Genomic DNA, 288,358 nt, shown 5'->3' on the forward strand with positions numbered 1-288,358 from the left:
ACTGAGGGACACAGGATTTTATTTGCTGACGCAAAAAGTAGCCAAATGTCCTGGTTACTGGAACCCGACGGGTAAAGGAAACCATAGCCATTTCACGGGATAGCACAAATCTCAACAGGGATGTGGGACTCCAGCTAAGTAATGCTTGTAACCCACTTCTCCATAAAAACAAGACATCAGCCAATGAGAACACCAGGATCCAGAGTGAGCCAGTATGATGACAGCATCCAAGCTCTGCCACATCATAGTCATATATATAACCTTACACCGGTCTCCATTTTTACATTCCCTTAAGGTGATAACAATGTATGCGCTTGAAACGTTGGAAGCTAACTCCAATTTAACCTGGCTGGTAACCTGAGAATATCTGTTCGATATCTCACAAAGTCCAATGATGACATGACATGATAAATAGTACAACTTACAACTATTCATGCTATAATGCATATCTGGAAGCTAAAGACCACAGAAAGCTTCCATATGAAACACAACTTTATGAACCGTGCAAGATTTTTCACTTTCTTGTTGAAGTATGAAAGGTCACCAGCACTCTTTTCTGTGTGAAAAATTGTTATACCCATGTGCTCATTGTACTGTGAATGTTAAGATATTTAACATCCCACCATTTGGGGGCTCTTTCTTCACTTTGCATCTGTTTTGAAACAGGAATTTCATATCTCAAAATAAAAATTTCCAGTATATTTCAGGATGGCACAATCTAAGAGCAGAAATGATAACTAACTAACTCTCTAGCCTTCTTAAACCCAAAGGTTTATGGCTGCAGCAACACAGGCCTTCCATCTGTTCCTATCATGAGCAAGATCTATATACTCTTTTCCATCCCTACTGATTTCCCTTAGGTCCATCTCAACGTTGTCCCTCCATCTTCATCTTGGCCTTCCTACAGGTCTCTTACCATCAGGTTTCCCAACAAGAATCATGTAAACTCCTCTTTCCTCTCCAATTCGTGCCACATGGCCTGCCCACCTAAGTCTTCTTGATTTAATCATTCTAATATCTGGACATGAATATAAATTATGTAGTTCTAAATTATGTTACCTTCTCCACTCACCTGTCTCCTCATCCCTTTTAGCCCCAAATATTTTCCTAAGGATCTTATTTTCAAATACTCTCAATTTATGTTACTCTTTCAATGTAAGGGACCAAGTTTCGCATCTATATAATAATACAGGCAAAATTACGGTTTTGTATATTTTAACTTTTAGTTTCTTAGATATTAAATGAGAAGACAAAAGTTTATGAAGAGAGAAGTAACATGCATTTCCTGAATTAAGCCTACTTTTTATTTCCTCTTTAATATAATTTTCATTTGTTAGTATTATTCCTAAGTACTTGAATTTGGAAACTGGTTCAAACGAGTTGTTATCAATAATTAGATTTTGATTATTACCTAACACTTGGTTTCGGCCTGTAAGCATATATTTAGTTTTCTCTTTGCTAACTTCCAAACTTATCTCTTTAGCCGCTTTGAAAAATATTTTAGCATTATTCTTAATTGTATTTATATCATCCCCTAATAAGTCTACATCATCTGCATATGCTAACAACTGAGTCACATCATTTAATTTTAGTCCTTCGTTAGTTTCTTTTACCTTCCTAACAGCATATTCTAAGGCAAAATGAAAGAGCAATGGAGATAATGAATCTCCTTGTTTTAACCCATCATGAATATTAAATTTGCCAGACACATTAATACATTAATACCCACACGAATTTTACTTTCTGTTTCACTGGTGCATACTTTTATCATATTAACAAACTTCTTAGGTATTCCAAACTCAAAAGAGCAAAAATGTCACATTGAAAATGTGAATGGGCATGCAAAGGAGAATAGTTCTTGTAACGTCTGTTACACCCCTAATTAGCACATGGCATATTTGGGCTAAAAATTTCTAAAATTCTAAATCTAATATCCCCCATTCTTGAATACTGCTCCCCTATCTGGACCATGGCTTCAAAAACTAATCTCTCCCGGATTGATTCCATCCTCAACTTTCCCTCGCCATTGCTCGCCACAGAATACCTTCTCTGAGGCACCTTCACAAAACAGATATTGTGTCTGTCTTGAATATCCAACCACCACACACTCGTTGTGAATTAGCTGACATGAAATTTTTGAACAAAATCATGAATGGTAAAATTAAATCTGAATTTCTGCTCAACAAATTTCATCTTTGCATCCCCACACAGACAACCTGCAACATTAAGCCCTTTCACAATTCCACCACAAGACTCTCCCTTCTACAGCGGTCTCTTTTCTACAGTCTTCCTGGCTCATATAATAACCTGCCTCCAAATGTGGACATAATCTTGCCAGAACAAAGTTTTACAAAATTATTAATGATATATGTATATTTTTGTCATCTTGTACTCTATTTTGTTGTTGTTATTATTGTCGTTTTCCTGTTGTTACTGTTTCAGTGTTAAATGGTCATTCAGTACTGTATCTGACACTTTAGGTAAAATAAATAATTAGTAAGATTTTCTTGTCTGTTTGGAAGGTTCGCTCACAATCTCCATATTGAAGATTCTGCATTTTGAGTTCTGTTCTGGGCATGCATGTTTCTTTGTGAACGTCCATTTACTATTATTATTTTTAATATTACATAATTATATGTAATCATTAACCCATATCATTATGATTAACCAAAAGTGTAGGAAAGTAACCCAAAATAAAAAATGCAAATACATTGTCTCTTTGGGTGGAGTGACCTCATTCCCCCTTAATCATCAGTGAACTAAAGGTTAGTCATAATAGAAGCAGTCCTGTTTCTGAGTCACAGGCACCAGGTCACTACTAGGTGTTACAGCCAGCATGATGCCATACTACCTGTGGTGCTGTTATGTATTCAGCCTGGTAAACATTTTCAACATCCCCTCTTAAAATTTTTAACAAAGTCTCTATTGGAACATTCAAGAAAAAGTGGTCCTACTTCATGTAAATAACAAAAATGAATTAATCTGAAAATTATTAGTGTTTTTAATTGCATTAAGGTTAAAATGTGTGTGAATGCATATAATTTGCATATTCCACCAACAAAAAATTAGCACCTGTAGCCTATATGCTTCACAGGCAAATGAAGTCAAACTTTGGTATATTTTTAAAGTATCACACATGTAACACTTATGTTTCTGCTTTCCATGCTCAGACTATGTCATCATACTCAAGTATATTTTGTTTTCATTTGTTAGCAGACACCAAAAAGTATTTCATAATTCTATCAAGTCACTTCATTGTGAATATTTTAAGCCATCTCATGTCTACTATCTGCGTCAAAAATTTTGAGCCCTCAGTTTAGGTGCTTGTAAAATTGTACTCTATGGGAGGAATAATGACAATTATACATCATTGAAAAGCTTTTAGATAAAGAAAGAGTTATTTTAACTCTGGCTGTTCTCAATTCAGACAAAAAATGTTCATAAAAGTGTAGTTTTATTTTATTTTATTTTTTTTATAAATAAAGGCCGAATTCAAATATGTGTAGCTTCTTGTACACTTGCCATAAAAATAAGATTTTTTTATTTTTTTGTGATGAAGGTTGAAACTGTCTCAGCCACATATAATGGTGCTGTCATGTGTGGAAGAGCCACAATTAATGCTTAATAACAATGTTGCAATCTTGGTAATGGTCAGCCCAATAGTCATGCAATGCATATGAAATGATGGGTGTGAAATAGAATAAAAATTTTCATATCTTATTCTTGCACATTGTGTACATTGAAAACAACAGACAGAGTTGTTTTTCTTGGCAACCGGTTCCAGCGTAATTCGCCTCGTTGCTAAGAATGAACATGGAGCAAGTGAGCTTTTTGTCCGCCAGCACAGTGAAAAGGGTATATAAAGAAAAAAGGGAACAAGAAGAAGTTTCATCACCTAGAAAGGAGACAAAAGGACAACCCAATATTTTATTGGGAGAGTTTTTGCAAGGAGTGGTGAGAAGAAAGATTCATGACTTTTATTCTAATTATCCAGTTCAACAGAAGTCATTATGAACAGAATTGTATATTTTTACCTTTCACTCATCATATTTATTGAAAATTTATTAATGTTTTTAGTCTTCCTGTCACTCCTAATCAACCCACAACTCCTGGCTTATTATCAGAGTTGCAGCTGTGTAACAGACCAAGATATAAAAGCAGTATTTCAGGTGGGATGTAGCAACACTTTAAATGTTGAAACCACCGCCACTACTGGACAAAATGATTAAGTGAATTTTGTGAGATAACACCCAATTTAAATGCATCTTTTTTTAAAATTTTCCTTCTTTGTTTTCCTGTGTTATGAAATCACTGTATAAAAGGGTCGTGTTATTATTATATACAGAGATGACTGCGGAACCACAGGCCATGGGTTCGAATGGGTAAGATCTCTCCTTGACTTCATTCAAATCATTCATTGTTACATGGGCCCTAATAAAATTTTTAGGTTTAAGAGAATGTACAACTATTTAACAGTACATATTTAACATGTGTGTAAAGTTACCCATTCATGAAATTTGGAAAGAAAAACTACATTTTTCCATTAATTTTTCTTTGTAATAAGAAAATTGAGTAAAGATTAATGTTCAAATAATGATTATTATAAAATAGATACTTGAAGCTTTCCAATGAGGTACGTGTGAATTGTTTCTTCCCATGGAATAGTTTTACAAGCACATAAACGGAGGACTCAATTTGATGATGTGGAAAGTAAAACCTTACATTTTATGTGTAAAATGTCACACATATAATGCTGGTGCTTAATTTGCCTTCACACCTCCCCTAAAAACAAAATTACAACCCACACAGATGGAAAACCCTGCAGGGTGGTACCAGTAATTAAGTAGTTATGTGTACTCTTACAGTTGTTGCTGTATTATTATTTTGACAGATACGAAGTGAAAACATTAATACAAAATATGAAAAATAGGTAATTATTTGATAGAATATTTTGATACTTTTAGCATTTCAATGTTGGTGTTTGTAAAAGTTTTAACATTTACTTTAATCCGGGGGATTTCACAATTTAATGTGGTTGCAATGGGTCATTATGACCTGCAAATTTAGATTCTCTTCTTCTCAATATTTAAAGTTACTTTTTTGTTGTTTTGACTTTTGGTTACTTTTTATTCCATTAGGAAAATAAACAAATAAACATATTTATTTTTACTAGCATTTTTGTATTCTTTCTGGGAATTCTGCGTGAATTATTGGCTCCGAGAATTGCATGTAAATTCTGTGTGAATTTTTCTGACGTGAAAAATTGCAACTTTTATTAATTCAAATCCCATTGATTTTATACATATTTATAAATTCGCCGAGGCAAGTTTTTCACAGTTTAGCTTTTATTTTTATCAAGGAAAATAAATTGCATGGAAAATAAAACAGAATTCTCTCAATCCTTTTACTTTGTTAGTGTCCTTTGAAAAAAATCTATCTGCCAGATGGAAGAATATTGCAAGCTAAGATATCTTGAGGTTCATTAGTTAAATTTGAGTTTGAAATTCTTACAAAATTTAATTAACAATTTTTCGTAGATTAGCATATCCCGTACCATTTATGACTTGTGTTTGTAGATCTTGTAGTATTCAGATTCTAGCAGAAGAAAAGTTGGAAGAGCATTAAGCTGGAGGATTATATTCAAGACTTTGTCTAAATGTATTTAATATGTTTAAAAATTAATGCTAATATGCTAGAAATACCAATTTTCTTCGACATACCAAAACACACTATTCTTCCCCATCCAGCCAAAGATCGAACTTGGATAAACCCAGACTTTTCGTCTCCAGATGGAGGAGGTTCAAACTCTAAAAAGCAGTTGCCAAACGTCTGAATTTGCTCAGTTGTAAATGACATCTTCTGTCAACATGCACCCTTCACTCATAGTTCAGGGAGAGAGAGAGAGAATTTGGAGACCCATTTGTTTGCTATCAAGTGGCAACCATTAGGTTTAGCCACACCTTGGCCTTGTGTCTTTGCCACCTGTTTTGCTGTCAGACATAAGTTTGGCAAAGCAGAATATCTCAAGAATTTCCCCTCCCCCTGGCAGCTAGATCAAGCTGAAAATCACCTTGAAAACCAGGAAGTATACTTGGAATTTTATCATGGTCCTGGAGTGGCCACCCTGTAGTAATATTTGTAAATACATGTTGAATAAATGCAGCATTCGCTATGAAATTAGCGAAAATTTTGAATTTTTCTACTGTCCGGTGAGTGTTTCCTTTTACCTTCTTTGATTTTTATATATATATATATATATATATATATATCTTTTACCATCTTTTTTACCTATTCATGTAATAATAACAATACATTATTAATTAATTTATATTTAATTATTTTAATTTAATTTAATACTGCTGTATTATAATTATATTATTATTATTATTATTATTATTATTGAGACACTTGGTCGGACACCTCCCCCCCCTAAATGTATTTCTATATACGTGCCTGTCTACGATAACACCTAGATCTTTTCAGGTCATAAATATAATAGTTTTCAAAAATATTTTATAGAAAGTGTGAGGGAGGAACATTTCTGTGAAATAAGTTGTAGATTCTATTGAATACACCACATAACTATAGGGTCTACCAATTTGAATGTCAGATCTTTAAAATTAGATAGAATGAAAACCACAAGTGATAATGACATATATATACATATATTTTTATTTTCAAGAGCAAACAATGGCATTATGTTTTGAACAATATGTCATTCAAATGTCCCCCTCCTGCTTTGGTGGGTGGAATGGATTCTGAAATGTCCAATTTTCCAGCACGTCTGCACACATTGAGCAGTATAGCCTCAATGGTTCCTTTTCAGGTCACTGAACTGTGCGTGGCTTAGTCTCATAGACCTTATTTTTGACATAACCCCATAGAAAATAATCCAGGGCGGTTAAGTCACATGATCTTGTCCAGGGAACTTTTCATGCAATAATTCCATTGTTTGGCGAGCTATCTGTTCTAAAAACACGTTGTTGATGTCAAGATTTGCCAGTTTAGGTCACAAAAACTGCACCACCATATTCCTGTATCGCTCCCCATTAGCAGTCATGTGATTTCCATGTTGGTCCTCAAAAAAATAAGGCCTGATCATGCCATTGGGCCAAAAACCACACCACACAGTCACTTTCTTAGGATGAAGGGGTACATTCAGAATCACTTGCGAGTTTTCATCTGTCCAAATCCTACAGTTTTGTTTGTTAACGTAGCCATGAATAAAAAATGTGCTTCATCGGAAAAGATGATGAAATTCCTCTCAATGCACAAAATGTCTGTCGAACTGAACATGAATTTTGATAATAAATTCGAATAATTTCTATGCGTTGTTGCATTGTGTATCTCTCCATGATAACTTGCCACAAACTACTGCACACAGATGTCACTGTTCCATCTCATCATTCCAGTCAGTGTTGCCATAATTGGTAGACCCTTTAGTTCTGAATGAGCATTCTGGAGGATCATAGCATTTTGTTTAGTTGAGATTTCTTTGAAAAGTTTAGTCGTCAGCAAACATGAGTATGAGGAAGATTGTCCAGGTACAGGATGAACAACATTGGGCCTAAGATGCTCCCTTGTGGCACCCCAGACAAAACAGAAAGAAAATCAGAAGAGATGTCTGAAAGGGTGACACGTTGAATTCGTGAGTGTAGGTAATCATGGATTAAGGAGAGAAATGTATGTTAAATCTGGTTCGTAATTTGTGGATAAGAAGAGCATGGTTTATTTTGTCGAAAGCTTTTGAAATGTCTAATTACATTAGAATTAGAATTAGAAATTCTTTATTCATGGGCGAAGTTCAGCCTGTGGCTTCTCTACCACATCTAGTGGCAGCGGTGGCTCAGTCGGTAACGCATCTGACTACCATGCTAAAGGTCCCGGGCCGGTTCAAATCCGAGAACTTTACTAACGTTGGAAGTGGCCCCAGCGCCCACCCAGTGTCGAATAACATGGGTACCTGGGGGGTAAAGGCGGTCAGGGGCGTGATGCTGATCACATCACCCCCACTCACGACCGGATCAAGAAAGTGTGGGGCGTTACCCCCACAACCCCTATATATTTTCATGGCATGGTGCTAAGCACAGGGGAACACTTTACCTTTTTTATCACATCTAGCTGGGAATTTTTGTATAGCCCTAGTGGCATGTTAAAGGAGAACTGAAAGATTAGTCAAGTAAGAGATACCTGAAAGAAAAACACATTGGGCAGTACTGATGTGGGGATATGTAAATCTGAATAATCTATCCTTAATGATTTTCTCACAGATTATAGACAGTGGTGATAGGAGTGATATTGGTTTGTATGATGTAGCACTATTTTTATCGCCAGATTTGAAATGGGTACAGCATTGGCTTTCTTTGACATCTGAGGAAACACGCCTTCAGAGAAGCACCTATAGAGCAAGAGTGAGAGAGAGGCTGAGCCAAGGAATCAGCAGCGTTATGGAGGAAAATTGTGGGAATCGCATGTAGACCTAAAGAGCAGTGTGTGGGCAATGAGGCAAGAAGAAACGTAACTTCTCAAAAACTGGTTTTGATGGTGGAGAGAGAGTGTGAGCAAACAGACTGCACGTTGGGGAGCAGGTTGGTAGTAGCATGTGATGAAGTTTTATTGCATGTCATTATCGTAATTCCTTCCCTTGCCATGGTAAACGGAACGATCAGAAGAGGAGTAAAGTGAATAAACAAAGAGACAAAACCTATTCTCAAAGGGTCTCGGTTCCAAACCCCTTTTGAAGCACATTACACTGTGGTTCTGATCCAAATTTAAACTGTAGATCCAATTCCGATTAGCATACCATGAGCATAAATTGGGCTTAATTTAAATTTTAAAAATATTCTCGAGCCTCTTAAATTTGGTGACAAAAGACAGAACATATTGAGGCGAAGTAAAAAAAAAATCGTAGCTAAGGAACAAATTATCGTAGAGATATAAAATCGCTTTTACCCCTTGGAATGCCATGACTTTTAGCAGAGGTGAAATTTACATTGCACCTTCCAATAATGAAAAAGAAAATCGACAATTTTCATGGACACCACAATAATCAAAGTGAATGAAATAAATGTAGTATGTAGCAGTAGTTCAAGGGTTGTTCAAGGTTGACAGGAACTTACTTCTAGGAAAGAATTGGCAAGTCCTACAAACACCAAACTATGGGAGTTTTCAAAGGAATCCCCGTGAGCATCCAGGCACCACTGACATCAATGTGTCAGTTTCCTGAGTCTCTTGGTGTAGAAGGACTGCTGTCATAGCCACTGCAGGACATATTTTGACAGTGCTTCATCTGTCTTCAATTTCTCCTCTCTCATGTGCTCTTTAACCAGCTCAAACAAATATGAGGGCTAACTCCGGAGGGAAAGATCATGGAGAACCTATTCCTTTCAGGGAGTTTTCTGCCAAATTGACTATGTGGGGCCATGCATTGTCATGGTGAAGAATAACATTTGAAGACATTTTCTTGCAAATGGCATTACGTATGGCACCCTTCATCAACGTGCAGGAATACTGGGCATTAATCATGACTTAGAGGCCAGATTTGTAAGCGAAATGCATTTTCTTTTACAGACTTCTAATGGTAAGGAGAAAGGTTATACTTCGTATTACATACCTTGATGAGCTATTTAACTAAGGTTGAAAGTGCTTATAAATGCTTATTTCTTCAGGAAATGGTTATGCTTGCTTATTTTATGATTTTGGTTTAAAATAGCATATTTTACTCAAATCTGTCATATTTCAATCACATGATGGCACTGGGATGACGAGATCAATGCTTCTAAATAGCCGCATGGGAGAAATGGCATCCAAGAAAAGATACAGTAGATCCAAAATCATTTTTCCAAATTGCCTTGTATTATAACACAGTTGAAAACTCAAAATAATCCATTGCAACATTTGCTTTCTCTCATTGATGAAATTTCAGTAACGTTGTCTTCAGAAACTCACGGTGTTGCTAAAATTGTGTCCGACAAGCTCAGTCAGGTATTACTGAAAAATCCCGGTTACAAAACACTGTGTCAAATATATAAAAAATATTTCTGGTGAAGAAACATACATTGAAGAGGAATTCACCGAAGAACTGTGGTGTTTTTCACATGCGCCTGTGATGTCATTCTACGAGGAAAGAACATTTTCACTGTACAAATCAATCTTCACTGACAGACACAGGAGGTTCACGCAAGAAAATCTCAGGATGACCTTCCTTACATACTGTAACAGCTTTGAATAAGGTAAGAGATCTAATAAACAAATGTTTTTTCAGATTTTCTGGTATTTGTTTATGCTTATTTTTTCGTGCTTATTAACTTGCTTATTTTACTGTTTGATTGTGCTTATAAATCCGGGCCCTAATCATGACCCTTTCCCAAAATAAATCCACATAAAGAACGCCTTGCATGTCCCAGTCGGATAAAAAAATGTGCCTATTAGGATCATTCGTCAGCAGCTGGCATTCTTCGCCAAACTGTTGACATCATTCATACACTCTTGCCTGTGACATTGTTTATTCCCCATACTGCTTGCAATCTTCTCAAAATTTCAGCTGGCTTCATGGTCTCCTTCACAAGGAATTTGATCATACACCTCTGCTCCACACTTATACACACACTACTTGCCTCCGGCAGTTTTATCGTTCTACACAGATATTAACCACTCTTTTATTCATGTATGCCTTGGTCTATGTTGAACAACCCTTGTACATTTCTACACGTACAAACATGCCAAGTATTGTCGAAAACATACTTCTTTGGGGAGGGGGAATTACAATATATAGGAGCACCAGTGTTGCCAGTTTACAAAAATTTGGTGCTAGCACCAGTCCTATGGATGCTGGATGGACCAAATTTGCAAGTATTTGTAATGCCTGTCCCCTAATTATTTTTTGTGGTGGGAGGGCACTGTAATTATGGGACATTTTTAAAGTTGTTATTTACAGAAAATTTCGAAAATTGGGCATTTCCCCCTGGATGCCAAATGTTCTGTTCTCATTATTATATGTAAAAGTGAAATATGTCAGCAAAAAGCGGTGATTAAAGTGTTATACAGGATGTCATTTTAATGGCGCCCACAGACCACAGATTCGTATAGAGGACATTAAAATAAACAACTTTTCTCAGTAACATTTTCCTCATTGGTGCATCAATTCGACACTACAGCCGTTCATAAAAGACTGTTTTGCCGCCTGGATGCTGGCAACCCAACACAACATTTGATCTTACCTGTAACGTCATTTCCTGCAGCGAAACAGCACACGGCAGTGTTGCAAGGAACACACAAATTTTGTGAAAAATGACAAACTACCAACTACATTATTAGCTGTAAAACGAAGCGAGAAACGCATACAGTAGACCGAGCATCATAGCCTGCCAGCCAGAAGATCAGCAGTCATCTCAGGAGAATTGAATTGAATTGAATTGAAAAGTATTTTTATTTACTAGAGTGAGATTCAGCCTTGGGCTGCTCTACCTGCTAAGTGAACCAACGATATGAGAAATGGTAAAAAACGTATTCAAAATGAAGTGTCAATATCGAATTTTGTCTCAGCCTACATATCAAATATCAACAATAAATTTTATTGGACTTACAGCTTACATGTGGCTGTTTATGCCCAGCTACATGTCAATTATACGTATTTGCAAATCTCGTTGCAAGGTTGATGTCTACAGGTTTGCATCCAGATGCCTTGTGGTACTTTGTGCTGATAACAGAAGTATCCGAGGTTCGCGTTGTTACATTACAGCTAAAACACATACAACCACAGTAACAATCTAATGATGAATCGGTAGCAAATATACTGCCCTGTTCACAGTTGCAAACTATTACATGTGTATCTGGTGTGTAAACATGGTCGTCGGAGACAGGCACGTATCCAGGAATTCCTTTCGGGGGGGGCTCAACACCATTTTTTAAGGGGTATAGTAAGAACCTCACAATTGTATGTTTAAGACCAGTGGTGGCAATTGGGTTCCAAAACGGGGGGGGGGGGGGTGCGGAGGGCGTTGCAAGGAAAGTTTACTTTCCCTTGGTAGCCAAGGCTTAACATTAAGAGGCCATAATTTTGAAGCAGAAAAATAAAAAATGGGAAGCAACTATCCCTTAAATCGTTGCCACTGTAAGGCTGTCATTTTAATCAGAACGTGAAATCGGAATATTTTTTACCACTCGACTCCTCTGTTTCCATGCATTAATAATGTGTGCCGGAACCATCTCAGTATGTGTACTTGTCCATTTCTTCTCATCAGGCATAAAAACATCTATGGTATCTTTGAGTGTTTTTACGAAGCTGTTACACATGCACGGGATGGACAATCCACTCAACAACGCGAGATTCAAATTGTGGGTTGCGAACTGGACGCAGACAGCTCTCGAATATTACTCTCTGATTCGAGCCTGAACACCACTAACGTGTCTTGTCCTCCCATGTTTGCAGCTCTTATAAAAGCCGAAACCCACCAAATTGTTCAGATTCAGACCTTAGCATTCACAAGTGTTCAAAAATGCCTGTCACAGCTTCCGCTGTCTTGTTATATAACGGCACGAAACAAAGGAAGTCTTCTCGAATACAGGTGGATCACGAAACAATTAATGCACAGTGAAAACCCTTCCGTTCCCAACACATCTAATGTTTCGTCTCCCAGTATGATCAAATGCTTACTCATTTATCTCCAGTGACGTGCCCAAGGGAGGGTTGGTGAGGTAATAACCCCATTTGACCCAGTATTCCTTTTTTTTTAAAAAAAAAAAAAAAAAAAGGAACGTCAAAGACAGGAAAAAATGGCAAAATCAGGACTGACCACCAAAAATAGTATGTGTAACCCCTCTCCCTTCCGAAAATCCTGGGCACGCCTCTCTTTATTTTTTTTTAAAAATGAACTCACCAGAAGTTTTTATCATCGCATTGGAGATGCGTTCTTCCTGCAGGTTTGAATATGATCCTTTAGGGTGCTGTCGTCTGCCTGCCTTCACACCTAACCTTAACAAGGCCCTTATTTTCCATCCTTGTGACTTGGATTTTCAAGACTTAGGAAGGTTTCAGACCAAAGGGACACGCGATACATGTTGATTGGAATGGGCCAATCAACAGCAACGTTTCACACTGTAGCGACACAAAAGGCCGCATAAACCTAATCTTCAGGCGACACGGTGTGAAATCTCCCTTATTAGGCCACTGTCATTGTCACCTCGAAGTAGTAACTCTTGTTGACTACAGAAAAAATTATCCTCAACCAGTGATAATGCTCCTCAGTTTTCTTCTCTCTCTCCTATATTTTCTGTGCTTGTTCACTATACAGGCAACACCTTACGATTTGATATACACAGGACATGTACTATGTAGACATTTTAACGAAAAATCGGTTGAAGTAAAGGATGAGTAGGTGACTCAGTTGGTAGAACCCTGATTTGGATCCTGGTAGAGCCTGCAATTTCCGCCTAAAATGTCTACATATGCAACATCTTCTTGCTTTCTCTTCTCGACATTCATAAAATTTTCGGCTGTCTCTTTATGATAGTTAAGTGTTTGAATGTGTTTCGAACCCAGTAGGCTTAAACAAAAGTATTTTTTTTTATCATGAAATTCTCAGACTGCATATACGAAATTTAGTTCTGGCAAAACTAAATCATCACTCAAAACTTTGATTTTCAGTTGATCTATGCAGTTTATTTTTGTTTTAATATCCGGTACTGATGAAATATTCACTTGAGAGAAGAGAGAGAGAGAGAGAGAGGCATTGATCTCTTCGGCCCTCGAACTGAACTAGCACCACACTGAGGTCCGGAAGTTCTGCTGTCGTCAATGTCTTCATTTTCGAATCACTATATCTTATAAAGCAATCAGAGGACGCTGACTGATCTGATCACCAATCGACTGTATGAATTGTCACACTTACCTCTGAAATCTCATTAACCGATTCTTTGTACAGATCAATCGAAAAATTGAATCAGCGTATTTATATCCTCATTATATTCTAGAACGTTCCGCAGATAAAACGATTCGTTAATATTGCCAGTAGTTGACTTCTTCTCTCATTCAAGAACGTACCCTCTCCCGCCTTCCAGAGATTATAAATTACAACAAATTGCCCTACGTGTGGCGCTACCTTTGTTGTGCAGCTTCCAAATGCTGAAAAGTCTCTACATAGTCCTCAAGTGTGTTGAGACAACACTGAAAGCGCAAGAAAAGTGTACGTGCAATATTATCAACAACAGGGTTATAGAACATTCTCCGTATTGCCTCGATACTTGTCTATCTCCTTAAATCATCGTCACATTATTCAAAAAGCCAAAAACCTAATTTTATCTAGTGTAAAATAAAAAAATCCTGGGGGGGCTCGAGCCACCTCAACCCCAGCTTGGATACGTGCTATTAACAATAACAGGGTTATAGAACATTCTCCATCTTGTCTCGATAATTATTTCTCCCAAATTATCATGACATTATTCAAGAAGCCAAAATCCTAATTTTATCTAGAGTAAACAGAAAAAAATCCTGAAGGGGGCCTCAAGCCTCCTGATTCCCACCTTGGATACGTGCTATTGACAATAATAGGGTTATAGAACACTCTCCGTCTTGTCTCGATAATTATTTATTTCCTTAAATTATTGTCACATTATTTTATTTCACACCACAAGAAACCAAAAACCTCATTTTATCTAGTGTAAACCTAAAACTTTCGGGGGGGGGGGCTCGAGCCCCCTAAGCCCCCCCTCTGGATACGTGCCTGGTCGGAGAGTTTGTTTTATATCCCTGCATTTTTACCATTTTTGCCACTTGCCTCATAATGCCCTGAATATACCTTGTATTATGTGTTGCCTACCTTTGGAATTTTGAGTTCTTTCATTTCTATTTTGTCATCTGTTCAGTGTGTCACAGACAACTAGTATAGAAGGAAGAAGTGGATAGAGTAAATTGTAGATCCCAACTTTGTAACTAGATTTGCAAATATTTGAGATGTAAGCTGAGACTAAATTCGATATGACCACTTCTACTTGAATTCTATTTTCTTTCCATTTTTCGTTTTGTTTGTTTACTTCCTGTTAAAAAACGTGTTTTCTCTTTTTGTTTTATGGTACATAATATGGCTGATAGTAGCTGTCATTTATCACAGAATATGTGTGTTCTTGGCAACCCTGGAAGGCATCGCTTCACGACGGGATATGGCGTCACAAATGCAATCAAATGTTACAGGCGGCAAAACGGGCTTTTTTGAATGACTGCAGTGCCGAAATGATGCACCAACCAAGAAAAATGTTACTGAGAAAAGTTGTTTGTTTTGATGTCCCCTATACGTTTCCGTGGTCCATGGGTGCCATTAAAATGACACCCTGTATATTTTACAAGACTTACACCGTATTATTAAGAGGGAAAACAAAGAACATTTTCAAACTCTACTTGTTAACAGTACAATAGATACAGGTAATGGACAAAATAATATGAACCGCTTGGTTTGCAAAGGCCTATATACGCCGTCGTGGAAAAGGAACAACACTCAGCAGAGATTTCAACCATGTAGTGGCGATGAAAGCAAACATATCAGTCTATCAGAAGCTGGTGTGAGAGTTGCATGCGAGCAGTCAGCTATCTGTCAAATGCAGGTATGTCCGACCTTTCAGAATCCAAAAGAGGCATGATCATAGGAGCCCGCCTGGCTGGAGCATCTGTGACAAAAACAGCTACACTTGTTGGTGTAGCACGGAGCACAGTGTCAACTGTTCTGACAGCCTACAGACAACATGGAAAGACACCGTCTGCAAAGGAGAATAGTGGGCGAAAAACAAAGTTATCCAACAGGGATCGGCCAAATGTGCTGGTTACTGAGACCGATGAGTAAAAGAAGCCATAGCCATATCACAGGAAAGCACCAATCTCAACAGGGATGTGGGACTCCAGCTCAGTCACGCCTGGAACTCACTCCTCTGTAAAAACAAAGCTCCAGCTAATAAGAACAGAAGGATCCAGAACAAGCCAATAAGAAGACAGAGTCCAAACTCCACCCATAATAGTCATAGTCATATATTTAACCCTACACTGGTCTGCATTTCTATATTCCCTGATGATGAGAGCAATGTATGTGCTCGAAACGTTGGAAGCCAACACCAACTTAACCTGGTTGGTAACCCGAGAACACTTGTTCAAAATAAATCATAATTAGCATGGTTTACCATGAACTTTTATTTGAAATCTTAGAGCTACCTTTTATCACTTTTCAGTCACTTATCACAGCAATGTTCTGTAAATACATCGCATTTCTAAATCGTGTCCAAAAAAAGTGGCAGGTAAATAAACCCAAAATTTTCATACATCAGAAAAATAAATGTTTTGTTTTTCTCTAAAAAACATAGATTAAAAAAAATAATATTTTCCAAAAAGTTTATTCCAAATAATATAGACCATCACAGCAAAATATCACATTAGTTACTTAATACATGATACAGACACTATTGCATACAACTGATTGCAGATATGAATGGTAACAAAAACTGTTAATTACTTACGTTTGACTTAAGTGATCTGTTGGTTGAGGATAGATTCTAAAATTATTAACAGAAATTCAAAGAAAAGCATTGTAGGAAAAGCTTATATTCTAAGATTTCTTAAGATAAACATTTAATGGTAATAATTAGTAACAAATATGTTTAACTTTCCTGAGCTTGACAGTACAGTTTAGGAAAGTACCATTCAACTATTGAAATGATATTAAAATGGTTATTACTAAAAGTAATTCCTTCTTCATGTAGAAATCGGACATTTAAAGGTTGCCAAATTGAAATTATATTGTATGAAACTTACACACGGGAAAAGTGAATGGTACATTTGAGTAACATTTCAGTCATGGGATCCTTGAATCTTAAAAAAATGCCCCACTAAATGACCCTGCAAGAAGGAAGCCTTATTTGCCTACCATAAACAGAATATAACAGTTTTACATTCTATGCAATTTTAAGTTGTGTGTGTGTGTGTTACAAAAAGAAAACTAAATTGAAGTGTGTGTGTGTTACAAAAAGAAAACTAAATTGAACTATGTAAAATAACAAAACTAAACTTAAGAAAATTCTAACCAAAATACATGAATTTTACATTCTAATTTCAATAAATTTTCTTTGTTAAAAAACAATAATCCAACTAAATCAGCTAATTTTTCCTCTTCTTCCTATCACGTAATAATTTCTGCACATGACTACATTTAAGCACTCCTTAACAAAGTGGTCCCACACATTCATTTATTGAAAACATTCTGGAATGTCTAAAATATATTTATCACTGTTCTAAATGTACAAAAGTTTGTAGCTAACAAGCATACTTTTAGGCCCACTTTAGACAAAAGTATTTTTCTTAACATTTCTGCTACAATCAAGAAATTGTATAGCATTTTCATTCCATATGATATTCTCCTGGCATATTTCACAGATGGAATCAATCATAATTTTCTTAGCATCTTGTGTAGCATAACCAATCAGAAGTGCAGATGTAATGATAACCAAGCGTGAGGTAAACAATGTCACTTCACATTCTTAAAAGCAGAGAGCTGTTCAATGAGGAGGAACAACATTTTCTATGAAACAGTTTTAGGTACAAATCAATGGCACAGCTCCTCTTTAAATTACATCTCTTCATCTTTAAACTTATTATTTATTAAATGAAAATGTGTAAATCAATATGATTTTCATGCAGTATGTCTTATCTAATGTTCTCTGCAAGCTTCACGTCAATTTCAAATGCTAACCTGAAGTGCTCTAAGAATTTTGGAAGCATTTACATAGAATTTATGCTAGTAAAGATGTTAAAAGGAAATACTTCCATCTAAAGCAGGCCTTAGGATATCTTGCATTACAACATAATTGATTTGTCTTGCAGCAGAATAATATAACTTAATATTCTTTTTCAATGTTGCATACATGTTTGCACATACAAATTAGAGTAGAATGTTTTCTTGCAAGGTACAAAGTTTACATGAAAAATTCTATATTGGAAAAATATTATTATGAGCCACAAAAATAATACTATTGACCCAAATATCACCAATTTCTGCCTGTTACAGCATCATGCACTTATTGGACCCTGAAAAACTGCTAACAACAGACTAACTTGTTGATAAGCATAAGGAACTTATTGCACTATGAAAAATTGCTAACAGACAAACTTGTTGATAATGATACTTTTTTATTTTATATATATAATAGTGCAAATACAACAGAACAGATTCTGCGATTTGAAGTTACAACTTTCCCATTTAGTTATCAACAATTTTCAGCTATCAAACCTAAAATAGCCACATCAATTAGGATCCTCCAGTTGCAAACATACTGTACTTTAATTTCAGTGCCTTATACATGCTTTTATGAAAGTGTATATTTGTGAAGCATTAACGAGGCATTTACAAGTCAGCATATATATTCTTGTATACAATAGGACCATATGAAGCTGTTTGCATGTTCTTGTCTATGAAGTCCCCAATCTTACCCTGAAGTTCATCTGCTGAAGGAAAATTGACACTTTGCTCTACATCCACATGCTGGTGGGTGGCAGACATAACCCTGGTGGGATCCGAGCTTTCACACGGTGGTTGCGAGCAAGAAACAACATCAAAGATTCATCTGATTCCCAGGACAACTCTCAGTCATCATACTCCGGTCTTTCATTCTCCTCTCTGCCAGAGCATCACCCATGCTCTCAAGAAAATTTCGCTTCCACTTGGCAGCAGTTGCACTGGCAGCATTCTCAATCATGCGGGAGGGAGAATCCTTTGCTGCCGACAAAGAAATCACAGCCTTCACAGCAGACTGCAGAACATCACCTTCGAATATTGCTTTCTTAAATTCCTCACTGATGATATCTACTGCAAAATTGCTCAGATAATGGCTTGCAAATGCTGATCCATATTGGTTCAGAACGTCATTGAGAGCCGATTTCAGCAGTTGCTCAAAGGAATGATCCAGGATAGTTCCTGACAGATACTTGGTGTCTGAACTCTGATGCTCCTGATCATCAACGGCCTTCTCTCCAAATTCTACGCAGGATGGTTTTAGGCTACTTCTAACTTCTCTTTCTGAGCTTAAGGTTGAAGATTTTTCAATATGTTCACCATCAGTTTCTATCTCGCAGAATTTATCTCCTGTTTCAGCAGAGCAGATATTAAACATCTCCATGGGCTTTGACTGTTCTCTGAAAATTAATGTACAGGAATGATTACTATCTTTAGAGGAAACACATGTTTCGTGGACAACCTAAGTCAATTAGTTAACACACCCAAATTTTACGTACCTACCACTAGGTGGCCTAATTTAAGACACTACTAATAATACCATATGAATAAATTACAACTGTTTCCAAACAGATTCCAAGTGGAAAGTAACTATTCCCTTCCTTATTCCTCATTAGGGCTCTATTGGAAAACTGGCGACTCCCCTGGTGACAGAACAATGGGGTTTAGAGTGTATGAACTCAACAATACTACTTTCCATCTCTTCCAAGTTTCTGAAATGGGAATCCGCTAGGTGGTGCTGCAGGGAATGGAACAGGTTAGGGGCTTGGAGGGGTCAGGTTATGGGGACGAGGTAGAACCTCCCACCGCAATGAATAGGGTGTTTCCTTAGTTTATTTTACCGCGTTGTGTGGCCTGCCGTTGTCATGCAGAAATATCACCTGCCAAATCCCACTGTCGGTAAATAATCTTTTCCTCTCAATTTTGTTTCTCAAACAAATCAGTTGACGTTAAACTGTGGACTTTTGACCAACAGCTGCTCCAATTCTTCATCCACCAGTTTCTTTGGCCATCCATCGTAAAGATTGAAACTCCCCTCCCTGAATTGCCGAAAGTGCTTCCTGCAGGTGCTGTGTGACACGGCTTCCTCAACCAACACAGAACAAATTATTTCCTTTGCCTCAGTGGCATTTTACTTCAGTTGAAAAAAAAAAAGCATGCAGTGCCCAAAGTGCTGCTTCTTTATTTCATCTGCTAGTCAGGCATTTTACCTTTTCAGGTTGGTATTTGGAGTGCATAAACATGGCAGTGAAGGTTCCAATTTGAACTTTCAGAACAGTAAAGTAAAATAGGTGAGATGTAATACTTTAGGGGCTGAGAATTAACCTTTAGTGGACTGGAGCCTCTTCTATGTGTAAGTATCTATAGATGGGGACATTTCGAGCATGCGCATTTCAAACTTGCCGTGATATGAAAAAAAAAATGTATTTAATAGAAGAAATAGTTGTCGTAGAGTGATAAAATCAGTTTTGTTTCTTTATTGGAATAACGAGGCTTTTATCAGAGTTGGAATCCATACATTGTACTCTAAAGAATGGAAGTTAAACGAAGAAGAAGAAAATCAATTTTTTTTAAAAAAAATGGTATGCCTCTGTGGCCACCACAATACAAGACCAAAGTGATTGATTGGTTGATTTGGTCTTTTAAGTCCACTTTATGAACAGTAAGGCAAATCGGGACTAAACCTACAGTTTAAAGTAGGATCCGAACCACTATCTGCCTCCACCGGGTATCGAACCCAGGATCCCTTGATTACAAGGCGATGATGCTATCACTGACCAAAGTGATTGAAAAAAATGTAATATGCAGCAGTGGTACATCCCTACAAGGATGCAAAGTTTCATTGAAAACACGCTGATACTTCTTGGAGATAAAAATAATAATGTAGTGTTGCCAGCTTATACAAACAATCTCCCGACAGGTGAAGAGATTAATTTAAACACCCAATACATCAAACTTTATTAGCCGGAAAAAAAATCCCTATTTATTTATTTATTTATTTACTCAGAGTTTCAGATACAGTCTTATGTTGCCATTTTACACTGAAACAACATAAAGTAGAAACAAAAAATAACAAAAGATGAAAACAATAACAAGATGGGAGAGATTTATATGTTCTTGGTTAGTAATATACAAAAATTACGTTCTGGAAGGAAAATATCTACATTCAGGGGAAGTTTGTTGTACATTTCTGGGAGCCTGTAAAACAAGGAGCGTTGTAGAAGGGATATACTAGTGGTTGGGTTGTGGAAGAGTTGCAGGTTGCGCGTTTGCTTTTGGGGTACCCTAAGTGTGAATTCACTGATTAGGAGATCTGTTCGGATTTTGCCATTCATTATCTTGTATAAAAATTTCATGTTGGCTAGATCACGACGAAAGGATGGAGTGTGAATATTCAGAGCAGCCATGGTGTCTGATTTGGATACAAGTCGAAAGGAAGGTATTCTATGGCGAACAATTGCAAGAAAGAAACTGAGAACAGAATCTATTCTGGTGAGATTGGTTTTTGAAGCCATTGCCCAAATTGGGGAACAGTATTCAAGGATGGGCGAGATGAAAGATTTAAAGAATAAAGCAAGAGATGGGCTTTTTTACTGGTAGCTATAATGTGATAATTAAAAGTGAGTTTTTCATCCATTATAATACCTAGGTCCTTTTGGGTGGAGATGTTTTGGATTGGATTGTTTTCAATAGAATAAGTAGACACCACTTTATTCTTTTTTAGGGAATAAGTAAGGAAAGAGCATTTCTGAGGGTTTAGTTCTAAATTCCATTGACGACACCATTTAACAAGTTCTGTGAGAGCATTTTGAAGAATCATCATGTCATGATGCGATGAGATCTCCTTGAAGAGTTTACAATCATCCGCAAACAAAAGTATATTGATAGGGAGAGAGGACAGTTTTTCAGGGAGGTCATCCATGTACAGAAGGAATAGAAGTGGGCCTAAGACACTCCCCTGAGGAACTCCAGACAAAACGGGAAGAAAGTTAGAAGAGGTACCTGAAAGAAGAACACGTTGTTCACGCTCATGGAGGTAGTCCTGGAGTAAAGAGAGAAATTTGCCATGGATGTTAAATCTGGATGATAATTTATGAAGAAGAAATTTATGATTAATTTTGTCAAAGGCTTTCGAAATGTCCAAATATATAGTGTCAAGTTGGGAGTTATTATCAATAGCTCTGGCAGCATGCGAAAGTAAGACAGAAATATTTGTTAGGCAAGAGCTGCCTGGAAGAAAACCATGTTGTGCTGTGTTGATATATGGTGACGTAAACTGAAGTAACCTGTTTTTGATGAGTTTTTCACAAATAATTGATAGTGGCGATAGAAGTGAGATTGGTCTATAGGATTTTACACATTTTTTATCTCCAGATTTGTGAATGGGCACAATGTTGGCCCGTTTGAAGTTTTTAGGAAACACACCCTTAGAGAAACATTTGTTGAATAAGGCAGACAGAGGAAGAGCCAAGGAGTCGGCAGTTTTGCATAGGAATATTGTGGGGATTTCATCTGGAGGTAGGGACCGGTGGAGGGGCAATGAAGCGAGAAGGTATTTTACTTCCTTGGTGGATGTTTTGATTGAAGATAGTGTGTGAGGACAGACAGGATTTAAGTGGGGGAGAGGGTCAGAAACAGAGGGAGATGAGAAGTTCTGATGAAAAAAAAACATTGAAAAGTTCGGCTCTTTCTTCTGTACTAGCAATATCAGTATTGTTGAACAATTTCTTTAGGTATACGTGGGCTTTGTTTTCTTGAATTTAGTAATGTGAAGAATCTCTTAGGGTTTATAGTACATTCGGTTGTTATGTTATTTATGTGTTCACTATATTTTTTTCTGAGTAGGTATTTTGAATGACGTCTGATGCCACAATAGGTACCGTGAGTGTGAACATTAGGATGCTGTTTCCATAGGTACCAAGCCTGTTCTTTATTTTTTAACACAAAGAGAACTTCTCTGTCGAACCAGATGGGGTATTTCGTAGATCTCGGTCTCGCAGTGGGCACGAAGTTTTTAATCGTGGCATGCAGAATTTCAACAAAGTTCTCAACGGCTTCATTCACTTCCTCTTCCATCAAAAAAAAACAAGGGTAGGCGTTGAGCGCATGCTGGATGACATTCCACGGAGCTTTTCGCCATTTGGGGGGGGGGGGGGGGGTTGGTTCTGGTTGACGGATTCCTTGTCTTTCTTCATGGTAGGTAGGTGCGTTGTGACGTCGAGTGAGTCATGGTCGGAGGTTAGAAGATTTTTTCCTGTAGTTACCTGCATATTAGGCAGGGTTGCCAGTACATAATCAAGGTTGCTGTCACCACATGTTTTATTCAAGTTGAACTGGTTTAACCCTATTCCGTGAATGAACGTATCAATAAACCACTGATCATTTTGGCAGTTTATAGTTCCCGTATTTGGGCTTTCCAATTGATGGACAGGTTGAAATCACCAAATAACATAATATCACCACTTGTCATTGCTGCTAATACAGAATCCCTGCAGGCTTCAAGGATAGAAATAGGAGAGTTCTTACGTGGGCGATAATACGATCCAATTAGCAATTTTTTGTTTTTTTTTAAAATTGAGTTCTATCCAAATAATTTCACAGTCCTTGATTAGGTCTCTTCGTATTTTACAATTCCATTTAACATTAACGCAGATCATCACTCGTCCACCACGACGACTTGCACGGTCATTTCTAAATACATTGAAATGCTTTAAAAATGGAAATTCACTATCCATCACCGAGTCGTTTAGCCAAGTTTCGGTGAAAACTAAGCAGTCATATTGCAGTAGCTCGCTTAAGTGAATGTCACAGTCAGAAAGTTTGTTTTTAATACTTTGCACGTTCTGGGAATATACGGAAAAAACAGCATCATTTCCTTGGGAGAGTCCTGGGTTGACATGGATGTCACCACACAAGAGCACGAGGCACAAGAGGTGAAAGTAACCGAGTGTGGATCGCTTACCTCGCGGTCGTTGGTCCTTGGACGTCCGTAGTTCCATCATGGCTGCGGTCAGGCTCGAAGAAGTTCCAGCGGCCGGAAAAAGAAAGTTCCTATTTCCTGTTTTCCACGTCTCCAATAATGAGACACTGTTATATTTTGATTATACAACATAGCTTACATGTAAATTTTTATTGAGAAATTGATTGTAATATTCTGTTTATAATACTTATTTCATTCCCATAATCCTTTATTGGAGTTAAATATCTTTACATTCTCTCTCTCCCTCTCACACACTTATGTGCAGACACATGCATGCATGAATGTTCATTACACATGATATAAACAATAACACTGCAACATTCAGGCAAAAAAAGGAATTTTCAAATAGCACACACATGAAATACTAATAATAAAAAAAAACTAAAAAAACTTACAAATACTGATTTAATAAAACAGTGGAATATTTTCAATTTCTACTTGACTTTCCTTCTATCACAATGTTCAATGAAATCTTTCACGATCTCTTGGTGTCAATATTTTCCCTTACATACTTGACACACATTTTCAGCTTGCATCAGGGCACATTGTTTATTTGCCTAAAAATGCCGAGGGAGTTGTGATTTCAACACTGAAGGCTGAAGAGACATGCTGAACAAATTCACGATAGGCCATTATTGTGTAATTTATTTCTTGTCAGGAGCATAGCTTCAATATCTAGATGTCTGCATTCCTGTTTGGTTTATACTGAACCATTGGCTGTTGTATCCCAACATTTCACTTGGCAGTAGCTGTATATCGCTTTGGTGGTAGTTTTTTCTTGGAGATGACACACCTTTAACAGAAGCCTCTCCTGCATGTTAACCTCTGAGGATGACACATTTCAAGTGAATTTCCACTTTAAAAGGATGTTCATATATATATATAAAAAAGTAACATTATTCCCCCTCCAGCAGAATGACGGAATTTTAGTGGAGGTGAAATTTATACATTGTATCTCATAATAATCAAAGTTAAAGGAAGAAGAAAAAGAAAATCAAATCAAAATTTTAGAAAAAACAATGGTATTTGGCATGCACCTGTGGCCACCACACTAGACCAAAGTGAATGAAAAATGTAATGATAGGGATGGCCAAGAAATCCACATTCCAGTAAATTTGAAATACAAATTCGTAAAATTTACTGTCCAGATTTTGGAGGGAGATTTCGGAGGAAATCCAGGTTTTGGATGGAATTTACATTTCAAAGTGAAAACGGATTATGGAGACAAAACAGATTTTGGAAGGAAAATGGATTACTGGGGGCAAATGGATTTCGGAGACAATCTGGATTTCGATCCATATTTTCTATAATTGTTGCATGAATTGATCAATATACTCTAATCTGCCACCCAAACACCGGCCTTTTTTCCACGTAGTACACCCTGAACTGCATTTAACACACTAACGAATCTCTGGTATCTGAACTCACAGCCAGTGAAATACATCAAATCAACTAATGTAATCTGTCATTCTCCTAATAAAGTATGGGTTATTATAAATTCCTTCTCACTTTAAATGGATAAAATAAAATATCCCCTGTACAAAGAGAAGTACACAGTGAGCAATTGAAGACCATCAGGGAAGGGACACTAAAATTCCAGAAATAGGGAGGTTATATATCAAGATTGACACAGGAAAGATAGGAATGATAGCCAAGAGGCTTTACAACAGGTGACGACATCGAGTCCTTTCGCTACTTTATTTGTACACTGGAGTGGATACATAATTTTAATCAGAAGATTTGGTAATACTAATAAAGTAGTAACAAGAGCAGACTGCTTGTTTCAGAGTTACGTTGCTACATTACAAGAATGTAACATCGGCAAGATCCACTGTATAACTAATTCTCTTTTGTTAAATTTATCACGTTGTTAAAACTGTATCATTAATCAAACTAAAAATAAATGCCTGATGAAGGGAACTTGAGTCTCCTGAAATGTTACAAAAACTCTGTTTTTATGCTTGTAACAGCTGTAAACTACAGGAGAAATAATAATGTTGAAAGTTATACAATAGTAAATTGTTACACAAAAGTTATACGAAAGAAAACTTGGGATGCTCAGACCCACCTGGCCTCCCTGGTTTCAAAGCCTCTGCAATGCATGCCAAAATTATGGCATATGCAATTCAGATGCCATACTAGTGAACTTAAAAATATAAAAGTAACTTTACCTTCCTGAATATGACAAGGGACTTGAAGCTTCTACATATGAAGACTCTTCTCTTCTGTGTGTTTCCCCATAAAACTCCTGTTGAGAAATAAAAGCAGCTGAAGTTTCTGCCAATAAAATACCTTTTTGAACTCACAATCAGAAGACAACAAGTATTTTCTAACTTACGTATTGCAGCATTTGTAAAAGCTAATAACAATGATTTCTCCAGAGCAATGTGCCCTCTCCCTCTGATCTGCAACCATAGCAGGAATTATGCAATGTGATGCAGAGAAAGGTAGCATCTTTAAAATTGCATGAAGTAATAACAAAGTAGCAGACTTTTGTACTAGTTATTTATACAAATATTTGGTTGGTAAAAATAGGCATATTAAAAAATATATATGCCTATATCAGCTTATAACAATAGAACTGGTTGAAATTAGAATGTTGAGTGACTCAGCCCTAAGGCTATTTGACCCTTTCATGAAATACAGGACAAGTCCCTTATAAAGAATAATTTCAAGGACAGTTCTTAAATGAAACAAATCTTCATAAGTAAAAGATATTATGTGCAGACAAGGTCCTTGACAAGACTAAAACCAATAAAATATCTGGGGAATAAAATTTCCATACCTATGTTAAAATATGAGGTTGTAAAGAGTATTCATTACACTTAGGGATATAACACAGTTCCACAGAGATTTATCCTGCAAGAATGCAACCCACGATATACTACATGGAGGTGAGGTTACACTTGGGTGACTTACCACTGCTCTGCCCCCCCTCCCCCCCTCTGCCAGAACTGACTTGAAATTTTGAATTATATTTCAGTTCTGTCGTTTTTTTTATTAATATACATATAAAGGTATCACTTACTTGAATTATGAAAAAAAAATACATTGTTACTATTATTAACAAGCAGAAATTGAAAAAGTCCTTTGCCACACTTGTAATATTATGAGATTTTTTAAAAAGGCTATAACTCCTAAACCACAGCATTTTTATGATATATTTCCCTTTTACACATAATAGAGAAAAATAAATCAACACTTCAACAATGTGTGGCAATTACCGGTCCAGGGGGGATGTGGGGACAAGGGAGCAATTTTCAAAATTTGTGAAGAACCACACAGCAGTAATCAATGTGTCATTTATTGAAAACTACACATGATATTTCAGTTCTTTCTTTTTTACACATTAGTATACATATAAAGGTATGACATACTCGAATTACAAAATAATATGTGCATTGTTCCAGAAATTGTTTCCATAAGCTGGCAACACTGCCGCTCTTATACAGTGTTATTATTTTTCCCCCCAAGAAGTATTAGCCTATTTTCAACGAAACTTTGCACGGTTGTAGGAATGTACCTCTGCTACATACTACATTTTTTATTTACGTTGGTCTTCTTCTTCCTTTAATATTCATTATTAGGAGGCACAATGTATAACAATTACCTCTGCTAAAAGCCCTGTCTTTAAGGAAAAACACAAAACTGATTTCATTGCTCTACAACAATTAGTTCTTGAGCTACGATTTTTTTTTTTGTATTTCACAACAAATTTGAAAGGTTTGTGCTTGAAAAGGTCCTGTCCTCAGAGGCTATCCAGGTGCATGAGGCTCCGTCCACTACAGGTTAATCTGTCTCATCCCTATAATGCAATAGAAAAATAATGGTATACTCACAAATGTTCTCCTGTACGACCTTGAGGTTTCTGCTAGTATATCAGGAATGGCACAATCCCCATCCCCTGTGTTCATCATCTTATTTGATCCAGGATCCAATGAATAACAATTATTACATTGTTCTAAGGTAGATCCACTGCTTCCTTCCTTGGAATGACTACTGGAGGTGGAGACTGCTTCATTCTTCTCTTCATATTCCAGTTCCTCATCTGTATCACTTGACACGTACAGTTCTCCAAGATAATTTTCCATGCATCTATCTTCGAAAGAGCTTAAATATAAACACAGTCAGTAAGAAACAAAATACACAGAACTACCACAAGCTTGCAATATGCATGTATTAAAATAGTATCTCGTCCAGGAGACTATAAAATCAACAACAAATTCCATGGATGAAAAGGGCATAAAAAAATCAAGTGGAGCAAAAAAAAAAGGGGGGGTATGTGCAAGATGAAAGCAACTCTCCATTTCTGATCTTCTAAGTTTCGAAGCTGTGCACAGTGTTTGATATATGTGTGGGGGGGAGGGGGAGGAGGGGAGGAGTGTACCATTACTCTAGCTAACAAAACTTGCATAAAGCATCCCCACCTATCACTAAGCTTCATCAAGCATCCACCACATACAAAATCCCACTTTGAGCATTGATTGTGAACTTTATACATGTTGATTTTTATTTCATATAGTAAAAACAATTCAAGTCTTTATTTGTATGCTTGTTACAACCAAGGGCAAGCATTGACATTTGGGGTTAAGCTATGAACTGAATATGGTTCCATTTCACACAGATATGTATTAATACTTGTATTAATACTTGTATTAATAATAAAAAGTAGTGTTCTTCTCTGCTTTGCACCATGCCATGAACTCGTATAGGGGGTGTGGTGTTAGGGTCCCACACTTTCTTGATCATGGCCGAAGGTGGGAATGATGTGATCAGCACCATGCCCCTGGTACTCTAGGAGCTAGCTCCACTTTCGTGTGCACTGAAATGTACCCTCAGTTTAACTTCACAAGCTTTAAATACATGGTCCTAGTATGTAGAAAAAAATGGTCACATGACTTGATTTTTGATCCTTCAGCCTCCATATTGGATTCATATTATCTTTTATCATTTGAATCCTTTAAATAAGACCTTGGATTTGTGTTCTTATCACTTTTTCGTTAAAATCAACAATACTGCCAGAAATTTGAAAAATATAAATTAGGCACAAAATTTACAATAATATACCGTATTTACTCATGTATAATGCACACTATTTTCCAAAAAAATTTGCCCCCAAAACTGTGGTGTGTATTATGCACGGAATAATTCGGACAGCCAATATAAAACCGTACAGGGTCATTCCATGATTTTGATGGTTGCATTAATTTTTCATGTTTACAAAACCCTAGTATGTTATATATTGTTGTAAAGCTTAAATCCCGCATTTTCTGAATATGGCAACGGTATTACATTCAAGATAAAGACACTAATATGAAATGCGGTTGAAATACAATCATCACAAAATGAAGGAACATTTTGATTCTTATGGTACTTTGGATGAAAGAAAAGATAAGGAAAAAGAAAATAATAATTAAAATGTATTACTGGCCAAATAATATTATATATATGGAATATGCCAATGCCTTAATGGAAGAAATCTCGTGCTGTTAACTGCTAGTTTGAGGATCTTGAATGTGCCTCATATAAATGTTCCATTAGTCATGCATATATATTTTGAAATAATTCTTGAAGCTTTCCTGGCAGCAAATACTGAAGGAAGCCTATCTGGAAATCACCTGGCTGATTGCCTAAGAAAACCTCTTCTATATATTTTGAAGTTTTTTTTTATAAAAAGTAACGAGGAATAAGCAAAACCACATGTAAAATTTTGAAGGCCATTTCCCATGATTTTTCATTATATAATATAATGTTCTGCAACATCAAGAAAAGCAGTGCCATTCTGGTGGAATTCGAACATGCACCTCCAGTCACATCGGATGCATATCAGCGGTATTTGTTGGCCGATAAATAATAGAAAATAACTTCCTGAGCACTGCAAATCCATAACTTAATTTTGATCTTGCTTTCTACTATTACAGAATAAATAAGGTGGTTAAAGAGTGAAAGCTTTTGGATGCTAAACACAGTGGAGGGAGATGGGGGAGGTGGCATGGGTTGGTGACTGGTTGTTTACACAAGAGGATATTCTCCTCTTGGTCCACATAGCAACAAGTGACTCATTGAATAGGTATGGTGTCATTCACTCTTGATCGGGATAGCAAGAACTTAGCTAAGAAAGCCATTTCTTGAAACTGGATTGTACTGTGCATTATATATGAGATAAATTGTTTGTCAATTTTCCCCATCAAAAACCAGGGTGCACATTATACACATGTAAATACGGTAGTCAAATTATGTTTTATCGAAGAAAATCACCTATTTCTGCAAGGCTCTCTGGCTTCTTAGAAGAGGTAATTAATTTTTGTCAAACTTTACGCCGGAAGAAGCCCATTTATGGTGCAGGGTGCCTTGAAAGTAACGTGTTCTGATTCCGCACCTTGGCCATTTCGGTGGTAACGATGATGAAATCGGCTGCTTTCAATTTGTACCACAGGGATTTGTAGCCACAAATAAAAATGTGGGATTAGGCTCACCGTTACCTCTTATATGGCCCTCCTTACTTATTTTATTTTGAGGCAGTGGTGGCGATTGGGTTCCAAAACATGGAGAAATGTGTCAAAACGGAGGGGTCAAAATCAGGTTACTTTCCCCTGGCAGATAAGGTTTAGTATAGTGCAGGGATAAAAGTTGTAAAAAGTGTGTGAGTGGGGGGAGGAACTGCCACTGTTTCAGGCATTAAGTTTAGTGTAAATATGGTGTAATATGTCCTGCGATCAATTGCTCAAGTAGCTACTGGCCCTGTAGGCAAAAAAGTTCGCTCTTTCCTGTAAGGTGCATGAGAAGATGAAAAATATCATTGAAAATGTAGTTATATTTATGCATTGAAGGTTTCTGAAAGATGAATTCAACAGTTACAGACAATTGAAATTGTCACTCAGGAAGCAGACACCAAAATCATCAATTAACATTGATGAGTTTGTACCAGCCATTAGATCTGTACGTTTTGTGGAAACATTATTTATTTTATCACATCCTGACAGTACATGAATAACACGAAATGCAGAGGCAACATGTGCTACTAATTTCTGCATAAAAGTGTGCAATGGGACAGTCCTCTGGGTTTTCACTGATCCACAGTGCATCCAAACCTCCTCAAGCTTGTGTAAGTGAGACATGAGTCACCAGAATATCAGTATCAGTGGATATAAAGACCTATAGGCACCGAAACCATGTGATGATGATTCTGTCTTCAGCCTCTTAATTGTTGCACCTCAAATCAAGGGTCTCATTCAAGACATATTTTGTCACAACTACACATTTGAATTTGTCATTAGGGTGCTCACCTCTAGGAAAGAGGGAACCCTGGCAACTCATGTTTATTCAGTGCGTAGGCACATAAGCTTCCATGCTTACTGGAAGTGGTTTTTTATCATTAAGAAATCTTATGTCCATCAAATCAATTTTTCCCCTACCTCGTCGTCCAGTCCCTTTAATACTTTTTTGGATTTCAAGTAAAAATACACATATTAAGTAACAAATCAATGTATGAAAATTCCAAAATGTGCATTTTTTTTCCTTCCCCTAGCCTAAGCCATAAAGTCAACTACCACTGTTGTATCTGATTTTGATGCTGTAAAGTCCTTTAGAGAAGGTTTACTAAATAACATTTCAAGTTCATGCATAAGTCAGACTTCACACTTTTCTTGCATTCTTGCATGAAAAAAAAAATATGTTTGTGTTATGATTAGTTGTTTTAAGTTCATTTCTTTATGCACAAATAGGTAAATTGGGACTCAACATCTGACTTACCTTTTTTGATTTACTTTCAAATTCAAATTCAAATTTACTTTATTAAAGGGCGAGGTTCAGCCTGTGGCTGTTCTCCCACCTAACCCAGTTTGACATTTACCTAGTGTACATAAACAAAATCATAAAAAAGAGAGAAGAAAATACAATAAAAAAATAAAAAAATGGTTACAAGGAAAGAACAAAGACAAGATTTAAAAAAAATCAAGACAACACATAAAAAAAGAAAGAGAAAAACACATTCACGCACACACACACACATACTAAACACTTCTGAGCACGGATGTTGAGATTGATGTACATGCTTATGCTAGTTTTGTGAGGTACGATAGAACAACGCATACGTAAATATTACAATATAGTTGAAGATTTGTCAAGGATTGGATTGGATTGGCGAGGCTCGTATGTAGTCTATACTGTATTGTGTAGTGTTACTCGTGGGAGCTTGAACAGATATATTGCTCTTCTAACAGAATATTCTTTCGTTTATTCTTAAATTTGTTAGGACTGGGGAGGGAGGTAATGGAGAGTGGGAGTTCATTCCATGTTTTTGCCGCTGAAAGTGTAAAAGACGATTTGAAAATTTTCAGCAAATGTTTGACGAGTTCAAGTTTCGCTGTTCCTCTTGTCTTGTAGTTGTGTATTTCCCTTCTGGTTTTTAGTTTCTCGAATAAATTTTCTGGGATTTTCTTACGCAAAAGATTCTGTATAAAGCAACAGAAATGAAGTCTGCGACATCTGTTCATGTTTAGCATTTTGTTCTCCTTCAGGGCTGGAAGAATATGATTGAATTTTTTAATGTTTTTTTTAATGTTATATACGAAGCATAAACACGAATTTTGAACATTTTGAATTTTGACTTTATTTCGAACAGACAAGTTTTCACCATATACTATATCACAGTAGTCTAGAAGAGAGAGAATCAGTATTTGCACAAGTTTCATTTTAATATTTGTTTTTAAGTATTCATCACATTTATAGAGGGATCTTAGTGCTGCGTAGGTCGCTTAGTTTGCTCTTGGACATGAAGGTCCCAGTTCAAGTGTTCGTCTAACATAACTCCTAAATTCTTTATACTTTTCGAATGTGGAATTTCGGATGTCTCTATTTTGATGCGTGGATTATTCGGGTTTGTCATTGCGAGGCTATTCTTGGAACCAATGACTGTGAAAACAGAGTTTTGTGGAATTATTTTCAGACCATTTGTATTACACCAGGTATCGATGGCTGCCAAATCTTTGTTAAGTAATGCTATTGCATAATCTGGTGATTTTGGTGGAAATGGGATTTGGATTTGGGTGTCATCTGCATAAAAGTGTATGGTACTATGCTTTATGTTTGTTTCTAAATCTACTGTGAAGATTGTATATAGAAGAGGAGCTAGAATTGATCCTTGTGGAATGCCAGTTTCTAGCAGAAGCGTGTTCGAGAGAGAGGGCATGGCAGTGTTTAGGAATAGTTTCTGTTGCCTGTTTGTCAAGTACGATCTGAACCATTTGAGTGCGGGGTGTGAAAAATTATAATATTTCAACTTACTTAAGAGCAGGTCATGATGAACCTTGTCAAAAGCCTTTGTCAGATCCAGTGAAACCAGAGCAACTGTCATACTCTTGTCCATTGAGCGAAATATATCATCTGTTACTTTTAGCAACGCCGTTGCCGTGCTGTGAGCAGGGCGGAAGCCCAATTGGCATTTCGGAAGGAGATTGAGGGTATTCACATGATTTCTAACTTGATTGTAAACAATTTTTTCCGTGATCTTGGAAAGGATGGGTAGTAGACTTATAGGACGAAGATCGTTTAAGGATGATATTACTATTTTCTTAGGTAAAGGGATCATGCATGCTGTTTTCCAGCTGATTGGATATTGTCCAGTCCGAAAGGAGAAATTTATTATATGTGTCAGGTGACTTAAGACAAACGGAAGTGATAGTTTGAGCATTTTTATTGTTATTCCATCATTGCCAGAGGCATTGGATCGTATATTATTTACTGCTTTAATTGTGTCATATTCACTGGTTTCTTTAAGATGAAATTCATTAAATATTTTGGAGTTAAACAAATTACTGGTTTTATTTATAGCTGATTTCGAGCAGTCGGCCTCACGACAGATGTTTGAAAAATGTTTGATTATTTTGTCTATGTCTCGTATATCAGAGGGTATGTTATTATTAGTAGTTTTACAATATACTCCCCATGCTTTGAGTTTGCCCCACAAGTCTTTGTTGTTTTTATTAGAACGTAGGTGATGGTTAAAGAATGCTTTCTTCTCTTGTCGTTGCACTGTAGTTGTAAAGTTTCTTAGTTCCTTGTAGTGTTCCCAGTTGGAGTTTGTCTTTGCATGTTTAAATTTTAATAGAGCTCTGTCGTGGAGTTTCATGAGCAATTTCGTGTTTTCGGATATCCACGGAACGCTTTTATGCTTAACCGGTTTAGTGTGGAGAGGTGCATGTTTGTCAAAAAGGTGGATAATAATGGTAGAGGTATATGTACCTTATCTTTGATGTTGTCGTAGCTGTTAATTTGTGCCCAATCAATTTTTGCAGCATCTTCATCAAATTTCTCCTTATTGAAATTTGAGAAATTACGGTATGTGACATTTTGTTTTTCTCTTTTCAGTTTTTCAATGGCAAGGGTGACACTTACCATGCAGTGATCTGAGTTTCCGATAGGTACGGTTACATTTGATAAACGTACAATGTCAGGGTCATCTGTTATTACGACATCCAGGAGTGATTCGCTATTTCCTGTTATTCTAGTTGGTTTATTGATAAATTGTGTAAGGCCGACAGAATTAAGAATTGATCGAAAGTATTTTGCCTCCGGTTTGTGTGGCGAAAGAAAGTATACGTTTGTATCTCCTAAAATAATCAATTTCTCAACACGCGGGAAAACTTCAGAGATAGCTGTTTCTAAACGTGATAATTTTGTGTAGGATATATTGGGTGCTTTGTATATCCCGATTATTCCCAGGGTTCTGTTTCGAATCTTTATCGCTATGTTCATAATTTCAACTTCATCGTTATTTTCACAATTGGTGGATGTTGAAAGGACCTTGATATTTAAGTCTTCACGATGATAAAAGATAATTCCATCTCCACCCTTCATAGTCCTGTCTTTTTTGATGGCCGTGTAACCAGGGATAGCGAAAGAGGATGTGGGTGCTTCTTCACAGGACCAGATCTCGGTGGAAATCGGGAGGGCACTCGCGTGTGATTCTTATTAGCTCCTCTAATTTTGTCCACGACAGAGACCTGACGTTAGCCTGGGCGAGGGTGAGGAGGGGTGGTTGGTCTTTCCCTGAAAGGCGATGACCAGAGGGGGAGGGAACAGTTTCTTGCAGTTGTGTCACGTGATGTCGTTGACATGGAAGGCATTTTTGCAGAAAGGACCGGACAGGGGTACCATTTGTTGAGATTGGGACCAGAAAGGGTAACTGTTTTTATCAAGGGAGTCGGGTGTTTTTCTTTTTAAAAACAACCTAAAAACATTGAATACTATTTCGTGTTTTAAAAATAGAGCAAGCTGGAGGGATGAAAAGAAAAGAGAGTACGAGTACTTACATGCTGTCTCCTTGTAAAAACTAGCCTCGCCAAACCTGACACAGGTAGCAGTTGACATCTTCACATTTTTAAGCACTTTTTTACATGTAGCTTCACTAAATACAAACACACACACACACAAAACACACAAAAGCACACGATAATCAAATACCAAATGAGACAATATGAACTTTTCCAATAATTGGGGAATGATAAATCGTGGGTTGATTTCTGGATGGAGTTCATGAGTAGTACACACACGCGTTCATGAGTAGTACACACATGCGCACAAGTGTTCACAAGTTCGTTTCTTGTTTTCCAGTTCCATGCATCATTCCCGCCTACATTTGAGAGCGTTCAGGTCCCTCTCGGTTTCTATTAATTTCTTTCCTTCCTCGGTCACGATGACGACTTTCCCATCAATTGTGTAGCAATTGAAGTTCCCGTGTCTTGCCTTGGCTTCCTGGAGCAGTTTCTGGCGTTTCAGTGTAAGGGATTCTGTGATCAGATATTGGCTTCCCTTGAGATTCCTCTTGGATCGCCACACAGCGTCCCGGTGCTCGTAGGACACAAACTTGATGATTAAAGGCCTGTGCACCTGCCTGACGACGTCTGCCGCTGTTCTCTTTGTTCAAGGAGCTCCAGGATGGTGTCAGCGACTGACGTCAAGTTTGCTGAAAAATATTTTGATGGCGACCTCGGTTGGATTTTCCTGCGGGGTTTCCCGGGCTCCGTGGAGTAACAGGCAATTTCTGCGGCTGTATTGATGGAGTTTATCCAGGGTGTCTTCTTGGTCAATGATTTGACGTTTGACACTTTCCACATCTTTATGAAAGACTGCTAGCTCCCCTTTCATGATTTGTATATCTTGAAGTACATCCTGGAGAAGAGATGGGTTATTGATAGAGACTGCCTCTGTGTTGGGTTGCCTGGTGGATCCTAGGGCCGCTTCTACCTTTTCTTCCATTTTTGGAGCTTGGCTTCGAGGGACACGGAACGCTGGTTCAGCTGCTTGTTGGACATTGCTGACTGGTGGGTTGGTAGCACTGTCAGAGGGTCTACTTAAGAGTGTGTCGATTACGTGCTGTTTGATTGGGATTTGACCCTGTCGTTGATGTTGGTGTCCTGGTAGTCTTGCAGGTAATGTATCTAATGTATGTGAGTGCAGGAGAATCCTTATCCCGTGTGGTAGTGCTTTGTGTTAGTGTAAAGCGGGCGATGTAGCAGGAGTCGGTTTCAGACGTGTCTGGTGTTATCTGCCATGTTCTGTAAGGAACACCTATATTTAATCAAGGAAACTGTAATATTTGTTGCATGAAGTGAGTGGGCCTCAATGTTGCTCAATGTCTACTATCTTACCATCAACATTTACCATGTTGACACAGTTTTCATCTCGAGGGATGGTAAACATGGAAAATCTATAATGTAGAGAACACTCATCTTCTTCAACTATCATGTCTCGGAGGATGGTAAAGTAAATTTCCCCAATCATATAGCACTGTGCCATGAAGGCACATTTAGGAGGTGTGGGGATAAGGTCCAACATAATTTCGATCTTAGTCATTTGGGAGGTGATGTGATCAGCACCACGTTCTGGCTGCCTTTACTGCCCATTGATCTGTTGGGTGAAACTCAGAGGCGCTTTATGTGGAGACTAGGCCAGAAAAAATTCCAACCTTAGACCACCCACCCCAGAAATCGAACTTGGGTCACCTGCATTGTAGTCAGATGCCCTACCGACTCTTTCAGAAAATGAGATACAGTAGAACGTTGCTTATCAGCATTAATTAGGACCGAAAGTTATGCGGATAATGATTTTTGCTGATAATCAAACATGTGTTTATTTAACAAAGAAAAGCACGTACAGTACAGGTTTATTTTATACTTTTTTGAGTGTGCGGACTGACGTTGCAGATAATTGATGTGCGGATAAATGACGTTCTACTGTATTTGTATTTTCTCATGCTTCAGAATGTACTGTTTTGCTTTCCTTCTGGTATGCTGATAATTCCTTCACACAGGAATGAATTTTTCATCTACTTATGCACTTTACAAGGGTGAGCAAAACATTTTCCATACAGGGCCAGTGGCTACTTGAGCAATTGATCGCGGGTCATATTATATCGTATTTACACTAAACTTAATGCCTCAAAATAAATAAATAAAGTAATAAGGAGGGCCATATAAGAGGTAACGGTGAGCCCAATATGACCCACAAACTGTAGTTTTTGCAGTCCTGATATACAGTACATGTCCTAATTCCACATATCCCTTTGGTACGAACTGAAAGCAGCTGATTTCGTCATCATTACCACCGAAATGGCAAAGGACTGGAATCAGAACATGTTACTTTCGAGGCACCCTGCACTATAAATGCACTTCCCCCAGCCTAAAGTTTGACAAAAATTAATTACCTCATCTAAGAAGCCAGATAACCTTGCAGAAATAGGCAATTTTCACCGAAAAACCATAATTTCAATATATTATTGTAAATTTTGTAGCTAATTTATATTTTTCAAATTTCTGGTAGTACTGTTCATTTTAATGAAAAAATTATAAGAACACAAATTCAAGATCTTACTTACAGAATTCAAATGAAAAAAAATTGAAATAGATAGAGAAGTAGCTGAAAAACAATCAATTTAAAAATTTGAATTCCGCCATTCTGCGGCTGTATATAATAATAATTATAATTCTAGCTATGATAACAGTAAAGCAAATGTGCAGGGTTGAACCTATAATACAAAGTAAAAACTACTTAAAAACTCGTGTAGTTGTTATTGCTCTTGTCTTTTGTAACAATAGGTCTATTTAATATTACTTATTTCCTTTTAAAACTGTAGGTACTGGCTGATTAAAATATAAGGATTTAGCATTTCTCAACTAGGGATACTTTTCATAAAGCACACCCTCCACCAACCTATTCCCAAGGCTCGAACGAAAACCCAGAACAAAGAATTTCTATATGAGCAGTGGAAAAAAACACACACAAAAAAAAAAATGAGAATTGACCTGTATTTACAGAATGTTGTATCAATTCTGCAACTATACCTGAAGAAAATACTTCATTTGTGAGAAAAACTATAGGTTTACAACCTGAGCTTAAATCAGAGATGAAAATGAGTGTCTCTTATGATGAAACTGTTTCTTTAGGAATTTTAATTATCTTCTTTTACCACTAAAATCAGTGGTAATGTGCATCATATATGCTGACTGTATTTGTGCTAGTGACAGTCACAGGCTTCACAAGACACAAAAAAAAAAAGATTTTGAATATATTTACAACCAGTGAAAGATTAAGAAGAATGAAAATACCTCTGATGGAGTTCTTTTCATATGTTAGGGGCATCACAAAGAACTATAGAAGAGTAGATTATGTTTTTGCTAGCTATCACAAAGAATCACTGAAAGACCCTGACAAATTACAGAGGGAAGGTAAGGGCATTGCAATAGATATTCCTCGCCTCTCTGAAGTGGTTCCACTGCCAGTCTAGCTCAACAGTTTCTGAGAATCATCAAGGAATAAATTGATGTTGAAGAATTCATTGCTAATACAGTAGTAGAGCTTTTATCTAAAGCACCATGTGTTGCCAAAGGCACCATTCAGTGCTTTTCTTTTGGCTAAGAAGATGAGATCATTCAACCATACATATATGTAGAATGGAAAGCAAGTAAATTACCCAGAAATAGATTGTAGCCAGTACACGAAGCTGACTTAAGAATGTTGATTCATGCATTCCAGTGTGGATTTACTAAAATTGTTCTTGTTAGTTCTGATTATGATATTTCAGTTTAGCTTTGTTTCACTTAACTATTCTACTCGATTGGATGGGGGGGGGGGGGGGGGAATGCACAGAAGGTGATGATTCCATGCTACTATTGCCCATTCATAATATTCACCAAAAAATGAGACAAAATTTATGCTCTTTGCTTCCAGCCATCCATGTACTATCTAGATCAGAATACACTAGTAACTTTGGTAGTAAGGAAACATTTCTTTATAGTGCATCTAATTTACACCTAAAAAACTCTTAATCCTGCAGAAGAATACTTAATCCTTTCGAAAAGGATCCTTTTTGCTAAATTTAGATGAACTCATATTGTGGCTGTATCATCATGGGCAGAATACAGACATTGAAGATTTGCCTCCTCCAAGCAGAAGTGCTAGGAGACATTTGCTGAGATCTTATTTTTCTACACATATCTTCAGCGACACTGTATTGATGATGTGGTTGTTTGCACAGACCCTTGTGAATCTGCTTTCCAAATGATAGTTTAGTTCAAGGAAATAAAGAAATATCCCGATCATTTGCTTGGGACATGTCATTGCTTAAAATGTGCTAGATCTTCATGCATTTGTATGAAATATGAATTAACTTGTTCTTTTGTAAGTATGGCAGTGTCAAGGGGACAGATTCAGCTTCTGGAAATCCTCATAAGATAAAATCTAAAATTGTTTGCAATACAATTACTCTTGGTAAATATTCATTTTTTATAGTACAAAATCACTTTATTCATGGCATCATTGAATTATGATTATTACCTTACTTCTCCAAAGGTAATACTGAATTTTTTGCAATGCATATGAAGTGATAAAAATCACGGAACATTTTTATGCAAATTAAAACTGAAAAACAATAAAAATAAATAGGTTAACAAAGCACTGTTATTCACCTTACAAATTGAAATTGCAATACACTGAATCAATTTCCATAAAAATTCGTCAACTATTAGAGATATTATCAGTTTTGTGATCAAGGCTGCCTTCTTTAATGACATCATAGCACAAAAATGTACTGGGTGGTGGATATTTGCCCAAGTCAAAAGTGCTTCCTAAGACAAATACTACGTATTGCCAAAATACTCTGTTCACTGAAACCTTTTCTCTTGTATGTATAACTTGCATTATGGAATTATTTTCTTGTAGTTTATGGTTCTTAGAAGCACAAAAGCACATTTTTTGATGCAACATGTCTGGAGAACAGACACTCCCTTCATTTGACATTTATTCTTACTTTGATTAATGTTACAATTTTAACAATGTAGTAAATTTAACAAAACATAAAAAAGCAGTTATACAATGAATCTTGCCAATAATGCCACACTGCTGCAACATAAAAACTCAACTATGAAACAAGTAATATGTTTTCTTTATAAATATTATTGTTATTTTAAATGAAAATGTCATCAAATTTCAATTATGAATCCCAAATATCATCAGGCAATTCCAGATCATCCTTCTCTCCACAAAGATCCTGATCTCTTCTGTAGGATTAAATTTCAAAAGGTGGTGGCTTACCCTATTTGTGAAAAAGAGAACTCCATAGAGAGTTAAACTTGCCATTCTTTTTATTTAATTTCTTCCAGTGTTCAGCAATGACATTTAATTTAAAATAACAATAATATTTATAAAGAAAGCAGATTTCTCATTTCACAGTTGAGTTTTTGTTTCAGCAGTGTAGCATTATTGACAAGATTCGTTGTAGAACTGCTTTTTTATTATTTTTGTTAAATTTACTACATTGTTATAACTGCAACATTAATCAAACTAATCATAAATGTGTGATGAAGGGAGCATGCGTTCTCCCAAAATGCTACATCTAAAATTGTGTTTATATGCTTCTAAGAACTGTAAAGGACAAGAGAAATAATATTCACTTTCCTACAGAACCATAGCCAGGTCCAGATCATATGGAAACCACAATGTGAAAAATCCTTGATCTGGCTACCACATGGGCACTTTCAACTTACTTCTGCAGACAATCCAGATACAATGGCGGCAGCATCCGAACAACATCACACTCAATGGAAACAGCACAGAGTCACAGCCAACAGCATTTAAGTGTTCCCCTATGATAGATTATTCTTGACCAATTCTCCTGCCACTGAATGGTTATACACTTACCTGTCTTCCCTACTTGTAACTAAATCGTCAGTGCTCACAGCTTCATCTTCAGAAAGCAAATCTTCATTTGAAGCAGAATCATAACGCATACAGTTAGGTTCACATCCCACAGACACTGACTCTACCTCAGAAAACAAATCCTAGAATAAAGGATAAAGAATATTAACTGCGGTCAATAACCAGATTAACAATTATTTACATAACACAATGTAAATATCACAATGTACAGTTTCTTTGGAACAATAAACATGTTCAACATGCTTACCCTACAGCAATACTAATGTAAATGTACTTTAGGATACTGGTGAATCTGGATCCTGGAAAATTCAAGGTCTGGATCTTTGGAATCAGATATGTAGATCTACATCTAGAACCTTAACTTTCAGCTTGTATGTGACCAGCACGTACACAAATATTCTTTCCCACAAAAAAACAACTAATTTGTGTGTTATTGTGTTGTTCAACCTTTGTTTCAAGAATATACAAGCCAATTGGAAAATATACACTCTAATCAATCCTTTGTCTTGTTTCCTTGTGTGTGTAACTGCAAGTAGTTACTTATTTCTAACATCTTTAGAACATTTTGCAGGTCACATGAAAAAGCCAGGTTCTCAGAATTCATCATGTTTCAGAAAGGACCCTTGTAATTTAATCCACACATGGATGGCAGACAATATGGCTACCTTTCCACAAGAGAGGTGCCATGACTTTTGTGCATTCTGGTGAAATCAGGATTCTGAGAAGTAGAAAATTCAGCAGAGGAATCTAGCAATTTCAGAATGCAATTCGACATTCAATTGCAAAGTTCCTGACACATTGTTATATTCTGTTATACTCTACTGAGTTTATGCTTTAGAATCATCCATGATTTCTGAACTTTCTCCCATGTTAGAGAAAGTCCTGAATGCAACATGTATCTTTCCATAAAAGTGAATTCATGTAAATATCAGAATTCAACATTCTACATAATTATCAATAATATAACATCAAATCAATCAATCATCAATAATATGGTAAATGGGACAAAGTCCACAATTTTTCTGAAATTGACTTTTTAGGCTTAAAAGATTCTTTATGTGCCGGGGCAGATGATGAAATAAAATTAAATGCAAAAATCTCATTTTGTGATTCAAAATAAAATTTAAAAAATTTCCACTCTGTCAAAAAAGGTCCTGTGTCCATGGACATATATTCCACAGAGGTCCTAGGTGTTGTTGATATATGTAGTAGGTTGTTGCTACTGATATGAACATGTTTACAACTTCAAACAATGCAACCAAGGAAAACTTTGGTCTGAATTCTTTAAACTGAGGTAAAAGGTTTCATGGATGGAGCTATGGTTGGACAGGGCCTTGCCAAAAAATGTTCTTCCAGAGGCATATCTCTGGAACGGGATGAAGACATTACAATGTAGAAATGCTCATTAATGTCATCGCAGAGCAAGCTGTTGGATGGACCGCATCAGTGAAGGAAGATCTTTAACATGGGCAAGTGCTGCTTGCGTACTTCTTTCCTCCGCTCTCAGCTTTTCCCCCTCACAATGCTTGAATATGGTGTTGTCTGCATGCGGTGACGTGACAACTACAGAGAAGATTGTGCTTGTTGTGTCATTGAACAAAGAGCAGTGGCAGCGATTGATTTTTCTCTTTGGAGGTACAGTGCAATGCACATTTAGTTTAAAGTTTGGTTTATTTTTATTTCTGGGCCTCTTTCAAACTTCCACATGACTTAGTGCAGTATTTTCCTGAAATATTTAAAAAATGACGGAAAATGAAACAAAGGGTGTGAAACAGGACCTAATTAAAAAACCATTCAAATTCGCTCTTTCTCGGAAAAACAAGAAATAGTTAAAAATGATAGAGCTTGCCCTTCTTTAACCGGCCTGTGTAGTAATCATAAGGATAAGAAACAGGAGTATACAAGACATTTTCAAACTGCGCAATACAAGAAAACTAGCTGGTTAGCAGGTTGTGATGTTCCAACTGCATCAGTGGAACGATCTTTTTCAGCATTAAGAAGAATTAATAATTATATTAGAGCAACCCAATCACAAGAAAGATTAAGTGCGCTTGGTATATTATCCATTGAAAAAGAACTGCTTCTGAAAATTAAAGCAGTTCCCTCATTTTACGAAAATGTTATAAGGGAATTTACCACTCAAAACAGAAGAGCAGAATTTACATTTAAATTATTTTAATTAAGTCTAGTCCATTGTTCCTGAATCTCTGAGTGTAATTTAGGGCTCTAATATAATGTCATTTGCATAAGCCAAACAAAACTAAATTGTGAATCTCCAATGTAAATATAAAGTGTTTATAAATATCAAGTGATTCTATAATTTTATGAAGACTTCCAGATCAGTCATCAAACCTGGTGAGTTTTAAACTTTTATTATCCATATTTCATTACTTTATACGTTATGCAATATTTAGTAATGTTAATGTGCAAATCGTCAACTATATAATGCTATCCCCCATTCCAAAATATATATGTTTTTAGAAACTTACTAAACCGCAGCCTAATTGATTTAGCATCAGGTGCAACTCCTCCTTATACTCGTCTCGAATTTCGTTCCGTTGCAATCACAGATTTTGTCTCAGCATACCACACCACAGCCTGCTCGCGATGTTGAACAGTCGCCATTTTTATTTATGCGACCGTGGCGCTGCGTGGTGAGCAAACGGACAACTTCAAGTCATGAAAACAAAACTTGAAGATCTGGCCTTTTATTTGGTGTTACAGTTATTTCACAATTCATCGTACTTCGTTCACAGTAATTAATTGAAATTAGGGAGATTTGAACGGAACACTCTGTATAATAATTACAATAATGACCATCATTACAAACCAATTGTACACTGTCACTCACATGAGTGTCTTGAATGAGACATATTCATAGATGGCGCCAGATATGCACACCAAGTGCATTTTGCCTCCTAATTATATTACATTTGTTTTTATGAACTAAAGAAATAAAGAAATATTGGGATCATCCTAGGAAGCAATGTAATTTATTTTCAAAGAGTCTCTAAAAAATAGAGATGGTGGAACTGCAAGCCCCCGCCCCCCTCTCGGTAAGCTAAGGTTAAAATTGTATCTGAACCACTATGCAATATGTGTCCACTGGGATTGGCCAATATTCCAAAAAAGCTGGCTTTTTATCAGAAAATAAAAACATCCATTCAAAAAAGCGGGCTTTTTTTTGCAACTCTATTTTGGAGTCTTGTCAAAGGAAGAGATTTTAAGTGTCTTCGTATAATATCCTCAGTCTATGGAAAAAGGCTCAAATATTTTGAGATATTGGGCCATTCCATGTGAAATCAACCAGTGAAGAGGCACTTTTCAGCCTCACATATTTTGATTCAATTGAAATTTGGCATACTGGAACGGCCACACGAGGTAGGAAAGCATGCAAAGTTGTAGATCCATACATTTTGTATTTCCGAAATTACAGTTCAATTTTTATCATTTTAAAAAAAATCTTGTTAACTGTAAATTGCAATATTTCGGCAATCAGGGCATCTATACAATTGATTTGGAAGTCGCTGGACAGGTCTTGAAGAGCTCTTTCACACGAAATATTACATGCTTATGTCAGGGTTAAAAAAACATTTTAATTTTTTTTAAAAAAATGTCATACATACACTATTACTCAATAGCTGTACAAAATTTAAAATAGGATGCCAATGGGAGTAATGTTAGATTCAGTTTAGGTAAATGTAGGGTAGGTTAGGTTAGGTAATGCATGACATATTTTGATAGACTTTTACTTTTGAATCATAGAAATTTGTCTTACAGAAATGAGGTATATATTGTTTGAATTAACGTACATGAAGGTGATGTTTACATTCCCAGTTATTAGAAATACAGGGTGATTCAAAAGTCTGGTCCCTTAGGCAACTCCGTTATTAGTGCAAAAATTGGAAAGAGTGGAAAGTTGTTGGAAATAGGTGTTTCAATCTAAAGTGCATGAATTTCCAATGTAGCATGCACCGTTCAGGTGTACATTGGTATGAGCGTCATTGCAAAAAAAATGCGCATTATACATGAGTAAATACGGTACTTGATATTGCTGGTACTAAGCCAAAGAATTTCCTTTCACCCATTTTTTTTTTTACAGAAAGAAAATTTATTGCTGGAAATTATGCAAATATAGAAATGACTGTTAAAATTATTGCATACCCCTTTCCTTACAGTCACATCACCTATTACTACAGGCCTTAATTTTTTGCTTTCATTTTTCTTACAAAAAGAGTGTAATTTTAATAATAAAACTCATATTTTCTTACTAAAATTTGCCACACTTTTGGCAGAAAAGTGTGCTAAAGCGAAAATGTGAATTTTGAGAAAAATAACATCGAAAAGTGGAACAAAAATAATAACACAGAAAAATCTAGGTCTCTACTAATACGTATGTCTGACACACACACACACACACAAACACACACACACAAAAGAACGTTGTACATAGGGAAAAAGAACCATTAACTCTTCCTGAGGAGATAACATATTCAGCCAGGCTCAAGTTACCAAGATCCCGGTACTGTAAGTTGGTTTGGTATAATGAAAAAGCAACAAAAATAGAATGAACTTGTTCCATGAAAATCATTCAAAGTTAATAATAAAAGATACCAACAATATTTTTGGTGTGGGTATTTGTACATATTTATGTGAATTTTGGTAGATTTCAAGTTTTATTCCAGGCTATGGAAAGAAATCATAACAGTGTGGTGTCCCATTGTATACTGCGAGAAAAAAAGAAATTAAAAAACACATACTAATACAAGCAAGTTTGCAATCTGATATTCTGACAATTCTTAACAACTTTTCGTTACTAACAAAATTCAACAAGCTGTTTACGGATGCTTGGACTACATTCTTTTCTTTGCCTTTAACAATATTCTTGTGTTTCTCTCTGGAAATATGTTTCTGTAAGGAATCTCAATATTCCGATAATACTCTGCAATTGCTATATTTGCACACAAGAATTTTCGGATCAATGAAATGAAGCCCATGTTTCGCAAACTCAAAAGCTGTCACACAATGTAATTGCAAGTTTAGTCATCTTGCCAGAGCACTACACTGATGAAAAATCCAGAAGGAAATGAGGTCGATGCTAAACAAAGCAAGCCATATTCGACCTCAAATCACTTCCCTTGAAAACTTGCATGAGTCAGCAGAATGCCCCTTGCTTGTTGGGATGTTAATGAAGAATTAATTCAGACTTGCAAATGCGAATGTTGGATTTTTGTGGTACTTTTTCATCTTTTGAAGACAAAATGTGTTGAAAATTGTGAGAATGGTCACAATTTGCATTATATGCCAAATTTGCTATTTTGAATGCATGAAAAGAAAAATGTGTCTAGATCATGTCACTACCATACCAACACTTTATTGCAGTAATTAGCATTTTTCGATGTTATCCCATTTGCAAACAAACAAAGGGAAGATCACCTGCTGAAGTATTCTTTCTGGTTCACCATTGGGTAGAAGGTTTAAAACTACAACAAGAAAGCATGTCTCACTGCAGTTATGGTCAGAAATACTGTAGTATAAATTACACTTGCGTGGGCGAGTCTAGATGTACGGAAACAATTTTTAAGAACGTCATGCAACTTTGTCAAGTTGAGTTCATCTTACTTCATGGAGAAAATCCAAATCAGCACACTTGCCACCTTCCTTCTTGAACAGTTGAATCACGAAATATGATTTGACTAACACTTGATGATTTATCTGTCAATGTATGGCTAAAATAATTATGATCTTGTTCCAAATATTAAATTCTCAAAGCATGATGTTCTTGTTAAGAAGAACACATTCATAAAATTAACAATTATCTGGTAGTTATATATATGCTTCGCTGGATTTTCAACAATACACTATTTTTCAAATATACACTATTTTTATGCAAAGTGCCCACGTTTACAGAACTTCCTTGCACGAGTAAAGTGAAATGCAGTATGGAACCTCCAAAGAAGAAAGTAGACCATTGGCAGGCTGCCTGTCTCCTATCAAGGAGTGCCTTCCCCTGAACTTGTTGAAACAAATGGCGGATGAAGTGAATTCAGTGGTGTAATCCTATGACATTTTATCAATAAAGGACTGCCTCATAGACTAGATCACCAAAGCAATAGTGGCTCAACTACAAGAACTCCTAGACTATAACACTGAGAAAGTTCACCAGAGGAAGAGCTATGAAGAAAACCAAGGGGTCGCACAACAGCTGCTGAAATTGAAATAAAAAGAAGCGCCAGAGGGAGAACAGTACTCAGATTTTTGGGATTACAGAGACACCGAATGACACTGACACTGTTGCTCTTTTCCTCTTATAGGAACAACTGCATGTGAAAATCAAGCCATCAGAAATATGCTGGAGCCATAGGATAAAGGCAAAATGATCACAGATATAAGATGACAGACACATCAAGAGAAATAAGGAGGAATTTGGACTTCAGTTTGAGTGTAGTACATTAAGTACAATGCAAGAGAACCTGTAGGAAATCGCCATGATTATAACAATGGTTTACCGATGGTCAAATTTCCATTTTTAAACATGTATTTGTCAAGTTTATTTTACACACCTGCATTTTAAATGTTGCACATTTCTATACAATGCAGTGACAAAGAGAATATTTTTTATTAATTTTTGAAGTGCAATTTTAATACTTTTTGTACTCCGTGGAGGAATGAAAGAACTGGCACGTTGTCAGGGTATATTCTGTTTTTTGATTGGTAAGATGTCGGTAACGTGAAAGGTGAAAGCACGGATTGTGTAAAATGTTGTTTGCGGTTAATAAAACCAAAATGCTTAAATAACAAGGGCCTCGTACACTTCACTCTACATGGATGGCCATGGATATCTATGCTTAACGCTCATCAATATGAAGGCAAGACCAGGCCAATTATAGTTAATCGCTAATTATCATTTCAGAGCCAAAGTACATATTTGACTGCACGAAAAAGCTGAAAGGCAGCAAAATTTATCTAAAAGAAGACTTGTTAATCTCCAGATTGGAGCTCTATAGGGGAGGAAGTGAGAAATTTGGCACACAAATGTGTTTTGACATTTGATGAACTTGGTAGTCTCGATTGCTAGGAACAAACTTATTCAAACGACTCATACATTGTGTTATTTTCCCTAGGTTTTTCTTATATTTTTTTAAACATTTTTTTCTTTAAATTTGCATTGTAAAAGTTAGAAGTGGCTTCAATTTTAATACTCCTTCATTTCATTCCAACTAGCTATTTATTCTCTCAAATTACTTACCTTCTATTGATTGATGGGGGTAGCACATTTAAATGATTCAATTCCCACATTATCCTGAAGGTGCAGTCCCAATTTGCATTTCTCTGTATAAAGTGAATTCAAAACAAAGTTGTAGACTTTTTCTTCAGAATAATGATTGGAAGAAGACATGAAATGTTCCTTATTTGTATGATGTAAATAATTTCTATCTTCAATGCTTCTAAGAAATACTAAGAAAAAATACCATTCTCTTTTACAGTTGTCAGATGACAATTTAAAATGTGTGCACTTGAGCACGTTATTCTGTTAAAGTAAATAACCATTATATTTGCAACTTACCCTGCGGTATATTTTCTCTTCTGTTCTGATGGCTTCAAAATGCTGAGGTGTTTTCTTCTTACTGTCTCTCATTACACAGAAATTGTTATTTCTTGCCTCTGTAAGTAACAAACAATTAACTTCCAGAAATGAACATAAATATCTATACAATGCTTATTATCTGGTAGTGGTTCCTCACACTTTCTTCCACTCAATGCTAATCAATCAACACAGCACATTCCCATCCTTATACACATGTGCAAATCAAAATATTATGATTTTATTTACTTTGCTAAAACCAACTTCAATATGACAACAAATAGAGATTAAATATATTAACAGTATACTTGTTTTATTCATTCAGTTATTGCTTTTCCAATGCATCAAATATCGATCCAGGCCTAAAATAATGCCATTGCCTTGCAATCAAAGGGCCCATGGTTTCCTGATTGGCCTATCTCTGCATAAAGTGGACTGAAATACCAATGCAAAACATATGTGTGAATGAATCTACACGACACACGCATTTATAATGAAATAATATTGTGCACCTGGCTATTTCATGTCAAACCAGGTACGTGTTGACCCTTGATCCCTCTGATACTGACCACATTTGGTAAGTCTGTATGGATTTAATTTTATGAAATGTTCTACAAAGGCTTTGGATAAAAAAAACAACAACAAGTATCTGATTTTTTAAGGTATTGTAAAGGATCACTTATTTACTAAATATGGTAGTTTCGAATTAGCACATCTTGGGAATCAAAACCATGGAAGATGAAACTGGTCTTACTTTGATTGTTGTACATTGACTGAATTAGGTTATTTTATGTCACTTTGCGCACCTTTGGGTATTGTGACGATGAGGAAATTGATGAAGAGAAACTGACAAAGAAAATCCATGCCCAGACCAGGATTCAAAGCTGGTACACCTGGCATTGTAGCATGCTGTGATAACAACTCCACCACTTGGCAGTCTTATTTTGAAGACAAAGACTCAATAATATACATAATGTGGTCAAATGGGTATTTCAAACATTTTTGGACAAGGTATTCAATGTTCAGGGTTGAATAGCAGAATGGAAATGGGAATTCTAAATAAACAAAGGCTCCGGGTGTTGAAATAAATTGTCAAGTAGGATCCCAGGTGCAGTGGCACAGGAATGGGGGGGGGTACAGGTAGCATGCTGTGATAACCACTCCACCACTCGGCAGTCTTATTTTGAAGACAAAGACTCAATAATATACATAATGTGGTCAAATGGGTATTTCAAACATTTTTGGACATATTCAATGTTCAGGGTTGAATAGCAGAATGGAAATGGGAATTCTAAATAAACAAAGGCTCCGGGTGTTAAAATAAATTGTCAAGTAGGATTCCAGGTGCAGTGGCACAGGAATGGGGGGGTACAGGGGTACATTGTACCACCTCTAATTTTTGATGGGGTACTGTACCCCCAAATCAGTTAATTCCCTTGTACCCCCTGTACACCCCCTTAGATAATTTGACAGACGCAAGGTGCTACTGTTAAAGGAACATATTTTCAATTCGCTCAATAAAAAAGGTTTAGGTATATTGCTTATAATGTACAAGCATTATCTAATTTATCTTAGTTACCTACTACAGAAATTCAAACCATTATAAACTTATTCTACTACATGTAGTTAGTTCATTGACCTGTATTCTTGAAAACCTCTTTAAGGAGTTGAAAAAATGTGTAAAATTTCTGTGAAACGATGGAATCAGATAAAGTTTACTCTCAGAAAATCACGCTCCAGATGAATGCTCCTTTGCGTAAGAGGGGGGGGGGGGGGTACACATTTCTAAAGAAGTGGGCATCGAAACAAGATATAAAGCAGAAAAACGTTATTAAGAAAAGTTTTGCTTTAATGACATATACGTTGTGAAACTTTGAGTGGTGACACAATGTACGTGTTGCTTATACTAAACATTTCGTGGGTCAGGACGAGATATCTCGCCTTGTAATTGAAGGGTAAAACATGCACAGAGCTTTGGATTCCACTTTAAACTACAGATTCAGTCCCGATTAACCCATGAAATGAATATACATAGAATAAGTTTTAACAACTTCTGAGTGGACACCGAAACAAATTAAAAGCACAAACAAGAACGAGAGGGACCTCACCACACAGGAAACGAAATGAGGCTGTGACAATTCTGACAATTCTCGACTCGTCTCATCTCGATGTCATTCCTAGGTGAAAAGAGAGGTTCCCCTTTCCTAGACATTAGAACAGGGTGCAATTTGTGATTTTATCAGAGGACGACAACTTACTTTCACCTAAGTATTACATATAGTACTTGGAATTGGACATTAATCGCTTAAAATCTAATTTTGATATCGAATGCAACACAAACACAATGCCATTTGAAGTTAAGCCCTAAAGTCAAACTGGAAGAAAATTACATTAGTCAAATGAATGCACGGGATAAATGAGACTCACTGCAGGTCCTATGGTTTACCAGTTGGCTTGTCAAGGGCACTGTGTTATCTACACTAGACTTCATTTAATTTCTTGCAACTTTTTCTGCATGAAAGCAATGCACTGGGGGTATGAGGAAAGGAAAAGTATGTTTAAAACTTCTAAATGATTTTTCTAATCAGTTAAGGTCAGGTTTATGACATTTCACATTTGGCTGGTAGATATTGGTAGATTTTGGATTGAATTCACAAGGTCTTTGAGCGAGATGGGAATGTTTGATTGAGTGATTTGGTTTATTTTACTTCGCATTTCAGCCACTTCTGGTTAATCACGAAAATGAGGATGAGTGATGATATGATGAAGGGAAACTCACAAATAACACCCATGCCCAGGCTGGGATTCGAACCGGGGACCTCTAGCATCGTAGAACGCTATGCTAACCACTCTGCCACGAAGGCTGGCGGGGTGGGAATGTTTTGGATTTTCTTTGTAGATGCGAAAATCTTTAACTGTGACGCGCACATGCTTTTGCTTACATTAAAGATCACCTTTTCACGTAAATGAGGAATTGACAAGTCACCTTAAAACACGCACATGCATTTAATACCATTAAATACGAAAATAAACCTTTGCGGGCTCTTCATATTGTCCACCGAAGATTGAAAATAAAAATAAAATAACTTTCGAGCCTTTGGCTTTCCTTGCTTGCTCTGAGATCTGAAGGATTTTGGTTTTGTATATGTAATGATAGTACTTTCAGTGCTTGAAGAACGTCTTTAGGTACAAATAATTATGTTACAAATAAATGCTTTGTTAAATGTTGTACAAATATTCCAAACTTAGAACTCTTACGAGTTGATCGGGAACCATCTCAACTCAATATTGTTTTAAAAAATACAACACACTATAGATGTCTGAGGAAATACCGAATACATGGCTTTAAAAGACATTGGATGTGGTACACATCTGCCATAAATTGTTTAAAGATATTTTTATGTTGAGCTATGGGACTTTAAAATTAAAGTGAACTAAACTTTTGTGGATTCTATAAGTATGATATATTCAATAATATGGTTTCTATATCCAGTTGGTGAAAGACGATTATTCCTGGTTGGGATGGCTGAAGATAGAGGAGAGGGGGGAATCCTCCTCGCCCCCTTTAATCTCACCCTGCATTAAAAATCAATAGAGGTATCTTTGTTCGCTACTTTCACATTTCGAACTCCTGATATTCCGTTTCGTTAAATTCAAAATTAGCCCATGAACAAGGTCCAGAGATTTATATTTTTCGGAATTGTTATCTGGTTAAAATCTGTTTTTAAAATGACCATAAATACTTAGAAAAACAAAGAAATAAAAATTATTTATGCAAAATTTTTTAATTAAAAAAAAAATCGCGTACTGTTCTAAAATGGAATATTTCCGATGACTTCAGATTGGGTATACCTATAGGTACTACCTTTGAAGTAGTATATGCGTAGTGTATGTAGGCTGAATTTTGTACCCCCCAAATGAAAAACGTTCCTGCGCCACTGCCCAGGTGGTATGGAACATGGATTTATTCAGACGGTCAGTCCATTTCAGGGGTGTTTTACATTTACACAAAACTTGCACACAAATGCAATTTGTTCATTCCCAAATGTTCCCTGGAAAGAACTTTTAGAATAAATGGGTACAGTGTTTATTCAGAAGCTATTGGTGCATTGCCATCCAACACAACCTGCATTCAGAATGAATGACTGCATGTAGGATGAAGTACAATTCAGTGAATTCACAAATGCAAACCATCAGGTATGCTACATGTAAATTTCAAAATAAATTTTCTACGTAGAAAAATAACAACACCAAATTTTAGTAGGATTTAGAAGATTTAAAAAAATATCAAAATGAATTGGTGGTGCTTTAACTATTCAACTTTGAACATTGAACACTTGGTCAAAATGTGTTCAAAATACTTAGTTGACCAGATAATATGTATTGTTGACTTTTCATCTTCAGAATAAGAGCAGTTCAGGTTGAAATTCCAGCCTGGAAATGGGTGTTCTTTGTGGGTGTCCCTTCATCAATTTCATTCTATCATTACATCCTGATCTTTGCGATTAGCCAAAAGTGGCAGAAAAGAGAAGTAAAAAGTGACAGAAAAGAGAAGTAAAAATAAGCCAAATCAATCAGTTTTGTTTAAAATAAAAGAACAAAATTAACTGTAATAATACTTTTATGTAGAATAGCTTCATCAAGAAGTTGGTTCAAGAAGAAAAAGTGTAATGAATTGTTTTTCAAAATTTTCAATCGTCTCCAGATTCACCATGCTCCCAAGTGATAAAGAAAAAGGTTCCTTTTGATATCTGGCTGTTCCCTAAGATAAAGAGTTCATACTCAAAAGGTAAGCTATTTTCTTTTCTTGGCCATAAGGTTGGTTATGTTTTTTGAACAGATTTTTTATAGTTAGAATTATGGGCCTCCCCGATGGTGTTGTGGTAACGTCGTTGTCTTGTAATCAAGGTGTCCCACGTTCAATAGCTGCCAGAGGCACAAAGTGTTTTGGATCCAACTTTAAATTGTTGTTTAAGTTCCGATTAGCCTCTCTTGGTGGTCTACCACCACTACTGGGGTTTTTACCAAAATGAATAGTCATTATTCAAACAATAAAGTGAACTTTTAAAACAAAAACTGAAACTCAAACAACCTATAGTGAGAATTATGAACAGATTACTAGTGCACAGGAAGAGTTGGATGGTTATTTATCTGGGGGGGGACTATTACAGATAGTGTTAATCCGAAACAACTGAAGGTTGCTTTCATATTCACTTTAGAAGTATTACCTACCATGTATTACATGATTATGTAGGAGTTGCACCTACATGTAAAGATTAATGCTCTATTCTTTCTTTATCGTGCTGCGACATCAAGGGTCCCGGGTTCGAATCCCGCTTGGGCATGGTTGTTTGTGAATGTCCATTCATCAATTTCATCATTTCATCACTCATCCCCATCTTCGCAAATTAGCCAAGAGGCACAAAATGCAAAATAAAATAAAATAAATCAAAATGAAAATCTATTCTTTCTTTAATAATAAACCACCAATATATATTTACTCTTCAAAGCAGTAATTTTATCAGAGGGGGAGAGGATACCCCCGATCTCATCAGATCAACTTGTCCACCCCCCCCCCCCAGGTAGAAAAATACTTGATAAGTAAATGCTCTCTTAGTAAAAATATGCAATTTCTGTATGATAGTTAATGGTACATTAAATGTGATTGGCCCAAAGAAAATATTTCTATTCCCCCCGCTCCCCTGTTTCCTCTCCAATAATTCTTCCAGGTACCATCACTGCTCACCCTTTCCCCTGCTGCTTAGAATATAGTTGTGTGATTTTTCACTTTGTAGTGTGCTTTCAAAGGTTATTAACATTTAAAGGGTTGCTATGATTTCTTGATTATGAAATTCCCTGGCATTTCCAGGTTTTCCAGTCCAAAAATGAAATTTTTCCAGACATGTTTATCATCATGATTTTTGCTTTAGAATCCTGTGTTTTTTCAATTAATTATAGTATAATCTGTTAATGAATATTCACTTTCAAAATTATTATTTTTTTAGCAAATTTCATTCTAAATGTAAAATGTAAAATTACAATCGGCATCAGCACCTTACCTTCAGACTAAGGTAGCAGAGGTAAATTATTTAACCATTAACAATTCTCCAAAATATAAAAACAACAGAAAAAGTTCATAAAACATACACAATTTTTCATTTTCTGGCAGATTTATAGGGTCGTAGAAAATGTCGCTTTTTTGCTTACATTTATAAGTACACAGCATTTTTGTTGCATATAAGAATTCTATAGGAAATGCTAACAAGACCAAGACCAATAAAATAATACACCATAACCTCATCTTCACCAACCTTTCCAATAATTATGATCAAATTTGTTAAAACACTAAAATAACACACAAACAGCACGACAAAAAACACTTAGGAGTTCTTCCAAGCTTTCACTCCTTCATGGAGTCATCTTCAGGGCTGGTCAAGGAAAGACGGAGTATACGCGGTTGTCGTTATACTGGCATTACTTGATGTGTCCTCCGGCAGATGTCATTGCGGTCTTGCAGTGTTGGTAAGTCTTGGTGTGTTTGGATTGTTGGTTCGGGGAGATGGATTTTTGAGTTTTACTGTGTTATATTATAGAAACCAACCACCAATTTCCACAGGATTGCATTTCCTTCATTGCACAGGCGAAAGGAAAAATAGAATGGGATGTTAAGGAAGGGGTACACATGATCAAAAACACAAATAATCTCAATGACAATTGATGTGGAAATCTTTATTCTTCTTGGTACAACACAGTAAAACTCAAAAATCCATCTCCCCGAACCAACAATCCAAACACAGCAAGACTTACCAAGACTGCAACGGCATCTGCCGAGGACACATCAAGTAACGCAAGTGTAACAACAACCGCGTCTACTCCGTCTTTCCTCGACCAGCCCTGAAGATGACTCCATGAAGGAGTCGAAAGTTTGGAAGAACTCCTAAGTGTTTTTTATCGTGCTGTTTATGTGTTATTTTAGTGTTTTAACAAATATGTTGCCGGCACGTGACGTAAGAAGTTTTCTACAGTCAAATTATGATCATATTGTCAATGTACTTTAGTTATCAATCAGGTATCTGGACTGCAAGTTTTTTTACATTGATATTCTTTCTAATATCTAGTATTATAAAAGTGAAAATTCATTACAGAAATTCCAAGGAACCATTATTTTGCACAAGACAGAATCATAAGAATGAAAGAAACGAGTTTCTAAACTGTATCTTTCTTGGGAGTGGAATCACAAGAACCGAATCCAGAAGTAGAAGTGAACTGCGTTTTTATTTTGCAATCTCTTGCAGACTGCATAATGGACGTAAATTCCAGACGATATGCAAAATTCTCTGACATTTGACATTTCCCTGACAAGTCAAATTCACTGACTTTTGCCTGTATTCCAGGTTTTCCAGACGTGTAGCAGCCATGAGTGTAGCTCCAGAATTCTAATTTGCGTGTTAACAGTTTTAAGGGAGCTTTCAGACTGAAATGACAAGTGACATATGACATGGGATTTCACACTGAAGCAACGATCTACACTGGGCTCTCTAGTCTTTAAAAATCCCTCACTGCACATGTACGACCAACAGAGAGAAGAAAAGTCCATTCAAGATGAACCATCTCCACCAAAAATTGTCTGAACTCCAGAAAAACTTAAAAAATTGGAAATAGTGGTGCAAGACAGAAGATTGAAACTCTGTAAGAGCAAGGACAATAGGCTTTCAGAAATCAACAATTCATCTGATGTTGACTGAAGACTTGATGATGGGAAGAGTGTGAGTGCAATGAGTGCCAAAGTTCCTCAAACCACTTCAAAAGCAAAATTGGTGTCCACATTTCCACAGAAAATTTGGAATTAGTGAGAAGAAGAAAAAATGTGTCACACTAGCAACAGGGGACAAGACATGAGTGCATCATTATGATACCAAAACGAAGCAAGCTTCCATGCAGTGGAAGCATAAGGACAATCTTGCACTCAAGAAGGTGAAAAGTTAAAAAATGGCCACGGAAGCTGTTGACTGTCTTTTTTTTTTGGTACAGCTAAGGCTCACTGTTTACCAAGTTCCATCCCATAAATACCACTATTAATGGTGTATCGTAAGCAGAAACTTTAACCAAACTGCATCAAGTCATTCACCAGAAAAGGGGAAGTAACGACAGATACTGGGTGAACGTGTTTCACGATAATGCACAACTACACACATCTCACATTGCCAGGGTGCTGGAGATGAAGAGACATTCAGAATAATAATCTACCCCATTTATGGACCAGACATGGCCCTCAATGATTTTTATCTGTTTTGACATTTGAAGTTTGAGTTAAATGGACAGCTATTTGATGATGGCAAGATGATCATGTGTCCTGTGAACTCCTTTTTTGAATCTTGGGATGAATTTGTCTACAACATTGGAATCATGAGCTTGCCATTCAAATTGGAAGAGGAGGCTACATTGAAAAATAAACCAAACTTTTTAAAATTTGGCTTGGACACTCCTCGTATGCTATTGACAAAACAGTCCAGTTAAGTGGCAAAGCAACAAATGACACGTGCAGCTTGTCGTGCCATTCCAAAATGAAAGGGTCTGTATATTTCCAAAGGTTCATTTCCAAGTGAGACATGCTGCTTGTATCTTGTCACTTCGAGCTGAAAGCTGCCTAAAACTGAGCTTGAAATGATTGTTCCTCAGTACCAAATGTGCTGCCAAATGCCACAATAACATGTATGTACTCAGAGCAAAGCCAAAATTTACCAACACAGATATGCACATGCACATACATATACAATGCCCTTCCTGGCATGGATGTTATTAAACTGGCATCAAATACTTTCACTGATTGGTTGAATGACTGACTGGTAAAATACTATGAATGTGAACCAGATTGTACTGGAACATAGTAGAGAATAAAGTGGGACAAATCTGACTGTGGGAAAATATAATTACATCAGCTGATGAGTGTGTATTACAATAATTTTGTATTGTGGAAGTATTCATGGCATTAGGATACCTAGAAACAGGGATCACTATCTCCTCTGCAGGGTTTGCTGTAGCTTGTCACTGCAACATTTGAGTGTCTATGCTTGTCACATCATGCTTTGGTATGCAGATATGATTGCAAGACTCAAATGTACTTAGTTTTAAATGCAAATACGTATACTAGGTTTATTTTTTAATTAGGGTCCATTTTGCACTGGCACTGCGTTCAGGTTGGCAACACTGTGTGCTTGGCATTTTGCGCATGTGCGTTAGTTACCGACATGCCTTGCACCTTAACGGACACCATTTGCACGTTGTGAAATGCTTGGTGTGGTTGTGGTGGACAATGGAAGTGCTGAAGGTGATTGAAAATCCTGCCGAGTGTGATACGATTTTTTTTCTTCCAAGTGTATTGTCTTTTTTTGACACTGTACCAAAGCGAAGGTGACGAACTATTGAGCCATATCGTCATTGGGGACGAAACAAAACAACTATCCAAGGAATGGCCCCACATATCATACCCCACAAAGGTGAAGTTCAAGCAAGCAACCTCCACCAAGAAACTCATGCTCACCATCTTCTGGGACAGGTACGGGATGCTTCTGATTGAGTTTCTGCCGAATGGATAAACAGTTAATGCAGCCATGTATTGCAACACTCTCAAGAAACTTCGCCAAGCAATACAGAATAAACGACGAGGAATGCTGTCTTTCGGTATCATGTTGCTGCATGACAACGCACGGCAACACACTGCAGCTGCCACACAGCGATTATCACCTATTCCTCCACTTGAAGACTTTCCTCGCTGGGAAGCGATTCAACAGCGCCAATCAAGCTGAACAGACCGTCACGGATTGGCTGTCTGACCTGGCGGCAGATTTCTTTGATGAGGTTCTACAAAAGCTCATCTACCACTACGACAAGTGTCTCAACAACTACGGAAACTACGTTGAGCAGTAGCTGAATGTACATATGAACAGCCACAGAGATAATTAAATTTCTTTCTTTGCATGTTTTCATTTTATTTGAAACCAGCCCCTAATTAAAAAATAAATCTCGTATTTTACTATACTTTGGCAAAGAATGCATTTCCACCAAGGGCAAAGCTAAGGCTTGCTGGCACTCTGCTTTGAGCTACAACTGGCTGATAGAACCTACTCATAGTTGTAAAAATTATATTTTGTCTGCAACCACTACAGTTCCATGGATTTTCTTGCAATTAATAGAGGCAGGCATATTTTGTTTTGACACAAACAGGAAATGTGAAATAACACACAGTAATGTTCATTTACTATGTATTTTAAAGGTGTGAAGTGAATTATTTTACCTTGTTTTGTACGAAAATTAAATGATGCAAAATGAACTGCAACTCTTAAACACAGAATTTGGAGTTCATTTACTGACGTGAATTTCTGAAGTCTGAATTATCTTGTGACTTACGTAGATCATGGAAAATTGATGTAAATATTTGAGGAGCAAAAATGTACTACTTCACAGAGGAATAAACTTAATCCTTTGACAACTACATAAATGTGCTATTAGAAGGGAAATGTTTATTTTGTGTAAAAAGTTTAGTTTTAAAATCAAATTTATGGTTATAATCAATATCTCAACACTGAAATGCCATTTTGTTTATTGCTTTTGATCCAAAATTGTGCCCAGTTTTTATACCGAAATCTTGATCCTTTATTCACCAAAAATATGTGGCTGTAGGAATTAAGAATCAATTTCACCACCTTTCTTGGGCATTCTCAGTATGTGGCTGTCAAAGTGAAAAAATAAATTACTACTGCTTCAAAACCCATCCTGTGTTTATAAACCCTCCCAACACACACAGACAGTGTGTCCCAAAATAGTGTATACACTCTTCGAACATAGATAACAGGAAAACTATTAACGATGACTTGACTCGACTTTCTGTATTTGAAGCTGCAACATCTGTGCTGAATATCACAGTATGTCAGGTGGTAGGCATTAGTGTACACAAAATGGCAGAGGTGAGAAGATTCTCTTTCGGGTGAGCAGATTTTCTTTCGAGAAATGTTAAGAAGCAGAGTGCTGCAGAGAGAGGATTTTGCTCAGGTGCCAAATAGTGTGCATGGACAATGCTAGACTGCGTATGTAATTGAAAGCTTCTTTGCTCGAGCAGGCAAAATGAGTGGTATACAATAAGTATTTCATAAAATATAAAATCGTATATTTACTTTATGTGAGTATGTTCCGTTTGTAAAAGCAATGTTTTGGAGGCCTCCCCGATGGCGCAGTGGTTGCGTCATCGCCTTGTAATCAAGGGGTCCTGGGTTCGATACCTGGTGGAGGCACATAGTGGTTCGGATCCCACTTTAAACTGTAGGTCCAGTCCCGATTAGCCTTACTGTGCATAAAGTGGACTTAAAACACCAAACCAATCAATCAATCAATCAATCAAGCAATGTTTTGGGGGATCTACTGCTCCCTTCTTCAGGCTCCTTCCTTGGCACGTATCATTACTACATGCCACGTCAATTTACATTGAACAAGGAATAAGGTAAAAGGTTTCAATTGGTAAAAGAATTGTTAAAAAACTTGCCCATGCCTGAATAAAACTTTCCATACCCATTTCATCCTTCATAAAAAGCCTCCCGAAAACATATAAAGCTTGAAACAAAATTGGGAAAACTCACTCTCCTCAGTCACCTGTGTTAATACCCGATTGTCTTTCTTGTAGAATGCAGGAAGTTCCTCGAGGCTATTCCGATAAAGAGAATAAAATGGTGGTTATAGGTAAGGATAAGTATAAAAGAAAAATGGAAGAATGTTTCTGTAGCAAAGATTTTGAAGTGGTAAGGGAAAATCCAATTAACAAAATTAAGAGAGAAATCAGGAAAGGAGTGGAAACAAGTATCACACTAGAGAGAACTGTAAAAAGAAATTAATTGAAGGTAGCAAAAAAGCTAGTAGCCCAATAGTGTTTGGGATTCCTAAAACACATAAAGAAACACCTTAAGACCTATTTGCACCCAGGATACAATTTAACTAAAACATTAGTAAAACAAATTAAAGAAGTACGGGAAAAACTGAATATAGTGTTAGGAACTCATGGGTGGTCAAAAAGAAATAGAGAAACTTGAAATAACAACTAATGATAGAATCATGAGTTTTGGCGTTGTAAACTTATATCCGAGCATCCAGAGGGATAAAGCGGCGGACTGTTTGCAAATATGGCTAATGGAAAAAGGTTTAAGCATTATAGTCGCATGGGAATATGTCAGGTGCTTTCATCTAGTTACTGGATTCAACTACTTTAGCTTTAACAGCAAGATATATATATACAAAAAGAAGGGTTAGCCATGGGTAACCTGATCTCTGGGATCGTATCTAGTATATTCTTGCATTATATTGAGAAGTCAGATATAGAACAAGTGAAAGGGGAGGTCAAATATTTTGGTAGATATGTTGACGACACACTGATAATTATCAGTGAGGAAAAAGGTTTAAATAGGATGTTTTAAATTTTAGGAGAACAGGAAGACCACATTAAGTTTACAAAGGAGGAAATGAAAAATGATGAAAGTAAATTTTTGGACCTTAGGATTATAAGTACAAAAAAGGGAATTGGAACAGGAGTTTTTCATAAGGCATTGGCAGGGGACCGATACATTAGTAAAGAATCTGAGCATGCGAGGAGAACAAAAAAACAATGTGTTTTTAAACTTCTATATTAGGGCAAAAAGGCTATGTAATCGTAAGGAGGAATTGATAAAGGAGGAAAAGGATCATGGGTGTAGGAAAAAGGAATGGGAATAAAGAGAACGAAATGAGGAGGACACAAAGAGGAGAAAGCAAATTTGCAAAAAGAGGAAAGTGGATGAATAAGGAGGGGGGAAGAGAAGAAGGGGGAGGGAAATGGAGAAGAGAAAAGGAAATATATACTACTTTTCCGGATTCTCTGGAGTAGCGACGTGCAGAGGGGAAAGTTTGTGGGCGGGGCCAGACTGGGTGGGGAAGGGTGCGGGATGAAAGCAACGAAGTGCTGCGCGGTATAACGGCCATGAAGCAAAATGCTTTCTGCTGCCAATTTCTTATTTTATTCTTAACAATGGTTAGTGTATTGTTTTTCACAAATAACAAATAATATTGCACGTCTATTTGTCTTTTGATGCTATGAAGAACAGAAAAAAATTTAAACATGCATTTTCAAAAAACATGCAAATAACCACAAACTATGAAACATCATGTATCAAAATGTGTTTTAAACAAGTCTGAAAAACAAGTTTAAAACACTGTGTTTTAAACGTTTTAAACATTTGTAAAAAAACTAAGCCATGTGTTTTATACTTTTCAAACAAGTTGTTCTCGAACACTTTCAACACTATGCGGTGCTCTCCTGAATGCAGAGTTCCCCTAGACTTGCGAGCTGACATGTTTATTACTGAACTACTGGACCAAGAATGAGCAGTCGAGTCGCCCCCTCCCATGGATGCCCCTCCCCTCCATGCGTTCACCCTTCAACCCTTCACACCCTTCGCAGAGCGCGTTCACGTTCTCTTACTCCAGAGAATTCGGGAAAGGAATATAGGTTTACTGGGATCCCGTTATTTTAAAGGGGTTTCTGAAAAGATTGAAAAAACAGTAAAGGAATATGGCATAAAATGCAGAATGAGGGCTCCACGCAACATTGGAAAACATTTTACAGAATACAAGAAGGAAGGAATGGTAAAGAAAAATGAGGAGGGAGCGAAGGGTGTATATAAGATTAGGTGTGATTGTGATAAAGAATACATTGGGAAAACAGAAGGTGGAAGGAACACAATAAAGACATCAGGGAGGAAATACCCAGAACAGGTTTATCTGAACACATCATAGAAAAACAACATAAAATTAAGAAAAGGGAGGTTATTAGAAGAGAAAGTAAACAAATAAATAGAAACGTATATGAGGCCGCTAATATATGCAAGGAAAGGAATAGTAAACTAAATAGAAATGACAGGAACCTAGATGAAATATGGATAAAGTTGTTTAAAAGGTAGAAGGTAGGTAAGAAAAACAAAATAGGATTTCTGTCATGCTGGGAGTAATCCGTGCAGCCCAGGAAACACGGGATTGGATTTTGAGTTGGAAATGATGTAAGGATACGGCAGAGGGGAGGGGAGCTATGTAGGAGGGGAATAGCCTCAAGGAACTTCCTGCATTTTAGAAGAAAGACAATCGGGTATTAACACAGGTGACTGAGGAGAGTGAGTTTTCCCAGTTTTGTTTCAAGCTTTATATGTTTTCGAGAGGCTTTTTATGAAGGATGAAATGGGTATGGAAAGTTTTATTCAGGCATGGGCAAGTTTTTTAACAATTCTTTTACCAATTGAAACCTTTTACCTTATTCCTTGTTCAATGTAAATTGACGTGGCATGTAGAAATGATACGTGCCAAGGAAGGAGCCTGAAGAAGGGAGCAGTAGACCCCCAAAACACTGCTTTTACAAACGGAACATACTCACATAAAGTAAGTATACGGTTTTATATTTTATGAAATACTTATTGTTTACTAAAGTGAGTAATCCGCACATGTGCAAATATGAATGAGTAACTGCAATTTGTCTGTACTAGTGGGTCCTCAAATATGGGAAACTTCAATAACATAGTCATGAAAATGAAATGGATGATTATAGGCTGAAACTGCCTAGGTGGATATTTTATATATGTTTCTACAACTATTGTCACATTAAAATGGTGTTCAAAGGTATATTATTACTGTATCTTATTATTTCATGTAACATGATTATCCTTTTCTGCAGTGAACAATGATGTACAGGTATCTGTTGCATTGTGATTAGATATTTTGAATTGTTTATGCAGGTCTGTCAGTATGTGTATCCAGGTCTGCAGTTATAGAATGTTCTGATATATACATATTTGGATCTTTCATAGTAATGCACTGACTTATTGATTAAGTTATTTTTTCAAGTCCACTTTTATGCACAGATAGGCTAATTGGAACTGGACCTACAGCTTAAAGTGGGATCCGAAACAGTATGTGCCTCCACTGGATATTGAACCTGGGTCCCCTTCATTACAAGGTAAAGATGTTACCACTACACCATTGCAGATACTTATTATTTAGAACTGTAATTGCTTGGAGTGGTTTTCTTCCATGTATGGGTTTCAGGTTGACAGTGCTGCACATTAAGCTCTGCAATACAAGACAGCCTTGTGCGTGACGATGATATCTTCCAATCGTTCCACTACGAATGCGGTACACTTGAACATAGCATGCTCGAGGGTGGGAGACTTGAACGAGTACTCCAGTAAGAAGTGTCAAATATACACCCAGATCTCCCAATTTAACACTGTTGATTTCTCACTGTGGGAACTGTGAAAAATGATGTGTTCACCACAAAGGCATGGACACTGTATGACATGAGACATGTGATTGAGACTGCCTGTGGCTTCCTTCCATATCTGCTGTTTGTTGATCTGTTTGGCATTGCAGGTGATGTACTGCTGCCAATGGCAGTTATGTGACGCCAAAAAACTTAATATTACTCTACATGGCTGTAACTCTGACATTTAAAACAAGACAGTATTTTAAAAAAATAACAATAATATATAACAACAACAACCATGAATGAGTCATGTTGGGTGCATGGTTTTCAATTTCTAATGTGCATATTTTGTATTTGTAATTTTATGAATAAATGTTGCCAACTTTTGTCTAAGAACAATGATGAAATTGATGAAGGTACACTCAGAAATTAAAAACATGGTCCAGAGCAGGGTCTGAACCCACTAACTTTGGTGGCGAGAACATGAGATGGCTAAATGACCGTGTATTTGGCCACCAACGCTGCACTCTAATGAATATGGAGATCCATGTTGTGAAAAGTACTCTGTTTCTGTGGAGGATGCTTTGGGATAAGGAGAGGGGGACAAATTCCACAAGCTCTTTTAAATTTATTGACATGGGAATTTGGTAAGTCTCTCCTAAAATTGTTCAATAATTAAAATGTAGTACAAATAATACATACCTTTGGTTGTCTTGTGTGGAACATGAGACAGTGCCTTCATCTCGCCTGCACTAAGCTCAGCTGGTATGAACTGTCCTTCATTGTCAGATCCAACTGCATATTCCACTGGTATGGTGGCACTACCATCATCACACTGAGTTTTGCCATATTCTTCATAGAGGAGTGTTGAGTCCCTGTCAGAAACCATGTTATCCTTCAACTGTTTCTTTCCTTCCCTTCCACTGCAAAGGTCAGCTGCCACTAGTTTTGCTTCAGACCCGGATGAGCTCGAGACTTTTTTCTGCAATGTCTTCCATGCATGAAGAGCCACCCACTCATACAAACACTTCTGCTTCTGCATTCTGACTTTCTCATCTCTTCGCACCTTCACCTGAACAATATCACATATTGCTAGGTACTCTCGCACGTAAGAAGCATGTGGCAGCTTGTCTCCAAATCTTTCTAAACTTAAATTAGAGGTCAAAGCAAAAATTTCAGTGCAGATATTTTGCAATTTTACAGTGATAATAAATGCACATGGAACACACAATTTTGTGACAACACCTTCATATATTCTCCCAGCAACGAGTTCTTTCTCTCTGTACATTGTTCTCTTCACTACATCCAACTCCACGATATCTAGACCAAATGAGTTCAGGCTGGATAGTGTTGATGGCATGAGCTTCGGTTTCTTCCCGACCCATGCTAAGGAGCACTTGAAATTCACACCACTTCTACACACGTCCTTCAACCTAATGCAGTCAAAGTACACGTATGTTCCAACCTTCAAGAAAAAATCAATCGGTATGGTTGATGGGCACGGTGATGAATCAATGTACAGGATACTTTTATCACACAGCACTTTTTCCATTTCATCTTCTAACCTGCTGGAAATAATGACCTCATCAATACTCAATATTTCCTGTACTCTTCCGGTCTTACCTCTAGGTAAATACTTCTGGTACACCCAAGGTGAGGGACTTACGCAACTACCTTCACTCATTGTTCTCTCTTCAACAATGCACACAAGGCCTGTTGATGTAGTGTGGAGGCGAGACTTCAAACGAAGGTGGCCTCTGTTTTCAGCTTCACATTCATGGGGAGAATCCAACTTCACTGCACCATAATTCAATACCTGACCCCTATTCACAGATTCTTGCAGGAAATTCCTTTCAAATTCTTCAGAGTCTGACAATAACTGGACTACCTGACTGGAACATCTGCTAATGTGAGTTTCTTCTTCTGTTTGTAAACTTCCTGCCTGTCGAGTCCTATCTACTCCCTCATATGATGATATGCCTACAGTATTGTTGGCTAGGGAAAAATACACACAGACATATAAATTAATATGTGGGTCCTTTTACAAGTTGAAACATAAAATTAAATAAACAAACAAACAATGATAATGAACACCATTTTGGTAGTAAACTATTATTAATAATTATTAATGCTAATCCTTGCAAAATGAAAAATCAAGAGATTAAGAGTCCATTGCTGCTGCCAAGTTACAGCTATGCAGAAATGTTTTAAATGCTACCTGGTATTTCGTATGCATTAAAAATGGCACAATATGTATTAAAAACCCAATTTCTTCCATAATTCTTATGTGAGGCATATTTTTGGAAGATAATTTGTTACCTGTTATTGGCCTATTTAAGGGGTGGATGAGTGGTTATGATTATTTATGTGTCAGAAAGATAGAGTTTAAACTTTTTGGATCAAAAGGTAATGTCAGCCCCCTTAAACTTTACTTGCTTCTGGTTCAAAAGAAGGATATCCTGTTAAGTTTAAACATGCTCAATTTTCGATATTTTTTAATCATCAAATTTTAACTGGTGCTTGCAAATTCTATATAACCAATTTCTAAAATATTCCAATAAATGGAATCCATAGAAAATAAAAATTCTGTAGGTCTGTGCGCTCATTGCAAGTGGACTATAACATACTGATAAATCTCTGCAGGGAAGAATTTTGTTTAATTATTGGGCAAACATTTTCTTCAATGTATGTAATTATGTGCACAATTATATAAAATATGCTCTAACCCTGCAAATGAAATGTTATGCTTTAATCATACGTATTTTAGTGAATGAAAAATACACGATGCAAAAATATACACCTTAATTGTTCCTTGTTAGCTAAAAATGTCTACTTATAAATGCAAAATTGAACTCAGTGATACAATATTCTTTGAAAGTCAGTGTCTGATGTGTGGGACGAAAATTTCTGGTCGGAATGGGATTGGGAAGAGGCATTTTCATAATCCCAATGTTGGGACTGAAATGAAAAAGAAATCACCATTTTTTGACCAGGTGGGGAAATTTTCGAAAATTTCCGATAAGGTGAAAATCTTGAATTCTACACACAGTTACTCCCTGAAGTGATTGTTCTTGCACTTCTGGAATAAAAACTGTTAATCTTATAAATTTCAGAAATGAAGAGTGCAGAAAATACCAAGAATTAACAATCTGGGATCTCGAAAAGTCAGAAAATTATTTCCAGAGCCAGGACCTCACCTTGACAATTTAAATTTTGAATTACTTTTTGTTACAGTACAATTTGGTGTGTATAACCATGAATCAGATGTGCCATGATGGAGAGCAGGTCAGGTGGTTTCTGTTTGATATCTGTGATCATGAAAAAGTACAAAAAGACAAAGAACTGTTCATCAACAAAGTGATAGAGGTTTATGTGAAGGAAGCAAAGCAAATCCCATCCAGATTCTACTTAAATAGTGCACTCAAGTGTGAACTTGTCAACTATGCCAAGCTATTTCAATTTCAATTTTTTGAATTGTAAAATAATATTTAATAATAAATGGTAAAATATAAGTTTGTAAACCAGTGCCTCATTAGCTGCAATTGTGCATTGAGGGAAATGGAAGTGTTAAATGCTACTGATCTTATTTCCATATTGAAGTTGCTGAAAGCAGGGAAAATCTTAAGTCCAGTTACGGAACTATTTCAATGCCTGATGATGATGAAAAATAGTCATCAGAGAATGACATAATTTAAATTACCATTTTATGTTGACAAGAATAGCAAATTTCTTACATGCCTTCCTTGTCACATACTGTCGTAATGGAGCAGATACACACATGACTTGGAAATGACAGACCACTAAAGTGAACAGAAAGCTGTCCCTACAAAGAGCTTCGGGTATGATCAGTTGTGATCTGCATCTTCGAGTCTGTAATTTGAAAGGGAAAATTCATTTGGAATGGGTAGTGTAACCACAATGGTATTTGCCATTCTTACCATAAGTTCAATTTTGGCCAGCAGAGAGCAAACAAAATGGTTGCTTTCTTGCCTACTCTTCCCTTGCTTACTCATTTTCCAATTCACTGTTGAAGACTGAAGCATACTTTTCTACATAAATGTTTTAGTTTTTTTTTATATTAACGTTATTTTTTGTGTTAGTCACAGAAAGTTTTGCGTGGGTCACATGGACGACATGAATATCGAAACGTGGCCCATCCAAATCTTGAGTAGCCATCCAGTGGCCCATCAACACCAATAAGTCTGTTGCTGCCACTGCATGGTTTACAATGATGACACTGTAGCAACACCTGTAACACATCATTACAAGTAGCTAACATAAACAAACAAAAGAATAAAAAGACATGGATAAAGGACGTAAACCAAATACTGATATGAAAGAAAAGATAAGATGTAGAGTACCTATATGGGATCAGGGAAGGGGATTCCAACTTGTAAGTTATGGCAAGTTGCCTTGCGTGAATCTTGGATGCAATATTCAGGGTGACTGGTCTAATGCTACGATAAAATTCAAGTAAAGTACAGGTTTTCAAAGCAAATTTTCCAAAAATTCAAAACAGATAGTAACAATTGTTATAATAAAAATTAATGTTTTAACATTTTACACTAAACATTTATGAATAGTTCCACATTCTAAGATAATTTATGTATGCTTCCCCTTACCAATTTAACATATTAACATAAATTTTACATAATTTAACATATTAAGTTTTTAAAACATAGAAAGCCATTTACGAGTAAAATTGTTGGGATCAGGGCATCGATTTTTAAAAAACGACTTTACCTAGCGTGGGCTCCGGAAGGTTGAGAATCATTGATCTAAAGCATCTTGGTAGTTCTTCCATAATAAGTAGAGCCCGGAAGTTTGGCAAAATGCCTCTTTTTATCTACTGCATTTATTGATAAAAATTTTCCGGATATACGTTTCTTATGTTGTTTCGAATGTTTTGGAAGCCTTTTCATTTTGCCTATTTGGGACCCCACTGCCTATTTTTAATTATAATGCCTTTTTTTGCCTTTTTCAATGAAATTTGACATTTTTAAAAAAAAATGTGTATATAAATTATTTTTCTCCCAAAAAACGTTGTTGGCATTTATTTTTCTTCCGTTTATTATGTGAATAATTTTCGCCTTATTTAAGTAATATTGAACTCACGCATGTTTCAACATTGCTGAAGGAGAAAAGTGTGAGAAAAAAGTATTTCATGCTGAGTCAGGATATTGCCTTTCGGTTAACATTTCTTGTGCATGATTGACTGCTGAAGTGGACAGGTTGATTTCGAACACAAAGAAGATATTTCTGAAATCTCCCTCTCGAACCCGAAAATTTCAGGAAGTTGCGATTGAGCTTAGTTTACCTCAGCAACCAGTCTTGACGAGATAGGGAACCTGGATATCAGCAGCTATATATGGAAATGTAGGAGGTAAAATTACTCCTCGCTTTTCTCGCACTAAAATGTAGTGCGTTTATGTTCTTTCTTGTGTAGAGATTGTTATGTGTTTGGGTGTATTGTGCAGTAGTTGTGCTGTGTAGTGTGTTTGGGTTTGTCTTGTGTAGTAGTTGTGGTGTCTAGTGTGTTTGTGTTTATCTTGTGTAGTAGTTGTGATGTGCTTGTATGTGGGTTTGTCTTGTGTAGTAGCAGTGCTGTCTAGTGTGGTTATGTTTATCTTGTGTAGTAGTTATGCTGTCTAATGTGTTTCTATTTGTCTTGTGTAGTATCGGTGGTGTGTATGTATGTGTCTTGTGTTGTAGTTGTGCTGTCTAGTATGTTTGTGTAGTAGTTGTGCTGTCTAGTATGTTCGTTTTGCGTACTAGTTGTGCTGTATAATTTGTTTGTGTTTGTCTTGTGTAGTAGTTGTGGTGTGTTTGTGTTTATATTGTGTTATAGTTGTGATGTGTTTGTGTGTGTCTTGTGTAGCAGTTGTGCTGTCTAATGTGTTTGTGTTTGTCTTCTGTAGTAGTTCCTCCATTCATATTGGGGGTTAGGCGTAGAGCTGACAACTTTGCACTGTAAAAAGCCATGTTAAGAATCAGCAATATAAGGTCATGGATGTTCCCAAGGTAAAATATTCCGGAGGTAAAATAGTCCCCCGTTCGGATCTCCGGGTGGGGACTACTTTGGGAGGTCCCTGGACTAAGGATAAGATCTACGTTAGGAATAAGGATATTAAATTAGGCACCTGGAATGTTCTGAGCCTTTACCGGCCTGGGGCATTTCAGTGTACAGTTAATGAGATAGTTAAGTATAAATTAGATGTAGTAGCTGTCCAGGAAGTTAGGTGGCCAGGAGAAAGGAATTGTAAAACTAAAAATTATACTTTTTTCTATGGTGGTACTGAAAATCATAATTTTGGAACAGGTTTTTTCATAAATAATAGAATTATCTCGGCTCTTAAAACAGTAGAATTTATTAATGATAGGATATCATATGCAGTTTTACAGGGTACGTGGTGTAAAATTATTTTAATAAACATACATGCACCAACGGAAGATAAAGATGATAATACTAAAGATGATTTTTATACAGAGTTAGAACAGGTCTTTGATAAATTTTCTCAGTATGATATGAAAATTCTGTTAGGTGACTGTAATGCACAGATTGGCAAAGAAGAGACATTTAAACCCACAATTGGTAAAGAAAGTCTTCATGAATTAAGTAATGATAATGGTATAAGATTGATTACTTTTGCAACCTCAAAGAATTTAATTGTGAAAAGTACCACTTTTAAACATAAAGATATCCATAAATATACCTGGTCTTCTCCAGATGGTAAAACTCATAATCAGATAGATCATATTCTCATTGATAAGAGAAGGCATACTAGTATAATTGACGTTCGTACACATAGAGGTGCTGACTGTGCCAGTGACCATTATTTAGTAATTGCTAAATTAAGAGAAAGACTCTCAGTGATAAATCATAAGCAACAAAATCTAAAAGTTCTAAAATTTGATACAGGAAAGTTTACTGATGAAAGAATTAAGAAAGATTACCAAATTAAACTGTCAAATAGATTTGATGTTTTGCAGGATTTAAATGATGATGAAAATATAAATGAAACAGACGTAAATAAGAATTGGGAGCACATACGTAATGTAATAGAATCAGCAGCTAAAGAAAGTATAGGATACCATAAACAGAGAAAAAGTAAGCCATGGTTTGATAATGAATGTCATAATCTAATAGAAATAAGAAATCAGGCTAGACTTAGGTGGTTAAATAACTCTGATGATACAAATCTAAACAATTATAATAGAATAAAGCGAGAAGTTAACCGCACGTTTAGAAGTAAAAAAAGAGATTACTTGAAAAGCAAAATTAACGAACTTGAAACAAACAGCAAAAATAAAATTATCAGAGATTTATATAAAGGTGTAAATGAGTTTAGAAAGGGGTGGCAACCTAAAGTAAACTTGATAAAAGATAAAGACGGTGATTTTCTAGCTGACCCAAGCGATATTCTAAATAGATGGAAGAACTACTTTAATGACCTCTTAAATGTTCATGTAGGAGATAAATCAGAAGTGAATGAAGTACACACAGCAGAACCTTTAGTTCCAGAACCTAACTTGACTGAAGTTAAAGATGCTATTAAAAGGCTAAAGAATAACAAAGCACCTGGCATTGATTTAATACCAGCTGAGTTAATTAAATATGGTGGAAATTCATTAATATGTCAAATTCATAAATTAATTTGTTTAATATGGAATAAAGAAGAAATACCTCAACAGTGGAAAGAATCCATAATTGTTCCTGTGTTTAAAAAAGGTGATAAAATGAACTGCAATAATTACCGGGGAATTTCTCTACTCTCAACAACATATAAAATATTAACTAACATTCTTTTAACAAGACTAACCCCATATACTAATGAAATTATAGGTGATTATCAATGTGGATTTAAACGCAACAGATCAACTACAGATCAAATTTTTCACATCAGACAGACACTTGAAAAAAGTGGGAATATAATCAAAATGTCCATCAGCTATTCATTGATTTCAAAAAAGCATATGATTCGGTCAAAAGAGATAAATTATATAATATATTAGTAGAGTTTGGAATACCTAAGAAGCTTGTAAGTATGATAAAAATATGCACCAGTGAAACAGAAAGTAAAATTCGTGTGGGTATTAATATGTCTGATAAATTTACAATTCATGATGGGTTAAAACAAGGAGATGCATTATCTCCATTGCTTTTTAATTTTGCCTTAGAATATGCTGTTAGGAAGGTAAACGAAACTAAAGAAGGACTAAAATTAAATGGTGTGACTCAGTTGTTAGCATATGCAGATGATGTAGACTTACTGGGGGATGATGTGAATACAATTAAGAATAATGCTAAAATATTTTTCAAAACTGCTAAAGAGATAGGTTTGGAAGTTAACAAAGAGAAAACTAAATATATGCTTACAGGCCGAAACCAAGTGTTAGGTAATAATCAAAATCTAATTAATGATAACAACTCGTTTGAACCAGTTTCCAAATTCAAATACTTAGGAGTAATATTAACAAATGAAAATTATATTAAAGAGGAAATAAAAAGTAGGCTTAATTCAGGAAATGCATGTTACTTCTCTATTCATAAACTTTTGTCTTCTCGTTTAATATCTAAGAAACTAAAATTTAAAATATACAAAACCGTAATTTTGCCTGTAGTATTATATGGGTGTGAAACTTGGTCCCTTACATTGAAAGAGGAACATAAATTGAGAGTATTTGAAAATAGGATCCTTAGGAAAATATTTGGACCTAAAAGGGATGAGGAGACAGGTGAGTGGAGAAGGTTACATAATTTAGAACTACATATTTGTATTCATGTCCAGACATTATTAGAATAATTAAATCAAGAAGACTTAGGTGGGCAGGCCATGTGGCAGGAATGGGAGAGGAAAGAGGAGTTTACAGGATTCTTGTTGGGAAACCTGATGGTAAGAGACCAGTAGGAAGGCCAAGACGAAGATGGAGGGACAACGTTGAGATGGACCTAAGGGAAATCTGTAGGGATGGAAAAGAGTATATAGATCTTGCTCAGGATAGGGACAGATGGAAGGCCTGTGTTGCTGCAGCCATGAACCTTCGGGTTTAAGAAGGCTAGAGAGTTAGTTAGTTAGTTAGTTAGTTCCCCTTACCAAGATGTTTTTTTAAAAATTAATGTTAAGAGTAAGAAAAAAATATGCTATCACCTCTCCTGAGTCATCTAAAACTAACAAAAAATACTCAGTTAATGCTAAGTGTTAATGCTGATCACCAGTTCTACAGTTTTAAGTTTCCTCCTGGAAATCTACAATTAACTCATTATCCTCAAGACATCCGAGTAATAAGAGTAAAGCGAGATCATCCCTATCTGGTCCTCTAAAACGAAGTGACTACCTCTATAGACTATTATTCACTGAAAATGAATAGGTACTACATGTGTCATCAAATTTTATGTGATGATTTACGGAAACCGTCCATCACACACTGACAGAGGAACAGAAGGAAACTAGAAGAACAATTGCCCTCGAACTGTTGAAAAAGTTCAGAAAGGTTTCCACATTCATGTTCAACATTATTGCCAAAGATCAAAGTTGGTGCCCTGAATGTGATCATGAAACAAAGTGACAGAATGCTGACTGTCAAGACCAGTGACGTGCGGTGACGTCAACACTTGGGGTAGCAGTCAGTGGCGTGCTCAAGGTAGGGGGTGGGGTTGGTGTGGGTCACACCCCTCCCCCCCTTTAGGGCCCAGTATCCCTAAAAAAAAGAATGTCAATAACAGGAAAAGATTACAAAATGATGAATAAGTACTAAAAAAGTGCACGTAACCCCCACCCTTATTCGAAAATAAAAAACGATTTGATTTGACTACTAAGCCAGAGATCCTGGGTTAGAATCTCATCTTGGCCATGGGCATTTTTTGTATGTGTCCCTTCATCAATTTTGTCGTATCATCTTCGCGATTAGCCAAAAGTAGCGGAAAAACGAAGTAAAATAAACCAAATCGAGCAATCAATCAATGATTTGATTTCATTTTTGTTACTTAGCGTCGCTTTTTTGTCACATTTGGTTAATTGCGAAAATAATGCGATAAAATTAATGAAGGGACAAACACAAAGAACACCCATGCCCAGGACGGGGTTCGAACCCGGAACTCCTGGCGTCATAGCGCGCTATGATAACCACTCCCGCACAGTTGGTTGATTTGGTGTTTTAAGTCCACTTTATGCACAGAAACAAAACAGGAAACAAAACACACTTTTTTTGTAGTTCCTTCAATAATATTCATTTGGCTTTTTGAGTTCTGAAATACATTTTTCATTCCAAATTATTTCATTATTCACTGCAGAGTACAACACATAGGACAAGAATGCGCGCTCATCAAGGGTTCGAATCCTGGCCTGGATTGTTCATATGAGGTCCCTTCATCAATTTCATCATATCATCACTCATCCTCATTTTCGCAATAACCAAATGTGGCAGAAAAGCGAAGTAAAATAAACAAATCCAACAACAATATGAACGCCCGTTCTCTTGCCCAAATAAATACATCCGTATTTATGATTTTTAGAGGCCAAGAGTAGTATATTTAAATAAAACCCAACTAAAACGAGAGTGAGAGAGAGCCCGAGTACATATTTGTACTTTAATCATTATATATTCCATACTTGAAAAAAAAAAAAAAAAAAAAAAAAAGCATAACATTATCGTCTGTACATAACACGTTCCCATTTCATAAATAATAAAACTACATCCCATATTATACATACATATTGTACAACGTGTAAAATGTTGTGTAAATACAGAGAACTGCAGAAAATTTTACCCTGAGTTCTTTAGAGGATTTACAAAAAAATATATGAGAAACCAATCCCCTATCTGTCCTATAGGAGATAGACTGGGGGACCTGAAAGCACGGGCTTTCAACCATTGCAGCGGGGAGAGGGGGCAAGGGAGGTAGAGGTAGAAATCTTCCTTTTTTTCTGGCGGCCGTTTCTACCTGAAAACTGGTCTGGCGGAAGAAGAGCGAGCTAGGGTATCCAGCCAGCTTTACCCACGGAGAACACCGATGGACGAGAGGAGCGTGGAAAAGAAGGTGTTGCGTATGAGCTGTGGTGGCTTTAACAAGACAATAAATATTGTGATTTGAATATAATTCGAGATGCGAGATTGATTGATCTATCTCTGCTAGACTAGCTACTCCTCAGTGCACGTCACTGGTCAAGACCATGGTTCACCAGTCTCGAAGAAAGTGAAGTGGCATCCATCAAATACAAAAACAATGTTCATCGCATTTATTGATGCAAGAGGTGTGATGCACCATGAATTTCTGCCTCAAGGACAAACGACGAATCACAACTCTTACATTGAGGCACTGAAATGTTTTTGTAAGACAATTTGACATTGCCGACCTGACTTGCAGGCATCTGGGTAATGGTTCATCTTGCATGATAATGCAAGGTTACATACTGTTATATTGGTATAGGAATATCACACCAAACAAGCTCTTTCACATCCTCCATATCCACCCAATCTGTTGCCATGCGATTTCTTTCTGTTTTTCTATGTGAAAATGCTGCCGAAATGTAAGTGACATCCAGCTTTACAAAAGGCTGTGACAGATGCTGAGAAGCATCTCAGAAAAGACCTTCAGAAATGTTGGCATCTGTGTATAGACAGGACCACGGAGCATTAGTTGCTGGGTTGAAGATGTAATTTCTTACATCAGTCATAGAACGTTTCCAACAAAACGTTACATATATTTTATGACTAGAGATAGCGATCATCCCCATGAAATACTGGTAATGCTGTCACCTTGTGTCTAGTGGTCCCAAGATCATGCTGGTAGAAGCACACTGCATACTGGTATAAAGTGGATTTAGAATTTGACAAGCTTGCAATACCACACTGGGACGAGCATGAAACAGGCATTTCCAATTCGACAAAGGAACAACACGCATTTACAACTTGAGACAAGAATGAAACAGACCTGGTCATGTAAGTCTCGATAAAATAGATTAATGGACAAATACACCGACAAAATACAAAAACATCCTTACCTCACAGGATTTAAATCCAGAACCTTGAATCTCGAAGTCATGAGTTAGGAAAAATATTTTTAACCGCTTTTACGTAAGTAAAATTGGAAAATTCCATTTGTGAATTTCTACACCTAGAAGTACAAATGGAACACTTTATCTTCTGAGAATATTAAATACTGCACTAGTGGAGTCACACTCACCTTTGCACAACATCTTCTTAATCTCAGACTTATTATTGCTCTTAGGTTTGTCAGCTGAAAAACTCATGATATTTACATAACTTGACAGCCCTGATTCTTCAATATTAGAAAAAATGTCCTTGCTTACATTAAAAGTTTTCTGCTGAAAAGCTGAAGAAAAGTTTTCTTTAAGAGTATATATCCACTCATTGGATGCAACACAATCATAAATTTCTTCATTTCTATCAGACTTTCGATTTCTGACTACCTTCACTTCACAATCATCCACACAAAGAGAATGGTAAAACATGTTTTGTGAATAGTGTCTGGTGCATATTAGGGATGTCCTTACACAAGTTTTGACTCTGGGCTCACCGATACAGCTTGTGCTTTGAGAATTTGTATTTCCAATGTTATTTGCTCTTGATGTAGTTCCTGAACATCTCGTGGTTACATGGATGTGAAGTGTCAAGTTTAGACTGTCTGCATGTTTATGACCTTCTTTTAGCATTGTTGCAGTGTTATCAGAGTTTACCCAGAAGCTTATTCTTAATGTTAGATAAACTGGTTTAGTTCCTGAATCCTGTACATGAAAAAATACTGCCAGCACTTTAACTGACAGACACATGACAATTTTGACAACCTCTCCACTTGATTGTCACATGTTGTGTACTGCAACGAACATTTTGCCATGCTTAGGAGGTCTTATCATAGTATTTACATTGTTCACTGCAATACTTTCTACTCTCTTCCACACAGGATTTCTACAAACTGTAGTACACATGCCCTCATCATCTGCTTCAGAAGCTATTGCAACATCATCAGTACAGAGTGGTGAATTAATGTTTGAAATATCAACACATTTTGACAAGCTTTGCACATTCCTTTGAGAAACAAGTGCACCTTCTCCAGTCACAGTGTCAAGTGCACCTTCTCCAGTCACAGTGTTTGTTACTGGAGTTGAGCAATGAACTTCAGATTTCTTACCTTCCTTCTTTGGTTTCTTTCCAATCCAGGCAAGTGATGCATAAAATTCTTTTTCCGAACCTTCTGGAAAGCAAAATGCATCAAAATTCAAGACAGCCCCCACATAAAGACACCTCATCCACTCATTCTGAGAGCACTTCCTTTGATCAATGAACAGGTGATTTATGTGAAATTTAATCCTTAGTTCTTGGCCTCCAGAGCTGCATTTGACTGTTCCTACTTTTCCCTTTGGGGCTCTGTAGATCACTTTCCCATTCTGACCTTTTAATTCTGTTATTTTTTTCTTGGGAGCAATACCATAATTTTTACAGGCCAATTTGATTATGTCACCTGCTAAAAACTTCAATACATTTTTGCTTGGCAACTTTTGGACAGAAGCTTTACCTGTTTGTTCAAGTTGATTTGCATTCTCAAATGTGCCATCACTTGAAGAAGGGCTAAGGAACTTTAAGGAACTAAAGTCAAGTGATTTATCATCATTCTTACATACTTGCTCATTAGAAAGAGACTGTTTACCAGTGACATTTGAAGAGGATTCATTGTCAGGATGGGTGATGGAAGAACTTCGGGAAACTTTCGTATTCTGTTTTTTTTGCAACTTCTCAACTGCTGGTGAAAGTTTAGAATCTTGACAACAGAGGTGCTGTCCTTCACTAATCTGTGAAGCACATTTGCAGATGAAATTTGCACCTAAAGAACTGGCACAGATATTTTTAGCAGTTGAGCCACAGTGAAGAGCGTCTCCTTCTGTCTTCTCAGATTCCTTCTGCAGAGGATTTGGTGTTTCAATGACACTCACCACCTTTGCTGTGAAAGGTGTATCCAACCAACTCCTGAATTTAACAACATGCATTTTCATCTTCTGTCCTTTACACAGCACATAGTCCAGCGACACAGTACTACTAACTCGTTTCCCTGACACAAACACATTGTGCTTTGTAAAAAGTGCCTTTTCCTCTTTACCATGCAAAACAAATGAAGCAGTTCCAAACTCATTATCTAAGGTCTCAACATGTCCATCGATGTCCCTTGCCACAATCTGTTTCTTTTCGAAATCCCCACCTTGGAAGAATGGAGCCTCGGTTCCTCCAAAGCACCTGTTGTCTGACTTGGTTTCCACCCATGCTTCGGTAACACGGTACGAGGCTTTTGAATTGTCAGTTATCCTCTGTGCATTGAAATGAATAAACATTCCCACGGAGAGACAGTCTTGCAATTTCTTGGAGTGACAAGGCTCACCACCAACATGCAGATTGCATTTATTTACAAGAACAATTGTTTCTTTTCCATCAATATGGCTTCTGATCAGCCCACTTGTCACTGATGTAATTTTAACAAGCATTCCAAACAAGTTACCAACAGAAGAAAGAGGGTTCTTCTTAAATGGAACTGGTACACACTTACTTCTTGGAAAAACTTCCATTTTTGTGTGCTCGAAACCAACCTCATATTCTCCTACACACTTAACAGCATCAAGCTTAGGTTTCTTCCCTATCCATACAACCTCTGCTATGTAATCAGTGACCGAATCCACAGGTACAGCATCAAAGCATACTGTAGCTCCTAATTTTATGACATCTCTCAACAACGAAATTTGTGAAACCTTAACACCGTCGATATAAAGGTCACTAATTGTGAACAATGTTCTCTTTAAATTTCCAAACATAAGAAATACTATTATTCCAATAGATGGCGTGGCAATCAATGCAACCATCCCTACCATGTCCTGCATCACATTCTTAATCATACTTGGTGGAGCAATTGCTCTTGGGAAATTTTCCAGCAAACCATGACCACCTCTGAAGGTACATTCTTTTATTCTCCTGTAAACATCATTGTTCTTCAAGGTCCACGACTGAAATCCAGTGCCTTTGTCTTTCCATGCTAATACTGCAATCCATTCAAAGATGTGGATGCGGTACGTCTGTTTCACCATAATACACACTTCATCTCCTTTTATTATCTCTTTACAGATGTTGCTGAAATTCTCTTCTGCCGAGCTCATGAAGCTGGCCTCTGGTATTAAGACGGGAGTAAGAGGTTCATGCAATATTAGAGCAGCAAAGGATCGCAATCTCCAAATGTAATCATCAACCACGACGGTATACACAGCACCCTGCTGCACTTTCCTCTGCTGCTTCAGTTCCTGAACTTGCGTCTCTTGAGGCTTCTGCCCTGTCCACACTAACAAAGCTGAATAGAGAAGATTTTGAGAATCAAAAAGGCATGCATCAAAGGAGACGCACGATCCTTTCACAAGATTATAATGAATATCACAATATTTGGATCCACTGACATACAATTGGTCCAGGCCAAAGGAAACTGTTATAGAAGAGTTATTAAACACCGATTCCAAGATCCCATCTGTGGAGTTTGTTGGCATCTTTCTCACTGTGCCACACCTGTCTACAATAACCTCCTTTGGACTCATCTTTAAAACATTTTTTAAACAAACTGTTCCAAGTCACATGGAGTGCACAGTTATAGATACATGCCACCACTACACTACTGTTAGCCCGTTACTACATGAATGCCATGCATGGTTAGTAATTTCCCTTTGTTGTGTGTATGTGTGAGTGCAACCTTACAAAATCCACCACATCTGAAAAGACAAAAAAAAATGGAATGATGTATGTGCTTCCTCTAACACACAGACACACACACACACAAATGCAATAGTCTATTTAAAAAGAACCCTCTTTCTCTTGTGGAAATTTACTTTTAGTTCTCTTACTATGTTAATTAGATTTACTATTTGTTTTACACCCTTCAAATTGGTTGAAGTGTAAGGGAGACTTCATGTTGTGGGGAGAAAAGATACATGCCACATGTCACTTAAGGATTTCACTAGACTTGTACGGTTTGTCATGGTGTGAATGATGGTTTTGATATATTCATTCCCAAGTGAGATGCAGAAGCATGACAACATATCGTGACGCTCTGGTCGAGATTAGAATACGAGCCCCCCATCTGTTTTTTAAATTTGAAATATCAATGTGAATCGATACAAAATCTTAAGGAACTGCAGTGATGTGCGTCTCCACGTAAACAACAATTGTCTACATTCTACGTGTAGACTATGTAATCTATGTAACCTACGTCGATGGCATATTCAACGAAGACAACATGGGGCTCGTTGTTCTTTGTGCAAGGCACGTGCATCATTCTACAGGGTGTCCCACGAACGGCGCAACTGGGAATTAAGAGTGGCGTTACTTTGTAACCGAAACCTGTACATACATAAGTCATACACCAAATGTTAGCCCTGTCCAAGTAGATATTTTTAAACATAGAAACAACAAACGGGGTGCAGTGTTGTTCATGCAGTGTTGCCAAATGTAAGTGAAAGTGTAAATTAATTTTTCCACAAAGCATGGAAAATTGCATGTCAAACATTCGTACGGAAATTTGGACGTCAATTTCCACCTTGGGTAGGTGGACTATTTCGCCATCTATAGTTCAGAGAAGAAAACCGATCGTTTTCGCGTATAGCCAATCCTGAAATGCCTCGTAAAGGCGTACCGGTCAAAATGGGTGTTTTTAAAAAAAAAATGAGGTACAGTGGCAACACTGTTGATGTTTGAAGGCAACAAAAGGTGTGTTTAGTGATGGTCTATGACATGGAAATACTGGAAACAGGAAAAAAAAAAAGAAAATGAAAATTATGGTGAAAAAAGTGTTACTTACCTACTCCTGGCAACCATGCAATGCGATAAGAGCACCCACCGAACGAGAACAAAAGAATAAATTAGTTGTGTACTCAGAACTGTTTGAGCCGTGCATTTCATATTGTTCGTAGGGGAAGATTAGAATTGTTCTGTGAAATGAAGTACTCTTTGGAAGAGAGGGTGTTCATTGTGGAACATTATTTTTGTTCAAAATCGTACGCTAGTATAAAAACTGTGTTTCGCGAGAAATATCCGAATAACAGTGTTCCAGAAAATTCGACAATATATCGACTTGTTTCCAGATTTCGTGAAACAGGATCAGTTAATGACAAACCCTACCACAGACAACCACCAGTTTTGACACAAGGTGTGCTGCAGGATGTGGAGCAGAGAATATCACAATCTCCCAGGAAATCTGTTCATAAACTTGCTGCACAGTCAGGTGTATCAAAAACAACAACTCACCGAGCGTTAAAACAATTGCACCTACGTGCATATAAGGTACAGGCTGTGCAAGAACTGAAGGAAGCAGACAAAGGTGCACGTGTAAGATACTGCCAGTGGTTTAGAAATTTTATTAGAGACAATGGTCTGAATATTTTGGATAAGGTTTTTTTCACGGATGAAGCATGGTTCCACTTAAATGGATATGTCAACAGTCAAAATTCTCGACACTGGTCAAGTAACAATTCCCATTTGTTACATGAACCATCACTTCATCCACAAAAGATCGGTGTGTGGTGCGCAATTTCGCGTAGAAAAATAATCGGTCCATTCTTTTTCAACACAACAGTTGACGGAATAGTTTATCGTGACCTTATCACACAGTTTATTTCTCTGTTGGAACGTGATGAACGTGATTGTTGGTTTCAACAAGACTCCGCAACATGTCACACGTCTAATGAAACTTTAGACATGTTGGCAGAGTTTTTTGGCGATCACATTATCAGCAAAAACTTATGGCCCAGTCGCTCCCCTTTCTGACGTCTCCAGATTTTTTTCTGTGGGGTTATTTGAAACAAACAGTTTACATTAATAACCCAAGAACACTTGATGATCTAAAAATAAACATTTGCACAGCCATTAACAATATAAACCAATCAACCTTGCATAAAGTTGCTTCCAACATGATAAACCGTGTTGATGAATGCCTCCGGGAAAATGGTTGTCATTTTCACCATCTTTTGTAAAGCTACACTGCCTGTTACGTGCATTGCATGGTTGCCAGGAGTAGGTAAGTAACACTTTTTTCACCATAATTTTCATTTTCTTTTTTTTTTTCCTGTTTCCAGTATTTCCATGTCATAGACCATCACTAATCATACCTTTTGTTGCCTTCAAACATCAACAGTGTTGCCACTGTACCTCATTTTTTTTTAAAAAACACCCATTTTGACCGGTACGCCTTTACGAGGCATTTCAGGATTGGCTATACGCGAAAACGATCGGTTTTCTTCTCTGAACTATAGATGGCGAAATAGTCCACCTACCCAAGGTGGAAATTGACGTCCAAATTTCCGTACGAATGTTTGACATGCAATTTTCCATGCTTTGTGGAAAAATAAATTTACACTTTCACTTACATTTGGCAACACTGCATGAACAACACTGCACCCCGTTTGTTGTTTCCATGTTTAAAAATATCTACTTGGACAGGGCTAACATTTGGTGTATGACTTATGTATGTACAGGTTTCGGTTACAAAGTAACGCCACTCTTTAATTCCCAGTTGCGCCGTTCGTGGGACACCCTGTAGAAGCAGCAACCAACATCAGCAGGTGGAAATAGAAAGTGTGAAGCATTCTACTGTCCAGAAATAAGTGTTCCAAGTATTTATGTATGTTCAACCAATTAACTAGGTATTAATTGAACTGCAAAATAAACTTGTCCCGACACACCTTAAAAATGAGATGTCTGTAGAATGACTAGATTTGTTTTACTTCTATTTCCACCACTTCACACATGAAAAAATCTGCTTTAAAGACACATGCACTTTCCTATCCAGAACTAGGCAAAAAAAAAAAAAAATTAACCTTCCCTTTCGTCAGTGTAACAAATAATATCAGATTTCACTATGGTTGTCATTTGATTTTCTTCCGGTAGTCTGTACATCGTGCAACAATCCCAGGGATCCTGGATTAGAATCCCGGCCTGAGCATAGGTGTTTGTGAGTGTCCAATCATCAATTTCATCATATCATCACCCATTCCCATCTTCGCAATTAGCCAAAAGTGGAAGAAAAGCGAAGTAAAATAAACAAATCCATCAATCTTCTGGTAGTCCCTTTTCCCCTCATTAGTGAAAATTTGATAACTTTGATTACATCAGATGGTCACATGTTGGTTATAGGCCCAGATTATTGACATGTTTGAAGAAGAAAAGACTTTCTCTTTCAAAGAGCACTGAGATTTATTCCTTCCCTGTTTGATTTTGATTTGAGTTGGTGTTTTAAGTCCACTTTATGCACAGTAAGGCTAATCGGGACTGGACCTACAGTTTAAAGTGGGATCCGAACCACTTGTGCCTCCACCGGGTATCAAACCCGGGACCCCTTGATTACAAGGCAATGAAGTTCCTTCTCTGTTGTTTGCCTTGTCTACAGTAGACTATGTAAAATATAAGCCAATGTAAAATATAAGACAATATAATCTTCATCTAGATTACACATACACAACGCATGTAGACGTAAGCTTATAGTCTACGGCGCATCACTGGGAAAACATCAGCAATTTATCATATTTAAATAATGATAATAAATTACTAAAGAAAATCTCATTTAATAATTTCATTCATCCTAAAAATATTTTAGTTTTTCGGGAGCTGAAATTTGAAACTGTAGGACAGGCCCGTACCCAGCGGAGGTGCCATTGGGGCCATGCTTCCCCCTCGAACTATCAAATAATATAATGTGAAGATATGAAAACCTACAAATAATTATAAGGGATGGAATTCTGTTGATGCGAAGCTGATCTTGACATATTCTTAGTGGCATTTTTATTTCAACCCATTGTCATCACATTGTGCAAAACAGACTGATGGAAAATGGTAATGGACATATTAATTTTGCCATTGGGTACGCACTTAGAACTAGCTGCAATACTACATTAACATTGGTAATCACATCTAATACTCCAAGAGCACTTCCCTGACTACTGTGACAGAGTGTTAGCACAGCGTGCTATGATGCTATGGGTCCCAGGTTTGAATCCCGGGCTGGGCATTGGTGTTTTTAATGAGTGTTCCTTTATCATATTTCATTATATAGTCAAAAGGGCCAGAAAATCTACGTAAAATACCTAACTCAATTAAATCCAACAACATGTTGGACCTTCCCGTTGTTCCACATTGTCCCTCCATCCTCTAAAAAATCCAGGGCACAGGCCTGCTGTATGAAGGAAGGAAACAATTACCTGCATTTAAATGCCTTACACTTACTGAATGACAGTTGGAGGTACTTTATTGTTAACTTATTAAAATTGGGAGTGCAAAGTCAAAAGAAATAACATAAATGGGTAAAAATGTCCAAACATGTTATAGTAAATTTTGAGTAAATGTTTCACATGAGAAATACGATGATAATTTTTACTTTCTCCTGCTCACTTGGGCTTAGGACCTGCCTGTCTGTATGTTACATCTCTGATTTGAGGTATTCATTCAAATGATAACGTACTTTAAAACCAAATAAAAACAGAACGTTTTAATTTTATTACCCACAAAAATTAGCCTAATCCAATTTTTTTCAGACTTCAATTTTTTTTTTTCGTATCAACCCTATGGGACACAGGCTGCTTTAGCGTGAGGGTCAGAGCACAGTCGCCCACTTGCTATGCCACTGGTGACATGTGTTGCATTTCGCTTGTTATTTGCATGTGAAATTTCCATGAAACGGTAAAAAAAAAACTATGACTTCAGTCTAATATATATCCTGTATAGTATCCTGCATCAGCGTGATGCTGATCACATAACACCCACTCACGACCGGATCAAGAAAGTGTGGAGCATTACCCCCACACCCCCTATATGCCTGCATGGCATGGTGCTAAGCACAGGGGAGCACTTTACCTTTTTAAAGGATCCTGTAAAGTATTTGAACATATAGTGTATGCAAGAGTAATCACTAGTTTATATTATCAATGGCAGGATAAGGAAATTATGGACAGAGAAATTAAAAGCAGATGCCGCTTTTTATTACCAACCAGTATAGAACAATAATACCCCTCCTTCACCTCTTCCTTTTTTTTATATTCCACCAATAATTGATAGCCATGCAAATATTACTGACGAAAAATATTCTCTCACATTGTTGTGTGGGCATGGGAAGTAAACAAGGTTCAATTGTTCTCATTTCTTTACCTTTTTTTCACTTCTCACAACAATCAGTCAAAAGTAAAAATAACATTTGGTACATTACAGACTCGACTCTACTGGCAATCGAGTATGGGAGTTTCAAGACCACTTAGTCATTTTAGCCAGGCACGTATTAATGTGTAGCAATGCGAGTGAATAAATGTCTCCTGTAAAGGAATCTATTGTGGGGGACTGAAGAGCTATGTTAAAGAATTTAGGAGTGATGTGTTCTCCACAGATGACAAGATTCTGTTTTGCAAGTTGAGTGAAACTGGGGTATAATATTCAAAGAGATCTTCAGTATTGCACGCAGCAAAACATTAAAATCTGTCTAAAAAGTTGTGGTTGTGTATTGATTGCTTAGATTTACCAGAGCTGTAGTGAGATGCCAATTATGCTTTAGGTTCCACAAAGGTGTAAATCTGACATAATAGTAAATAAAACTTACAATAATTGCAGTGAACCTCACAATATCTTCAATATTTTCCCACTACATCCTTTGGTTAAAGGGATTCAGACTTATTTTAAAACCCCATACCCATCTTAATCATTCTTCCATGAAGATACTGACATTCTTTCTGCAGAATGAAAAATTTGAAAGTACTGTTGTGCATATTTTTGGCTTTACTGGGAATATTTCTGCATTTTTCTGGCATATTTTAAAAGTTTCATGACAATTTTTTCAATTTTTATGACATAATTACTTACATGTTTTACAGTTTTATAGGACATAGAGTCCCGGGCACTAGTAATGACTAATGTATGATCTGCATTAGTACCCAGTCAGCATTATTTTATTGTACAGTGTTCCACAGTAACAAATCTATCTGAATTTATGAATTTCGTAGCTTACATTAGATAAGAGGAACCAGGTAGACATATTTTATATTCTATTATTTAAGCTGATGCCTTTAAATTTTCCCAAAACTGTAATTTTTGTTCTCAGATCTTATCTAATAGATCAAAAGAAATTCGTAATGTTCATGGGAGGGAATATACTATGTTCTCTGGGGTGCCACAAGGTTCTAATTTAGGTCCACCTCTCTCCTTACTTTTTCAAATGACTTACCAAAACTTATTAAAAGTCCACACTGCCTGTTATTTGCTGATGACGTAGAAATATTTAAAACTGCTGACTCACATGAAAATTAAAATTTGGAAACTGACATAAATAATTTATTTCAATCGTGGAAAGCAAACTTTCACATAATTTTGATAAATGGCAAATAATGTGCATAATGAATGTACAGAATGAAAATATTTTCCCAAATCAATTGGGGAGAAAGCAAATAAGAATTAAAAAAATTGGATCTTGGAGTCACTCAACTATGTTTTAAAGACCATATCCACCATGTCATAAATCAAGCATATGGAAAACATGGTTTTGTAATCCACTGTGTAGCTGAAAAGTGTAGAACTATTAAAAAATCTATGTGTTTGAAGTATTAAAAAATCTATGCTTTTCTCTTCTCTGCTCAGTCATAGAATATACATCTTTGATCCTGCAGACCCCTGGATAAAATATACAAAAGAAATAGAAGCGATCCAAACTAAATTCTTATGAGCACATGAAATTCAAAGAGGACAAACACTATCCTAAAATCATCCCTTATTAACTTCTAGATTATTTCAACTTACAAAAACTTGAAAACAGATGCAATTTCAATTTGATAAGCATGATACAAAAAATTGTAAGCAATAAGATAAACTCAACAGTGTTAGTATCTGCATTGTGTTCTACAGGTAAGAACCATGGTGGCCGCGGTGGCTCAGTCGGTAACGCGTCTGACTACCATGCTAAAGGTCCCGGGTTTCGATCCCCGGCCGGTTCAAATCTGGGAACTTTTCTAATGATGGAAGCGGCCCCGGCACCCACCCAGCATCGAATAACATGGGTACCGGGGAAACCCTGGGGGGTAAAGGCGGTCAGAGGCATGATGCTGATCACATCACCCCCACTCACCACCAGATCAAGAAAGTTGTGGGGCGTTACCCCCACACCCCCTATATGCCTTCATGGCATGGTGCTATGCACAGGGGAGCACTTTACCTTTTTATGTAAGAACCAGACCAAAGTGTGAATTGTTTCATGGGTCAAAGTCTCGAAGTTATCCCTAACTACTATTGATTACTGGTAAAAGATCCATAGTTAGACATAATAACATGACCTTACATGCATTCACATAAGAGCCATACGTGCAGAATGGAAAAAGGAGGGAGACCTTTTGGAATAATGCCTACAGAAACCGTACATAAACATATAATATATAAACAATTCTGCAATGCACAAAACTATGTATGCCATAATGGAACTTTGTTCTGTGACATCATTTACCTAATAAATAAATAAATAGGGCATTCCACGAAAAGTGGTCCTACTCCATGTTAATAACAAAATGAATTAATATGGATTTTTTAAAAAGGTTTAGATGTTTGCGAATGCATATAATTTAGACATTTCACCAATAAAAGTTACTAGCATCTGTAGCCTATATGCTTCACAGACAAATGAAGTCAAAATTTGCTACATTTTTAAAGCGTCACACATGTAACGCACTTTTGTGATAGAAGTTAAGAAAAAGATAAAATATTTTAGAAGAGATACTGTGAACAAGTCGAGTGGGAGAGAGATTGTCTTTTATCTTTTGTTGAATGGTTTTCATGTAGTTTTTATAACAGGAAGTTATAACTTAAATAAATGTTGTTTTTCTGTTAAAGTTTTTCCTAATGGAAGATTATTACAATTGGAGACAAGGATGAAAATGGAACGAAGGTAACAAGAATAATATGTATAAGAAGATTAGTCTTATTATGAATAAGAAGCTATGAATAATGGAGGTTAGTAATGTACAGTTTTTTGAACAGTTCGATGTGGAACATGGCAATATTCAAACATACATTGAAAGATTTGACCAATTCTGTTTGGCAAATAATATTGCAGCAAATAAAAGAGTTTGTACATTAATTTTGGTAGCTGGCGGAAGAGTGTACGATATACTAAGTGATTTAGTAGCACCAGCAAAAGTGCCACACAAGACATATCAAGAATTATGTACTTTGTTACTAACTCATTTTAAGCCTAAAAGAAATGTCATAGCTGAAAGGTATAAGTTTCATTTGTTGAGACAAGAGGAAGGGCAAACGTTATCTGAATTTGTAATATGTTTGAAGCATCAAGCATCTAATTGTTCATTTGGTACGTTTCTTAATGAAATGATGAGAGACCAATTAGTTTTTGGCATACGTAGTGAAGTAACTTCCTCTAGTCCCCTTCTGCCATCATGGCGTAGGGTTGGTTGCCTCGATCCATCTCCTCCATTCCTGTCTGTTTCTCATCATTCTCTTCATCATATTTATTGTCTTATTCCTTTCTCTTCCAATCTTTTCCATTCTGTCTTCAAACATTATCCTTGGTCTTCCTTTACCTCTCCTACCTTGCACCTTTACTTCTAGAATTTGCTTTACCTTTTTTTTCTTCATTCATTCTGAATACATGTCCCCACCACTTTAGCTGTCTCTTTTCAATTATTTTCTCTAGCGACTCCTGTTCCACTTCTCTTCTTATTCTTTCATTCCTCACTTTATCTCTCCTAGTCTTATTAACAGCTCTTCTCAGGTATTTCATTTCACTAGCCTGAATTTTACTCAGATGTTTATCTTGAAGTGGTAAACTTTCCATTCCATATGTTAATGTAGGGACCAATACTGATTTGTATAGCTGCATTTTTGTCTTTACTGCCACTTCTTTCTTTCCCATTATTGTTTTACTGAACTGATAACATACTGTGTTTGCTTTTCTTTTCCTATTTAGGATTTCTTCATCACACCTACCATCACTTGTTATGATGGTTCCTAAATATTCATATTCATCTATGTACTTCCTCCAAGTTCTCGTTACCATATCTAATTGCTATTTCATGATCTTTTTCTCCTTTTGCCACCTGCATAACTTTACTCTTCTTAATATTAATCTTCATCCCTTTTCTCGCAAGTTCTTCTCCCCATTCTATTACGCTCCTCTGTAGATTATCTTCACTGCTAGCAATTAAGACTATACTCTCATATTCCAATATCCTATTTGTACTCTTGGGGTTCTTCTTTTGCAAATTTTAGTTATTTCATCCATTATATTAATGAAAAGTAAAGAACTGAGACTATCTCCCTGTTTAATTCCTTTTTCTATTTGAAATTCCTTACACTCGTTTCCTTCTATTCTTACTATTCCTTTTACATCCTTATATACACTTCTTATTGCTTTCATAAGTTCCTTAGGTACTTCCTTACTTTCTAATGCCTCACATAGATATTTTCTAGGTACCGAGTCAAATGCCGCTTTCAAGTCTAGAAATGCTAAATATTCTTTTATTTTTGTCCAGCATTTTCCCCATCATTGTTCTTAATATAAAAATGTGATCTTGAGTCTGTCTCCCAGGTCTAAATCCAGCTTGTTCCTCTTCAAGTTTTCACTCTATGATTTTTCTCAGCCTCCTTTCCAATATATTCGTATACATCTTATATACCACTGATGATAGACATATTGCTCTATAATTATCACATTCCTTATTACTCCCTTTCTTGTGTACTGGCACAATTATGTTCCTTTTCCACTCTTCTGGTATAGTCTTAGTTCTCCATACTTCCCTTAATATATTCAGTAGTATTTCAGCCATTCTTGGTCCTCCATATTTTATAAGTTCTGGTGCTATTCCATCCCATCCTGCTGCTTTCCCAATTCGTATCCGTTTAATTACTTCTCTCACTTCATTCTCTGTTATCATCATATTTTCTTCTACATGCTCCTCATCTTCTCTGTTTCTTATTCTCTCATCCTCCTCCTGTTCCTGTTCCTGCTCCTCATCTTGTTCTTGCTCATTTGTCCTATCCTTGAACTTTTCTTCATAGTATTTTCTCCATTCCTCCATCACATTCTCCCTTCCTATGACTAGTACATTTTCCTTATTTCTTATAGCTCTTGCTGCTTTTCCCCATTTTCCTTTCAGACTTTTGACCATATTCCAGAACTGCTTTCTATGTTCTACAAAACTTTGTTCAATATCATTTCCAAACTTCTCCCATGATTTTCGCTTTGCCTCCTCTACAGCCAATTTACTCTCATTTCTTTTTTGCACATATATTAACCTATGTTCCTCTGATCTTAATTCTAGGTAATTCTTCCATGCTTTCTTTTTCTCTTTCACTTTCCTCTTTACTTCATCCGTCCACCAATTAGTTCTTTTCCTTTTTGTGAAGTAACAAGAAAGAAATTATTAGCTGAACCAGAGCTTGATTTTATAAAAGTAGTATCTTTATCATCAACCATGGAAATGGTAGAGCAAGATGTGAGATTGTTTTATCAAAAAGATAAGACGGTATTCAGTAATGTACATCATGTACAAAAACACAGAACAGTTAGTCAGCAAAGTAAGAAAGCGGCTTTTAAATGTTCAAGGTGTAATAATGTACACGAAAAATACAAATGTCCAGCTTGGAATGTACATTGTTTTAAATGTGGATTAAAAGGTCATTTTCAGCAGTGCTGTAAGAATAAAAATAGCAACGTTATTTAAAATGAATCTGCAACTAAGGTCAGACATCATGTTGATACATCTATGAAGCCTTTGTTGTTAAACGGCGTACATGTGGAAATTAAACAACCAGTGACCGGTAATAACCAAAGTAAGTTAGACTTAATGAGTCTTAATGACAATTCAAGTGAACCTTCACATGGGATTAAGGTACATAAAAATCAATTATATGTACAAAAATCGGATGTTGAAATGAGTAGCTCTAGAAGTGAAGCTGATAATTGTTTGGTTAGGTTGATGTGCAATGGCAAAGAGGTCCAATTTGAAGTGGATACGGGTGCAGCAGTATCTGTTTGGGATGAGGAATTCCATACAACGAATTTTAGGAACATTCCAGTTATAAAGAGTGTTCTCACTTTACGAAATGCAGATGGGAGACCACTACCAATAGTAGGGAGAGTTATGCTGGATGTGCAGTTAGAAAATGGAGGATTAAAAATGCCCTTGTAAATTTCCTGAAATAAATTGAAAACACCTATTTTAGGAAGGACCTGGTTGGATGAATTATGGCTAGAATGGAAATCTTGGTTTCAGTTAACGATTTCTAGGGACAGTTGTTTGTTAACAGTATCTAAGCAACCAAGTTTTACTAATCAGAAAGTTGAATACTTAATAAATAAGTACAAAGAAGTTTTTTCTGGTAATATTTGTGAGCCTATTAAGCAATTTAAAGCTACAATACCAATCAAGGAGGGAGCAGATCCAATATTCAAGAAAGCATATGAAGTTCCATACAGTTTACAACTGAAAGTAAAGGCTGAATTGGATAATTTAGTTCAATTGGGAGTTTTGTCACCTATTCAGTAATCTGATTGGAGTACACCTTTAGTGGTAGTAAAGAAAAATAATGGTGATCTACGGCTGTGTTCTGATTTTAAGGTAACCGTCAATAAAGTGGTAGAAAAAGTAACTTATCCTTTGCCACGAGTGGATGATTTACTTAATTCTTTAGTGAATGCAAACACATATGTAGTGTTGGACCTGACCAAAGCATATCTTCAACTATTACTCGATGAGAGTGCTAAAAAGTTATTGGTTCTCAATACTAAATGGGGATTGTTCACTTATAACAGGTTACCAATGGGTTTAAGCTGAAGTGCACAGATTTTCCAAAGAACAATGGATCAAGTACTGTTAGATTATACATTTGCCAAATGCTACCTGGATGATTTAACCTTCGAGCGGGCGCGCCTGCGCAAAATTTACACCAAAAGTAATTTTCTTTAATTTTCTTGTGTTTCCTTTGAATTCGTCGACCTATGCTTTTTATGTATTCCTCAAAGAGGTATTTTGTGTTGTATATTAGCAGTCATTGTTACTAATCCATATGTTATACTCTGTCAATTGTTGTTTATTTCAGATCAGAACACCGTGTCGTAAAGTTTGCGCTGCGCACCTGCTCCTGTTCTGTAATGTTTTCGTCAGGTCATTGTTGAAAATGAGTCGACAAAACGTAGACGTGAGCAAAATTCAGCGTATCCTTCAACTTTCTTCTGATGAAGAGGGATCACATGAATTGGACAGTGATAGTGACTTAAGTGACGAATATATAGAAGTCAATCAATATGACAGTGAATAATTAAGTATCATTCATTATGAGCAAGGATATTTATAATATAAACGTAAATTTTTTTGGGTCTACATTTATTTATATCATATCTGAGGTTAATATAAATGAAACATATTGAAATACAAGTTAGAATGCTGAAAAAAAATACTTGTAACATCTAGGTTTTCAGCAGGAATATCTGTCGTAAAAAGTATGACACGCGCCTGCTGATGAAAAGCGTGGTGCGCTATAAATATGTAATAAGTTACGTACTGTATTTTTTATAATTTTTCAGCATTCTAACTTGTAATTCAATATGTTTCATTTATATTAACCTTAGATATGATATAAATAAATGCAGACCCAAAACAATTTACGATTATATTATAAAAATCCTTGCTCATAATGAATGATACTAAATGACGTAAAAAATGCATCACGCGCCCGCTGGTGACACGATTATGAACGCTCCCGCTAGAAGGTTAATTATAACAGGCCGTGGAGAAGAAGAATGTTTCACTAACACAAAACTAGTTTTGGATAGATTGACATATTACAATATAACAGTTAATCTCGATAAATGTCAGTTCTTCAAAAAAGAGGTATAGGGTGGGTGCAGGTAAATATGAGACACATTTTAAATCTTTTATTGGAACTTTGTCTAGAACTGGTTTATTGTGATGAAACCAAAGCTATACCAACACAATTCAGGTTATACTTCCATTTTTGTTGACTTGTTATGATTATGTTCACCCAAAAGTCCAAAAAAAAAATAAAAACACTGTCTCATTTCTAACCTCACAAAAGGTAAAATATGAGATGCCATGAAGGTAAGAATGAGACATGCTTATATCTCAATGGTCATGCACTGTGGAACAGTAGGAATGAAATAATGAGACAGAGCATGAAAATATGAGTCGCTTGGTATATATATATATATTTTTTTGTACAGTGAAAACTGACAGAGTTATGGCTTATAGAGTTAAAGCTCCAAGAAATCCTTAGAAATGAGAAGGCCTGTAGGAACATAAGGAGACATAATGAATACTGTATAGGCCTATATGCTACACATTAAATAAAAAATAAATGAAATAGGCAAACTAACACAGTCTAGCCTACATCTTACAGTGTAAAGCAGTCATGTCTCGCCATAAACATAGAAATAAAGCAAACTAAAATTGTGTAGCTACTACTGATAGGCCTAGTTCAGTACATAAACATATTAGGCTATGCCCAATGCTACTATTATTAAGAAAATATGAAATGTTAGTCCTCCTCAGTAAGCTATCTTTTTCATTAACACAAAAATTGAAAAAAATTAAAACATCAATTGTACAAAAAGTTTAGGCCTACAGGTCTTGCCATAAACTCAAAAACGAACATTCTATACTGGTATTAACATTTCAATACAGCTCATGAATACCTAAATAAAGAAGGAAAATAGGTAATTGAAACATGGTACTACTAAGAAACAATATGGTAACTCAAGAAACTGAAATACACGCTGGAAATTAACAAAACTAGGCTATGTTTCAAACACATCAATTGGCTGTGAGAATCGATATTTCACTCTGTCCCCAAAAAGCACAGTTTTTGGAACCTCCAACTTGCCAATGATATCGGAAAGGCTTGTGACTGACATATCATTCTCGTCTATAAGAAACGTGTTTTTTGTTCCTGAATGTCTCATTCCCATTATCTGGATATCGTTTTTACCAAGAACTTCTTGCACGATACACACGTACCGAAATTCATATTTTCTTATAATTACCTCTGAAGCGAACGAATATGTAGTCACCACGTTGAAGGTTGAAGGTTTTCTGTGCTTTCCACTGGACTTCATAGTCAATTTTACTTTCTTTAAGTTAAGACATCTTTAACATAATTGTAAATACATAAAAGGAAATGAAGAAGATAGGCGAGGTAAATATCTGCTGTCTCATTTTTATCTTCACGTGTCTAATTTTGTCACCTAAATTGCAAAGTGATTTTTTACGTTTTTTTTTCATTGATGTTACTCTAAAGTTAAACCTTCAATGAGTTATGGTTTCAATTTTGCTCCTAAAGTAATAGATGGCTGGGTACAGCGAAAGTTTGTCGTTGGAATTTGAAAGTTTTTTTGAAATAAAACAGGAGTTTTAGTCAAGAATTTTTTCCCAGTAAATGACTTTTTTCAGAACACTGTAATATACATGTAATGAATTGATTGATTGATATGTTGTTTTAAGTCCACTTTATGCACAGTAAGGCTAATCGGGACTGGACCTACAGTTTAAAGTGGGATCCGAACCACTTGTGCCTCCACCGGGTATCGAACCCGGGACCCCTTGATTACAAGGCGATGACGCTACCACTGCGCCATTGGGGAGGCCCTATACATATAATGAAAGACAAGATCCTAGGCAACTTTTGATGATTTTTATTCAAAGTTTGAAACACTGCGTTAGTGCAATATTTCACTGTCTCATTTTTACTTTCATTTTCCCCTGTCTCATAATTACCTTCACCCACCCTACTATTTAGGTTACAGGGTATCTAGTAATGGTTTTCAACCTTTAATCAAGAATAAGACAGCAATATTGAATTGTCCAGAGCCAACAAACGTTAAAGAATTGAAGGCATATTTAGGAATGATTTCATTTTATCATAGGAGCATGCCAAAGTTCGCTATGAAGATAACACATCTTTATGAATTGCTAAAGAAAGGAGCAGTGTGGTTGCGAACAGATCGACATAAAGTGGAATTTCTTGAATCAAAAGAAGCATTGCGAAAAGCTGAGATATTAACTCCATACAATCCAGATCAAGATATTGTATTGATTGTAGATGGAAGTGGTGTAGGAGTTGGGGCTCATTTGTGTAATAAGATTGAGGGTGAATTGAAAACAATTGCCTGCACTTTGGCGACACTAGCGCCTTCAGAGAGAAATTACAGCCAATTTGAAAGGGAAGCATTAGCTTTAGTGACGGGCATAAAGAAATTTCATAAGTATCTTTATGGAAAGCATATCATAGTCTATAGTGATTCTTTACCTGTAAATTATATTTTTGGCGAGGCAGCAGCAATTCCATCGTTAGCATGTTCATGTTTACAGAGATGGGCCTTGTTATTATCACAATACTCATACACAATTGTTTACACAAAACGTGTAGATGTAGCAGATTTTTTATCTAGATTGCCAATAGAAGAAGACACAGGAGATGCTGAGGAATCTTTAAATTATATTGACACCTTTGAAATAGAACCTCTACTGTTAGATAACATAGTAAAGAAAACAAAAGAAGATGACATTTTACAAAAAATGTACAATGGGTTGATGTTGGGTGGCCTAATTCACTTCCAAAAGAGTTTCAAAATACTGTGGTCTTACATTATTACAGAAGGAAGAATGAAATAACAATGAATAAAGGATGTCTTATGTGGGGAAGACGTATAATAATTCCTAAAGAATGCAGGGAAACAGTGTTGAAGCTGTTACATGCAGAACATGTAGGTACACCTAAAATGAAGATGATGGCTAGAGAATTCTACTGGTGGCCTTTAATAGACGAGGATGTTGAAAGGTTGGGAAATCAAAGTGTAGAATGCAATAGTTTTCAAAGAGGTACATTCAAAAACAAATATGTCGGATGGAAACAAACAGATATTCCTTTTGAAAGAATACATGTTGATTTTTTTGAATACGGAGGAAGGAAATTTTTGCTATTCATTGATAGTTGCTCTAGATGGACAGAAATATGGCAGGTGCGATCCACAAATGGAGAAGAAACTATAGAATGTTTAAACAGAAATTTCCAGATATTTGGTTATCCTTCTGTTATTGTGTCAGATAATGGACCGCCTTTCAGGAGTAATCAATTTGAGAAATTTTGTGAAAAGCATGGAACAAGATTGATACACATTCACCGCCTTGGAATCCGGAAAGTAATGGTTTAGCGGAAAGGTGGATGCAGACTGTTAAAGGCTTATTAAGAAAGAAATATTTTGAAAGTAGAAATGAGGGACATGGAATTGACTGGAAAAAAATTATAGATAGTATTTTATACTATCTAAGATTTTCGAAGTGGGAACAATTAGGAATGTCTCCAGCAGAAAGAATTGTGAGTTATCAGCCGAGAAGTATATTCAACTTACCAAATTGCCAAATAGATGAAAAGGTAGAAAATAATAAATATGACGCAGAATCTTGGATGCCAAGATCAGGAGAGATAGTTTGGGTAAAAAAATTTCCATCCTTAGTGCCTAAGTTTATAAAAGCTCAAGTGATTAAGAGAGTAGGAGCAAGGCTTTTAGAAGTGAAACTTGGAAATGGATTTACAAAAAGAGTGCACAGAGTGCACAAAGCTTAAGAACAACTATAAAGGTCAGAGATTGGAGGTTGAGAAGAAAGAAGAGGAGTTGGATGACTTCTGGCCGTTTCCAATGTATACCTGCAGAAGCGAGGAACATAGAAAACAGAGAATTTCGAAGATCTTCTAGATCCAAGAAGGAGCCGGATAGACTACAACTTACCTTTGGTAACAAGACCTATGAATGATTTTTTTTTGTTGGAGGGGCAGAATTGATAGAAGTTAAGAAAAAGATAAAATATTTTAGAAGAGATACTGTGAACAAGTCGAGTGGGAGAGAGATTGTCTTTTGTCTTTTGTTGAATGGTTTTCATGTAGTTTTTATAACAGGAAGTTATAACTTAAATCAATGTTGTTTTTCTGTTAAAGTCTTTCCTAATGTAAGATTATTACATTTTGTTAATGCTTTCCACGCATACAATAAAATCATACTCAAGTTTTTTTCACTTGTTAGCAGACACCTCAGAGTGCTTCATAATTATATTAAATCAGTTAGTTCATTATTTTAATCCAATCTCATGTCTAGAACCTTAAATTTTGTGTGTAAATTGTCACACACCTAATGTTGGAATACCCCAAATACATGTTTCTAATAAATGTAAAAACAACTTTAGAAACAACATTACAGCACACTCTAACAGATGTTCAGTTTCTAGAAATTATTTCCAAACGTTTGGATACTCCAGTGAAAACAAGAAGAAAAAACTGTCTGAATGGAGACCTGCAGAACCAATGAAAATGCTACACTGACATAGGACATTTTAAGTGATATAATGTTATATGAGAATAATTGGGAGTATTTGATATCATTAATACTAATGTGGTGTGATGAGTTTTGCGACTCGGTAACTAACCTTTGTTATTTTACTGGTATTATACAAGTATCGGCATCGGTATCGGTTGGAATCGGTTAAGGTATCGGAATTGGTATCAGTATCGGCAAATTGTGGTAGCAGCAAATTGTGGTATCGGCTCAGCCCTAATATAGATGAATAAAATATAGAGAACTGAAATATCATGTGTAGTTTTCAAGAAATGGCGAGTTAATTGCTGCCATGTGATTGGGGTAATTTCAAAAATTGGACCTTTGCCCCTGCATTACCGCCCTGGACCCATGATCGTTGCACATTGCTTGAAGTGTTCTTTTTACATGTTATTAGATGTAAAATTTAAATTTAAAAAAAAAACAGCAGTGGTTTGGAAGTTACAGCATTTTTATAAATCTACCCCATAATATTATGAGAGAGTAACCAAGTATTTTTTCAATCTCTGCTTGTTAATAACAGTAACAATAGATGTATTGTAATCTAAATCGAGTACGTCATACCTTTACATGTATACTAATGAACAAAAAAGACAGAACTGAAATATCATGTGTAATTTTCAAGATATGGCATGCCAATTACTGCCATGTAGAGGTGGTTTCACTTGACACTGGCCGTCCCTTAAAGGTTAATATTCAACTTTAGTAGAAACCATTCTTTATTATTGAGAGCATAGTTTGATAGCTATTTGACAAGCAAAAATTGCTAACAAAAATTCATATATTTTATAAGCATAATACACATTATACTCATATTGTGAAGTTCCATTGGACTGTCACAACATTAAATTGAAACTAGACTCAAAGGTGTCTGTAAGTAGCAAGCACGATGGATGGTTGTAGCAAGTCTCCCTGCCTCTGTATTAGGTGCTCTATTTAGGTTAATCTTCTTAGTGGTTCCAAACCAGTGACATGATGTCATCAACCAATCATATGTATGGCGTACAAGCCCATAGCCAGGATTTTTTTGGGGGGGCTCACCCCTTATCAACAACCGCCATCCAAAGGCGAGAAAGTTGGGAGGGTAGAAGCCCTGATGATAAATTTCTCAGTATATTACAACTAGAGCTGAGCCGATACCACTATTTGCTGATACCAATACTTGTATAATTCCGGTACAAAATAACAAAGTCTAGTTACAGTCATATTAACTCGTCACATCACTAAGCACGTATCTCAAAATATATTTGGGGAGCCATTCCAAGCCAAGTGTCCCAGAAATATAATAATAAAAGCATTTCTATTTAAACATCAATATAATTTTGGTCGATTCGTAATAATATGTAACTTCATTAATTAGTACTTAATTTCTCCGATGCATACGGAGTATTGTTGTATGTAATCACAGACTAAGAAACGGAGGAAAACAATGTTTATACCTATTTTGTTCTTTGTTGCTTGACTAAAAAATACTGTTATACATAAATAGTAAAAAGATACTATAAAAAATCCGAGATAAAACAGAAAATATTTATCATCTAGCTTACGTGTACTTAAGACCACTAAAATTTGTGTAAAAACAACTGTCATGGCAAGGAAATAGTAAAAAAAGGAAGTAGTAAAAAAATTGAATATTTATTTAATAACAAAAAGAATGATGGTTCGTCCACTTGATGAAAAGTAAAGTTCCTGATAAATATTTTATGTACATTATTGTAAGTAGTGGTATACATAAATGTTTAGAGGGGCCTCCCCGGTGATGTAGTGGTAACGCCATTGCCTTGTAATCAATAGATCCCGGTTCGATACTCAGTGGAGGCACATAGTGTTTCGGGTCCTACTTTAAAATGTAGATCCAGTCCCGATTAGCCTATCTGTGCATAAAGTGGACGTGAAACTAAAACTCAATCTTCCTTAGTACAGTCGTTCAAAGCCGTATGTTCTCAACCTAATCTCGGTGGAAAAAATAACCAACATTGGCCGATACCAGCAGTCACACAAAAGACCGACACAGAAGGGAAGAGAACAAGAAGAAATTGTGGAATCCCCTCCCCACTTGAACGTAGATAAAACAATGCTAATTTCAGTAACCTTCATCCTTCGTTTCCAAGATCTCTGCAATTACCTGACCCGGCATTAGCATGGCGGGTGGTTTAAAACACCTATCTTACCACCACGAGCTTCAAGCAAGAATTGGCAATGAGTGGTTTATTTCCTACAGCGGTAACTACTATCCGTGACAAAAATATTGAGCCCTTGGTTTGCATGCTTGTAAAATTGTACTCCGTGGGAGGAAAAAAGTCAAATATACCTCATTGGAAAGCTTACAAGTGTCTGCTTTTAGACAAAAGACGACAAAGTGATTTTAACTCTGTTTCATATTCAGAGAAAAATGTTTGTTAAAGTGTAGTTCTTTGATGTATTTTTTACGTAAGTCAAATTCAATTGTGTGTAGCTTCATGTAAAACCGTTGTAAAAATGCATTATTTTTGTGATTGAAGCTTGTTTATGTGGAAATATATCACCCATATATAATGATACTATCAGCTGTGGAACAGCCACAATTCATGATTAATTTTGATGTTTCAATATCGGAAATGGCCAGTCCAGTGGTTATGAAATGCATATCAAAATAATGGCCGTAGAATAAAAATCCAATTTTCATATTTCATTCTTTCACACTGAATGAATTGAAAACAACAGAGAATGGTTTTTCTTGGCAACCGGTTCCCACGCAATTCACATTGTTGCTAAGAACAAGTGACCTTTGTTGCCGGTTGCCCTTTAACTCCCGCATCCAAGCAGCTTTGACACGGGAAATGAGCCGAAAAAATGTGCTGTGCAAAGGAAAGCATTGTAGAGATGCAGACATTGTCTTTTGTCACTTCTGGGTTTATATTCCTGCCACGAATTATTGCCTGAATTCCCCCATAGCCATGATAATTCTTACGTACATTCTATCCAGGCAGTCGGCCTATCACAAGTTCGCATGTTTGTTCATATGCACAGTATTGAGTGATGGAGGTTCTGTGAAGTGATTAAACTAAATTGTCAAGTGCACGGCAGAGTGTTTGGGGATTATGTCAGCACAGGGAAAAAGGTATGTGGCCGCGGTGGCTCAGTCGGTAACACGTCTGACTACCATGCTCAAGGTCCCGGGTTCGATCCCCGGCCGGTTCAAATACAGGAACTTTTCTAAGGGTGGAAGCGGCCCCGGTGCCCACCCAGCGTCGAATAACATGGGTACCTGGGGGAAACCCTGGGGGGTAAAGGCAGTCAGGGGCATGGTGCTGATCACATCACCCATACTCACGACCGGATCAAGGAAGTGTGGGGCGTTACCCCCACACCCCCTATACGCCTTCATGGCGTGGTGCTAAGCACAGGGGAACACTTTACTTTACTTTACAGGGAAAAAGGTATGTAAAGAAAAAGGGAACAACAAAAATTTGCATCGACCCAATATTTTATTTGGCAAGTTTTTGCAAGATGTGGTGAGAAGAAAGATACACAACTTTTATTTTAATTATCCAGTCGAACAGAATCCATTATGAACAGCATTTTATACTTTTACCTTTTACTCATTATATTTATTGAAAATTTATTAGTTTTTAGTCCTTCTGTCTCTCTTAATGAACCGCCGGCCCTTGTGGCAGAGTGGTTAGCAAATCGTGCTGCGACGCCAGGGGTTCCGGGTTCGAATCCTGGCTTGGGCATGGACGTTTGTGATGTCTATTCATCAATTTCATCATACCATCACTCAAAACCATCTTCGAAAATTAGCCCAAAGTGGCACAAGAAGCAAAGTAAAATAAATCAAATAAAAATAAAAAAATCAAATCTCTTTATGAACCCACAACTCCTTGCTTATTACAAGAGTTGCAGCTGTGAAAGAGATAAAAATATAAAAGCAATATTTCAGGTGGAATATATAGTAAGACGTTAAATGCTGAAACCACCACCACCACTGCTCGACACGATGATTAAGTGAATTTTGCAAGATAAACACAATTTACATGTTTTTGCTGGAAATATATTTTAAAATATTAGTTGCACAATTTTTAAAATATAATTTTTATGCATTGCTATTGCTACCACGCACCTCGCTCTATTTCCCGTTCTTATGAAATCGCTGTACACAGCTGGTGCGATATTATTGTATACAGAGAAGACTGGATCTCTCATCAACTTCATTCAAATCGTTATCATCGAACATCCTTGCACTCAATATATCTGTTAAAATGTGCGACATGAAATAAAACGGGGAAAATGATGTTCATATAAAGCCGACTAGAGTTGTTTTCTCTCTTTAAGTTCACTTTATGCACGGGTAGGCTAATCGGGACTGGGCTTACAGTGTAAAGTGGGATCCGAACCACTATGTACCTCCACTGGGTATCGTAGGAGACTACGCTCAAATGAAGTTAACAGCTACAAGAAATGCACCCCCCCCCCAAAAAAAAAACCTGCAGTACAGCAGTACTCCATTTGCAATATGATAAATATTTCATTCATTATTTTATGCTGTGTCAATACTTTTGATCGGCTTGACGGAACGCACTTGCGTGATTCTCGCAGCGAAGTGCAGTGAAATGGCAACGCTGTGGAAGCCGCTTGCAGCCTGCAGAGTCTGAGATTGGCCGCACCCGGCCATACATCATGCAGTCGTTTACCATATTAGGAGTGTGAAAGAATAATTCATATCTGGAACCATATTTGAGGTACACATGCCGAACTTCTGGAATTTGATTAAATGTGTTATATCATCAGTTTTTTGCAATTTCATTGAATTTGTAATTATGCATTTCAAGTTTGCACGTTTCCCGAAAATGCCAATTTTTGAAGTATCTAATAAAAATATGCATTTGATTTTTTCTACAGAGGTGCAAAAATAATCAAACTTCAAGTACACAAAATCTCAAAATTATATGTACAGTCAATTATGAACTGTATGGTGTTAAGTTCCCCATTCGTGAAAATTGGAAGGAAAAACTACACTTTTCAGTGATTTTTTTTATTATAGTAAGAAAACAAAGTTAAGATTAATTTTCAGATAACGCTTATTAAAAGTAGATACTTGAAGCTTTCCAATGAGATATATTTGACATTTTTTCCTCACATGGGGTACAATTTTACAAGCGCGTAAACCAAGGGCTCAATATTTTTGTCACGGATAGTAAGCAGTTACATGCCTTCATGGTCATGTTTGGGTTCAGCTTTCAATTATCCATGCCTTTGATCTTACCATCTGCTTTCCAGGAGGGTGGGGTTTTAATCCAGTGTTTCTAGGAAAATCTATGGAACTTCCTGTGCACGTCTCCCAATCTGTCAGAAGGAAGGGTGAAAGAACTTTTAAAAAGGACAAATGTTGAGATGAGCTGTTGCCCTTACCCGTTTTTCTAGCCAATGAAAATCTTCAGTATCGGTAAAAGAAAATCCAACTGATACTAACCGATGCAGATGCCGCTAATATCGGGCAATACCGATAAATCGGTATCGGCTCAACCCTAATTACAACTTGTATTACACAAGATGTTTAATCCTACTAAGGAAGTAAAATTAATTACCATTATACACTATTTAAATTATATATTTGTAGGATTTCAGGGGAAGGCTTCAGCCCTCTTAGCCCTCCCCTTGGCTACATGCCTAATGGCGTACCTTTAAGTTTGCAGTCTCTCTCCAAGTACCGCCGTTGTACTATTGGTCACCCTTTGTGTTTGTTAAAATGTTTAAAACACTTTGGATTAAACTTTGTTTTATGTCATATTTTTTTGCTCATAGAGGCTTATTAGGACTGGACCTAAAGTTTAAAGGGGGATCCAAACCACTGTGCAATGTGCCTCCACCAGTGACCAAACCTGGGCACCTTAGCTTAGAAGGCAAAAGCGTAAGCTACTACACTATCGAAGAGGCCCTTGTTGTAATTTATAGTTGCATATTTAATTTATTTCATTTTTGGAATAACGATTTTGAAGGGTATGAAGTAGTATGAATTTCAGTTACCACTTATATTTGTCAAATATCTGTGAAATTAAGTGCTCAATAAAAAAAATGATTTCTGCATAAGTTGTTTATTTTTGTATAAGTATTAAGGATATTACAAAAAAGGTTAGGTTTCAATTTTACAAAATTTAGTGACCTTCAAATAATCATGAAAACGTCCTTGAACCATGTAATGACATTTGGTTTTCACATTTTAGTCACATACGTTTTATTTGAAACATTTCTTCCAAATACTACAGTCTCTCTACCCACTATCTAACTTTGTCAGATATTTTACATTATCAACTTAAACGGTTCACCTTCTGTATATATTTTTTTTTTTTTTGATAATTTCCGACATTCTCATATCTTTCTGTAGACTACAGTTTTGAGCTTTGTGCACTCAACTTACAAGATCACAACAACATTACATGCACTATACTTTGACAAAAAAATATATCAAAATATAGTGCATGATTTAGGAGGGGCATGGGTTTAGATGGTTAGACAAAGAGGGACAATATATATATTTAGCGGCCATGGTAACCTCTGTAAATTTAGAATAATTTGGAGAAAATTATTTCTGCAGTTACAAAACTTGATGTCCTGCAACTGTATTGAATGTGCATGAACTCAGACATGTTTCGATATGATGGATAAAAAACTGACCCCCACCCCCCCTTCCCCTACTCCATAATATACTGTACAATTTTTTTTCAAAACTGCCTAGAATACATTTCCGTATTTTAAGTAACTAAACTCGTCATTGTAGAGAATTCATCAGTAAACAATTCTGCAATAAAACATTTTAAATCATATTTTGTAATTTAGGACGAGAACATTGTAATTATGATACCTGCCATACATGTAAAACTTTTCAGTTGCAATTTTTACAGTTGTGAGATAACTTGAATGATTGCTCTTGCATTGCATTGAGAAAAATCGGTTACCACAGTTTGAAGATGGCAGATATAGACCTTTTCAAAATGCCTTAAATTATGCTCATACATTTCTGTCACTAACACGATGGCTGTTATACAGTTCAAACTGTGGCCTGTCACTGCTAACAGTGTCCCCACATTCAACACAGGTCTTATTCATTGAATAAAAATCGGTATGAAATCGGTTCTGCAATGTGAATTGATTAATGGGTTTTAAAAAATGCTGCAAAGAGCTTAAAAAAAAACAACAAGATCGTACACAATACAAAGAAAGAATTATTTCACGAAATTGATAAATACCTCTTTTTGGCCAATTTAAAAACATTGAAAATGAATAATTGTGTTTAAAGCTCTTCTACCTGTACTGTATTTAAATATCATGATTGGAACACCATTTTTTTTATTTATAGAACTTCAAAGAGTGTGGTTGTTTGGAAAAGACAAAAAAAAAGGCTTCTTTTGTTCTCATGATAAAAAATCAAAGGCACGTTCGAAAAAAAAAATGTTAGTATAACTTAACGCAGAATCCAATAAGCTAAATTTTGATGTAACTCGTTTTTATGTAGGTTTACTGGTTCATTTTTAATTAGTCCAAACTCAGGTATCCATAATTTTTAATCTGACAGTAGAGAAGATGCCCTCACATTTGACTATTGTTACAAGGTCAAGAAAAGTGTGACTGATAAAATCAAAAGTCTAAATGAATGTTAACTTAGCCTGCTATGATATCCAAGATTCTGGTTTCGTGGTAAATACCTTGAGCATTTTTCTACATAGTGCCTCAATGCCATGGGTGCCTATGTAGAAAAATAGCTCAAAGTATGGACTTTCAGAGTAATAAGGTTTTGTTCAACTTTGGTTAATTTTAATTACCAAATAGGTACTTCTTTCTGGACATGCCTCATAGATACGTGTGTCTCGTCTAATCAACAGTAACATCAGTGTGATTAACCAAGAGATGTAGAAAAGTAATATAAAATAGGCCAACAACTATGAGCATGATCTTGCTTTATGAGTTCAAAAACTGTAGTCTTGTTTCAAAAGTAAAATCAACTCTGTGGTCATACAGTCTGATTGGGACTGTGTATACAGTGTAAAGTTGGGCACACCGAAATATGCCTCGTCAGGGAATTCAACTCAAGAAACTGATTACAAAGCAATAGCATTAAGAATTACACCATTCAGGAAGCTTAGAATAAAACTTTTGGTCAAACATTTTAGAAAATAATATTTTAGTTAATCATTTGAAAGGTGTGAGACCGTCATTACCAATTCTATAACTATGTGAAAACTTGTTGTTTTAGTAGTAAAGATATTTTATTGATAAATAAAAAAAAGTAAATAGTTTTTGATTCAGTCAACTAAAACAATACAATGTTCAGATACATCACTAAAGGTAAAGGTAAAGTTCCTTGCCATAAGGCACATTTAAGGGGTGTGGGGGTAGAGACCACCCACACATTGTTTGCGTTGCAATTATTGTGCTTCCGATCTTAAGCTGTCGTGTAGAGTAGGGGTAAGTAATCAAATGTTCTGTAGTATATTATAAAAGTGCCATTCATTAAGCACTAACTACATGTCGTAAAACTGGAGTTTAGTTGCGTATGTTTGTGTAGCATCATACTTTTATTTACAGGAAATAGTAGCCTAAGTTGGACCACCATTTTTCTTTTTTAAATTGGATCGGTCTATTTTAGGAGAAGTTAGGTAAGGAAATGGTAAGGAAATAATTTTTGTTAAATTTCAACAGTAAGTAATTGGAGGACTGTCCTTCATTAGGTTCCCAAGATGGCGAAGAGATACACGTATGGGAAATGGAACGAATATGATTTGCAGATGGCTGTGGCTGCTTACAGAAACAGTGACTATGGACTCAATGAGTGTACCTGCGTATACGTAGTGCCAAAGGCCACAATAAAGAGACACGCTGACAGAAAAAATAAGTTTTTGAAAACAATAAAGTGCTTCGGTAGGCAAGCAACATTTACTGCAGAAATTGCAAAAAAAATCTCGCCGACCACATTCTGTTATTTGAGGAAAGGTTTTCTGCTTTAAAAATATTTAACTTAGGAAAATAGCTGCTTGTTTCAACAAAAATATGTTACATCAGTGAAAAACAGTACATAGAAATATTATTTCCTTCTCAAATAGTGTGTTTCTTTATGTTACATTACATTGCGGGTAATGTGTAGATTGTTTTAGCATAAGTTCCATAGTTCCTATTTTTCAGTAAATACGTTGTAAGTATAATGAAAATTGTTGTAATAAAAATGTTGTTTTATGCAAAAACACTTCTAATTCATTCTAATGTTAATAATAATTGTTATTTACAGTCTTACTTCTCAGGTCCAAATTAGGCAACCGGGTTCCCAATTTGGACCATTGATCCAATTTATTTTTCTAAATATATTTTAAAATTTATTACTATCAGATGAAAGTGCATGTAATGTTCTATACTTTTTTAAAAAAATATTTCAAATTAGTCATTAATAGAGAAACGAATTAAGAAAAACAAAATTGGTCCAATTTTGGCAACCTTCCTCATCTCTTCAAAAAAACCTCTGGCACCTTGCACAAGAAACAGACATTTCATGATGTCTGTGTGGCAAGCTACCAAGCTTTAAAACCTGAAGTCATACTTTAGAAGAATGGAAAGAAAAAATCAGGAGAGAAATTGAAGCAATTTCGGAAGAGAAACTGACATGTGTTAGTGAAAATTTCCTATAAATATGGCGTAATGCGTGGATGCAGAGGACATCACTTCCAACATCTCTTATAACAAGGTATGTACTCATTTTAATTCTGTCAATGTTATTGTAGGAGCTTATTTCATTACATAGCTAGCAGTTCCAGTTAAGCCGATGTTGCAACCAATTTGCTAGCAGATGCCATCTTACTTCCTGGTGCGCTAGCAGCCAATTTACAGCCACCTCACCCGTGAAAGCCACTGTACGTTATCCCTCAAATAGGAAGTTTTAGAGTGCAGAAAACTCTTCCATCTGCTCACAAAAGGTTCTTGGAGATAAAAACCATCTCTGTCAGTTACAATGTTGTTCATGTCACTGATTCAAATTTTTAACCCATAAAAGTTACAGTTATGCCATTTTTCTATATCTCTAGGTTAATCACACTGATGAAATTAATAATGATTAGAAGAAATACATGATGGGACACACACACACACATGTATATTTGTAACCCAGAATTCAAATCTTGGGTCTTTGGCATTACAGCATGATATACTAACAACTGCAACACAGAGGGTGACACAAATATATTTTAATGTAACTTTTTTTTCAGTTAGACAATCATGTCTGCTACCCAAATTACCCTGCAGATATAAGAGGGTTGCTGGAAAAGTTTCTGCAAACTACCACCAACAGTGGCGCTAGTGTTCCGCTATTATAAAAATCGTAAGAATGGACATTTTTATGTTTATATTATCTTTGATTGTTTGTTTAAGCCTATTCGTTTATTTTTCACAGCAGTTTGAAGAAGTAGTTTCGTGTGAAAAATGGAAATTTCTTGTGAACACTTTTGGGCAATGATTTTGTATGATTTCAAATGTAGTTTAACACTGAAACAATGCACCGAGCGACTTCATTTCACTTTTGGGGATGAAGCACCATTCAATAGGACTGTGCACAATTGGTTTTCTGAATTCCAGCGTGGTCGCACATTTCTCGAAATGATTGAGAGCGATCGGCATGTGACATACCGTGAGATTCAGGCATCCTTGAACATTGACATGAAAACAATACATATGATCTCGCATGGTCATCTGAACGTATGGAAACTTTCAAGCTGTTGGATCCCACACAACTTGCCCGAAGCTAAAAAAAAACGGGTCGTGTAAATTGTTCTTAAGAAATGCTCAAACAATTCAACCGAGGCAAGTCAAATTTGGTGTACTACAGGGACATCGGAACAGGGGCAGGGGGGCATGTGCCCCCACTCATCATCGAGGGGGGGCAATATGGTATTTCTGCCCCCCCCCCCACCCCATCGTGCCATAAAAAATTGTACTATATTTTTCTGATCATTTATTGTTCTGATTAACATTTGAGAAAAAAAAATCCATTCATCAATGAACGTGGGCTGAAGTTTCCGCTAACAGTAAGAACAAGAAAAGAAGCACTTGACTGACAGCAGATTAGGAATGGTAGTTTCATCTTTTCAAAGCAAGTGCAAACCTGAATTGTCCCTCCTAGGAATTCCCCCTTCCTGTTTCCAGTTGCACCAGGTTTTCTACAGATGCCCTCGCTTGTAACAATGCTCCAGGGAGAGGGTGTGCACTCAGATAAGGGGTGTGCAGGGGCAGAGGTCAGTGCACTCAGATAAGAATGGTCTGCAGTTCTGAAATAGATCCAAGCCGACATATTTCCACAAAACAGATCTTGTGGAGAAACCAAATATCCTTTGAAGAATTTCTGGCCTCACTCTCTCTGCATCCCTCCCTGTTGCATGTCCACAACCTCATTGTCAGGAAAGCTTTGTCCAGATGGCCGTTTCGGAAGATGATTGAGTTTTACCTCACTTTGTCTTGAACTTTTCAGTTGAAGTTTGGTGTTGGGTTGGCCCATCCATAAACCACTAGTCAGTTATCGGGTGCATCGAAAACTTGTGAATAACAGAGAGTCTGTCGACCATCGTATCATTATTAACATATCAAATGTGCTTCTAAAATGTGGCTGCAGGGGAAGAGTGAAGGAACAACCAGCACAAAAGACGTATTTTTGGAGGTAAGCAGTAGAATAAAATTATTCTTGATCATTTACATAAGATGAAGCTATTGTGGAATGGTAAAGCCATCAAAAAGAAAAGCTTAACAACAAGGTGTTCGATTCCCGATGAAGCACATACATGATTCCTTCATTCTTGACTATCATCATCATATCCTTCAGCGATTGCACAAAAATCTGTTACATGTTCAACGGTAATTACCTCTGTTTGAGTGTATACATTTAAAAGTGAACGTAAATATTGATCGCACGCAGTGGCGTCTCTAGGCCTTTTGGGGGGAGGGGGCTTCAGCCCCCCAATCCCTTGATAAGCCCCACTAATTTTTAGCTATTATTACATACAGTATTTCGAGAAAACATATTTGAACAATTGTTAATGCAGGAACATACCTCTAGATACATATTCTGGGAAGAATCGTTTCGTTGTGACATAGTTTTTTTTAAACCACGATCTTACATCTGACACGTCATATCTTTAGCTGGCAACAGTGCAAACGATCGCCGTCATTTGTTCTATTTTCACAATGGTTGCTACGTGAGGAAACAGCAGTGGTGCATTTTGTGTTACGGAGTTTGTGATATTGTGTGTTTGTGACATTTACAACAATGGACAAATTTATTATTTGAAGTAAGCGCCTGAAATCGGAAGCTTTAAGCGAATGAAGCACAGCCACACATTGTCTCGATAAAGATAAGGTAAGATAAGGATTTAGGCAGCAGCTGAATCGGAAACATGTCCTCCCACTCCAAGTTCACCTACAAAAGAAGTCGAGAGTTTCATCACTTCAGATTTAGGCAGTAAAAGCGAAGGGCCTAAACAACCGTTTCTTTCCAGATTTCCAGGTAGTGTTTTCGGTAACCAGAATAGGTGTTTTAATGAAGTATGGTACAAAAGTTTCTGGTGGATTGAGTACAGTGTTAATCACGATGCAGACTTTTGTTTTTCCTGTAGACATTTCGTAGGCCAGACAGGTAAGGCAGATCCTGCATTTACCAGTATTGGTGTTCGTAACTGGAAAAAGGCTATAGACAAATTTAAAGATCACGAGAAATGGTCTTCTCATGTAATAGCAACTGAAAAATGGCTGACGTTCCAAGGTACAGAAAAATTGGGGACAGTAGTTAACTGTTTGACAAATGCCAGTGTCAATGAAATAAAAAAGTGCCATTATTATCTTCATCGCGTTGTTGAAGTGTTATTGCTCACAGGTAGGCAGTGCATAGCACAAAGAGGCCATGATGAAAGTGAAGAAAGCTTCAATTAAGGAAATGTGCGTGAAATTCTGAAGACATTAGGGAAGTTTGATACTGATTTCAGTGTAACATTTCAAAACGTTATGCCAAAGAATACCACGATCTTTCTCCAGACTCCCAGAACGTTCTGCTGGAATGTAGTGCAGCTTTGCTGAGAAAAAAAATATTAACGGAGGTAAATGAAAGTGGCTATTTTGCAGTTATTGCAGACGATACAAGGGACATAGGTAAGGTTGAACAAATGAGCGTGTGTCTTCGCTATTTTATGTAAAACAAACTTAATGAGAGGTTTTTGTGTTTTTTGGATGTTAAAGATTTAAGTGCAATGGGACTAAAGGCACGACTTTGTGAAAAGCTGTCTGAATATGATATAAAAATTGGAATATGTGATGGTGTCGCTGTCATGAGTGGCCAAAATAGTGGTGTTCAACGGCTATTTAGGGAAGAACATCCCTTTGCACTATATGTTCATTGCTATGCTCACATGTTAAATTTGATTCTAGTTAACATTTGTACAGATATTCCTGAAGTTGGAAATTTTTTTGATATCCTCAAGTGTTTGTATACCTACTTTTCTACGTTCGGAATAGCTCATACACGGTTTGTAGAAATACAGAGAGTTAAATGTTCGTGCAGAACTAAAAAATCTAAGTAGCACTAGATGGGATTGCCAAATAAGGTCTCTACTTGCGGTGAGAAAAACTTATGATGCTCTTTTGAAATATCTGAGGAAACCATCAGATTCAGGAGTTAAATGTAGTGCCCTAGGCCTTTATGAATTTTTGAGAAAATTCTCAACCATGACGTCTCTGTTTATTTTCATTGAGCTTCTGTCCATAACAGAAATTCTCAATAACAAGTTGCAGTCACCAAGCCTTGATATTGCGGAGGCAATTGCAGGTGTTAATGCAGTGCTTGATACTTTATGCAGTATGCGAAATGAAGAATATTTTAACTCTGTATACAAAGAGGCAGAGTCATTTCCGAAACAGAAGGTAACTTTCAATGAAACAAGTGTTGAATTTTATTCAAAAGTTCACAAACATGTTCACACATTACCATCATTACTGAAAGACCACGTTGTAAATGAAACCCTGGGGCACAAAACTGATACCGATAAACCTGCATTCTGCAGACTTTTTTACACTATCATTGATCGAATGAGAAATGAGCTGGAAAGTCGTTTCAAAGATAAAGCAACTTCCAGTGTTCTGGTTGGAATTCAGCATATGTCACCTTCTTTACTTACAACAAATTTTGACTTGTTTTTGAACCCTCAATTCATGAGTGATTTTTGTGACTATTTTCAATTACAAGTGCCGATCGCTGAAATCATGGTTGCAAAAAATTACCTAAAGAACTTGACATACACCATCACATCCATAGTACATTTAATGAACGCCATTCCAAAAGACATGTTTCCGAACTTATGTAGAATGTTGCAAATTGCAGTGACAATTCCTGTGACATCAGCATCGTGTGAGAGGAGTTTTAGCTGTTTGAAGAGAATCAAGACATTTTTGCGTAATAGTATGGGCCAAGACAGACTTTCCTCACTTGCAATACTGGCCATAGAAAAGGAAGAGTGTCATGAATTGTGTGTGGATTGTGTTATTGATAATTTTGCAATAAATTCGAACCGCAGAGTACAGCTGATACATAAAGACAGTGTTCACCAGCATTAGAAAAGCAGGACAAGAATATCCATCTGTTTTCATAAAAATTAATGCAGTAAGTCTATGTTAGTTTTAATTCCTTATGCTTGTTATACATTATTGTCTAATTAATCACTTTGCTATTTTCAAACATTAAAAATATTTACAATAGTAGTAAGTCATGTATCTGGTTGCAGCCACCCCCCCCCCCCCCCCCTAAAAGCAGATGGCCTAGAGAAGCCCCTGATCGCACGGTAACACATCGCACCACACAGGCTTTTTCTTGGGAGGATGGAGGCGAGGGGGCAGAGCCGACCCGGGGGCAGGCAACTCGGGCACTCTCCAGAGACCCAGCGCTTCAGATAAATGATAATAAATGATTGTGCACAGTTTATTGTGGGTTTATATGTCCCTGGTGGTTCCAATGAAGCAAGTAATCTGACTTTTCATAACTTCATGGATTCTTTTGACACACTTAAATATATCTAAAATTATAAAAAATCATATTTTAAAAAGTCCTAAATAAAAATCGTGTTCAAACCTTTTAATTAAAAATAGCTCATATGCAGTATTAATTTAATTATAAAATCAGGACATGGTAATATTATATTACATGAAACAATGCAAATTCACCATAGCACGTCAAAATTAAATATAATGAACGTCGAACCATGAAAAGAAACACGAATTTTGAACCTCACATATTTCTTGGTTTGTTCTGTCTGCTTAATGCTCTTACGTAATAGTAGAAAATTGGGATTGTATAGAACACTATACTTCAAAATAAGGAACAAAAATCTTAGATTTCTTCAGACTTCTGGAAATATTTTGGTTACAGGCCCTGAGTACATTGTATGGCCTCCACCTAGGGCCAGCCAGGGAGTTGGGGTTAATATTTTCTTTGCCTGCCTTCCCAAGAATCATTTTGCTTTTTTAAATTCTGAAAACAAAAATTGTTTTAAGGAGCATTAAGAATATTTCTAATGGCTTGTATGATATTTCAACTTATTTTTTTTTTCCTATCATAGTTATGATTCCGAGAACAACTTAACATTACAAAAACTGGCTGTTCAGTTCACCGATAATAGCGTAGTGGCTAATGCAGTTGTCTTATCATAAAAGGGACAGGGTTCGATTCCTGGGGAGAAGGGACAATTTCAGTGCTTCGGAACTATGTATCCCGTTCGAAATAGAATATAAAGTTGACAATAGTAAGTAAGTAGAAAATTCACCACAGTTTTGAAACGTTATCCCTAACGTCACATATTTATAAACTTAGATTAAACGCAACAATGATTGGAAAGCAGTAACTCCCCAATACAAGTGAGGAGGTGGTAGGGGACGAGCGAGACTATTTTGAGGGTGGAGATTCCAATTTTACGTAGCCCATACTCCTACATATAATATGTACATTTTTGTTTTACAGACGAAAGTTCATTAAACTTACAAGTTTATTTAATACTGGCGTTTTCACTGTTGAAAAACTGACAATAAAACGGGAGAGAAATGTCCCGTCTATTAATTATTAAAGGTGCAACATCAGCACCAACTTTACAGGAATTAGAACTGTAGAAAATGTGATAGGATGGCTGGTTACTAGGTTTGAATCTGCAACCCCGAAATTTTTTGTTCTCCATTGTACATATGGTACTAGTGTTAGAACATGAAATATTTACGATATGCAATGTCTCTTACATTGTTTTAATTAATTACTTCACGGCCACCCAATCTACTGCCTGCGTTCCAACTTTGGTTCGTCTTTGTTCATAATAAAAATTAAATAGTACATTATGCAATATATTTAGCGTATGTATGATGCAATATCCTGCAATCGCTCAAATAGTTACTGGCTCTGCACATAAAAAGTTTTTGAGTCAGTGGATACGTCTGGAACACCTCTTTTTCTGGATATTTATACACAGTATACATGTGTGATCCCGCAAAAATCAGGGGTGAGGGGACACTAAACCCTCTTCCCTCGAGCCATTGCTTACTTTTCCCACCCTTTTCCCTTTTATTTCCATCTTTATTCCCCTATCGGTTTATACTTCCAGAATCTTCGGATTTTAATTTTCAGTATGAATTACATTTAAAAAATCACATTTTCTTTATTGGGAGACCATGTGAAATCTAACTAAACAGTCTGGCATCTTCAATCAACCTAAAGCCATCGGCAGCAATTTAGAACAATTGTCCCCACATGGAACCTTACAACCTGCTATTCAATAGAATTAAAAATACCTGGAAGGTGAAATGCTTTATACGTGCCTACCGGTTGCATTATCCCATCTTCTACCTAGAATATAGATGGGAAATTGAAACCAGACATTTTTATTTATTTTAGATCTTGCATTTATGATTTGCAACAATTACTTAACAGTAATTCTACTTCACATTTCTTTATTTTAAGTAGTGCTGATACAAATTTCCTCATGAATTTGGAACTTTGAATATAATTCAATTTTTACACATGATTTGAACATTTGAATGTCTGACACATAGCATAAGTATTACTTGTAAGGGACATACTTTTAATGCCTGCAAGTAGACTCCCCTTGTGCTTGCACCTGGCATTTTGAAATGGGTGAGGCAGTTTTAGGCTCGAATCCTGGGCAACGCATGGATGTGTCGTTGTCCTAGCATTATCTACTTAACCTAATAATTATTTATTCACAGCATCGTGATTAATATATAAATATATAAATGAAATATAAATGCGACAAAAATTAAATAAAAAGAGTTTGTGATTTGACAGGGTGGCTACAAACAAAAAGAAATGAAATTCCCTGACTTTTCCAGGTTTTCCAGGACAAAATTTAAATTTTCCCTGACAATTACAAACTAAACTAAATCGATGTTTTTGCAAATAGAAATAATAAACTCACATAGATCCACGTATGGTTTTGTTAAGTACCAATATTATCTTCGATGAAATTGACTTAATTTCTCTATTCTCTATGATCTGAATTCAAAGTGCAAAATAGTGAATTTCGAAAATTATTGCAATTCACAAGCTAGAGAAGGATTACGGAATTTTGTCATACGCAGTAAGTTTAACCCTTTACCTGCCAATGTTCCCAATTGGGAACATCAACTAATTTTCAATTTAAAACTATACTGAAAAAAAAAATTCAAAGTTTTCTTGTTTCATCTATTAATTTAGGGTGTATATTTACTGTTGACAACATTTTATTAATATTTTCATTATTATCGTCTGGATAGTATACTATGAAATTACACAAAAATGGTTAAAATTGCATTCATAATAGTATATATTTTTTATTTACACCCTAATAAATTACTTTTTTCTTCTTTGTACAATATCGGGCAGAACATAATACTAGTATTACATGAAATGCATTAGAATGGGTTTTTCATTGATTTCTATTAGTCTGGACCTAAGTATATTATCATGTTCCCAAATGGGAACATTGGCGTTTTGCATGAACAATGGTTACAGACAACAAATAACTCGCACCAAAAACTGAAGAGAAATGTTCCTCTCTCACAGTTTTGAGGCAAGATTGTTTTGTAACTTGGTCAACAATGGAAATAAAATCATGCTTATTGTTGGCTACAAGTACATTTGAAATAATTGTTTTTACATTGTTTGTATAACAAATATCCCGGCGTGTTTTGTGCCACGTTCTGTTAGCTGCTTCTGTTGATTCATGCCGTCTCGTTGTTATAAAATTCAGTCTTTCAACAACATTTGTACGAACAACATGGCATCGAATCGTTTCCTAACATTGGAAGCAGCTTTTCAGTATTTGAATGATATTTTAGATGACGATACTGAAGACATTGGAGATATAGTGGATATTTGTCAGTTGCCTCCAGAAGAAACTGCAGATCTTACCGATGAGGAAAAAAATTGATGACAACGTTTTGGAAGAAGTGGTTCCTTCAGATGTGTGTGGTGAATTGGTTGTCACAACTGACGTGGAACAATCTACTCAAGGAGTCTCTTCAGCCAACAACATCAAGAAAGGCTAAAGGGGCATCAAGTAAACAGGTAGGACATCCTTCGTGGAAGAAGTCTACGGTTATAGAAAACAATTCGCTCCATTGCGATGATTCATTATCCGACAAACACCCAGAATTACTGTCACTGGGACCTATTGAGTTTTTTCATAAAATTTTACCAGAGACATACCTCGAGCATCTCTCTTCAATGACGTGCCTATATGCAGCTCAAAAGGGCAAAATTGTGTCGTTCACCAAACATGACATAGCTCAGTACTTTGGTTTGCTTCTAATCAGCGGTTATCACAATGTTCCAAGGGAAGATATGTACTAGTCAACAGCAGAAGACGTGACTGTACCAATTGTTCCAACTGCGATGCCCAGGCAGAAGTTTCGGGATATAAAGAAATATTTCCACGTTATGGACAATACTCAATTGAAACAAGGTGATAAACTTGGAAAAATTTCACCATTATATGATCAGCTAAACAACAATCTTCAGCCATATGGAATTTTTCATAAACAACTCAGCATCGACGAATCAATGGTTCCCTATTATGGGCATCATTCTTGCAAGATGTTCATAAAGGGAAAACCGATTCGTTTCGGTTTCAAAATCTGGACTCTTAGTTCAAGTGATGGATATCCTTATGTTACGAAAATCTATCAAGGAAAGGAAGAAGATGAATCTAACTCACCACTTGGGACTAGAGTGGTGACAACCTTATTGAATGTTGTCACTAATCCTCTGCAAGTTGAAGTTTTCTTTGATAATTTCTTTACCTCATACACATTGCTGAAAGAGCTGAAAATAAAGGGGTTCAAAGCAATAGGTACAGTACGAGAAGGAAGGACTGGTAGATGTCCCTTGGTTCCAACAAATGAAATGAAGAAAAAGAAAAGAGGAGAGTTTGACTTTCGATGTGATGGTGATATTTACATGTGTAGATGGAATGATAATTCCGTAGTCACCTTGGCATCCAACTACCAGACACACTTGGCATTAGGAACAGCAAAGCGGTACTCTCGCCAATCAAAGAAGAGGATTGATGTCCCTGAACCTCACTTAGTACGAAAGTACAATAAAGGAACGGGGGGCGTCGATGTCTTCGACCGTATGCTGTCCAGCTACAGACCTCAGCTGCGAGGGGAAAAATGGTGGTGGAATTTATTTTCCAATGCTTTGAATGTGGCAGTTGTTGCAGCCTGGAAAATTCACCAAGAACTTCATGGGAAGAGTTCAAAGAATCACTTGGATTTTCGAAGAGAAGTAGCTACCTTCCTTATTCGCAAAAGTCCACGAACATCTTCGAGGCCAGGACCACGATTTGAAATCCCAGGGTCTATGAGGAAAACTGATGGTCATTTTCTGATTGAAGCAGGACAAGGAAGGTGTGCATTTTGCCAAAAAATTGCTCGCCTACAATGTCGCGAGTGTGCAAGAAATATGCATTTACACTGCTTCCCAGCTTTCCATGGCTTATCACCAGTTTAGGACATTCTGTGTGTGTGTGTGCATTTTTTTCATTTTCAAATGTGTAAACTACATGTATTTAAAATTTGGTATTGCTACATTTTCAATAAAATAAACCCTTTTCTCCTTGAGTAAAATTGCACAAGGATGTTTTCTCATTTTTATACAATTATGTTATCCTATTATGTATTTGTATTAGTATTTTGTATTTTGAAGGTTGTATTGTTGTCTGACTCTCTGTAAGCTTATATGTAATATTTCTGTACATTTACTATGCTAATATATAAACTTAAAACATGCTGGTCCAGTTGAATTATAATTAGAAAACTCTGCAATATAACTTCACATGAAACGCCAACGTTCCCAATTGGGAACACTCCACTTTACATATAGAGAAAATAAAAAATAACATTTTTTTTTAATAATTCTCTTTAATGTACACCAAAAAGACACAAATTACTGATAAACTCATTAATTTCAAATCCAAAGACAATTCGGCGTGTAAAAGGTTAAAATAAAATACTTGATTATTTTTAAAGTTACGACTAAATGAGATCAGAGTGAAGAGCGAATGATTAAGAAATACAATTTGTAATTTATCAGTCTCCTTATACATTCTCGGTATTATATGTTGATATTTCCACTGAGGTTTTGAACCCTCTGCTTTCAAGAAACATGAGTGCGGACTGCGGACTCATTTTTCAATGCATAAAGCTACTTCTCTCTTCTCTGTAAAGCAAACAACTTAATTCTTGCATATAAGTGAAACAATTGAATCGAACAAAATAAAGTGTCATATTTCCTTACATTATCAATGGGATTTCTGCTTCAGTACAGTATATCCAAGTGAAGTACTGTGAAACTGACAACATGCAGTTATACCATTATTGCTGACGAAAAGGGTATGTAGGTATTAGAAATTTAACGCAAGGAATTTATAGAATTGCATTGTTTTGTATAGGTACCTGATTTAGCTAACCACACATTAAAACAGGAACACTCTAATAATAAAAGCTTCTGTAAGTACATATACGAGGGGAATGCTGAAAAAAGCTCCAATGGTGCCTATACGCAGCACTAGTGGTCGGAGAGCGACACACACACATGCAGGCAGGAAGAAGTGGCATGTAGCTGTAATCTGGTACAGTTGCAATGCAGCCGTTTTAGGACAGTTCTAGGTTAAACATTGTAGCTCTCATACAGTCTCCCACCGACTGCGATGTAGCCTATATTGCACGCTCAGAATTTGGCACACAGCCACCAGCAATCGTGTGAGGTGTGCAGATCGGACGTCGTGAGTGATAGTATGGTCAGACGATGGTGCAGACAATTCACGCCAATCGAATGTGAACAAACCCATACAGCTGAGTACACATGGGCCCTTTTGCATCACTTCAGGTGAGAGATCTTGGACCACTCCCTGTACAGCCCTGGTCTTGAATGTACAGACTTTCATCTCTTTACTTAACTGAAGAGGTTTCTGGCAGGGCAAGGATTTGACAGCTACGCTGCGGTAGAGATAGTTCCAGTCTTTGCTGTCAGACACATATACCATGGGCATACAAAATTTAGTGCCATGCTACGACAAATGCCAGAACAATGGTGGTGATAATGCCGAAAATTAGGTTAAGACTCACTGTTACTAATGCAATAAATTACAACTGATATTCTTGTTTTATTTATGTCTAATCGGTAGGGACCTTGATATGTTGTTATTTTTTTTAAAAAAATTGGTTTATTTTCTTATTTTTTACTTTTTACTATACGGTGTTATTTTCCCCAAAATTCACATTTTCATTTTAGCGCATTTTCTGGCAAATATCTGAAATTATACCTTCATGGTGTTTTTAAAATACTGTTTCAAATTGTAAGTCACATGGCTTACGCTTCTTCGTGAGAGTTTGATATCTTGAAAGATATTTTGGGAAAGTTATTTTCCATACCACTTTTTTAATTGTAAGGTAAGGATTTTAGATAATGGAATTTTCCCTATATACTGAAGGGTGCATAATGACCATAAGTGGCGACGCACCCAAAAAATTTAACTCAATCAATCTCACGTGACAAATACCGATATATTATGGCACCAAAAATTGGCATTATCTTTTTTTGACTTGTTAGTGTTACGTTTCCCAAAATTCGCGTTTTTGTTTTAGAACATTTATCTGCCAAATATACCGAAACGTAATACTCCATTGTGCTTTTAAACTATTATTTTAAATTGTAGGTCACATGGTCTACGTATTTTCGTGACAGTTTGATATGTTGGATCAGATTTTTGAGGAAGTAAAATTAAAGTGCTCCCCTGCACTTTCCCATGATGGTGTCTAGTACGGGTGTGATGAGTTAAGGCCCCACACTTTCTTGATCATCGCTGAAGGTAGGGGTGATGTGATCAGCACCACGCTCCTGGCTAACTTTATCCCTCAAAGTTTCCTCAAGGTACCAGCTTCATATGATGCTGGATGGGCGCCGGAGCAGTTTGAATAGGTGGAAAACATCCCGGTTCACCCCCGCAGGGAATCCAAAAAATCGTGGGAAATACACGATTTAATGTGGCTGTCGGAATTATTCCATGTACGTATAACTATAGTTTACTCTCGAGTAAAATGTTGGAAAACTTGCATGTTCTTTGTACACAAACATGGCCTAGAAAAGACAAGAATGTTGGATTTCATGGAATTTTTCGGTGTTTTAGAACATTTATTTTTTAAAAAAATCGCTAAAAACGCCAACAATTCGCATTTTATGCCAAATTCGCATTATTTCGATATTCGAACGGGCGAAAAATGTGTCCAGACATCACTGCACCAGACATCCTAAACATAACTTCGCAGCAATTACCATTTTTCACGGTTTTGACGTTTGCGAAAAATCAATGTTCCTACTACTTAGAAATTACTTTCTGGCCACCCCTCGTATAAATCAGTAGATGGAAAGTGAAAATTGAGCAGGGCTGGCAGAGAAAAGTCAATTCTTGAAGAAAGTGATTTGCTTTTATGATCGAATGATTTGAGTAAATATGATATTAAAATATTTACGTACTTATTATTAAAATTTTATTTCATAATATTGGACATTAACTTTACTCAGTGAGAGATTAATGACCATCTCTCATGAGTTTAAACAGACAGGACAGAGAGTGGCGTTAATTTCATTGCAATACTAGTGTTGCAGTAAATTTAAGGTTGGGAGCATGCACTTGCCAATTTTTATAACGTTCACCAATGCAGATTTATGTTTCACTTTTTCGTGATAGTATTCAATATATATCACATTTGGTTGGATTCTTCTTGATATCTAAGAATAGTGCAATGTCATTGTAAACGTATGTTAACTTGTGCGAAACCAGTAATACGTCAGGATGATGAAAGGAAACCTTCGTAAGCACTGCTACATTAAATAAGGTGAAGTGAGCCAGAAGAGTAATAGAATTCCAGCAGCATATTTACAGTCTAAAGCTCTTCTTGTTTATGCATTCGATTTTTGTTGGATGTTGCAGTCCATGCAATTTCTGTCGCATGTTGTAGTGAGGTACTTTGTCGGGTGGCGATATTCGACAAAAATCGTATATATCAATGGAACCTATTTGTTTCCATGTTCCTTCAGTTTGCCCAACAAAATGCCTTACTATTATACGACGTCCGACAACTATCGGACGGCACCACCCGCTCTTATCCCCTCCATCTGTTGACAAGTCCCCTTACTACTCCCATACGGACAAGAAAATAATGATAATTCAATGCATTTTCCACGTAATATTTAGAGGTTTAACCTTTACTCTCACGATGCCATATGGTATCATCAGAGTAAGGTCGTACTCGCCCGATGATACCATATGGTATCATGGTGCTGATTACGAAATGAATGTGCTTCTTGGACCTTCATACTCTTATGTTTAGGTGGAGACTCTGACACAGGTCTGGAGCAACCCTGGGAACAACCTCCCCCCCTCTCTGTAACATATCCATGCCACATTTCCGAACAGAGTTTCACATTTTGGCTCATTATTCAACTTGTATGACACCCAGGAACATGTAACATGTTTCAATCTCTTTGGAAACATCCATTCTTTGAAGAGAATACTAAGGTTTGCGCCTTCTCCCCAAAATAGCGGGACAAGAGGAGGCAAACTCCAAATTTTTGTTGTTTTTTTAATTGAAATTCGGTGGTCACGCCCCCAAACAACCCTTCCTCAGTTCGGCGTTCTGAATTGTACACGGTTGCATGCTATGATGTTTTAGCTACAAAACAAAACTTATCCGAAGTAGATTGCTCCCATAGTGCACGAGTTATAACAATTTTCCTCTAAAAATGCAAATTACCTATTTTTCGTAAAAAAGAAAAATCACATTTTGGCTTATTATTCTACTTGTATACCACCCAAGAACATGAAACGTGTTACGTTCTCTTGAGACATGTCCATTCTTTGAAAACAATACTCAAGTTCGCGCCTTCTTCCCAAATAGCGGGAGAAGAGGGGGCAAACTCCAGATTTTTATGTTTTTCCATTGAAATTCGGGGGTTGTGCCCCCAAACCCCCCTTCTTCGGTCCGGCGTTCTGAATTGTACACGGTTACATGCGCTGATGTTCTAGCTGAAAAACAAAAGCTATCCGAAGTAGATTGCTCCCATAGTGCCCGAGTTATAACAATTTTCCTCCAAAAATGCAAATTACCTATTTTTCGTAAAAAAAAACACATTTTGGCTTATTATCAGACTTGTATGCCATCCAAGAACATGAAACATGTTTCATTCTCTTGAGAAATATCCTTTCTTTGAAAAGAATACTAAAGTTTGCGGCTTCTCTCCAAAATAGTGGGAGAAGAAGGGGTAAACTCCAGATTATTATGTTTATTTCCATTGAAATTCGGGTGTCGCACCCCCAAACCCCCTTCCTCGGTTCGGCGTTCTGAATTGTATGCGGTTGCATGCGCTGATGTTTTAGCTGAAAAACAAAAGTTATCCGAAGTAGATTGCTCCCATAGTGCCCGAGTTATAACAATTTTCCTCCAAAGAGTGTTCGAATTTAAAATTCCCACCGAGAAGCCAGGGCGAGAGAAATTTCTCTCTCTCTCTCTCTCTCTCTCTCTCTCTCTCTCTCTCTCTCTCTTCTCCGCCATCACTGTTTTCTGTCGCCGTGGTTGTGTTGCGCATAAAAGGGGCCTAAAAGTTGAGGCCGAAACTTACGAACGAGATTTCCTGTTCCCGTGCAGAGTTCCATACCGATATCTTTAAATAAATAAATAAATAATAATAATAAAAAAAGGTCAATGAAGACGAAATTCCCTGACGTTTCCCTGACTTTTTTTGACACCTCAAATTCCCTGACTTTTCCCGGTTTTCCAGGTTTTCCAGGTCTGTCGCCACCCTGTTTGAAGAGAACTTCTCTGGATGTAAAACCGGCTTAATAACTATCTCTATTCTAATCATCAGTCCTCGAATGCTATAGAATATCCCCACAACAAACTTGGTCGATATCCCAAGAGAATCTTTATCATTCAGCAGCGTAAAACTTCAAGACATATTTTAGATAATGCCTTTCATTATACTGGACTCCCCCAACATTTCTTTATTCATTTTAATTCAATAATCGGTATTAATGTTACAGTTGGAAATTGGAATATTATTTCTCACTGGCACGTTCTTTCACCCGCTGTTGAACCAGGTTATAGCTGTGAGGTACCCACATGGAAGGTCAACAATGTCACTTAACAGCCCTAAAACAAGGGGGGGGGGACTATAGAGCAACTACAAGGAAAAGAACCTTAGTTCGGCCAAAAGTCTCTCCATCGGTTCAACTCGGGCCATAAGGAAGCATGCTTCACTCTGTCCCTCCCCTCCATGCGGAAGCTCTTTTGCCTGTGGTTCTAATGTACGTTTCCCAACAATGGACCTGAAGCCAGCATAACCCTCTGTGGGGTTATGTGTTGTTCTTACGTGTGCTGAGTGTCTCCTTAGCTTCAGCTTTAAGCAATGGTAAGGAGGTTCTAAGAAAGTTTTATGGGTCTTAGTCTTGGTAGGGAGCTCACTTCCGATAAACATGTTGAAATCAAAACAGTATATTTTTTAAGGACCATGCAAACCTGCGATGCAAGGGCTTCTCAAAAGCTTGCTTTCTATTCTCCGTCATTACGTTCTTCTAACTTTGTTCTAGCTATTGGTAATTTTCTATATTTAAATTATATGATTAAAAAAAGTCTTGAACAATTAAAAAGTTTGATATATTAAGGAATCCCTCTTCTAGATCGTGATGTGACTTCAATCAAGCTGGTATTGCCTCAATGTATACATACGAGGGTCACTATTTATACTTTGAGCCTTGGCAATACTGATTGAAGTTAGGCATGATTCGACGTTTCCACGGAATCGTCTGGCATTATTGACCATAACGTACTTCAAATGGTTTGTCAATAGCTTCATTTGTGTTGTTTATGTTGCCTTGGAGATTGCGCGACAACAATAAAATGGAATTAACTCGTGAACATTTTCGTGCGATGATTTTTTACGATTTTCGACGTGGATTATCAAGACAAGAGTGCATCGATCAACTTACTTCCACATTTGGCGATGAAGCCCCATCCTTTGCCACTGTGAACCGCTGGTATAACGAATTTAATCATGGCCACCATTCGCTCACCGATGAGATTCGCGAAGGTCGTCCAAAATCAGTTGTTGTTCAAGAAAACATTGATGCTGTGCAAAACTAATACTGCAAGATCGTCATGTGACATACTTTGAGATTAAGGCAACCATAGGCATTAGTTCCACCAGCATATATAAAATATTACATGATCATTTAGCTGTGAGAAAGGTATGTTCTCGTTGGATCCCACACAATTTGACAAAAACTCAAAAAGACGCTCGTGTCAATTGGTGCAAACAAATGCTCAATAAATACAATCGTGGTGCTTCAAAAGACGTATATAAGATTGTAACAGGTGACGAATCATGGATATATGCATATGAGCCTGAACGTAAACAGCAGTCGACTGTATGGGTGTTTCAAGATGAACCCAATCCGACAAAAGTTGTTCACGCTCGAAGCACATTGAAACAAATGGTCGCCTGCTTTTTCGGGAAAACTGGTCATGTGGCAACTGTGCCTTTAGAAGAACGTAGAACGGTCAACTCTGAATGGTACACAACAATTTGTTTGCCAGAGGTCTTCGGTCAAATACGGAAAACAAACAAACCCCGTCGGATCATTCTTCATCAAGACAATGCCAGCTGTCACACATCTCGTCTAACAACCGACTCTATGAACAGTCAAAAAATCGAATTGATGGGTCATCCGCCGTACAGTCCTGATTTGGCACCCAATGACTTCTTCTTGTTCCCGAATCTCAAGAATAAATTGCGTGGACAACGATTTTCGTCGGCGGAAGATGCCGTTGATGCGTTCAAAAACCATATTATGGAGGTGTCTCAAGAAGATTGGAAAAACTGCTTTGACAAATGGTTCGAACGAATGCACAAGTGTATTGACCATAAAGGAGAATACTTCGAAAAACAATTAATCAATTTTCAATGCCAAATTCCTGTTTTTTTCATTGTTAGGCTCAAAATATAAATAGTGACCCTCGTACCATCACAGTTTAGCTAACAGTAAGAATAAATGGAATTGAATACATCAACAGAGCATAGATTGGCTGGTTAATGTATTTATCACCATTTGTTTGTGCAACTATATTACCTAGAGCGGAGAGGACGATGGAAGCAGCATCTCTAACTTAATCTAAAATGTAATATAAATTACATGAATATATAAAAAATAAAATATATTAATATATATATATATATATATATATATATATATATATATATATATATATATATGAAAATAGATTTAGAAAAAAAATCTTGGTGGATTTAAGAACTTGCCCCCCCCCCTCCCCCACCGCACTACGAAATAAGTTCCGACGTGTACTACATCGTTACGGGGGACGAAATTTGGATCTATTCATACGAACCCGCAACTAAACAGCAATCCACTGTTTGGGTATTTCAAAGTGAGCCGAAACCAACAAAAGTTGTTCATTTGAGGAGTGCTGTGAAGCAAATAATTGCTTGTTTCTTCGGTTATACCGGACATGTGGCAACAATAGATTTAGAAGATTGAAGGACTGTAAATGCTGAGTGGTATACAACAATTTGTTTGCCAGAGGTCAATGAATTGCGTAAAACAAACCCAAATCCTCGCATTATTCTTCACCACGACAACGCCAGTTTCAACTCAGCACACCAAACTGTTGATTTTTTGTCCAGTAAAAATGTAGAATTAATGACACATTAATGACTCATTGTCCGTACTCATCTGATTTATCACCTAATGACTTCTTTTTGTTCCCACACATGAAAATTAAGATGTGTGGTGAGCGATTTGTGTCGCCTGAAGCAGCTGTTGACGCATTCCGAACAGCAGTTTCTGAGGTATCAACTTCAGAGAGGAAAAAATGCTTTCAAAATTAGTTTTATCGTATGCAAAAGTGTTCGATCTTAAGGGTGAATACTTTGAAAAACAATAAAGCCATTTCCAGAATTTCACATGTCTTTTTTTCATATTGATTGCAGAAACTTATCCAGCAGCCCTCGTACTCAAGGAAGCACCTTCCTAAATTTGAGCAACTTCTCTAGTGATCAGTGTGCACTTCAACTCGCCTCTTGATGGCACAGTAGTAGCGTCGTCGCCTTGTAATCAAGGGGTCCCAGGTTCGATACCCGGTGGAGGCAAAAGTGGTTCGGATCTCACTTTAAACTATAGGTTCAGTCCCGATTAGCCTTACTGTCCATAAAGTGGACTTCAAACACCAAATCAACCAACCAAACAACTCGCCAAGAAACCTGGCATTTTTAAGAAGAATACCCATAATAAAATTTTAAAAAGTAATTTCAAGATGCAGCACATTTTTAGTGAATATTTAGCAAACAATTGATCGTGTAGTTTTTTTATAAAACAAATAATTTTGTGAATGTGGTGTTGGGTCTATTTTCAAATTAATTCTACAGCTAGAAAGACATTTATTTAATTTCATTATATGCCATCATTTTAAATAACCAACAAATGAGAGTTGACTTTTAAAACTGCAGCAATGTATACTCCATCGCAGGAGTCTGTGGAACAATATTTCACATAATGGTAGAGCAGGGGAGAAAACAAGTGGGTGGAGCAAAACAGCATGTGCTGTTCTAATCATCAGGTAGCTGCTATCACATTATCCCTTCTATGCAATTCCTGTCCTTCTCTCACATTTATTGGTTGAGCCATCTTGAGTCACTATTTGCAAAGAGAACTTTTTTTCCATTCTCTTGCTCCACAGACTCCTTGGACAGAGTGTAGATTGTTTACAGTTTATTGTAGATGTGCTTTTGCATTATTTTTTCTGAATGTTTCAGTAGCATACACATTACCATTGTTTTATTATACTTTAATTAAATAAAAATACTCATAATTAATTAATAATACTTATAATTAATTAGCTGAATTACTACTAATAATACTACTAATACCACTACTACTACTAAGTAGTAGAGATCTACATAAATATGGTATTTATGAAAACAATAGAAAGAAATTACTTTCTAGTCATTCGATTTTTTTCAAATTCTGGGAGCATTTTTTTTTGTTTCTTTGTTACGAAATAATTGTCTGGTCAACGAGGTGAGACATTCAAACGTTCTGCAGTAAACAATACAATGGGGATGCGGACTGGTTACTGTATTCTTGTCCATCTAGCCTTTGTCTATACATTAGCCGCTTACAACGAACCAAGAACTTTCTTTAGTTAATTCTCATTGTTCACACAAAAAATACATGTTCATTGAACACTGGCGTACGTAGAGGGGTTAGCTGATGGGTTACAACCCCTATCAAAATTTTGAGAAAATCAATTTTCAAATAAAAGTCCGTTAACAACTTTAAAAAATCAAAATGTGTAAATGCGAAACTTCTTTTAAAGTGAGTCCCGATTACCATTTTTGTGTTTTGAATACAATTCTAATCGACTGAAAAGCTCCAAAAATACGAAATATTTTATTATGCATCCTGCCCTCTAAAACAAAGTCATGTACTATGCACGTTTACTGTTCCAGCCCCTCCCGAAAAAAAAAAATCCTGCATACGCCAGTGTATTGAACATTGTTGCAACTGAGATACAAAACAACTTTTCTCTCTTTTAAATCATAGTTGCCCTCATATTTTATTTTCAAGAATTCGTGTTAATTTCCAAGGCATTCACTCTGAAAGATTATTATTATTATTATTAGTAGTAGTAGTAATAGTAATAGTATTGTTCCAGATCTTTTACTGTGATAAATTGGCCATTTAAATTTATTTCCACAGTATTTTTCATATTTCACAAGCTCAAGGGGGGGGGTTTAAACAGAGCATACGGCACTGGAATGTTTCAAGCATAAATATGTCTTTCGTATGTAAACAATCCATTTTATTGCCATTACTGATGTTATTCACATCCAATTCCAGACAACTGTTGTTGTTGTCACTCTATAACAGTTTCTGCAATCAAAACATTGAGAACCTCCACCCCAAACTTGGACTTTATTTAAGTTTTTTTAATTGCCAAACTATAGTGTAAGTGATGTCCTAAAATTGTTGAGTTTCTTTTCTTAATTTTCAAAAATGTAGTTTAAACAGAGACTTTGGAGCTACATCATATATGAAAAAATAATTTTTTGCCTGCCATCTTGAACTGCTTTGAGTGATTTCTTGCAAATGGAAAAAAACAAATCATTTACTGGATGTATCTCGCTGTGAATTTCAGCTTAAAACATCTGAATCTGCTGCAGTTATCATGGTCACCATACACTATATAACAGTTTATTGATGGATTGCTTGACGAGTTGGTGTTTTAATTCCATTTTATGCTAACTGGGAGTGGACCTACAGTTTAAAGTGGGATCCGAACCACTGTGTGCCTCCACCGGGTATTGATACAATGTGACCACTACGGCATCAGAGAGGTACTACAGGGAGGTTATTTCAGTCGTTCACCGCCAGCGTGGCGGCCGGTCGGCGGACTCTTCATGCAACAGGTCCCGGCAAATTGCGTTCAGGAAGTCCGTAACAGAAACCGCTTGTTTTGTAATGTTTCCACTTTTCACAATTACAGTTACAATTACAATTGAAATAAGCACGTACCTTGTCGCAAGGATGCTGGAAAAGGTGTCCTCCCACATACAAATATTTCTGGCACCTTATTTCTGACATCTAATCTTAGATTAGACATCGCTACTTAACCTCAGTTGACAGAAAGGGAAGACAGCATCCCGGCGCATAAAGCAAACCGAAAGCGTAAAATGATATTTAAAAGTAATAATAATGATGATCACTAACCTCCTGTGTTATAAGAGATGTTGAAAATGACCTACTTCAACAGCAATACAACACGTTTCTTAGGTTCAAGAGATCCTGTGTCTTGTAATTGCCTGACCACTTTTCTGCAAGAATTCGTTTTCACGTAATTATCGTACATAAAAACTCTCTGTTCAAGACTATATTTGTTTAACGACATAAGTAATGAATGAATAACAATTAACACACAATAAAGCACTGGCCATGAGTAGCACATTACAATAACACAGTATAAGCAACACGCGTACTGTTGAACGCAAACAGAATTGAACATGAACGAACACTGACGTCTGGTAGCCGACAGTGTTGCTAACCATTTTTCAGCAATGTCCCTACAGACGTAGTCAAAATGTCCCTACAACTGACCAAATGTCCCTACGCCAAGTAAAGTAACTAAAAAAACAACACCTCATTAGCATGCAAAACAGAAGATAAAATATACACATTTACTTACCAAATCTTTCTGCTCGGTGCTTCCACAATTAATGAAGGAGCGAATTTACAATACATGACCCCTCCCCGATTTTTGTAATATTTTGCATACTCACTAATTGAGGCCTCCTAATCACGAATTTCAAGTTAAGATTTGGGGGGTCACGTGTAGAAATTGCAAAATAAGTGACATTGAGTGGTCCGCGATCGGCACGATTGCTTATTATTTACCGGAAGATTTTGTGTTTCCAATACTTAAAAAACGAAATATACATTCCTGATATTACTACGACCCCAAATTTTAACTATGTTTGCCTATCCTAACCTAACCTAACCGTACCTGAATGGTTCGTGGGGCTATCCGTCAATGGTTTGTTGGGCTACCCGTGCATGTTTTTTTCGAGCCCAAATTTTAACTATGTTTGCCTAACCTAACTTAACCTAAACTTACCGAGAATGGTCAGTGGGGCTATTCCTGAATGGTTTTGCGGTAATTGTGATTACGAACCGATAAAAAATATTATTTTCGTAGCACTTTAACGGGAAACGTTCATCATCGAAGACGCTATTTTCGTATCCTGCAATTTTATGATTGATGTACTGTTGCCAAATTTACCTGTAATCAAATCAGTTCTTCTACATCGTGATTGTCGCTGTCACATGTAAGCACGTTCTTTGGGCAATATACTGAAATCCATAAGTTTATTAATTAGCCCACAGCCATCCTCCTGCACACTCCACCTAACAATCTGTACAACATTAACAACTTTTTTACTGTTCTCTTCCGCCATTCTTACACGATCCATGCTCTCCAAGTATGAAATCAACAGTGTGGCAACGCTGTAGACAGCGTAACTAATTGTAATTTGTTCATATCAACAAATATGGCTACCATACTTGTATACGGAGAATCATTGCAAGAATTGAAAAGCTTATTTTACAACTTCTACACGTTAATGAACATTTTTCCCCCTCACCCCAACATGTTAATTTGAGATAAATCATCACGAATAATTATTTCGTGAGTATAAGACGTAGCATAGAAATTACAGAAGGGTCCGGTATTGTAAATTCTTGCCTTAATGAATAATAGGGTTGTGCGGGACAGAATTTTTTGGGTCGGGACGGGATCGGGACGGTAATTTTTTTTAAATCCCGACATTCGGGACTGAAAAATTTGCAATTTCCCGACCAAGTCGGAAAATTTTCGGGACGGGAAATGTTCGAAATTTCCCGAAGCACTGGAAATCTCGAATTTTACAAGTCATTTTCACTTTAAGTGATTGTTTTTGCATTTCTAGAATAAAAACTTACAACTTTCGATAAGTTCCAGAAACTTACAAGGCAGAAAACGTCGAGAATTAACGACTTTTTAAAGTAAAGAATCCAGCACACCCCTAATGAATAATGTTGAGTCGTTTACTGTTGATTATGTTATTTGAAGTCATACATGCTGCTGCTGTGAAGAGATAGATGTTGGTTGGTGATGCTGTATTTCCTGCATTCTTTAACAATTTTGGTCCCATTTTATTTCCCTTTTTTGTTTTTGTATTACTTAACATTGAAAATATTCTTTCCGTTTCCGCGTTAGAATGCGGCAATGTTAGCACTATTTTCGCGAGAGTGGAAATGTTTTCAAAAAGGAACTTGCCTTGAAAGTTTTTGGTAACCGATAACATGTTCCAAAATTCTGATGGAGATCTGTTAGTTAGTTCTTTTTTCTCCTCCTCGCTAAAGTATCCAGATAAACAAATTCATAAAATGTAATTTACCAAGATTGAAAAAAGTACCTACGTTTTCCCTCATTTGGCAAAATCTGTCCCTACGTTCCTACGCGGGCGAAATTTAGTGAAAAGTCCCTATGCGTAGGGACATGTCCCTACGGTTGGCATCACTGCCGACACGTGCAGTATGAAGCGCCCTCTCGCGGCTGACAACTCACCCAACCTCCGATAAGCTGCCGGCGCTGTCGCGACAACTGAGGATAAAGTAGCGATGACTAATCTAAGATTAGATGTCAGAAATAATGTGCCAGAAATATTTGTAATTGCGAGGACACCTTTTCCAGCATCCTTGCGACAAGGTACGTGCTTATTTCAATTGTAATTGTAACTGTAATTGTGAAAAGTGGAAACATTAGAAAACAAGCGGTTTCTGTTACGGACTTCCTGTAATGCAATTTGCCGGGACCTGTTGCATGAAGAGTCCGCTGAACGGCCGCCACGCTGGCGGTGAACGACTGAAATAACCTCCCTGTATATTACAGTTCTTAAAACTCACAGCTCAAGTGATGCCCTAACATTGATCAAACTTGGGTTTATTAATGAATAAAAATGTAGCCTATCAAATATGAGCATAATATAAAGCTCTCGCAAAATAGAAAGAGTCAGTTTTTTCACCATCTTCAAACATGGTGAATGATTTTTCTCCAAGGTATCTCTCAATTAAAAACTGCAACTCAAAAGCTTTAAATCTGTGACAATTACTATAGTTAACAATGTTCATGATTTTGACACCACTTCCCTGTCATTCCATAAAAAAATTTGAACCTTCAGGATTCAGACACTTTTTCTTTTTTGCTTATTCATTGTTCGTATCAAGAGGACAAAAAGTTTTTTTCATTTTTGTGGTTCTTAGTTTCTGAGCTCTTGGAAAAAAAAATAGCAAAAACTGCAAAAATTTGACATTTCGAAATCTTCAACCTTTTGGAATGCTGCTTATTTGACTTACGTAAGCAGTTGCATGTTGTACTTTTTACAACATACATAAATTAGCTGCTTTCACAAGCTTAATTTATTTTGTTCTGCATGACTATAATTTTTTCATATTTTTATGTTTATACTACTTTTGATTTTTAATTGCTTTGATTTATTTTTATTGGGTAAGATTATTTATTATTTTGTTCGATACCCAGTGGAGGCAAATAGTGGTTCGGACCCCACTTTAAACTGTAGGTCCAGTCCCAATTAGCATTACTGTGCATAAAGTAAACTTACAACACCAACTCAATCAATCAAACAATCTTTTATTATTTTATATTGATGACAAGGATTTTTCAAGAATATGTTAGAGATTATTCATTACAATATCTTGATTTTGATTTGATTTGGTGTTTTAAGTTCAGTTTATGCACAGTAAGGCTAATCGGGACTGGACCTACAGTTTAAAGTAGAATCCGAACCAGTATGTGCCTTCACTGGGTATAGAACCCGACACCCCTTGATTACAAGGTGACGATGCTACCACTGCACCATAGGGAGGCCCCCCATTACAGTATTTTAATAATTCACTTAAACTTACATGAAAACAAATAAAAAATATAATCTGTCCATTCATGGCTGAATTTACTCATTGTCTTCTTCCTCTAGGTTACTGTTAAACAGTAATGTACGTAACTTTGCTTTCCACTCTTCATTTGTTTTCATTTTACTCCCACTGGGAACATTTTGTGAGAAAACGGAATTCTGGTAGTGTGACTTCATTATGGCATGGTGCATGTCGGCTTGCAACAGCGAGAAAGACATTTAATTTCATCAGCCTACTCAGATAGAGGCATTTGTGTGATTCATTGGTGTGTGCAAACATGTTACCATTATTGTTTATAGTATGTTAACCGCATTAAAGGAATTGTATTAAAACAGAATTGTATTACTGTATCCGTAGATCCAGATCCATGGTAAAGCGTCTAACATAGTGCAAGCCCCAGAGGAAAATGCAAATAGTTATCATTAACACACGTTAAACAAATATTTTGTTTCTGCATATGCTGCCTGAATAAAAAATAAAATTAAAAGCAGAAAAAAACACTTATAACTCAAAGCATCTCTCATTACTTCACATGGTCTCTCTTATTTATTCCTATCACATATAAAACTCCAAATAATGCCATTACTTCTGTTCTATTAGCTTGCAGACAATCTCTATCTCTACAAAATCTGTCAGAAACAGGCTCAATATATTTGCTTGTAAACTGCGTTATTTCATGTTATATTCAAATTGATTATTTTGAAAAATGCCTCAACTTCATTACTTACATCCCGAGCACAATGTCTTCGCGTGGGAAGCTTCACGAGAATGCTTTATTCTTCTAGTCTTGGAATTCTGATAAACTTCTGTCGTGCACCAAATAGTTTCTAAATCCCTGCCAAGCATAAATTCTGCATAAATACATTCTAGAAACTTTAAACAACAATTAGTTGTTTTTTTCTAAATTTTCACCATCACCTTCAATCCCATTCTCACCAGAATCGTCATTATTCTCCACTGCCACTTTTATCTAAATGAATAATTATGCCAACATCACTTTCCTCGCCAGAAGATTCTTGAAGAAATCGTTCTATTTCACTTGTATCTAATGTACGGGGCTGGTAGAAGTTGCAATTGAAAATTATCTATTAAAATCAGTTTATCGCCGTAGAGTTAGGCAACACACACAATGTCTTGCAGGGAAGCGATTATTTCAGGATCTAGATGTTCCACTTTTATTGCCGGTGACTCCATTACACGATGCCTTTCAGGAATACAGGTGTGGAGGACAGAGCTTCATACATTGTTGATCTTTGCCATACTAGAGGTGATGTGATCAGCACTACACTCTGTCCACCTTAACCCTCAGGTACACGTTGATGCAAGCAGTGGCGTAGGAACGTTTTTCATTTGGGGGGGGGGGGGGGTACAAAATTCAGCCTCCCATATATATACATATATATATGTATATATATATTACTTCACAGGTTCCCATTCCTAAGTACAGAATGTGAAGGCATGGGAAATATTCCATTTTAGACCAGCACACACAAATTTCCTGTTATTTAATGCTAAATTTGAACAAATAATTTTTATTTTTGTTTTTCTTAGAATTTATGATAATTTAAGATAGATAATAATTCCGAAACATATAAAGCTCTGGACCTTGTTCTTGGCTCATTTTGAATTTAATGGAACGGAAAATCAGGAGGTCGAAATGTGAAAATTTAAAGGGTGTGAGGAAGATCCCCCCCCCCCCTTATCTTGAGTCATTCCAACCAGGAATAATTATCTCCCACCTACTGGATATAGAAACCATATTATTGAATATATCATACTTATAGAGTTCCACTTCACTTCAGATCATTTTAATGACCCATGCCTACATATAAAAATATATTTAAAAAATTCACGGTAAAGCATTTATTTGTAATATAATTAGCTGTACCTAATGACGCTGTTCAAGCACTGAAAGTACTATTATTACACATACAAAACCGAAATCCTTCAGATCTCAGAGCAAGCAACGAAAACCATACGCTCAAAAGTTTCTTTCATTTCAATCTTTGGTGGACAATATGAAGAGCCAGCCAAGGTTTATTTCCATATGTAGTGGTTTTAAAAGTAGAATGTAGGTACATACGTGTGTTTTAGTTAGCATAGCGCGTGCAACGATGACAGAGGTTCCGGGTTTGAATCCCGGCCTGGACATGGGTGTTATTTGTGAGTGTCCCTTCATTAATTGCATCATAATCATCAGTTAATAATAATAATAAATAATAATAATTCCTTTATTTAGCGGGCGAGGTTCAGCCGTAGGCTGCTCTACCACCTAATCCTCATCTTTGTAATTAGCCAAAGTGGCAGAAATGCGAAGTAAAATAAACCAAATCAATCAATCAATCAAATATTCCCATCTCACTCAAAGACCTTGTGAATCCAATCCAAAATCAACTGAATGTGAAAGCGGGTTCAATGCAATAAACCTAACTTAACTGATTAGAGAAATCATTTAGAAGTTTTAAACCTACTTTTCCTTTCAATAAATAGACCCCCAGTGCATTGATTTCATGCAGAAAAATTTGCAAGAAGTTGGATCAAGTCTTAAGCATCACAGTGCCCTTGACAAGCAAATTGGCAAACCATAGAACCTGCATTGATTCTCATTTCTCTCGTACATTCATTTGATTTTCTTACAGTTTGACTTTAGGGTTTAACTTAAAATGGCATTGTTTGTTTTTCATTGTATATCAAATTAGAATTTAAGCAATTAGTGTCTAATTCTAAGTATACATAATACATAGGTAAAAATAAGTCCTCCTCCCTCTGATAAAATCACAAATCGCAATGATTTAATGTTTAGGAAGCATTTCATTTCACATAGGAATGATATCGCGATGAGACGAGTCCAGAATTGTCACAGCCTCATTTCGTGTCTTGTGTGGTGAGGTCCTTCTCGTTCTTGTTTGTGCTTATTCTAGTCTCGGTTTCGGATCAGAAGTTTTTAAAACTTTTTCTAGATTCCCTTCATGCTCAGATAGGCTAATCGGGACTGGATCTACAGTTTAAAGTGGAATCCAAAGCTCTGTGCATGTGGGACCCCTTAATTACAACGCAAGGTGTCTCGTCCTGACCCACGAAATGTTTAGTACAGAAAAATGTACATTGTGTCACCACTCTCACAACGTACAATATCTAATTAGAGCAAAAACTTTAGTTGATAACATTTTTCTGCTTTACATCTTGTTTCGACACTGCGAACCATCGAAGTACGGAATTTTATCCTGAATAGATTAAAATGGGCAGCACAGGCTTGCAATTGTCACTACTGGATTTACTTTGCAAATACAATAAATAAAATACACAGCTAATTTCAAAAATAAATTAGATATACACTTGGTGTGTCTGAAAAAGTGATAGCATTTTAAATTTATTTTAAGCAATTTCTTCAAACATGATAACCAGAGTTTCCAACGAGATCGTCTCTTACACCAAGTATCGTCTCACTTTGATTTTGCAGAGATTTATTTCATTCTCATCTTGAAATTTGAGAGAAAACAGATTTTTCTTGTCTTAGTAACATCTGTATTTTCAACAAATCTCTTAATACGAGGTATATAGGTTTAAGTATAGTTTTCCGAATACCCTCTTACAAAGTTATGAAAATTATGAGTGAGGTATAGGAGTAGATTGTAGCCCCCCCCCCCCCCCCCCCCCCAAGTTGGTCAGTCGTATCTAGTCTCGTTTGTGTAAGTATTTCATTTCGGAAAATTCAATTTGAAAAATTCAAAAGAAAAGGAGGTCAGACGTATACCTCTTGTGACTAAGATTTATATCTTATCTTCGAATAGACGCGACCGTTTCTTAAGAAAAGTGTACCCCCCTTAAGCAAAAGAGCATTCGCCTGGAGAGTGATTTTCTGAGAGTAGGGTAAACTTTACCTGATTCCACTGTTCCACACACATTTTAAACAACTTTCATCTCCTTAAAGAAGTTTCCAAGAACACAGGTCAATGAACTAAATCATAGCAAGCACAGTGTAGTATAATAAGTTTACAATGGTTTGAATTTCTGTGGTACGGAAGATAATGGTTATGAGTTATAAACAATTTAAACTTTTTTTATTGAGCTAATTGAAAATAGGTTATTTTAACAGTAGCACCTTGTGTCTGTCAAATTATCTAAGGGAGGTAAAGGGGGTACAATTAGATTTACGGATTTAGGGGGTACAGTACCACCTTCACAAATTTAGGGGGTACAATGTACCCCTGTACCCCCCCCCCCCCCCGTTCTTGTGCCACTGGATGCAAGGTGACTGTACAGGAGAAAACTTTACCTTTACAATATTCCTTGTGTTACAAAAACAATAGGGACTAAAACACACAATATATGGCATTGTATTTCTAAAGTGTTTTGATGTTCAATAAACACAATTCAAAATCATCATAGTAGGACCTGGCCAGATAGATCATTAGCACATTATTTCAAAATTTTCTAGTTCGAGTCCTGATAGAATTTTTTCTCTCAAAATTTCTTTACAGTTGAAGAATGTGTTGTATAAAACAATATTTTTTGTAGGAGGATGCTTGGATAAGAAGAGTATCAAATTTTTGATAAAGCACATCAAGCAGATCTCATACATTATTTTCCTGAACTGTCACAGATTGTAGCAAATGAGAAAAAATAATATTTACAGTTCTGGAAAGTAATACTAGACTTGCTGCTTCTATCCTAAAGAAATATAAATAATGCAAAATAAAAGTCTATCTCCAATATTGTAATCGTACATAAACATCCCAGTTTTAGAAATGATACATTGTTCATAAAAATAAGCTAAAATAAGGAAAGACTGCACGAGAAGCTAAAATAGGAATCTACAGTGTGGTCACAAAGTGGGCGTACCCCTGGGTTTTCGTCGGAAAGTATGTTTAATTGTTGTTGATTTGCAATCATTCGACCATGATGAAACACATGAAACTTGATTTTAAAGTGCAAGCCGTACTGTCCTTGTCACGTTAACGAACTCTCTGATGTTGATAGGATGTGACGCCGGAATATCTCTGCAAAACATCTGCCAGGACATGGTGCAGAATTCAGCTGTGCTACGATCATGATGGTCTCCATACCGATGTCCTGGAACTGTCAGGTACGTGATCACATCGCTATAACAACAACCAACACTGTAGTATCGGAAACAAAGAGGGCTACACCCACTTTGTGACCTCCCTGTATACTAATTACATTACTGTACTGTACTTTCCTCTGGGATCATCTAGCAATTATCCTAGCCTACCAACATTATACATTTGTCCTACCACGAGTTCAGATAAGAATTCTGTTTTATAATATTTTCCAATGCATCTTTCTTCTACTTCCTCAACAAACACAAAATCTAAAATGTGAAAAACATGCCTCTGAACATTTATGAATATGAATAGATTAAATGAGATGTGGATTAATAAAAGTTGCAATTTTTCAAGTCTAAGGAGCAAAATTCCCGCATAATTCCCGGAGCCAATAATTCCCAGAATTCAAGGAATTCCCGGTGAGTAGCCACCCTGTTTATGTAAATGGTGGAGGAGAGTCAAACAGAATAGACACAGGCACATTTAATAATGACATTATAGTACACATTGTACAAAAAAATATTGTAGTATATAAAAACATTGTGTCCCACACATGCAGGATCAAGTGATGGGAAGCAACTTTTCTCCTGAGATTTTGGCCAGTGTATGGGACCCTTCATCACCTGCCATTGCGAGAAAAATGGGGAGCTATGAATGATTAGCGTAACCCTATCATGGAAAACTACAACAATGACTAGTGATTGTTCAAGCTGACCACACGTCACTCCATAACTGAATGGGTGATCTCTCACCAGAGTGAGGCAGGCAGTGGGTAGGTAGGCCCTGGCCCTCAAGGGCTATTGTGCCACTGGTTATTATTTATTATACATTATAAAAACCACATGTATGAATGTATTAGGTTAGATTATTAAAATTTGATTGAGCTTTCAAACCAAAGGGAGACCCAACAAGCGACACATTTTGTTTGTCCCTTGTATGTTACTCAGACTGGGCCCTTTTCTCAATGATTGTTGCCTCTGTTTGTTGTTCGTGCATGAATGCTTGTAGACTGAAAGGGCCTGTTGCTTGTCACAATTCACTTCAGTGTAAACCCCTGCCAGCTTTTGTCACCTGCCTTGTGTCATTTGTTTACTTTGGTCTGAGATTTCCCTCACAGGTGTTTGAAGAATAAAAATGATGCCTCATAATACAACAGAGAGATACGATACAGGAAGTATTCCAGTCAGTTTTACGTACGTCATAACAGAAAAAGAAGAGGAATGGCCAAATGTAGAGCCAGCGTATTTTCGGAACAGCTACGAGTTCTTTCACTTCGCTAGTCAGCGAGCCTAAAATTCTACTCGTGAATGCGACGGTGTAGCAAGTTGCACAGAAAGAATGCTCAGAAATCAATTGTGCGCGTGAAGTCGAGGTGCTAGGATCGCATGTTTGAGTTTCGCGTTCTTGACGGGCCATTGTTGTTTTCTACAATATTTTGTTGAAGACCAGGTAGAAGTGCTATTTTGAATTATGTTTCATGTGAAGAATATGTCTCCTACACACTGCAAAAAATATTGTAGGACACTTAAGGGACAAACTACTGAAGTTGTCACAAACGTAATAAAATTTATGCAGGAGGAAGCCGACCAAAAGGATCTCAAGTTGACTCTGAAGAAAGTGATGGACCGTGTTTGTGCTGCGACAGGTGTCTCTGTAAATACAATAAAATCAATTAAAAACAAATGTTCAATAGGGTTTAAAGGCCAGGCAGCAAGTTTGTTAAAGATCTTTAGAAAACTCGGGTTCAGGTGGAAGAAAGTGCAGAGTAATACGCCTACTTATTGAAAGAAATCATATTCGCAATGCGAGAATAAGATATCTGCATGCAATTTGTAGATATCAAAGGGAATAGCATCCTATTATTTATTCCGATGAAACATACATCCACAGATCTCACAAAATGGATTTATCCCTAACGCACTTTTGATATTTGAGTCAAAAAAATGGTGATTATCATACAGAAATGAATTCCAACAACTACACGCTATGGATACGGGAAATGTTAATACCAAATTTACCCCAAAATTCAGTTTTAGTAATTGACAATGCATCATATCACAATGTCCAGAAAGAAAGAAGCCCCTCCTCTAATAGTAGAAAAAGTGAAATGCAACACTGGTTATTGAAAATTGGGATACCTTTTACTAATTATATGTTTAAACCTGAACTGTAGTCTCATGAAACTACACAAACCAAAAGCAAAGTCTTACATTATACATGACATAATGAGTGAGCATGGTCACACTGACCTTCATTTGTCCGCATATCATTCCAACTTGTACCCAATTGAGAAAATTTGGGGGATATGTAAACAAAAGGTTGCAAATCGCAATGTCACCTTCAAATTGAATGACGTCTGGGAATTGTGCAAGGAAGTGTTTGCCGAAATTGGCGAGAAGGAATGGGAGTCCTGTTGCAGCAATGTCAAAGAGGCTGAGGAAGAATACATTCGTTTGGAAGGTTTGCTGGAACCGGAAATTGAACGTCTAGCTTTCAGTTTGGTGACAGCAGTAGCAGTGCAGATGATTCTGTTTGAAGTGAAGATGAGGATTCGTGCGACATGACAGATTCGGATTCTGAACTTGATGGCATCGAGCAGTTGGAATAAAAACAACTTTGTTTCATGATGACATTTGCGACATTACAATACACAAGGTAAGTTTATTAAATTAAATTGTTTTGCATGTGCCACTGTGAGCCGCCTTTTCTTCGTTTACTTGCAACAACGCACAATGGGTGCTAACATCACGTGTTTCTCCTGTCCCACAGCTGTAGAAAGCTTTGTGCGTCTCGGTTCAAACTTGTGCATAAGAAAACCTCATAGCTGTTCCGAAAATACGCTGGCTGTACTTCTTAATTCTTTAAGTGATGTGTGGTGGTCTTGGAACTTGTGTAGCAACTGACTATGGGTAAGCTTTAATACATCGCACATTCATTCAACCCCTACCCTCCAGACAGATGATGGATTGCATTTTTGTTTTAATAGCTCAAAAACTAAGAGCCTAAAAAATTTTAAATTTTGAAGTTTTTGTCAACTTTATGGGTCCTACCACTGCATCAAAAATTACCAATTTCTCAGATGTCAAGGTTCAGTCAGACTATTGGTTGATTTGATATGAAATGACCCCCCCCCCCCCCTACCCATTGCAAAACTGCAAGCTGATAAATTCTCTACAATGACTAAGTTTAGTTCCTTACACTCTGACAATTCATTCGACAGTTTTCATAAAATTGCACAGCATGTTATAGTACGGATACAATTGGTTTTCATTTGCCATCTTGAAACATGTTGTCCAATTTTGCTCATGTGCAATATTGTTGCAGTCAATTCAGTTTTCTAGCTGCAGAAAAAAAATATTTCACTGGTTCTAAATTTATGGTCACTAAGGTGCACACTATATTTCAATAAATTTATTGTCAAAATTATAGTGAAGGTAGAGTTTACAGGATTGTTGTTGGGAAACCAGATGGTAAGAGACCTGTAGGAAGAACAAGACAAAGATGGAGGGATAAAGTTGAGATGGACCTAAAGGAAATCGGTAGGGATGGAAAAGAGTATATAGATGTTGTTCAGGATAGGGACAGATGGAAGGCCTGTGTTGCTGCAATCATGAACCTTCGGGTTTAAGAAGGCTAGAGAGTTAGTTAGTTAGTTATTAAATAACATGACATGCATACTTTGTTTTCATACTTTTTACAGTTCTGTGATTACATAAAGAAAATAACTTCCATCAGGTAATCAACTAACTTCATGCTACTTTCACATTGGACCTACAAAAAGAAATATAATTCACACTTTCAGTAGAGTTAGTTGGGGAAATTTGGGCATTTTTAAAAAAAGTTTGAATTATACAAAACCTACTTTGCAGAATGTAATGAATTTTTTACAGTTTGTTGGTTCTAATATTTTGAAGACCCTCACTTGTAAACTATTTTCTAAGCTAACCCACCAAACATTAAAAAAATGTTTTCAGGTAAAACTGGACAGTGCAGTTTCGAGGGTCAGTGTTTAACTGTGCTCACAACCATACAGACAACACCCAGAACAGTCTAACTTACACACTTTTTACATTTGAGGGTTAACCTTCAAGATAGTGTTTGTTTCCCTGTGGTAGGCCCATTATATTTTGTGCAGTGAAGAAAAGTTAAAAACTGGGGTAATTTGAAGCAGTGTAAAGTGGAAACTGCTGGGAGAAAACATGAACTCTTGTGCTTAATTTGGTTTTCTAAAGTTAGAAGTGTACTTAAATTTGAAGTTTAGTTAACAAAATAGAGCTGTAAAATGTGCCACATTCCTTTTTCATATAGGGTTCACGGGTTCGATACCTGGTGGAGGCACATAGTGGTTCGGATCCCACTTTAAACTGTAGGTCCAGTCCCGATTAGCATTACTGTGCATAAAATGGACTTAAAACATAAAGTGGACTTAAAACATCAAATCAATCAATCAAATCCTTTTTCATATAGGCTTAGTACCTATATGTTTATCAGTTCATGAATTGCTAGTAGGCCTAACGTCCTTTTCTAGCATTTATGAATATGTTTGATCTCTACTTTGTAAGCTGTTCACACCACAATGTTGTTAAAAGTCTGTAATTATTATTTCATAGGATAGTTTATTAGACATTTCTCAATAATTTCCTTACCTTGTCATCAGACATAAATATGTTACATAAATATTTTTTATTGTCTCACTGTAGGCAAATAAATGACATTGAATATGAGTTGATGTCTTTTACTGTACTGTATTTTTACCCACAATACCCTCAAAATGGGGTAATTTTGTGCAGGGACTGAACTAAGAGGTGAAAAGTACAAAAAATGAGAAGTGCCTCAAATTCCCGCAACCCTGGAGTAATTTGGGGCAGGGTATAAAGCAGTGTACAGAACATTTACTATGAGACCTTTCAAGGAAAAAACAGTCAGAATGTACTCTCTGACATTCCAATGTATGAATAGAACTGAGAAATGTTACTATTAGCTATCGGTGTCAAAGGTATTTCAGTATTTTTTTAAAAAGTGGTGAAAATTGCCCCAGTAATCAATTCCCTTGTATCTTTCATGCACGCAAAAAAATATTGCATCACTTACAGTATTATCACACTTTGGTTCCCCACAAAGGGGAGCAACTAAAAAAAAAAAGTACTGTAACATTACTTTTTTCAAAATTATATGCTCTGTTCAACCATATTCTGGAAACATTTACTTATATTTTCTCCTGTAAACAATACATTTTCAGCATGAGTTTCGAAAATTACTAACCAAAAACACTAATAACTTGTACTACATTAATTACTATTTACTAAGCCATTTTTTTTACAAGTTCTCTGAAGCTGTTGATAATTGTTCACTCTCACAAGTATTTAAAACAATAATTTACAAAAAAGAAAAAAAAAAGTGTCTGAAAACCACACTTTTTGACGGACTTTTCCAAGGTGGGGGAAAACTAGGCTGAGCTGCCCTGCAACAACCTTTGTATGTTAGCAATGTTTAATTACATTAACCAACAAACCATAATAATAATATTATCAAAAACAGGTGCAAGTTCACTATAACAATATTCATCTGTAAGTTTACTTCCACCAGATTATTCATGACAACAAGGATGAATGACAGTGAGATGCAAGAACAAGATAACACTCAAATTATATTTTTCAACTTATAGTAAATAAGATGAAATAATGAATATGGCTGACATACCTCAATCACACTTTCCCCACAACATGGTAAATGCACGTTTCCATCTGTATGTTTTCTGAAAATTATAAATACTAGTTTTTCAAGAAGCCAAAAGCTTCTAACCCTTTTCTCTATGTTCCCAAGGTTTATTAACTCTGGTATACATTATTACTGACCAAGCTTTCAAAAAAGACACCATTTGGTACCAAGAAGGATTTCATGGCTCACCAGGCTCAGGTCCATCCTGAAATATTTTTTAACTACAATGCTGTAAAATGATTTTATTAACAGAAACAAAATTATCAGTTCTTTATACATTTTGGGGTAAAAATTTCCCACTAAAGGGGGGGGGGGGAGATTCCAGCATCTGCTTTGAATAATGGTGATTTTATATGTATCCAGTGTGAGCTCAGGAGCTAAAAAATCTGCACCTTGTTTGAAATAATTTCAGGAAGGAAGGCGGGGGGGATGCTCCCTTGTAACATCTTACAAGTACAGGGTGTAGCATAAAATTGGGATTTATTAAGTGCAAGAAAACTAATACTGTCTTCTATTAGACAAAAATACGAACACATCAACTACATCATTACACATTGCTATTTTCAAAATATGCACAGTCATAATGTTCATGTGTTGAAAATCATATCCTGCAGGTGACCACCATTTCATTCTTGATACTTGGTCAATCTGCGATCGAAATCGTCCATGCCACATTCCAATATGTGAAAAGGAATGTTACTGCTTCATTGCACTTCCTGTAACTTTACAGGTCTTTGCCCACATTCTGATTGCATTGGTCGATGAAATAGGACCATGTCTCCCGAGATTAAAATAACATTGATACTCAAATCTCACAGAAGAAACAGTGTCACCATTTTTATAAAACACCCTCACAGTGAGAGCACGTTCAACTCCGCTTCACTGTAAATGGCACGGGCTACATTGGTAATTCAAATGACAAACAATAAGTGTTGCCAAGTAGACCATTACAGAAACTCTCCCAATGAAAACAAATAAACCCATATTTATGCCACATCCTGTACAACCCGGCTCATATTTTGTCTTCAGTTTGTCTGTTTCTAAATACAAATCATGTACAGTATTTTAATTCTGATTGTCCCTCAAATTGCCTTAACCAGGGGTGTAAATCCCCCCCCCCAGGCCAAGGATGCATCCCCCCAAAAGTCGTTCGTCTCCCCCCCCCAAAGAATTGTTCATCATACCCCCCCCCCCCCCATACACACACACACACATACACACAAATATAGTTTGGATAAGCATGCAGTAATTGATTTCTGTTTAAATGTCGATAATTTTATTTCATTTTTTTTAAAATTAAATTTCGAAATACGTAAGTTTTAGACAACGAAAGCTGACAGTATGTTACAATTATCCAGTCAGTCATAGCACAAGAACACATACAAATGACACAAATCTTCCAACACTAAAACTGAAGTCCGCATGTCGGAAGTTCCGAGTCGGTACCACAAAGAAACACCAGACAGTCAGTGGTGGCGATTGGGTTCCAAAACCAGGGGGGCAAGGTGACAAAAGAGAGGAGCAGGGACAAAGACAGTAAATTTCCCTTTGTAGCTAAAGTTTAGCATATTGCAGGGACGAAAGTGGTGAAAAGTGGGGGGCATATTCCCCCTCGCCCCCCTCCCCCACCCATCACTGCCACTGCAGACAGTTTACCACTGCCCGAGATGCCAACAATTGAAAGGCGCATGAAATTTGAATCCTTTTATTGCAGTTGAAATTAAAAGACTAAAGAAAGAAAAAGCACGGCTCACTTTCATGTGTGCTAACATAAAACGTGCAAAAATGCTCAGGCTCACTGCCATTGGTAGTGTACTGAATCAACCTTATTCTTAATAGTTTGTCTGCTTCACTAACCTTTTATTAATGCGAACAGCATGCCCCCCCCCCTTTCAAACTGATTTCAAAGGCATAAGAGGTAGTGTTTCATTTCAAAACCAATTGCCGCGATCACTCACAGGTAGCAAGAAAACCATAACTAAAAATCAATAACAAGTTAATCAAATGAAATGATTTCCCCATTCTTGTCTGAAGATATATAGAATTGGTAGCTAAACTATAAAATTTTGTCACACCAAAAAATTCCCATGATGCAGTCCATCATGAATCCCCCCGCTGTAGGCACCCCTGGTCTTAACAATGTTACATTTGAAGGGCTCGGGTATAAAACATTGTAAGTGACATTTTGGTCATTTTGGAGTTACAATTTGCATCGTGTAGTCCATCGTAAATGGAGTCGAATCGAACTCGAAGTGTTTCGTTTCGTCAACAGATGTCAGAGCTAGACGTGTTGAAAGTTATGGTATCTACCAGTTGTTTCATGTAAAGTATGGTAAGTAGCAAAGATGGAGGCGAAACAGCTGTTACTGAATTGCAACGTGTCTCAGAAAGTTCGCAAGTATTGAGGCAACAGCAAAGATGAGAACAAGTTACAAAGTGTACAAATGAGTTAGAAAGTTTACATGATTCCCATAATGAGCCGGAATATGTACCACAGACTAAGAATGAGGAGAATGAAGAGTTTGCCAATAAAAAAATGCGACTAAAACTGTGCATGTCCAAGTACATTCAATTTCATGTAAAACATGGTATCTACTGTAGATGCCATTGTTTACATGCAGCAGTGCTCATCATGGCAGTTTCGAATTAAATGTTACTCTCGAACCTGGATGTGAACTGCGATCTAGTAGAGAAGTACACTTTTCTTCTACTAGATATAAATAACTGCAGTCACATAGAAATTTGTTTCATTTTTAATTGGGTATGCACATTTAAGGCTGCTTTAAGATACCATGCCTGACAAGCAACGTTAAAAAATGTATTACATTTAAGGAATATATAATTTGATCTGAATCATATCAATTATTTGGAACAGTTTATTTATTTATAAAATATTTCAAGAACTGTATAGGGCTATATGGAGATATGCGGACAAGAAAATAAGCAGCAAATGGCCAAAGCCTTATGCCTCTTCAGCAGGCATTTATCCAGAACATACCACATTGGAAGGAAAGGGAGCAATGTTCCTTTTGTTTTATTGCGATTTCATCATGCTACACATGCATTTCTTTACATGGTTCGATTTTGATTTAGGCCTGTTAACACATACTGCGGAGTTTTAGCGATTACTTACTGAATATTTCCTTGAGAGTGGTTTTTCACTTCCATAAACTTCTTTACAATTCTGTACTTGCTCCTCCTCCTCCTAGGTCACATGCCCGACCCTGTGGCCAAGTGGTTAGCACATCGCGCTGCGACGCCAAGGGTCCCGGGTTCGAATCCCATTCTGGCTTGGTTGTTTGTGAATGTCCATTCAACAATTTCATCATTTCATCACTCATCCCCATCTTCGCAAATTAGCCAAGAGGCACAAAACGCGAAGTAAAATAAACTAAATCAATCACTCAATCAAAATCCTAGGTCACATGTGTGAGTTAAGAATGGGTTTCCAGTATCGGTTCATGGAATCTGTTCGTTTGCCATGCGGTGTTTAGATATGTACTAAAATGTTAGAAGACTTTGTTCAATACATGTGTTCATAGTTAGATTAGTTGGGTCCGGTGTAGTTCCTTTAGCATTTTAATAACCCTAAATGCTTTGTGGTTAGGTTAGGTGGGTCACTTTAAGTTCTCTTAAGCCAGTCTCACATGGCAGTGAGGTACATCCTCACTTCGTAGTCGACTTCTAGCTTCGTTACTTAACGATGACGTGAGAGCTTTCACTTATTCAGTTCCCGACAGAATTAGAAACCGTCTCTAAATCCATCGTTGATACCATAGAACTACCAATCAGAATTGAGGAGCACACTGGCCAGCTGAAGTAGGAAGTTGAAGAAAGGCAATAGATGTTCGACTGTTTCATCAAGGCAACTTAAAGAAGAAAAAGATTCGACCAATACAGCTATAAATGATTGGAGCGAATATTTTATTTGTTGAGTGAAGAGTCTACTAATTATTATTGTTTTAAATAAATAGTGCGTATGTCTAAATTTCCTACTGTGATACTGTTAATTTACTTTCACAACCGATGTGAATACTATTTTGAAGTAAACAGTAAACACTGAACAGCCACATACGTATGTATGTACTCTCTGGTTTGTTGGCTGTAACAAATAGACTGTGCTGTGTGTAGCACTGCAGTAAATTAATCTGCTAGTGTTGTAATGATATATACCGTGTTTGTGCAGTCATCATTGTTAAGGATGCGATTTTAAGGATCGTGTGAGACCCCTTTTGCTGCCTTCGCGAACTGAAGACGTAAAAAATCTTATGCTAGTTTCAAGTCGAAGGTGGGTAGGGAAGTGGAGACCTACTTAACCACCATGTGAGACTGGCTTTAGCAGTAAAATAAGATCCCTAAATGCTTTGTAGTACTGAATGTGGCCAAAAAAGTTTGAATATTTTTTTCAATAAATATTTTCGTAGTTAGGCTAGGTGGGTCAGGTTTTGTTTAATTAGCATTTTAATAATAACCTTAAATGCTTTCGTTGTTAAGTTAGGTGGGTCAGGTTTAGTTCTCTACAACTCATCGCGCTACGGCTGATCTCAAACATGAAACCCCTTCAAGCCTTCTGCAAACATTCAGGAAGAGGAGAATAGTGGCAGTAGACTGTGTAATGTGTGTGAAATGGGGAGTTTCGAGCAAGGTACCTTTAACATCTTATTTCAGCCATAAATTGGACATTTAATGAAAATGTGCCGATTAGTTTTAGGAAGGTTTCCAAATTACTTCTACATTTATTCCCACTAGTCTACGATACTTTACTGTCACATCTGTTTTTTTATCACAACATTACATTTTTTTCGAAATCCAAACAGTGCTAAGGAAGGCTCAAATTTTGGGCGACGATAATTAGTCTCCCTGCTAGGAGAATTTGAAAAAATCATAAAACAATTGGAACCGTTACTGCAAGGGTGTGAAAGAGTAAATCTAGTCCAAATAACTACAAATTGGACCTTTTATTTATTTTAGGGGCTGATGATAAATCACTGTTCGGTACTGGTGTGGTACTTCACTCGTTTCTTTCGTCATTTTTAACATTCGTACTTACCGATTATGCATTGCGAAAGGTTCTTGAAGGTGAGATTTTGCTCTTGGGAAGAAAATAACTTCAATTTATCACATTAACAGTAATTATTGTTCTTGCTTTCTTCCCTTGCGTATCACAAGATGGTGGCCACATCTTATCATATTGGAAGACAAAACATTAGATGTGTTGGGAACAAAAGGGTTTTCACTGTGCATCAATTGTTTCTCGGTCCAGCTGTGTTCGAGAGGGTAGCGTGGTGAATCATCAGTGGGTATGTACTGTTTCAAACCTTCTTAAATGAAAAATACATACTTTGGTGTTACTGATCTCGGATTTTTCCCAGAGTTCGAACTCCAAAAAACGATTGATGGATAGCCCCAAAAACCATTGACGGGTAGCCCCACAAACCATTTCCAGCAAGGTTAGGTTATGTTCAGTTAGGTTTGGCAAGCATAGTTAAAATTTTGGGTAAAACTTTGATAGCATCCCAACACCTCTCACTCGTTTACTTCGTCATTTTTAACATTCGTACTTACCTATTCTGAATGCAAAAAATTCTTCAAGTTGCTTTTTTCATGATAAAAAGTTCAATTCAAGAGTAATTATTAAACCATTGATGTTAGCCCCAAAAACCATTGACGTTATCCCCAAAAATTCACGATAGCCCCACGAACCATCACTGAGACGAGGTATGCCTACGAGGTTAGGTTAGGTTCCATTAGCACTCATTTCATTCAATTTGCTAAATATACGGACAACATCGGTTTTTCTCGATGAAAGAAAATGACAACAAGAACTTCTAAATGTTACAGAAACTCATTTTGGTAAGTAGTTTCTTGTGTAAAAATGAAGAAATCCGTTGGGACGCTATCGACGTTTGGTACCAGTTTCATAGATCGGACACACATTAAAATCGGATATGTTGTGTTACACATGGTTCGTACTTACCAATTGTGTATTGCGGAACATAGTTCAAGGTGGCAATATGCTTTTTACAAGAAAACAAACACAATTTTTCACATTCTGAGTACTATTTTTTATTCCTTTCTTTGCTTCCGGAACACACAATATGGAGGGCACATCTTGACTCACGTTGTGGGTATGCAGTGTTTCAACCTACAATGAAAAATTCCTACTATCGTGTTCGTCACCAGTGGAAATTATACATTATGCACGGGTAGCTGACGGATAGTTCCACGAACCATACACGGGATAGCACCACAAACCATTCACGGATAGCCTCACGAACCATTTCTGATAAGGTTAGGTTAGGTTACATTAGGCAAGCATATTAAAAAAAAGGGGGGGTTGAAACACTGACAGGGGCTTACGTCATCAAACGTACGCAGCATCAGGTTGTCTTAGGGCAAGCAAATGAAAGCAATGGCAATTGTGCGTTGGCGAGATATTTCTCTTGAAAAATACATGATTTCCCGGTCAAATATATTCCACGATGAAAGAAAATACCTCAACAAACATTGTAAACCTTGGAGAAACTCATTTCCCTAAGTAGGTTCGGTAAAAATGTCATAGCCGGGAAATGGATATCTTCAAATTTACAGGAGAGAGTACTTACGGAATTAAATTTGTGTAATTTCGGAAGGTCACAGAAGTGTTTTCTCGTATTTTTCAATGTATTTGGTCGCTAATTCATGAATTTTTCTATAATAATGTCCGTCTGATGAACGTAAGCCTTTGCTTGCATTTCCATCCATGTACTTGAACCGGATGTTGTGAGTATCTGATGACGTAATCCACGGTAGGTGTTTCCAAAGACACAGTTTTTTCACTATATTGCCCAACCTAAAGCAACCTAACCTTACCATGATGGTGCGTGGGGCTATGCGTGAATGGTTTTTGGGGCTATGCGGGAATGGTGTTTGGGGCTATTCGTGGATGGTCATACTATCGCCAATGGTTTTTGGGGCTATGCAGGAATTTTTCTGTTAAGAAGGTTGAAACACTGCTTTGCCGTTTGAAACACAACGCTAGTCAAAATTTTGTCTGTCATTTTGCATGTTCAGGAAAGAACAAACAATAATTACTCGATATGTCCACAATAGATACTAATTTTGTTTAAAAAAAAGCAAAATCCCTTGTTAAACGATCTTTCGCAATGCAGAATAGCTAAGTACGAATGTCAACAATTACAGAATAAACGAGTTACCGACATTTCCCGGCTTTGATAGTTTTACCGTAGTTTCTTGTGTAAAATTGAAGAAAAGTGTCTCCGATGTATGAAACTGTTACCCGAAGTTTTCCCGAATTTTGTTCGTAACACTATGCAAGGCAGCTTTAAGAAATTAAAAAAATTCTTGCAAAACAACCGCACGGTTGGAAACACTTCAAGGGGGTTACGTCATGCAACGTACGCGACATCTGGTAACCGTAGAGCGTCGAAAAGATACTTTTCTTGAAAAATGCATGAATTTGCTTTCAAATATATTGCACAATGGAAAAAAATAGACCCACGGCCTTTCAACAATCTATGGAAATTCAATTCTGTAAGTACTTCCTGTAAAAATGAAGAAATTCGTTTGTACGAGATCGTACCGTTACCCACTGTTCTTCAACATTGTATGTAGGCTTGTAGTGAACTCACATGATGATAAACATGACACAAAACGCTTATGTATAATAGTCAGATACAGATTAGCATGTAGCACTCGAAAGTTGGGCCAAAGCGCTCTTCAATCATTCATCACATAATAAAAGCCAAAAGGGTAAATATGTGATATAGCCCGAACGGATTCCTTCAAATTTACAGGAGAAACTACTTACTGAAATCAGTTGTCGAAGTTCTTAGAGGTATTGCCTTTCGCGGAAATGAAAACTTCACCATAGAATGGTGCAGAACAAGAAATAATCAATTTTTATGTAAGGAACTTGCATTTTCTGTAAAGCGACAACATTATGCCATTGTTTCCATTATGTACCTGCAGATGGCACGAGCGTCGAAAGTCACACGGTCTCGCCAGTGTTTCCAAATGTGCCTTTTTTTTAAGAGAATTGTTTTTTTCTTTTTTTCAAACTATGCTTACCTTACCTAACCTTGCTGGAAATGGTCCGTGGGGCTATCGTGAATGGTTTTTGGGGCTATCCATCAATGGTTCGTGGGGTTATCCATCAATGGTTTTTGGGGCTATCGTGAATGGTTTTTGGAGCTATCCGGCAATTATTCGTCGGGCTATCATCAATAATTTTTGGGGTTATCCATGAATGGTTTGTGGGGTTATCGTCAATGTTTTTTTGGGGCTATCCGTCAATGGTTTGTGATGACATAATGAACACGAAATTAGGTATTTTTCGGTTAAGAAGGTTGAAACACTGCATATCCACTTCAAATCAACAAAACACAAGCATGACGCGTGATGATCCAAAACGAGTACGTGCCATATTGTCTGTTACCCAAGCATAACAAGGAAGACAAATAATGACTCGTAATATGAAAAGTTGACACTATTTTATGGGAAAAGGCATAACTTCACCTTAAAGAATCTTCCACAATGCAGAATAGGTAAGTATCAATGCTAAAATTAACGAAATAAACGAGTGAGAGGTGTCCGGGCAATATTGCATAATTACTGCCGAAAGAATGATCATACCACACAAATTGCTATATTCTTCTTAAATTGGATACTCTAATGTTTTCTTTAAAAATTTTAGTTGGTAAAAATGTCAAATGCAGGAAATGGATTTCTTCAAATTTACAGAAGAAAGTACTTACGGAATTGAGTTTCTGTGGGCTAGACTCTACTCTACGTCCTTATTGCCTTTTGGTGGTAACCAATGGGAGTTTACAACACTGCAGGCTCATCTTTGTGTCCGCGGTGTGTTGTGCGTGCGTATGGTGCATGAAAAAGGACAGGTTTCAAAAACTTATCGATAGTGTAGAATACGTTTATCCCCATTAATAATTTAGGGCATCGTTCAAAACCATGCTTACAGACAGCCGGCATCTCATCGGGTAATTACATTTCTCTTTTTATACTTTCTGTTCACGATAGCCCCCCACTAACCATTGACGGGTAGCCCCACGAACCATTCACGATAGCACCACAAACCATTCACGTCAGCCCTAAAAACCATGCACGGGTAGCCCCACGAACCATTCACGTTAGCTCCAAAAACCATGCACGGGCAGCCCCACGAACCATTCACGGGGACGAGGTATGCCTACGAGGTTAGGTTAGGCCTGTTAGATTAGGTTCCATTAGCACTCACTGGACCCCTAAATATGTGCTTCATAATCAAAAAAATTCCTCAGTACGTTCAATTACGCATATCCGGACAACATCGGTTTATATCGATTTTGGATGACCGGACACATTTCCGATTTTCTTCATATTTGACATAGTCACTAATTGAGGCCTCCTAATCACGAATCTGAAGTTAAAATTTGTCGGAAACATCTAGAAATTGTGAACCATTGATGCTTGCCTCACGAACCATTGGTGCTAGCCTCACGGACCATTGGTGCATGGTTAGGTTAGTTTCGGTTAGGTTAAGCAAACATAATTAAAATTTCGTGTCGTGGTAGTATTATGATCTAGAAATTGCAAATAATTGCGAACCATTGATTTTAGCCCCACAAACCATTGGTGCATGGTTAGGTTAGGCAAACAGTTAAAATTTGGTGTCGTGGTAGATCAGGAATATTGCTTGTGAAACAAAAAATGGTAATATTATAGTATAGGGGTGACGGATTTCTTCAAATTTACAGGAGAAAGTACTTACGGAAATCATTTTTCCTGTAGCGTTGTGGAAGTTCGTGAATGTAGTTTTGATCCATTTTAATGCGAATACATGTTGCTTTCTGCGAAAATCTCTGTCCGACATGCTGTTTCTGCTGCCGCCATTTGCTTTCAGCACGAGAGCACAATGTTCCGTGTGTAAGATGACGTAACCCCGTAGTCAGTGTTTCAAACTCACCGTGTTTTCGCTAGAACATGACGTTTCGAGTATTTTTCTATTTTTTTTATTTTTTTAACTATGATTGCCTAACCTAACCTTACGGAAAATGGTTTTTGGGGCTAACGTGAATGGTTTGTGGGGTTAACGTCAATGGTTTGTGAGGCTAACGTCAATGGTTTGCGAGGTATTAGCATAATTCCAAATCTGGGCACAAAAGTAGGTATTTTCCAGTGAACGAGGTTGCAACACTGCATAAATCGACAAAACAGTCTCACAACAAGCCTGAACCAGTACGCTATCGCCCGCCATAATGTGTTACAGAATCGAAATAACAAGTAATAGTAAGTACTCGTAAATGTAAGAAATAGACATTATCTTAGTTAGAAATGCATTAATGGTAACGGTTCCGATTGTGTTATGATTTCTCCTAGCACAAAGTCTAATTATCGTAGAATTTTGGAAATCATTGTCACACGAGATTTGAACCTTCCTTAAAGTAATGAGCACTGTTTGGACTCGAAAAAAGTTATTTATGTTGAAAAAAAACCCTTACGCACTTCTCATGGACAAGATATTCTCCGTCGAGAAGCAACAGTAAATATCATAGAAACGTGGGAATGAATGTATAAGTAAATCGGAACCTTAGTAGAATGCATTTACGGACTTTATTTTATTGCTAAGGGAACCAAACCTAACCTGCCTAACCTAACCACAAAAGCATATATTGAACAAAACCTTAAGTAATCGCTAAAACTCTGCAGTATGTGTTAACAGACGTACATCAAAATCGAACCATGTAAAAATTGCATTCGTAGCATGATGAAATCGCAATAAAACAAAAGGAACTTGGGCCGCATTATTTCACCTTACGAAATGTTCTGCATTCCAAAATAGTATGTTAGCAATGTAAAAAAGTACGAAATATATGATTTATAAATGTCACCACCATACTATAATAGTACCCAAAAAATTTCGCAAAAATCGACGCTTTCTATTCCGAAAACTAACACCTTATTCTAGCTTATTTTGCAATTTCTAGATGTTTCCGACAAATTTTAACTTCAGATCCGTGATATTCTCTATGCCATTGATAAACAGCAAGTCACTATTTTAGTACTTCTGGATCTCAGTAAGGCTTTTGACACTGTGCAGCATGATTTATTATTAGCCAAACTTAAATATTACAAGTTTTCTCCTTCAACATTAAACTGGTTTCAAACATATCTATTTAACAGACATCAAAGGGTCGTATTACATAATTCACCATCTCATGTCTCAACCTATAACGCTGAAAGCAGGCGTGCCGCAAGGATCGATATTAGGCCCCCTCCTCTTCACCCTTTACACTGCAGATTTGCAGCAAGTTATAAAATTCTTCACTCCACATTTTTACGCAGACGATACCCAGTTATATTTCTCAGATCATTATGCTTCGTTGGAACATAAGCTTCAGTCACTAAATTCTGACTTGAACATCGTCAGTAACTGGTGTGTATCTAACGGTCTTAAAATAAATCCAGAAAAATACACTTTCATAATCATTAGTTCTAATTATTCAAGGTCGATAATTAAAAATATTAAGATCGAGCTCAAAATAAACAATTTGCCCATTGTCAGGAATAACACTGCTAAAAATCTTGGTCTGATTTTTGACGAAATTTTTGATTGGACAGAACATGTAAAGACGCAATGTAGGAAAGCTTATGGAACACTTAGGAATCTGAATCGTTTCCGTGACTTCCTCCCTGCGGAATGCAAGCTAAGACTCGTCCAAGCATTAATCTATCCATTGTTCGACTATTGTGATAATGTTTACAGCCCTCAACTCTCGCAAAAGCTCGGTAAAAAAATACAAATGGTGCAAAATGCATGCTTCCGATACATTTTTCAAGCAAAAAGATCCGATCATATTCTTCCATTCTTAAATAATAATCAGGTTCTTACCATGGCAAACAGAAGGAAGTTGCACTATCTCTGTTTTATACGCCACATACTGACAGAAGGTAAACCGCACTACCTGTTTGAGAAGATGCATTCCCGTAGGGAAATCCATCAGTATGTAACCCGTAAGCGGAACAACTTCGATTTACCCCATCACTCTACCACGGCCTACAAATCCTCTTTCTCCTTTTCGGTTCCCAAAGCATGGAATGCATTGCCTGCAAATATCGCTTGTGTAAACAACCCATTATATTTTAAAGCTAAAATAAAAGATCTGCTGTTAATGGAACAATGGCAGAGTAGGGGCATATACTGAAGGTATCAAGTCACTCACTATAAGGAATTGTATTATTGTATTATTATTACTATTGTCTTTTGTATTTCTAGTTACACTTTTTTTTGTATGCAACTAATTCCTATGTATTTTTTTTCTTTCTTCATTTTTTATTTTTATTATTATTTTACGTTTAGCTTACTGCTCCATAAGTTTATAATCATCTCATATGTATTCTCATATTGACAAGGGTTAGGTGGCAGAGCAGCCCTTGGCTGAACCTCGCCCGCTGAATAAAGAAAATTTATTATTATTATTATTATTATTAAAAGGTAGAATCTTACCTTTCTGTGTAATTTCGGAAGGTCGTGGAAGTGTTTTCTCGTATTTTTCAATGTATTTGGCTGCTAAATCATGTATTTTTCTATAATAATGTCCGTCCAATGCACAAAAGGTTTCTTGCATTTCCATCCATGTACTTGAACCGGATGTTGGGAACATCTCATTACGTAATCCCTCAGCAAGTATTTCCAAACGCACAGTTTTTATCACTGTATTGACCTACCTAAAGCAACCTAACCTTACCGTGATGGTGCATGAGGCTATTTGTGGATGGTTATACGATCCAGAATGGTTTTTGGGGCTATACGTGAATGGTTTTTGGGGCTATGCAGGAATGGTTTTTGGGGCTAATATTCGTGGATGGTCATACTATCTCAAATGGTTTTTGAGGCTATGCGTGAATGGTTTTTGAGGCTATGCGGAAATGGTTTTCGGGGATATGCGGAAATTTTTCTGTTAAGAAGGTTGAAACACTGCTTTGCCGTTTGAAACACAATGCTAGTCAAGATTTGGGTAACTTTCTGATATCGCCCGAACGGATTTCTTCAAATTTACAGGAGAAACTACTTACTGAAATCACTTTCTGTATCATTGTCGAGGTTCTTCGAGGTATTTTCTTTCGCGGAAACTAAAAACAATGCTGCAGAACAATAAATAATCAGTTGTTACGTAAGGAACTTGCATCTCCTGTAACATTAGGCCGTTGTTTCCATTATGTACGTGCAGATGGCGCAAGCGTCGAAAGTTACGCGGTCTCGGCAGTGTTTCCAAACGTGCCTTTCTTTTATGAGATTTTTTTTTTTTTTTTTTAACTATGCTTACCTAACCTAAGCTTGCCGGAAATGGTCCGTGGGGCTATCGTGAATGGTTTTTGGGAATATCCGTCAATGGTTTTTGGAGCTATCCGGCAATGGTTCGTGGGGCTATCATCAATAATTTTTGGGGTTATCCGTCAATGGTTTGTGGGGCTATCGTGAATGTTTTTTTGGGGCTATCCGTCAATGATTTGTGATGACATATTGAACACGAAAGTAGGTATTTTTCGGTTAAGAAGGTTGAAACACTGCATATCCACTCCAAATCGACAAAACACAAGCATGACGCGCGATGATCCATGACGAGTGCACTGCATATTGTCTGTTACCCAAGCATAACAAGGAAGACAAATAATGACTCGTAATATGAAAAGTTGACACTATTTTATGGAAAAAGGCATAACTTCACCTTAACGAATCTTCCGCAATGCAGAATAGGTAAGTATCATAGCTAAAATTAAGGAAATAAACGAGTGAGAGGTGTTCGGGCCTTATCGGATAAGTACCAAGATTTGCCCGCTATTTTGCGTGTTCAGGAAGCGAGAAAAGAACGAACAATAATTACTCGATATGTCCACAATAGATACTAATTTCGTTTATATATAATAAAAAAAACACATCCCTTGTTAAACTATGTTTCGCAATGCAGAATAGGTAAGTACGAATGTAAAAAAGTAGAGAATGAACGAGTTAGAGCGATTTCCCGCATATGATAGTTTTACCTTTTAGTTTTTGTACTGCAAAGGTGATTTCAGTGTACTGTGTACCGAGATGAATTATTCACTTCGTTCCTTGAAACATTGTAGCAACACATAATAGTTTACAAAACCAAAACTAGTACTTACGTGTTATAATTACGACGTGTTAAATTAGTTCTGAGCAATAACAACGTAAAATAATTCTGCACCCACCAACAACGCAAATACCAATAGCTCCATTGCCATATGCAAGACAGAATCTGCAATAACAAACCACTTACGTTGCATGCGCATCAAATGTCGGGGAATTCCCTAAACCACCCAACACCTCTAACTACACAACTAGTTCTTAGATCAGAAGAATTGTTAAAAAAAAAAATGTTTATCTTCATATTAAAAATACACTGTGTTGCGAAAATTCCTACTCCACACAAAACAAATACTCTGCGTAAACTTTCGTTCGATACAAATTCACTATTCAAGTGCGGGCAGAGAGAAGCTCCATGGTGCGCCTTGTGGGTGGAGTGTGAAAGAGTATAACTGATCGCACTAAATTCAAACAACTTTTTGATCAAGCCCCGCCCTTGATCTTCTGGCATTTGAATGTAATCCATCCCTTGCTTGTTAACTTAAGCTTGTTAGGTTTAATACTCTTAGCATTAATTTTTCTGGGCTTTACTAGAAAGGTATTATTTATGGTACAAGTCCTAAACATAACAAGAAATAAATTTCTTCTGACGTCAAAAGACGAAGGGCGGGGACTCAAGTAAAAGGTTGTTTGAGTATTGTCCCATAAGTGAGACTCTAAGTGGCCAACCTAACAGAATTCCTTCTTCCCAGGTTTAAAATTTCCCCTTTCATCCTATTTTCTCCTTACAAAAGTTCGATATACAGTAAAACCTGTCTATCCCGGAACATGATGGTTCCGAGCAAAATTTTCCGTCTTAACAGTTTTCCTTCTTATACAGGGTAGACTTTAAATACAGTATAGAGCGCTGCAGGAAATAATGGAAAGACAGATTTACATTTCGCATTACTTATAATGTAGAGTACTAAAGCATTACGTACATGAATAAAAATGCGATACAGTCACAATAAGTAGGGTGACCAGATATTTGTTGACCAAAAAGAGTATAGTCTATAGGTTGAAGGTGCGCATGCACAAAACATAAAAATAAAACGAACATACGGGTGGTTATTTGTTATTGCTTCTATTATAGCTCCTATAAAATAGGCCTACACTTTACAGATTCAAATTACTTATGGGTCTAATGTAATTAGGTAATTACAAATACTTCCTCACCAATGGCACCATAATTCATACTTCTGGGATGATTTTGCTTTCTTGAGTATGTTTAAATCATTCTTTATTGCCAGTCCAAACTCTTCACAGGTCATGTCCACGTTGGATTTCACTTTCATTACTTGTTCGAGTGTTGACACCAGGAGTGTACTTTTTCCCTCTCGCCAATAGTTTTAATAACACACAATCAACATTTGTACCAAGAATTTTATAAGAGGCACAATCACTTTTAAAATTCACCCAGCCTGTACTAAATCTTTGTACACTGACCTCCACTTACCCATCATTGTTTCTTTTCTTTCTGTGGATTTTAACGCATTCTTACGCGTAAAATAATGAATAAAATTAAATAGCAAGGAAAAGAGTATATTTGGGGATTTTTGCAAATTGAAAAGAGTATAGAGTATATGAACCTCTAAAAGAGTATAATACTCTTAAAAAGAGTATGTCTGGTCACCCTACAATAAGCATAGCAGAGATTACAATTACGTAACTACACAACATGTTGGTACACTTTTTACAGTATTGTAAGAACGTACAGTACGTACTTATGTATCTTTTCCCCACAGCTGCTTCAAAGTTCGTTGACATGTTTTGCTCACAACACGACCAAGTATAGTTCTCTACATCTTGCAAGAGTTGTAACAATTCAGAGTCGTTGCGAGAAGCAGCGAATTCTTGTAGTTCGTTGACATTGAAGAGTGCATGTTTGTAACTGGATATCTTCAACTCGCGTGGCATTTCTTTTTCCCCTCCGTCATCCTCTTCTACAACATCGTCGTCTTTTTCTACAATGTGCTGCAGATGTAATGAATCGACAGCTTTCTCTACGTCCTGTCCTGTTGTCAATTCGCTGTCGAAATTTATTAAGTCCTCAGCTGCAATTGATAAATTAACCTGTTTACAAATGTCGGCAATGCAACCTAAGTTCTCCTCGACTTGATCATGCTTGACAGTTGTTTTCCTCGAAAGGGAAACCTGCTTTTACGAAGCATTTCTTTACTGTTTCTGGGGTGACTTTATTCATTGCTTGGTGAATCCATTCATCAATTTCATCATATCATCACTCATCCCCATCTATGCAAATTAGCGAAAAGTGGCACAAAAAGCGAAGTAAAATGGACACTCACAAACATCCATGCCCATGCCAGGATTCGAACCCAGAACCCCTGGCGTCGTAGCGCGATGTGCATACTACAGGGAAAGCGAAAGATTAAAAGATGGAATAAGATAGGTGAAGAAAGATTGAGATAAAAGTGAAGAAACAAGAAAGAAACAAAGAGAGATAACAAGAAAAATAGAAAGATGATGAAAGAACAGAGGAGAAATAGACAAAGAAAGGTGGAGAAAGAAGGTAAGAGATGAAAGAAAGAAACGGAATCGTAACAACTACATGTATTGTAGCTCATTCTTTCATATCGACAATGTTACCGATAAGCGAGTGGCAACAAAGGCTGTTCCACTTACAGTATTGCATTGTTTTCTTGCGAGCGAAAAAAATAAAGGTACTCTTACTGAGAATAAAAACATCTCGTTGAAGAGGTTTCCGCCTTAAGCAGGTCATTTTCAGGTATAAAATCGGTCGGTTCTGGGAACTTTTTTTTTTCGTATTTACCGGTTTCCTTCTTATAGAGGTTCCGGGATATGCAGATTTTACTGTAATTATCATGTACTTCCGGAAGGGGGTAGGGGCAAGGGGGGACTCTGGTTTCCATGGTAAATGAAAGTCAATGAAAAATTTACTCATTTGATATTTCAGTCATAGCCTCACAGCAACGTTAATTAAGGACGTTGCAAAATGAAGCAAAGATTTTTGAGGGGGCAATACTATTATGGGGGAAAATGTGCCTCGTTTGACCCCTCCCGGAAAATAATAAAATCCTTGTCCCTACCAGGAAAAAATCCTCCGGATGTCCATGATCATTTTATTATTATTATTATTATTATTTCTGGCTGCGGACAGGGACGTCGTTAGGGGACCCAGGGAGGGGGCACTGGTCCCAGGAAATGTTTCTGTATTTTACTGGAAATTTTACCTTGTTGGCAAATATTGCAAAATTGTTCTTCATTAAATTTTGCTTACAGTTTGAAAAACTGTTCTTAAATTTTCTGCGGCCTTAATCCCAAAGCAACACTTGTCTTTCTAATCCTCATTTTTCTATTCCTACTTCTTGCCTGTCGAAAACAGATGAAAGGGCAGGAACTGCGGTTAATGGTATTTATTGCCCGTTACGTTAGGGTATCTCAGAGGTCTTTTGAAAATGTACTTTCCCTCCCTGCCAGGTCAAAATTCGGCCCGATTGACTGGTAAGTGGTAACAGATGTCCCTCGGAATAGAAATCACTCTTTCCGGAGCTCTTTGGAAATAATATTCATTCCTGTCCCAGATTACGAAGACAGTTATAGTGTGGTGCGTGTGATACAAGTTGTAAGAACTTCAGGGGAGGGGAGGGGAGGGGAGTTGGGCTGCGGCTAACCCATGGCTGTAATGAAGAATAAGCCACCCCTCATTTGAGGAAGAAAACGAGGTACTATGTAGTAAATTATTAACAATAATCTACACGCTTTAGGTATATTAGCTTTCCAAATTATTTGGCTTTATTTATTTCCAGCAGCAAATGTGGCAGTTGAAGCTGCAGCGTAAGTGGCAAAGTTGTACAACTAGTCCCAGGTTCGATACCCGCTGGAGGCACATAGTGGTTCGGATCCCACTTTAAACTGTAGGTCCAGTCCCGATTAGCCTTCCTGTGCATAAAGTGAACTCAACTCCAACTCAAACAAACAATCAAAGTTGTACAACTACTATTTAGACATAGGCCTGCAAATATAATATAAGTTGTATAGCAAATAATAGTTACATGAAATATAGAGAAACAAATTACTTAAGAAGCACTTTCTGTTGTCATTTGTATACTCGCGGAAGCAGAAATCTCCTTCCCGTGGGGTAGTGTACCCAGTGGCGGCTCGTGGTGAACCAAAGTGGAGGGGCGACAGCTCATAAATTTGCTCTACTTGTAATGTGAGTTTAAATTATTGATTTCGTATATAACAGCCAACATGATAAGAAATTGATATATTCGTCTTTACCGAATATCATGTTTTGCACGTTTGCACATATTATGATAAATTAATAATTATTTAACAGTAATGCGAAGATTACGAAAGATGGAAGAAGAAATAGAGTTCTAACAGATTTAGTTGTTTGTTTTTTAACTTAACAGAGGGGAAAATTGATAAGCACAATGACGAATATTTACGTGCATTGAACGTGAAAATTTCTAGTAAAAATGTTACACAAAAAACGTTTCCTGTCCAACATGACTAATTGATATATGAAATAGGGCAGCAAAGTAAATATCTCACTGGAAAGGTGATATCTGCGTTACCAGAAGCTCAAGCTCTACAGTAAAAACTTCAAACTTACCAGAAATCTTCTTCAGACATGCTTGTTCTAGATTCAAATTCGGTCTAGGCCGGCCTAGGTTTTTTATGTTTATTTTATTCATCTAGACTTCTGGGAGAAAAACTTCGCACCAACAAGTTCTCCACATAGCTCATCGCAACAAACGCACAACTACAGCACACTACCAAAAAAGCTTCACTTTTCCATGGAAAACGAAGAAACAACAAGCAAAGAGAATCGAGTATTCTCTTTGCAACAAGTGTCAATGCTATCGTCTTCCCATGCAGTCATTTTATTGCCTCGGGGTTGCCAGACAATTTTGCCAAATTTTCAGAAATTCGTAGTACACAGGTTCCTGTAGCGGCTCTTGGTGAGTTTAGATGACTAGTTTCTAATTTATTTAACAGCCGGCTTGAAAAGAAATTGTGAAACTTTGTCACACTATCAGGGTTTTTTCAAAACGTGCTAATCAAAACATGTAATTAAATCTAATTTTGTGAGTAACACGAAGCTGTAGCGGACTTCCGTGGCTATAAAAAGCCATGGATCCTGGGTTCGAATCCCGGCCTGGACATGGGTGTTCTTTGTGAGTGCCCTTCCATCATTTAATTATCACTTATCCTCATCGTCGTGATTATCGAAAAGTAGCAGAAAGCGACGGTAAATAACAAATATCAAGCACCTGTCTGTACTTTTTCAGTTACCGATATTTTCTTTCCTCATTGGAAATTGCATTATTTATTGCTCTATGGAATACAGAATGATTTCTTTCGACGGGTGGTAATTTTCTTTCTTACGTTAACTTCATTGCTTCTGGCAACTCTTCATTGTTTACCGTTCTCCGGAGAGAGGGCCAGTTTCGCCTAGGGGGTTGGTTTCGGACGACAAACCCTCCGTCCTCCCAGCCCATTCCCAGCCACAGATCCCGCGCGTGTTATTCCGCCAGTTCCCTCGCCTCTTACCCCTCGCGGCAGTGCCTGAAAATGCTCTACGTCTCGTAAGGTGGGAGGACGCCGCCCTGCCAGATTTCTCTCGAAGTTCCGTATTCCCCCGCACGATGGCGTGCAAACTTCGCAACTGTCGCGGAAGAATGAATACAGAACCGACTAACCAACGATCTATAAGCAACGGAATATTTGTAATTCAGACAATGTAAAATATAATATATAAATGTTAAAGTAATGTTTGTTAACTTGTGATTACACACGGCAGTGCGGCGTCCGTATCGTCCTTATGAGCGGCCGCCCCTGAGTGTACCCAACTTGTGCAATTTTGAGAGAACATTTTCTAGACTGGTTATTTTTCGTTGCTTTTCTACCTCATGGGTTGATCGCTGTGGTGAGAATGAACGATGAACTGATGAAATGGTGATGGGACAAGCATGATACACCCATGTCTGACCAGAGTTCGGACATGGGGCCTCTGGTTTCATAGCGTGTTACGATTACACGTCTGAAGCGGAATCCTTTGAAAAAAAAAACAACCTGTAAAAGTGGGTGAAGGAAAGTACCATCGCAGGGTGCGTAAAAAGCCACGTTCGGCTCACAGATAAAAATAAAATTAGCCAGTAAAATTAAAAAATAAAATTTAACTTCATGGCGCAACAGCCCTTTGAGTCCCAGTCAAGGCATGTCAGTTTTGTTTTTAAAATTTTTATTGGGTGACGCCGGGTTAGCACGTTGAGTCCAAGTAACCCCCTCACCAATTGTCCTCACGATGCTGGGTCAGCACCAATATTTTGGAGCCTGGGATCGCCTGCACCAAATGAAAAAGCGCTATTTAGCTGTGCGAAATCTGTTATATCCAGTGCCATCAAATATTTAGTTCTGCACACAAATAAGATTATTTTTAAGAAATTATACAATAAATGCGCATAAAATTTGTTATCCAACATCATCATTCTTGAAGACCACAACCAGCTGGTAAAACAGACAGGTAGTGTTGCTCACGGGACGGGACATGTCCCGTCTCGTCTCGTGTCTCGTCTCGAAAACGAGACGAGACACGAGACGGGACGAGACGGAATGCCTTTCTCGTCTCGTTTTCGAGACGAGACACGGGACGGGACGGGACGGCTTTTGAAAAGTCTCGTCTCGTCTCGAATGTCTCGAAAAAATAAAAGCAAAATTTTTAATCAGTTTCAAATACTTGTTTGCTTGGAATAAAGTATTTCAATTAGAAACGTTGATAAGCGTGTATTAAGTCAAAATAAGAAGCCTATTCTAGAGAGAGGCATGAATGAATACCTAAACTTATTTCCTATACTCTTTCGAAACACAGCGTTACTCCCCATTTTTTTAAAAAAAAATTATTCCAGGTTAATAACTTTATGTTACGATAGTACTCCAGATACTAATACAATTCTGAATAAAATCAAGTAAAAGGGCAGGTAGAGAAGGTGGAAGGAGGGGCCAAAAGATCGTGGAATGTCTGCGTCCGAGGTTTATCTTGTAAAAATAGTCTCAGCTCTATAGGTTGGAAAGACAAACGGACCGACGGATATGGTTTATTTTTATTATTTAATTTTTACATCAAAGGGTGTACAGAAGTGATTGTTATTAGGAAGTAGGAAAAGCATTGTGGGAAACATGGCAGTACAAATTGATAAGGAGTTGTTGGGAAAGTTATTAAGGAGTCCAAGATATTAGCAAGACTAAGAGAAGGAGAAAATTAGGGACAAATAATCTTTGCTTATTCCACTCCGAACAGCTGAGAGCTAAAGAGGAGGAGAAAATACGGGAAATATGGAAAGAAGTAATTTGTTGATTTTAGTGTTTACAGGAAACCACGTCAAGATTTTACCACATGATTATTTGCACGGGTTGCGAAATTATTAGAATGTTATGGAAATTTCGGATATGTCTTTGTTGAGAAAATTCTTGTTGTTTCCCTCAGGCATTCTGCAGGTGATTGGATTCGATTTTTTTACGTCCGTTTGAAGATTATTTCCAATGTTTTTTTTTATTTCTTTATTTCTTATTTAAGGAGAATACTATTCCTTGGATTGTAATAACGAAATACTGAGGCTGATATAGATTTCAAATGAAGGAAGTGCACTAAGTTCTGTATATTCGTCGTAGAAGGAAACTTTGTTCTATGAGGGGACTCGCCGATGGTACAGTGGTAGCATCGTCGCCTTGTAATCAAGGGGTCCCGGGTTCGATACCCGGTGAAGGCACATTGTGATTTGAACCCCACTTTAAACTGTGGATCCAGTCCCAATTAGCCTTTCTGTAAATCAGATGAAGGAATGTTGCAGCTGTTCTTTTTATTCTGTGAATTTAGCCTTCAAGTTTATGAGCAAAATACATGTAGTATCTACTGTCTACATTTTCAATCGTTACTAAACAAATTTCACAAAGTAGTTTTATCGAACTTCAGAGAGAAGCTGACACCAATGTCAGGGTGGCGGGAGCCTCTTTACGGCCAGGGTGTATTCCGAGACTATTTTTCGCCGTTCCTCACTGACAGAGGTTTCGCTTTGAACAATGGACACCGTTGCTTCAGAGGGCAAACACCAAACATAGGGGCGAGGTTGACCTGCAGTAGCGGGTACGTGCCATAAATCCAGGCCTAAAGTAGGAATGAAAGTTGATGCAAGGGAGGGGCAATAAAAATTCTGTAATTTGGTTTGCTTGCTGACAGGAAGTTTTGCAGGAAAAGCTGAAAAGGAAAACGGCAGTCTTTGAATGAAAGAGGGACAGTGAACACAAGTTATTTGTATTAATCGCCGACACACAAGCTTCCATTTCGAAGGTGAGGCTATCAGCAGCGAAGTTATTAGAGGGTTGGAAGCAGTGACGACGCCAGAGGAGGCAGGGGGACGCCCCATGTCGGACACTTCGCCCCCCCCCCCGGCCCTCCAAATGAAGTTAATTAAATATCGAATAATAAGAGAGTTCATTTATAAGAGTATGAAGATTTTCACCTTTTCAAAGTGGTGTATTCTGCATGATATCACTTTTCTGCTTATAATACCAACTTGATTAACAAATATTAATTTGCTTCGTCAAAGATTCGAGCGCCGACCTGGGCATAGGTGATTTCTCATTCATTTATGTCCTGTAATAGCCGAGATTAACCTAAGTTTTAACCAGTCTTAAGAACTGGGAAAAAGTGTTGAATGTGGATGATTTTAAAACATCACGAATATTTTCAGGACCACAAGACATCATCTGTAGTACGGGCAAATTATTCTAATCGTGGTCGTTAGTGACAACGCTAATTTTATTAAAAGACATTCAAAGTTGATTCAAGATTTGGTTGGTTGGTTGATTTGGCGTTTGAAGTTCACTTTATGCACAGTAAGACTAATCGGGACTGGACTTATAGTTTAAAGTTCCTCCACTGGGTATCGAACCCAGGACCAAAGGTGATCGGAGAAAAACCAGATACTACATGTCAGTTGTTGTGGATTCTTCGCGGTTTCTTACTATTCAGGGACTTGAATTTCGAGATGATGAGTCTGAGGAAACCTTAACAAAAGGAATTTCTTCGATACTCTTGAAGTTAATGAGGGGATATTATTTGGAAATGTATTGAACGTGAACCTTAAAATGCAAATTACACTTAAAATTCGATTCAAAACATATCGCGGGCTGGTAAAAGAACGCTTATCAGGATTTGCCACTCTTCAATCATTGGATGCAGGTTCGCTCTTTCTCGTACATATCAAAATTGAAGAACTTCTTCCCACGAACTCCATAGGTGCCTGTAATTGGGTAGCACAGACATACGTTGGAGTAGTAGAGTAAGAGTAAGTATTGCCAGGGTCAGAATATTTCTTGAATTATGAGATAACTGTAACCTTTGTCCGATTTTTTTATCCTGTGATAACATTTCCCTGAAAGGTGAAACACAAATTTTACCCAAAACTCTTCAGCGTTACGAAGATGGTTGTCCTTAAAATCTTTGAAAAGGCTTGCTCGAAACAGGATGCTGGATGCAAACTGCCTCATTTGGCTGTTCTTGCCATTGAGAAGAAATGTCAAGTCCTGGACGTACCAAAGGTGGGCAATGTGTTCTCCAAAGCACATAGAGCAGAATTCTCCTACAGGGGAATTGCACTTCACTAAGTGCCTCACATTGTTTCTAATACTTAAGAAGATTCATTTCTTCCAACGTCACGTTTATTTTGCAAGAAAATTAAACTCTTAGAAGCATTATTTTCATCATTTATATTATTATCTTATAACTTAAATATTTATATCAGTAGTTTCATCTCAAGAAAGACGATGAATTATAAAATTATGAATGTCTTTCAATACTGAAATAGGCCACTAGAGACAACGCAACTTACCAATAAAAAAGAATTAATGTCTTTATTAAAATGAATCATGTGGAGATAAACTCGTAATCAAGAAGTAAATTTAGGCAGTAAACGTCCACTCTAAATAAAATACACACACAAAACACCATACATGAATATAATAATAATTATAATAATAATAATTATTATTATAATTATTATTATATAAGTATATATATATGTGTAGTGTTTTCGGGCGTTTTAATGTGACTGCCCCCTTACAATATTTTGTTGCCCCCTTCCGCCCCCCCCCGTCACATTTCCCTGGCGCCGTCACTGGTTGGAAGTAAATTTATTAGGACGAGGAAAGTAACATTAGCTGTTCACAATGTTGCACCAAAGGACGTGATATGTGCTACTGTTTGTATAAATTATAGGAAATTTAAGCAAAAAATTATAATTGTTGAGACTTGAGAGTTGTTTCCTTCATTTGATCTTAGGAAGAGGTTTTCTGAGACAGAGTGGGATTATTTTACACATACATGGGAAAGGGTGGTTGTTTAAAGATAGAGACGTATTTTGCACATTTTTTAAAAGTTCAGATAAAACGAGAATTTAGCCTTACTGTTATGAAAAGAAATAACGCAGTACCGGGAAATAATAACTTCACATTTTTCGCACCTGGTGGAATGCAACACAAGAGTATTGCAGGAAGTCTATGAACGAGGATGAAGAAGGATATGTGAAATTTGACTTACCTGCGGGTGAATTAGTTTATTCTAATATTCTTAAGGTTGATACATTTTTTTTAAGTCCACTTGATTCGCAAATAGGCTAAATCGCGAGCCGACCTACAGTTTAAAGTGCGATCCGATCCATCTTGTGCCGCCATTGAGTATCGACGCAAGGACCCTTCATTACAAGACCCCGACGTTATTACTATGCCATCGGGGAGGCACCCAATTTACACAAATATGTTGATTCCAATAACACGTTATATGCATAATCTGATAATGATGCACTTTGGGTGCATCTAAACATATTTTTTTTCAACTATAGCATGTCTAAAAGAATCATTGAAGTTGGGATTTTTATAACTTCAGGAGGCACGGCTCTGTAAACGTGCGATATAAACTTAATGCAGGTTTGCCTTCCACACGTGGTGGTTTTGTCACGTTTCTTTGCTTCGTAAAACATACACTTTTGCAGGAAAGGATTCTTGCATCATCCTGGGGCCTTGCTCTAGCTAAACAAAAAATATATGTAATATTTTTTTTGTTATTCAGCAAATATTCAATTCATCACCTTTTTTGACATTAATTTTCTTGCCAGGACAGCTGTTTTTATGCAGATTTTGACGATATTAACTACACGTAAGCTACATATTAGCTAATATTCGTGCTGTTATATTACTATTCTTCTACCATCTTTGTAACATGTCATGCAATAACAATAATAGAATTGATTAATTTACATATTCAAGTGAATAGACCTATGAATTATATTAATGCATTAATTTAAACATTTGCTTAATTGTTGTCGTTAATGTTATTATTATCATTTTTTCTGAAACACTTGGCTCAGACACCCTCCCCCGACATATATTTCTAGATGCGTGCCTGCCGAAGGATAAATTAGATCAAGCGGTGGTGGTACCAGACTTAGAGGCTAAAGGGAAAACAAAGAAGTATGTGCGTCATAAGATGGTCATAAGAAACAGCACAATATCACAAAGAAACACTTTTTGAAACTTATGTCATAGAAGATGTTTAACAATATTAAGAACAATAAATGCTTTCTATTTGTAATATACTAAATATTGAAATTTTAAATAGTCTTTTGTGTTCGTACTACACATTTAAAAACTTTTTTGTTGCTCCCCAGGGCCAAGCTTAGAATTTAAAGAAAAAATGTACATTTTCATAGTTTTCATAGTGCACGGAAGTTCGACATTCAGATAGAAAGAAGGTATATTGGAAAACATTTCAAGACTTCCAAAAGGTATAGCAGTAATGAAAAAGAGCACTCACTTATATCGTGTTTGTTACAACCTGTCCGACCTCCCGCGGTAGCTGATCGCTGGCTTTTCTAGCATAAACTAAGCGGTGTTGCTGCTGAAGACCGCCTGAACTCAGTGCTGCGAAAAGCCAAAGCCAGGCAGCAAATTAAAATACGCAACGTGGCAACAACGTCTACATAAGCTCCTCTCTTCTGGCTTCCATTCGCTCCTCGCTGCCCAGTTCTCGTTTCTCATTGGCACCGAAACTGTCGAGCGATCGCTAGCGCGGGAAACGGGACAGGTTCTAACAAACTTGGTATAAATGTACGATGGATAGACAGTTGTATGAAGCGAGAAAAACCACAAGGTAGATTTCATAAGATACCTAGCAATCAGTAACCAACAAACTGCATTTTTAATATTAATGTCCTCATGATCAACGAACCTTATTTATTCTCACTACGCAATGGGTAAAATATTTGGAGCTTTATCCCACTTTCCGGAAAAATATTTCGTGTTTCTGCTACTTTTGACTTTTGTTGGCATGATATCCCGGATCACTTTTACGAGACGAGACAAAACGAGACGGGACGAGACGAGACGAGACAGAACCCTTCGAGACGGGACACGAGACGGGACAAACGAATATTTTCGAGACGAGACACGAGACGAGACAGCATTTTCACGAGACGGGACGGGACAGACCAAAGTCTCGTTTTCACGAGACGGGACGGGACAGACCAAAGTCTCGTCTCGTCTCGTCTCGTGGGCAACACTACAGACAGGAACCTCCCCGAAGGGTAGTGGGTAACACAATCACCTCGAAATAAAAGGTGCCAGGTTCGATTCTGGTATAAACTACATAGACATGAGATGACCAGCAGAGGGTTTATTGGAGTTATATTCCCATATTACAGATCCGCGGTAACTCAGTTTGTAGAGCATCTTACTGCCACGGGGGAGACCCAAGTTAGATTCAGTGGCGTCGCGTGGAGTAAATCCTTGGTGTTCACAGCCAGCCTAAAATCAGAGAAAATGTACACTCCCTCCCCCAGACCGAGGGGGCTACAAACACACAGAGAAATCAACCATCGCAGGGAAGAGAACAGTGAACCTAAGTGACATTGGTTAATCGAGCATACAAAAGGCGAAATTTTAGCCAAGAATCGAAGCTAAGATTCCTTTTTTTTCCTTCGAGCGCCTTGCCAAATGTCGAAGAAAAGCAACATAAAAGTACGAATATGACAGCATCTGTTTTATCGAGGTTACGAACCTGGGACCTTGTATTTGTAGCGCATTGTGCTTAGTGTTGCCCACGAGACGAGACGGGATAGGCTTTTTAAAATTCGAGACGGGACGAGACGGGACGAGACGGCTCCTGAAAAGTCTCGTCTCGTCTCGAATGTCTCGAAAAAATATAAACAAAGTAACTAATTAATTGCAAATATTTATTTATTCAGAATAAAGCATTTTCTTTGGAAACCCAAAACAGCTTCTATTACATGAATAAAGATCTCTAAGATTCCCCCTCGAAAAATCCTAATTCGTCACACGTTGTCCGTAACTAATTTGCCGAGACTTTAGCCTTGTGTCCCAGCTATCTTAACTTGCAAAATCCCTGTATCTTTCTATTGACATTTCCTCAAATTACCTTAAATCTGACAACTATCTGCTACCCCAAGAGCTCTCTTCCATTCATCCTTCATCCTTGCGCAAAAAGATCCGTAGGTAGTCACTGCCATTGTTTACTACGGCCCTGTTCCAGCCATACTGGCGACAATCGTCATAAAATTTCTCGCCCAAACAGACCCTTCTTTCATTTGCGACCCTGTTCTCAAAATCCACATCAGCCTCGAGTGCTGGTTGCGAACTCCAAATATTTCGCACTAAAAACCTAGGTAAGTGCATTAAACACAGTGCCATGAAGGCATATTTACGGGATGTGGGGGAAGGTTATTTTGGAGGCGAAGTGATCAGCATCACACTCCGGCCGCTTTTGCTCTCCAGGATTGCCCCCATGCACCCATTGATATGAGACTGTTGAGCCCCGGAGCTGCTTTATGCGAGGACAATGCGGAATAATTCCGACCTTTATTCACCCACTCCGGGAATCAAACCCGGGTCTCCCGCCCGCCTGGCAGTCAGACGCCCTAACGACTACACCACCGCGGCTCTAAAAACCTAGTAAGAAGCTAGTGCAATTAGATACTCTGCTTTGACGTAACGAACATAAAATTGCCTGAAGTCAAAGGAGTAATAAGCGACATGCGACAGCAACAAGTGTCGCTTGGAAATGAACGGCAGCGAATAGACCGGCAAGCGGCACGTGTTGCTTTGTCGCTTGCATGTCGTTCGGACTGGGCCGTTTTTTAATAGCGTGCATTGTGTCGCCTCTGTCTGTTGGTAGTGAATTTACAGTGAAAGCTTGCTTATAGACTAAGGGGGATTTCCCATCGAAGCGACACGCGACCCGTAACACGTGTCGCTTCAGGATTTCACCAATCGAACACAGGTTTGTGCGGCCTGCCATTCTCCTACGCTGTGAAACGTTGCTGTTCATTGGCTTGTTCGATAGCAACATGTGTCGCTTGTCGCTCCGGTCTGAAATCTCCATAAAGGAGCGTGTCGCTTGTTGCTTTGGTGCGAAAACCCTGTGTCGCCTGTCGCTTCAACCTGAAAGCTATCTTGTGGAAATTTCGCACCGAAGCGACAAGCGACACGTATAATTCACACCCAAGCGACAAGCGACACAATTCCCTTCAGTCTGAAGGAAAGCATTCACCCCGCATCCGTGAACAACGGACCGAAGCGACAAGACACACGTGCAGATTTTCCTGCGTCTTCTGTTCGAAAGGTTGCATTGACTACTGAAAGTTCGCTTCCAAGCGACTCGCGTCGCTTGTCGCCTGTAACTTTGGTGTGAAGAAATCTTCCTCACAGGAAACTCTTCGAACCGAAGCTGCACGTCTCGCTTGTCGCTTGCTTGTTGTTCTGCTTAGGCTGTTTTCTGGATACCGTATAGACAGAGTCGCGAGGGTTATTATCCGCGCATGCGCGATGCTTGCTTGCTTATAAACTGAAGTATCCCTGTCGTTCGTTGCTTCAGTGTGATACTTCCGTGTCGCTTGTCACATTGAACAAGCCACAGGAGAGAAGCGACAAGCAACATGTTTCGCTTGGATACGAACCCTCAGTAAACGTAACCTTCCGAACCGAAGCACCACGTGTCTCTTGTCGCTTGCGTGTCGTTCAAATTGGGCCGTTTTCTTAATATCGAGCGTAGAATCGCCTCGATCTGTTGGTACTGCCCGTGCGGTGAAAACTTTTATCATAGACGGAACGGAAGGGGATCCTGTCGCTTGTCACTTCTGTGTAAACCCCCGTGTGACTTGTCGCCTGTCGCGTGTTCCTTCCGTCTGAAAGCTCCCTGCGTGTACGATGGATAAAGATTGGATGGGAGCTAGAAAAGCAAGGCAGATTCTATACATTATCTAGCTATTGATAATCAACAAACTTTATTTGATATACTCATGTTCTTATGATTAAGGAATCATATTTATTCTCACTATAACTACAGTGAGCAAACTGATTACAGGTTTAATCCATTTTCGAGAATGATATTTTGTGATGTCTTCCAGTTATAACTTTTGTTGGCATGATATCCTGCATTACTTTTACGAGACGAGACGAGACAAAACGAGACTGGACGAGACAGAACCCTTCGACACGAGACGGGACAAACGAATATTTTCGAGACGAGACACGAGACGAGACAGCATTTCCACGAGACGAGACAGACCAAAGTCTCGTCTCGTCTCGTGGGCAACACTAATTGTGCCCTCCGCCAGAGTGCTTAGCAAAAATACGTTTGAGAGTTTACAAAATACAGGCCAATTTTAATTTATTGCGAATTATCGTGTCCGCTTAACCCTCCCCCCTCCTCTGTCGCCCGTGAATACTCGCTCAGAAACAAGGAAAAATACCAAGTTAAACAATGCAAAAAATAATTTGCAAGTTTGAATTATTGAAATACCTTACTTTTCTCCACGCCGAACAACGCTAGGAATCCAGGTTTGAATCCCGGCCAGGGCATGGGTGTTCTTTGTCAATGTCGCTGCATCAGTTTCATGATACATCACTCATCCTCATCTTCGCGATTAGTCATGTCACCACCCAAGTATTTTCCCATATAATTTAGATTTTGCTTATACCACTAGTCCTCTACAATTATATATACTACGGGCTGACAATTTAACTACCTTTACTTATTAAAATATTTAGCAGAATCTGAGGCCTTTGTGGGAAGTACGAAACGTAAATAGTATAGGCTATTTAACAATTTATTGAGGAAATAACGACTAGAAATTTGTCGTATACAACAGTGGTAACTTTAACAATAGAAATTTTCCAGTAACAAATTTAGTATAACTTATCTAATTAACATTAATCATTCAATTTAGAAATATAACCAAACTTCATATAGGGCAAAATAAATGTACCAGAATAAGTTTGTGTTTCCCATTACGTATTAAGGTTGGTTCAATGTTCTGTATTATTCTTACGTGGAAATTATATTATTAATCAGCAATTTTGAATAGGGAAGTTCTAAATCTAATTGAATACAAATGAACATGATTAGTGGATGTTGGTTAACTCTGAAAGGACCATCTGCGTAATGGTAGCATTAAACATAATATAAATAAATAGTGAACAAATGAAACTATTTAACTAAATCAAGTAATATGAATCTTATATTAAACTTAAATATATTAATAATACTACCAGTACACAGATGATTAGAGTCCAGCGCAGATATTTCTGCCGTGCGATGCGCGAAACAACTAAAGAAGCAGTGTTGCTAATGGAGCAGATAGAAAAATCGCTGCAGTGCGCCGATGCACAGGTGTTACGTACAACAAGAAAATTAGAGAATTCAGGTCTATCTAACGTTGAGTTTTAAACGTCATGCATTATACCAGGACTAGGATTAATATGTACTAACAAGTGGCTTTGTATGTAGCTACATACATGTGGACTAGAAATTCGCAAAATATGAACTAACACATAAGTAAAATTACCAAAAATGCTGCAAAGAAGACTTCTTCATACGATTCCTTATTTGAGTGATTTCAAACAAAATAAAAATATATATATATTATTTTTCATTGCATTAATGCACTGGTGGCGTTCTAACTTTTCACTCCCAAAACCCGTATACACTGGTATGGAACTGCAACGGCAGATAATAACATGCCAACGTGTTAAACCGCTACAATTGCACCATAACACTCCTCCTGAAGCAGTATTATTATTTCCTCTCTGAGATCGGCGACAGTCGGTTGCCTTTGTTGTACATTTACAAAGGATGCCGGCTTCCACAACAATAACAAGTACATATACTGCCACTAGACGATAAGCTGCGCGGCTTTTTCTTTTGTTATGAACCAGGGCCGGCGCTAGTCATTTTGCCTCCCTGGGAGGTGGCGGCAGATGCCGCTCTATTTCGACCCCCCCCCCCCCCCCCCGTTCATTACGCAGCAACGGAAAATTGAAAATCAATATATTCCTAACTAAAACATCAAAATATAACATAAATAATGAGACTTCTTATGCTATTTCAATACTATTCAGCGCAAAAGAATATCTCGCTCGATCACAGTTTTCAATAGGCTTATTTTTTTCTTCTCTTCAAATTTTGCCGCTCTGGGCGATGGCACGGTTCGCCCTCCCCTTCCGCCGGCCCTGCTATGAACTTGGTCACCCATCAAAGCATGGCAATTTTAACACAGAAAACAATATGTATCGCATTAAGCAGCAAAAGTGACAGCCTCCTCTATGCAATTTCTACAAGAACACGTGCCGGAGCCAGAGTTGAAATGATGTTGGAGCCACATAATTTATTTATTTTGAATAATTCCAAAATTATGAAATATGAACAATTTGTGAATTAAACCTGTTGAAATATGTAAAATTAAGTATATTTTCCTTAAATATGTAAAAGTAAGTATTTATTAAAGTTAGAAATATGGAAAAATATTGACAATAAAATGTACCTTAAATCACTACAAACAGTACTATTCGCACAGATATCACAAAATTTCAGCGATATTTCGTCAAACTAAAAGTATGTAATTTACCTATAAATCCTAGCCCTGATTATAACCAGTAGATAACATTGAACACAGCTATGGGTTCGGTAAATTGTCTACAGTTCAGAAAAAAACAACAACTGGGAACTTAGCTCCAGTTATTCAGAAGAGAGTAATTCCTCAATTCCTAATAAATCCTCGGTGTCGGTGTCGGTGTCGGTGGAATCGGACCCTACATGGATGACGAGAGGGGCAGCCGCCTCCTCGTAGTCGTCTATTAATCCCTCACGTTCCATGTACTCACGCTCCATCTGTTCTGCATGACGACATGTTGACGCCCATTCTTCGGTCGTGACTTTTTCAAATTTTTGTGTCGCAAGCGTCATGACGTCGTCCAATTTAAATGTCACATTATGTGATGCCACCCAGTTCTTTACAAGAGCCCAGATTTTTTCTATGGGATTTAATTCAGGATGATATGGTGGGAGTCTTAAAACGGAATGGCCATGTTCATTTAACAAAGAGTCCACTTTATATGTTACATGTTTCGCTTTATGTACTTTAATTATGTCATATAACTCAGGCTTCGTCATATCAGGTGTAAAGGGAATGCCTCTTCCTTGGAGCCAACTCTGCATGTCTTTCTTTAACGAGCCGAGAGTAGGAGCAGGATTTATTTGTGCATTGTGGTAAGAAGCGTTGTCAAGAATCACCACAGAACTGGGCGGCAGATTTGGAATTAATTTCTCACGGAGCCACTTCATAAAGTTTTCGCTATTCATGTCATCGTGGTAGTCTCCTGAATTGGTATTTGATTTGAATGAGAGTAGGGCATTGGGGACAAATCCATTCTTGCCTCCTGCGTGAACTATTACCAGGCGCCGTCCTTTAGACAAAGGAACCCGAAGCCCTCTTCCAGAGTCATCCGACCAAGAAAGCGATGTGGTGTGGGTGCTGTGCAAATAAGTCTCGTCTATGTATATTATTGGTCGGTCTTGTCGTCTGTAGTGCATTATTTGCCTCAAAAACATTGTTCTTTTAAGGCGAATATCTTGCATTTCTGTCAGAATGGTTCTATTGTTTTGTGTCTTCCTCCACCTAAATCCCATCTTTCGCAGCAAACGTCGCAAACTCTCTTGACTTCCCGCAAAATTTATGTCCGCCTGTAATTTGACATGCAATTTTTTCAATGTCGGCACTTCATTTTCACGCAGAGCGTAGTCGTATATGCGCCTACGGATAACGTTTTCATCGAAAGCGTCCACTGACGATTTGGTCGCTGGTCTTTGTCGTTCTTTCCCGGGAGTGTGGAATGATGTGGAGGGGCCTTCTGACATCTCAAGAGATTGTCTTTCGTTCATGATAGCCCTGATTGTTCTTTCAGGAACTCCAGTCGCAGCCGCTGCTCTCTTGCCAAAATGCTTTATTGGGATGCTAACAACATGACTGGCTTCCTCCTTCATGAACTCGTGCACGTTGCTTAGAATTTCCCGAGCTTGGCTATGCAAGGTTTTTGATTTCAACTTCGACAGAACTGGAGGCATTATGGAATTTAACGTTCATTAGCAAACACACACTTTTACATACACACACGCAATACACGCACACAACGTCAAACCGATCAAATACTTAGTATAAAATAAAAATATGGTGCTTCCAATCCAACAAAACTCACCGCCACTTTACCTGTCTTTCCCCTTCCGTGACAGAAATAGTGCTTCATTATTACAGTTGGCAACACTAGTTACTAGCTAGCCAATGAACATGCACTGCATAAAAGAAGCAAGCACTACGCCGTGCTATATTGCCACATTACCGTCCCTGCCGAACGGTGGGAACCGCGAGCTGGAGCGCCATTCAATTGTTTTCAATGATGTTTGCGCGAGTGTGTCCAGGAATGGAATGACAATATGGCAACAATAGCGAAGGTTTTCGAGCAGGGTAGAACACATGATGCTAAGAGAGAGGGAGACGAAACGAAAATTCGTTTCTACGCAACGGCAAATTTACGTGTGTGGCACTCTACTTCAGCTGACCGATTCTACCAGTTGAAGGTAGAGATATGAGATGTGAACCCAACAGCTGCCAGAGTACGAGAGAGAAAGAGAGTTGAGTTGAGTTGGTATTTTAAGTCCACTTTATGCACAGTAAGGCTAATCGGGACTGGACCTACAGTTTAAAGTGGGATCCGAACCACTTGTGCCTCCAACGGGTATCGAACCCGGGACCCCTTGATTACAAGGCGACGACGCTACCACTGCGCCATCGGGTAGGCCCAGAGAGAGAGAGAGCTCAGCTCGCCTTTCCACAGTCACATGACCTAGTGACGTATAACTTCCCCCAAAAAGGAAACAAATGAAAAACGAATTGCACACAATCTGACTCATATTCCTTTGCGAGCGAGGAATAGCGTTACAGTCAACAAGTGGAAGAAAAGCGAAATATAATAAACCAAACCAATAAACAATTACCTTTCTCTTTATTTTAGTTTTGAAATTCTTAGGAGCCGCAGTAGCTCAGTCGTTAGAGCGTCTGACTACCATGCGAGAGGCCCGGGTTCGATCTCCGGCGGGGGTGAACCGGGAATTTTTCCCACCTGTTAAAGCGGCCCCGGCGCCCACCCAACGTCATATAAAGTGGGAACCTGGAGGATACTCTGGGAGGAAAAGGCTGCCAGGAGCGTGGTGCTAATCACATCACCCCCAGCTTCAGCCGAGATCAAGAAAGTGTGGTGCCCTAACTCTACACCCCCCTATACACCTCCATGGCGTGGTGCAAACCACAGGGGAGCACTTAACCTCATTTTGGCTAATCATGATACCGTCGAATATGTGATTTTTTAATATAGCTATTTGTAATTTCACAGCAGCTTTCCTATATCTCATTCGTAAGTGTCTGGCAATGCTAAAATTTCATGATGATTGAATTGAATTGATTGAATTAGTGTTTTAAGTCCACTTTATGCACAGAACGGCTAATTTGGACTAGACCTACAGTTTAAAGTGGGATCCGAACCAGTGTGCCTCCACCGGGTATCGAACACGGGAACGCTTGATTGCAAGGCGACGAAGCTACCGCTACGCCATCGGGGAGGCCAAATTTCATGATGAGAATTACAACTCGCGAAACTTTAAAAAAATATTGTTTTAAAGCTTATCTGTATTAGTTTATAACAATTATAATTTATTTTCCATAATAATGTAATTGGTAATTATCCATATTCGTTTTACATGTGTACCAAGATAAATATTATTTTCTGCTAACACGTCTTCGTCTTCTTTCGTTTTGAATCATCTACATTATCTAAAGGTTTAAGCAACACATTTTAACTATCGATGTAAGTGTAAATCTGCTCATTTTGGTGTTTAACTTACAACGTTCGCCATGCAAGGTTTTGGGTGCGCGACAACTATTAGCAATGGAGTTGATGAGGAGGTTTGCGGCCTTAATTTTTGGTGAAATGTATTGGAAAAGATAGATATTAGGTTAAAACATCGAAGATCTTAGGAATTATTATAACAATGCAAACAGTGTTTCTTGCATTATATCTTAACTACTACTTACATTTCTCCAATACAGAAGCTAAACGAAAGGAGAAACAAATAACCTCGTAGCTCGGCCGCTATTGGCATTCTCCGAACATTTGCAGTGTTCTTTCGGAAGGGCAGGTGCTCCGATTTCCAGTTTTCCCCCTAGGTTTTTTCGGCCTCTTCCGTCGAACTACATAGAACACTGGAGGAATACAGCAGAGAGAGTTCACTGCGCCAGATGTGTCCTGAGCTCTCGCTACCTAACTTGGTGAGCTTTTCTTGTCAACAGTCGGGAGAAATTAGGAAATTTGAAGCATGTGAAGACATTACGAACGAAAAAAGCTGATTTGTAAAATAAGTATATCGAAATGTAGTGTTTTATTGTGCAGAAAAAAATGAAAATTTTCCGTTTTCTGTTGAGGGTTCGTGTGCTCCGTAAACTCTCTTCAGGCGACGCCTCTGGTTAGATTCCCGGCGTGGGTGATCTAAGGTCGGAATTCCGGCCTTGTCTCTACATAAACCGTCTCTGGGGCTCACCCAGCCTCAAATCAATGGGTACTTGGGGGGGGGGGGGCGGAGTAGCGTCAAATCATCGCCGACAAAACAAAATATCGACGGTACGTACAAAACATTGACACTACGAAACATCGACAGTACAAAACATCGACAGCGCAAAACATCAACAGTATAAAACATCGACAGAACAAAACATCAACGACAAAAACATCGACACCAAGAACATCGACGGTAAAAACCGACGGCAAAAACATCGACGGGAAAATCATTTTTTGACAAAGTTTTCCAAACTAAGGAATTGAAATCTAATCCCGAATATTTTGAGATGGGCTACCCTAAATTATAGTGTTTCAGTGAAACGAATGAGAGAACTCAAGTTGCCAACTCACAGTGCTACCGTGCTACCAATGTACAATGGTCATTGATAAGATTACAAATAAAGAAATTGCGCAGTGATCGTGATTGTTTAGTTTCTGATAACCATTTATCACTTCTCGCCGGTATCCGTATGAAAGATAAAAGGACCACCAGCTATTGTTATTCCTTGTTTATTAGACGCAGGAGACCGAAAGGACCAATATAGAGGCTATCCACCGGAAGGATGTGCCTTCACGCGGACACCATACTTGTAGCACAACTTCCGGTTCGTAGGTTCACAACATGCCGCTAAAGGGAGCTGAGAGTGTGTCATGTATGACAGGAACGAATGGGTGTGTACAAGACAAGGAGGATGTAAACTACGATCAGGGCTAAATAATTTTTCACGGATCTCTATTCATCCATTTCCTCGAGATCTAGGCGCCAAAATTATTGCATTCAAGCTGTCAGGTGTGAAAATTGGAAGCCCATTAGCAGGAGTAGACTCCGCAGTAATGACAACGGATGTGCAGGAACACAAAAAGTCGGGACCTGAAAAAAAATCCTGTTCCCATCCACACTTCGGAAAAAATGATAGAGTTTAAAAGTAGTTTATTCCCTTCATATATTTTTTTGTATTAAATGTCCGAAATTTATTGAAATTAGCAGTTTTTATTCCAGAAATGCAAAATGAATCATCACACGAGGATGATATTGTGTGTATAATTAACATTTGTTTTAGTATCGGGTAATGTTGAACATTTTCCGCTCCTATAATCTCCCAATTTAGTCGGGAAATAACATTATTTTTCCCGTTTTGAACGTCAGGACTTTAAAAATACCCCGTCCTGTTTCCTTCGCAACCAAAAAATTTCCGTCCCTCACCCCTTGCACTTCATTAAGGGAACAGCTAAGAGTAAGAGAATGGGGGAAAGCGAAGTATATCCAGGTTATGGGCAAAAATGAAAGAGGCGCGCTGGCATGGTTCAGATTAGGGGGATGGAAACAACTAAGAACGAGAAACGAAGCAGGGGAAACGATATGTCCTTTGTGCGAGGGGGAGGAGACGGATAAGCATATCCTACTGAACTGCCCTTCTACACGTGACCTAAGGAACAAATGGATGAAAAAACAGGTAGGGAGGTGATAGAAGTGGTAGACGACAGAATAAAGATAAAGGAAACGTGGCAGCAAGTTGCGAAATACCTGGGAGAAGTAAGAGAACGGCGGGGGAAAGCTATTAGAGAAGATCATGCTCCAGACGAGCCATTTTTATAGTGTAAGTGTGTGTAAAGTAAAATGTATGCGTTTTTTGGTGAGAGTGCAGGAAAAGAGAAGTGGGGCGAGGAAGAAGGAAGTAAGACTAGATGAACAACTGTTGAGGGAGGGGAATAATGTGTATGTAGGGGACAAAGTAAGAGACAGCTTAAAATAAATCTAAATGTAACAAAATAGTGTAGAAAAATCAAAAATATGTAGTGCGTACAGCCTATGGCTCGCACAAAAAGAAAATAAATCTAAATCATTAAAGGTAGAAGAGATATCATTCAAATCTCGATTTTCTCTCTGCTTTAGTGATATGAGCAAAAATATTACTTTTCCCTTCTAAAGATACTCGGTCATACTCAGATAGGTTACACGTTACGTTCTGGAAGTACATACGAACTGTATTAAATTTTTGTGTGTGTGTGTAACCAGAGGAAATATTTTTTTGTGTAACCAGAAAATTAAGTGCGGGCACTATTATTAAATTTCGTGTTTTGCAATGGAAATCTTTTCAACATTGATAGAGAAGATGTCCTAGGTTTGAACAACATAGTCAGGTAATGGTGTATCATTGTGTTTGTCCCATCATTAATTTTCCCAGTTTATTATTCATCTTCATCGTCACGTTTAACACAAATAGCAGAAAATTGACTTAAAATAACAATGAGCGTTTTGTAATTCTGCGTTCAAACGGGAACGAAACCAGCAAGTGTGCATTACCGCATCCCTGTGACTTGCCCTGACTGAAGAAAGAAGAAAATAGCTCCTTTTTCCGTTTTTCATACGTCCATACATCTCGCACTTTTTCACTTCAAACATAAATGTATGCATCCAAAGATTTACGTGTTTTAAGCGCTCTCGCTCGTCGCTCTGTAGGAAAAATTACTTCCTATATGCGGGCTACAAATATCGCCAATACAACGACGATCAGCAAAAGGATCTCATCCTGGAGTAATGCCGTATTACTTCCTAGCTGCTCATCCAATTGATATGCAAAGGCCTCTACTTTGCCCTGATATCTCTTATTCTCCTCCTCGTCAAGTGCTTTTATATGATCCATTTCATCCGGTATATAAAACGAGAAGAAAGGCCACAAGTACGCGCTTGAATTACCCGGCAACCGTCAACCAGAAGTTGTGCTACAGTTCCACAATCGATTTTGCCGTTCGATATGTTTTTGTTTATTCGTGGATAGCTACTATACAACTTGACTTTTCCGTAGTGACTTTCCTTCGGTTCATGCACTGGTATACCTTGTAGCATGGCCTCTTGCTATCAAAACGAGCTACGTGAGTAACAATGTACACGTAATTTTCAGTCAAGCAAAGCAAACTTCAAGTCACATGTAAGCGTATACACTGTGTGCAAGTAATATAACTACCCCCTTGCAATATTTTCTCGCCCCCTTCCCCTCCAGACATTTTCCCCCGGCGCCGTCACCACGAAGTACCTCTGTTGTATTTGAATCAAGGGGTTCGAGGTTTGATCCCCGGTGGAGGAAAGTTGCACAGTGGGTATGGATTCTTTAAACTAAAGGTTCAGTTCCGATTAACCATTCGTGGGTCACACGAAAAAGTTATCTTGTTGATCGCTCACGGTGCCAGAGACCGTGCTCTTAAAATGTTAAATTAAAGGTCTACAACGCCAAATCCTGAAAAAAATAACGGTGAAAGATGTTTCATATTGGATTGCGACGACATGGAATGAAGTTAAGAACTCAACACTTCAAAGATCATGGAGAAAGCTGTTTGGTTTGGAGAAATCCAACGAAACTTTGCCGGGATCGGAAAATAAAAATGTCTCTCAACTCGTCCAGCTAGCTAATGAGCTACCAGTGGAAACGCCAATCGAAAATGAAGACGTCCTCGAGTGGTGTAACCAAGATCAACAAATGGAGCTGACTGACGACGCTATTGTTGATATAGTCGTCAATCCTGAAGAAAATTACGAGGAGCACGACACCGACGAGAGCACCCCGAAAATATCACATTCTGAGGGAATGAAGGCAATCGAAGCTGTTATAGCCTACGTTGAACAGCAAGAAGAGTCTACGCCGCTTGATCTACTCTCCCTACAGCGTTGGCGTTACATCGCAGCATCGAAGAGGCTAGTCCAAAAAACTATGAAATACTTTTTGAAAAGTAATCTTCTCATTTATGTGGTACTAGTAATAAATAATTACTATACAGGTGTAAGTGTTGTTTCGTCATTTACGACCTATTAGCACATTATCTCCGTATTATCCGAGTTTTTCCGTATCCGAAGTAGCCTCGGTCTCAATTAGCTCGGTTAATCGCGAGTCTACTGTATTTGAAAACAATTGAGATTGTATAAAACTACGAATTGCATGTTTCAGTTTTAAAGAAAAAAAATATATAGGACAAAATAAGTAATATTCGAAATAACGAAAAATTCAATGTTACATATGCACCCATAAAACTAAACAAAAAAATCGTTTTAATTCCCCTTTATGCACAGAGAAGTTAATCGGGACTGGACCCACAGTTTAAAATAGAATCTGAATAACCATGTGCTTTCACTGGGTATCGAACCCTTGACCCCTTGATTACAGGGTAACACTGCGTTAATTGCGAGACAATTCTTAAAATGAGTTTCTTTTGCAAATAAAGTAACTGGTGATTAAAAGTATTTTTAAATTTTTCACAGCACTTTTACAAATGTTACACTGATGGGTATCAATGACCATCTGAATCAAACTGTCCATCTAGTGAGTCACTTTCCCTCAGAATATTCGCTCTTCTTCCCTTATGTCCACCTTATCAGGGACGGCGTTCCAGGCGGGCTAGGGGACTGAGGCCCCACAAAACATCTCTGGCTCCCTTCTCTCCAAGATTTTTATAGTAGGTTAGACTTATTTCGACCAAAAATAGGAAAAACTAGAAGCTTTCCCACTCAATATTTTCCATTAAAAACTTCCATTTGGCCAATCATAACTCACCAAACTTGCTGCAAAAATTGAATCACTATTTTTAGGAATAGGTCTAACAGGTGCGAAAATATTTTTTAAATTATAAGTAGGAGGACGTTCAACACCTAATGAAACTTCAAGCTTCATTTACATGGACGTGCGAACGGGGAGGCAAGGCTGGTCGCCTGTCACACCCCTAATCCTTTACTTAGAAATGCAATGTAATCTTATTGTCAGTGGCGTCGCTAGGCGATCTGCTTTGGGGGGGCTGCAACTAGATACATGACTTAATACTATTGTAAATATTTTTAATGTTTGAAAATAGCAAAGTGATTAATAAGACAATAATATATAACAAGCATAAGGAATTAAAACTAACATAGACTTACTGCATTATTTTTTATGAAAACAGATGGATATTCTTGTCCTGTTTTTCTAATGCTGGTGAACTATGTCTTTATGTATCAGCTGTACTCTGCGGTTCGAATTTCTTGCAAAATTATCATTAACACAATCCACACACAATTCATGACACTCTTCCTTTTCTATGGCCAGTATTGCAAGTGAAGAAAGTCTGTCTTGGGCCATACTATTACGCAAAAATGTCTTGATTCTCTTCAAACAGGTAAAACTCCTCTCACACGATGCTGATGTCACAGGAATTGTCACTGCAATTTGCAACATTCTGCTTAAGTTTGGAAACATGTCTTTTGGAATGGCGTTCATTAAATGTACTATGGATGTGATGGTGTATGTCAATTTCTTTAGGTAAATTTTTGCAACCATGATTTCAGCGATCCGCACTTGTAATTGAAAATAGTCACAAAAACCACTCAAGAATTGAGGGTTCAAAAATAAGTCAAAATTTGTTGTAAGTAAAGAAGGCGACATATGCTGAATTCCAACCAGAACACTGGAAGTTGAAACGACTTTCCAGCTCATTTATCATTCGATCAATGATAGTGTAAAAAAAGTCCGCAGAATGCAGGTTTATCGGTATCAGTTTTGTGCCCCAGGGTTTCATTTACAACGTGGTCTTATTTCATTGAGAGTTACCTTTTGTTTCGCAAATGCCTCTGCCTCTTTGTATACAGAGTTAAAATATTCTTAATTTCACATACCGCGTAAAGTGTCAAGCACTGCATTAACACCTGCAATTGCCTTCGCAATATCAAGGCTTGGTGACTGCAACTTGTTATTGAGAATTTCTGTTATGGACAGAAGCTCAATGAAAATAAACAGAGACGTCATGGTTGAGAATTTTCTTAAAAATTCATAAAGGCCTAGGGCTGTACATTTATCTGCTGAATCTGATGGTTTCCTCAGATATTTCAAAAGAGCATCATAAGTTTTTCTCACCGCAAGTAGAGACCTTATTTGGCAAGCCCATCTAGTGCTACTTAGATTTTTTAGTTCTGCACGAACATTTAACTCTGTCTGTATTTCCACAAACCGTGTATGAGCTATTCCGGACGTAGAAAAGTAGGTATACAAGCACTTGAGGATATCAAAAAAATTTCCAACTTCAGGAATATCTGTACAAATGTTAACTAGAACCAAATTTAACCTGTGAGCATAGCAATGAACGTATAGTGCAAAGGGATGTTCTTCCCTAAATAGCCGTTGAACACCACTATTTTGGCCACTCATGACAACGGCACCATCATACCCCTGACCAACACATATTGCATTTTTTATATCATATTCAGACAGCTTTTCACAAAGTCGTGCCTTTAGTCCCATTGCACTTAAATCTTTAACATTAAAAAAACACAAAAACCTCTCATTAAGTTTGTTATAAACAAAATAGCGAAGACACACGCTCATTTGTTCAACCTTATCTATGTCCATTGTATCGTCTGCAATAACTGCAAAACAGACACTTTCATTTACCTCCGTTAATATTTTTTCTCTCAGCAAAGCTGCACTACATTCCAGCAGAACGTTCTGGGAGTCTGGAGAATGATACGTGGCATTCTTTGGCATAACGTTTTGAAATGTTACACTAAAATCAGTATCAAACTTCCCTAATGTCTTCAGAATTTCACGCACATTTCCTTGATTGAAACTTTCTTCACTTTCATCATGGCCTCTTTGTGCTATGCACTGCCTACCTGTGAGCAATAACACTTCAACAACGCGATGAAGATAAGAACGGCGGTTTTTATTTCACTCACACTGGCATTTGTCAAACGATTAACTACTGTCCCCAATTTTTCTGTACTTTGGAACGTCAGCCATTTTTCAGTTGCTATTACATGAGAAGCATATTTCTCGTGATCTTTAAATTTGTATATAGCCTTTTTCCAGTTACGAACACCAATACTGGAAAATGCAGGATCTGCCTTACCTGTCTGGCCTACGAAATGTCTACAGGGAAAACAAAAATTGGGGGGGCTTATCGAGGGATTGGGAGGGCTGAAGCCCCCCCAAAAAGGGCCTAGCGACGCCACTGCTTATTGCAGTTATAATACGTATTATACTCTAAAAGAATGTTACCTATTTTGAAGACGGAAAATATGCAAGCAACTACTGGAGAGGGGATTGCTTGTATTACTCTGTATATAATTGAACTATTCCACTCCATTTTCTAAGAAATTTCTTGTTGTTAACACTCACTCATACTTTATTCGTTAGCTATGAGCTGTGTTGCTTAATGCCGCTGGCGAAATAATGGCTCATACTTGGAAATTAATAACTTATGTGTAGTTGTTTTGAATCTGAACTGAGACTAATTTAAAGTCACATATAATTTAAACAGTATGATCTTTTTTTTAATAATGCAATACATATATAGCTTAATTGCAAGTAGTCCAACAAGGCATGGTATCTTCGAAAGCATCTTAAGAGATTCAAGATAGAAACTTATTTCTTTAAAGATCCTATCTGTAACAAGATGGGTTTGCTGTGCGAATACTATGACCGTCATAAAATCTTTCCGTAAATATTTGACGTCAGGAAATAGTCTCAGATACAAAAGTAACTAAAGTGAAGGCAATAGAAGACGACTCATTTCGCAAATGAGAATGGCGGAACCAAGGGAAGCATTGGCCATCTAAAATTTTCAGGTTTATTAAAATTTACAAGTCAATGGTACTTTTGTTGACCTCTTTGGACCAGAAAAGCAAATTTGATGATTTCACAAATGTAACAGTTATTTCAAAGAATAAAAATAATCTTGGACGCATATTTTTATGGCCTAGATAACTTTTTAATCCTCCCCAAAAAAGTTAAGCGGCAAGTTTGATTGTGAACCCCTAAAGTTAGATTCCAAGTTACGCCCATGGACTTGGATATAGAAATTCCTCCCGTCAAAACAAAAAAAAATAAAAAAAATTCTATCACGGACTAGATAATACGTGGCAAAATGATGTCCAAAAGTGGCGGCGATTGGGTTCCAAAACTGGGGGGAGGGCAAGGTGCCAAAACTAGGGGGCGAGGACAGGACAGTTTACTTTCCCTTGGTACATAAGGTTTAGCATAGTGCGGGAGAAAATGTGGCAAAAAACGTGAGGGGGTGTAGCAACTGCCCCCCACGCCCCCATAATCTCCGCCACTAGTTGAATGTGAAAGAACATTTTTCTACTTTGTAACAAATCATGGGTTATCTTCGTAATAGGATTGGTAACTAGAGGTTGAGTGCTGTATTTATTCCCTCAAATGTAACAGTTATTTAACAAAATAGTCCTGGACATTATTTTTATAGGATGGAAAACTTTTTGATTCTTGATTAGTGCAGTGGCGCCGATTAGGAAGGCATGGGGATGTAGATGCTACCCCACCCCACACTTTTTGCCGCTTTTGCACCCGCATTGTGCTAAACCGTATGTACCTAAGTAAATTGTTCTTGCCCCCCCCCCCCATTCCCCCAAGTTTTGGAACCCAATCGCCTCCTCTGCATTTAACTGTTGATGAATAACACAAAGTTTATAAAGGTTGTTAAAGGCAATTTTGAACGTTTCAACCATTGCAAGCAGTTGCTGAATGGTTCTTATTTCTCATTCTCTTCCATATCACGGGGCCTCCCCCATGCCGCAGTGATAGCGTCAACGCCTTGTAATCATGGGGTCCCGGGTTCGATACCCGGTGGAGGCACAAGTGGTTCGGATTCCACTTTAAGCTGTAGGTCCAGTCCCGATTAGCCTTACTGTGCATAAAGTTGACTTAAAACACCAACTCAACTCAACTCTTCCATATCACAACAGTTGTGAGCGGCGGAAGATTGTAGCTTTCCGTTCATAAATTCGGAACTTTCTGAATTGAAACGGCCAAATCCACATCACACATCACTGTCCTTAGTAAAGTATCCTTTAATTTAGAAATAAATAAATCATTTTATTATCCTCTTCACATGTAGCTCTTCTGCTTTCACATGCTGGAATCAAAATGGGCTACTATGACAGTGCAGAAAATATTTTCTAACCTCAGAAATGAGGTTAATATAAGTCTAACCAAAGTAAATACTGCAATACGATGCAAAAATCAGCACGCTTGGGCAATGTAGGCGTACTCCTAAGACTCCGAAGAGCATTAAATTGCCCAAGCATGCTGACTTTTGCACAAATGGCAGTATTTTATCGTGGAATTCGAGCTACTTAATGAAATGTACCCCCACCAGGGATCAAACTCGGGATCACTTGGTTACAAGGCAGTAATCTTATGCCAGACTACCTGGGTGTGGAGCTCAGTTTTAATATTTCTAATTCATAGTTTGTTAACGTCGTATTTCTCTCTCTCGGAATTTTTAGCGATAAGGATATACGTATACAGTGCCTTTCACGGCCGAGGTGGCCGTTGGGCGACGGCTAGCGCATCGGGAAGTAAGAGCACATCTGCCGGCATTTAAACCCACAACTGTACGCTGACCTTGGCATTGGACACGTCAGTGCTTCAGTATCCAGACAGCTGTTGTCCAGTTTGCACGTGTTTGTGAAGTGTTAAATTGTTAACAACTGTTTTAGATTGTTTTGTTTTAGTTTACGTATTACCAGTTGTTTTTTTCTGCAGTCTAATAATGCCACGCTACACGTACAATTTGAAACAAAGAATTTAAATATACGACTCTTACGTCATTACGAATTATTGTAGCGAAGTTAGAATGCCTTTTTCAGCAGAATTCCCAGATGTTCCTGTTTCACACAGAAACTTAAGAACAAATTTAGGAAAATAGGGTCTGCTCTTGTTAAGGTAAAACGGCATGAGCTTACTGAGGATAAACTACATACAGAAAACTAAATGCATCATATCGATTGATGCACTAAAGTGTGTTTTATGGCTTCTTCAGAGAATCAGATTCAAATTTGATGCATTTCGGTGCATTTTTGTATGTCGTGGAAGAAACACCAAAGTGCATCGTTTGATTCAAGTGAGGATTAATTTCAATCCAGATGCACTTCAATGCATCAGTTGATGTTCCTTGATGCACCTTCCTACATCTTTTTGGATAATGCACAAACGTTTGGTCTGAGCTACAGTGTTTATGTAGCTCAGACGAAACGATTAACTGCATAATCAAAAAAGATGCAGGAAGGTGCATGAAAACGCATTAACTGATGCATTGAAGTGCATCTCGACTGAAAGGAATCCTCACTTGAATCAAACGATGCACTTTGGTGTTTCTTTCACGACATACAAAAATGTACCCAAATGCATCAAATGTGAATCTGATTCTCTGAAGAAGCCATAAAACACACTTTAGTGCATCAATCGATGCATTCTGGTGCATCAACCGATATGATGCATTTAGTTTTCTGAGTGTAGATGACGTTGGAACAGGATTGAAACATACTCCTCAAAAACCTCTCCGGCGCCTTGCACAAGAAACAGACATATGTTGAACGTCATCGTGGAGAGCTACCAAGCTTTTATACCGGAAGCCATATATTAGAAGAATTGAAAGAAAATATGAAGAAATAATTTGAAGCAATTTCGGAAGAGGAACTGATACGTGTTAGTGAAAATTTCCTATAAATATGTGGATGCAGGAGGACATCATTTCAAAAACATTTTGTAACACGGTATGTGTTAATTTTAATTTTAGTCAATGCAATTGTACGAGCTTATTTAATTACATAGCTAGCGGTTCCAGTTACGCGGATGTTGCATCCAGTTTGCCGGCAGACGCATTCCTACTTCCCGGCGCGATAGCCGCCGCTCGGCCTTGAAAGGCACTGTATAATTATGACAGGAATGAGAGAACATTGCTAACACTAATATTATCGGTACTCGAATGAGGAACTAACTTACAAACAGAAATGAAGCTTAAGGGTTCTTTAGATGTTGAACGTCCTCCTGTTTATAAAAATTTTCTCACCTCTTAGACCTATTCTAAAAATAGCGATTCGATTTATAGGGGAATTATACACATTTAGCTGTATATGCACATATTCTTCGTAGTAGTGTAATTGGGCCGGTTCAAAGTAATACTTTGTAGGTATGCATTTGTAGCCTCTTTTTTTATCAATTGAATATCAGTTTTTGACATATTTTGACAATTTTTTGTCTGTGTTTTAGCGTTTAGCGATGTTTTAGTAAAATTTCCCTTTTTTTCCCTTTTTTCCCACTCATACTTGGTAGGTATATCACGATCTTACGTGATACAACTTAACCTATCTTTTTTTTCTTAAGATTTTTTAATTTTTTTACGATCCTAAGTGATATAACTTAACCTATCATTTTTTTATATTTACGCATCGAACTAACCTACAAGGGACTCTGTTTGTTTTAATATTTCAGTATTTTAATGTTTTCACAAATTTTATATAACCTAAAATGTGTTGGATGTTGATTTTTTTTTTAGTATGTGGCAATTTTTTTATGAATTTTTAAAACTGCTCCGTGACCCTCTCGTTCTTCACGTCGTGGACGAAGGACTTCTCTGCGATCAGGATGACGCTGCACAGAGTATCGGCAGGCAGCGCATCGTGGAACTCGCAGACGACCTTGATGTTGGTGCGATCGTTGACCACCACCTGCTTCCTTTTTGTGGTATTGATGACGAACATCGGCCTGCGTGCTTTGAATTCGCTGGGCGCGTAGTACATGTTCACGCTTCCCTCGGTCACGCGCTTGTAAGAGGTGTAAGCTTCGTAAAGTTTTAGATAATCGTCTTTGGTCATGTCGAGGTTGTAATTCTCGCGCGGGAACACTTCGTTGCGTCCATTCTTCAGATAAACGTTCTTGATCTTGCAGTCGTCGAATTTGCTGGAATCTTTTTCCTGATTCTTGTCCCTCCCGGTCTGAAAGAGCACTACGACGAAATCTGGCATGTCGAACTGTATGTTGTTGAACTGAGTCGTCACGTCAAATTCCATGTGACTTCCCGACGCTAACTTCTGCACGCACTGGTAACCGTGAAAGTGAATCGGCACCTGCGGACTTTTCAAGATCTCCGCTCTGTACTTGAGGGCGTAGTTCGTTTCGTATTCCACCACCGGCATTCTCAACTCCATGCTCCGGATGACGCACTTGGCTGCTTCGGGTAAAGTGTTGGCTATCGGCGTGCCGTCGGCGTTTAAGTTGGTGTATCGCATCAGTGCGTCGTTGTCGTTGGCCGCTCTTCGAAATGTGACTCTCAGTCCTCCCTTCCACATGATCTCCTTGTAGTCCGAGAAGAAACCGGGCAGCAGACGCATGGGAAAGAGCACCGTATGACTTCTCGTCGATATTTTGGTCCCCGCTTCGAATCCTCCCGCCTGATAGTACGCTGCGTCCGTTTTGGATAATTTCAATGTTCCCACTGCCGTCGACGTGATGCCTGGATAATCGATTCTGTCGATGACGGTGTTGTGTTTCCTCACCTCCACCTGCGAGAACAGGTGAGGCACGAAGTTGTCCACGAGTTTCAAATTGGCATTGGGCGGAAACGCGTCTCCGCTTTCTTTCTTCACCACGTCGAATTGAAGGTAAAGGTCCGCTCTGTGAGGATGAACGAACCCGTCGCCTACGTCCACGTCGTATTCGATCTCCCTGTTCGCTTCGTTCAAATTTGCGAACGTGCGACGGTTGGGAGGAAAAGATTGCAACTCGTAACTTTCGATTTGCTCCATTTTTTTTCACTATGTGTGTTATTTATTATACGTTGATCTCCACGATGGCAGTGGTCGTTGCACCTGCAAAATCCACCACCTCTCCTTTCTCGTTCGTCACCACCAACTCTATGTCGTCTATGCGGTTGCGACATACTGGAAAATAGATCGGCGAAGAGGGTGTGTAGATGATCGGTTCCATGAATTCGGAACTGGGTTTGAACGTGGCTATGATTCCCGTCTGCTTGTGACTTCCCAACAACCCCCCTTCGGATTTCGTGATCATGCCTTCCGCCACGTTGCAGTGTACGTTCAAAGTCTCGATGGCCAAGAATTTAGGAATGTTTGCTGCCGTGTGCTTGATGCCAGCTTCGAGTTTTGTGTCGTTCTCGAAACCTAAAAGTTCTCCCATGGTGTCCAGGTCCACCGACGCCGACACGATTTCCACTCTGTGCGTGACCGAATTTTGAGAAAGGTACGTGCCTTTGGGTAATTGAGCTTGCAAAGTAGAAAGATTGTATTGGCCTGGCGTGACGACGATATGTTCGCTTCCGACGCTAATTTTGTTGTTGTGCTGCGTGACGTTAGGTATGAGGTACATGCTGTAGAATGCACGCAGAGCTACGGATTTAGGATAGACGATGTCGTCGTGCAGCGTGAGTTTCAAGATCGAAGATTCGCTCGTGAGATGGAACACGCCCATCGTGATGCTTTAGATTCCACAATGCTTTCTGGAAATCTTCCACCTGCGGCTTATTTATTTTAGAGAGAAACGCGAGCATGGAGAGACAGAGATGACCGCAGTTCACGTCTCCGAAATTTTGAATGCGTTCGTCGTTGTAGTATATAGGATTGTTCGTTTTCAGATAACGGACTAAATTTGTAGGTGGAACACCTCCGAAAGAATCGAAAACGAATGCTTTATCATTTTTGTGGTAACATATCCAATGCGTGCCTGGATTTTCTTGACTGTCCAAGTTGACTACGCCGCATTCTCTTCTTTTAACGGTTGAAGGTAACGAGTCGGACATGAAAACTCCTCTGAAGTGTTTGATTTGTAATGGTTTGATCAGAGATTCAATGTCTCGGTTGGTGAGTGCTGCTGTTTCTTTTTTTTAAACTTCCTCATCACGACCTTCCCCCCTTTCTTCTCCATGACCAAGTTGTGACGTTTCTGTTCTTCCAACTCGGCTTTGTTCTTCTTCGAGTCGATGACGGTTTTCGCGATGGCGGCGCTACCCCCAGCCAAACTTCCAACGGCCCCCAAAGCCGCAAGGATGGCCGGGATGCTGAATATGAAACCTCCTATCTTTTGCTGTTTCCGCGAACGCTGCAACCGTCTCAATTGAGGTGTGCTGAGAAGCAATTTCATTCCGTGTCCTTTGGTCAAGCAAGAACGTTTCTTCTCGCGCTGTTTCTTGGTGAGTAACCCATCGAGGGCACCTAGATTTTTAAGATTCGAATATGGTATCTGGTACACGACACCCTTGGGCTTCATGTTGATGCTCTATATGTTATTTTCACGGTATGTTATTTATATATATAAATGTTCTGAGATTTTTTTGTTTCCCTCTCGTGTAACTTTTTTTTTCAAGGTATGTTATTTATATATATATGTTCTGAGATTTTTTTGTTTCCCTCTCTCGTGTAATTTTTTTTTCAAGGTATGTTATTTATATATATGTATGTTCCGAGATTTTTTTTCCCTCTCTCGTGTAATTTTTTTTTCAAGTTATGTTATTTTATATACTCCGCACAGCCGTTACACAAATTCTATTACGTGCTTCGTTTTCTTACCAAGAAGTTCCTTTGTCCCCTTGTACACGATTCGAGTTTTGTTCTCGATTAAGATAGATAGCTTCTCGTCGGATAACATGTTAGCGTATCGATCTGGTAAAAATAGACTGTATTGTCCGTCGAGCAACAGACGCACCTTGGGACCATACTGGGTAGAAACGATTGAACCGGATGTTATCGTGTAAGGTTTGCCGACTTCCAATTCCTGAATTTTTACATACTCGACTGACAAATTTAGCATCTGTTTTAATGCTTGGAGGTCACTCATTTTTTTTTCAGTCATATCGAAGAGAAATTTCAGGGTGTGTCTTAGAGAATTTTAAATTTTTCACAATGTGTTATTTATATATACCGAAGAATTTTTTTTTTGATCTCGTAGATTTTTTTTCACGATGTGTTATTTAAATATCAAGTTTTTTTTACTTGTACATTTTTTTTGGCACGTACATTTTTTGTCTTGTACATTTTTTTTGACACGCATATTTTTTTTTCGTATATTTTTTTGACGTACATTTTTTGGACACGTACATTTTTTTTGTTGCACATTTTTTTGACAACTTTTTTTTGTCATATTTTTTTTGACACGTACAATTTTTTTGACACGTATATTTTTTTTACACCTACATTTTTTTTCACATTTTTTTTTGACCGGTACATTTTTTTTAACACGTACTTTTTTTCTTGCACATTTTTTGACAACTTTTTTTTGACGACAATTTTTTTTGACGATAAAAAATTTTTACGATAAGGCAACTTTTTTCTGACGGTGATAATTTTTCCACGTCAACTTTTTTTGACGAGACAAATTTTTTTTGACGATAAAAAATTTTTACGATAAGGCAACTTTTTTTCTAACGGTGATAATTTTTTCACGTCCTTTTTTTTTTGGCGTGACAAATTTTTTTGACGATAAAAAATTTTTACGATAAGGCAACTTTTTTCTGACGGTGATAATTTTTCCACGTCAACTTTTTTTTGAAGACAAATTTTTTTTGGCGATAAAAAATTTTTACGATAAGGCAACTTTTTTTCTGACGATGATAATTTTTCCACGTCAACTTTTTTTGACGAGACACATTTTTTTGACGATAAAGAATTTTTACGATAAGGCAACTTTTTTTTTCTGACGATGATAATTTTTCCACGTCAACTTTTTTTTGACGAGACAAATTTTTTTTTACGATAAAAAATTTTTACGATAAGGCAATTTTTTTTCTGACGGTGATAATTTTTCCACGTCAACTTTTTTTGGCGTGACAAATTTTTTTTGACGATAAAAATTTTTTACGATAAGGCAACTTTTTTTCTGACGATGTCCACGTCAACTTTTTTTTTGACGAGACAAATTTTTTTTGACGATGAAAAAATTTTCCATTGCAATTTTTTTTGACATGTACATTTTTTTACGTATATTTTTTGTCTCATTTTTTTTGACACGTACATTTTTTTTACATGTATAATTTTTTTCACGATTTGTATCGAAGATTTTTTTGTGTGTGTGCGTTAGAGGAAGAAAGTTCGTGCTTCGGAAAACACGATCATGTGCGTGATGATATCTTCGGTCTCCTGTTTAGACTGGTGCCAATCATCCGTGTATCGTCTTCTCCCCTGCCTCGCCTCGTGCAGTTCGTCCATTCTCTCATTTAATTTTTCCCCTGCGGCCGAAAGAAGTGTGTCGAGATCACCGCACCTCATTCCACTGATCTCCCGAAGATAATTCTTGATAAGCATTTCACAAGGGATACGAAATTTCGGAGTTGTTCTTGCTATGTTTAAAAGTTTCCCTACATCCCCACAATCTCCGTTTACTGCGTGTTTGAATATGATGCATAGCAGTTCGAGCGGTAAGTCGGTTATACAAGACATGTTGTTGTTATAATTTTTTTTTACTGTATGTTATTTATTTATACACCCCACCCAAGTTTTTGTTTCGTGTTCATGTCGATGGTGGTGCCCAGTGCCGCGACCCGTTCACCCAGCGATGCGTCTCTGCTGACGAACCTTTCGAAAGCGGCACGCTCCAATTTCTTGTCTGCTTCGTGACGTGCATCCAGATCCGTCTGCGTGTTGTTGTATGCGATGTCGTGATCTTTGCATGCGGCGTCCAACGGATTCACACCCATGTCTCCTCTCTCCAATCTTTTCTCGAGTTTGGTACCCGGTCCGCAGTACTGGTAGCCAGGTAGATGCATCTCGAAAGGTAACTTGTTGATGATGTCGTTCACGAGTCCCTTTCCTTCGGCCACGTTCCAGAATCTCGGAGGCAGCGTGTTGATAATTTTGATCAGGTAACCTATGCCCTTGTCGTCGTTCACGATGAAGTTGGAAAGTTTGGTGCTGATCATGTCCACGATGCCAACCTTCTCGTTGTGGAAATTACGATTGCCTGCATTCTCTTCGCCGGCTATCACCAACAATCGGTCCACGAGATTCCTCACGTCGTCCACCCAAACGAATTCTTTGGGTAACGTGTTGTAGCGTTTGACGCCGCTTCCACTCTTCACCTCGTTCCATATCGGTTTGATGAGATTTCTGTACTTCTCGCCGCAGCTGGATTTCACCCTATTCTGCGAGGCATCGTTGTTCTGGTACATGGCATCCGTCATGATTAGAATTTCCCTGTAACTCTGGTAATCTTCGTCGGTGTAATCCTTCGGCTGCTTTTTGGCAACGAGTTCCCACAGTCCCACCGTACCCGGATACCTGTTCCAACTATCCTTCTCGCCTAAATTAACTTTAATGTCGTTGCCTTCGAAGGTGACTTTCGATTTCCCAATCTTCCAAATCACACCCTCGTTGGTTTCCATGCTCGGATACAATCCGAACACTTCATCCTTGTCGAATTTTCCCGTGCTCAGGTAGTCTCGTGCCAAAGGTCCCAACTCGATCTTATCCGAAGACGTGCTGCTTATGGCTTGACGTCGTGGTACGTCCTTCAGTTCGAACGGCGTCGAAGGAATGCTCGAAATGGGCGTGGGTACAATGTAACTTTTAGCTGCGAGTGGTACGAGTTCGTTGATCAAATTTTTGTTTTGTTCCGTGACACCTTTAATTTCTTTACCTAGATCGCTGATGGCATCGATCACAGGTTGATCTTGACGTTTCTTCTCTTCGTAGAATCCGCGATTCTCGGATTTCCAACCTTTGAAGCGTTTCGCGAGGTAATCGCGAAGCTTAAGATTTTCGTCTTCGATTTTTCGTTTCGTCATAACGTTATTTATACACGTCGTTTCTCACAACGTTGCAACGTTTAGAAAGTCGTTGATTTTGTTTCTGTATTTTCCGTCGTTGGGTTTCCTCGTCATGTCGATCGTCGCGAATCCGAAATCGTCACTGTTCCAGCAAGAAGAGCAGCGTTCCGAAAATTGATTGTAGTTCATGTCTCCGCCTACGTAGTCATCGTACGCGTGCTTGAGGTTGGTGTGATCTTGACGAAACAAACATATGAAATTAGCGTTGTCGCGTAGTAACTGTTTTGGAATTTTGGAAAACGTTTGAGCTAGGTAAAAGCAATCCATTCCTTTGTGACGACCTTGCGTGAAAAAGTTGCGAATTTCATTTTGATTTTCCAGGATGACATCGTCGAACACAACGACTGAATTTTCACGACAATCGTCGAGTGTTTTTATTTCCGAAGCGAAAGTTGCAATGTCCAGACCATCGTACAGTTTCATCAGTTGCTGGTATTTGGATTGCTCCAAACTTTTCGAGAACACGTACAGGTGCCTGTTCTTCCAATCTAACCAATTAGGTGCGAGGAGAAAATTGTCCACGAGCAGTGTCGTTTTCCCACACCCCGAAGGACCTACGATTAGACAGCGGATGCTGTCGGGAAGCAACTCGCCGTTCTTTTTTTTCGTTTGACTTTCCGAATCCGGTAGACGCTTCACCACGTTCCACGTGCTCACAAGATCACTTCGTTCGCGTCGACCCAACTCTTTTCCGGAAGTCCCAGCCATTTGACAAACAGTTTGTCACCTTTCCTACGCAATACTTTCTCGATGAGGTACGTGTCGGGGTGTTTCGTTTTAGAGAGTTCCTCTTCGTAAAATCTTCCTTTCAAAATCTCGCCGCTACTATCTTTTATTATATACGTGTGTCGGTTTCCGGGTAAAACTCGAACCACCGTAAAAAGGTCCGTGCTCCAATTTTTTGTGAATCCCTTCTCGAAGGTGCGTTTGAATTTGCTGATCCTCACCTGGTCTCCAATTTTGAATTTTGATTTTTTGGTAGTCGGAGTGTACTTTGGACAGTAAACGGTAGAAATTAAACGCTGCTCGTCAGATTTCGTAACGTCAGCTGGCTTCATGCCTATCGTTCTGTGTACTGTATCATTATAGGTGTCGACGAGTTCCGGCAGGATGTCGACCCATTTGTAATTTCCCCGAAGCGTGAATCGTTTCCACATGTGTGTTTTCAAGGTTCGATTAAATCTTTCCACGATGCTGGCTTTGATGTGACTGAAAGTCGAATAATGTCGAATGTCATGTTTTTGAATAAACTTTTGGAATACGGCGTTGTAAAATTCTTTACCGTTGTCTGTTTGCAAAAACCGAGGTCGTCTGTTGCTTTCGCGAAAAATTAATTTGAATGCTTCCGTGACGCATGTTCTCGTTTTGGCTTTTAAAGGTAGAGCCCATGCGAATTTCGAAAATGTGTCTATGACGGTGAGGAGGTACTTGTTGCCCTTGTTCAATTTATGTACATTTTTCAAATTTCCGCTGCTCATCTCCACGAGGTCACTTTGCCAGAGGTCATCGATTCCCTTGGTTACCACCGCCAAACGTTCGTAGTTGCGGCGTGCAGGTTTATGCAATTCTTCGACGATGGCTTGCCTAGACATTTTTTTAGAGATTACGTTTGAAGAGAAGCACCAGCGTGATGGGATTCAAAGAGGGTGGCACCTCGCTCGTGTTTTGAACGATCAGCTTATCGCCGGCACTCACGTCGAAAACGGTAAGATCTTCGTCTTCGTGTATTTCATATATGTTGCGCGTTTCGTTCCAACGTGCCAGAGGAATGTTTCCTGCTTTCTGGACACCACGATTCGATATCAAGGTCATGGTGGGAACGCTAGCTTTTCTGCCGTGAGACCAGTACGAAAATTCGTTTATCTGAATCGTGCCATCGAGGAGAAACTTGTAGTACGGATGATAAGGATGTAACATGTACAGTTTGTTACCTTCGACGAACGTGGAGATTCTCTGCTGATTGGGTACGCTGTTGATTTCGATGGCTTGCAAGGTGAACAATTTGGCGAATTTAGTATCGACGCCGAGCAGATTACTGTGAACGTGTCCGAGTTTATTTTCGATGGGCAACAAATGCTCGACTATGGTATCCGTTACGGCAGAAAATGAAGGTTTGATTTTCACCTCCACGTTCAACTGCTTGTAGTTTTCGTTCAGTTCTTGCAACTTGGCACCGAAAGAGGCCAGCGTCGATTCCTGCGTGGATTCCAGCACTCCAACTTGATCTCTGATGTTGACGACAATGTTCTGAAGGTTCTCGACTTGATTCAATTTCGAGCTCTTCTCGGTAAGATCGTTCACGATGCTTCGCATCTCTGTAAACTGCGTGTGAAGATCCGCGACGCTCTGCGAAGAGGGCAGCGTCGACACCAGCGAACTAATTTCGTCTCGAATCTGTTCCACGTTTGCCGTTTCCGTTTCTAGTCGTTTCAGCATTCGTGATATGTTCCTTTTCAAAGCGTGTAATTCTTTGGAGGTGGGGAGATTGGCCACCCTACTCTCGAGATCGCTCAACGAACTTTTGATGTCGCTCGAATCGGATAATGCCGTCACCGCCGTTTTCAATTTTTCCAAATCTTCGCTCGAAGGCACGCTCGTCCGTAACGATTCCAAGTCACCCTGTATGTTGTCCAGTACGTGATGAAAATGAGCAAGGTTCGATTCGACGTTCAAATTTTCTAAATATTCCATCTTCTGCTGAACCGTGCTTAACGTGTCTTGAATGCTCGTCAACGCACTTGCTTGAACTCTAATATTTTTAATTTCTTCGTTGATCAACTCCAGAGACGCCTGAAGCGTAGCGATGGTGGTTTGAATGTGTTCGAAATCTTGATACGCCTCCAATTGAATTTTTATGTTCGCGACGCTTTTACCGATGACCTGCAGTTCGTCTGACGATGGTAGGTTCGTCATGGTATCTTCCAAAGTCTGTAACTTGGATTTAATTTCTTCCAACGTGCTGGTGAATTCTTCTTGTAATTTGGAAACGAAGACATGCAAGCGTTCTACATCGATATCGTTCACGACGGTTTGAAGTTCAGAGAAATTCTTTTCGATTGCGGAAGTTCGTTCTTCGATTTCGAGTTTCAATTTTTCCAAATCTTCATTTTTCGATTGAAATTGCTGTAATTTGGCCAAATCATTTTGAAGCGAATCCACGCTCAACTGTATATTTTGAACGTTGTCGTAAGAAGGTACGTCAACATATTTTTTTATGAGCGTTTTCAGTTCGGAATCGTTTTTCAGAATAGGATCGAGACATTGCGTTTGGAGCGTAGCTATTTCCGACTCTAAACTTTTGTTTAAGGTCTCCTGCAAAAGCGATCAAATCGCTCCTCAACTTTTTAATTCGAACATCCAACATGAGAATCTCTTCTGCGTGGCCTACACGCTTGGTGTGGCCGAAAATGTCGTTAGGCATTTTTGGTTAACGGTTATTTATAATAGGATAGGTGATTCGTAATTCTACGAAGAGAGGAATGAGTTTGTCGTAATCTCCGAGGAGTTCCACGTAAAGATAATCTCCTGCAGAAACATCGTACGCCATGTTAGAAAGCATCTTATCGTGCTTGATTCGAAAAATGTTCTTGCCGGTAGATATTTTGATTTCGCCTACGTTCTCGGGATTCACGGTGATCCGAAGTTTCCCGTCGATCGGAATTTCGTAAAAATGTAAATTGTTGTTGAAGACGTAAAAGTTTTTGCCCACATCCTCGTCCAATTTCGTCCAAATGCTGTTGAGGTGAATGATCAACAGACCGTTGAGTTTAGGTAACACGGAAGGTAAGACTTCATGATCTGGTATGGACGGTGCAGTTTCCATGATGATCTGTTTTTTGAAACCGAACAAGTTCATAGGCATGCTGGTTATTTAAGGATACGGTCAAAGTTTTATTTTGTAATGACAGTCAAAGTGTTTTTTTTACTGAGTAACAAAATGTTTTGTTTTTTTTGAGTTAGTGAAAATTGTTGAGTGTGGTGGTGAGTGCTAATTATTTGCACTGTGCGCAATTCTTATTTATTTCTAAACGACGATGTCCCCAAGGCAATGTGTGAATACCACACTCGAGGACGCACCTCTTATCGTCATCGGGATCCAGCGCAATTTTTCTAACTTTGTATGTGGTGATGATATGGTCGACGCTCTGGATTCTTTGTTCTATACTTAGTATCGTCGATTGTGAGTAAAGGCAATCGATGTAATCGTAGAAGGTGAGTTTGTTCTCCACCGTATTTTTGCCCACACCTTTTGCTTTCTTCGTGACGCTACTCTCTGTTCTCATGGCATACATCTTCGAACGCAAACCCGCGAACTCGACAATAATATCACCGTTACATTCATCTTTCAGTTTACCTAGGACTTTTTTGTTGAGGGAAGAAATTCCAAATCTGTTGGGTTGAGGATACGCAGAAGTATCGAAATACTCAAGCATGGAAGGATTTTTTATGTCTTCGTATAGGTTAGGTGTTTGTATGCTGTAAATAAAGCTGTCGGTGTCCGTGTACAAAAGTGATATTTTATCATTGTAGAAGGGTTTCATCACGTCATAATGAAATTCGAACATGTAAAGTTTTGACAAGTCGAGAACCGTTGCGCCAACGTAAATTGGTTTTCTGAATTTCATCAATTTTATATCTAAATTGAAAAGTGCCAAATTCTCGTTGTAAATTTTTCTCGACTTGAATCTAGGATCGGCTATCCACTTCCGACATTTATTCTTATCGGAAATTAATTTCACGTCTACGTGTTTTCTAACATTCTCCATGGTCTTTCCGTACACCGCATTGTTCATTAATTTAAAGAAGTCCTTGTCTAAATCGGAAGTGGCAGCTGTTCTATGTTGTGTGTTAGTTTCTATGTAAGGTCTTAACCACGTGGAATGTTTAAACTTTAGTATTCTTCTAACATTTACTATCTGAACACCCTTCCCAATCAAAAACCGGAGATTCTTGTAGTGGACGACGTATCTCTGTTTAGGGTCCAATGTTAACAAAAGCTTGTCTTGAACCGAGTCGGGTGGACATTTGATTTCGAGAGTCGGAGGCAAATCCGAAAACGTGTCGTGCAGGTGGTCGGAGAATTGGAGATCTACCTCTGCGAAGAAACCACACTCGCTATCGTCGAAATGAATAATGTCTATCGAAGTGGGATCTAACCATTCGAATCCCCCGTAAGGAAGTTTCTGAACCATGGCATGTCCGTAGAGATTATTAACGTCGGCGTAGAAGATGTAATTCGATGCTCCATTTGAATCGTAATCTTCTTTCATGTGTACGTTATTAGCTTTTGCATGTCTCTGTACGCATTGCACCATTCCACCTCGTATCCCTCTTTCGATAAATAGCAACATGTCAACGTCCGATATCAGTTCCAGCTTGAACTTTGTCTGGAATAACATTGCCGACCACGCTAATCCCGGTAGACTGTAGAAATACGCTGGATCTAATTTATAAATATTCGTTGCCGTTTTCCTGAACGCTTGAAAAACATCCGCGAGTATCGTCACGTCTAATTTTAAGTAGGCGTCGTGGTAGTCTCCGAGTGTCCTACATTCTAATTTCTCCCACATGAGTTGCGCGTGTTGGTATTCTTCGTCCGTGATTCCTTTCTCTCATAGTCTGCTGTAAAATTCTCTTGGAGGTGGGAGAGCTTCGTTGTTAAATTTAGAACCATCACTAACATATTCGTAAGGATAAATCCCTTTACGTCTAACGAGTTCTATGTCTACGTTGGGAAAACTAGCTCTAGTTATTTTAAATTGATCGTCGGTGAGTTTGTTCGCTAAAGCATCCAGACTTGCAGAGAGAAATCTATACGAATCCAGGAAGCGCATCTCGATTGTATTTTTCCTTCCCGGAATCGACACTTGCTTGCTGAGACTAATGTAGCGTTCTTCATTCTCGGCCAAGACACCTATACGTTTCGGATCGTAGCCAAGATGTCTCACCAGGTGGTGAAAATCATATCCGCTTCCGTTGTGAAAGAATATGGGGATGAATTTAGGTTTCTGGATTTTAAGATTGCACGTGTTGCAAATTCCACCTATGTAGTTTCCGCTGAAATGATCGTGGTGGAATATTTTTTTGTTCTCATCAGTGAAACTTTGATCACATACCGGACACACCTCAGTGGAATTGTAATTTTGAAGTTCATTTTCAGTTAAAGGTGCCATCGGTTTTGATGTAAGCAGTACGCTACCAATTACCTCAACCTCCTCCACCATTTTTTCCAGGAAGTGTTCGATTACATTTGGTCCGCGGTATATATATGCTTCATTTATTTTATCACGTCGCACAACAACATAGCCGAAACTATTAGGTTGATGAAGCTGGTACGGCGTTGTGGATGAAATTTCAGGATCCGGTTCGCAGTAGGAGAGTGGTTTGAGGAACGCCTCGAAATCTGCGACGATGATGGCCGGATGTTCCAACAATGCCTTGTGCATTTTGAATTCTTCGACTTCGTTCGTTTCGGGCATCAACATTCTAGCCGGTCTGTTGTCGCCGCAATAAATTTTATGTTCGGCAAGTTTATCGATAGCAATTTGACGACTATGAAGATTTTGATGATCACGTCGGTCACGATCGTCGAACGTGGTTAGGCATCTCGGACAAACTTCGATGCAATGTTCATGCTTGGTTGTTTGGCTTCCTAGTAATCGAGACATTGAACGAATTAGCGTGTAATGATAGACATCCTCGTTGGAAATGAGAAGGAGATTTATTACACAAGCATCGTCATCGTCGATATCGCTTATCCTGACGGGATGCACGAGATATTTATCTGACGTGAAGGAATATACATTAATAGCGATGCGTTTTCCTGCACGATTTTCGAACTTTGTTATATCCGACAATGTCACCGGGTATTCAATGTCAGACATTACACTTTGCAAGTCGGTCTCGTATTGTTTGTAATTAGAAACCTGTTCTGGATTATTTGACCAATGAACAGGATGCAGTGCAGCCAATATACACCAAAGGAAACACTTTTTATCGCTGTTCTGTATATTTAACACAGCCCTCTTGTGTTGAATGTTCGGTGGAAGTGGAACGTAGCTGGAAGCACGAAGAGGCGAGAATTGGTTCACGTAAACAGTTAACGTGTGAGGACTTCCACACAGAGACCATCCCGACCCTTTAGCCTCGAAATCGTCATGTTTCTTAACCAGCTCGTTGGTAACTTTATAATAGAAGTTGTCTAAATTTTCGACGTCCGCCAAATGAAGAGTCTGGTTTTTTTGTACGATGATAAAAAATACTCGTTGTGCCATCAACTTTCTCGTATTCAGAAAACAGAATAACGTATACTTTTATAGAGTTGTTTTCAAGTTTATCTTTCAAAATATTTAGTACAGATGTTTTCGTTTCGTCCAAGAAACTAATGATGTCACGGCCTGGTTCTGACTTAATTGAAAAATCCTGGAGTTGGTCGTTGAATGCAGATCTAATTGGTTTGCGTTCATTAGATAATTTAATTTGCTTGGAAGTGGAAGCTTCCGTTTCTGAATTATCGATTTTCCTTTTCGATGCTTGTCCGGTCGATGGTTTGCAAATTTTGAGGTGTTTACTTAAATTTGCAATGCTGATCATCTTTCCGCATCGAGCACAAGGCTTAGAAGGTAAGGAACGATTAATTCTCGAACCTGTTTCGCTACATCTTGCCCTGTGTACCGATAAATTGTTCCTTGAGATTAGCTTCCCACAAGTGAAACATTCAGTTTTATCATTTTTACGATTGAAACTGGTGGTGGATGCCATTGCTTTTTCGAAAATCACAGAAATCAAAAAGTCTAGTATATAGCGATACAATTTTCAGGTATGTTATTTATATATAGAATTTTTTGGGGCAAATACAAAACTCAAAAATTCAATGTACTGTGAATACAATTTTCAAGTATGTTATTTATATAGAATTTCTTGGGGTGAATACAAAACTCAAAAAATTCAATCTACTGTGAATACAATTTTCAAGTATGTTATTTATATAGAATTTCTCGGGGTGATTACAAAAATCAAAATTCAACTTAACGTGAATATATTTTTCAGGTATGTTATTTTATATAGAATTTCTTGGGGTGATTACAAAAATCAAAATTCAACTTAACGTGAATATAATTTCCAGGTATGTTATTTTATATAGAATTTCTCGGGGCGAATACAAAACTCAAAATCCGAGACAGTTCAGTTTTAACGTATTCATATTTGAAAAAAAAAAAATGCAAAATACCCCGACAACGTTTCAGCTACTAGGACCTCATTACCATGAGCCTAATCCTAGTAAGCCACATACACACCTGTTCTTCGTATCGCATATGCTAGTAAGTCAGATGACATCATGGGAGAATCACATTTCCCCCAATGAGCCCACCACAACAAACGTCGCACATGCTAGAAGAAACAGGATCAGGATATTTTATGCTAAATTTACGGCTGCCTGTATGCAGTTATAGGCAAATCATTAAAAGAGCGCTCTAATATACAATGATTTCTCCTACCATGTACCCTAACATACAATTTAACATAACAAGTAAAATTTCGATTCGTCTATATATACACAACAAAACTCAGAAACTGTCATACGCGAGAGCTAATATTTTGCAACAACTATAATTACCCAACACTAGCAACAAGAACAAAAAAAATATATCAATTACTTGTATAATATTAATTAGTAACTTTAGATAATATTAATTATTAGTTTTCAGTTGTAATTAATTTTAAAAAACAATTAATAACATGTTAGGTGATGATAACCAAGTGCAAAAAGCATTGCATTTTTTTTACACACAAACAAAGCACCACTTAGTTCACAAAACTTGGAGATTTTTTTTGGTGACGTAGAGTACGCGTAGAGAGGTTGGGTTTAGTGCGTCGGTCGAGTCTAGGTGTCCTCTGTCCTCCCATACCAAAATAAACATAGGTCGTCATGGAACCAATTTTTCATCAATCGAAAATTTTCTAAGTCCACAGCGTTAAAAAAATCTTAAATTGCAAATATCTCGAAAATGGTAAGAGTTATCGAAAAAATAACTCGAAAAACACCCCAATACTGGTAGCGAAGCTACCTCCCCTGTCGATTTTGGAGGTGGAGAATACGTGTACCAAGTTTTGGTGGTCCTGGGGCCAAGGGGTAAGAAGTTAGCCCACCTCCCAAAACTTTGATCACTCGTAACTTTCGAACAAATAGTCGCAGAAAGGTCAGGTTTAGTGCGTTGGTCGAGTCTCGGTGTCCTCTGTCCACCCATACCAATATAAACATAGGTCGTCATGGAACCAAATTTGACCCTCATCTGTCGAAAATTTTCCAAGTCCAGCGTTAAATTGCAAAATGTCTCGAAAACAATAAGAGATAGCGCGAATATCCTTCCCGTTGACCCTCTTGTCGAGTTTGGTGATGCAGAGTACGTGTACCAAGTTTTCGGAAGTCAAGGGTGGGCCAATTGCCAAAAATGTTTTTGATCACTCGTAACTTTCGAAAAAATAATCATAGAGAGCTGGGATTTCTTGCGTTAGCATCGTCTCGGTGTCCTCTGTCCTCTCATAACAAAACTGACGTAGGTTGTCATGGAACCAATTTTTTCATCAATCGAAAATTTTCCAAGTCCTGTGTTAAAAAATCTTAAATTTGCAAATATCTCGAAAATGGTAAGAGTTATCGAAAAAATATATCGAAAAACACCCCCATCCCGGTAGCGAAGCTACCCCCCCTGTCGATTTTGGAGGTGGAGAATACGTGTACCAAGTTTTGGTGGTCCTGGGGTCAAGGGGTAAGAAGTTAGCCCACCCGCCAAAACTTTGATCACTCGTAACTTTCGAACGAATAGTCGTAGAGAGGTCGGGTTTAGTGCGTTGGTCGAGTCTCGGTGTCCTCTGTCCACCCATACCAAAATAAACATAGGTCGTCATGGAACCAATTTTTTTTTTCAGCAATCGAAAATTTTCTAAGTCCAGCGTTAAATTGCAAATATCTCGAATTTTTGACAAAAACCTACAAAGACAGAGACATGGACATTACACATAGATATTAGACATAGACATAGACATTAGACATAGACATTAGACAACTTAACCTAACTTAACCGGGAACACGAGCCCGGGGACAGGGACCCCGGGAACACGAGCCCAGGGACAGGGACCGCAACTGCACCACCGCTAGGAATGCTGCTTTTACTACCACAACTAATTATTATTCTATTATGTCATTTGCTTAGGTGAAGGGAAAAAATGGTCCAAAAAGGGAAATTTTGCCCCTTGGGAAGGCCCTCATAGTGTGGCAACACTGCGTCTACATCGCCGGTGGCGACATCTAGTAGCAAACACTAGAACATGAAGACGATACCTGAGGAAATAATTCTAGTGTTTGCTACTAGATGTCGCCACCGGCGATGTGGACGCGGTGTTCTACTAGAACTATTTCCTCAGGTATCGTCTTCATGTTCTCTATTTTTCTCGACTGAAATATTAAAACAAACAGAGTCCCTTGTAGGTTAGTTCGATGCGTAAATATAAAAAAAATGATAGGTTAAGTTATATCACTTAGGATCGTAAAAAAATTAAAAAATCTTAAGAAAAAAAAGATAGGTTAAGTTGTATCACGTAAGATCGTGATATACCTACCAAGTATGAGTGGGAAAAAAGGGAAAAAAAGGGAAATTTTACTAAAACATCGCTAAACGCTAAAACACAGACAAAAAATTGTCAAAATATGTCAAAAACTGATATTCAATTGATAAAAAAAGAGGCTACAAATGCATACCTACAAAGTATTACTTTGAACCGGCCCAATTACACTACTCTTCGTCACCGTTTGAACCTGCAACAACAGAACTGTTAAAAAATTGTACCAGTATATAAATATATGTGTTAAGTAATCACAAAATATTGTTTTCTCACTCAATATTGGTACAAAATCAATGGAAACTTAAATTTTGCTGAACACCCAAGGAAATTAGACTCTGCGAAATTGTTGCGAGGTATTTTTATGAACCCGCCAACTCTCAAAACGTAAGAAAAGTATCGGCCAATATCTGTAAGTAAAATTCAGCCAATGGCGGCGATTAGGGGGGCAGTTGCCAACCCATTTTTCGCCACTTTTGCATCTGTGAAAATTTCGCTCAAATGGAATGTTGCGAAATTTGTGCTCAGCTTCCTGGAGGAAAGAAGCGCACCTGTGTATGACTTACCGCTGAGAGCAATACACCTCTTCGCCACCAACTATTTATTTCATTTCAGGTGTGACTTTTGTTTGGTGCACTATGGAGAATCTTACAACTACTAAGGGCAAGCCTCGCTTTGTTGCCGAACAAAAAGAAGGATACTTATGTAAGACCACATACAAAGGTACCTTTGTCTGTGGTAAGACTATTTCAGAACATCTTAGAAGCTGTGCCAGGATGAAAACCTAAGATAGTTAATGTAGATTTGAAGCTGCGGCAATTTCAGCCCTCAAAGAAGTGTTTCCTTCCGTCGAACTGAATGGCTGTTACTTCCATATGAAGAAATGTCTGTGGCGAACTACACGAGCTTGGCTTGATGACGAGAAAATTCGTCATCATATTCAAATATGTCCATCGTTAGCATTCCTGAAACCTGAAGATATAATTTATGCTTGGTTAGAGATCCTATCAGAGGCTCCCGTCCACGCAAAGTTATCGACTTTTTTGATAATTTTGTCAAGAGAAATTCCTGTCGAAGTTTGGATGTGATACAAGCATAACACCATTAAGTCTTGTTTCCATGATATGAAAAACTCAATATCCTGACCAAGGCAGAAATTTATTTTATTATAAAACATAAACCTAACGTAACGTTTCAACCTTCTAGCTAGGTCTTCTTCAGACTCTGTAGCAAGTACAAATGTAACAAGGTACACAACAGGACGATATATATACACAAAAATACTCCCCTCCAGACTACAAGCAGGGCCGGATTTACCTCTTTGCCGCCCCTAGGCCAAACAAGCTCTGCCGCCCACATACCGTTTATCAAGAATGAAAAAATGATTATTTTCTGTATTACTACTTTTACTATTAACGTCATGCAGTATTAATTAAATGATAGTTACATACAAAGAATGTAACAAAGCGATTAGACATAAATTATATGAATTACATTTTAACATTTACCTCGTTTTTCAGAGAAGACTCTTAGTTTTACTTTATTGGAACGAAGCCAAGCCGATGTTGTCTTTCAAAAGCAAGCGGCTGGCTCCACGTTCTTGCCGCAATCTCCGACCCGGCTCAGTACAATACAATACTGCACATTCGAAAGAACAACGTCTGTAATTAAAACAACAAATTAGTAAACTAGTTCCGAGCCCTGCCAGCCTATCTCTCTTAAGAAATATTCTTCGATAACTAATATTTACAATACAACTACATTAAGTCATTCCATTCGTGTATCCGGAGAAAAAAAGAAGCAATCTCAGAATTAGATAAATTTAAAACAATCGTACCGCCCCTATCAAAGTGCCGCTCTAGGCCCGGGCCCATGAGGCTCATTGGGAAATCCGGGCCTGGCTATAAGAGACGGCAAAGACCTACGAATGCTGTTGAAGGATGGAATAATCGCCTAAACAATCTACTTGGACGACCAAATCCCAGGATCAGAGACGTGGTTCCTTGCTTGAAGAAAGAAGCGGAAAATTCAGGCTTCGTGTACGTACATGAGATCACAGTTAAATTTTGAGGGAAGGAGAAGAAAAACTGCATACCAAAAGCTGGATGCAAGAATCGATAACACAGTAAAGAAGGGAGGGTCATTAATGGTTCTTGGAAGTGTGAGTGGATATTTCACTGAGCGGATATTTCGCTGAGCGGAACTTTTGCGACACCGTAAGCATCGAGGGTATCAAAGATTTCGGCAGCGTTTTCAGTGTTGGCAATAGTCAATTTTTTTTTCTGGAATGTTTAGCTTACTAGCATTTAGCCGTCGCGTAGATAGATCACTGTGTTGCGTTGCAAAAAAAAAGACCTAAAAAATTATTGCTGATACAGGAATCAGAGACGAGGGCAAGAATATGTCGTGGTGGAAGATCATATTTAATATACGCGTAAACTATCACATATAAAATATTTATGCGAGGTTAAAGTTACACTAGCAATTTCTTTCCGTCTAGCGACTAGAGAGGCGAGGAGAGCAGAATGGACTGACCGACTGAGGATTGCATCTTGCGTGAACCCCCTTTTGGCGTCGTCACTATGTCGGGGGGGGGGGGGGAATATGTGAACAATTTCCAAGTTTTACATAATTCTCAGGGTACGAGAGTATCTGTTTATCTCCTTTCGGGATCAACATTTTATTTAATTTCTATTGCATTTCAGCCGATAGGTTGATGAGGATGGGTTTTGACTGTTTAACCGATGATATGAATGAATAATAATAACGATAAAAATAATAAATAAGTAAATACAATGCTTACAATGGGTTCGAATGAGGCCCCCTCCTTATTAAATTGTATTATTTCCAGTTTTGTAATAAATACCCTAAAAATGTTCTTACTCGCTTCGCTAGCAATGATGCTCGCGGTGTACTAGGGCGGATTGAAGGAAGGGGGGATAGAGCGCTGGAAGTGATCTTTCCTGAAAACCTGTATAATATTATATGCGAAAAAGTTATTGGAGGTTTTTTTCTTTTCTTACCATTTACTTAATGTTGTACTACTTTTCCACCCTCGTTTCTTAGTGAGGCACCCGTTTCGTTGTCGACGCCCATGAGCAAATGGAGAAAAAATTGAGAAAGATTAAATACCACGGCATCCTGTGAAAGTATTGACGCCAAATTAAGTTAAAATATTATTGTTGTAAATTTGCAAAGAAATAGGTATAGAATGCCTCTGCTCGTTTGATGGCAATTATCCGTGTTTCACATCCTGATAAGATGATTGTGAAGGATTACACTATACAGCTGCATTAAGATTTGATTTGATTTGAGTTTTGTTATTTAGCGTCGCTTTTCTTCCACTTTTGGCTGATCGCGACTATGAGAATTAGTGATGATATGATGAAGTTGATACTCACAAAGAACACCTATACGCAGCCGTGACCCCTGTGCTAACCACTCCGCCACGAAGGTCGCCTGCTGCATTACCAAACACGATCAATATTCTTGGTGTTCATTAATTTCATCAGTTTTAAAAATAGAATCCTTAGTGTGTGTATACTGCTATAGGAGGGTTGTTTGAATATTTTAGTAAACTTTTAAGGACATTGTGCCGCAGTTCATAATGCGAATAGCTAACTTTGCCAACAGCCCAAAAAGTGCTTCTCAACAGATAAAACTAATGGAGCGCCGCAATGGTAAAGTTGCACGGATTTTGCTTCCAATTTATTCCCCATCCAGCATTTTCACAGGGCTTAGTCCGTGTGATTTCTTCCTGCAGGTGCAACATTCTAACGACGTTCATGTTGTTCTGTAATAAAATAAAATAAATATGCTACATAATGACGCATTTTAAATAACCCGACAACTGCAGTACGAATATTTGGTGTGCCCCCCTGGCGTACGCAGGGTGGGGAGGGGAGGGGAAGCTGATGGTGCTGCAGCTGCTTCTGAAATTTTGAGAAAATCAAATTTTTCAAATAGCAGTAAAAAAACTAGGGAAAAGGCAAATGATAAAAGCAGTCTCTCCTTAAAACCACCCTCAATTAGCATTTTTCTCTTTTGAACAACTTTTAAAACGAAGGTAAGAATTGATATTTAGAAAATATTGTATAATATATACTGTCTCCTCCCAGATTGCAGCTATGTAATGTCTACTTTTACAATTCCAGCCCCCTAAATAATAATAATAATAATAATAATAATAACAACAACAATAATAATAAAATTTACATTTTAAGATATAACTGTCGACCACTTGACAGGCTATTGCATTCAAATTAAAATCCGTTACTGTACCTAGGTAAATTTCTAAAAAAAAAATGGGGAAGGGGGATGGCCACCCCTGCTTTGAAGTCCACTCAACCCATGGTGGAAAGTCTAGAGGTGGATGCAAGCCGATGCTGAAAACTCTCCCTTCCGGCGTCATAGTTGTGACGTATGGCTGAGAGCCATGCGCGTGCATCCACCTGTTTGTAATTCCACCATGCACTCAACCTCGTATAAATGGGCAACCCTGGAGGGTAAAGTCTGCCGGTCGTGATGCTGATTGCTGATCACATCATCCTAACTATGGCCGAGATCAAGAATATATGGAGTGGAGCTCTATACCTCTATACCATATGCCCTCACGACATGTTTCTTTATTCTTTCTCCATGTGCCGAGGTAAAAGAAAAACAATCATCATGGCGATCCTTAAAGCTAAGCACCAGTGGCGTAGCGCAGTTTTCTGTGACGCCCACGGCAATTCAAATATTTGAGCCCCCTTACTGAAAATTAAATTATCGAGAATTGCGGAGGGGTTTCTTTTTTCGATTTCTTGATCACGTTGGAACTACCCATCATGGTTGCCGCCGGCCGCCACTGAGTATGCTTCAGTCATAAAAACTCATATTTTATCTTCCTCTCGCCACAGGTTACTTTATTATTTATTTTTACAAATTATGAAATTGATTTGGAAATACCTTGGCGTTGTCAAATTCAGACTTGACTTGACTGTGTAAATAGAAACTGGATTCGCTTTGCCTCCTTTCCATGAACAGCCATCGCTTGTAGATGAACAGTTCTTCGTCTTTTTTGTGCTTATTTATTTCAGGATGCACATATCAGAGACCACTTTCATGGCTCGCTTCATCCATATTTTCACACTACAATTTCACCATTCGAAATATACGAGTTTTTCGAGATATCAGGCATGCAGGGCCGGCGGAAGGGGATGGGGCGAACCGAGCCACCGCCAAGATCGGCAAATTTCCAGGGAGACAAACATGGAAGAGAAGAAATAAGTCTATTCAGTGGCGGGTTCCAAAACTTGGGGGCAAGATGCCAAAACTGGTTCGGGAGTGGGGGGCAAGAACAGTTTACTTTCTCTTGATACATAAAGTTTAGCATAGTGCGGGAGTAAAAGTGGCAAAAAAAGGGGGGGCAACTCCCCCTTCCTAATCGCCGCCGCTGGTCTATTGAAAACTTAGACGTTGTAATATTACTGTATAAATCTTCAAAATAGGCTCAATTTTACTCAACAAAAATGTAGTGAGCAAATGTCTACAAAATATTAACCCTAGAACAGGCGCGCGGGCATTTTTTACACAATAGTCGGGCTATATACTATGTAGCCCATGATTTCCTTTTGTTAAGAATCAACAATCAATTTCAAAATTAAAGTGAAAACAGTTTGAGGACAATTTTCGGTCCTTTTGAAAAGGTCGTATCGTGACTTGAAGTACTTTTCTAAAAAAATGAGAGTTTGGTTAAAAAAAATGCGTGAATCTTTCAAAAAAAGTTTCTTAATTTTGAAGCTCATTAAAAAAATTATGATACTTTGAGATGCTTAAACGGTTTTCTCATATTTATTGCATAATTTTATTAGCATCAATTTAGTAAAGACAATTGTTCACAAAAATCTAAAATAAAAGCACAAATAGTATGTAAGCATGGTAACTTGATATATTACGCGAGTTGGATATTGGGATTAAAGGGAAAAAATGCATAAATTTGACTTTCTTGTAGTCCAAAGTATCCTACTAAAGTTCAATCTCTGTTACAAAATACAAAAAACATCAAAAGAACATTTTAGAAACTAATTTAACCCTTCAATTCCAGCGGCACCTACAGGTGCACTGATTTCGAAATATCATTAAAAATACAAGTTACTCGTATAATACAAAAAAAATCATTTTTTAATATTTTGTTTCTTAATGCTTTACCATAATGGTGCCGTGCCGTTGCACAGTGATCCACTCTTGCGTCGAGCTCTATAACTAATTGTTATATTTTGACCAGTGACGGCGCCAGCCTAAAATAAAGGGGGGGTACAGATTTTGGAGTCAAATTCTAGGGGGGCTAATTAATATCTGCTAAAAGTTACTTACGTAATACTTTACTAGGGTATAATTTTACCAGTGACATGTTTTACAGTCAGATCCAAAGATGAGATGTTATGTTGTATTTTGTTCCATTGGCACGAATCTTTTATGTCAAATAAAATGCAATAAATGTATTGTTTTCTTTTCGTAAGCCATTATCGAAAGAATAATATCGCAGACTTACTATGCATATGAACAGTGAAAAAAATACACCATAGAAACTACACTTATTATCAACTAGCTGGATATACGTATAAATACTACACGTAACACTCTTTCTATGTAAAAGGTGTGACTATTTTCTGCTCAAATAAGAAAATAACCACAGCAAAACTCTACGATAAGATATATCTGTTTTCGTGAGCCTTACAACCTTGTTAAATCCAAATATATTGCAAGTTCTTTTTATTATATTGAGTTTTAAGTGCACTTTATTCACAAATAGGCTAATCGGTACTGGACCTACAGTTTAAAGTGGGATCTGAACCACTATGTGCGCCTCCACGGGGTATCGAACCTGGGACCCCTTGATTACAAGGCGGTGACGAAACTACTACGCCATTGGGGAGGCTCTTGACAAGCAAGCTCTTTCACAAAGGACAGATTAGATAGAGCACTCAACCCCTCATTACCAATTCGAAGGTAACACTTGATTTGACGCAAGCAGTTGTTGATGGGGGTATGCACATTTCAATAACGCGAAGCTCATAAAGTTCGTAAAAGGCACTTTTGAATGTTTCAATCATTGTGCAGCTGCTGAAGGGTTTTTATTTTAGATCATTTTTGCCTCATAGTATGTCATAACTCTAAACTGTCCAAATCACAACAGTAGGGAGTGGCGAAAAATTGTAGTTTTTCGTGCTTCAGAAAAGTGGCACTAACTTAATAAAGTAGGCATCAAGTAAACAACATCACACTTGAATAGAAATTATGTTAATTATACCATTTTTTCGTTCATGATGAAAGTCTTGTTCAATGACTGGAATTCAGAAGTTATGGTTAAAAATGGAGAGGATGCGAGAAATACCATCCACTTAAGAGGTGCCACTCTGAAGGAACAAAAATATTTTCACTACAAATTCACCTCCACTGGAAGATAAATACAAAGCAACGAATATAGTTGCAACTCTTACACTGAGCATTTTGATTAGTGAAAGTAACTGCTGAAGATTATAATTTTATTTCAGAATGTATTAATTCATAAATACTGATCAGAATTGGATCAATAGTTTTAGATGTGCTTCAAAGATTGATTGATTCTCCTGTACGGAATCATGTTTGGCCAGTATGGTGGTACTGTAGAAATTATTTTATAACCTCACAAATTAAAATTAATTAACATGTAGGACTAGGACTGCGATTAATAAAATTGCCCAAGCGTGCTGATCTTGCACCGTATTGCATGATTACTTGATTGGATTTGTATTAAGGTAAATTATATTCACAGAGGCTAGTCGGGACGAGAGTTAAAGCTTCTAATGGATTTGAATTGATTTTTTAAGTTCACCTTATGCACAGATATATTAATCGGGACGGGACCTACAGTTTAAAGTGGGATCTGAACCACTGTGTAATGTACCTTCATTTGGTGTCGAACTCGACACACCTTGATTACAAGGCGAAGGCATTGCCATTATGCCGTTGGGTATCCCTTCTAGAGGGAAGAAATGTTACCTCCAACGGGGATCGAACCCGGAACCCCTTGATATCAAAACAGCAATTTTATCGCTAGACTATAGGCCAATTCTAATATTTCCAATGCTTAGCATTTAGGAATTAGGTAGTTTGTGTATTCTTTGATTCTTTAACTTAGTATTTCTCCTCCTCAAATAGTTGCAACGATAAGGATAGATATAACGATGAAACCAATGAGCGAACATCGCAATGGTCAGTACTCGAATGAGGAAGTAATGAACGGAAAAGAAACATGACGCTTCTTTAGATTTTGAACATCGTCCTACTTATAAAAAATCATTTATCACACCTGTTAGACCTATTCCGAAATATAGTGATTTGATTTACAGAGGCTAATAATTGACCATATTTAGATGTAATGTCAACAACAATCAGCCAATTTCTTAGTACAAAATGATCAGTGGCCCCTTAATTTTTAAACACATTGTAATAAAGTAACCTTGCGATCTAAGCAACCTAGAAAATCTACTTGAACATTGTACTTGCCCCAATGGAAGTTTTATAATGGAAAATGTATATTTTACTCTTTAAGTTTTCGGTCGAAATGCGTCTACCTTACTACAAAAATCTAGGGGGACTACAGGTGGCTGAGGCCTGGTTTCGGGGTCTTCAGCCCCCAATAGCCCCTCTGTAGCGCCGTCCCTGATTTTGACAATTCTTTCACTGGAATTCCCTTACTAACAACATTTACTGGACGTGGAAAAGGTGAAACAGGAACTATTCGAGAAAATAGAATACAGAATTGCCCCATACAAATTAGAGAATCGATGAAAAAGGAAAAACGTGGTTCTATAACATTCTGAACAACCAGCATCATGATTGTTGTTAGATGGCATGACAACAACATAGTAAGCCAAACTCTCATGAAATCATTCCTGTTACAAAGGTAGACAGTGTAGGATCAGTTGATGGAAAGAGGAACAAAATTCAAGTGGATTGTTCCTCTGTAGTACAGAAATACAACAAATATGAGATAGGCAGCTCAGTCGTTGTCGGCCCCCGTCACGGAGTGGTTAGCACTTCGCGCTACGAAGCCAGGGGTCCCGGGTTCGAATCCCGGCTCGGACGTGGATGTTTGTGATTATCTGTCCTGAACGTCCTGAAGAAGAAATTAAGTGAAATGATATGAGTAACTGAAGTGCGATGGGCGAAGCATCTGCTTAGGGGGCTTTCCTTTATTAAAAAAAAAGTCGTTTGGGCGTCTGACTACCATGCGAGAGACCTGGGTTCGATCCCCGGCGGCGTAGAACCGGGACTTTTTCAACCAGTTCAAGCGGCTCCGGCGCCCGACCAGCGTCGTATGAAGTGGGTACCTGGAGGAAACTCGGGGGAGAGGGGTAAAGGTGGCCAGGGGCGTGGTGCTTATCACATCACCTCCAGCTTCGACCGAGATCAAGAAAGTGTGGTGCCCTAACCCCTAAAGCACAGAGGAGCACTATACCCTTTTTTTTACCTTTACATATGTAGTGTGGATCGTTTCGATGAAAATGTGAAGTCCCTAAGATTTGGTTTTCGGGGTAAGAAGTAGGGCCTCAACGATGGCGCAGTGGTAGTGTCGTCGGCTTCGATATCCGGTGGAGGCACATAGTGGTTCGGATCCCACTTTAAACTGTAGGTCCAGTCCCGATTAGTTTTACTGTGCATAAAGTGGACTTAAAACATCAACTCAATCAATCAATCAATCGGGGTAAGAAGTAGTGTTTTCCTTTTTTTTTCATTTGGATTGGATTCAACATTATAAAATGCATGATTCTTTTTTTAAAAAGTGAACAATGATATGTATATCTTTTGTGACCTTAGAAGAAATATGACCATGCTGACCATTATCAATGGGTCAGTCCCTGGGGGCCATAGGCGGCTGTAACGTGCTGCTGATCACATCACCTCGAAAAGTGGTCGAGATCGAGAATGCGTGGGGACCTACCTACGCATCCTCTAAACATGTCCTCATGGCATGGGTAACTTTACATTTTGTTTTATATTGGTGTGATTATGAATAAAGTACTGAGAAGTTTGAAAAATTTAGCAATAGTGCCCAGTGTCACTTGTAGGTGACACGTAAATATTAACGGGAATATTGTATCAATTTTTAAAAAATCCATGTCAGTCATATATTATCATTATATAGATGTAAATAATAAAGTTGAAACAAAAAACATCGTTCATAAATAAATAAGAATTGTTGGGTTAAATAAAAAATTGCATGTAAAGAACAGCAGATCACCCAAAGTCTGGTCTCATTTTTTTGAATGAATGCAAGGTAAGCAGCTAAGCACACTGTAGCTGAGTGATCAAGACGTACTCTTTGTTACAATCTTCCTGGTAGACTGGTCTCTGGCACGATTACACAGGTGACAAAATCGTGCCAGAGACCCTGTGACGAGAAAATTATGTTTCTCTCTATCTGTATAAATATTAGTAAGAGCGATGATAGGTTTGAAAATCATACTGCCAAGAAAAAGTTCAGACTGGGATTTTCTTATCTCCCCTTTTCGCCCAGGGAAGCGCAAAACTTTATTGTATGATCGTGTGCGGACCTTGGAGTTTTCAGGGATTTTTTTTTTCATTTAAAATTTGATGTGACGAGAGAAGTCTCGGTTTCCTCTCAGTCTAATCTCCAGACTTTCTCAAGGGACGTCAGCAGAAAAAGTTATGAAGACAAGTTGTTTGCCTTAATACGCTACCAAAGTTTGTAAGATGACATGCTGTGTATGTGTGTGTGTTGTACGGTGGCGGCGATTAGCGGGGGCGAGGGGGGCAGTTGCCCTCCCACTTTTCGCCACTTTTGCCCCGGTACTATGCTAAGTGACAAAGGGTCATTGCCAGAAAGGCTGTTCCCGCGCCGGCTGGAAGAGCGGCGGGACTTGAAGGAACCAGTCACTAACATTCAGACAAACATCTAAGAATTTCTTAGGTTTCGAAGCTGATCTGAAGGAACAATAAATACTACAAAGAAAAGCGACATGAATTAAGAATGATCGATTGGTCCGTCCTTCTGTTGATGGATGACAATTCATATTAACAATAATAATCGTAAACTTATCATTAAAGGGTCAAAAATCAAAACTCATGCGCATGTATTGATCAAAAATTGCTAGCTAGTAACAAATTTGTTTTTGTATCTTTGTTATTTTAAGTCGCTTTTCTCCCACTTTTGGCTAATGTGGATGAGTGACGATTAGATTAAATTGTAGGAGGGGCCATACAAATAACACCAATACTGAAGCCAGGGTTCAAACCCAAAAATTTCGTGGGATCGGAAGGCAACTGTTCAATGGTTATTTTCTCGATTTTGTATTAAGGCTCTTTACAGCTATTAACTTGGTTCTGTTTCGTATTCCCACAACCTGGCTTCGTGCATTAGGCGTTTATATTGCAAGCTAAAAGAAACTATTGACAGGTATTTTAACATTTTAATTTTCATCAGTCTCATGATTGTATGGAAGCATATGGTAGTAAAAGTACACTACTTGAGACAATTTCACTAACAAGAATTAGCTGTCGTTGTGCCCGATCGTGTTAAGTAGTTGGCTTTTGATTTCGCTGCCGAAATTCCAGGGTTCGAGTCCTGGTTGTTTATGAGTGTCCCTTTTGCGATTAAGCAACAGCAGCATAAATGCGAAGTAAAATAAAATAAAGATGATAATAATAAAAATATCCATCATCACCATGATAAATCTAGCCGTCCATTGATTGATTGATTTGCTTTATTTTTACTTCGCTTTTCGTGCCACTTTTGGCTAATGCAAAGATGAGGATGAGTGATGATTTGGGTGAATGGACACTCACAAACATCCATGTCCAGGTAAGGATTCGAACTCGGCACCCCTGGCGTCGTAGCGAGATGTGATAACCGCTCCGCTACGGAGACCGGCTAGCCGCCCATTGAGCGTGTTGTGTGGTCGACTCACCGAAGGTTCCGCGCTAGATTCTAGGCTTAGCATGTGTGTTCCTTTTTGAGAGTCAGTTTATCAATTTCATCGATTCAACATTCATCCTCATTGTTGCGATTAACCAATAAACGTCCGAGAAGCTGCGAAAAATAAGATGTAAAATAATAACAGAATTTTCTCCGCCTAAAGTTAAATAAGTGCTCCAGAACACATGGAACGTGTAACGTGAGTCTGTAAAGATAATTTAACTCATGAATGAAGAAGTTTACGTGAAGGTTTCATTTTCGACAAAGCAATACGGGGTTGGAAACACTACGGTTGTAGGGTTGGAAACACTGCACTTCTCGGGAAGTGCTCTTCCAGGTGAAACTAGATGATACAAAATTCTTAATTTTGTGGGTGTACCCATAACCTTGATCGCACTTTCAAACGTACATATATATGTGCTGCCAAACAATACAGTGATGAGTCACGCAGGTGGTGTGCTGAGAAGAAAGGATTCGCGCATGCGCAGAGCGTTTTGTCGCATCGTGCTCCCCCGAGACCATATTCCCGGGACCTCCACTGTTTTGTCGCAAGCTGTCGCAATGTGACTCGAGGTGACTCGAGTCAAATGTTTCGTCCGGCGTGCGGCGGCTCATAAGAGCCCCATGTTAAACGTTCCCTGGAGTCGGTTTGCAACAAAATGACTCGTGTCGGATCCGGTTTGCGGCTGGCCTAAGCGACTGTGTTGCTGATTGCCGGGTCGGGACGGGGGGAGGGATCTATCGGTGAGTTTATTTTCTCCGTTACTTTGAACCACAACATTGCAACTCTATAATTGTACAGCCGATAACAAAGATACTAGTGGACGAATTGCTCATTACTAGTTTTATTCTGTTTTTACTGTACGACTTGTGTTGTTCTAAGGGATGAAATTCTGTTGATGCGAAGCGGATGTTGACATCTGTTTTGTTGCCTTTTATTTCAACCCATTATCATCACGCTGTGAGAAAAACTGAATTAAAATATTAATGTCCTTGACGGAGTGGTTAGCACAGCACGCTACGAAGCCATGGTGCCCGGGTTCGAATCTCGGGCTGGGCATGGGGTGTTCTTTGTGAGTGTTCCTTTATCCACCAACACAAGCATTTAAATGCCTCACAGTTGCTTCGTGACCGTTGGAGGTGTTTTATCGTTAACTTATTAAAAGGTCAAGAGAAAGAAAAAATTACAAACAAAGTGCTTTTTATTCAAGAAAAGACTGGTAAAAACGGCAAAAATGTCCAAGCAAGTTATCGTGAATTGTTGCGTACATGTTTCAAATGAGAAATGTGACGATGAATTTTCCATTTTGTTGGCTCCATTAGGCTTAGATCTCGGTTGCCTGTATGTGACGCCCCTGATTTGACGTATTCATTCGAATTATACTAACATTTGAAAGAATTTAAAACTAGATAAAACAACGTTCTAATTTTATTGTCCACAAAATTCAGCCTGTTCCATATTTCTTGTCACGTCTATTTATGACATTTTCCCTATCTAACCCGCGAGGCCCTATAAGGCACGAGGCCCCGGGCGGACGCCCGCTACGCCACTGCACACACACACCCACACACACACACACACACACACACACACACACATGTAGGTATGGTATGTAGGTCGGACTTTTACCTCCTCAAGTTAAAAACTTTCCTGCTCAACTGTTGTTTATTCGTCTTGCACCTGTGAACATGTAGGTCAGTCAATAAGGAAAAAATCGGGGAGAGCTCGATCAAATTTTACTATGTTACTGAAAGGGCTCTTAAGATCATATTAATTTTGCACCCTGTACCACCCCGGATTTGGCCGCCATTTTTTTAAAGAAATGGAGCTCAAAATCAGTTTTTTTTCAAATATCTCACTTGGAAAGCATTTTACAGCAAACAAGGTTATGACAGAAAATAGTCTACATAAAATGCTCTACAAAAAAGGTTCTGTGCATTATTCTTCTAGGATGCGAGAAATGTTTTTTTTTTTTTACGCCACGTTTTGCAAGTGCGGAACTCACGGAAGCATCTCTTACATGACATGACGTTTTGTTGTATTTCTCTTCTACAAAACTTAACTTATTACATTTGTTCTTTCTTACTTAATGCCATTTATGGGTTCAATTGCTTTTATCATTACATACAGTACTTTACAGAAAATAGTTTAGTGCCACTTGTATGCAGGAGATAATATGTTTGGTCTGAAAGATAAGATAACTCCAAAGGAACACGTTGACTTTATTCAAAAAGATTATTTCCCAATAAAACAACCTTGTAATCAAGCGGTCTCGGGTTAGATACCAGGTGAATTTATATTGCACAGTGGTTTCGAGCCCACTTTAAACTGTAGGTCCAGTCCTGATTAGCCTATTTGTGCATAAAGTGGACTTAAAACAACAATTCTTCTCATAAAACAACCAGAAAATTTTCTATCTGGGATCTGGTCAGATATGATGACTGGGACGTGATGTGCTCCATGAAGAATATCTTGGGGATGGAAGAGGAGTGACATGACTACTACAGACAAAATAGATGAACAGCATGTCGACGCACGGAATTTTCATATATCAATAGATAAGCAAAGCTTCTAGTTCTATTTTCAGTGATTCTCATCTCGACCACCATTCCCTGATATTGATGGTAGGTATATGGCCAATATCTACAGGAGTAACAGCGAATGAGATAACCAATCCTTACGATGCTCATGACGTTCTAATGTCTTCAATGTTGAGTATTTGGCAAATGCCAAGTTTGAACGAAATAAGACAAAGAACCACTGGAGTGGTTACATCTGAAGTGAAAATCAGAGATGTCTTGTATCCAGAGTTTTTATTTTAAATAATATTTTACTGAAAAATCACAAGACCAATTCAGAAAAAAACTTTAAGTACAAACTTACCCCGTATCCGTTGTTGAGGTAGGGATGTGGAAACCAAGAAGCATTCTCTTTATGATCCTTTTTGTACCACTCTCTGAACGTATCACAACAGACAAGGAAGCTGCACCGCCAGAGCTTCCTTGCATTATATCCTGTAAACGCCTTAAAGGTTGTACAGTACATGCGTCAGGGAACTATCTACTTGACATTAAATAACGGTAATGTGAATCCCCGGAGTAAATCACTAGTCGAGATATTCTTTCTTGGGGGATAGGGAGGCTTCATGGGATCAAATATTTAGTACATGATCTTTATTTTTTATTTATTATTATTATTTTGCTTTATACAATTCTAAATGAACAATGAAAACACAGACGTGCATACATACATACATACACACCTTAAAAATTTCGTTTTGGGGAATCGATTTTAATGTACACTTTTGGCATTTTACGTACCTAAGGGTTCAGTCCCAAGAGACACTCTTTGGCTGCGCAACACCAAGATTCAACGAAAAGTCACTCGCTGTTCTAATACTAATGGCAAACTTATCGTCCCATAGTTGTGGGTTGAAGTAGATTACTGGTTTAGACACGCACAGCATCATAAGGTCAAGAGGAATTTACCAGAAAGAAATAGAACAGCCATCGGACTCGAGTAACAAATCACGGATCACTCAATGAAAATCCTTTTGCTAGTCGAGGAAAGATAAGGTCGGCTGGCTGGGAAACTAATTGCAACAGAAATTAAACAAACTGGCTTCTGTAGGAAGAAATGTGAGGAATACGATTGCGAATGGCATATATCTCTCTGATGTGTAGGTTCGCCACCATCTTCAAAAAATGGCGACAAAAATTCACCTTGAAAATTAAATATTATAATATCTCGAAAACGGTGCATTGTACACAAAAGAAGATATGCAAAATGAAAGAGCAGAAAATTTGTTCGAAATTTGTTTTATAGCGCTACCATAAATATATATTAAATTAGAAAGGTTAAAATATTTTCTTTAATTTTTAGAATTAGCGTAAAAGTTGGATTCAGACACAAATAACAGTAAATGCGTAACAAACTATGTAATTTTACGTCCTAAAGTCACTGGACAAAATTCATAGTTCATGATTTCCTCAAGAGAAAGATTTTTGTTCCGTTCCTGTAGTCAGGTGTTGAGGAGATACGTAGTTTAATGCAGAGTCATGTGGTTTCCCATATTTTGCGTGTTTCATTTCTTACGATGTTGGTGGGAACGTAATATATTTTTCCCCAGTGTTTCGTTTGCTAGCGGTCAGATAACTGGAGAAGTTTACAAAATTTTGAGGAGTACACAGAGAATATTGTAGCGACCCTTAAACGTCGAGCCTCTTTCCCTGCTTGCTACGGTTGCACACATAAGAGCCCTTAATTGTAAGAGTAAATTACCTTAATTAGTTACCTATCTTCGTATTTCCTTCCATTGAATCCATGGAAGAGTTTACGATTTTATATAATTGTTGTACTGCGAAATAAGAATTGGGAGCATATACGTAATGCAATAGAATCAGCAGCTAAAGAAAGTATAGGATACCATAAACAGAGAAAAAGTAAGCCATGGTTTGATAATGAATGTCATAATCTAATAGAAATAAGAAATCAGGCTAGACTTAGGTGGTTAAATAACTCTGATGATACAAATCTAAACAATTATAATAGAATAAAGCGAGAAGTTAACCGCACGTTTAGAAGTAAAAAAAGAGATTACTTGAAAAGCAAAATTAACGAAATTGAAACAAACAGCAAAAATAAAAATATCAGAGATTTATATAAAGGTGTAAATGAGTTTAGAAAGGGGTGGCAACCTAAGGTAAACTTGATAAAAGAAAAAGACGGTGATTTTCTAGCTGACCCAAGCGATATTCTAAATAGATGGAAGAACTACTTTAATGACCTTTTAAATGTCCATGTACGAGATAAATCAGAAGTGAATGAAGTACACACAGCAGAACCTTTAGTTCCAGAACCTAACTTGACTGAAGTTAAAGATGCTATTAAAAGACTAAAGAATAACAAAGCACCTGGCATTGATTTAATACCAGCTGAGTTAATTAAATATGGTGGAAATTCATTAATATGTCAAATTCATAAATTAATTTGTTTAATATGGAATAAAGAAGAAATCCCTCAACAGTGGAAGGAATCCATAATTGTTCCTGTGTTTAAAAAAGGTGATAAAATGAACTGCAATAATTACCGTGGAATTTCTCTACTCTCAACAACATATAAAATATTATCTAACATTCTTTTAACAAGACTAACCCCATATGCTAATGAAATTATAGGTGATTATCAATGTGGATTTAAACGTAACAGATCAACTACAGATCAAATTTTTCACATCAGACAGACACTTGAAAAAAAGTCGGAATATAATCAAAATGTCCATCAGCTATTCATTGATTTCAAAAAAGCATATGATTCGGTCAAAAGAGATAAATTATATAATATATTAGTAGAGTTTGGAATACCTAAGAAGCTTGTTAGTATGATAAAAATATGCACCAGTGAAACAGAAAGTAAAATTCGTGTGGGTATTAATATGTCTGACAAATTTACAATTCATGATGGGTTAAAACAAGGAGATGCATTATCTCCATTGCTCTTTAATTTTGCCTTAGAATATGCTGTTAGGAAGGTAAAAGAAACTAAAGAAGGACTAAAATTAAATGGTGTGACTCAGTTGTTAGCATATGCAGATGATGTAGACTTATTGGGGGATGAAGTAAAAACAATTAAGAATAATGCTAAAATATTTTTCAAAACTGCTAAAGAGATAGGTTTGGAAGTTAACAAAGAGAAAACTAAATATATGGTTACAGGCCGAAACCAAGTGTTAGGTAATAATCAAAATCTAATTATTGATAACAACTCGTTTGAACCAGTTTCCAGATTCAAATACTTAGGAGTAATATTAACAAATGAAAATTATATTAAAGAGGAAATAAAAAGTAGGCTTAATTCAGGAAATGCATGTTACTTCTCTCTTCATAAACTTTTGTCTTCTTGTTTAATATCTAAGAAACTAAAAGTTAAAATATACAAAACAGTAATTTTGCCTGTAGTATTATATGGATGTGAAACTTGGTCCCTTACATTGAAAGAGGAACATAAATTGAGAGTATTTGAAAATAAGATCCTTAGGAAAATCTTTGGACCTAAAAGGGATGAGGAGACAGGTGAGTGGAGAAGGTTACATAATTTAGAACTACATAATTTGTATTCATGTCCAGATATTATTAGAATAATTAAATCAAGAAGACTTAGGTGGGCAGGCCATGTGGCACGAATGGGAGAGGAAAGAGGAGTTTACAGGATTCTTGTTGGGAAACCTGATGGTAAGAGACCTGTAGGAAGACCAAGACGAAGATGGAGGGACAACGTTGAGATGGACCTAAGGGAAATCGGTAGGGATGGAAAAGAGTTTATAGATTTTGCTCAATATAGGGAAAGATGGAAGGCCTGTGTTGCTGCAGCCATGAACCTTCGGGTTTAAGAAGGCTAGAGAGTTAGTTAGTTAGTTAGTTAGTTGTACTGCGACATCTTCGTGATCCTAGCCATGGAAGGTAATGTGTTGTCTATGATGAAAAAATGTATAAGTTCGATCCGTAATCTATTGTAATTTTTAACCGCTGTCGCAAGTTATTATTTGTTAAACTTGGTTATTTAATGTTCAATTTACATATTTACCTGTGGCCGACCTATATTGACTGAAACTTTAGAAAATAAAAGCAATTTTATTGCCACAAAGAATATTTCTGGCTTATAGCTTAGAGTGTAGGCTAAGATTGATAACAATATTTTATGAGGAATAAATTAAGTTTAGACTTTTCAAGCCAAGGAAACTTTACGGAACATCACCCTTTGTTTTTTTTTTTTGTTTTTTTTTTTAAATTCTGGCCGCGTTAACGTTTTTGCTCCCTTCTACCAACACTACATGATTCTTTGCACTTTCCTTCACTCTGTCTATAAAATCTGTATAGCAAGGCCGCTCATTACGGTAGATGAGGGCAGAAAGCGAGTGAATGGATAAAAGCAGTGCGTGCTGCTGCAAATGCCAGTCAGTTGTAGCAGCGTTTTCCCACCATGCACTCGCTTCCCCTGTGGCGTGTTTATTGGTCGAGCCCTCTCTAGTTACTACCTGGGCAGAGTTTTGTTCGCTTGCTCCAGGGATTTCAGGGACAGAATCCAGAGTCCAAATTTCTTGACCTCTAAGTGCATGCTAAGCGCTGTCCAGCTCACCTACCCCAGCCGCTTATTAAACATTGTGTATAAGAAATGAAAATTTGAATTGCTTGTATTACACCTGATTTTTTTAACAGGACAGCACGAGTGGAGAGACATGTAGAGGAAGGAAAGCAAAGGATAATCCAGATCTTGTCAGAAGAGTCATCTTGGAAAATCAATCTGAAGTTAATAAGAACGGTCATCTTTTACCTCCAGCAGATCCTGAATGCTTGAAGTTGAAGGAAGAGAACAAGCTGAACATGACAACAAAGGAATTATACACGTTCGTTTCCTCTAATCGGTACAATGTTGCCTCTGACATTGGTCTTTTCAAGTGGAATCAACAACGTATGGAGGAATCATGAGAGTCCGAGTGTCAAAGGTCTGATGTGGAGTCAGAAACCAGTACTGAATGAATTACTCGCTTTACAGAAGAACATCAGGAAAATTAAGTTTTCTATATGTAAATCTCAAGATGAAAGGTTATATATTCAATGCAACGAGAATTTATAAAGAACACAAATGGCGTTAATCTAAGTAGGAAATATACAACTTTGAAAGCAGGTGTATGGGCAGATACTATTGCTTCCAAAATTTGGGAGGCGAGACAGGATCCCTGTACCTGGAGTTTCAAGGGATACTATTTATTTATTTATTTCAGAAATTGAACGCAACAGGTATATTACCCAGTTATTGCGTTCATTATGCAATAGTTAAGAACATTATTAGTTAATTGCACAGATCAATGTAATATAATATAATATAATATATAGACAGAAAACACATTTAACAAACATACAGGTCTTATCGTAATTTATGTAAATTTAATGTTTTCCTTTTCAATATTTTGGTTGGGCAAAATAGTTCCACACTGTTTTCACTTTTAATGATATTGTTAAATGTTTTGCACATGTTCCAAATTGGTGATATTGCCAGTGCGTTGGTTCTACTTCGTTTGAGGCCGAAGAGTTGCTTTCTTGGTCGTAACTTGCTTGAGGGGACGTAGAAATCGTGCTGTGACGGGGCGAAAGGAGCTTCAATGTGATTATTTAGGATTTTGTGGAGGAAAATGACCTAGTGCATGATGCGTCTGTTGTCGAGAGTTGTTAGTACGGCTAGAAATGTTTCTATAAAATAACCATGCCTATGAACCTGTTTGGCTTCAGGAAGCAAGCTATGGAAGTGCCCGTCTCCAGCCCACGTCATCGTCGAGCTTCGACGAACTTCTGCCTTCCATGCTATCTAAACTTAACGGTCTGTTAATTATACACTTGAATAGCATCCTGACCCAGTACGACGAGGATGTGGGCAAAACCTTCTATGTATTCTATCAACAATTTGAATTATTACCGGTTCCCCATCTCCGGCAAACTTAAGTTCGACATGAATCCCGAGAACGAAGGGGAGGCCAAGGTTTCCTCAGGCAAGAACATCTATCGCATCAAGCATGATAGGATGGACAGTACCACTACGTACGATGTATCTGCTGGAGATCGCCTGTACGTGGAGCTCTTAGACGACTACGATAAACTCATCCCTCTTTTCGTGGAGATGCGAATCACCTACCCTATATTAAATAACCACAGTGGCAACAATGCCTAACGATATTTTTGGTCACACCAAGCGCGACGACCACGGCGACGAGCTTCTCATGCTCGACGTCAGGGTCAAGAAGTTACGAAGCGACCTGCAGGCCCTGCAGTCCACACTCAACTCCAGCCTCCAGTCAGAGATAGCCAGCCTGCAGTCTCAGTGCCTGGACCCCGTACTCAAAATTGACACCGAGCTAAAATCGCTGCTGCAAAAGTACACCGACCTCGCGTCGATAGAAAACTTCGACAACTTGGCACTGAGTGTAGGCAAGCTCCAGAACGAACTTGTGAAGCTGCAACAAGCGCAAACTTCTGACGTGGAACAGCTGAAGCGACACTTGCAGGACCAAACAAGCACCATCCAGACTGAACTGCAAAACATTATCCAGAGTATAAAAACACAAGATGACTACGATCGCGTGAATGTCAGTATTGCCAAATTGCACGAACAGTTTCAATCGTTCGAAATTCCTACGTTGGAAAGCATCAAGGCTGAGCTTCAAACGGGCGCTTTGCATGCAGCCATCAACGAAGTCAAAACTAAACTCCAAACGCTACAGGACTTTAACGACAATCTACCTTCGTCCAGCGAGCTGAATGCTATTGCCCGTAGCGTGGCCAACATAAAACTCCAACTTGAGACCTACGAGGATTTCGGGAAGCTGCAAGGCACCATAGCCCATATTGAGGATGCTCTCGCCGTCATCAAAAATGATCTGGCAAACGTACACGAAGCACTGGAATCCAAACTGCCTGGCATCAGGGATACTCTGGCCAGCGTCCAACAGCAGATCACCAAGCTGGAAAATCTAAACACCGAATCAGAGTTGTCGCATTTTCATCACTTGATCGACGACATACAGGCTAAGTTGGAAACTTTGCAACAATCCACCCCCACCCAGGAGGACATAACACAATTACAAGAAGGCATACGCGCTGCTGCTGCTGCCTCGGAGTTGGACGCGATGAAAAAAGCTTTGGAGTCGCTTCAAAACACGGTGGCCACCCTGCCTACCTCGCAGGAACTGAAAAGCATGAAGAGGGCTCTCAACCGAATACTCAAATCCGACGACATCAAAAACATCCAAAACGAAATTGAATTGCTTCGGGAGTCTGTTGCAACCTTACCAACCAACCAGAACATCAGCGAGCTACATGCCTTGTTTGCGGAAATTAGAACCCAGGTCCACTACCTCGCAATCCAGAACTCCAAGTTGACACTCGTGGAAAGTCTGCAGCAGATTATCGCCAATGTGAAAGAGCAAATTGGTAGCATCGAGGCGAGCCAGGAATCGGCCATAACCAATTTCAGTACCCAACTACATGACTTAAACGAAAAATTCAAGAGGCTAATTGTAGATGTGAAGATCAAGCCCGATTACGACACTGTTGTCCGTGCTATCGAGGAACACCTGGAATCGGTGAACGGTAGATTGGAGGATGTGGAGAGCGAGGTTCGAACCAACGTAAACACCCTGAACGCCAGCATCGACAATCTCAAGTCCACCATCGTCATCGAACTGTACAGCATTCCAAACAGGGAATTTTCCTCGCTCTTCCATCCGGGTGCCAAACTCTACATGCTGACTTCTGCCAAAGCCTATCACCAGTTTTTCCTCACTGGCACACTTCAGTTCGTCAAGGTTTCATACTGGTCTTTGCCTCACGCTACCCACTACCCAACCATGACCGTGACGAACATCAGTGACGAGCCTAAAATAAGAGGAGTGGAGTTGGTCGATTTCACCCACCCCGAAACTCGCGAGACTGCCTATGCCGAAGATGCCACTCAAATTATCGACATAGAAGTAGGTGATAAGCTGTACATAGAAAACGGCATTGTCTGCGGCCAGAAATCCCATCCAAGCTATATTCTTATTTTCGCGCAACGTCTAGGCAAGCTATTGTGAACGAGCTGCACAAACCTGCACGGTGAAACTACAAACGACTGGCGGTAGTGACCAAAGGCATAGACGATCTGTGGGAAGCTGACCTTGTTGAAATGAGCAGTGGCAATTTAAAAAATTTACATAAAATCAACAAGGGATACAAGTATCTTCTCACCGTTATAGACACATTTTCAAAATTTGCGTGGGCTTTACCCCTCAAGGAAAAAACAGGAACCTGCGTAGTGGAAGCATTCAAAACTATTTTCGATGAAAGTGGCAGCCGACCTCGATTTCTTCACACGGATAACGGAAAAGAATTCTACAACTCTGTCTTTCTGCAATTTATTCAAAAACAAAATATTCAACATTACTCCACCTTTAGTCACATCAAAGCCAGCATAGTGGAACGTTTCAACCGAACTCTCAAAACACGGATGTTGAAACAGTTCACGCTTCAGGGGAATTACAAGTGGCTCGACATGCTTCCGGAACTCGTTAACAGCTATAATCACAGTTTGCATCGCACGATAAACATGAAACCGGCTGACGTCAACAAATCTGACGAGCGACGTTTAATTTCTACGGTTTATTGTCCAAAGTACAAATTTACAAGCAAGAAACCGAAATACAAAATTGGAGATCAGGTATGAATCAGTAAAGTTAAGCGTGCGTTCGAAAAGGGCTTTACAAAAAATTGGAGTACGGAACTTTTCACCGTAGTTCGAGTCTTACCCGGAAACCTTCACACGTATATAATAAAAGATAATCGCGACGAAATTCTGAAAGGAAGATTTCACGAAGAGGAACTTTCTAAAACAAAATACCCCGACACGTATCTTATTGAAAAAGTATTACGTAGAAAAGGTGACAAACTGTTGGTGAAATGGCTGGGACTCGAGGAAAAAAGTTGGATCGACGCAAACGAGGTGATTGTGTAACGGGTGCTTGGGACGTGGTACGGCGACTGCCAGATTTTCCATCGGAATATCAGGATAGGAAAAATGGCGAGCTTCTACCCGACAACATTCGCTGCCTTATTGTTGGGCCTTCTGGATGTGGAAAAACAACGCTGCATATTGATAATTTTCTTCTTGCACCCAACTGTTTAAACTGGTAGAACAGGCACCTGTATGTTTTCTCCAAAAGTTGGGAGCAATCGAAGTATTGCCAGCTGTCGAAACTGTACGAGGGACTAGGCATAGCTATATTTGCTTCTGAAGTGATACCACTAGACTGCTGTCTCGAGAATTCGGTGGTGGTTTTTGACGATGTGATCCTGGAGAACCAGAACGAAATTCGCAATTTTTTTACTCAGGGTCGGCACAGAGACATGGACTGCTTCTACCTTGCTCAGACTTTTCCAAAATCCCCAAGCAGCTACTCCGATACAATGCTAATTTAATTTGTTTGTTTCGTCAAGACTACACCAATTTAAATCACGCTTACGATGATTATGTAGATGGGGACATAAACTACAATCAGTTTTCCAAATTTTGCTCTTCATGCTGGAACCAAGATGATTTCGGATTTGTCACAATAGACATGACGAGGAAATCCAATAACGGAAAATACAGAAACAAAATTAATAATTTTCTAAACGTTGCAACGTTGCAAGACCTATCATAAATAACTACATACAAAAAAATGAAACGCAAACTTGCAGACGACAACCTGCAGCTGCGTAGCTACCTGGCAAAACGGTTTAAGGGTTGGAAATCCGAGAATCGCGGAATTTACGAAGAGAAAAATCGTCAGGACCAACCTATCATCGATGCCATCAGTGGACTTGGTAAAGAAATCAAAGATGTCACCGAGCAAAACAAAGAGTTAATCAACGAGCTTGTGCCACTCACTGCTCAAAATTATACCATACCCACACCGATATCCAGCATTCACATTACTCCGTTCGAACTTACTCAGCCCCGAGACGTCAGGCCCTAGGCAGTACCTCTTCGGACAAGCTAGTCGAACTGGGTCCGTTGGCGAGGGATTACCTAAGCACCGGGAAATTATAAAAAGACGAGGTATTCGGATTGTACCCGACCATGGAACATAACGAGGGTGTGGTTTGAAAGATTGGAAAGTCGAAAGTCACGTTCGAGGGCGACGATGTGAAAATCAATTTGGGCGAGAAAAACAGCTGGACTAGGTATCCTGGCACGGTGGGACTGTGGGAACTTATCACCAAAAAGCAACCTAAAGATTATACAGGAGGAGGATTACCAAAGTTACACAGAAATTTTGATCATGACGGACGCCCTGTACCAAAACAACGATGCGACACAGAATCGCGTGAAATCTAGCAGTGGAGAAAAGTACAGGAACCTCATCAAGCCAATATGGACCCAGCTCAAGACTGGCAGCGGTGTCAAACTCTACAATACCCTACCTAAAGAGTTTGTTTGGGTAGACGACGTGAGGAAGCTTGTAGATCGATTGCTGGTTATCGCAGGCGAAGAAAATGCAGGCAATCGCAACTTCCACAACGAGAAGGTGGGCATCATGGACATGATTAGCACCAAGCTTAGCAACTTCATTGTAAACGACAGCAAAGGCATAGGGTACCTCATCAAAATCATCAACACCCTGCCTCCCAAATTCTGGAATGTAGTCGAGGGTCGAGGTCTCGTGAACGATATTATCAACAAGCTACCCTTCGAGATGCACCTGCCGGGTTACCAGTACTGCGGTCCGGGTACGAAACTCGAACAGCGACTGGAGAAAGGAGACAAGGGAGTGAACCCACTGGATGCTGCATGCAAGGATCATGACATTGCCTACAATACTCACACAGATCTCGACGCACGTCACGATGCCGACAGGAAGTTGGAGCATGCAGCTTTCGGGAGACTCGTCAGCAGAGATGCTTCGCTAGGTGAGCGGGTTGCTGCATTGGATACGTCCATCCCCATGAACACAAAACGAAAATTGGGGTGGGGGCTGTAAATAAATAACACCCTGTGAAAAAAAAGCAACTTTGTATAACCAACCCATTAAGGGGCAAAGCCTTACCTTTTCACGATACAGGGTGATTCTAAAGGTATAGTACAAACGAAAACCACAGATACCTCCTATGAAATAGAGACGAAAGTTCCCCTTCCACTTTGCCGAGAGATGCCTCCGTGAGGAGCTAGACAACGCCGAAAACGTGTGAAAATGAACTTCACACCTCTGTACAGCCAGTACCAGTGAAGATAGAAAGGCGGAACAAACGAAGTCAAAAGGAACACCAAAGTCGCCCATCCGAAAAACACTAGGCGGCAGCTGCGCAACGCATACGCATGGGGTTCCACAAAGGAAATAGGAGTGTCCCGCAAGACAAGTGAAGGGAAAGGGTAGCGATCGACAACGGTAGGGACAAAAGAAGCAATGAAGCATGAAGTAACAATTGCACAGCGGGAAACCAACACATGCAGCGCCTGGGGATTTTCCAAACACAGTGGGGAGACACTGCAGCAAGAACAATGCACGGGGGAACAAAAGAGAAAGAGGACCGGACGGGGAATGGTACCTGTCAAGGAAACAACAAATGCGGGACGAGGGATTCCCCGTAGCAGCACCGAGGGGATGTCACACAGAGGTCGCGCGCCAGCAGGACAAACACAGCAACTACGGGCACAGGAGGTTTATTGCCACGCAAAGGTGCACTTACAGGTAGGAATAGTACGTAGTCGTACCCCGGACTGACGTTGTTACAAAAGTTGCTCAAATTGACGACCACCACATTCAATGCAGGCATTGGAGCGTCGCAGGAAATTCTGGCGAACCCTATCAAAAATCCCTGGCATGGTACACACCTCGGCCGATGCTGCAAGTATCCGCGCTACCAATGTTTCCTTGTCAGGCACCGGGGTCTCGTAGACGAGTGTTTTCACATGGCCCCACATGAAGAAATCCATTGGTGTGAGGTCAGGCGAACGGGCGGGCCAGGGGACGGGGCCCTCTCTGCCGATCCAGCGCTGTGGGTAGGAACGGTGCTAAAGGGTTCGCACTGTGCCATCAAAATGTGCAGGCGCTCCATCCAATTGAAACCACATACGATGTCGCACGTTGAGGGGTACATCTTCTAGCAGCTCTGGAAGGACTGATGCAAGAAAGGTGCGATAGAGGCGGCCATTTAAACGTGGTGGCAGCAGGTATGGACCGATAACACTGTGTAACAAAGGTTTTCTTTCCTGGATGGTATGTAGTGACCATAATACCCCTTGGTACCCTGATGTAGGAACACTGGTGCATTTGTTTGTATCAGCCTCCATTTTCCCGCAAATGGGGAAAAAAGGGATTTTTAAAATACGAAATTTCCCTCTTTCAAGATGGCAACACTTCCCCTTGTGGAGTTGCAACACTGCGTGAAAATCCGTATCAGAAGCCGGTGGTACATTATTGAGAGTGTGTTTGTGTGTTGTTATTCATTGTTGTTCTGGATGTTTGTCTGTTCCGAGAACTCTTGTATGAATCCCACACAGTGTTAATGTTCTGCTCAGAAGGTACTGAAAGCTGGACTTGCAGCACAAAGATTTCAGTTTGTTGCTACGTCTGACTGTTAGATATTCCTGTTCGGATGTGACAAGTATCTCCGGTTCTGACATTATATGTGTTTGATGTATCTTTACTGTAAATCATGCCAAGAAGTTGTGTAAATAACCCAAACAAGTTCTGTTACATATGTGGAAGAGTGACTGTTAAGTCCAATGTTACTCACCTGACACCTGCTGTGAAAAAGGCTTATGAATTGTACTTTTCCTGCAAAGTCAGGGACCAGGATAAAAAATGGGCTCCGCACGTGTGTTGTAAATCCTGTGCTGTGAACCTACGGGGATGGTTGAACGGAACACACAAGGCAATGCCATTTGCCGTGCCCATGGTGTGGCTTGAGCCACAAGACCACACCACAGACTTTTATTTTTATTTAACAAACATTCGTGGATTAACCGCAAAAACAAACAAGTCAACCAACTATCCATGTGTACCTTCTGCTATTAGGCCTGTTCCACACTGTAATGAGTTACCTGTTCCTGTGCCACCAAATGCTTGGACGTTGAGTGACTGTGATACTGAACGTGAATCCGAAAGTGAAGGAAGTGAAGATCCTATGTATGTGGGGAACGCAAAGGAACCGCATATAATATGCCAAGCAGAACTAAATGATCTCGTGAGAGATCTGCAATTGTCCAAATCACAGGCTGAACTATTAGCTTCCAGACTACAAGGTTGGAACCTTTTGGGAAAGGACACGAAAGTAACAATGTATCGCTGTCGTGGAAGTGATCTAGTGAATTTTTTCAGCTGTCAGGAAGATTTGGTGTACTGCACAGATGTGTGTGGACTTACGTCTGCATTAAACATTGAGTATGACATGAATCAATGGCGTTTATTTATTTATTCTTCGAAATTCAGTCTTAAAGCTGTGTTATTACACAATGGCAATAGTCACCCTGCTATTCCAGTCGCCTATGCTGTAGGTATGAAAAAATCATACCAAAATATGAAACTCTTGCTTGACAGAATGAAGTATGCGGATCATCCTTGGCACATTTGTGCTGATTTTAAGGTTCTTGGTCTGCTTTTGGGAATGCAGTCAGGATATACAAAACACTGTTGTTTTCTGTGTGAATGGGATAGCAGGGCGAAAGAGAAACACTATCGTGTGAAACACTGGCCCACAAGAAAGTCGATGGTTTCTGGACAGAAAAGTGTTAGTTACACGCCTCTTGTTGATCCAAAAAATGTGTACTTACCAGCATTACACATAAAATTATGATTAATGAAGGTGTTTGTGAAGGCACTAGATAAAGAGGGTGGTGGTTTCCAGTACCTAAAGACAATATTTCCACATATCACAGATGCAAAGTTAAAGGAAGGAATCTTCGTCGGACCACAGATTAGAGAACTCATTAAACATTCAACATTCGACGAAATCCTGCATGAAAACTAGAAAAGAGCGTGGGTTGCACTGAAGAATGTGATAACAAATTTCCTTGGAAACCGAAAATCTGAACATTATGCCGAACTTGGATGTATAAGAACTGCTACTGAGCTTTCATGCAATGGGTTGTCACATGTCCCTAAAGCTTCATTATCTACACAGTCACTTAGACTTTTTCCAAGAAAACTTAGGTGCAGTATCAGATGAACATGGTGAACGATTTCATCAGACCATTCGTGTCTTGGAAGAAAGATACAAGGGAAAGTGTGGGATTACTATGTTAGCTGACTATTGTTGGAGCTTGAAACAAGAAAACGAGGGTGCTCAGTACAAACGGAAGCACCGATAAGACTACCTTGAACATCTTTATACGTGTTACTTTATGTATCATCCTTTCCATCCTTGGATGTATGTACATTACTTAATTTGATCTTTATTGTTACTTCTGATACCTATTGGTGAAATACATAACATATTTTGTTCATAATATATATTTGTAGTTCTTGAATTTATGTTAATTTCATTTAGGCGTTTGCATAGGTACCTTTGGCTCAGGGTGGGATAAGGGAGCAGCTAGGGATGTGGAACAGTGGTCGGGCAGGGTATATATTTCGGTACTGGTACTGGTATTTATGCAGATCGATAGCATTGTCATCATGTAATCTTTGCTTCTTGTACTGTGTAATTTCAAAAACGAATTACTTTTAGTTTCATTCATCGTTACATCATATGTTCTGCAGTGCTTCAAATAGCATAGCATTTACATTACATAATAAAATTTTCAACTATTATTTCTCGAAATCGGAGGCTGATACAGGAATTTCAGTTACACCACTGTAATCAGCATGACAAGTTCTATCGGAAACAGTTGAATTCATATCGGAAAGAGAAAAAAGTTGTAAATTTGTTACACAGTGAATCTGTTCATCGATGATACCTGCCCAGATATTCACTGCAAACTGGGTCTGATGGTGCACCTCGACTGCTGCATGTGGATTTTCATAATCCCACACATGGCTGTTTCGGCAATTGAAGATGCCCTCACGGGTGAATGTTGCCTCGTCCGTGAAAAGCACATGGCGCAAAAAACGGGGATCGTCTTTACAAAACTGCAACAGTCGTTGACAGAATTCCACACGTCGTGGGTAATCCCCAGCCTGCAACGCGTGGACTCGCTGTGGATGATAGGGATACAGCAGATCATCATGAAGGACACGCCACACTGTCGACTGTGATACTCCCACTGCACGTGCAATGCTACGGGTGCTAGTGGACGGTGTGTCGTCCACGCGAGCAAGTACGTCCTCCTCGACCGCCGCGGTGCGCACATGTCTTGGGTGACACACATGATGGCCTGCACGTAACACACCCGATTCACCAAGGGTACGGTGCACGTTCGAAAACAACCTGCTGTCGTGTTGTCGCCTCTCCGGATACCGTCCGCGATAAAGGCGTGCAGCTGCTCGGCCATTGCCATCTGCAAGGCCGTAGACAAAATGCATGTCCCTCAGTTCTACAAATGTGTAGCGTTCCATGGTACGGTGAGGATAGTGCCAATTATGGAATACTGTACTGCAGTGCACAGGTGGCACACACACACACACTGGTCACAACGGCTTCGAAACAACGTACTCAATTGTCGTACGTCAAGCACACCACCACCGCACCGGCTCTTTCACTGACACGCTCCCTGACGCTGCACTTCCAATCAGCCCACACGTCCGCACGGCGCTGTGGTACAATCCGCTGACGTTCCTGAGCCACCCGTGCCTGTGCTCTTCCCTACCTGACCACTGCCGTCAGGTTGGGCCATGTACTCTGGGGCCTTGTCATCGTGGAACACATGTAGCGTCCTTCATTCTTGCCCCATTCACCCACAACACGTACTTCGTCCGTCTTGCTCGAGCCGACGGGGAGCACTACGTACGATCGTGTGGTGTTTGTGTACACCAATGTGGGGTAACCCAGCAGTTGAACAGACGTGCATACCCCCACGTAGCTAAATTACACGATTGTCCCACGCAGTTTATCTGTCCAGCCTTGCTCGGACCGGTCTCACACCCACGCGACAGTGTGCGGCTGCGGTGGTGTGAGGCCACGCTTGGTTTCGGAGCGGAAGGCTGCGGCCGAGGAGGGACTCGAGTTGTTCGGCTGGGGTTGCGCTCGGAAGCAAGCAGCCCCGTCAGGTCTGGGAACGGTGGACCTGGTGATCGGGATGGAAACATTCCGACCTCGTCCATTAGTGTCGTCCACCGTACGGAGTGGTGGGGTCCGTACGACACTCCAGCAGCCTTTCGCCCGCTCCCACCCAGCGATGTGCCTCCGGCTTCATTTCTAAGAGGCTGATTGGGCCCCATCACGACGTTTGTTACAACGTCAGTACGGGGTACGTGGTCCTATCTGTACGTGCACCTTTCATTAGCAATATCCTCCTGTGCCCGTAGTTGCTGTGTTTGTCCTGCTGGCGCACGACCTCTGTGTGACATCCCGTCGGTGCTGCTACGGGGAACCCCTCGTCCCGCATTTGTTGTCTCCTTGGCAGGTACCATTCCCCGTCCGGTCCTCTTTCTCTTTTGTTGCACCGTGCTGTGTTCTTGCTGCGGTGTCTCCCCACTGTGTTTTGGGGACTCCCCTTGCGCTGCACCGCCAGCGCCGCCATTTCTGCCCCGAACCATGAACGCGTCTGTTGCCTGTCGAGTGTCACGGACCACTTTGCTTGCATTCTCGGTGTGTTTTTACATCCTACGTCGTCCTCCCGTGGTTCTGCAACCCCGCACTACTTTTCTGCTTCATTCATGGTGTTTTGTTTCCCGCTGTGCAATTGTTACTTCATGCTTCATTGCTTCTTTTGTCCCTACCGTTGTCGATCGCTACCCTTTCCCTTCATTTGTCTTGCGGAACACTCCTATTTCCTTTGTGGAACCCCATGCGCATGCGTTGCGCAGCTGCCGCCTAGTGTTTTTCGGATGGGCGACTTTGGTGTTCCTTTTGACTTCGTTTGTTCCGCCTTTCTATCTTCACTGGTACTGGCTGTACAGAGGTGTGAAGTTCATTTTCACACGTTTTCGGCGTTGTCTAGCTCCTCACGGAGGCATCTCTCGGCAAAGTGGAAGGGGAACTTTCGTCTCTATTTCATGGGAGGTATCTGTGGTTTTCGTTTGTACTATACCTTTAGAATCACCCTGTATATATAAATAACATACTATCACCATGAAGCCCAAAGGTGTCGTTTACCAAATACCCTACGCAAACCTCAAGTCTCTCGGAGCTCTTGATGGATTGCTTACCAAAAAGCAGCGCGAGAAGAAACATTCCTGCTTGGCAAAAGGTCATGGAATGAAATTGCTGCTTAGCATTCCTCAGTTGAGGAGGTTACAAGGTTCGCGAAAGCCGCAGAAGAAGACTGGAGGTTTCATATTCAGCATCCCGGCTATCTTGACAGCATTGGGCGCTGTAGGCAGCTTGGCAGGGGGCAGTGCTGCCATTGCCAAGACCGTCATCGATGCTAAAAAGAACAAGGCCGAGCTGGAAGAGCAGAAACGTCACAACCTGGCTATGGAAAAAAAAAGGGGAAAGGTGTGACCAAAAAGCGAAAGAACAACCTCGAAGCTTTGAAAAAGTTTTAAAAAAAAGAAGAGCCCCTGTCCAACTTCGATATTGAATCTCTGATCGAATCGTTGGGGGTCAAGCACTTCAGGGGCGTTTTCATGTCTGATTCTCTACCTTCTGTTGTGAAGAAAAAAGAATGTGGCGTGGTTAACCTGGACAGTTACGAAAATCCCGGTACACATTGGATATGCTACCTCAAAGCCAACAACAACAACAAAGCATTTGTTTTCGATTCATTCGGAGGCACGCCACCTGCTGGGTTGGTAAAGTATCTCAGTGTTGCCAAACTCTACTACAATGACGAACGCATTCAGGGTTTCAGCGATGTGAACTGTGGCCATCTCTGCGTTTCCATGCTTGTCTTTCTCTCGCAATTAAATAACCCAACGATCGAGGATTTCCAGAAAGCATTGTGGCACCTAAAGCACTATGGGAGTATTCCATCTCACAAGCGAGACTTCGGTTCTGAACTCACATTGCATGACGATATCATCTATCCTAAATCTATTGCTCTTCGTGCATTCTACAACATGTACCTGATACCTAACGTGACGGTACACAACAACACCATCAAAATTGGCAGCGAAAGAATCAGCATCACCCCTGGCCAGTACAACCTGTCTACCTTGCAGGCTCAATTGCCAAGAAGTGTATTGCTGTCGCAAAATTCTGTAACTCACAGGGTGGAACTGGTGTCTGCCACGGAAACCGTAGACCTGGGTACCATCGGAGAGCTTTTGGGATTCGAGAACAACACAAAGCTCGAACCTGGTATCAAGCATATTGGTGCTAACATTCCTAAATTTCTAGCCATCGAGACTCTGAACATACATTGCAATGTGGCAGAAGGTATGATCACCAAATCCTCGGACGGCATCCCAGGGAGTCACAAGCAAACAGGTATTATCGCTATGTTCAAACCAAACTCTGAGTTCATGGAGCCAATTATCTACACACCCTCCCCACCGATATACTTTCTTGTATCTCGTAATCGCATAGACAACATAGAATTGGCAATTACCAACGAGAAGGGAGAGGTGGTTGATTTTGCAGGAGCCACGACCACTGCCGTCGTGGAGATTAACGTATAATAAATAACCATCATGGAGCAAATCGAAAGTTTCGAGTTGCAGTCCTTCCCTCCCAATCGTCGCACGTTTGCCAACCTCAATGAAGCGAATCGAGAGATAGAATACGACGTGGACGTCGGGGACGGGTTTATTCACCCTCACAGAGCCGATTTGTATATCAAGTTTGATGTTGTTAAGAGAGACAACGGCGAAGCATTCCTTGCCAATGCAAATTTAAGACTCGTAGATAATTTTGTGCCGTACCTATTCTCGCAGGTGGAAGTTAGAAAGCGTGGCACCGTCATCGATAGGGTTGACTACCCAGGGATTACCTCTACAGCTGTGGGAACACTGAAACTCTCCAAGACCGATGCAGCATACTACCAGGCAGGGGGATTCGAAGCAGGTACAAAAATCAAAACTCAAAGTCACACAGTACTGTTTCCCATGCGCCTGCTTCCTTGCTTCTTCTCCGACTACACAGAGATTATGTGGAAGGGTGGTTTGCGCGTCACTTTTCGCAGAAGCGGAAACGACAACAATGCGCTGATGCGTTACAGCACCTTGAGTGCAGACGGTTCAGCAATTCCCAACACACTACCTGATCCTACCAAGTGCATCATCCAGTCCATGGAGCTGCGCATGCCCGTAGTGGAATACGAAACTAACTACGCTCTCAAGTACAAAGCAGACATTTTGAAGAATCCCCAAGTACCCATCCAATTTTACGGTTACCAGTGCGTGCAGAAACCTGCTTCCGGCAACCATTTTGAATTTGACGTGACCACACAGTTTAACAGCATCCGGTACGATATGCCAGAGTTTGTGGTCGTGCTCCAGACGGGGGAGGACAACAACCAAGAAAAAGATTCGAGCCAGTTCGACAATTGCAAGATCAAAAACATCTACCTCAAAAATGGCAGGAAAGAGATATTCCCGCGTGAGAAGTACAACCTGAACATTGTAAACAACGACTACCTGAAACTGTACGAGGCATACACAGCTTACAAGAGAGTGACCTCCGGCAACGTGGACGTGTACTACAACCCCAATGAGTTCATAGCTCGCAGACCCATGTTCGTCATTAACACATCTAAGAGAAAGCAGGTGGTTGTTAACGATCGCACCAACATCAAGATTGTCTGTGAGTTCCACGATGCCTTGCCTGCCAACACCCTGTGCAGCGTCATCCTTATTGCAGAGAAAACTTTTGTGTATGATGTCAAGAATGAAAGAGTGACAGAGCAGTTTTAAATATGCATAGGAAATAACAAGAAATAAAAAAAAGCCATGCTTGAGCGCGCAAGGTGGACTTCCCTTTTTGGCCCTGCACATGCCCCAAATTTTCGTCCCGTAGGACACGGCGGGAGTTAGTTCCGTTAAAAAATATACATACTATATATTTGCAGACATTGTTAATTTTTTGTATTTTTGTTGATTGGATATATAGTATGTATTACAAAAATAACTGTAAAATTAATATTTTGATAAAAATATCCCACCTCCACCCCCTCGTTTTTGCATTCGAGGGCAAATTTCTTTTTTTTTTTTATTTTGAGCACAGAGAGCAAGTTTTACCTGTTTTCAGGCGATAGTAACCCCACGGCAGGGTATGAATCCTACATTCGAGAACACATCTCTTCTCGTCTCGTGCATCCAGAGCAATTTTCCTGACGGTGTTGGTTGTAAGTATATGTTTAACACTCTGGATGCGATACTCTTTTCGCAGAATTGGCTTTTTGGTTTCGAGGCACTCGACGTAGTCTTCAAACTTGAGTTTTCTCTGAACCACCTGCTTGCCTATGCCTTTAGCTTTTTTGGTCACAGAACTCTCAGCTTGAATTGCATATGCTTTGGCACGAAGACCAGCAAACTCTAATATAATATCTCCATCTTTTTCATCCTTTAGTTTACCAGGTACTTTTTTGTTTCGAGCCAGGATTCCATATCGATTTGGTTGGGGATAGCTCGACGTGTCGAACAAGTTAACGAGAGCTGGAATCGTAGCGATATCTTTATATGCGTTAGCAGTGTAGGCGTGATATACCAGACTGTCCGTATCTGTGTAGAGAAGATTAATGTTGTTACCATAGTGCAAGCGTAGTATATCATAATATATCTCAAACATTTGCAGCTTGCTTAACTCTAACACTGTGGCACCAACATAGACTGGTTTGTTGAGCTTTACCTCACCACGATTCATGTGTACCAAAGCAAGCTGTTCGTTGTAGATTGTTCGAGATTTAAACAGAGGGCTTGCAACAAGTTAAGGACAACGGTCGACGCTAGTAAGCAACCTTATGTCTTCACGATTTCGCGTGTTTTCCATTGTTTTACCAAATATTTTATTATTCATGTCCTTAAAAAATTTGCGATCAAGTTCCGAGGTAGCAGCAGTACGATGTTTGGTATTGAGGTCGATGTATGGCTTCAACCAATTTGAATGGTTGAAAGTGAGGACTCGGTGAATTGCTGTAATCGCGACCCCTCGTTGCATCAACCACCGAAGATTTCGGTAGTGCAACCCGTAACGCTTTTTCGGTTCGAAATCCATGATGAGTTTTTTCTGCTTCGACGCAGGTGGACACTTGAATTCCGATGCTGGTGGGAGGTCGCAGAACACATCCTACAGCTATATTGATTCTTGGTGTAACGGCTCTGGGTACGATTTTCACCACCTTATCAGGCATCTCGGATACGACGATGCGCGAATTAATATTGTAGCACAAAATAAGGAGCACTACATTCCCATCTCTAAATGGGTGCAAGGCATAGAACTTCGCTTTCTCGATTCCCTGAGGTTGCTGGGATGCTCAACAACAATCAACACTGTCCAGTTTGTAACGGAAAATTTACTCTTCAATCAGTCTCACAAAAACTCAACTACTGTGTATCAAAAAGAAAATATCACCATGTAAGGCAAATCTACGAGGAACACTGCGACAGGACGTCCGTACTCTTCAAGTTGCTCTCGCAGACTGTGACTAACTGCTCTGGCCCCTCTTATATAGCCTCGGTTTATTTCTGACGTATTTTTTCCCCAATCAGAAGAGACCACGTTAAGTATAACGTATTTTTCCACCAATCAGAAGAGACCACGTTAGATATGAGTCATCATATTACGTCATAATTTGTTGCGCAATCATAAGATATGAGTCATCACATTACGTATTTTTTTTTAACTAATTAGAAAACACAATATCAAAAGCATTCGCCTCTAGCTACCTCTGACTGGAGGCTGGAGTTAAGCGTGGACTGCAGGGCCTGCAGGTCGCTTCGCAGCTTCTTGACCCTGACGTCGAGCATGAGAAGCTCGTCGCCGTGATCGTCGCGTTTGGTGTGACCGAAAATGTCGTTAGGCATTGTTGCCACTGTGGTTATTTATTATAGGGTAGGTGATTCGCATCTCCACGAAAAGAGGGATGAGTTTATCGTAGTCGTCCAAGAGCTCCACGTACAGACGATCGCCATCAGATACATCGTACGTTGTAGTCGCATCCATCCTATCGTACTTGATGCGATAGATGTTCTTGCCTGAGGAAACCTTGGCCTCCCCTTTGTTCTCGGGGTTCATGTCGAATTTAAGTTTGCCGGAGATGGGGAACTGGAAATAATTCAAGTTGTTGTTGAATACATAGAAAGTTTTGCCCACATCCTCGTCGTACTGGGTCAGGATGCTATTCAAGTGTATAATTAACAGTCCGTTAAGATTAGATAGCATGGAAGGCAGGAGTTCGTTGAAGCTCGACGACGACGTGGGCTGGACGGGCACTTCCATAGCTTGCTTCCTGAAGCCAAACAGGTTTATAGGCATGGTTATTTGATAGAAACATTTCTAGCCGTAAGGTTAAAATTTTAGCCCCCTCACAAATCGCATTACATACATACATACGTGGCGTTACAAGAGCCCCTGCCTCCCAAGAGGTTTGGTCAGCAGTATGCTAAAAAAAATAGAGAGGGAGGGGGTAGAATAGATTTTATTTGCCAGTCGAATAGTTCTCGTCGAATCCTATCCAACATTTGTAATTATTTAATTATTTTTAGAGGCCCATGTGAAAGTCTAGTAATTTTTACAATTGTAATTAATGTAATAAATAAATATACTACTGTTATAGTAGTTATTATTATAATGGATTCGTTGTATAATTTTATTCCTGGTAGGGGGGGTGTACTTCTTCAGGTTGTATATGTATCTATATTTTGTAGTATTGAGGGGGTTAATAAGGGATCTATCATTATTAATATAAATAAGCGTAATAACATTATGATTACGCCCATAGTCATTATTTTTGTTCTTATTTTGAATATTTCATTTGGTGTAAGTCTTGTTGTATAAATAAATAGAACTAGTATTCCTCCTAAAAATACTAGGAATAATACATAGGAAAGTCATGTGGATTTTAGGAATGTTGATATTGTTAGACATGCAGTAATAGTTTGTATAATTAGTATAATCCCTATAGATAGTGGATGTTTTATATATAGTATTATTAGTGCTAATAATAATATAATAGTAATTAGTATTAATTGTATTTTAATATCAAGGAGTAGTTTAATAAACATATTGGCTTTGGGAGCTAATGATGATATAATTATATCTTCCTTGATGTTTTTAGAATTATTAATTCATTTATGATTTACAAGACCATTGTTTTTATTAAACTATAAAAACTTATGTTAAGAGTATTATTTATATTAATTATTTTATTTATTAGATTTTTATGTTTTATTTCTCAACGTAGGCATTTATTAGTAACTCTATTAAGACTTGAATTTATTGTGTTATCCTTATATTTATACATAACTTATTATTTTATTAATAATCAGGAAGAAGCTTATTTTTGTTTATTATTTATTTCATTTTGTGTATGTGAGGGGGCTCTTGGTTTATCTGTTATAGTATCAGTTACACGTACTCATGGTAATGATTATTTTAATTCTTTTGTATTATTGAAATGTTAAAATATATTTTTTATTTTATATTTTTAATCCTTTTGAGATTTAATAGTTCTTTATGAATAGTGGTTCAAATTTCTATTATTTTTGGTTGTTTTTTGTTTTTATTAATAGTGTGATTTGGTATCGGAGTATGGGGGGGCTGGTTATTTTATTGGGTTAGATGTGATGTCTTATTCTTTAATTTTACTTAGTATTTGAATTATTTTTTTAATAATAGTGGCTAGAAATAGTATTATATCTATTTATTTTTATGCTTGTAGATTTATGTTTTTGTTAATTATTTTATTATTATTGTTAATACTAACTTTTATAAGAATATTTTTTTATTATTTTATTTGTTTTTTGAGGGATCATTAGTACCTACTTTATTTTTAATTTTAGGGTGAGGATATCAACCAGAGCGAGTACAAGCAAGGGTATATTTACTTTTTTATACATTACTTGCTTCTTTACCTCTTTTGGTTGGTATTTTTATGTTAAATTATAAGGTGGGTGGTCTATATATGTATATATTTAGATATATTAATATTGATATAAATTATTTTATTTGATATGTTAGAATGGTGTTTGCTTTTTTAGTAAAAATACCTATATTTTTGGTTCATTTGTGATTACCTAGGGCTCATGTTGAGGCTCCAGTTAGTGGGTCTATAATTTTGGCTGGAATTTTATTAAAACTTGGAGGATATGGGATTTTGCGAATTATTTCTTGTATTGAGAGATTAGCTATTAAATATAATATTTTTTGATTTGGTATTAGAATTGTTGGGATTTGAATAATTAGTCTTGTTTGTATACGTCAAATTGATTTAAAGGCCTTGGTTGCATATTCATCTGTAGCACACATAGGTCTTGTTTTAATAGGGATTATAACTATAGGAGCATGAGGGATAAATGGTGGACTTACTTTAATAGTAGCACATGAACTTTGTTCTTCTGGGATATTTTGTCTAGTAAATATTACTTATGAAGGATTAGGTAGTCGTAGTATATTAATTAATAGGGGAATAAGTAATTATATTCCTAGATTATCTTTATGATGATTTATATTGAGAATTACTAATATGGCTGCCCCTCCTTCCATTAACCTGTTAGGTGAAATTAGTTTATTAAATAGAATTATTTGGTGATCCTACTTTAGTTTTGTAGGTGTTGCATTACTATCTTTTTTAAGTGCTGGTTATACTTTATATTTATATTCTTATACTCAACATGGAATATACTATTCTGGTGTATTTTCTTGTTGAAGAAGTAATATTCGTGAATATTTATTATTATTTTGTCATTTATTTCCATTAAATTTTTTAATTATTTTTTGTTCTCCGATATTTCATTGAATTTAAAATATTTAAGTAGTTTAAGTAGAATAGTAAGTTGTGGACTTAGTGGTAACTAAAAGTTCTTAAATCAATGGTTTTTAATTTTTTTATTACAAGTATAGTATCAATTATTTTATTGATTAGTAGAATAATCTTATTATTATTAGGGATAATATTTTTAATTAAGGATGTTACAATTTTTATTGAGTGAAATATTGTTAATTTGAATAGTTCTAGTATTATTATAACAATATTATTTGATTGGATATCTTTAATTTTTATAGGATTAGTTATATATACTCTTCTATGGTTATTAATTATAGAGGTTCTTATATAGAGGGGGATTGTAATATAAATCGATTTATTATTTTAGTTTTATTATTTGTTGGGTCTATAATGTTTTTAATTATTTCTCCTAATATTATTAGAATTATTTTAGGATGGGATGGTCTAGGATTAGTTTCTTACTGTCTAGTAATTTATTATCAGAATGTTCGTTCCTATTCTGCTGGGATACTAACTGCTTTATCCAATCGAATTGGTGATGTATTTATTTTATTATCTATTGCTTGAATATTATATTATGGTAGCTGAAATTATATTTATTATTTATGATTAGTTTCTGATTTTGATATAATATTAATTACTAGATTTATTATTATTGCTGGGATAACAAAGAGTGCACAATTTCCGTTTTCTGCATGGTTGCCGGCAGCTATAGCTGCACCAACCCCAGTTTCTGCATTAGTTCATTCTTCTACTTTGGTTACTGCTGGGGTTTATTTATTAATTCGTTTTGGAGATATATTGATATATACTGTTCTTGGTAGGGTACTTTTATTATTATCAGGGCTAACTATATTTATAGCTGGGGTTGGTGCTAATTTTGAATATGATTTAAGGAAAATTATTGCTTTATCTACATTAAGACAACTTGGATTAATAATGTTAACATTATCTATGGGATTAAAGGAGATATCATTTTTTCACTTATTGACGCACGCTATATTTAAGTCTTTACTGTTTTTATGTGCTGGTGTAGTTATTCATGTTATAGGTGATGTTCAGGATATTCGTTGTATGGGGGGCTTAATTAATAAAATACCAATAACTATTTCTTGTATAATAATTTCTAGTCTTGCCCTATGTGGAATACCATTTTTGGCTGGATTTTATTCTAAGGATTTAATTTTGGAAATATTAAGTATATCTTCTTTTAATTTAGTAATATTTGTTTTATTATGAATTTCTACGGGTATAACCATAGCTTATAGTTTTCGATTAAATTATTATTTAGTTGGTAAATCTTATAGAGGTACATCATTTCAATTCTTTTCTGATGATGGGGGGTGAGGTATGTTTAAAGGTATATTAGGCTTATTATTCTTATCTATTGTAGGTGGTTCTGGATTAATATGATTAGTCTTTCCTTCTGTTTTTGTTATTATTATTCCTCTTAATTTGAAGATAGGGGCAATTATTTGTATTTTATTAGGAGGGTGATTGTTCGAAATTTATCCATTTTTTAATAATAAAATAGCATACTATTTATTAGGAGGAATATGATTTTTACCTTATTTATCCTCTGGTGGACTAATTGGTAGTTCATTTATTACTGGAGGTCTATATATTAAGGCTATTGATTATGGATGAAGTGAACTTATAGGGGGTCAGGGAGTGTATAAATACATAAAGAGTGGTTCTTTAAATATCCAACTAATACATTCTAACTATTTTAATATTTATTTTATATTTTCATTTTTAATAGTAATTTTATTAATAATTTATGTGTGTTTATATAGCTTATAATAAAGCATAATATTGAAGTTATTAGGAATAATAAAATAATTCTATAAGCACTTCTTGAACTTATTTAAAGTCCAGCTTTATTATGAAAAGATAATGTAATTTTATACTAAAGAAATAATGTGAAGAGTATTAATGGAATTTCACCACTAAAGATGGAAGTTAGCAACCCCCACTTAATAATATACCCCTTAACTGAGGAGATAATCCTAATTTTATTATTAACATTAATATGCCGCCTTCCTTTGGCTTCAGTCAAGTAAGCAAGGGTAATATATACCAATTTATTCAGGTCGAAGCTGATTGCTTTTGCTTCTTGCTCAATAAAGTAAATTGAATTATTCAATACCTTTTGAATGCAACTCAAATGTTATTATTAACTATTACTCTAGCATGCTCATTCTAGTGATCCTTGGGTTCATTCATGATATAAACCTAAAAGTAAAATTAATAGGAATAGGAGTCTAACACATAGTCAATATATTAGTTTTGAATTAGTAATAATAACTGTTATTGGTAATAGTAATACAATTTCTACATCAAAAATTAGAAAAATCACTGCAATTAGAAAGAATTTTATAGAGAATGGAATTCGTGCTGAGGATTTTGGGTCAAATCCACATTCAAACGGTGATCTTTTTTCTCGGTCTGTAATTATTTTTTTTGATAGTAGTGTGGATAATATTATTACAATTGATGTGATTATTATAATTAATAATGAGGTACTTATGATTATATTAATTATTTACTTTATTTTATTATAATCTTTTTAATTGGAAGTTAAGCGTACTTTAAATATACTAAGTAAATTATCTACCTCATCAATAAATTGAAATATAAAGGAATAATCATACTACATCTACGAAATGTCAATATCATGCTGCTGCTTCAAACCCGAAGTGATGTGTTGGTGAAAAATGGCATAAGATGTGTCGAGCTAAGCATACCCCTAGGAATGTTGATCCAATAATAACATGTAGTCCGTGAAATCCTGTTGCTATAAAGAATGTGGATCCATACACTGCATCAGCAATAGTAAATGGGGATTCATAATATTCATATGCTTGAAGAATAGTAAAATATACTCCTAATATTAATGTTAATATAAGTGCTTGCGTTGTATGTGAGTGGTTTTTTTCTAATAATCCATGATGGGCTCATGTTACTGTTACTCCTGAGGCTAGCAGAATTGCTGTATTTAATAAAGGTACTTGTATTGGATTAAATGGAGTAATCCCCTTTGGTGGTCATAATATCCCTAGTTCAATTGTCGGGGACAAGCTTCTATGGAAAAATGCTCAAAAGAATGATACAAAAAATAATACTTCTGAAATGATAAATAAAATTATACCTCATCGTAGTCCTATTATAACTTGATTTGTATGTAATCCTTGATATGTTCCTTCTCGTGAAATATCTCGTCATCATTGAATTATTGTAAGGAGTATAGTTTTTTTTACCCTGAGGTAGGCATGTAATATCACGAGTGAAAGACATCTTCAAGACATTTCCAACTCCGTCTAAATCTCATCCATAGGTGCCGTGCTTGCCGAAACATTGTAATTTAAAGTTAACAAGATGCTGAAAATAATGGTCAAAATCGCACATTTTGCACAATTTCATACAAAACATATGGATCTGCAACTTTACACATTGCCCTAACAGTGGCGAAGCGTGACATTTTTACGTAGTCATTGCAAGATTTCCCAAACGTCAGGGTCCATCTATCACCGGTGTGGGGTGGGGGGAGGTACAGTGTCTCTCAAAAGTTTTAGGACAACGACATTTTAAACTAGGCAACCCAATTTACACAAGGCGTTGGTGGGTTGCGTGTAGAGTTAGGCTCAATTTCAGGGTTGCCACGTGCACAATAGATATTTATGAAATACGCGAAAGGAATAAAAACAAGTAATATTGTATACAATTATTAAAAATATCACTATTGTATCGCAAGTGACAAAATTCTTTCTGAAAAAAAAAAATAGGTTTTCTAGTATTTCATCGCAGATGAGTCTACAGAAAGGAAAAGAGGTGAGAGAAAACGAAAGGTGGCAAAGGAGAGGAGAAAGAGAAAGCGAAAGGAGAAGAGGAAAAGTAGAGGAGAGAAGAAAGAGAGGATAGACGAGGAGAGGAGATGAAGTGAGAAGAATGGAAAAATATTCTAGGAGAGATGAGAAAAATGAAGCAAAGAAGGGAGAAGAGGAGAAAGAGGGGAGTGGAGAGTAAAGTAAAGGAGAGAAAAAGAAAAGAAAGAAACGAAGAGGAGAAGAGTGCAGTGGAGTTGGGAATCTAAGACAGGAGAGGAGATACGAGGAGTGGAGATGAGTGGGATGGAGATAAGATGCGAGAAAAGTAGGGAAGGCGATATGATATAAAAGCAGAGCGAGCAGAAGGAGGGGAGAGGAGAAGGAGAAGAGAAGAACAGAAGAGACTGAAGAGAAGAGGTAGTTTCAGAAAATATCGTCTCAGCGTCAAGAATTGATGCATTGGTCAATTTATCGACATGAAACATTCAATAACATTTTGAAATGTATTGGAGAATGTATTAGATCGGTTCGAAATGCATTTTGGCTTAGTTCAGAGAAAGGTAAAATCTTCCATGTAAGATCTTTGATTTCACCTGCGATTATACCACTGAAAACATGAATGTAATTTGAAGATTTATAAGAATTATCCAATTTTTGTCCACTTCTCGGTTAGTTGAAATGGAGATTTTGTAATTTAATATTTCCCCTCCCACCATCGTTAATTCCAAACTGAATCATTCCGTTTCACATGGCGTGGACAATGAACACAATGCGATAGATCTAAAACTTACGAAAATTTTCTGCCACCGGAAGGGTTTGAACATACGACCATCAGATTGACAGTCCTGAACGGTAAACACTACCCTACAAGCTTTCGCTCCTGCAAGTAAGTAGAAGGAGCTGAACAATGTGAAATGTAGATGCAACTCTCCTCCTACATATAAAGTGCAAAGAATACTACTAGTTTGTAACAAAGAAAACGAGTGTAGTACGACTCGACGAAAACATTTAATGGAGAATTGCACATGATGAAAACTTTTCATTCGATATTTGTGGAGGTATCCTTGCATTGAACTCAAGTGGGAAAAGGGGTAAAATTAGTGTGTCCTCAATTGCCAAAAATATAAATAGTTATTTCATTAATATTTGTCAATGTCTTTGAATCAGTACACAATTATCGTAGAGTATAATGATTCACGATCTTATACATGTTTATTTGTGTTTTTTTTAAATATAAATTCCATATGCAGAAAAATGTAGCCACTATACACTGCTATTACAAATAATGTTACCATGCTCTTGTTTATAATAAAAGGAGAATTAAAAACACTTAGTATGGAGGATCGAACCTGGGACCGTAATCAATGCTTTCAGGAACTCTAACCAATACACTACGCCCTTTGTTTCCCTTGGAGCAACAGTTGTTAATTATTCTGTCGCGTGAATATTGTAAACGTTATCCTGCAAAAAGAAGTTCAATACTCTGATATAGCTCTGTACTTCTAGAATTACTCTATACACATGCATTTGAAATTTAACACTGAATTTATTTCTTCATTGTTAGTATATCTAAACTTGTGAGTATACTTTATTTGTAATTTTATAACGGTTACATGAACATCTACGAAATAGTTCCTTATAACAAACTCCGTTTGACCAATTAACAAATGGAATACAGATTGTCTTCGAGCTTACATTGTTAAAAAGGAGCGGATACACGTATTACTTTCCCAATACTTATTCAATAAGATTTCTTGTTTGTCAGAAATTATGACTTAAACTATTGCATGTTGAGCTAGTGCCCACCTAGCCGCCTCTGATGAAATCTATCATTGTGCATATTCTCTTTCAAATTCGACCCTGGTCACTTGTAACTTGCTGGGTGCAGACACTGTGCATCGACGGACAGTGTTTTGCGATAAGAAGCGGCCTTGAATAGCGTGAGTCACTTTGAACGCGAGCTAGCTACGCTACCAAGCTTGTCTGCCTTTAAAAACCAAGTCATTGTTTTTCACAGTTTCCGAACGCGATTGCTATTGTAGAAGTATACAGGGTGCTCAGAAATTCCCCTTACAAACTCCTAGGGCAAGTAGAGGGGACTGAGTAGACACGTACCGTTTCCGTGCTACAATCAGGACAATGTTTCGGATGTGCCTGTGTTGGTATGCAACCGGGTAGGCAGTACATGACGTCAGAAGATCACCTGAAGGCACGTGACGTCTACAAATTGTTGCGTTCCACTGTCGACACAGGTGCTGATCAATGAATAGTACGTTTCTTTTTTGTTACCCTGGCATTGTTACCAAATAAATTTGTTTGTATTATGGACTGACTCACACATCATTCACTTCTGTACCTTACGTAATACCTCCTTTGACATGGTTGTAATAAATTATTACACTTAGGTCATCAGGTGATCTTCTGACGTCATGTACTGCCTACCCGGTTTCATACCAACACAGGCAATTCCGACACATTGTCATGGTTGTAGCACGGAAACAGTACGTTTCCAGACATGGGTTCCTATTACAAATATTGTCTACTCAGTCCCCTCTACCAGCGCTAGGAGTTTGTAAGGGTGATTTCCGAGCACCGTGTATATTCTCTCAAAAGAGCACGAAAGGAAATTTGACCAATATTCTCCCGTCGTTTAAAACTAAATATTATCAATTAAACGAAAAGTTCACGATTGTCAATAAACCTATCTGAGCATAAGGTGGATGTTAATAATAAATTTAATAGAAAGATTCTCCAAAATTTCTCCCCCACTGTCTACGTCACGCCAGTACCCAGGAGGGGGGCATGGGGGCCATGCCTCCCTCGAACCCTGAAAAAAAATTTAAATGTGAACCTATCAATAACTACGAAAATAACATCGTCGATTTTAGAAATGTGTAAAAATTTCAATTTTGTTCTTACATAAATGAATCTGTTTCTTGCACAAGAGTCTTCAGGCTGCAATATTGGGTAGTTTTAGTTTTATAATCATTGATGCAAGGCTACCAGACGTCCGATTCAGCGATTTAGTCAGGACAGTGCGTTACTTTCAATCCCCGTCCTGACTTTTTCGAACTGCAATCGTGATGCAAGAATGTCTCTTTATTATTGCTTTTCCTTAACTCACAATTAGACATGTTCTTTATTGTAATAATAATTCCTAGTACGCAACATTTAATTTATAAATATATTCTTTTCTAAACATAGAATTATCTTGACTTTTCAATGGCGCTCGCACTATTTGAACTATTTTGTAATATCTGTCTGTCTGTCTGTCTGTCTCTCTCTCTCTCTCTCTCTTTCTCTCTCTCTCTCTATCTCTCTCTCTTTCTTTCTTTTATATAATAATAATAATCCTTTGCGCAACAGCCCCTCTCTCTTATATATATACCTAGGTATATATATATATATATTTGGGTCTGCCCCTCCCTCAAATAAATCCTGCATATGGGCCTGGTCTACGTCAATGACAGAAATGCAAGCAATATTATTATTTATTTTTAACCCAATGAAAGGAATGTGGAAGAATTTAAAAGAAATAAGAAAGAGCAGAACGATTGTTACTCTACTTTAAAAATTGTTGTTCTTCGAGGAAGAAAAATAAGAAGTATTTACTCCAGCACCTTAACACAGTGTCCCACGAGTCTCTCTTGACTAATACTGTCAAATTTGAAGTGATCTTATGAATACAATTTTCCGCCTGTTTACGTCTATCCTTGCGCATATTTGATAGTTCGCCAACGGTGTAATTATTTCGTGTTACGTACCTTACGCAACAGCAACTACATTTCATAAGACTGTTCTGAACACGACAGTTGCGTCAGTAAGCAAGCATTTCGTCTGTTGCAGTATCACAGGAAAATAATATCGTCCTGCAATGTTCAAGCCTCTAGATATTTTCCATAATAATGTCTAATCACAATAACAAGTTAGAATAAATAACTCGCATTTTCGCAACTACCAATATTCTCGTTTTTCTTCATCACTTCGAAAATTATTTCTCAAAGATATCTGCTATACTACAAGAAAGCAATTCAAAATTAAAGTAAAAGTTCAACTACATGTACCCAACGACATTTACAATATTGGAGGGACAGAATAATTAAAAATTGTTGTTTCAATCGAAGGGAAGGGCGTGGTGTAGTGGTTAAGTTCTCGATTGGGCTGCTAGCGGTCCAGGTTCGATCCTCCATACTAGGTGTAGAGAGCATGGTAACATTATTTGTAATAGCAGTGTATAGTGGCTACATTGTTCTGTATATGGAATTTATAAAAATAAATAAAAAAATAAATGAATTGACACACATTCAAAGGGATATTTTCATGTATAAGATCGTGAATTATTATACTCTAACGATAATTGTGTACTGATTCAAAGACATTGACAAATATTAATGAAATAACTATTTATGTTTTTGGCAATTGAGGACACACTAATTTTACCCCTTTTCCCACTCGAGTTCAATGCAAGGATACCTCCGCAAATATCGAATGAAAAGTTTTCATCAAAGAAAAATCAAAGATCTTACATGCAAGATTTTACCTTGCTCTGAACTAAGCCAAAAGGCATTTCGAACCGATCTAATACATTCTCCAATACATTTCAAAATGTTATTGAATGTTTCATGTCGATAATTTGACCAATGCATCAATTCTTGACGCTGAGACGATATTTTCTGAAACTACCTCTTCTCTTCAGTCTCTTCTGTTCTTCTCTTCTCCTTCTCCTCTCCCCTCCTTCTGCTCGCTCTGCTTTTATCTCATATCGCCTTCCCTACTTTTCTCGCATCTTATCTCCATCCCACTCATCTCCACTCCTCGTATCTCCTCTCCTGTCTTAGATTCCCAACTCCACTGCACTCTTCTCCTCTTCGTTTCTTTCTTTTCTTTTTCTCTCCTTTACTTTACTCTCCACTCCCCTCTTTCTCCTCTTCTCCCTTCTTTGCTTCATTTTTCTCATCTCTCCTAGAATATTTTTCCATTCTTCTCACTTCATCTCCTCTCCTCGTCTATCCTCTCTTTCTTCTCTCCTCTACTTTTCCTCTTCTCCTTTCGCTTTCTCTTTCTCCTCTCCTTTGCCACCTTTCGTTTTCTCTCACCTCTTTTCCTTTCTGTAGACTCATCTGCGATGAAATACTAGAAAACCTATTTTTTTTTTCTTTCAGAAAGAATTTTGTCACTTGCGATACAATAGTGATATTTTTAATAATTGTATACAATATTACTTGTTTTTATTCCTTTCGCGTATTTCATAAATATCTATTGTGCACGTGGCAACCCTGAAATTGAGCCTAACTCTACACGCAACCCACCAACGCCTTGTGTAAATTGGGTTGCCTAGTTTAAAATGTCGTCCTAAAACTTTTGAGAGACTGTAATGCATTTCTAGACCTTTTGTTAGATTGGCCCACGGCAGGTATATAAAAGTGACGTGTGCACGTCTGAAGCACTTATGCCATAATTTCCGAAAACAATGCTAGCGAGGTAAAATTATGCAAGATATAACACTTAAGCTAGGATTTCAACTGTGGCCGGAAAATCGGTATATGGACGTTTTAATGTTACAGTGGTGTATAGTAGAACACACATATCGCTGCCGTTGCGTAGATACCAATTTTCGCTTCGTCTCCCTCTCTCTTAGCATCACGTGTTCTACCATGCTCGCCAACCTTCGCTATTGTTGCCATATTGTCATTCCATTCCTGGACACACTAGCGCAAACATCATTGAAAACAATTGAATAGCGCTCCAGCTCGCGGTTCACACCGTTCTGCAGGGACGGTAATGTGGCAATATAGCACGGCGTAGTGGTTGCTTCTTTTATGCAGTGCATGTTCATTGGCTAGCTAGTAACTAGTGTTGCCAACTGTAATAATGAAGCACTATTTCTGTCACGGAAGGATAAAGGCAGGTAAAATGACGGTGAGTTTTGTTGGATTGGAAGCACCATATTTTTATTTTATACTAAGTATTTGACCGGTTTGACGTTGTGTGCGAGTGCTTCTGAACTGTAGACAATTTACCGAACCCATAGCTGTGTTCAATGCTATCTACTGGTTATAATCAGGGCTAGGATTTATAGGTAAAAATACATACTTTTAGTTTGACGAAATATCGCTGAAATTTTGTGATATCTTTGAGAATAGTAATGTTTCTAGTGATTTAAGGTACATTTTATTGCCAATATTTTTCCATATTTCTAACTTTAATAAATACTTACTTTTACATATTTAAGGAAAATATATTTAATTTTACATATTTCAACAGGTTTAATTCACAAATTGTTCATATTTCATAATTTTGGAATTATTCAAAATAAATAAATTATGTGGCTCCAACATCATTTCAACTCTGGCTCCGGCACGTGTTCTTGTAGAAATTGCATAGAGGAGGCTGTCATTTTTGCTGCTTAATGCGATACATATTGTTTTCTGTGTTAAAATTGCCATGCTTTGATGGGTGACCAAGTTCATAGCAGGGCCGGCGGAAGGGGAGGGCGAACCGTGCCACCCCCCCCCCAAGAGCGGCAAAATTGTAAGAGAAGAAAAAAATAAGCCTATTGAAAACTGTGGTCGAGCGAGATATTCTTTTGCGCTTAATAGTATTGAAATAGCATAAGAAGTCTCATTATTTATTTCATATTTTGATGTTTTACTTAGGAATGAATATATTGATTTTCAATTTCCCGTTCCTGCGTAATGACGGGGGGGGGGGGGGGTTCGAAATGGAGCGGCATCTGCCGCCACCGCCCAGGGAGGTAAAATGACTAGCTCCGGCCCTGGTGCATAGCAAATGAAAAAGCCGCCCAGCTTATTATCTAGCGGCAGTATATGTTGTTATTGTTTTGGAAGCCGGCATCGTTTGTAAATGTACAACAAAGGCAACCGACTGACGCCGATCACAGAGAGGAAATAATAATACTGCTTGAGGCGGAGTGTTGTGGTCCAATTGTCGCAGTTTAACACGTTGGCATGTTATTATCTGCCGTTGCAGTTCCGTACTAGTGTATACGGGTTTTGGGAGTGAACAGTTAGAACGCCGCCAGTGCATTAATGCAATGGAAAATAATATTTTTTTATTTTGTTTGAAGTCACTCAAATAAGGAATCGTATGAAAAAGTCTTCTTTGCAGCATTTTTGGTAATTTTACGTATGTGTGAGTTCATATTTTGCGAATTTTTAGTCCATATGTATGTAGCTACATACAAAGCCACTTGTTAGTACATATTAATCCTAGTCCTGGTATAATGCATGACGTTTAAAACTCAACGTTAGATAGACCTGAATTCTCTAATTTTCTTGTTGTACGTAACAGCTGTGCATCGGCGCACTGCAGCGATTTTTCTATCTGCTCCACTAGCAACACTGCTTCTTGAGTTGTGTCGCGCATCGCACGGCAGAAATATCTGTGCTGGACTCTAAGTCACTTTCTTAAAAAAGAAAAAAAATCTGACACACAGCACTTTGTTGATCGACACAACAGCTGTTTCCTTTATCACTAGACCTTAAACTGTCATCTGTTGACAGTTGAATGAATCTCTGATTTACTTCACGTTTTCTGTTAGCAGATTGAAGTATAAAGATCTGGTTTTTGTGTCTAAGTCTTTTTTCTTTTAAAGTGACTTACACCACTGTAACTTTAACCCGTCCATATGTACAATAAAGAACCCAACCTAATATCGGCACAAATGTGATACAAAGGTAAGATCGAATATGTCACGTATCGGTCAGTAGCGAAGCGTGGACTGACGAAGGTGGCAAGCGATATTCAGTACAACAATGTATATACTCGTAGTACAATGGCATGCCGGAAGGGAGGGGGGTGAGGGTAAAAGTTATGTAGCCTCATTGGCTAAGTTAGTTTCATAAGCAAAACAAAAAAATACTAGATTTGTCAAAATGTAATAAAGTAGCGGTAATAAAATTAATCCATAGTCTTCGCAATCGTCATATTTACTTTCAAACGAATGTTCCATATATGACTAAAGGGGTATGTAATTTCCTATTTATTGATTACCCTTATTTGTCCATTGTTTTTAATATGGGCAAAAGATGAGAAAACGTTGGCACGCGTTTGTTTATTTTACGCTCCGTGATTGTAATTGAGAATTTGTGGGCGCTCTAATAACCGCATTCGGAGTCAATTAGTAACATTTTCTGGCACTTCCCAAACTCACGTAGAGGGAGAGCAATTATATATATTTACATATATAATAAATATATTGTTGATTGCAATCTTGCCCCCCCCCCCCAAATGTATTTTAAGTAAGCGCTTCTGACACAGAGGACAAACATTAAAATTTCGATTCAAGCACAGAGACACTTGCATGGACGATTTACTCACCACAATTAATTCCGAACTCCTTGAAGTGTCGCATACTCCCCGCCATTTAAATTGCAAAATAATACATCCCTGAGGCCTCCCCGATGGCGTAGTGGTAACGGCGTCGCCTTGTAATCAATAAATCCCGGGTTCGATACCCGGTTGAGGCACATTGCACGGTAGTTCGGATCCCACTTTAAACTGTAGGTCCAGTCCTGATCAGCCCATCTCAAACAAACAGTTAATCCCGGTATCCACTTGTTGCAAACCAGAGTATCAATCATTGATACGATACGGACCCCGATTTGTCGCTTATCATCACTAAGTTCCATATCATCCAGCCTGTAGCATGATTCATACGGGAGTGAGATACGGTGCTCCGTTCTTTTTATTCACAGCCTGGTCTCAAATGACGATGAGTACACTGCGACAAGTGGCACCAGCCGCATATATTTTCATTAATTACGTTTTATGTTCTTTACTAATTTTGTTGTAGTACTCCGGATGTTTAGGGTCCCACAGGATTCCATATTTCTTATATATATCGATAAATGCAATAGCATTTTCCTTATCCCACGCCATAATAAAGATAATAAAGAAAATCAATTGACAATGGGACGTACTGTCATTCACAAAGCTCAATACACACTGAAATATGATGCAACGAGGCAACTGAACGCGCGCGTGCCCGTCCACACTGCCCCTCCACCGCGTATCGTATCCTTCCTTTGATGTGACGGGGGAAAACCGCCAAATGAGCGATCGGGTCCGTTGCGTACCTTTTCTCACATTTTGAAATGGAGCGTTGCAAGTTTTTTTCGAATAAATTGATACGGAACGGGGATACGATACGCTGGTTTGCAACAGGTGTATACCGAGCTTAAAACACCCGCACTTCGTCGTATCAACCGTTCCGAAATTTATGTCAGTTTTCACAGCCCAAACACCAGCAACAAACACACAATTCCTTGCAAACTCTTTCCCCAACAGCATCCAAACAAGATCACTTTGAAAAGCTCTGGAACAACGGAAAGTGATACCAAACTATGTCCTTCAATTTATTGCTCACGGTAGAAGATATATCAATTTAAAGATATAAATTACGCTCTGGAATCAAAATCATTACAACAATATTCAAGTACATGTAATTAAGTGCCACAATAATACAAAATGTTCTTATGTTCTTAGTGTGTGCAAAGTATTTGTGCTGTTTACAAATATCAGAAGATAGTTATTTTTTCAGGTAATTTTTTTTCACCCAAAAATTCTATTCAAAAGTCATCAATTTATTGAATTTATTTGTAAAATTTGTTATATAAATAGTTCACTTGAATTACCGTGTAAATAATTTGACAGTTGCCAACACTGTAGCTGTCAACACTCGTGGCGTAATTCGAGCTGGACGCAGGGTGAAGACTGCAGACATTCTTCTTCCTGGAAACACATTACCATCTTGACCCAACCCGTCAAATTTTTGACGCGTTTTAAAATCCGCGAAATACAAAAGAAAGTTGTAATTTAAGTAACCTTTATGGAATTTAGAGCAATGATAATAGTTTCTTTCAGTTATTTTATGATTAATATTTAATATTATCCTCGCGATTTTGTTCACGCGTGCAGGAAGACACGCATTGGTTACTGGCAATCTCTCCTGCTTTAGGTTGCTTTCTGAGAAGCACTGAAGGCTCAGCTTTTCTGTGAGGATTGAGACCCTTTTCTCCAACAAGATTTCACGCTTCGCCATGTGATCGTTTGGTGCATTGGTTGTATCGTCCAGCGGACGCAAGCATTGAGTCTGGCGCTTGCTTCGCAGTTGCTGAGGGAGTTTGTGGCCGTAAAATGTTGCTAAATCGAGTGCGATGGAAACTAAATAGGGCTAAAACATTGAGTACATTATATAATATTCTAATAGTGCAAGCAGTGCATTGCTTGTACTATATCTTCGCCACTGCCAGGGACGTCGGAGCTTATTTTGCAGTGGGGGGCAGGTTTTTCAAATCCATGAACCAGATTTTACATTCTCCTATATATGTAAATATTAATTATAATTAAAGAGCTTATTATATTGTATTGTTATATTTATATATTTATTACATAAATAATAAATATATAATTATTGAATATATGTATATCCACAATGGCGATAAGAGATAAGAGGAGGACCAGAGATCTCTATTATTATTATGGACTATTTTATTACTTATAATTCTATTAAACGGCGCTTAATACAAGCAAACTAACATATTATGTCTTACGATAATTACCGCAAATTTCCATCCCTGCCTGGAACTAGATCTTCGCATGCAGTAAGGCTAGTCTGTGCAGTAAGGCATGTTGGTATGGAGGCATTCCTTTAATGATTAGTAACACGTTAAAACACGTTACTTTTAAAAGGGGACAAAGTACACGTGAAAGGTATTGAGAAAATCCATGTTTCTGAAACTTTCTGATCGATGTGTCCTCATTTACCATTTCATCACTTTATAAATCGTAGTATAATTTTAACACAGACGTCACATACTAAATAAGAATTACATTAATGAAAGCGTTAAAAAGAAATAATTTAATGATGGATTTAGTTTAGTTTATTTCACTTTTCTGCCATTTTTGGCTAATCGCGTAGACAGTCGATGAGATTGAGGCATATATTTTTAATATTTTAACATATAAAACATTTCTGCTTCTAAAATGTCGTACAAAAACTATTCTTTCACCTTTTACTGACATTTTCAAATCTCAGACTGCTATTCATAGATTGAAATTAAGATTTGCAACGAAAACTTTCAAATATAGTGCATGGTTGAAGAGGACCGAGGTGTCAAATATGGGGCAAGTCCTTACGCTACGCCAACTGCTTTCATTTGAATGAAAACAGTCTGAACTTTACATGTCTTTTCAGATCAGTGGCACTTCTCAGATGTTTCAGATTTGAGAGAAGAATCTAAGACTGAAGTCGAGGGGTAATGCCCCCCCCCCCCCCGAGAAGTCTAAAATATCGATCACGCCTCGATCTTGCCACCTAAAACTAAACAATTACTCCTCCCAACATAAAAATAAATCACCCGTGAGCATAAGAATAAATAGTGTTACTTCTCTGAGGTCTAAAACTAAACCATCAGTCCTGAACATGATGTTTAAAACAACAGTAAACTTTTAAAAAAAATTGTAAATCGGCAAGAAATGAAAGTTCCTCCCTTCCCACTCCACAGTTTGCAGCGTTAAAGCCGTAAGAGCAGAAAACTGATGGTATATCGAGACGATTCTTGTCTGTCTCTACTCTCGTCTTTTTCTGTCTTTTCACCCAGAAAATATAAATTAGTAAAAAAAGTAACAAAAAAACTAAAACTTAGCGTCTTTTGATTCTACATCAGGCGACTGAGTGCGGTGATCTTCCGACGCCACCTTGCAGTCGGTGTACTTTCTGCAAATGATTTACATTTATATATGCACAGTTGTATAGGGGCTATCCACGAGTAAACAAAAACATATCGAACGGCACAATCGATTGTCGAACTGTAGCACAACAACTTCCGGTTTACGGCGGCCGGGTAATTCAAGCGCGTACTTGTGGCATTTCTTCTCGTTTTGTATACCGGATGAAATGGATCATATAAAAACACTTGACGACGAGGAGAATAAGATATATCAGGGCAAAGTAGAGGCCTTTGCATATAAATTGGATGAGCAACTAGGAAGTAATACGGCATTATTCCAAGATGAGATCCATTTGCTGATCGTAGTTTCATTGGCGATATTTGTAGCCTACATATTAAATAGAAAGTAATTTTTCCTACAGAGCGAGAGCGCTTAAATGCATACATTTATGTTTTAAGTGAAAAGGTGCGAGATGTACGGACATATGAAAAACGGAAAAAGGAGCTTCGTTTCTTCTTTCTTCAGTCAGGACGAGTCAGAGGGATGCGATAATGCACACTTGCTGGTTTCGTTCTCGTTTGAACGCAGAAATACAAAACGCTCATTGTTATTTTAAGTCAATTTTCTGCTATTTGTGTTAAACATGACGATAAAAATGAATAATAAACTGGAAAAATTAATGATGGGACAAACACAATGACACACCATTGCCTCACCATGGTGTTCAAACCTAGGGCCTCTTCTCCATCAATGTTGATTTGATTGATTGAGTTGGTGTTTTAAGTCCACTTTGTGCACAGTAAGGCTAATCGGGACTGGGCCTACAGTTTAAATTGGGATCCGAACCACAATATGCCTCCACCGGGAATCGAACCCGGAACCCCTTGATTACAAGGCGACGAGGCTACCACTGCGCCATCGGGGAGGCACTCTATCTATCAATGTTGAAAAGATTTCCATTGCAAAAGACGAAAATTAATAATAGTACCCGCACTTAATTTTCTGGCTACACAAAAAAATATTTCCTCTGGTTACACACACACAAAAAAAAATCTGGTTACACAAAAATTTAATACAGTTCGTGTGTACTTCAAGAACTGAACGTGTAACCTATCTGGCCATGACCGAGCATCTTTTGAAAGGAAAAGTAATATTTTTGCTCATATCACTAAAACAGAGAGAAAATCGAAATTTGAATTATTTCTCTTCTACTTTTAATGAAGTGCAAGTGGTGCGGGACGCAAAATTTCTGGTTGGGAAGGAAACAGGACGGGGTATTTTTAAAGTCCTGACGTTCAAAACGGGAAAAATAATGTTATTTCCGACTAAATTGGGAGATTATAGGAGCGGAAAATATTCAACATTACCCGATACTAAAAAAAAAAAAAAAAATAATTATACACACAATTTCACCCTCGGGTGATGATTTATTTTGCATTTCTGGAATAAAAACTGCTAATTTCAATAAATTTCGTACATTTAGTACAAAAAAAATGCAGGGAATAAACTACTTTTAAACTATCATTTTTTCCGAAGTCTGGATCGGAATGTATTTTCTTTTCGTTCCGTTGTCATTACTGCGCAGTCTACTCCTGCTAATGGTCTTCCAATTTTCACGCCTGATAGCTTCAATGCAATAATTTGGCGCCTAGATCTCGAGGAAATGGATGAAGAGAGATCCATGAAAGATTATTTAGCCCTGATCGTAGTTTACATCCTCCTTGTACACACTCATTCGTTCCTTTCATACATGACACAATCTCAGCTCCCTTTAGCGGCATGTTGTGAGCCTACGAACCGGAAGTTGTTGTGCTACAAGTATGGCGTCCGCGCGAAGGCACTTCCTTCCGGTGGATAGCCCCTATAGAAAAATTCAAACTCATCACTACAATTTCCAGAGTAACTGTGTCGTCTACCAAGTCGGTGCGTTGTGCGAGAGCACGAACTGCGCATGTCCGTTTCCTGAGTTCAAAGTTCGGCATTATTCGATTCGATGTATTTTGCCATACCTTTAGCTGCTGCCTGCCTCCAGTGGAGTAACTACAGGAGGGGATGCAGGGGGCATTGACCCCCAACCTTCGACGGAAGTAAATTCTGGGCAAGGTGGGGGCAAACGTTGACGGCCAAGAGCACATGCAGGGGTCACAGAGGAGTAGTTGTATTTACAATATTATAAGGGCGATAAAGTATGAACCCCCCTCAGGCAGATTTGGCTACACTTAAAACTAGCTCAACATGCCCATATGAGCTTTTTGCTCAAGTGTGGAACCCTGTCTAATCCAAGATTTTTGTAAAAATGCCCTCAAAAATTTCCTGAGAAAGTATGACCCCCCTCAGATTGATTTGCTTACACTTATAAAAGGCACTTCTGTGAGATTGTTGTCCATAATTCTGTCAAAAATATGCCCCTCTTGATATTTTTTTTGGCTACACCTAAATCTAGGCCAAAAAGCCACATACACACACACATACACACACACACACACACACCCACACATATTTACTTCTGGTTTAAGTTTAATTGGACCCCAGCCTCAACTTGTATATTTAGTATTAAGATAATGTAATTCTTCTAGAATTGCTCTGTGACTCTCTCATTTCTTACATCATAAACATATGATTTTTCACCTATGAGAATAACACTACATATGGTGTCATCAGGTAATGCCTCATGGAATTCACAGATAATTTTAATGTTTGTCCTGTCATTAACCACAACTTGTTTCCTTTTTGAAGTGTTGATGACAAACATGGGCCTCTGTGCTTTGAATTCATCTGGTGTGTAATACATGTCAGTATTGCCAGTAGTGACTCTTTTGAATGCCGAAAATGCCTCATATAATTTGAGGAAATCATCCTTGGACATGTCTAAATTATAATATTCTCTAGGAAATACCTCATTTCTGCCATTTTTAAGATATATGTTCTTGATGTTGCAGTTATCAAATTTACTTGAATTTTTTTCCTGATTATTGTGTCTTCCAGTCTGAAACAATACCACCACAAAATCTGGCATGTCGTATTGTATACTGGAGAATGAATTTGTAGCATCAAACTCATAATAGGTACCAGATGCGGGCTTCTGTACACATTGATATGTATAAAATTGTAGAGGAATCTGTGGATTTTTTTATTATATCAGTTTTGTATTTAAGAGCATAACTGGTCTCATACTCAACAACAGGGATTCTTAGCTCCATAGTCTGAATAATGCATTTGCCTGCATCTGGTAGGGTATTAGGCAGAGCTTCCCCTGTAGAGTTTAATGTGCTGTACCTCATCAAAGCATTATTATCATTGGCAGCTCTTCTAAATGTGATTCTTAAACCACCCTTCCACATAATATCTTTGTAATCTGAGAAGAATCCTACCAACAGGCGCATTGGGAACAGCACTGTATGGCTCTTGGATATAATTTTTTCACCAGCCTCAAATCCACCTATTTTGTAGTAAGAAGCCTCGGTTTTGGATTATTTTAGTGTGGCCAAAGCTGTGGAGGTAATGCCGGGATAATCTACTCTGTTTATAACAACACCATGCTTTCTGATCTCAATTTCAGAGAACAGATGTGGCACAAAATTATCTACCAATCTTATATTTGAATTTGCCGGATAATCTGTTCCATCGAGCTTTACAACATCAAATTTGATGTATAGATCTGCTCTGTGGGGGTGTATAAAGCCATCCCCTACATCAAGATCAACCTCAATCTCTGTGTTGGGTTGATTTAAATTTGCAAATGTCCTCCTGTTTGGAGGGAATGATTGTAGCTCATAACTCTCAATATTTTCCATTTTTTTTGTATGTATTTTTATTTAAATGTTAATCTCTATGATAGCAGTTGTTGTGGCTCCAGCAAAATCAACTAATTCTTCTTTTTCATTAGTGACCATCAATTCAATATAATCTATTCTATTATGACACACAGGAAAATATAATGTTGGGGATGGATTGTAGATGATGGGCTCCATGAATTCAGAATTAGGTTTAAATGTTGCAATGATCCCAGTTTGTTTGTGAGTGCCTATGCCATTTGATTTGGTGATCATACCCTCAGCCACATTACAGTGAATATTTAGAGTCTCTATGGCTAAGAATTTAGGTATATTAATAGCAGTGTGTTTGATGGCCGCTTCAAGTTTTGTGTTGTTCTCAAATCCTAACAGCTCACCTATAGTACCCAGATCCACTGTTTCTGTAGCAGATACAATCTCTACTCTGTGAGTGACAGAATTTTGACTTAACACTACACCTCTGGGTAATTGAGCATTTAAAGTGGACAGATTATATTGCCCTGGAGTGATGACAATTTTTTCATCACCAACTGCAATTGTGTTGTTGTGGTGTGTAATATTAGGGATCAAGTACATGCCATAAAATGCCCTGAGAGCTATTGTTTTGGGATACACTATGTCATCATGTAATTTGAGTTTCAATATTGAATTTTGGCTGGTGAGATGGAATACCCCCATGATGTTTCAGATACCACAAGGCTTTTTGAAAATTTTCAATTGATGGTTTATTTATTTGAGACATATATCTAAGAACAGATAAACACAAATGTCCACAATTAACATCTTTGAAGTTTTGAACACGGGTATTATTGTAATAAAGATTAGCTGAATTTAGATATTTTATTAAATTTTCAGGTGGAACACCTCCAAATGAATCAAACACAAATGCCTCATTTTTTAAATATTTAAGATAACAAATCCAGTGAGTGCCCTGATTTTTGTACTTATCCAAATTAACAATGCCACACTCTTTGTTGAGTGGTTGTTCTGGCAAAGAATCAGACATGTACACACCTCTAAAATATTTGATGCCCAGTGGCTTGATTAAAGCTTCAATATCTTGGTTTGTAAGCGGCTCTTGTTTTTTTAAACTTATTCATGGCTCTCTTAACACCTTTGCCTTGTTTCTCAATGGCCAGGTTCTGGCGCCTCTGCTCATCTAATTCTGCCCTATTCTTCTTGGCATCTATTACTGTTTTTGCTATGGCGGCTGATCCCCCGGCCAAGCTCCCCACAGCCCCGAGAGCAGCTAAGATGGCAGGGATGGTAAATATAAATCCCCCCACATGTGATTTTTTTCTTGATTGTTGTAATTTTTTTAATTGGGGGGTGCTAAGCAACAATTTCATCCCATGGCCCTTGGCAATACAAGAATTTTTTTTTCTTGCGCTGCTTTTTGGTTAAAAGACTGTCAATAGTTTTAAGAGATTTGAGACCTGCATAAGGTATTTGATACATAACACCCTTGGCCTTCATTGTAGGTTTATTATATACATATTCACAACCCCCACCCCAGTTTTTGTTTGGTGCTCATAGCTATGGTGGTTCCCAATGCTGCTATTTTTTCACTTAAAGAAGCATCTTTGCTTACAAATCTACCAAATGCAGCCTCTTCTAATTTCTTGTCTGCAACATGTCTCTTGTCAAGATCAGAATGTGTGTTGTATGCTATGTCATGGTCTCTACAAGCAGCATCTAGGGGATTAACACCAGGATCACCTCTGTTTAATCTATGGTCCAATTTTGTGCCTGGACCACAATATTGATAGCCTGGAATGTGTAGTTCAAATGGCAGCTTATTTATAATATCATTAACCAACCCCCGACCCTCAGAAATATTCCAAAATTTGGGGGGTAGAGTATTAATAATTTTTATAAGATATCCAATCCCCTTAGTGTCATTCACTATAAAATTAGACAATTTTGTGCTTATCATGTCCATAATTCCAACCTTTTCATTGTAAAAATTGTGGTTGCCAGCATTTTCCTCCCCAGCTATCACCAATAACCTATCTACAAGTTTCCTGACATCATCAACCCACACAAATTCTTTGGGCAGGGTGTTGTACTGTTTGATTCCACTGCCTGTCTTGATCTGTGACCATATGGGCTTGATTAAGTTGTTATATTTTGCTCCACTGCTCGACTTGACTCTTTTTTGTGTGGGATCATTGTTCTGGTATAGAGCATCTGATTTTATTAATATTTCTTTGTAATATTCATAATCTTGATCTGTATACCTGCCAGGCCTTTTCCTAGTCATCAGTTCCCACAATCCAGGTGTGCCGGGGTACTTAACAAAAGCACCTTTTTCTCCAAGACGAGATTCTGAATATACAATCAGATCATCCCCCATAAATGTTACTCTGAAATTGCCAATTCTATGTATGATGCTACCATCACGCTCTGTGTCAGCATATAAGCCAAAAACCTCATCTTTGTTGTCTTTAGATGTGCTTAAATATTTTTGAGCAAGAAGACCCAATTCAATAGGATCCTGAGTAGCTTCAATTCTTCTAGGAGCAACAGGACTAGGTGTATGAATACTGGAAAGTGGGGTGAATGGATAATCTAATATGTTCCTTGCAGCTACAGGTACAAGCTCTGTGATCAAATTTTGATTTTGCTCTGTAACAGTTTTGATATTCTTACCTAATTCACCAATAGCATCAATTATAGGCTGTTCTGTTTGTTTGTGTTTTTCATAGATTTCCCGGTTCTCTGATTTCCATCCCTTAAATCTTTTTACAAGATAATCTCTTAATTTAAGATCATCAATAATTGGCCTTTTCATGTTTATTTATATATGTTTCAATGTCTAGAAAATTGTTGATTTTATTTCTGTATTTGCCAGTATTGGGTGTTCTTGTCATATCAATTGTGACAAACCCATAACTGTCCTGGTTCCAGCACTTACTGCAAAACTTAGAAAAATCATTGTAGCTCAAGTCCCCACCTACATATTCATCATGTATGTGTTTGAGGTTGGTATGATCCTGATGAAACACACATATAAAATTGCTGTTGTCTCGGATCAGCTGCTTCGGAATTTTAGAAAAAGTCTGTGCCAGGTAGAAGCAATCAATGTTTTTGTGCCGGCCCTGTGTAAAAAAATTTCTAACCTTGTTTTGATTATCCAGTATAATGTCATCAAACACAACAACAGAATTATCGAGACATTCATGGAGTGGCTTAACATCTGGTTCAAAAGTGGCAATATCCAATCCATCATATAGCTTCATCAGCTGCTGATATTTTAATTGTTCCAAGCTCTTAGAGAAGATATACAAGTGCCTGTTTTTCCAGTCTAACCAGTTGGGTGCCAATAAAAAATTATCAACCATTAGTGTAGTTTTACCACAAGCAGATGGCCCAACAATAAGACATCTAATATTATCAGGTAGCAATTTGCCATTTCTCTTATTCTGCTGTTCAGGTTCTGGCAGCCTTTTTATAACATCCCAGGTGTTCATATTATTATTTTGTTTGCATCGATCCAGCTGTGTTCTGGGAGTCCTAGCCATTTGACAAATAACTTGTTGCCTTTTCTGCGGATGATTTTTTCTATGAGATATGTGTCAGGCTGTTTAGTTTTGCTGAGCTCTTCTTCATAGAACCTGCCTTTGAGAATTTCTCCTCGGTGGTCTTTTATTATATATGTGTTAAGGGTCCCAGGTTTAACTTGAACCACTGTAAATAATTCAGTGCTCCAGTTTCTTGTAAAGCCTCTTTTGAATAAGTGCTTATATTTGCTGATTCTTACTTGATCCCCCACCTTGTATTTGGCTTTTCTTGTTGTTGGCTGATATTTAGGATAATAAACAGTGCTGATCAATTTTTGCTCATCAGATGAAGTTACTTCAGAGGGTTTCATGTTGATTGTGGAATGGACCGAGTTGTTATATTTTTGTAGAAGTTCTGGAAGAATATTAATCCATTTATAATTACCTTGGAGGGTAAATTGTTTATACATAAGATTTTTTAAGGTTCTGTTGAATCTCTCTACAATTGAGGCCTTGAGGTCACTGTAACTCGAATAATGTTTTATTGACTGGCTTTTAATAAATTGTTGAAACACTGAATTATAAAATTCTTTGCCATTATCTGTTTGCAAATAGCGCGGTGATCTTCCACTCTGATTGATGATTGTTCTGATGGCTTCTGTAACACATTTTCCAGTCTTGGATTTGAGTGGCACAGCCCCGGCAAATTTTGAAAATGTGTCTATTACAGTGAGTAGATACTTGTAGCCCTTGTTGATTTTGTCTAAGTTTTTCAGCTGTCCACTTGCCATTTCAATCAAGTTGCTCTGCCATAAATCATCTATGCCCTTTGTGACTACTGGCAGTCTCTTAAAATTATGTCTGGCTTGTCTGTGTAATTCATCAACAATAATTTGTCTAGACATAATATGTAAACAAGAATATTGCAACTATAGGGTGTTCAGCAGCTGATACTGCAGGATTTTCTAAATATAATTTGTCCCCTATTTGTATTTTAAATTCCAGAGAGCCATAATCTTCAACATATGCTGTTTCTAATGTATTGGGATCTGTAAAATCCTCCAATTCTACACTGGTGATTTTCACTTTGTTATCAGCATTTGTTATTGATAAGGTAGGGTAGTGGTGTGCCTGTTTGAAGCCAATATTTGATCTTGATTTGTCTCAATGTGCCCCCAACAAGAAACTGGTAATAAAATTGTGCAGGGGACAGCATATATATTTTGCCACCTGGTGTAAATGGAGAATCATATTCTTTGTTGGGGATGCTGTACAATTCAAGAATTACTGTATGTTTTGGATTCTCAATTATGCCTGTTATTTCCTTTTCTGCTGTGAGCAATCTGCTTGTTACAGATTCAAGATGCTCATTGATAGTCCTAACAACATCATCATGGCCTGGCTTGATTTTTATGTCCACAACAAGTTTCTTGTATTGTTGCACAATCTCTTGTAGCTGGGTGGCAAAAACAGACAGAGCATTTGCTTGATTGGATTCCATGGTCCCTAGCTGTTGCTTGATATTAGCTACAATTTGCTGTAAATTTTCAACAACTGCCAATTTTGAATTTTGAGCTGTAAGATCATGGACCTGTCTTCTGATATCCTCAAACAGGGCATGCAGTTCATTAATATGTTGATTAGTTGGTAGAGTGGCCACTGTCTGAGTGAGTTGTTTGATCTCTGCCTGGATATTCTTGATATCTTCTGATTTCAATATGCGATTCACTGCCCTCTTTATATTTTTAAGTTCCTGTGATGTAGGCAGATTTGATACAGTATTTTGCAAAAATTCAAGTGCCAATTTTACATTGTTTAATTCAGAAGCATCAGCCACATTTTGCATAGCATTTTGGAGCAGGGCTATATCTGCCTGAGAGGGTGTTGATTGTTGTAAAATTTCAAGCTTTGTTTGGATATCATCGATCAAATGATGAAAATGAGATAGCTCAGATTCAGTGTTGAGGTTTTCAAGCTTTGTGATTTGTTGCTGGACACTGACAAGGGTATCTACAATCCCAGGCAGGCGAGATTCTTGTACATTTGTCAAATCACTTTGCACTGCTGCTATTGTACCCTCAAGATGGGTTATGGTACTTTGAATTTTTCCAAAATCTTCATATGTTTCAAGTTGCAGCTTAATATTTGCTACACTCCGAGTTATTGCACTCAAAGCATCAGAAGATGGCAAGTTGTTCATAAAATTTTCAAGTGTCTCAATTTTTTCTTTAACCTCGGCTATGGCATTGTTCAGAGGATCCAGATTTGGTATCTCCAGTGACTGAATCTGTTCTTTTAGAGTGGAAATCACTAGATCAAAATCTTCTTGTGATTTTATGCTTTTGACAATTGTTTGGAGCTGTGTCTGGACATTATTTATCTGTTCTTCTAATTGTTGTTTCAATTGCTCAGAGTTGTTAGCCTGGGTCTTAAATTTGGCTTGAAGAGCTGCTACAGCTTCTTCTAAACTTTGAAAATTATCTAATGTGGCCAAGTCAGTATATTTCTGAAGCAGCAATTTGAGTTCAGAATCAATTTTAAGAAGAGGGTCCATGCATTGTGATTGCAAATTTGTAATTTCTAATTGAAGACTGGCATTGAGTGTAGTTTGTAAAGCTTGTAAATCACTTCTTAATTTCTTGACTCTGACATCAAGCATCAAAATCTCATCACTGTGATCTTCATGTCTTGTATGGCCAAATATATCATTGGGCATTTTGTTTTAGTGGTTATTTATTATAGAGTATCTGATTCTTAATTCTATAAAAAAGGGTATAAGCTTGTCATAGGATCCAGGGACCTCAATATATAAGCAGTCACCAGCAGAAACAGTATAAACAGTGCCAGAAATCATGTTTGAGTGCTTAATTCTATAAATATTTCTCCCTACTGAAATTTTAACATCACCCTCAGGAGTTGTAATAAATTGTAATTGCCCACCTACAGGTAATTGGTAATGGTTTAAATTATTGTTAAATATGTACAATGTTTTACCTGTTTCATCATCAACATCTGTAAGTATGCTGTTCAGATGAATAATTAAGAAACCACTTAGTTTAGATATTATATCAGGAGAGGGTTGTGGTGTTGGCAGCTCCATAACAGCCCGTTTTTTGAACCCAAATAAGTTCATAGGCATGTTTATTTATTTCAAATCATGCTCTGTGTTTGGGCATTGATTCCCATTTTTCAAATCACAATGACCCCATGGTAAAGTATGTATGCCACATGATAAAATGCATCTCTTACCATCATGTGGGTCCAGAGCCACTTTTCTTACAATATTGCTAGTCAATAAGTGATCCACACTCTGAATTCTGGATTCTGATGTTCTGATTGTGCTACATGATTTGAGGCAATTTTTGTAATCTTCAAATTCAAGCTCTTTTTCAACAGTTACTCTGCCAATGCCCTTGGCTTTTTTGGCAACAGCACCACCACATGTTTCAAAACTGTACATCTTGGCCCTTAACCCAGCAAATGCCACAATAACATCACCAAGTGTCTCATCTTTTAACTTGCCAGGCACCTTTTTGTTGTGGTGTTGAATCTCTGTATGTTCACTGGAATCAAAGTATTTAAACAATTCAGGCTGGGACATATCTTGATAAACATCTTCTGTCTGAATATCAAGAACAAAACTATCTGTGTCCATGTACATCAGTTTTACACGATCCTTATAAAAGGGTTTCAACACATCATAATACAATTTTAACATGTGTAATTTGGCCAATTCCAATATCACAGCCCCTACATAAATAGGTTTATCAAACTTAATCTTTGTTTTTTTCATGTTGAAAAGTGCCATATTTTCATCATAAATTCTTCTATAATTGAAATTAGGCTTTGCAACCAATTTTTTGCTCAGGCTGGGGTCAGTAATTATTTTAACATCGGTATGTTTTCTGACATTTTCAATAATTTTGCCATACACAGAATTGACCATCAATTTAAACAAGGCCTTATCAAATTGGCTTTTTGCAGATGTTCGAAGCTCTGTGTTTGTATTAATATATGGCTTCAACCATTTTAAGTGCCTGAACCTCAAAACTTTTTCAATTTTGGTCACTTGAACACCATGATGCATCAGGAACTGGAGGTTTTTGTAATATATGACATAACCCTGTTTTGGCTCCAGTGTCATCATCAATTTCTTCTGTTTAGAGCCAGGTGAGCACTGAACCTCAGGAATTGGGGGCAGATCAGAAAATGTGTTGTGTAAATCATCAGGAATTGTCAGATCAACCTCTAAGAAGAGGCCATAGTTACTGTCATCAAAATCCTTAAGATTCTCAATATTAAAATCTTCGACCCATTCAAGCCCTGCATATGGCAGTTTATCCATCATGGCATAACCATAGAGGCTGTTGGCATCTACATACAGTATATAATTTGATTTCAGTGCTGGATCATAACCAGGAATATATTTGTTATTTGCTCTGGCATATCTCTGAGAGCATTGCACCATGCCCCCTCTTATACATTGCTCCATAAACAGGTACATATCTTGATCCTGGATCAGATCCAATTGCATTTTAGTGTTCAAAAACATTGCAGACCATGCTAGGCCCGGAGCACTGTAAAAATACATTGGATCCAGTCCATAATTTTGCATGGAAGATTTTCTGAATGCCTGCAATATATCAGCTAAGAGGGTCACATCAAGTTTTAAATATGACATGTGATAATCACCAAATGTCTGGCATTTTAAATTGTTCCACATCAATTGGGCATGGTGATAATCTTCATCAGTGATTCCATATCCTCTGATTTTGCTGTAAAACTCTTGTTGTGGTGGCAGAGAACACTCATCAAATTTAGAAAAATCTGTAACATAATCATATGGATATACCCCCTTCCGCCTAATTAATTTCAGGTCCTGATTTGGAAACAAAGCACATGTGATTTTGAATTGATCATCAGATAATTGAGTGGCCAGTGTAGCCAGGCTAGCCGATAAAATTCTGTAAGAGTCAAGAAATCTTATGTGAATAGGAACACCATTAACTTTAATTATTTTGCTAATAGCAATATATTTCTCATCATTTTCAGCTAAAATATTTAAATTCTGCTTGTCAAACCCCTCATATCTGATCAAATGATGAAAATCATAATTGGATGCTCCATGGCAAAATATAGGGATAAATTTTGGTCTCTGGATCTTAATATTACAGCTATTACACAGTGCCATTTTGAATTTACCATCTGTATGAGAATGGTGTTTCACCTTGATTTTTGTATCTGAAAATTCAGAATCACATACCGGGCATTTTTCTGCATTGTTGAAATCTTCAATCTGTTTCTCTGTTAAAGGCAACATAGGTTTTGATTTTAATAAGATATTAGATGCTATGTCATAGCACTCATTTTCTATTCTATGTGCAAATTTTTTGATGGCATCTGCTCCCATGTATGAATCTTTTTTACTAACAACACCATCCTGTACAATCACATAATAAAAGCTGGAAGGTTCATGTAATTGATATGCTGTAATTGAAGATTCCTCAGGGTCTGGGCTACAGAATGCAAGAGGTTTGAGATTTGATTCAAAATCACAGACTATATATGCTGGGTGTTCCAACAAGGCTTCAAACTTTTTGAATTTTGCATTTTCTCTTGGATTGGGCATCACCATATGAACAGGTTTATAATTACCACAGTATTTCAGATGCTCAATTAATTTGTTTTTAGCAATTTCTGCATTCACTTCCCGAACCCTATTCACCATTTTTTGACCATCAAATACACTTAAACATCTTCTACACAACTTGAATATTGTATTGGATTTGTCTAGTTGTGTTCTCACTAAAGCTTCAAGATTATGTATCAGAGTGTAATGATATGTGCCATCCCCTTCAATTAAGAGCAGATCAATCGGAACAGCAGAATCATCATCAATTGTACTGATTCTGAGAGGTGCTATCAAGCAATTATCACGACCAGTGGAACAAATAAATACATTAATAGATAATTGTTTGCCATTGATATGCCTGGCCTTTTTTTCAAATTTATCAATATTCTGAACAGACATTGGATATTCTAAACCCTTCATTGCATCGTCAAAAATATGTTCATGTTGTTTGTAATAATTTATTCTCTGAGGATTCCTTAAAACTGGAAACAAAGCAGCTAAAATACACCACAAAAAGCATTTCTCATCATTATTTTCTATATTAACCACGCCTGTTTTGTTTTTAATATTGGCAGGTAATGGCAAATATGTAGAACCTTGTAATGGGCTGAATTCAGAAATATTAACATATAACTTGTGTGGAGAGCCGCATAGGCTCCATCCAGACTCTTTTGCTGCAAATTCAGAGTGTTTAATATTTAATTGATCTATCAAACTGCTTATTAATTTGTCTGAATTTGCATTTGAATATACCGGTACAGTTTCTGTTATGTGGGGCTGTGTAAATTTTGTGCCATTTGGCTTCTTATATTGTGTAAACAATTTGAGGGACAGCTTATAAGAGCCATTTTGTGCATTTAGAATTGCCTGCACATCAGGATTTACACTGTTCAAAAAATTCTTAATACCACATCTTGGCTCTGATACAAACCGATAATCCCTTAATTGGCCATTAAAACTGCTATGGATGGGTTCATAGCGTGGCTGTTTTGCCGGTCCAGCATTAACAGGTGCTTCATGCTTTCTTTTCAGACCAGAGATGACTGTGCAGAGCAAGTATTTTTATGTTTATATGTGAAATATTCCATGTTATATTTTCCATGGCATTTGGGGCATATTTTTGTGGGAGTTCTGTATTTGTCTGGATTACAAATCTTTTGGTGCTTAGCCCAATTGGGGCTGGATATATTCTTATTGCATTGATTACAATATTTTTGATTCGGCATTTTTGTTGTTGTTTATTATATACAATTTCTTGGGATTCAAATCAAAATTCTATGCTTAATAAAAAATATCAATTGGGTTCAGCAGTGTGATTTGTGTGTGTGTGTGTGTGTGTGTGTGTGTGTGTGTGTGTGTGTGTGTGTGTGTGTGTGTGTGTGTGTGTGTGTTAATATTTTTGGCTTTGGTATTTATATAAAATTTCTTGGGGTTCAAATCAAAACTCTATGCATAATAAACCTATGACAGGTTGTCAAAAATTCTGTATATTAAATCAAATAGATTTGTAATTCAATTTATACAAATCTGCAATATTTTTGTGTTTAAAAAATATGGGCAGCACTGCAACAACACACCCTTTCTCTTCAACAGCTCTCACAATACTGGCTGATATGCAATGCAAAATCTCTTTATATAGCCTAAACACGGACCGCATTGAAAATATCTGAAACAATAGGCCAATCAGAATATAACACATCATCACATTATGTCATAACCAACCAATCAGAAAACAACACGTGTCTAATAATTTATTGCATAATATTAGGTAATAATTTGTTGCAAAACATGATGCAATATAAATAAACCAGAAATAGGCCACAACTTGGCCACAAGTAGACCGGAAGTAGGCAAACCGGAAGTGAACCGGAAGTGGACCGGTAGTAAACCGGAAGTGGACCGGAAGTGGACCGGAAGTAAACCGGAAGTAAACCGGAAGTGGACCGGAAGTGGACCGGAAGTAAATATGTGTGGGTGGTGTGGGTGGGTGTGGGTGGCTTTTTGGCCTAGATTTAGGTGTAGCCAAAAAAAATATCAAGAGGGGCATATTTTTGACAGAATTATGGACAACAATCTCACAGAAGTGCCTTTTATAAGTGTAAGCAAATCAATCTGAGGGGGGTCATACTTTCTCAGGAAATTTTTGAGGGAATTTTTACAAAAATCTTGGATTAGACAGGGTTCCACACTTGAGCAAAAAGCTCATATGGGCATGTTAAGTTAGTTTTAAGTGTAGCCTGAGGGGGGTTCATACTTTATCGCCCTTATAATATTGTAAATACAACTACTCAGAGGAGCAATCGCCCCTCTCGATTTCAAATTTTATGCAAATTAAAATACATTTCGTGAAATTTTCTTGCTCGCTTCGCTCGCATTATCTGGTTTTCTCAGTCTCGTCAAACTCAGAGCCGTAACTAGGGGGCGGTAAGAGTCGGCCATGGACGCCGAACTGTCGAAATGAAAAAAGTTGTAAAAGAGAGAACGTCATGTCACCCCGTGAAATTATTTGCGCCCTATTTTCAGTTGCAAAAATTGGATCAAAAAATGTTGTTGCTCTCTTCGCTCGCAGTGTAATTGTTTTCTGTAATGGATTTCAATAATATGTGTTGTATATATATATATATATTGAATAATCTTTGAATACGTACACAACTTAGTGTTAGCATGTTGCATATGTATTTTCTTATTTTATGTCGCTCCATGTTCCATATGTGTAAAACATATCTTGTACATGGAAGTTATAGTTAGATGTATGAAAATAATTATATTCGGAATGCATTTATCATTCATTAATTTCTGCCATTCAAAAATACAGTTTGTGTGCTTGTTTTCCATTATTAGCTAATTTGAAATTGAACGTGTTGAAAAATATTTCATATCGTTTGTTCAAAACAGCACCGACTTCTACCCCCTTTTTGCGTACATTATGAGTATAATCACGTCTTTGATACTACTACTACTACTACTAGTAGTAGTAGTAGTAGTAGTAGTAGTAGTAGTAGTAGTAGTAGTAGTAGTAGTAGTAATGCCATTATTGTTGTTGTTGTTGTTGTTATTATTATTATTATTATTATTATTATTATTATTATTATTATTATTATTATTATTATTATTATTATTCGTACGTTTATCCTGGCACTTGCCATCCCCCAGACAATAATTCGTGGTTGCGCCTCTACCTGCATCACTATGCTTTTACCATGGCAGGAGTTGTCCTGGGGGCTTCAACTGAGGAACTGTACCAGCGCGGCTGGCTCGCGGTTTCTCTTTCGCAGCAAAAAAAATCATCATCATCATCATCGTGTTGCGGCCTCAAAAACATTACCTATTTCCTAGGAATTTTTACAAGAAAGTAAAGATATTGTTTATTGTCCATTCTTGAAGTGAATACCGTACATTACTGAGGGTTCACTCGCTTCTGTGTACTATAGGGTCAACCGCGCCTGGTTGCGATTGGAATAGACTGAAAGCTGTTTTATTGTGTTATTTTCTGTTATGTCTTTCATGATTCTTATTTCATATATGATTCTGCTTAATTTTCCTGCTAGATAGTTAATATGGGTGTCCAATTAAGATTTTCTCGTTTCCATGTGCCCAGAAATTTTATGTAATTTTCAAATTTAATTTTTTCATTTCCTATGTTTACAGTTGATGTGTTGTTGTTTTTATTTCTTGTGTGGTGTAATTTTATTGCTACTGTTTTGATTTTATTTATTGTTAGTTTGTTGCTGCTGAAGCACTCTGAAAGTTTGTGTGTTGTGTTTTTGATGTTCGATTTAAGTGTTTGCTCATTTTTGCCAGTCAGCACTATACTCGTGTCATCTGCATATAAAGTAATTTTGATCGGCTCTAAGTTTGTTGGCAAGTCATTTATGTTCGTATATGATTCTATTGGTCCCTGGACCGAGCCTTGTGAGCTTCACATGATACTTTAAATGGTTTAGAAAGGCAGGCAGATACAGAAGTGCTTTTTCTATGTAAGATTTCCACGATTTGACTGCGGTTTTGTAAATAGCACTTAAACCCATGGGTTTACTAACCGCCTTATACCATAGTGGTTTCGTTACTTTGTGAGTTGGTCGTGTGGTACCGCGTCAAAAGCTTTTGTTCAGTCCAGAAATAGTCCAACGCATTGTTCTATGCCGTCTAAAAGTTTTCTAACATGTGCTATGTATTCAAATATTGCTGTAGAGGCGGTCTATGGAAAAAGGGCATATACGAGAAAATGTCATTTTCAGAATATCGCAGAGAAAGTTTTCATTGTTGAACTGAAAGAGACTGAAGCATAGTAGAAGGAAACAATTAATTGACAAATAAATTTGGTCTCTTCTAAAGGAATGTATATTCTGTACATTTGCTTGGTACGTTAGAAATCGAGTTTATAATTACGTGCTGGAAGAAACATGTTATGTGCCCTTTTTCCATAGACACATTATGAAACGTAAAAAACCTGGTTAGAGTAATCCAAAACACTATAGAAGTGACGATATGTACGAAATGTACGAAAATACACCTTATACTGCTTATTGTCTTGTATTTTCTTTTCTTCCCTGATTTGAAAAAAATTCTGCCAGAAAATAAATGACATGAAATGGAAGTATACACAATGAGATACACAAACCGAACACTGATAGCGTATAGCTCCATGTGTGGAGACGATTATTTTTCGGGTTCACTGTCTTCTTATTACACCCCCTGTAGAAAACGCCGAACAATTCCTTTTGATCATCAACAGAAAACTGCTTCCAACACTGTGTGGAGCAACAACTGGTACAGTAACTGAATTTCTTCCTGCTGACAGTTTTACCGCACTTGAATTTACATATTCCTCACCACGCACTTTCTTCTGCTTAATTTCTTCTCTATTTCTTATTTTTCCGCTGAATATGTGTTTTCTTACCAGCAAATTCACTATTTTACCACCGCTTCCACACTCCATGATGTTGTTAACGTCTAGGTGCTCCAACAAACGCCAGGAATTGAAGTAACGAGCTTCTCCAACCGAAAATCAACTCCGCCAGCGCGCAAACAAACAGATGTACCAACCTCTGTGTTTGACGTATCGTGTTCAAATTTTCAGCATTTATTCTTCACACTTCTAGACATCAAAGAAACTGTTCTCCGGAAAAAGGGCATATAGTACCTATATGCACAATTTCCATAGACCCATGGATTTGCCTTTCCAAAAGCCATGTTGTGATTATGTTGTTATTTTATAAAAAATTTGTCAATTCTTTGTTCATTGCAGTTTCTATGATTTTAGAGAGTAATGAGAGTAATGCTACGGGTCTGTGGTTACTTATGTTGTGTTCGTCACCTTCTTTTTATATTGATTTATTTATTGCCACCTTTAATTTGTCACGAAAAACTCCTGTGGAGAAGGATAGGTTGACTAGAATGCATAATGGGTGAAGGATGTGGGTAAGACTTTTCTTTATGCCTGTCGAAGATATCTCATCCAGACTGATGGACCATTTACTTTTCATATTTGAAATGATGATTGCCAGTTCTTTTTCAGCGACAGGTTGTAGGTACATTTATGTGCTACAGGATTTGTTCATTATTTGTGAATAGTTTTCATGTTGTTTTAGTTTGTTGATCTCTAATTTAGTGAGGTACTTTGCGAACATGTTTGCCACTGCCTGGGGATCTTTTATAGTTAATTTGTTGTGCTGCAGTGTGATTGATATCTCTTGTGCTCTTTGTTAATTACACTCCACATAGCTTTCGACTTGTTGGAGGTGTTTGAGATTAATTTCTCATTGTGCACTTTTCTTTCTGCTTGGAGCACCTTTCCGTATAATGATCTATATTTACTGAAATATTCTTCAAAATTTTTAGTCGTGTTTGTAATTTTTCTGGATTTTTTAAGGAACTAATTTTCTCCCTTGATGTTTTTATTCCCGCTGTGATCCATGACTTGTCTTTCTGTCTCTGTTTCTTAACTCGTTGTTTTGGGAAGACTATGTCGTAATATTAGGAAAATGTATTACGAAATTTATCAAAAAGTTGAAGTAGACATAATTATTGTCACTGAACATTATTTTATTTATGTATTCAGTTTTGGCTTCACTCCCATTATTTCTTCTGTGAGTGAATGAAATGGAAATTGTAAAATATTGTGCAAAGTGATGACAAAGCCTGTGTCGTAAACCTCTACCGAATATTGAAAATGTAATGAGTTTAAAAGTATTTGAATGTTTTCCACTGCACAGCGTGTATATTTATGATTCATATGTGTTAATTCAATTGCCAAGTGAAGTTCAAAGGCGATTTGATAAAAGATTCCAGGGTTTAAAGTTCCATGCGATTGTTATCTCTGGGGTAGATAAAAAATGCTGTATACGAGTCAACAAATCCACAATCCACACACCCTGGAAGAACTGAAACGTAACAACCTCCAAGAAATTACGAACATTAATTAACGGGAACTGAATCAGGTTAAGGGTAACTTCATTAAGAAGTGTCTAGAATGTGTGGAAAACGTAGGCGGCCTGTTTCAACACTTTCTTTCATAAATTGGTAAGTAAATAATCATTCTTTGTAGTAGTCACGGAAACGTGGACGCTTGATAAACGGACATTCTTGCTCCATCGACACTCTATGATGCCGGTGTTTTACATTTCCCCCTTTTTGTAATTTTTGGCTTCAAAATTTCTTGTTTTGTAAAAAATCTCCATAGAACATCACTGGAATAGACACAAATTTGCGGTGGGGTCGGAGGCTATTTTTCCTTCAGTTTTTGGGATTTTGAAATTATGTGACATTGTGATTAAAAATTCATACCTTACAAATAATTACAAAATTGCCACAGTATTAATTTATTAATATAGAAACAGCAAGGAAATTATTTCAAGTATGTCATAGGCAGGGCTCGAAAAATCCCGGTCGCCAGGTCGCCATGCCGACTGAAAATTTCAGCCTGGCGACTATGATCTTTTGCTGTAATATGTACGTAATTTTGAAAATTCTAAGTTCAAATTGCAGTACAGCGTAAGTTAGCATATGATTTTTTTTATCAACGTTGTGAGCATTCCATAGAGTCCGTAAAAATTTATTACCCTTTGTCCGCCAACACCCCATTTCCTGCTTTCTCAAATAATTTAGCGATGTTTTGAATACCGTGATGCTCAGCATCTTATACAGAGTGTTCCAAAAGTCGCACAACCCAAACTTTGGAAATGTGGTATATCATGAAAATCATAAGAGATATTTACACCGGGTTTTATGCATTATAAAGCCTCATCCATTGAGATATATTTCAATGCTTAAAATTATCAGTTCACTCCATACAGAAAATTATATAAATTAATAACTGACTGAAATCACCATTCAAATTTTTCCAGAAATGAACTTCTGAGTAAGAAAAATATGTAAGAAATTATCGAAGGGTCATAATCAGACATTTGATGACTGATGCCATGTCAGTCTGTCATGTGCAACATTTGATGAATTTTTGACTGGCGATTTTATGGGTTGAGCGAAAAGTGCCATTTTTGGGACACATCTTCGTATATGGCAACACTAGCAGGTCGAAATATTGCCAACAGTCGCAAACATCTGTCTAAGTATTGGCTATACATTTACGTGAAAAATCGTAAATCAAGATTTTGTGCCGAAATTGGACTCTTGAGAGAATCCTAGGCTGCCCCTGGTTACATTGAATTATCTTTGCTCACTTTCGCCGCTACTGTGCCTGTGTGTTTTAATTGATTCAGTATGGCGTATTCAATGGAGCAGTGCCTGTGCATTGCTGAAGAGTATTTTACTACTCATTCTTACACTCATGTGCAAGAATTCTCCAATAAATATGCCCTGCTTCTGCTGTAGCTACCTCACAAAGCAACTGTTTTCAACCAAACACCAACAAATGATCCCACAAATTGTTTAAGAGTTGGTATTTATTAGGGATGGGACGATATGAAATTTTTACCGATACCGATAAAGTACCGATATGAAATTTACCGATACCGATAACCGATATTCTACCGATCCGATATAAAGTAGTCGCTGTGTGGAGTGGTCAACTCGCAATCTCAACACCTTGTGCATGGTGTTCCTTCAATACAAAGTAGCAAGTATAGGAAAATTGGAATAATATACAGTCCTTCAATCAATATCTGAGAAAAATGTAAGTTATATTTAGAAATATTGATAAAAATACATCTATTAACTACACATATATAATATGCACTGTCTATCAACAAACTCTGGGGTATTGCATTGTTTACATTGATCTGAAAAATAAAAAATCAATTTTAATCACATTTAACATGCAGATATTTCAATTGGTTTTTCTTGAATGGAAAGAGAAATAACACAAACTAGTCCCACTTGAAGTCTACAACTGGCAGGTTCTTATTCAAAAATGTAAGTTGCTGAACCTTCTGTGGATTCAGTCTTGTGCGGTTTTTGTTGCAGATATATCCTGCTGTGCTGAATTGTCTTTCAGACGAAACTGAAGATGCTGGCACACCTAGGTATTTATTTGCCAAGTTTCTCAGAAGTGGATACTTGGTGTTTCCTTCCCAATAACCAAGGGCACTGTTACTGTGAGATATCAATGGTTCATTGAAGAAAGAGTCCATTTCAGCTTCCAGAGGAGATGTGGAACGTGTTTCACTATGGGTACACTCTTCAAGAAGTTGGGTACAAATACCCCAAAGTCCATATTCAGCATTGGACTGACTTGAAATCTGTTCATCATGGTTTCCACCAGTTTCCGTACATGAGGTAGAGGCTTCAAACTCTTGCTGTAGCAACTCTTTTACTAGAGTCGACTGTGATGCTTCTCTAAAAATCCTGTAAAATGAAATGAAAAAACTTTACTTCTGATGTGTATGAGCATGTACATTAGAAAAATGAACTTTTGCAATAATCCTACACTGAAAACTGCATTAATACTGTCCACACTTACTAATTTGAATTAGAAATTGAAAGACGTGTTAAATCATAATATTTTTGTTGGGTGGTGTATTTCAGATTTTATTTTGAGGGAACTAGTTCTATTTTTCAACAACCATTACTACAACTTCATCCCAGGGATGGAAACTAGTCAGTCAAAATTACTGACTTAACTCACCACAATACTGAAAAAAAACCTGCCTAATTACTGACTAGTTTAATTAAGGCCTAGCAATAAATTAGCCCTTTAAAAGAAATGGGCTTTACTTAGCCACCAGATCCCCATACAAGCCTTTACATGTTGTTTTTTTTTAATTAGAAAAATGCTTTAGAATACTGGAAACAGTTTTGGAAAGTAAATTTGAAGCATGGAGAAGCTAAGTAGCACAGTTAAAAGCTTCAAAAGCATTATTTACCAGATAAAGTAAGATTTGAAAAGTAGTGTACATGATTGTTTGCACTTCACAGTGAGAAGTTGTTCTCGGTTTACTCACGTCTTGGATACATAGTTCTATCATTATTTTTTTTCATGTGAGGCTCAACAGAGGGTTTTGTGCTTTACACTGAATCTTACGTGATCAGATGCTGAAATCATTTAGGGACATTTTAATACTAATAGCCCTAAACCTGAAACACCTAACCTAACAATGAAAGCATGGTAAGAATTTACTATTCCACAAACACATGTAACTTCTTAGTTTAGTCACTTTTAACATTCGTACTTATGTATCTGCTTCGCGGAACATTCTTGAAGGTGTATTCTCATTTTTTTTCATGAAAGTAATTTCAATTTTTCACATTACGAGTACTTCTTTATTTACGTAAGAAACAGTATGGCGCATACACCTTCGTACATCATCGCGAGTCGTGCTTGTATTTTGTCGATGCAGTGTTTCCAACCTTCGTAACCAAAAAATACTCATGAAGTTTTTATTTTTTTAAGCTTCTTCACATTATTTTACGAACACAATTTTAACTATGCTTGCCTAACCTAACCTTGCCGGAAATGGTTCGTGGGGCTATGCATGAATGGTTTCTGGGGCTATCCATCAATGGTTTGTGGGACTACTGTTTTTCAAGTACCCAATTACAAAATCCAGTGGATCTTTCACACCCGGTATGAATTTCACCACGCATCCATGATACATCATCTTTTCGGAAAACATCAGCATGGTTGGAAACCCTGCAATCAACAAAACACAAGCATGACAATCTACGGAGGTGTACGCGCCAAAGGCTATTGTGCGTCGAAGAATTACTTTTCAACAAAAATAATGGATTTCCGCTATGATACATTCCCACATGACAGAAAACACTTTCCAGACGTTAGACAATGCTACAGGAACTTATTACCGTAAGTAGTTTCTTGTGCAAAAATGAAGAAATCTGTTTGTGGAATAGTAAATTAGTACCGAAAGCATTTAGGTGTGTTCTATTAATGCTAAGAGTCCAAACCTGACTCACCTAACTGAAGAAAAGCATTTTGCAATGTAATTAATACCTCTTTGTACCCCAAGCACGTGAAGTAGATAGCAGCAGCCCAGATATACATATGAAAAGTGTAAATGAATGGTTGCTCATAAATACCAATGGCGTACCATGAGCATTTCGAGTGGGAATGCCAAGTCCAAAGTCCTTTTTGCCTAATAGATTACTTATGGGATTATTCAATATAAGCATTGTCTATTTGAAAGCAAAGTTTCATTGTGTTGCCTGAAGTTAGGCAGCTTCTGATAAAACATGATCCAGGCATATTTAAATGCTAGCAAATGAGATGCCTCACCATGCAACAAAGGTTTGTAAGACTGGTATTTTATAGCATTTTCTAATTAGGTTGTTCAACTCAGAACACCATACGCCATTCAGAGTCTTTTGCCCAAAAGATAGTACATGTGTAGCAAAACAATATTCTGTTTCTCTCAGCACACCCAGCTAACCAAGGAAACATTTCGGCATGATGCAAGTCATAAAAAAGCCTACCAGAATCATAAGCACTTCTAGAACAATAGTAGACGCATTATTATTGTGGATGATCTAACAATTGATTGATGTGGTTTATTTTACTTACTTTTTAACATTTTAAAGTAATTTCGTCCACAGATCAAAGAGTTTTGAAACAAATGCACAACACTTCCATTGACAAAATATAAAGGATTTAGATAGGATTAAAAATAAAATTTCATGATGATATATTAGTTTTGTAGGTTAAGTGGTAGAGCTGCCACAGGCTGAACTTCGCCCATGAATAAATAATCTCTATGTCTAGCCGTTCATATCACGAGGACTGAAAACTCTTGACGAAAACTTTTTTTTTCGCATCGCTGTTTGTGCGATAAATTACACAAAGAAGTTATAATATTGGAGTTTGGTAAAGTTATGTGAGTCATATTGGGTATTGTAGCATCACACAACACGAGCGCATATGGCACAAGGTTCAGATTCCACTTTAAACTGCACATTCAGTACCAACTAACCTTTCTGTGCATAAAGTGAACTTAAAACAAACTCAAGAAGTAATGTTCTGCTGTGGTCAAATGCAGGAACAAAAAAAAAATCAGAAACTGCTGTATTGTATTTTTTTGGTACTAGTTTACTATCCTTCGGACAGATTTCTTCATTTCTACAGAAGAAACTACTTAACGTAATAAGTTCCTGTAGCATTGTCTAACATCTGGAAGGTGTTTTGTGTGATGTGGGAATGTTTCATAGCGGAAATTCAACCATTGACGCATAGCCCCACGAACCATTTCCGCTAAGGTTAGGTTAGGTAGGGTCACAATGGGTTACAATAGTTAAAAATTGGTTTCGAAAAAAAATATGCGTAGCGCCACACACCATTCTCGCATAGCCCCAGACACCATTCTCACATAGCCCCACAAACCATTTGCGGAAACGTACGTTCTTCAGTTACAAAAACACTTTTTAAAAAAAAATTGATCAAAAAAACGTGAATACACGTTAAAAAATGATCCGTGAAGCAGATAGGTAAGTAGAAATGTCAATAATTGACGAAACTCAGAAGTTATAGGTGTCCGAAGGATAGTAAACATTTACCATTTTTTTTTATTTAGCACTGATTTATTGCCAGTTTTGGCAAATTGCCTTAATGAAGGCATAATTCAGAAATATATATATTTTTAAAAAAATCAGAAAAAAAGGAATTTGTGTATGATGACTGTTTTGATAATTTGAAGCCAAACTTAACTTCCAATTATTTACCAGTCACAATTTTGGTACTTTGAGACGTAACCTAATTCTTCTTGCTATTTGCGGGCATTATTTGCTGGGTTCTGATTAATAATACATAAAGTGACACCTTAGATAGCAGATACCTTTTTTCTATTCTTAATACATTTTGGAATTGGCTAGACTCTACTTTACGTCCTTATTGCCTTTTGGTGGTAACCGATGGGAGTTAACAACACTGCAGGTTCGTCTTTGTGTCCGCATTGTGAATGCATGTGCTTTGCTCATTTGCGTTCGCGGGGCATTGTGCGTGTGTATGATGCATGAAGAAGAACAGGTTCCTAAAAACTTGTAGATAGTGTAAAATACGTTTATCCCCAGTAATAATTTAGTCCATTGCTCAAAACCGTGCTTGCAGACAGCCGGCATCTCTTCGGGTAAGTACTTTTTTCTTTTTATACTTTCTGTTCACTATAGCCCCCGAAACCATGCATGGGTAGCTCCACAAACCATTCATGTTAGCTCCAAAAACCATGCACGGGTAGCTCCACGAACCATTCACGGGGACGAGGTATGCCTACGAGGTTAGGTAAGGCCTGTTACATTAGGTTCCATTAGCACTCATTTCCCTTCTAAATATGTGCTTCATCATCGAAAAATTTCCTCAGTACGTTCAATTACTCATATCCGAACAATATCCCTTTTGGTATGACTTGAGATGACCGGACCCCTCTCCGATTTTCTTCATATTTGACATACTCACTAATTGAGGCCTCCTAACCTTATTTTTGCTTATTTTGCAATTTCTAGATGTTCCCGACAAATTTTAACTTCAGATTCGTGATTAGGAGGCCTCAATTAGTGAGCATGCCAAATACGAAGAAAATCGG

General features: G+C 37.8%; 2 protein-coding genes and 1 pseudogene across 6 annotated transcripts in view; 1 reads left to right on the plus strand and 2 right to left on the minus strand.

The window, feature by feature from the left end:
* Nucleotides 1-16,367: 16,367 nt before the first annotated feature.
* On the minus strand, nucleotides 16,368-157,646 carry LOC145990862 (uncharacterized). Of its 5 annotated transcripts, none has more exons than XM_083126307.1 (7): nucleotides 157,423-157,646; nucleotides 64,509-65,801; nucleotides 48,524-48,621; nucleotides 40,939-41,078; nucleotides 27,582-27,852; nucleotides 25,914-25,990; nucleotides 16,368-19,162 (listed from the first exon to the last, which is right to left on the minus strand). In XM_083126307.1, exons 1-7 carry the CDS (start codon nucleotides 157,433-157,435, stop codon nucleotides 18,583-18,585), a joined length of 2,472 nt encoding a protein of 823 aa, XP_082982433.1. In that variant the 5' UTR covers nucleotides 157,436-157,646; the 3' UTR covers nucleotides 16,368-18,582. The 5 variants fall into 5 exon arrangements, 3 of the variants coding, with proteins under 3 accessions (XP_082982433.1, XP_082982432.1, XP_082982431.1); XM_083126306.1 differs by lacking the exon at nucleotides 157,423-157,646 and adding an exon at nucleotides 114,037-114,102; XM_083126305.1 differs by lacking the exon at nucleotides 157,423-157,646 and adding an exon at nucleotides 75,991-76,603.
* Nucleotides 157,647-182,743: 25,097 nt separating this feature from the next.
* On the plus strand, nucleotides 182,744-248,425 carry LOC145991667 (NADH-ubiquinone oxidoreductase chain 5 pseudogene; annotated as a pseudogene).
* Nucleotides 248,426-283,495: 35,070 nt separating this feature from the next.
* Nucleotides 283,496-288,358, minus strand: part of LOC145990863 (zinc finger BED domain-containing protein 4-like) — a 7,051-nt gene continuing 2,188 nt past the window's right edge. The window contains exon 2 of the mRNA XM_083126308.1: nucleotides 283,496-284,180. Within this exon, the coding sequence (XP_082982434.1) occupies nucleotides 283,703-284,180 (478 nt within the window). The 3' untranslated portion in view covers nucleotides 283,496-283,702. The remainder of the gene's footprint in view (nucleotides 284,181-288,358) is intronic.

The sequence above is a fragment of the Lepisma saccharinum genome, chromosome 8 (assembly GCF_977018435.1).
Source record: "Lepisma saccharinum chromosome 8, izLepSacc3.1, whole genome shotgun sequence".
In the NCBI taxonomy this organism is placed as follows: Eukaryota; Metazoa; Arthropoda; class Insecta; order Zygentoma; family Lepismatidae; genus Lepisma; species Lepisma saccharinum.

Excerpts from the sequence above, each read along its gene's own strand:
- LOC145990862 (XM_083126305.1), bottom strand. The coding sequence starts at position 76,597 with ATGTGTCTGTCAGTTAAAGTGCTGGCAGTATTTTTTCATGTACAGGAT. Across the intron at positions 41,079-48,523 it reads AAGAGAAAATATACCGCAGG|GATTTGTTTTCTGAGGTAGA; the intron begins GTAAGTTGCAAA and ends CCTTTATTCTAG. Across the intron at positions 27,853-40,938 it reads GTTACAAGTAGGGAAGACAG|CTCTTTCGAAGATAGATGCA; the intron begins GTAAGTGTATAA and ends TTTATATTTAAG.